Source organism: Panthera leo, chromosome B1 (assembly GCF_018350215.1).
Source record: "Panthera leo isolate Ple1 chromosome B1, P.leo_Ple1_pat1.1, whole genome shotgun sequence".
Lineage (NCBI taxonomy): Eukaryota > Metazoa > Chordata > Mammalia > Carnivora > Felidae > Panthera > Panthera leo.
In genome coordinates this window covers 15,181,441-15,469,798 of record NC_056682.1, presented here as the reverse complement: position 1 = coordinate 15,469,798, position 288,358 = coordinate 15,181,441, and the positions used below count along the sequence as shown (strand labels likewise).

Below are 288,358 nucleotides of genomic sequence, written 5' to 3'. Positions count from 1 at the left end.
TTGAATTTCTGCTTAACTTGGAATCTCAACATACATAGACTTAAAAGATTATTGCTCTGTTCTATGAAATGTAACCTATAACCCCTACAATTCTGCCATTCTAGCTGGCTGTCTTACTTAATAATCCGTTGCTTTGTTTAGTAATATGCAAATTGGCATCAATATCAGTGAGGTTTCTTAGTTACTCTAGAGGAAACTTCACCTTCAATTACCAAGGTGACTTATGCATGAGTAACAAATCTTCCAGCTCCTTTTTTTTCTTTCCATCATAGCATTCACAGAAAATAATATTCCTACAGCAGATGGGGATAAATGGACCACAGTGCTTGTGACCTGAGGTGAGTGGCTCAGGGTCTCGGGTGTTCCAGGCCTCACTGAGCCTTCCTGATAGCTGAGAGCATCGGTCATCTCCACACACCTATAACATACGGTGCCCCAGAACATAAATCAGAATGCTCTGCTTTATTCAAATGAAGAGTTGACTCTATCTCATTTTAATTAAATCAACAAATAAGCACTTATGTATACTTAAAATCTGGTTCCGTTTATGTCCCTTTACAAAGCCAGTTGCTTCAACTGAACCCCAAGCAAATGCAGAGAAAACATAAGTTAAGCACATATGCTTTCTGTGAGATACTATTCCAAAATCTAATTTAAACCTAATTAGGAATGCCAATAAAAACTTCAAACACTGAACTCATTAATTTCTACATTATTTTACTTTAATGTACTTATTTCTTTTTATGAATTTACTGTTTTTAAAAATGCTCATCTTAAAAAATATATAGCAGACTAATATAGCAAAAGACAAAGAAGATGGTAAAGAACCATTCTCAACCCCACAACCTAGAAATAACCATCATTAATATAGGAAAATACCATACCATCCACCTCTCTGGGAACACATGCAGATAAATAGGAAGATAAAAAGATAAATGATGGTAGGATGGATAGACGAAAATAACTCTGAATAAATGAGATCACTATAATTCTAATTCTGATGCAAAATTTTACATTTGCCTTTAATTTGAATTTTGAAGCTCTGTTGTTTGGTACACACACAATTTATATCTCTATGTCTTCTTGGTGGATTTTTAAAAACAATTCTATAATGCGCTTTTATATCCCTTTTAATTTTTTCTCTTAAGTCTGTTTACCTGTTATGTTTATCTGTTACCAATTTTAATATTAGCATATATATCTTTTTTTTACCCTTTAACTTTCAACCTACCTATACTGTTGTGTTTGAAGTGAATTTCTAGTACACAGCATGTACATATTTTCTTTTTTTATTTTAAATTTATTCTGCTAATCTTTGTCCTTTACTTAGTGTTTTTAGACCATTTATCCTTAAAGTAAGTCTTGAAATGTTGGAGCTTAAGTCTGCTATTATTTATTTTCTCTTTGTTTCCTCTGTTTCTCTTTTCTTGCTTTCCCATGGGATGCTTTAATCATCTTCTTAGGATTCCATCTTGTTTAATTTATACTGTTTTTGAGTATATTGCTTTGTATAGCTTTCTTAGTGGTTGCTCTAGGTATTACAATATACATATGTAAGTTATCACAGCCTATTGGTATTAATGTTTAACTACTTCAAGTGAAGTATTGAAAACTTACTTCCATTTAAACCTTTTTACCCTCCCTTATTTTAAAATAGAATTGTTTCAAGTATTTCTTCTACATATTTTGAACACACTACAAATACTGTTGTAATTTTGGCTTCAACCATTGAATAGGATTTCAGAAACTCATGAGGACAGTTCATTATTTTTACCCATTTCACTGTTCTTTTCTTTCTGAAGTTGCAAACCCTCTGTTATCACTGTCATTCTATTTGCAGAGTTTTCTTTTACTATTTTTTAAGGGTAGTCTGCTAGTGACAAAGTCTCTTAGTTTTCTTTCATCCAAGGATGTTTTTATTTTCCCTTCCTTCACAAAGGGTAGTTTCTCTGGGCACAATTCACAGTTTCCTATTCTCTTCTATCAGCACTTGAAAAATCTGCCACTTCCTGCTGACCTCCATGGTTTCAGATGAGTAATCTTCTGTTATTTGAGTTGGAGCTTAAGTCTTCTATTTCAGATCTCCAACATTTTTCTCTGATTGCTTTTATATTTTTTCTTTGCCATTACTTTTCAAAAGTTTGATTATGACATGTCTTGGCACAGATTTCTTTGGTTTGGGATTCGTTTAGTTTCATAAATCTGTAAGTGTGTATTTCACCAAATTTGGGAGGAAATTTGCAGTCATTATCTCTTCAAGTGTTTTTTCAGCTCCCTATTCTTTCTTCTCTCATTCTGGAACTCCAATTGTACAAATACAACTCTTGTTGTTCCACAGGACCATAAGGCCCTATTCGTTTTTTTTCTAATCTATTTTCTGTTGTTCACGTTGAGTAATTTTTATTCACTGCTCTTAAGTGAATCACTGCTTTTATCTTTTGTCATTTCCACTGTACTGTTGAGCTCATCCAACCCAGTTTTTTATTTTAGTTGTTGTATTTTCTTGAATTTAACAGAAAAATAGATAACTGAAATAAAAGTGAAATCAATGCTGACCTTTAAAGAAATTATTTTTTTCACTCCCTGAGAAGATAAGCTATTTCCTCAGTCCCCTTCTCTTCAATATGGGGCATATTAGCAGGACTATCCAAATGATCACTCATTTGGGAGGTAACTCTTGTTTTTTGTCCTACCAGACATTATTAAAGTGATCACATATTCCACAGAGGAAAATAATTTTCCTATAACATATTTAAAAATTTTTAAATAAAATGGCATGGAAATTTTTATTATTATTATTATTTTCATTTTGAGACAATAGCAAATATTCTTGGATGTCGTTGTGGTTTTGCGGTCCTAGACTCTGCACCTGCACTGCTCAGTAGCTCTGGACTTATTTTGTTCCTGAGAATGGTCTTGACACCTGGCAGAGCCTTGCCAAAGTTCCTTTCTCTTTCATTAGCTAGCATCTCCTTCTAAAGGTTATAGCCTGACATTACATCATGTTTTGTTACTCCAGGGCAACTCTGCTCATGCCCTTTGGGTAGTTTATATCATTTGGTACTGAGGGAGGTAGGTCTTGTGATCCAACTGCATTCAATCATCTTTACCCAAACGTCTACCATTTTCTTAAAAAGTAGAAACTTCCATTTTTGGTCCTTTCTCAGTGTTATGTGTCCAAAGCAAGACACTGTTAATTTTTGATACTTCAGAATGTGTCTATCATTCCTTCATTGTCATTTATTCAGGTAACATTTACCCCTAGATTACTAATTAAATGTGATTAAGTCCTAGTTAAATTAAATTAATCCTAAAATTTGGCCTAATATAATTTCAGTTACTTTCATTTTAAATGGCTCAAAATTGCTTCCATCCTGTCAACCAAGGTTGCCCAAATCTAAAACATTATTCCTTTTGTTCATCTATTAAGGATGGATATATTTCAGTCTACTTTTTACTGAGATTTGTTCCTATATTCAGATCAATGCATATTGCCTCTTTTCCATCTTGCATCTTTCATGACAAAGACATCCAAAGCTCGGGTCACTGTATTTATTTTCTTTTCCCGATACTGCTTGCTAAGATTTTTGCTGTTTCCTTCATTACTGTACTTCCAACTACTTTTTTAACTTGTAATTTGGCATATTTTAAAAGTTTACCCTGTTGTTTTATCATGACAACCCTATAGTTACCAATTTATTTTATCCCTCTTTCCTGAAAACTCTGGTGTTTGATGCTCTTAATAATATTAGCATAAAAAGCCAGTTGGTTGCTTCTACATTGATGTTGCAAAACTCATAAAGTGATGAAGTTAACAGGTGTTTCTTTTTTTAAATGTGCATAATAGGAAAAGTGTTTTGTTGTGGTGGTTTGTTTGTTTTGGACTTTCACAGACTAGATTTAAAGGTTTATGGGAGATGAGACAAATTGCCTGGTGAAAGCTGTATCCTATGACCACAGGCTGACCTCAGGTAATGGGCAGTGGATCTGATAAAGACATCTTCCTACTTGGGGTGTTTGCATCTTTAAAACAGAAGCCTGGAGAGGGGCTCAGTCAGTTAAGTGTCTGACTCTTGATTTTGGCTCAGGTCATCTCACGGTTCGTGAGTTTGTCATGCGTCGGGCTCTGTGCTGACAGTGTGGAGCCTGCTTGGGATTCTCTCTCTCTCACTCTCTCTGCCCCTCCCCTGCTCTCTCTCAAAAAAAAATTATAGATCTAACTATATATATGTATGTATATATATATGTATGTATATGTTATATATATACATACATATATATATACATACATATACATATATATATGTATGTACATATACATACATATATATATACATACATATATACATACATATGTGTGTGTGTGTGTGTGTATATATATATATATATATATATATATACACTTTTTTTTTTTTTAACAGGAGACTGGAGAGGCAGCTATAAAAGGTTTGTTTTAGATGTCTGGGGAGGGAAGAGAATACCTCTATATTCCTCCTCCTCCATTTACATTTTGTTGAACCACTGTCATCTAGGGGGAAAATATGAAAAATAAAAGATCATTATACTGTCTATAATAGGACATGTCACACTGAATGTAATGATTTGTTGATTGTTCATTCCAGGGAAAGAACTGTGAGTTCCTCTAGACAAAGGCCCAGTGTTATTGATATTTCTATCCCAAGGCCTAGAACAGTGCTTGCCCCATGGTTCATTTCAATAAATGTTTGCTTAATAATACCTGGAATATTTAAAACATTTTTCTATGGCTTTGTATCTGGAGGTCAAAATCTTGATTTTCCAGTGCTTGTACATAAAAGGTGTCTATAGCAATGACATTTTCATTTCTGAAGAGGAGGACCAAATCTACAAGGTTATTGTTGCACTGATTATAAGGATAGGTAACTGTCTATTCTTAGATCTGTAAATGTCTGTTTCCTTGGAGGTACTAACACCAGTGTCCATTCCTGGGTGTGCCTTCTTACCTCCACCACTGGGGGACAGCACAGATAGTGAAATCAACTCTATCAGTTTACACAGTGCAGGATCCCTCCACACCAGTTTATAGTACAAAATGAGCCCTTGAAAACATCAGTAAATAGCAAATGGTTGCAAGATGCAATCATTTTAGGTCTTAGGATTAATTTTCCCAAATCTGTAGAAAACCCAGTATATTACCTTAGGCTGTAATCCTATGGCAGAGTCTCATCTGTTAAGTGAGGGGTTAGTCCTTCTAGCTCTAAGATTGATGGTTTCCATGGTTGATCGTCTCTCTGCCATGCATCCCATTTTGGGTTTTTAAGTTGGGGAGGTAAATAGTAGATGGCCAGGTTCACCTTTAAGTCATGAATGGCTCCTTTCCACAGGGGCCAAAGTCTGGGCACCACGGTCTCTACTTGGAGTCTGGTAGTAAAAACGGATGCAGAGCAAAGAAGTTCCAGAGGCCAGCTTTCTGCAGTAGGGTGCCCTATACAGGGCAGGCTGTGCACGAAGTCGTGTTTGTTGGTCTCGTCAAAAAGCTCCTTCCAGGAGCTGGGCACTATGTACCCTGTAGGAAGCTAGTCGTAAGGCTCTGGCTCTAGACAAGGCACCCAGGCAACAGACAGTGGTCCCTGGCTTGACTATGGCTTTGGATGGCCTGTGGCCCTATTTTCTGAATCTTAAATCTGGACAACAGTCTGACCAGAGGAATGTGTTTCTGAATCTCATGTCAAAAATCTGAAGTGGGGACTGTCCGGGAAACTCTGGCATATGTGATCCTCAGCTCAGTGGTCAACTGTATGAAGGGGCTATTTGCACTTCATCTTGTTCATTGTAATCTTTGACATCAAAATTACGAACAGCTTTCTGCTTCCTTTCCTTCTTCATTTTCCATAAGCAACTCCTTCCATCCTGCCTCCCAATAGGCTATGGTCGATTTGGGAAATTCTAGCCGTGGAAGTGAGGGTTCATAATTGAGACATCTGAATAGAGGGAAGACCAAAGGGACCACCCCTCAAAGGAAAAAAAACAACAACAAAAACCTCTTTAATAGGAATTTAGGTTCTAATATAAATGTGTTGGACAATACTTTTTACCTTCAGACAAGTTTTTAAACAATTGTTGGTGAGGGACCTCAGTGAGATTGGGCTGGTAATGTGGTTGGTTGTACTTGGAAGGGGCTGGTCCCTTTTTTTTCTTAGATTTGTCTCCTTATTCTGTTGAGAATCCCTAACAGCAGAGCCTGAGGCAAGGATGTGAGTGTGGAGATTTATCTGGGAAGTGATTCCAGGAACCAAGAGTGAGAGAGCAGGGTGAATGAGGCAGGGAAGAAGGAAAAGCCAAGATAAAGGTGCGTTGTTGAGGTGGCTGCTGTGAGCAGTGGGCTCGTTTCTACCAGGATCTCAAAAGTAGCGCCGGGAAAGCTGTCCAGATTTGTCTGCCTGAAGAAACAGGAGGCTCAAGCCCTTGCCCACCTGCTCCTGTCCTGTATTAGTCGAGGCTTCCTCCAAGACCGTCAACTCAGCGATGTGTCTGGTTTGCATTTGTATAAGGCAAACTCCTACAGTGTTGGAGATGGCCTTGGGGCAGAAAGTTGAGCTCGAGCTTGAAGTAGGAGGCGGGCCGCGCAAGGAAAGTTATGTTTCCGTGGAACTGTCCAGGGCAGCTGAGACTGAAATGAGAAATGGCTGAGAGGGCAGGGCACAGCGTTGGGTTGAGCAGTTGACTTAGGTAACAAGGCCCCTGCCTGGACCCATGCTTTAGAAGGTGCCTCTTTGGTCTTCCCGTGACTGCACTCCTTCCTACCTGGAGCTTGTACCCTCTGTTCTAGACCATTAGGGAATTAGGACCCTGTCTAAATGGCCCTGAGCCTTCAGGGCCTCTTCCCTGGGTCCATCTTCAAAAGACAGACTGCTTGTCCAAAGGATGCCCAAGGTACTGCTGTCTGAAGAGAGTGAGGATGTGTGGACGGAGCCTGAATGGGGCTTAGGGAGTCCACACAAGGGGATGCAAGGCCCCCTATGTGGGGAACAGGGCTGGGGTAAAATGAAAGGGGACTGGCCCAGGGCTGGGGGCTAGCTTTCCCTCAGTCACCACTGCCCTGTACAGAACACCAAGGAGTCTGAAAGTTATGAATTCAACCTTGGCCTCATAGGTCATTACCGTGGCATATTTGTTATGTTAGAGAATAGAGTGTGTTTCATTTAACAATTTGTTTTCTTGATTTCTAACTCATAATTATCTAGACATAAGGCAAATGTGGGTTGGAAGTCAAGTTCCATCACGTTCCAATTTTTGTGGCCTTGAACTAAGAAAAAGGAACCTTGGAAAATAGGCTTTATATGCTTGGATGATTTCATAGAATTCCCAAGTTCATTAGCTTCCGTAATGACTCATGGTTGTTACTAAAATAAACTTTATATTATCTTTACAAAACTGGGGATCTTATTTAGGTCAGCAACTAGAAGGCACTAGACTCAACATTTCTGTGAACTAAGGATATGAATGACTAAAAGCAGGGGAATTATTACCTGAGGGCTGACTCTCAGAATATTACATATGAAATTTTTCCTGTTGACTCAGTGCTGGCTGCAGGTGGGGCAGGAGAGCACCGGGACTGATGCATATCTGGAACAGTAAGGAATGTGGGAAGCAAACTGGAGAGAAACGGGCTCTGTTTTAGGCAAAGGTGAATCTTACAAGATGAAATTTTAGAAGAAAAAAAAAAAGGTGGATTGTGTGGTTGAAGTGGGGACGGCAGAAACTGAGTGGCAAAGAGAAAGAACCAACTGAGAAATGTGAAAATGCATATCAGAAATTGGATCCGTATCTTACACCATATACAAAAATAAACTCAGAATAGATAAAATGTAAATGTAAGACCTGAAAGTGTAAAACTCCCAGAAGAAAACATAAGGGAAAATCTTCGTGACGTTGATCTTGGCAATAATTTTTTTGGATATGTCAACTCCAAAGCAGAGGCAACAAAAGCAAACATAGACAATCAGGAACTACCAAACTAAAAAGTTTCTGCACGGCAAGGAAAACAGTAACTGAGTGAAAAGCCCACCTACAGAATGGGATAAAATATCTGCAAACCACGTGTCAGAGAAGGGGTTAATTTCAAAAATAGTAAAGGGACTCAAACAGCTCAATAGCAAAAAAAAAACTCCAAACAACGCGATTTTATTTTTATTATTATTTTTTTAATGTTTATTTATTTTTGAGAGAGAGAGAGAGACAGCCCGAGTCGGGTAGGGGCAGAGAGAGAAGGAAACACAGAATCCGAAGCAGGCTCCAGGCTCTGAGCTGTCAGCACAGAGCCCAATGCGGGGCTCAAATTCCTGAACCATGAGCTCATGACTTGAGCCAAAGTCAGACACTTAACCGACGGAGCCACCCAGGTGCCCCCAAAGAACCCAATTTTAAATGGGCTAAAGACTTGAATAGACATTTCTCCAAAAAAGACACACAAATGGCCAACAGGTGTATGAAAAGATGCTCAATTTCACTAATCATCAATACAACTCAAAATCACAATGAGATACAATCTCACACCTACGAAGAGTGATTATCAGAAAAAAGAAGAAAAGATAGCAAGTGTCACTGGGAATGTTGAGAAATTGAAACATTTGTATACTGTTGGTGGGAATACAAAATGGTGAAGCTGCTATGGAAAAGAGTATAAAGTTTCCTTTAAAAATTAAAAATAAAACTACCATATGACACAGCAATCCCACTCCTGGGAACTTACCCAAAGAATTAAAATCAGGATCTTAAAGAGATATTAGCACTCCCGTGTTCCTATTCCCAATAGCCCAGACGTGGAAACAACCTAAATACTCAATACAAATAAATGGATAAAGAAAATGCTGCATATCCATACAATGAAGTATTATTCTGCCTTTAAAAAGAAGGAAATCTTGAAAAAAAATATGTGACAGCATGGATGAACCTTGAAGACGTTATGCTAAGTGAAATAAACCAGTCACAAAAGGACAAATATTGCATGATTCCACTTACATGAAGTACCTGTATTTAAATCAGTCAAACTCATAGAAGCAGAGAGTAGAATGGTGATTTCCAGGGGCTAGAGGGAGGGGAAAATGAGGAGTTGTTAATCAACAGGCATCAAGTTTTTTATGCATGGTGAACAAATTCTAGGGGTCTGCTGTACAACATTGTGCCTACAGACAGCAATACTGTAAAATACACTTAAAAATCTATTAGGAGGGTAGGGGCACCTGGGTGGCTGTTGGTTAAGTGTCTGACTCTTGATTTAGGCTTAGGTCATGATCTCACAGCTCATGAGATCAAGCCATGCATTGGGCTCTGTGCTGACAGCACGGAGCCTACTTGGGATTCTCTGTCTCCCTCTGTCTGTCCCTGCTCCACTCACATGCTCTCTCTCACTCTCTCTCTCTCTCTCTCTCTGTCAAAATATATAAATAAAAACTTTTAAAAAAATCTGTTAGGAGGGTAGATCTCACATTAAGTGCTCTTACCATAACAGAATTTTCTTTTTTTTTTAAAAAAAATTTTTTTTAACGTTTATTTTTGAGACAGAGAGAGACAGAGCATGAACGGGGGAGGGTCAGAGAGAGGGAGACACAGAATCTGAAACAGGCTCCAGGCTCTGGGCCGTCAGCCCAGAGCCCGACGTGGGGCTCAAACTCACGGACTGCGAGATCATGACCCGAGCCGAAGTCGGCCGCCCAACTGACTGAGCCACCCAGGCGCCCCCAGAATTTTCTTTTAAATATCGTATCAATGTCCTTTCACATCTCCAATGTCTGGTATTCTTTTGAAAAGCGGGATATGAAGTAGCAATCTTTCAGTCTGTTATTATTAATATTATTATTACTACTATTATTAGAGTGGATAATTATCAAGTGCTCACTATGTGATAAGCTTTCTTCAAAGACCTTTACAAATATTATCTCCAACCATAACTGTTAAGTAGTATTATTATCCCCTTTTTATAGATCAAGGAGTGGAGGCACAGAGAGTCTAAGTAACTTGACCATGGCACAGCAGCAAATAATCGACAGAGCGGATGCAAATCCAGGTAGTTGCCTTCTGTTATATGAAATTCAGTATTTTTCTATGTTCATTCTGTTACAAATATACCTGTTTCCACAAGGGTTTTGAAGCTATCTAAAAAACATTTCAGAGTTCAGCTGTTAAATAAGGGGTGAATTCAACCAGCATTTGATGAGGACCCACTAAGTGTGTTAGCACTGTGAGACAATTAAGGATGATACAACCATGAATAGGCAGGAGTTAATTCATCCCTAAATCACTGAACAGCTTATAACATGAGGCAGAAAGTGATAAATGTTCAAAGAGAAGAGCTACAAAATGCTACAAGAATGCAAATGTGAGTAGGCTTATCTCTCTGGGTTGTGGAAGGATTAAGGCATGACCAGGAAGAAGTCACTTTGCTCCTGGGCTAGGCCTTGAAAGATGGGTAAGGTTTTGACATTTAGAGACTGAATTTTGAGGTCCTGGCCTTGTCAATCAATAGATTGTACTCATATGTATTTTTATATCTAGCAAGATTTACTCTTGTACATTTTTAAAGATAATTTATTAAGCACCTACTGTGTGCTCTGTGCTTAGCTAGGCACCAAGGATACAGGGAACATACGACACAGTCTCTGTTCTTGAGTAACTTACACTCTAAAATAGGAAACAGATATGTATATAAATATATTATAATGTGATAGGCATACGCAGTGAGTAATCGCCATTTTCTATTCTATTTTCTAGAATATTAAAGTACTTCCTCCCTCTTCCTAAAAAAAAAAAAAAAAAAAGCCCATTACACAAACCCAGAAAAATTTTCAGTGTATAATCCTCATGTTGGTCAAATATTATTTTGTAACTATTAGAACAGTCCAGACTCTAGGGAAAAAATTCCATTATTTTTATAAAAGGTACCATTCACAAATCTCAGAAAAGAAAATAAAGTTCTATACTAGAGGAATAAGATAGCATCTGAACTGTTCTCTTAAAGCTATTAAAGTTCTAAAAATATCTCATGGGCATAAAACCCCAAGTATATGCCAACAAATCCTCATGATGCAAAACTGACACCTTTCCCATCTCCTTTATTATTATTACTTTTTTTTTTTTTAAGAGAGACAGAGTGCGAGCAGGGGAGGACAGAGAGAGGGGAAGACACAGAATCTGAAGCAGGCTCTAGGCTCTGAGCTGTCCGCACAGAGCCCAACACGGGGCCTGAACTCACAAATCATGAGATCATGACCTGAGCCGAAGTCAGATGCTTAACCAACTGAGCCAGCCAGGCATTCTTCCCATCTCCTTTTTTACAAAAGTTTCCAATTCAGTCTCTTGCAAGACTACTCTTTTTTTTTTAATTTTTTTTTTTTTTTTTAATTTACATCCAAATTGGTTAGCATATAGTGCAACAATGATTTCAGGAGTAGATTCCTTAGTGCCCCTTACCCATTTGGCCCATCCCCCCTCCCACAACCCCTCCAGTAATCTTCAGTTTGTTCTCCATATTTAAGAGTCTCTTATGTTTTGTCCCCCTCCCTGTTTTTATATTATTTTTGTTTCCCTTCCCTTATGTTCATCTGTTTTGTCTCTTAAAGTCCTCATATGAGTGTGCTCGCTTCGGCAGCACATATACTAAAATTGGAACGATACACAGAAGATTAGCATGGCCCCTGCGCAAGGATGACACGCAAATTCGTGAAGCGTTCCATATTTTTTTCATATATTGAAAAAAATAAATAAATAAAATAAAGTCCTCATATGAGTGAAGTCATGATTTTTGTCTTTCTCTGACTAATTTCACTTAGCATAATTCCCTCTAGTTCCATCCACGTAGTTGCAAATGGCAAGATTTCACTCTTTCTGATTGCCAAGTAATACTCCATTGTATATGTATACCACATCTTCTTTATCCATTCATCCATCGATGGACATTTGGGCTCTTTCCATACTTTGGCTATTGTCGATAGTGCTGCTATAAACATGGGGGTGCACGTGCCCCTTCAAAACAGCACACCTGTATCCCGTGGATAAATGCCCAGTAGTGCAATTGCTGGGTCGTAGGGTAGTTTTATTTTGAGTTTTTGAGGAACCTCCACACTGTTTTCCAGAGTGGCTGCACCAGCTTGCATTCCCACAAGACTACTCTTGATAGCTGCATATTTCCAATTGTGTAGTGCAAGCAAAGGAAAGGCAGAAAGGCAGGAAGGGGCCTAACATTTGTTAAATGCCACCTGCTGTAAGGACCAGGCACTGCCCATGGCATTCGTGTTTATTCTCTTTGATCGTCACATCAACCATAATATGTAGATGTTAATCTCTACTTTACAGACAAGGAAATTCAAACTCTGGGAGAATACATAATCTAGCCAAAGTCATGCAGTTTATATATTAAAGGCTGGAGTTATAATCTGTGTGATTCCCAAATCCCACTCCACCATGAAGTTCCTTATTTTATTTTGCAATCAGTGTAACTGGGATATTTCTGCCCTAAAATAATAAGTAGGAATACTGGTCTCTATACTTCAACTTAACATCCATGGGTATGCCTTTAGTACTTGTAGGTGTCATTACATTACAACAACTGGCTTTTATTTGAATAGCAGGCATTATACTACATAAAGATTTGTGATATTCTGGTCTAAATTGAATGAAAGCTGTTAGGTTAAGATTAACCTGCTATGTGGGATGCCTGGGTGGCTCTGTTGGTTATGTGTCTGACTTTGGCTCAGGTCATGATCTCGCTGTTCCCAGTTCAAGCCCCACGTCAGGCTCTGTGCTGACACCTCAGAGCCTGGAGCCTGTTTCAGATTCTGTGCCTCCCTCTCTCTCTGCCCCTCCCCTGCTCATGCTCTGTTTCTCTTGCTCTCAAAATAAATATTTAAAAAAAAAAAAAGATTAACCTGATATGTAGTTTTAAAGCAACTCCCAGACATTGTCAATTTTACCAAAAAAAAAAAAAAAAAAAAAAGACTAACCTAGTATGGTATCATAAAATAGAAATAAATTGAATTGCTATGGAGTTGCTACTTCTGAATTTAAAACTAGACAAGATGAAGCAGATCTCTACAGTTTTTACTTAAATAATTCATTTTTTAATGTTTATTCTTTTTTGAGAGAGAGAGTGCGAGCACAGGACGGGCAGAGAGAGAGGGAGACACAGAATGTGAAGCAGGCTCCAGGCTCGGAGCTGTCAGCACAGAGCCCGATGCGGGGCTTGAACTCACGAACCGTGAGATCATGACCTGAGCCGAAGTCAGATGCTTAACTGACTGAGCCACCCAGGCGTCCCTTAAATAATGCATTTTTTGATCAAACAACACATAGGCTTACGTATGGGCAAATAAAACCGACCTTAAAATACTAATTTCATTTCCTCTGCTATTTTTTGAAGGAAAAAAAGAAAAAAAAAAGATGATGCTGACCTACTATTAGGCAGCAAAACAATGTTTCAAGAAAACCAAGTGACTTGAATAAAGGAAATTCTCAAAGATGAGTACGTCATAAACCTGCAGACAGCATGGCACAGCAATCAGTGTGTTCAAACTCCAGCGGTATCAACATGTTGACTTGAAGACTGAGGCATATATAAAAGTAATTGTATACTCAGGGGCATGGAATCTGGAAGTCAGCAGACTGCTTCTATGAAGAGTTTCTTTGTTACTTTGTTCTTTGTTACTCTACAGTCTTCCAAAAAATATCTAAGATCAAACTGCTTAGTTAGCTTTTAAGAGTGTGACTTTGGGGGGAAAATATGTATGTGTGTGTGTAGCACCATACTTATTTTGTTTTCTTTTCCTAAAAATATTGTAAAAAGCAGGAGGAGCCAAGATGCCGGAACAGCACGGAAGTTTTTTTGTGTGTCTCGCGTCCATGAAATACGGCCAGACCCACACTAAACCATCCTGCACCCCTAGAAAACTGATTGGAGGATTAAGACAACACTCTGCACAACCTGAACCACAGAATTCAGCAGGTACACAGCGCAGAGAGGTGAACTGTGGGAGGTAGAAGTCACAGAGGGCAGGGAGCTTTGTGTGGGGACAGAGGACAGAGATGGGAGTGGGGGGGAGTACGGGAAAAGCACCACCATCCCCCCCCCCACAAAACAGCCGGAGAGAAAGTGGAAAAGTGGAAATAGCCACAGGGACTGAACTAAAAAGGGAGAAAGGAGAACGGAGAGGGTTTAAATTCCATTAAGACTCTATAAACAGGGAGACCGCAGAGCCTGAAACTCCGCAGCTCCATATGTGGCAGTGCTCTGGTGGGAAAGGCGAATCCCCAGGAGCAGGGTGAAGTCTGGGGGGTCCTCAGGTCACATGGGGAGAGGCGGTTCCCCTGCTGGGAGGACATTCGGTAGAGGCTGTGCGGCCACCCCACAGGCAAATGTGCCAGCGGACCCCTTCAGAGAACAATCAGATTTTCAGGTGCTGGAACAAGGCCATTAAGGGTGAAGCCTGGTGCCAGATGTGTGTTGCGATGTTCCATAATTCCCGAAACGCTGCTGCTACACGATTATATGAGTTTTTCTGGGGCAAGCTGGCACCCAGCCTCAGTCTCTGGGCATCGGCACCAGCACGATCCTGTGACCATTCCTGGGTGCAGCCGGCAGCCGGCCATTGCTCAGCGAGACCCTCCCCCAGACGATCCGAGCGGGTCACAGCCACGGTCCCTCAGAAGTGAGGGGTCAGGAAACACAGCCTCATCTGAGATAAAACTCAGGAGGGAGGTGCCGCCTGGCAACCTGATAGGTAGGTCATGGGCAGCATAAAACTGGGGAGTGAATGGAAGCCGGAGATGAAGGGTGGGTGCGTGACTGCTGATCAGGGAGAACAGAGTTCCGATACTAGAGACTGGGTTGCTGGGTGACGCCATTTTCACCCCTCCCACACATGAGCATACACGCTTGCGTATTTTCAGACCACAATGCTATGAAACTCGAAATCAACCACGAGAAAAATTTGGAAAGGTAACAAGTAATTGGAGACTAAAGAAAATTCTACTAAAACATGAATGTGCTAACCAACAAGTTAAAGGGGAAATTTAAAAGTACCTGGAAGCGAATGAAAATGGTAACACCACAGCCCAAAACCTCTGGGATACAGCAAAGTGGCCATACGAGGGAAGTATATAGCAATCCAGGCCTTCCTAAAGAAGGAAGAAAGGTCTCAGATACACAACCTCACCTTACGCCTTAAAGAGCTGGAAACATAACAGCAAATAAAACCCAAAACCAGCAGAAGACAGGAAATAATAAAGATTAGAGCAGAAATCAATGCTATCGAAACCAAAAACAAACTAACAAACAAACAGTAGAACAGACTGATGAAACCAGGCGCTGGTTCTTTGAAAGAATTAACAAAATTGAAAAACCACCAGCCAGTTTGATCAAAAAGAAAAAGGAAAGGACCCAAATAAATAAAATCGAGAATGAAAGAGGAGAGATCACAACCAACACAGCAGAAATGAAAACAATAATAAGAGAAAATTATGCAATTATACACCAATAAAATGGGCAATCTGGAAGAAATGGACAAATTCCTAGAAACATACAAATTACTAAAACTGAAGCAGGAAGAAATAGAAAATGTGAACAGACCCATAACCAGTAAAGACATCGAATTAGTAATCAAAAATCTACCAAAAAACAGAGTCCAGGGCCAGATGGCTTTCCAGGGGAATTCTACCAAACATTTAGGGAAGAGTTAACACCTATTCTCTTGAAGTTGTTCCAAAAAATAGAAATGGAAGGAAAACTTCCAAACTCTTTCTACGAAGCCAGCATTACCTTGATTCCAAAACCAGACAAAGACCCCACTAAAAAGGAGAACTATAGACCAATTTCCCTGACGAACATAGATATAAAAATCCTCAATAAGATATTAGCCAATCAGATCTAACAATACATTAAAAAAAAATTATTCACCACAAGCAAGTGGGATTTATACCTGGGATGCAGGGCTGGTTCAATATCCGCAAAACAATCAATGTGATTCATCACATCAATAAAAGAAAGGACACGAACCACATGATCCTCTCAATAGGTGCAGAGAAAGCATTGACAAAATACAGCATCCTTTCTTGATAAAAAAAACCCTCAAGAAAGTAGGGATAGAAGGAGCATACCTCAAGATCATAAAAGTCATATATGAACGACCCAACACTAATATCATCCTGAATGGGGAAAAATTGAGAGCTTCCCCCTAAGGTCAGGAACAAGACAGGGATGTCCAGTCTCGCCACTGTTATTCAACATAGTATTGGAAGTCTTAGCCTCTGCAATCAGACAACACAAAGAAATAAAAGGTATCCAAATCGGCCAGGAGGAGGTCAAATTTTCACTCTTCACAGATGACATGATACTCTATATGGAAAGCCCAAAAGACTCCACCAAAAAACTGCTAGAACTGATCCATGAATTTAGCAAAGTCACAGGATATAAAATCAGTGCACAGAAATTGGTTGCATTCCTATACACCAACAATGAAGCAACAGAAAGAGAAATCAAGGAATCAATCCCATTTACAATTACACCAAAACCCATAAAATACCTAGGAATAAATCTAACCAAAGAGGTGAAAAATCTCTACATTGAAAACTATAGAAAGCTTATGAAAGAAATTGAAGAAGACACAAAAAAATGGAAAAATATTCCATGTTGCTGGATAGGAAGAACAAATATTGTTAAAATGTCAATACTATCCAAAACAATTTACATATTCACTGCAATCCCTATCAAAATAACACCAGCATTCTTCACAGAGCTAGAGCAATCCTAAAATTTGTATGGAACAGAAAAGACCCCGAAAAGCCAAAGACATCTTGAAAAAGAAAACCAAAGCAGGAGGCATCACAATCCCGGACTTCAACGTGTATGCCAAAGCTGTAATCATCAAGACAGTATGGTACTGGTACAAGAACAAGACACTCAGATCAATGGAACAGAATAGAGAATCCAGGAAACAAAAAGCAAAAATGAACTTTTGGGACTTCATCAAAGTAAAAAGCTTCTGCACGGCAAAGGAAACAATCAGCAAAACTAAAAGGCAACCAATGGAATGGGAGAAGATATTTGTAAATGACATATCACATAAAGGATTAGTATCCAAAATCTATAAAGAAATTATGAAACTCAGAACCCCAAAAAACAAATAATCCAGTGAAGAAATGGGCAAAAGACATGAATAGACACTTCTCCAAAGAAGACATCCAGATGGCCAACTGACACATGAAAAAATGCTCAACATCATTCATCATCAGGGAAATACAAATCAAAACCACAATAACATACCACCTCACACCTGTCAGAATGGCTAACGTTAACAACTCAGGCAACAACAGTTGGCGAGGATCCAGAGAAAGAGGATCTCTTTTGCATTGTTGGTGGGAATGCAAGCTGGTGCAGCCACTCTGGAAAACAGTATGGAGGTTCCTCAAAACATTAAAAATAGAACTACCCTATGACCCAGCAATTGCACTGCTAGGCATTTATCCATGGGATACAGGTGTGCTGTTTCGAAGGGGCACGTGCACCCCAATGTCTATAGCAGCACTATCGACAATAGCTTTCCAAAGTATGGAAAGAGCCCAAATGTCCATTGATGGATGAATGGATAAAGAAGATGTGGTACATGTATACAATGGAGTATTACTTGGCAATCAAAAAGAATGAAATCTGGCCATTTGCAACTACATGGATGGAACTATAGGGTATTATGCTAAGCAAAATTAGTCAGAGAAAGACAAATACCACATGACTTCACTCATATAAGGACTTCAAGATACAAAACAGATGAACATAAAGGAAGGGAGGCAAAAATAATATAAAAACAGGGAGGGGGACAAAACAGAAGAGACTCTTAAATAGGGACAGCAAACAGAGGGTTACTGGAGGGGGTGTGGGAGGGGGGATGGGCTAAATGGGTAAGAGGCATTAAGGAATCTACTCCCGAAATCATTGTTGCACTTGGATGCTAACTTGGATATAAATTTAAAAAATAAATTAAATTTAAAAAAATAAAATGAAGCTATCAAAAAAGAAAGAAAGAAAGAAAGAAAGAAAGAAAGAAAGAAAGAAAGAAAAAAAATAATTGTGGTACACCCATACAGCGGAATTCTACTCAGGCAGAGACGTGATGAATTTCAAAAACATGATGTTGAACAAAAGAAGCCAGATGCAAAGAAAGTACACAGTGTGTCCTCCCAGTCTCCCCACATCCTAGAAGAGGCGAAACTAACCCACAGAAACCGAAGTCAGAGGAGAAGTGACGTTCAGTGGGAGACCAGAAGACAGATGGAGGGGAGCTTCCCGTGCTGATGGATTTGTTCTCTTATCTCCATCAGAGGGGCAGTTACCCAGATGTACACAAATGTAAACACATGTTGCGCTGCACACTTAGGATTTATTGTTTTACTGCATGTAAATAACACCTCAGTAAAAGGAAATACATAAAATGTAAAACAGAGAAGCAGTGACCACGCATGGCAGGTGGTAACAGTGGAGAGTGGGAAGGAAGGGAGGGTTCAGGAGAGGTTTTGTGGAATCATCTTATTTATCCTCTCTGAGCCCCACCTGCAAAGCGGATATAATAAAACGATCTTTGCCGAACTATTGGAAAAAATAATAATACAAAAAATAAAAATACTGTAAAAAGCAGCAAAAGCTCTTGGTGGACTCACTTGCGTGTAGTATTATTAATTCTTTTATTTGTTGTTGTTTTGCTTTGTTGTAACCACAAGGCTAACCGTCACACTATGCCACACTTCTAATGGCTGCTTTTCTTATTGCCTTCCCTCCGGGGGACTTGACTCTCATTAAAGTGAAAGGGACATGAACTGAATTTTCATAGAGTTCCTGGACAAACTGCAAGAAAGACACAGGCAGAAGAGACATGGTACGGTGATGTAAGAGTCAGGGGAAAGACAGGAGGGCAGAGATTTTGCAGGTAATACTTTATAAAAGATGTGCATGGCTAACTTATGGAATTTTGGCTGCAACTTCCAACCAGAAAGATGGATGGTTAAACTAGGCTGGCGTGTAAAGAAGCAAAATCTGCCAGCCCAAAATGTGTCTCTTTGCATGTGGATTATTTTAAGCTAAATACTTTTTTGTTTTATTTTAGAGAGAGTGCGTGAGCAGGGGAGAGGGGCAGAGACAGACAGACAGACAGACAGACAGAGAGAATCCCAACAAGGCTCCATGCCCAGCACAGAGCCCGACACAGGGCTCGATCCCATGACCCTGGGATCGTGAACTTAGCCGAAACCAAGAAATGGACGCTCAACCAACTGAGCCACTCAGGCACTCCTAACCTGATTAGTATTATTTAAAAAAATGTTTTTGTTCATTTATTTTTGAGAGAGAGATAGGGAGAGACAGAGCACAAGTGAGAGAGAGAAGGAGACAGAGAATCCAAAGCAGGCTCCAGGCTCTGAGTTGTCAGCACGGAGCCCGACGTGGGCCTTGAACTCACAGACTGCAAGATCATGACCTGAGCTGAAGTCAGACACTTAACTGACTGAGCCACCCAGGCTCCCCTAAGCTGATTATTTTTAAGAACAGAAAAGTCAGGAAGAAACTTTGACCTTCCCCCTAACTACCTAAAATTTTTTTTAGATAGAGGACTGGCTGGCTCCAGGAAGGAAGGCACTACCACAGACAACTACAGTATAATATGAAGAAAGTATGATAGACTGGGAGGAACCTAGCAAGGCCTATTTGATCAAAGTCCTTTCTATGTCCCGTTGTTTCTGGATGGCCCCACAAACATGTTTCCTAAACATTTACTCTTTCCATTCTTTCTGTGAATTACGTCTCTTCCCCCTGAAGCCCCAGGCCCCTACCCCCTTCTCCTTAGTTCAGAATGACATATGTGCCTTGTTTTGCCGGATTGTCTTTGGATCTCTCACGTTTACGTGGACTCCTCATACACACATAATCAGATTTGATTTTCTCCGTTCATCTGTCTCCATCAATTTAATTCTTAGACCAGTCAGAAGAACCTTGTAGGGTACAGGAAAATTTCCCAACCTCATAGGCGCCAACTCCCCTAGTCACCATCATGCTAACTACATAGAAGCTTTGCCAGAATAAAATAAATCTACAAATCATAGATGTTCCATAACAGATCTATTTTAGTAAATTCCCATCATAAGTCTTCCCTGGTATCACTAAACACCACAACGAACACCTTTCAGATCAAGGGTCCCACATCCTCCTTGCCCCAGGTTTCCTATCGCCACCACTTCTGCTTATGTGACAGGATCACTGCTGTCTAATAATCACACAGAGCGTGGCATCTCACACTGGTGAAGTCACTTCTCTCCTGGTTCCCAGCTTTCTTGAGTGGACATAAGTCTGTGCCCTACCGACGAGCAGGGGGAGAGTCTGAACAGAAGTGCCTTGTTGATCAGGCTGGCGACTTAACTAGCAAGTAGGTCACATCAGGCTGGTTATCTTGTCCTCAGTGGAAATATTTCTCATCTGCCTGGGAGAGCTGCAAGCCATCTAGAGACCTTCAGAGGCAAGCAATAATCACTACTGACTTTCCTGCCACATCCTATCCAGGTGAAGCGGTGCGCTTGTGAGGCAGTAGAAGGTCTATGTACCTTGGGAGTAGCTTTTAATTCTCGAGAGGCAGCACAGGGATGGGGTAGTTTGCTCTTAGTAGAAATGCCTGGAAGATAAGCAATGAAGGAAGCAGACCCTAAAGGGAGATGTGTCTTTGACTGTCTATCCAGAGCCGAAGTCTTAAGGAAGGCAAAGAATATGACCAGGAGGAAATTCAACTGATTCAGCCTAAAGAGGAGGCTTTTCTCTAGATGGGGACCCTCACAGGGTAAGACTTCTGTCAAATCTCCTGAGGAGATGGTAGGAAGGTGTGAGCTTTGCCTTAAACTTTCACACCTAGAGCAACTTGCCCTCATCAGCAGAGGGTAGGTAGAGGGGAAACTAACTTGAATATAGGTATGAATTTCTTAGAAGAGTGGGGTATAAAGGCAGTTGTGATCCAGAGATCAAAGTGTCCAATAGTCTAAAATGAGCCTACAGCATCTTAAAGTTCACATTAAAAATCTTTTCTTAATGTTTATTTTTGAGAGAAAGAGAGACACAGTGCGAACAGGGGAGGAGCAGAGAGGGAGACACCGAATCTGAAGCAGGCTCCAGGCTCTGAGCTGTCAGCACAGAGCCCGAAATCAAGACCTGAGCTGAAGTTGGACGCTTAACCGATAGAGCTACCCAGGAACTTGAGGCATGATGTTTTTAAATTAAAAACTGAAAGTTTTCTGACACCCAAAGCACAGGCAATAAAAGAAAAAGAAAGAAAAAACTTCTGTGCATCAGAGGACATTATCAACAGAGTGAAAAAGAAAACCCATGGAATCTGAGAAATTATTTGCGAATCATCAATCTGATAAGGGATTAATATCCAGAATACATAAAGAACTCGTACAACTCAACAACGACAACCGAAAAACCAACTACAAATGGGCAAGGGATTGAATAGGTACTTCTCCAAAGAAGATCTGCAAATGGCCAAGAAGCACATGAAGAGATGCTTAACATCACTAGCTACTAGGGAAATGCGAATCAAAACCATAATGAGACACGACTTCACAGCCATCAGGATGGTTATTATCAAAAACAACGATGTAACAAGTATTGGAGAGGATGCGGTGACATTGGAGCACCTACCACACGGCTGGGAGACACGTGAAGTGGTGTAGCCGCTGTGGAAAATGGCGTGGCAGTTCCTCGAAAGAAGAAAGGAAAGAAAGAAACAGAATTACTGTATGAGTCAGCAATTTCACTGCTAAGTATACACACAAAGGAACTGAAAGGACAGAGTTTCAGTTCGGGAAGACGAAAAAATTCCGGAGGTGGATGATGGCGGTGGGTTATACGGCAGTGTGTGAATGTACTTCATGCCCCCGAACTGTATACTCAAGAATGGCTAACGTGGCACGTGTTATTTACATTTCACCATGATGAAAAGCTCGAAGACTTTGAAAACTTACAAGCTTTAAAAAATTAATTAAAGGAAAAGTTCATGAAAACTAAATCAAAATGAAAACCTACAATTCATTCATCAGTCCCCATAGCCACGTGCCACGTGTACAATTTCTGCTCTTTCTGGTCATTCCACTGACTGTGAGCAGCCATCTGTGGCCTTTTGGCTGGCTCATCAAAATCACCTTGGATGAGCATCATTTCTTCTAATTCTCCTCCTCTAGCCCACCAGCTACATCCTACGTCCTGCAGACCACACCTGCCGGTTATTAAGTGTTGCTCTGCCCCTCCCCCACTGTCCTCTGGTCTCTGTGTTTTCATTCACCACCTCCTGCTGCTCTAGGCTCAATCTCTATGCAGTTGGACATGTGGGTATTGCTAACTACTGACCGGGATAAGCAAGAAACACAATTCAATGGACGTTTGCTCTTTGCAGATGATCCCGGAACAGGAGAGCCTTGGGGTGGCCCGTCCATATCCATTTATTCGCAGTGGCATTGCAACAAACGTTTTGTGGCTGGGGATTTCAAAGAAACGGGATTTTATTAATTTATGTGCTGAACCAGCATTACAACAGTTTATGTAGAGTTTGCAAGTGTTTGGGTTGTGAGCATGGACAACGTGAAACACTTAACGGAAAACTTTCACAAAACTATTTCCGGCAGTTTAGCTACGCGAGAATAACTTTCATATGACAACACCCTGAAAATAAAATCACTTTTTACTTAAAGCTGCTCGTCTAGTTGCTGTTTTAAACTTTATCCCAAGAACAGAGATGTTACTCGGTAAAATAGAACTGCAGCCTTCTCAACAGCAAGGTTCACTAATTGTTAAATGTTTTCTGGTGATGATTTTTTTTTAATTTTTGAATTTATAATGATTATTATAAAAGCGGTTGTTGATAGTATCACTATAATTTACTTTCTAATAGAATGATTTTTATTTTTAAATGTAAGAGCTACAGGTCTGATAATATGAGAATTTATTTTGTGCCATTTCTATAATGATGCCAGAAATACTGTCTTCTCAGCAGTATTTTTCAATGTTTCAGATTATTAACAAAATTATCTGTTTTAAAACTACGGCATTAAAATATACCCTCAATAAACCATTATAACGTCCAGGTCTTTGAAGTTTGTATAAATAATGACGTAAACATTTTTCTCTACAATGTAAAGTTTTAATTTCTACCAGAATAGAGCCCTCCTTTGATTAGAAATGTGATTCCCAGGGGCATCTGGGTGGTTTAGTCGGTTGAGCTTCCGACTTCAACCCAGGTCATGATCTTGCAGTTCATGGGTTCGAGCCCCACGTCGGGCTCTGTGTTGACAGCTCAGAGCCTGGAGCCTCCTTGGGATTCTGTGTCTCCCTCTCTGTCTGCCCCTCCCCCGCTCATGCTCTGTCTCTCAAAAATAAACAAACATTAAAACAACAATAAAAAAAAAAAAAAAGAGATGTGATTCCCAAACTGTGAACCAAAGCACCCCCGGGGTGACATGGCAAACTCCAGAGGCACTGTGGGCTATTAAGGTGTTGGGGACACAGGTATCAGTTGCACACCACATGAACTATGTCCTTTAGACCTAACTACTGAATAAAGACAATTGTAAGGTGTTTTGTTTTGTTTTGTTTTGTTTTGTTTTGTTTTTTTGGCCGCAGGGCTGCAGGAATCAGGGAAATTTGGGAATCTCTGGATTAGAAAGATTAGTGGCCACAAAATACAAGATGACCGAGAAGTCCTTATGTAGTATAACCCTGTTGTTTTACACATGAGAACACAGTTCAAATCTGAAATCTGTGGTGGGTCCTAAACACTCAGCCTCCTGGCTCTCTGGTCAGGGCTGTAAGTCAAAAGACCCGATGAACTTGAAGTCTGTTGAGGCTTCCATTCTTCCGCTGCCCCTCTGCCTCACTGCTTCCTGGTCAGTAGACCCAAACTGTGAAGCCCCAGCTTGACCACCTCCCAGCTGAATAGCTCCAGCCAAGTTCCTGACCCTCTGTGAACCCACACTTCGTCACGGGCAAAATCAGTGGGATGACGATAATTGCTAATAAGAAAACGGAATCACTTCCAGAATCAGTAGAAATAACGCACTTGAAAAAGCCTTGTAAACTGCCAAGCACTTTATAAATTGTTTTTCACCAAACAGTATTTAAACATCTATGTTACAAGCACCGGGGAGACACAAAAGGAAATCAAAATCATCTCTGTGTTTAAGAGGCTTATCTCTCTGGGAGGGGAGAAATAGAAATGATGATAACAAAAATTGATTCCCATTACAATGGTAGTAATGACCAAGTATAAGGTGAATAGGGAAGAAGGTCCTCCTGAGGGGGTTAGGAAGTCCTGGCCGAAGAGACAGGGCCTTCAGTCTGACTCAGAGAGTGAGTAAGTAATGGACGGGGGAGGGAGAGCAGGCCACCGAGGGGGAACAGCCCGGACCAATGAGAGAGGTGAAGGATTAGACTGCCTTCTGGATGGCATAGCACTCCACAGGGCTGGACGGAGAAGGACAGGAAACAAGAGATGAAAGGTTACAGATGGGAGCCTAAATGCACGCGCTGGATCTTGGTTGTTCAGGGCCTGGCACTCCTTTCAAAGGAGTGGACGTTACCCCGAAAACCTTGTGCAGTGCGCGGCTCCTCCTCCCGGCCTGCATCTCGGATGGAGGCTCTGTAAATCTCGCCTCTTTAAAATTGACAGCAATACCTTAAGTCACGTGGGTTTCATTTTCTTCGTGGCCATTTAATTCTGTCACACATAATGTCCCTAAGTGAAAGCCATCTTCCCGTCTGTCACATTCGCTAAGACATCAAGCTTTGGTGACGACGCCTGTCCTCACTGAAGCCCTACGAGGAGGCGCCCTCGCACCCTTCCACATTGAACACCAGTGGAAAAAAGGCCTTTATTATGGAATTCATTCACGATCAAGGGACCTCAGCTTTTGTGTGGGTTCCCTCCCAATGTGTCAAGCAGGTAGCCCCATTACCCGTGTGGCTCAGGCCCACAATGTCACAAGTGTGGGAGGATCACAACCCAGAACGGGGATGCAGTCACGTTTTGGGCAGCTCTCTCTGCTGAACATGCACAAGGCCCTGGGGTCCCACCTGTCGAACAGACTGACCTTTGAGAAGTCTGGCTCTTTCCTCCAGAAGCGAACGGGCTCCGCGGAGGTCCCGGCCAACTTAGCAGAGCCTTCCGGAAAGCAGAAGCTCCTCCTGCGTCGGGGCGCCAGAAGGTCAAGCTCACGGGGTGGGGCGCCAGAAGGTCAAGCTCGCGGGGGTGGGCCGCGGGTCACACGCATGCGCACTCACCTCACCGCGTCTCCGTGGACGTTTTATTAGCTCACGTCACCGCAAGAAGGACCAGGAATAGTACGAGTATTTTGAGACAGAGAGAGACCGTAGTCATAGAGGTTTTATTTTATTTGTTTATTTAGTTTAAAATGTTTGTTTATTTTTGAGTGGGGGAGGGGCAGAGAAACAGGGAGACACAGAATCCGAAACAGCTCCAGGCTCCGAGCTGTCGGCACAGAGCCCAACTCCGGGCTCGAACCCACGAACAGCAAGATCATGACCTGAGCCGAAGTGGGGCGCTTAACCGACTGAACCACGCAGGCGCCCCCATATGGCTTTTATTGTAGCCTATCGTTGTAATAGTTGTGTTTTATTATTAATTGTTGTTAATCTACTGTGCCTATTTTATAAGTTAAGCTTTATTACAGGTATGTGCGTACAGGAAAAAACAGTGTATGTAAGGTTCGGCACTATGCATGGTTTCAGGCAGTCACTCCAGGTCTTAGAATGTAGCCCCGATGGAACAGGAGGGACTTCTGTACTTGCCCCGACCTCGGCAAAGCCTGGCTTCCAGAGCCTGTCAAGACAGAGATGCTCTCTTGTTTTCTGTCTTGATCTCACGTTTGTTGCTTCCTCTCAACATCACACAGTTGCTTTGGTCAGGAGTGACTAAGCCATGGGTGGATTCAGGCCTCAAAATCCCTGGGATGAAACGGGGTTCAAACGGAACCGAGAGGTGGCAGGTGTCCCCCCAGTTGAAGGCACCCCACAGCACAGCATGTGGGGTACAGGCACCTCACTCCCTCCTACGCTGCAATCAGACCTGGTAACAAGCCTCTGTGGCCGGACTCTAGCAACTCTGGCAATAATTTAATTATTATTTATTCACTGCTTATTATTCTTCTATGCCAAGTGTTACAATAAATGTTAATCCTGATAATCCACCTGTGCGTTAAGTTCTAGTGTCACCTTTGAACTAGGTTATAATATTACCACCACTTGAGGTAAGGAAACCGAAGCTTGTAGAAGTTAAAGTTTATCCCAAGTCACGTAGGCTGTAAGTGGCAGAACTAGGATTTGAACTCAGGTCTGACTCCAAAGCCCCACGTCCTCACTGGAGGGATGGGAGCAAGAAGAGAGGTTCTGCAGGAAGACTCCAGGGTCCTGACACTCCTATATGTGTCCAATATCAGTGTGTTTGTCTCTCTTGATCCAGGAGATATCAGTGCTGATGGTTTTAAAACTCCTAACTGAACCAGTCAGAATATACATAGCAATCAGTCTCAACCCAGTAACTTGACCTACGTTGCCTTATGTCGCCATTGATACTTGAATGATAATCAGCTACTTTGACATCATGATTGCACTTGCTTCTCTAGAACTGAAATAGGTTAATGTACTTCTTGAACCCAACGTGGTGATTTAAAAAGGTCGAGTACATACAAAATAAGACAATGTCCATTGATGATACTTCTGCATTGAAAGTTCTTGGTCAAGTCTATGCCAAATTCTTCTCTGAACAAACTTAGAACTCTGTCTGGCTCAGAGGAGCATGAAGTCTGCTGTTCAGGGGTGTGTTGAACTGGCTTAGACTGGCTTATGAGAATGAGCTGTGTTTACCCCTTGGGAACTCTGCATTCACTGAAGTCCTATCAAATGGCCAGGACAGAGGTATTTATCGGTGTGTGTTAGTTTCCTAGGGTTTCCTTAACAAAGTACCACAAAGTACCATAATTGAGAGTTAACTATTATGTCATATGTTTATTAGTTATTATGTAGCATTCTTTTTTTTTTTTTAATGTTTATTTTTTGAGAGAGAGAGACACACACACAGACAGACAGAGTGCAAGTAGGGGAGGGGCAGAGAGAGAGGGAGACACAGAATCTGAAGCAGGCTCCAGGCTCGGAGCTGTCAGCACAGAGCCTGACACGGGGCTGGAACTCACGAACCATGAGATCATGACCTGAGCTGATGTTGGAGGCTTTAACCAACTGAGCCACCCAGGCGCCCCTAGAGCATTATTTTCTTAACCACTGTAATGCTGTAAGTAATTGATAGCATAAAGATAGTATCAGTGATATACATGTTCTGTGTTCTCTTACAGTTCTGGAGGCCAGAAGTCAAGGTGCCAACAGGGCTATGCTTCCCCTAAGATTCTGGATGGAATCTTCCTTGCCTCTTTGTAGCTTCTGGTAGTGGCCATCGATCCTTGGAATTCCTAGTCCTGTAGATACATCCCTCCAGTCTCCACCTGTGTGGGCCCTGGCATTCTCCCTGTATGTCTCTCTGTGTCTCTTCTCTTCTTATAAGGCCATCGGTAATATTGGGTGAAGCCTCCACCCGACTCCAGTATGACCTAATCTTAACAAATGACATCTACAATGACTCTATTTTCCAAATAAGGTCACATCGGGAAGCACTGAGGGTTAGGACTTAAACATGTATTTTGGGGGGGATGCAATTCAACCCATAACACCATGGAAATCAGAAAATGCTACAAATTAGGGGTTTTTGTTTTTTGGTTTTTTTGAGTTGGTTTCCAGCATATCAGTGTCTCACATGGCATCAAGAGAGGGCCACTCGCCTCAAATATCACTTTTCCATGGGAGTTTTCATCAAAAATTTCCTCATACTCCAAATAGACTACACCTCCCTGACAGAGTAAGAATTAAAGTTGGAAGCGTACTAGGTGAGATTTGCCAGCCATTTATTAGCCCTTTAAAAATTTCTTGTATGGGGGCGCCTGGGTGGCTCAGCCCATTGAGCATCCGACTTCGGCTCAGGTGGTGATCTCGCACTCCGTGAGTTCGAGCCCCGCGTCGGGCTCTGTGCTGACAGCTCAGAGCCTGGAGCGTGTTTCGGATTCTGTGTCTCCCTCTCTCTCTGCCCCTCCCCCGTTCATGCTCTGTCTCTGTCTCAAAAATAAATAAACGTTAAAAAATTTAAAAAAAATTGCTTGTATGTATTTCCATTATTAAAAAAAATTGAAAAATACAGAAGAGTGGAAAGAGAAGTTAAAAAGAAGTCATTCCAAGAAGACCTATCATTAATTCTTCATACATTTTCAAAATACTTTGGGAACTTTTTTGTTATCTGTATGTCTCTTTTTGTGCCTGACCTGTTTGAATGCTTTGTCCTCTGATCCTCATGCTTTTGATTTGATAAATTTTAAAGATGAACAAGTAAGGGGCACCTGTGTGTTCCACCTCAGTCGGTGAAGCACCCAACTCTTGATTTTGGCTCAGGTCACGGTCTCATCGTTCATGAGATCGAGCTCAGTGTCGGGCTCTGCACTGAAAGCCTGGAGCCTGCTTGGGATTCTCTTTTTCTCCCTGCCCCTTCCCCCCACTCCAAAAATAAATACGTGAACATTAAAAAAAAATGTATGAATAATAATACCTGAAGATAGCATCCCAGTTATAAAAATCGCACAATAAGATTAAGCAAAATCTGTCTTGCCTGCCACCCCCAAGATCCCAGTCCCCTCTCTGGAGGCAGACGCTGTCATCAGTCTTATGTGGATTCTTCCAGACCTTTTAAAAAAGTATTTTTATGCGTACATTTTTTGTTCATATAAGTGATACAGGTTTTTTTGTAAACATAAACCATAGCATGCTATGTATTTTATCCCCCAGCTTACTTCTCCCCTCTGTTCTTGAGAATTTCTCAGATTTCACTTGTTCTTTTTGATTGCTGCAATATATTTTTACTCTATAGATGTGCCATAAATTAATTATTTTCCTAATGCCGATTTTTAGGTTGTTTTCAATCATTCAGGATTATAACCAAGAAGCAATGAAAATCCTTATACATGCCCCTTTGTGCAAATGTCCAAGTGTTTCTCTAGGATAAATAACAAGAAGCAAAATTTCTGAGTTGAAGAATATTTAAAATTTTAATATCATGCAACTTTCCTTGAAAACAATACCAATATACTTTTCTACAGACAGTGTAGAAGAGGACCCATTTCTCCACATTCTAATCCATATGGGATCTTCTATTCTAAAAATCTGTCTGGAAAACATGACCACAGCTTCTGCCCAGCTGGTGGGATTAATAGTTCTCAATGATTTAGGGCACCTAGATAGCTCAGTCGGTTGAGCATCTGACTCTTGATTTTGGCTCAGGTCATGATCTTACAGTTCGTGGGTTCAAGCCCTGCATTGGACTCTAGGCTGACAGCGTGGAGCCTGCTTGAGATTCCCTGCCTCCCTCTCTCTCTGCCTCTCTCCCTCCTGTTCATGCTCTCTCACTCTTTCTCCCTCAAAAATAAATAAATATTGAAAAAAAATAGTTCTCAGTGATTTGAACCCAGCCTTTCCCTTCCTTAATACAGACTATTGAGAGTTAACTCTGTATTATGTATTTAGTAGCTATTTACCATGTCACATTTTCCTAACCCATATAATAATGCAACTAATTCAAATTATAAAGACAACATCAATACCACTAATGATTATTAAATAATTGAAGGCTCTACATGGGACTCTGTCCTTGTTTGTTTATATCTAAGTTTCAAAAAAAATTCCAACTTTCTCTTTTCTGAATTTCCTAGGTTTTATCCAATTTCTCTGATTAACAACCTTATTCTTTAGCTCCAACTGTATATTCTTTGATTGTAGGTTCAAATTCCCAGATGGTCATCTTACCAGAAGCCATTCCTCCCCTCCCCCTGGCAGGAGCTTATTAATTAGGTTAAAGCGCAGTCCCAATAAGATTAAATTAACTGTGTCATCTAAGTAGTAAGCCGTCTCTCTTGTGATAGCCTTCTATTTAATGTCAAGAGATGAAGACCTTCTTGTCAAAATTTATTAAGATGTTTACATCTGCAATGTGCTCTTCAACCTCTAAACTAAAGAGAATTGTCTGGAATCACAAAACATGTTTTTGTAAGAAACCATACCAGCTTATGAAAGGCAAGACTAACATTATGAAAGGCAAGACTAACCAAATACATTTTCTTCTCTTCTTTGTTTTCCAAAGGTTATAAAACTGAGAACAGCTTTTGTTTTGGGGGGATGCATGTTATGATTGGTTATCTTATTTTCGTGAGCGATTGATGAAACAATTTATAAAAATGTACATTTAGAATCTGGCTAGCCCTAAACCTGCAGAATGGGCCAGGAGGCTAGAGATCCAGGGAAGAGTTGCAGCTCAAGTCCAGAAGTAACCTGTTGGCAGAATTTCCTCTTTCTTTAGGGAGGTTGGTCTTTTTTCTATGAAGGCTTTCAACTTATTAGACAAGGCCCATACAAATTATGGAGGGTAATCTGTTTTATTCAAAGTCTACTGATTTAAATGTTACTCTCATCTGAAAAAATACCTTTGCAGAAACATCTAGAAAAATCTTTGGCCAGATATCTGGGTACCATAATTGGATACATAAAATTAACCATAAGAGATGGCTTCGGTGGTGAAAAATAATGCTAATTCTACACAAAGTTTCTTTAAGAAGGTAGAAGAGAAGACATCCTAATTCATTTTATAAGAATAACATTACTCTGATGCCAAAAACAGAACAAGGCTTTACCAAAAAAGAAAACTACAGACCAATATCCCTCATAAATACAGACATAATTATCTTGTACAGAATATTAGCAAGTCAAATCCAGCAATTAATAAAAGGGATAATACATCGTGACCAAATAGAGTTTATCCTGGGAATGCAAGGCCAGTTTGGCATCTGAAAATCAGGCAACGTAATTCGCCATGTCAAGAACTGAAGAAGAAAAACCACATGATTGTTTCAATAGATGCAAAACAGCATTTGACAAAACTCAACTCTCGTTTATGATAAATCTATGAGAAAATGAATAGACAGGAAAATCCTCAAGTTGATAAAGGGCATCTATAAAAAATCTATAGTTAACATTATATTTAATGGTAAAAGACTGAATGCTTTCCCTAATATAGCAACAGACCAAGGACGTCCACTCTGACCCTTCTATTGAACAATATACTATACTGAACAATACAGCTATTGCAAAAAGGCAAGAAAAACGAGTGAAGCACATATGCTGGAAAATAAGAAATAAAACTGTTTCTATTGGCCGATGACATGGTTTTCCATGTAAAAAAAATTTTTAAATCTTTAAAAATCTACCGGAAATAATAAATGAGTTAACCAAACTCACAGGATGCAATGTTAACATACAAAAACCAGTAACATTTTTATATACAAGCAACAAACGGTTAAATATTAAAGTTCTTTAAGTGCTACTTACAATAGTACCAAAACATGAGATATTTAAGTATGAATCTGACAAAATATGTAAGATTCATATACTGAAAACTATAAAACATATGAACGAAGCAAAGAAAACCTAAATAAATGGTGACATATATAATTTCAAGGAGAGGGAGAGGGATAAGGAGGGAAAAGAAAAGGAAAAGAGGGAGGAGGAGAGAGAGGAATTACAACGATTTGGTTTGTGCAATTGTGAGGGCTGGCTAAGCAAGTACCAACCCCAGGGGGATGGCAGTCAAGGTGGAAGATCCCAGGTTGGGACTAAAAGGCAGGGCAGGGGAGGAGGGCTGAGCTAAGTGGGTGGTGGGCATGGAGGAGGGCACTTGTTGGACGAGCACTGAGTGTTGTATGTAAGCGATGAATCACTAAATTCTATTCCTGAAACCATTATTACACTATATGTTAACTAACTTGTATGTAAATAAAAAGAATAAAAGGTACGGTGGACCAAAGCTCTTGTCCATATGCAGAATTTCTTTTTTTGTTAATTTGAAGACCCAATATGGTTAAGAGTCGATTGTCCTACACTGATCTATAGATTCAACACATTCCCAATCAAAATCCCAGCAAAATATTTTTTTGTAGAAACCAACATTTTCTAAAATTTTTATAGAAAGTGTAAGAGCAAGAATTGTCAAAGCAATTTTGAAAAAGAGGATCACAGACCTCAATGTAAAACTTAAAACTCTAAAACTTTCAGAAGAGATATGAGAAAAGCCTTGTGATCTTGATTCGATTTCTTAGATATGACACTAACAGACTAGTCCATGAAATAAAAATTAAAAAATAGAACTTTATCAAAAATTTAAAGTTCTGCATCTTGAAAGGCACTCTAAAGGGGGCGCTTGGGTAGCTTAGTTGGTTAAGGGTCCAACTTCAGCTCGGGTCATGATCTCACGGCCTGTGAGTTCGAGCCCCGCGTCAGGCTCTGTGCTGACAGCTCAGAGCCTGGAGCCTGCTTCGGATTCTGGGTCTCCCTCTCTCTCTGCCCTTTTCCTGCTCGTGCTCTCTTTCTGTCACTCAAAAATAAATAGGCATTTTTTAAAAAACTGAAAGATACTCTAAAGAAAATGAAAAGAGATACACAGGCTGTGAGATTATTTGCAAAACACTTATCTGATAAAGGACTTATATTGAATTTATAAAGAACTCTCAAAACTCAATAATAAGGAGCCAAATAACTCCATGATATAGATATCCATAGAAATGGGCAAAACATTTGAAGAGACACCTCACTGAAGAAGGGTTATGAATGGCAAATAAACACATGAAAAAAATGCTTGCCATCTTTAGTTATTGGGCAATGCCAACTAAAAGGATAATAAGGAACACTTAGAGTGGGGAAAAAAAGACACCACCAAGTGCTGTCAAACACAACAGTGGGAATACAAAGTGGTACAACCCCTTTGGAAACAGTTTGGCAATTTCTGATAAAGTTAGACACTTTTAAATATGACATACCAGACCCACTACTCTGTATTTCCCTAAGAGAAATGAAAGCTAACCTTCACCCAAAAACCTGTAGGCAAATGGTTATAGCAGCTTTATTTATATTTGCCCCAAACTGGAAACAACTCAAATCGCCTTTAACTGATGGATCCATGAACGAGTTGCCATACATCTATATACTGGTATACGAGTTGGCAATAAAAAAATAAAAAAATGTACTGATACAACAACATGGTTGAATCTTCTATGCATTTTACGGAGTCTCAAAAGGCTACAAAATATATGATTTTACTTATATCACTGCTGTACTGAATGTCTCCCACCCCCAGATTCGTATGTTGAAGCCCTAACCCCAGAAGCAATGGTAGTTGGAGGTGGGGCCTTTGAGAGGAATTCAGTTTAAGTGAGGTCATAAAGGTGGGGTCCCCATGATGAGATTAGCGTCTTTACAAGAAAAGGAAGAGGGACCAGAACTCTCTCTCCTTCCTGTGAGGACACAGTGAGAAGGCAGACATCTGCAAGCCAGGGAGCAGGCTCTTGCCAGGAACAAAATCTGCTGGCACCTTGATTCTGGACTATCAGCCTCAGAACTATGAGAAAGAAATGTCTAATGTTTAAACCACCCAGTCCATGACAATTTGTTAGAGCAGCCAGAGCAGACTAACATAGTCACAGCCTCAAAAAAGCGAAACCATAGGAACAGAAAACTGGTAAGTGGTTGCCAAGGCTTCAGGTTGGATCAGTTGTTTACAAAGGAGCATGGGAGAGTATTTCGGGCAGGATGGCTCTGTTCTTTATCTTGAGTACCGTGGTGGATACATCACTACCTGTGCTTGTCAAAACTTACGGAACAGTATGCTAAAAAGGATGACTTTTACTATCTGCAAATTTTATCCGAATACATCTGATTCCTAAAAATGTTATGTATGACAGCAAGATACAGAGCCAATGCCTGAAAAACAAAATAAAAGGAAGAATGAGCTGCTTTAGATGTAAATGGGCAAAGCCAAAAGATCTAGGCTAAATCATGAGAAATGCTGAAAGTAGACAAAAAGAGGAAAAGCTAGTTTCTGGTGAGAAGCCTTTCAGGAGAAGGACTGGGGGCTTTCTGTGGCCTACAGGTTCAACACGTACACATACTATGAGTACAGAATACAGAATATACAATACTGTTTGTTGCCATAACAGCTAAAACCTTAAGGCAGCCTTAGGAAGAACTCATTAGAAATAATAGTGTTTCCTACATGATCAAGGAAAGGTCACTTAGTCCTTGGCATACATAAAGAAAGATATCAAGAAGTAGCATAATAAAATTAAAGTAATGAAAATATACAGGTAACATAAAATAGTATGTATCTCTAGAATGCAGAGAAAAAGACACCATTATCAAAGTTCCATCTAAATCTAAAATAAGTTATTCTACTATATAAATGTGTTTCTTGCAGAAAGGAGAAAAAATTCTCTTCTAAAAAATTTTTTGATGTTTTATTTTTGAGAGAGAGACCGAGTACGAGCAGGGGAGGGGCAGAGAGAGAGAGAGAGAGAGAGAGAGAATCCAAAGCAGGCTCCAGGCTCTGAGCTGTCTGCACATTTTTTTTTTCCTTGTGACTTTTTTCTCTTAGAATGAAGGAAAGAAGGGAAGGAGGAAGGAAGGATACTAGGGTGTTTTAAAAATTGCTCTGTATACTTTTTTTCATACTCGAAGTATCTTATACCAGAAAGGAATACCTAGCCCTTGTAAACAACTCAGAGAACACATAAAAGTGTCAAAAAAAGGTAACCCCTCATTCAAAGAAAAATAATCTTAACATTTTGCTGCTTATTTTTCCAGACTGTGCCATACTTGCATTTGCCTGAATGTCATATGCACAACTTTTTGTATCCTTTTTGAAGAGGCCAAAATTTCTGGAAAATGTTCTTCGGATTCACGGAGTGAATACGGAGGTCTGTTCTTTGAGTCTTTGGAACGGCTTCCTTTCCTTGATTCTACAGCATTTTCTCCTGGATGCATACTCCTGTTTGCAAATGGATTATGTGGCTTGTCCTTCGCCCCACACTCTCCACTTGGGGGCTATCGCAATCCATCTCAGACCTACAGCTGACCGGAGGACGACACACACCGTTCCCAAACCAAGTCTCCCTGTCCCACAGGCGTTCACGGAGGGCAGCTCTGCCTCCCAAAGTGAGAAGTCTTCAAAAGGAACCCCCCTGATTTGCCTAAGCCCTTAAATCGTGTTAATTCTTGAAAAACTGCAAACCCCGCGAGGCTCTGCTCCTGGGTGCCCCGCCTCCACTCCTGCGCCTGCGCATTCCGAGAGTGGACCACAACTCCCAGGATGCATCGTGACGCCACCCGCGCAGCCCTACTTCCTGCCCGGGCGTTTCCTGGGTAACAGTGGCTCGGCCAGTCTGGGAAAAGTTTAAGGTGGGAGGGGCTTGTGGGCCGCCTGCAAGGCTTTGGAAGTAGCTGACTGTTATCGTTATTTTTTCTGTCACAAAAAGGGCGTCTGGTTTTATGGTGTGCACAGACTTTGCTTTTCTGAACCAGGAGATGATGGTTCTTTGCACCTCGCTGTAGGCAGACCCGGCACAGGTGGTTCTCGGCTTGCCCTTGTTTATTGTCTTTCTGCCCCTTCTGGAATGTAAGCTCCACAAGGCAGGGATTTTTGTCTGTGGTTCACAGATGTATCCCCAGCACCTAGCACAGTGCCCGGCACGCAGTAGCCTCTCAATACCTGCGAATGACTGAATGAAGTGTTAAGATGAGCACCCAGTGAATATTTGTGGAATGAACAATGAATACGTCAACCTGGGGTATTCCTGAACAGTCTCAGTAGGAGCCAGGGAGGGTGGAAGGATAGCAGATTGTAGGGAAGAAGGGAGGAATTTCAGTTTGATACGTAAGCAGGTGGAAATAGTGAAAGAAGCAGCTTGGAAGGACCTGGGTGTGCATTCCGTGTCCGCCTTCCTTAGCTATGTGGCTTTGGACAGGTTCTCTACTCTCTCCGAGCCTCAATTTCTTCATCTGTAAACTGAGAAGAATAATACCTCGTTCACAGAGTTGTTCCAATCACGAAAAGTGGATGCATAGAAAAGGTTCAGCATAGGGCCTGGGAGGTAGTGAGCATTTCTTAAGAGGTAGCTGTTGTCACTATCGCCCTTATTCAGTACCAAAGTGCGGACATTAATAAGAATCATTGACCTAGACTAAAAGTTAAATTCTTGGAATTGAAAAGGTAAGTCTTGTGAGGCGGGGATGCTAAACTCAGAATGGATGTTAATACACGAGCGCAGACTTCCCAGCGAGCTTGGTTCAGGATCTTTTTACGTAGCTGCAAAACAAAATGAAAATCTTTCAGCCTGTGCAACCCAGAAAACAGCTTACCCCAAACCCTTCGGTTTGCCCCAAGGTGCCACTTTAAGTGCAGGGCTAGTGGGTTCCAGGTCAGAGGCTCCATTCTTTCGCTTTCTACTGATACATGAGAGAAAATGTGCACTCTTTGCTGCTGATGCTGTGCTCGCCAGGATTGTTTTGTTTTCTCCTGAGGTTGTTGCTTTGGACAACAAAAGAGATGTTAGGTTCCAGAAAAGCATTATAAATACCCTACCCCAGCTCCTGTATAATTATTACCTCACATAACTAGCAGGCATTTAAAAAACATCCAAAGGAATATACGCTCATCTTGAACCCTGTACATGTCTTGTTGCCTACATAGTGATACAGAATTTTTAGTTTTGGTCTCCTCTGATAAAACATAATTTTTTTCAGTATGTGAGTTGTGTGCTTTTCAGAGAAATACTAATTTTGAAAAAGATAGTGTGGACCTGGTCATTCTATGACATCATGTCTGCTTTTAACTTCTTGTAAGGCAACAGTTATAGCCATGAAGCAAAGTAGATTTCACGTAGAAGAAAGATGAAGGCCGGATGTTTGAGGTTTTTCTTTTGGCCTTGCTGTTTCCTGTAGTACCTGACTGCAGCTAGTTATAATGTGTCATGTTTATTTCAGGTGTGGGCAGATTGTGAAAAAATAGACAGTTGGCTGCACTATCTGAGCTGTTTTTGCTGCTTGATTTCTGCTTTGCGCTGTTGTTATAAGAAATCAATGGGAGAGCGAGCCATGTTTCAGAATGATCGGTGCTTTCAGCAAATCTTGTTTTGGCCCAAGGCCATTTATTTCTTCACGTAGATAGGACTGTAAAACTTGGAGTATTGCTTCTGGAGTGTCATCCAACTCAGGATGGCTGGACTTAGGTGGGTCAGCGTGGTCACCTCGACCTTTCTTCAAGATTACAAGATAATTTTGTATCTAAATGTTAGGGGTGGGTCATAAAAGGATCGCTGTTCTGTGCTCTGTTTCCAAAGTGGGGGATAAAAACAGATTTAAATAGAATTACTCTTTGCTCTCCTGTGTATTTTGTTTTATACATGTTCCTAAGTAGTTAGGAATTAGAAAAAGAATTAAAACAGTACTTTTAAATGTATTATTTTTAAATTAAGGGTAACTGAATGTCAATTTAATTCAATGTCAAATTAAGACTAATTGATGTCCTATCCAAAAAATAGAATATCTTAATATATCATTTCCTAATAGGAATAGCCTAGGGTAAGAGTGAGTAAGACTCCAACACTTGACTTTGTTTTAGTGGTGAGATGCTCAAATCTGCATCCTCTCTAAAAGCCCTTAGCAGAGTTGGAAGCCATATCTTCTATTATTTATTTAACGTTATTGCACAACCTCGCACTCTTCACTGCACAACCCCAGGGGGCATGATGCACACCAAATTGTGTTTTTTTCCAAAGAGGAGACCTTGATTATTTGTTTCCATCAGTTTCTTAAAAGGTGGAAAGGGAGATAATTGAGGTTGCATTTATATATTGCTCTTTTCATTCTTGAGATAGGACAGCTGTAGTCACTGCTTGAGTAAAATTGGGATCCAGTTCCTAAGGTTCCTGCCACTTGCCAAGGACACCCTGGCTTGGAGTTCTTGTTCTCACCTAAGTTGCTCTCTCAGCCTCCGTGGGGGGACGCTGTGCTTTATGTTGCCAGATTCTTACCAGACATCTTATTCTCCAGCTCCCAGGTAACATGTCTCCCCTATCTTTTCCAAGTGTGTGGAGCCTAAGTTTTTATTTCTTGAGCCTCTTTTCCTTCGAACTCTCCGAGGAAATGACATTTTTAATCTTTTTTTTTTCTTTTTTAATTTTGAGAGAGAAAAAGCATGTGTGTGCGTGTGTACAAGAAGGGGAGGGAAGGGGCACCTGGGTGGCTCAGTCGGTTGGGCGGCCGACTTCGGCTCAGGTCATGATCTCGCGGTCCGTGAGTTCAAGCCCCGCGTCGGGCTCTGTGCTGACAGCTCAGAGCCTGGAGCCTGTTTCAGATTCTGTGTCTCCCTCTCTCTGACCCTCCCCCGTTCATGCTCTGTCTCTCTCTGTCTCAAAAATAAATAAACATTAAAAAAAAAAAAAAAAAGAAGGGGAGGGGGGCAGAGAGAGAGAGAGAGAGAGAGAGAGAATCCGAAGCAGGGTCCACACTGTCAATGAGAGCTCCCCACGGGGCTTGAACCCACGAACCGTGAGATCATGACCTGGCCCAAAATCAAGAGTCGGACACTTACCTGCCTGAGCCACCCAGGAGCCCCTTTATTCTTTATCATACAGAACAATTTAGCCGTATACTCCCATCTCAGCCTTGGACTTTACATTTGCATATCCAAAATCGTATTAATATGACCTGCTAATCAAGGGTCTTATATTAGGTCATCCACCCCTTAGTGCTGACAAAGGTTTTGAAATTTTGAGTCTTTTCTTCCCTTTCTGTTTTGAGTGAATGTGAGCCTTATTTTCTAACTAATATAAATTATGCCATGCTCCCATAGAAAGAAGAAGCAGTTAAAGTCATTTGTTTATTTCAAATATTCTTCACCCCCCCCATGCACGTTATTCTCTTCATTATTTAACTTTATAAATAAATATAAGTAAATAAATAGAAACATAAATAAATATAACTTTAACTAAATAAATTCTGCACACCTGTTAGGTCCCAGACACCAAAAATAGGTATGGGAATATAACAAAGAAAAACAAGACAGTCTCTTCCCTCATACATTTCACATTCTAGTAAGGAGTGAGAAACAGACAGGAAACAAATGGACAAATTATATAATGACAGACAATGGTAGGTGCTGGGAAGACAAATAATCTCAGATAAAGAGCTAGGAAATGATAGTACTATTCGTTTAGACAGGATGGCGAAGGAAGGTCTTTTTTTTTTTTTTCTTTAAAATTTTTTTTAACGTTTATTTATTTTTGAGACAGAGAGAGACAGAGCATGAACGGGGGAGGGGCAGAGAGAGAGGGAGACACAGAATCGGAAGCAGGCTCCAGCCTCTGAGCCATCAGCCCAGAGCCCGATGCGGGGCTCAAACCCACGGACTGCGAGATTGTGACCTGAGCTGAAGTCGGACGCTTAACCGACTGAGCCACCCAGGCACCCCGGGAAGGTCTTTTAGAAATAGTGAGTAGGTTCCAGAATAAAGTGAGGAAGGGAGCCATACTCACTTCTTGGAGAAGAACATTTCAAACAAGGAAATAGTAAGTCCAAAGGCCCTGGGGCAGGGAGGGCCAGGGAATAGCAGTTTGGACAGAGTGGCTAGCACACGTGAGAGATGATGCTAGTAATGGGCAAAGACATTGCAGAGGAAACCAAGGGCCAGATCGCACAGGGTCCTGCTGGCTAAGGGTTTGCATTTTATTTTAAGTGTGATGGGAAATCATTGTAGGGTTTCGTGCAAGAGAGTAACAAGATGTGGCTTATATTTTATTTTGTTGCTGTTGCAATATATTTCATATACTGTAAAATTTAGCCTTTAAAAAGTGCACAATTCCATCGTTTTCATATAATGTATTCACAGGATTGTGCAGACGTCACCACTTCAGAGCATTTCATGACCCCCAAAAGAGACCTCTTAGCAGTCACTCCCTACTCTCCCCAGACCCTTAAAAACCCTAATATATACATATTACACAGAGTAGAACAAAGGTGAGGGTGACAGCATATTTCTTGCCAGAAATAATGCAAGTAATAAAACAGTGGAGCAGCACTTTTAAGGTAATAAAAAATTTTATTTTATTTAAATTTTTTTTTAATGTTTATTGATTTTTGAGAGAGGGAGAGAGGGCGGGGGAGGAGCAGAGAGAAAGGGAGACACAGAATCCGAAGCATGCTCCGGGCTTCGAGCTGTCAGCACGGAGCCCGCCGTGGGGCTTGAACCCACGAACTGCAAGATCATGACCTGAGGTGAAGTCAGATGCTTAACCGACTGAGCCACCCAGGCGCCCCCCCCCCCCCCCCCGCCAACCCCGCAAAAAAATTTTTTTTAAGATTGCCTGGAATTCTGTACCTGGCAAATCTATCTTTGAAATATGCAAGTGTGACAAAGGTTTTTTTCGGATGTGCAAAAGCTGAAAGAATCATCACCAGCAGACTCACATCACAAGCAATAGTAGGGGTAGCCCTTCGAAGAGAAGGAAGATGAATGATAACAGTTGGAAAGGTGGATGTAAGCAAAGCCAGGAAAAGCACCAGACAAGGGAACTACATGGGTAAATATGTAAGATTTTTAAAAGTATTTAAACCTTGTTAAAAAATAGCTAACTGTTAACAAAAATAACTGTAATATAGGGCTACAACATGTATAAAACTAAACTATGTGATAATTATAGCAGAAAGGTTAGGAGGGGAGAAATGGAAGTATGTTATTTAAAAAAAATTTTTTTTTAATGTTTATTATTTGAGAAAGAGACAGAGAGCAAGCAGGGAAGGGGCAGAGGGAGAGGGAGACACAGAATCAGAAGCAGGCTCCAGCCTCTGAGCTGTCAACACAGAGCCAGACACAGGGCTCGAACCCACAGACCATGAGATCATGACCTGAGTTGAAGTTGGCTGCCTAACTGACTGAGCCACCCAGGTGCCCGGAAGTGTGTTATTTTTAGATTCTTATATATAAGATGGTATAATATCACTTGAAGACAGACTGTGGTAAGTTCAGATGTCTAAAGCAACCACAAAAATAATAAAACAGTTATATCTAATAAACTAACAAAGCAGATCAAATTAAATCATAGAAAATACTTAATAAAATTAAAAGAAGGCTGAAATAAAAGAAAAAGGGGAAAAACTGATGGGACAAATTGAAAACACAGAAAAATGATAAATATGAACATAACCATATAAGTAATCAAATTAGGGGCGCCTGGGTGGCTCAGTCGGTTAAGCCTCCGACTTCAGCTCAGGTCACGATCTCCCGGTCCGCGAGTTCGAGCCCCGCGTCGGGCTATGGGCTGATGGCTCAGAGCCTGGAGCTTGCTTCCGACTCTGTGTCTCCCTCTCTCTCTACCCCTCCCCCGTTCATGCTGTGTCTCTCTCTGTCTCAAAAATAAATAAATGTTAAAAAAAAATTTTTTTTTTTAAATAAGTAATCAAATTAAATGTAAATGGTCTAAATTTAACATAGAGATTTTCAGAATGGATGAAGTAGAATTTGTTTGGGGACATGCTAATTTGGACTCAATTATATGCTACCTACAAGAATCACACTTCAAATGCAAATATATAAATAGATTAACAATAAAATAATGAAAAAATATTTGCCATGTTAATCCTAATCAAAAGAAAGTATGGCTATATTAATATCAGATAAAGTAAATTTCAGAGCAAAGGATGTTACCATAGATAAAAATGTAATTCCATAATGATAAATTTATAATTTGTCAAGAAGGCATTCATCAAGACAAAGCACTAAGATAATATGTGATTTGAACACTATCAATCATATTAACCTGCTTGACAGTCATAAAATATTTAACCTAAATATGATACAATACACATACTTCTAAAATGTACATGGAACATATACCAACATGGGCAATATTTTTGTCCATTAAATAATTCCAAATAAATTCTAAAAGATTCAGTTCATGCAAAGTAGTTCTCTGACTACCATAAAATTAAGTTAGAAATCAATGACAGAAAGATCACTGGAAAATCCTCAAATATTTATAATCTAAATAACAAATGGTTAAAGAATAAATCAAAAGGAAAGTGAAAAAGTATTTTAAAAGAAATAAAACTAGGGGCGCATGGTGGCTCAGTCTGTTAAGTGTTCGACTTTGGGTCAGGTCATGCTCTAACGGCTTGTGGGTTCGAGCCCCACGTCGGGCTCTGTGCTGACAGCTTGAAGCCTGGAGCCTGCTTGGAATTCTGTCTCTGTCTCTCTCTCTCTCTCAAAAATGAATGAACATTTTAAAATTTTTTTAAAAAAATAAAAGAAATAAAACTAAAAAGGCATCATATAAAATGCACTGGATTACCCTGAAATAATATGTAAAAAGAAATTTATTGAATTAAATGACTATATAAGAAAAGAAGGAAGATCTTAAGTTATTAACCTCAGCTTCCACATAAGACACTAGAAAAAGAAGAGCAAATTAAAACCAAAGTAAGTTGAATTAAAAAAAAATTATAGCACAAATCAATAAAATAGAAAAAAAAAGATAGAGGAAGTCAATGAAAACACCAATAAAATTGATGTATTTTTAGCTAGAAAGATCAGGAAAAAAAATAGATGACGCGAATTATCAACATCAGGGTTAGCATTGCTACATTTTCTACTGATATTAAAAGTATGATGAGGAACATCATGAACAATTTTATGCCAGTAAATCCAACAAGTTAGATGAAAGGGACAATTCTTTGAAAGACACAACAAATTACAAAAGCCCAATCAGAAAGAGGTATCCTAATTGCTCTTTTTGTACTAAAGAATTTAATTTGTGACTGAAACCTTTTCATGAAGAAAACGTCGAGTCCACATGACTTCATCAGTGAGTTTTACCAAACATTTACGAAAGAGATAATACTACTCTACACAAATGCCTTCCGAACGTTGGAAAGGTGGAATTGTTTTTCAGCCAGCATTACCCTGACACCCAAACTAAAGACTTTATAGGTAAAGAAAACTCCAGATCAATATCCCTTGTGAATGTAAATGAAAAAATTCCAATTCAAACTTCAGCAAATTGCCTCCAAAACAATAAGACGTCGTGACCAACTGGGGTTTATTAGGAATGCCAGATTGGTTTAGCATTTGAAATTCATTGAGGTAATTCACTATGTTTAAAAAAAAACAAAACCAACCACTTTTTAAAACGGTGACAGTCTTAATAGAAATAGAAAAAGCATTTGACAAAATCCCACATCCATTCATGTTAAAAACTCTCAGAAAACTAGTAGTAGAGGAACCTTTACAAAAAATCTATATTAACATCATACTTACTAGTGATACAATAAAGGCTTTTCCTCTAAGATCGAGAACAGGACAAGAATGTTTTCATCCCTTTTGTTCAGCCCTGTGCTAAAAGTTAGTTATACAAACAAAACTGTCTTTATTTGCAAATGATATGCTTATCTATCTGGTCTTTATTGTAACCATTCAACCTTGCCATTGTAATGCAAAACCAGCCATAGACAATATATAGCCAATGAATGTGTCTGTGTTCCAGAAAAACTTTACCTAAAAATCAAGCCTCAGACCACATTTGGCCCACGGGCCATTCTTTCCCAACCTTTGGTCTATGTAGAAAATCCCTTGGAATCTACAAAACATTTCTAAAGGTTGTAGGCTACAAGACCAATATATAAAAAAATAATTTTGTTTGTATATAACAACAATGAACAATCCGTGTAAACGCGTATATTATTATTAAATTGCACATATAAATACATAATGGTTGTATACTATGAAATAATTGCACATTGTTAAACTGTACATATGATAAATATACAATTTGCTGTGTTTCAGTTGTAGCTCAACACACTTTTTTAGTTTAAAAAAGTGGCAAGAATAACATACCATATTCCTGTCACTCAGCTTTAGTAGTTTTAGGAATTCCTCTGTTCTCTTTCTAGGAGTTTTGCTGTAAAGAGAAACAGAGAAATGGGCCTTATCTAGAAGGGATTATGGGATAAAGTGAGGGTTTTTATTTCTTTATTTTATTTTTATTTTTCATTTTGAGAAGGAGAACAGAGGAGAGGCAGCAAGAGAGGGAGAGAGAGAGAGAGAGAGAGAGAGAGAGTGGGAGAGAGAATCCCAAGCAAGCTCCACACTGTCAGCACAGAGCCCGATTTGGGGCTCGATCTCATGAACCATGAGATCATGGCCTGAGCTGAAATCAAGAGTCAGATGCTTAACCCACTGAGCCACCCAGGTGCCCTGGATTTTTGTTTTTTATTAAGGTGGGATATGCTACAGCAGGTTTATATGTGGATGAGAGGAGAGGACACATGGAAGCATAAAAAAGAGGAACTGAGTCCTTGAGTGGGCAGGAGAGGCTGGGCTTGTGTCCTGTGTACAAGGGAGGCACAGGCCTCCGTACCAGACAAAGACGGATAGGATAGGACTTGCTTAACATGCCACAGTGGCTCTTTGTTATTGATGATGCTTATGTCAACAAATACAACAATGAGAATAGTTGGGAGGTCTTTGTAGTCATTGTTAAATGCGTCCCACAAATTCAGCAGTACTTGACTTTCTTTGATGAGGTTTTCAACCAGCACACTGATGAGTATCTTATAGGTACAGATTTCTAGGTGTCCCCAGCTAAGAAAGAATGATGCCTGCAACCCCAGCTCTCCCTTGAAGCCACGTTCACTTAGCTTAGTTTGGAGTAATCGACTGATAGGGATGATGGAAGGTCCTCTGCCTATGTATTCAGGGTAGAGTTATATTGCCATTCGAGGTTTGCAGTGTTAGTAGTATTTTCGTGAACTAAAACCTCTACCCCCTACTCCCTGTTCCTTTGCCAGCCCCACAACCATCAGTCTCCCCACCATTACTAACGGAGCAAAAACTAGCAGTATCTTCCATTTATTAAGTAGTAGTCACCGATACCTCACAATGGCCCTGTGAAGTAGATAGTATTATCCCCTGTTAACAGTTGTGGACAATGAGGCTTGCAGAGCTTAGGTCAGGGTCTCAAGTCACATCTCCGAAGTAGCAGAGCCAGGATTAAAATCCAAGTCCGTGCAACTCCAAAGTCTTTGCTCTTAATGAGAATTGTATGTTAAGCCACCTCCCCCTCTCTGAACAGTTTCCCTGGCAAGAGTGGATATATGCATATTTCCCTCCAACTCTAATTTATTGTAGGGGCCACATGTTGACATAATAAAGGAACTCAGAAGAATAAAAATAATTCACAGTGCCAACATCCTGTTGTAGCAACTGTTTCATTTTCCCGCATTTCCTTTTGATCTTTATCCATATGTACATATTTTACATAGTTGTAGATATAATTTTGCATTCTGCCTCTATGGTTAGTATTATAGCAGACATTTTCCTTGTTGCTGTTCGGTCTTCAGTGGATGCATAATATTCCATTTTGTTAAAAGTGCAGTGATTTAGTTCACCTGATGGACAAAGTTGTTTCCAGTTTGTTGTTGTTGTTGTTGTATAAACTACACTGCAGCAAAACATTTGATTCCCCTCCCCCATCTTTTATAATTTTTTAAAAGAGTAAATTCCAGGGGAACCTGGGTGGCTCAGTCGGTTAAGCGTCCGACTTCGGCTCAGGTCACCATCTCGCGGTCCGTGAGTTCGAGCCCCGCGTCGGGCTCTGGGCTGATGGCTCAGAGCCTGGAGCCTGCTTCCGATTCTGTGTCTCCCTCTCTCTCTGCCCCTCCCTCGTTCATGCTCTGTCTCTCTCTGTCTCAAAAATAATAAAATAAACATTAAAAAAAAAATTTTTTTTAAAAAAGAGTAAATTCCCAGGAGTGAGACTATGGAACAAAATTTTAACACGTTTATGGCTTTGATACTTTAAGAGAGAGTCAAATTAGGAAAGTATGTACCTTTGATGATAGTAAACAGATATCCAACCCACAAAAACAGGTTAACTACATAAATTCTTGTTTAGGGGAACCAAATAAAGAAAACGGGGAGAGATTGCTCGTGGGTGCAGGGTTTCTTTTTGGGGGTGATGAAATGTGTGGAATTAGCTGGTGGTGATGGTTGCACAGCTTTGCGAATATACCAAAAATACTTTGTGTATACTAGAAAAAGGTGAATTGTATGTTATGTGCATTATATCTCAATAAAGCCATTATAAGGAATTAAAAACAAAGCTTCTGATATTCCAGGTAAGGGTTTCAACCATTGCTATCGACGTTCTGTTTGTTTTCACATTCAGAAGCAGCGCATCACAGTGCTTAAGAGCATCAGACTGTCAGGGTTGGACTCACGGCGTCACTTAACTGCCGAGTGACCTCTGGCCACTGTTGTGAGTTGAGTCCTCCTGAAACACGCTGATACAGACTTTGGGGTACAGGATGTTTACTGAGGATCGGCACTTATGAAAGCTCGGCAGAAGCAGGCCTGGGTGGAGGAAGGGGTAGGAATGGGACGTGGGTCTGACGCAGCCCCGGTCACCACCCCTGCGGGGAACTCTGGACTGTCGGTGTCCTTCGCTGAGCTGAAATGGCCAGGCCGACCTACGTCTGTGACAGCAGAAGGCTGACTACTCTGCTCTGCCCGCCCCCCCCCGACGGGTGAGCCACACCACCAGGCGCCTGGATGGCACATTTCCATATCTGCCACAGCACGTGGCTCCTGACGGTCTGTGGGTTCAAGCCCTGCATCCGGCTCTATGCTGACCGCCGGGGAGCCTGGAGCCTGTTTCGGATTCTGTGTCTCCCTCTCTCTCTCTGCCCCTCCCCTACCCATGCTCTGTCTCTCTCTGTCTCCCAAAATTCATTCTTAACATGAATAGATGTTTAACAAAAATAGTATCTACCTCTTAGGATTGTTAGAGAATCAAACAAGAAAATACATGTGAAACACTCAGAGCTTGTCATACGATAAAAGTTCCGAAAATCCTAGCTGTTACCGTTTTATTATTACTCTACTGAATAATAAAGTCAGTTTTCCCCAGGCTGGCTGAAGAATTGCGACACAGCATATATACTGAGAAGGCTCTAAAGACTTCTTTTTTTATAGGCTTTATTTATTTTTTTCATGTGTATTTATTTTAGAGGCAGAGAGACAGAGCACAGGCAGGGGAGGGGCAGAGAGAGCCGGGGACAGAATCCGAAACAGGCTGCGGGCTCCGAGCTGTCAGCACAGAGCCCGATGTGGGGCTCGAACCCACAAATCGTGAGATCATGACCTGAGCTGCAGTCGGAGGCTTAACCGACTGAGCCACCCAGGTGCCCCTATAGGCTTTATTTTTTAGAGCATCTTCATGTTCACAGCAAAACTGAGCAGAAGGTACAGAGAGTTCTCATAGACCTTCCCCCCCCACACACACACACGCCCCCCACATACAGCCTCCCTCACTATTCTGAAGACTTTTAAGAAAAGGAACAACGTCTTTCTGCAGTGGCTTGTTTATATTTTGAGGCCAGAACGGGCAGGACCTACAAGGAATGAGTGGAATGTTGTGAAAGCCTCCCTGCCCCAAATCTCCCCATTATCTGTCTACCCCTGACTGATACTTCTATCCCATCCCATCATTCTTGGGTCCATTTGGTGAGTACGGCAGATCTTCCCGCTATGGCAGTGAGCTGTAGGCAAAACCTCACGTCCAGGAAATGAGTTTTGCTCTAGTTGTAGAATGGGCAGAGCTGCCCAGGGCAGGAATCGCAAGGCGGTGGGTCTGGACGTTGCCCATAGCAGGTCCTGTGCACTTAGGAGGAGGGCAGTGTGAGCCCATGGGTGCCTTTCACCCAGGCTTGTACGGGAGGATCAGGCAAGGGGCACAGATCTCAGTAGGTAACAGGAGCCTTTGTTTGTCACAACTTGATCCTTTGTATGACTCTCCTCGAGAGGAGAGACAGCCTAGGCTTTTCACTTTCTGATTTTGGGGTTGGTTTCAATTTTATTCACGTTGGTTGGGAGAAATTATCTAAGTGTTGAAACAACTTTGTCTTGTCTCCTCCCCCTCCCCCTCCTCCCCCATCCTTCTCTCCCTCCCCCCCCCCCCCTCCTCCTCCTCCTCCTCCTCTTCTTCAATCATCTCAGAGTGAAATGGACTTTTTGGGGGGAATACGTTCGATGAATTTTAGCACATAGACATTTATGTAACCACTATCACAATCAAGATACTGAACAAAATTTCAGCCGCTGGTCTGTGCTCCATTACTGTTGTTTGAGACAACTCTGCTTTTAATAATCTAGTATCTTATCCTCGTGGGGTTTGCAAAGACCATGGGCTTTGGAGTCAGAGAGAAATGCTACCTCCTCCATTGCTAAGCATGTGATTTGGGGAGGGTAACTTAATGACACATGGAAAGAAAAGGTAACATATTTATAGGGTCTCCTCTCCTGCCCAATGAGGGTAAAGCCTGTCCTTGCCATCTTGGTAACTGGACCCTACCTGACAGATCAGGGTAAAATTAAGGGGTGGGGGGGGGTCCAAAAAAGGCTAGCCGTTATTATTTTCTTCCTCTACTGAACCACACAGCCAGTTTTGCCCAGACCACGCCAGACCACTCAGAACTGAGAAAGTTCTGAGGACTTTTTAAAAATATAGACCTGATTTTTTTTAGAACCGTTTTAGGTTCACAGCAAAACTGATTTACAGTGGAAAGGGCAGCAAGTTACTTGAGGGGAAGAATGGATTTGGCAGGGGAAATGAGAGAGATGGAAAGAAAAAGAGCCAGCACAGGCTGTGTTTGAAGAGAGAGTTTTGTTTTGTTTTCTTTGGCAGGGGGTGGGGAGGGGGTGGGGGGGTGGAGGGGGGAAAGGTTAAGACGTAGGGAGACAAAGATTGGAGGTAGTTACACGCTTTGATCAGTAGGGTTTGGGGTAGATTCATGTTAGATGTGGAGGATATTACAGACATTTTATTATGTGTTATGGATGAAATCCTCTATGGCATTTTCAAAGGTGATACGAAGATTTTAAGTTGCTTTTAAATTAGTTGTGGATGTAATTTATTTACATCTTCTATTATTGAGGCAGACCATCAAGCCACACAAGTCTTTTTTATATTATGGCATAATTATTATGATATATAGAGATAGATACACATTTTGAAATGTGATATATATATATATATACATAAGTTTAATATATGTGTATATGCACTGTGCAAGCTGCCTTATCAACACCATCTCACTTAACCCTGAAAACAACCCTGAGAGGTAGATATTGTTATTATTATTCCATTTCACAGTAGAGGAATCCCGGGTTTAGAGAGGCTGACTAACCCATTCAGAGCTATTGAATGGATCTGTATGTAGGCTTTTTAAAGGTCATTGTTAACCAACTGAGCCCCCCCCCCCCCCCCACCCCGTGCCCCTTGGACCCTATTCTTCTAACCTTCATGCTATATTGCTGCTACTCTGAGCCTCAAATTTCCCATCTGTAAGATAGAGAATAATTCCTGACTCATAAAAGCATTGTGAAGATTCAATGAGATCATTATAAGCCACCTAAAGGGGTTTATTTTTATTCTACTTTGATCCCAATGGTCTGTTACCCTGCCTTCCACGTAGGAGAAATTCAATAAAAGCGCTGCCATTTTATGACTAAGCATATTCCATGCTGACTCTAGGTTTTATGCAAGACAATTTTGAGTTAACAATCACTGTGCTGGCACTGGGGATACAAAGGTGAATAAAACAATCCTTGCCCTCAGGAGCTCATAATCCTGTGGGTTAAAAACATACAAAGACCTCATTACCGCACACTGCGGGTAGGTGCAGTTATAACAGAAGTATAGATGTACAATCTGCCTGAAAGCTGTTTGAAAGGCTAATCTGGGAGGGCGGGTGAGAAGAAAAGGAGAGGCATGGGAAGGCCAGACACAGTCTGGGGAGTGGAAAACCACTGATATTTGGTGTTTGTTACTGAGGCATAAAATGCCGGGCAAGAACTGGCGAGAAATGAGGCTGGAGATAAGCACCCGTGTGCCACGTGGAAAAACTTGAATTTCATCTTGTTAACCACCATTTCCAAAACATCTTCTTTTTTCCCCCAACCATTTCAAATTTTTAGCCATGTTGTCTCTGTAACAGTATTTATTAACTATTAACATCAGCTCACTTTTTCCTTCTCTTGCTTGGTGTAATGTCCCTGAAATCAGTTTTGCCATGCTAGTTTTATTTTTCTAGGACACTTTACAATACATGGTAAAAATTTAGAAAACATTTACCCACGGATGACTTAGTCATCTCATATACCACCAAGGGCATGTGTATCACACTTATTAAAGTCAGCAGTGGGGAGTCCTTGAGGGTTCTTAGTAGAGAAATGATATAGTTAGACTTCCTTTCTTTACAAAAAATAAAAATTTACAATTTTTACTCGAGAAGGATAAGCGAATAGGTATTTCTCATTACAAAATGTCTTCTTTAAGATTTAGGGTTTAGGGGCACCTGGGTAGCTCAGTCAGTTGAGCATCTGACTTTGGCTCAGGTCATGATCTCACACTTCGGCTCGTGAGTTCAAGCCCCGCGTTGGGCTCTGTGCTGACAGCTCAGAGCCTGGAGCCTGCTTTGGATTCTGTGTCTCCCTGTCTCTCTGCCTTCTCCCAACTTGCTCTCTTGCTCTCTCTCTCTCTCTCTCAAAAATATAAACAAACATTCACAAGATATATATAAGATTTAGGGTTTATATTTCCCTTTTTATACTCCGGCTCCTAGACAAAAACTAGTTGATCAAGTTGAGGCACAATACTTCTTTTGAGAAGGTTTAAAGGGAGCCCTTGTTTCTTTTTATAAGCAAATACAAAGCATTGTGGAAAAATCATTTTGCAGGTCCGTATGATTTTGTGAGCATATTATTTTTTATTTTAAGAATTTCCTTTTTTTCCTCTTACTCTAATTCCATCTTGTTTTATAATCATGCTTCTAAAGTAAAATCTGCAAAACAAGTCGTATTTGAAGAACTCTCATTTCCACCCTTCACTTCTAAGTGGTTCCCTCAATCCATTCTATAGGGAATCATTTTGTTTATTAATTTTGTGGTTTATCCTTCCACTTAAAAACATATACAAGTTGGGGGCGGCTGGGTGGCTCAGTCAGTTAAGCGGCCGGCTTTGGCTGAGATCGTGATCTCACGGTTCATGAGTTTGAGCCCCACTTTGGGCTCTGTGCTGACAACTTAGAGCCTGGAGCCTGCTTTCAGATTCTGTGTCTCACTCTGATGTATATGTTTTTTTTTTTTTTTTTTCTTTAAAAGGTATTAAGGTAAAAGGTATTAAGGTAAAATAAAGGTATTAAGATAAAAAGAAAGTTGTATTTCTACCTTGCTTTTTTTCACACTGTATTCTGGGGATCACTCCACAGCAACGTGGAGAGATATTCTTCATTTAGAGTGTACTTTTTTTTTAATGTTTATTTATTTATTTTTTTTATAAATTTTTTTTTTTTAACATTTATTTATTTTTGAGACGGAGAGAGACAGAGCATGAACAGGGGAGGGGCAGAGAGAGAGGGAGACACAGAATCCGAAACAGGCTCCAGGCTCTGAGCTGTCAGCACAGAGCCCGACCCAGGGCTCGAACTCACGGACCGTGAGATCATGACCTGAGCCGAAGTCTGACGCTCAACCGACCAAGCCACCCAGGCGCCCCTAATGTTTATTTTTGAGAGAGACAGACAGACAGACTGATTGTAACTGGGGGAGGGGCAGAGAGAGAGGGAGACACAGAATCCAAAGCAGCTCTAGGCTCTGAGCTGTCTACACAGAACCCGACGCAGGGCTCAAACTCACAAACCATAGGATCATGACCTGAGCTGAAGTCAGACGCTTAACCGACTGAGCCACCCAGTCGCCCTAGAGTGTACTTTTGAGGAGAAAAGCATGGCATGCAGAAATTCTTACAAGGTAAGTTTTCTTATCACCTAAAATTAAACTATGAATCAATAACAGAAAGAATATTAATCAACACCTGTCTAAATAACCTATGTTAAAGAAGAAATCACAAGGGAAAGGAGGAAAAATTGTAATTTAATCAGTCAATCAATTAAAATCATAACAAAATGATAATATGAATGGATTTATATGACATACATATCAAATTTCTATGATGCAGGGAAAGCAAGGGCTTACAGGGAAATTTATGGCACTAAAAGCTTATTTGGGGAAGGAAGTTCTCAAATTATTAACCTAAGCTTTCACCCTAAGATAAAACCTAAAAGACAAGAACAAATTATGTCCAAACCAAGCAGAAGAAAAGAAACAACAAAAATAAGAGCAAAAATCAATGTACTAGAAAACAGGGTGGGGGAGGGGAATAGAGAAAATAGATACAACAAAAAACTGTTTCTTTGAAAAAAATCCATAAAATTGATAAAACCTCTAGCTGGACCGATGAAGAAGAAGAAATACAACAAACATACAAAGGAGCAATGTTAGGAATGAAAGGGGAAATCACTACAGATAAAGGATAAAAAAGAAGTATTGTCTTCAACTTTATGCCAATAACTCTGATAGCTAGATATAATGGACGCATATATTGGGAAAAAAACCCACAAACTATTAAAGCTCACTCAAGAAGAAACAGATAACCTGAACAGTCTTCTATTATTAAAGAAATTGGGTTTATAGTTAACACTATACTGAAGAGGGGTAGATTGATTTTATTTTTACATATTATCCCTTTATACACTTGACTGTTAAAAAATATAATAAAGGTGGGGTGCCTGGGTGGCTCAGTCAGTTAAGCTTCCGACTTCGGCTCAGGTCGTGATCTCATGGTCCGTGAGTTCGGGCCCCACATCGGGCTCTGTGCTGATGGCTCAGAGCCTGGCGCCTGCTTCAGATTCTGTGTCTCCTTCTCTCTGCCTCTCCCCCCACTCATGCTCTGTCTCTGTCTCTGTCTCTGTCTCTGTCTCTCTCTGTCAAAAAATAAATAAACATTAAAAAAATATATAATGAAGGTAAAAAAGGAACTGGAGAAAGAAGCGAGTGAAGGCAGAGAGACAGAAAGAGGACAGAAGAAGAGACGAAGCTTAAACCAGGGCAGTGATTGCTAAATTAGAGACACGGGGCTTATGACTCCTGGTCTTCGGAATGGGAGAGACTTGAGCTTGAATATTGGCTTTGCCGTGCACTATGGTGCGACCTTGGGCAACTTATTTAACGTCTTCAGTTCTGTTTGTTCATCTATAAATTGGGGTGGTAATAACGGTGCCCATCCACGAATACCTGGTATGATGTCTACAGAAGAGGTCAAGTATGGCTTTTGAGTCTTGCTTAAAAGGTGGAAGTAATGTGATGTAATGACTGATCGGGGCTTGGAAGTGAGGGAGCAGAGGGAGCAAAGAGTGATTCACAGGTTTGGATCTGGGTGATGGACTGCCACCAGCTGCCATACGGATTTGGAGGGAAGACAATGAGGTCAGGTTTAAACATGAGGTGAAGGAGCTGCTCTGACAGACATCCCGTGCTCCTTCTGGTGAGAGTCGCATGTCGGCACCCAGACCTCAGCGTGAGGTGAAAGGCTGTGGTCCGTGTCGATCTGACTTCTAACGCAAAGACATCAATAAAAAAAAAAAAAAAATCCACAACGTAGACAATGAGTTACAATTTTAATGTGGGTTCGTGTTGAATATGTATCTTTGGGGTTCCCACGAATCGTCCAATGGTTAATTCTATGGGGCTGGTACCCACACCAACTATTGTTAGCAGAACTCCTTGCGTCTTTGTGCTGAAACGTGGTAGGCACTCGACAGATACTTGTGGAACGAATCTGTTAAATATTTCCTTTTTTGCAAAGTATTGGAGGTTTTTGCAGTCCCTGGACTCCGATTACATATAGGCAGGTGTAGGATGCAACTCAGAAATGGATGTATAACTAAGACCCCTTTAAATTCATGGCATCACCTGGAAGGACGGGAGGAGTCGAAGCAGCTCGGTGACTACTTGGTGACTCTGCACGAAACTGGTGATTTCTTTTTGTCATTTCTTCCCCAAAGCGTCTCTTCAGGGCAGCTGCAAATCTGCTTTATGCATTCGTTGTATTTTTTTATTGCCCTGGCAGTTGGAGCCATGCCAGAAAGACTAGAACCTTCTCTGAATTTTTTTTTTTTTTTAACTTTCCTTTTGTGACTTTGGCAACAGGTCCTGGAAGTGTCACAGGGACAATATGTTTGAACATCACTGTTTTGTGGCCCCAAACCATTTTCGCTCATTCTTACCCGCTCAGTCTGCCTTGGACACCAGAGTATTACGTTCCTCATCGTGCAGGAGGCTGCAAATTCAATTAAAATCTGGAGTGACTTCCTGAAAATCACCAGTTAGGATGATTGCATTCCCTTAATTGGGCAGGACGGCGCATGTCCTAAAACTTCCTGCTGTATCTTATTAGCCGCTATATCGCACCACCCACAGTCCAAGAAACCAGTCCTCGTTCCGTGGTCATCGTTTCTCCTTGTGGACCTTCAGCTCTCACTGTGTGTTTTCTCAGTATCTTGTGCATGGAGCAGGTTGCCTTTGAATGTCACAGTTATTGAGCAAATTTGAAAATAAGTGGGTTTGTAGGAGTCAGAGTGAGAAGTTAACGGACTGTAGGAGGCGTGAGTCATAGCTGCTCTGAGCTTCAGAAACAGCTCAGCTCGGCCAGCTGTGGGCACTTGCCTCACCGTTTTAGTAAGCGCATCTATCCGCATTCCCCCGAGTGGGGTGGGACAGGAATGACTTGGGAGGTCCTGAATAGGAAAGTCCACACTTAAAAACCGTACCTTAGTATCTCAGTTTCACTCAAGGGTGGTCTTTAAGGACTGGTCATCAGTCTGAGCTCACAGGAGTGACCGGAAGAAGGGACTACGAAGGTGATGGAATGCACAGGCTGGAATGCGCAGAGGCTCACTTTTTCTGGTCGAGGCCCCCTGCAGGCTCCGCTGATGGCCGCATATTCAAAACTGGGACAACTTTGATGCTTCCTCCTTCTCGATTCCGACCGACAAGAATTTCACGTGTACGTTTGCGCACCGCACCCTCAAATGTGTTAGGAGGAAAAAGTCTGTAACGAAAAGCAGCCGAAAAGACAGGCACCGCAACGTGGTTGGGTTCCATCCGTACCATAGTGATCACACGAGAAAGCAGCTCAGAGGCGTCAGAGGTGCAGAGAGAAGAAAAGGCAAGCAGTTCCAGGTTGGATCAACCGTTCAGCATGACAAAGGTATCGTTAAGCAGGAGACCAAAGAGTGTGGTGGCCTGCGATTTGGGTGAGGCTATGAGGTTAGGTACAGAGCAGGGGAGTAGACGGAGGAATGTGCCCTTTTCCCTGCTCCGTTGCCCGTCTTTTCTGTATCCACTTAGTGTGCCTCGCAAGGATCCCCAACTGTCACTCCTTTTATGGTTGAAGGACTCTACCGTAAAAGGCTCTTCAGCTCTTGGGCAAACGCAGCAAGACGAAGACCCTGTACACGTGCCTCTGCGTCACAGCTCTGAGATAAGACATCTGCTCTTGGGACCCCGGTATCCAGCTCTGGGAGACACAGCAGGCTCTCCCACCACCGTGTCTGTAGGCTGGGTGGCACTGAGGGAACACGGATGCACTAGCTAGCGCTCACCGCACTCACTTTCTTGCTGAGAAAATCCAGCAAGGTTGGCTTTATCAGACCCACATCTGGTTTCCTGTGAACATTACAACATGACAAACCCCAGGGTCTCTTCTTCTGAATAAGGGCCTGAGGTTTGGGGACGGAGGAGAGAGGCGGAGTCAGCTGTAGCATTTCTGTGCACCAAATATTCTCTTGTGACCTGGCGTCCGAGGCCCCAAGGGTCACCGCGGTCAAGGACATCTTGGTTCGGTGGAAAGTAAGTATTTTTCTGAAAGTTGCCCCTTGCCACCTGGGTCTCATCTGGGAGGAGAAAAATTAAATGGATAAATACGACTCTCCAGGGGCAAACACAAGGCCTTGGTATTTTGTGTCTATTCTATTTTTATGACAGAAACAAAAGCAAGACAGAGGGGTTGACTAGGTACCAGAAGACAATGGCAACCATACCCGTTATTTCTTTTCCTAATTCTAGAATCTATAACCATGACCCCAATATTCCTATTTCAGGGTATGTGCTGCCGAAGCAAGCACACCCCGATATTCCTCCAGAACATAACTAAATACCATTGTTTTACACTTAGTGTTATAGGTATCTGGTGCATGTATTCAGAATGTAACCAGCTCTAGTGTGGTCAATCCTGAACAACTGGAAAAGAAAAAAAATGTTAGCCTAGCAGTAATCCAGGGTCTAATGGCTGCTCCTGAAATGCGTGCATAGAAAAGGACAGAGGATACCAGGGATATCTGGTGGGACCTCTCTCGTCCCATTGGTTCCACTAATCTAGCTTGTCAAGTCATGTTTGGTTCAACCAATCTGGCTTGCCAAGCAGGTACACCCTCCCGCCCTCCCCCCCATCTATGGAGGCCCCTCCCTGAGAGATGTGACAGCCTTGCACCCATGTGTTTTTAGAATTTGAAGGAAAAAGTCACACTCAGACAGGTGAAGTTTTATAAAGGAAATCCTCCTTAAAGTTGCAATGTCGTTAAATGTATGGCGTTCACCAATTCATTCATTCAGCTAAGAATTCACCGTCTATCCTCTACGTGTGCCACTTGTTCGGCAGCAGTCATTGGCTTCCAGATCTTGACAGCTGGATAACAGCACAGAAAAATCCGCAAACCTGTCCCCCTCACTTTGCCTGGAGGGAATGGGGGCTTTGTACTCCCCTGCTTGCAGGTGTTTCCTGATTCAGAGAGAGGGCTGAAGGCTGTTCTAAACGGAGAGCTTTGTCATCTCAAGAACAGCTTTTTTTTTTTTAAGAGTAATTCTACTAACTTGTGGTCCCTTCCTTCTCACATTCAGAACTGACCCTATAGGTCTGGGGCTTCATTGGAGAAATATTTAAAATTCCACTGATCTGTGGCCCTTCACTGATTCTTGGAAGTGGAAAATATTTTGCTTTGGTTTTGAAGTAGCTCCAGGGACAATGCACAACATTCAACCTCTTGCCCCGAGTGGTCGAACAGCTGCAGGTTATTAGAGGAGCTCTAGAATATTCTGGGTTGAAAATGAAATCTCTACACCTTACAGCAGCTGCAAAAGCATCTATGCAGTGGGGTGAAACGGGCTCCGGTGAACGGGGGGCCTTGGAAATGTTACACCCCAGGACAAAACCCTCACACACACACCCCCCCCCCCCCCCCCCCCGCTGTGGCAGGGTGAAATTTGCCTGCATCCCGCCATCATTCCATGTGAAATCTCTAATTAAATGTACTTATTTGGGTCTCCAAATTTTCTTCTCCAAGCAAGCACCAGGGTTTGCTTGCCATCCGCCTACTCTCGCTTTCGAAAAAGCCGGTCACGTGACGAGCCATAACTATTAATGAAGATACTCATTAAACAAAGTAATATATATTTAGAATATTCATCCCTGCTGAACTTTCCTCCATTAGCATCAAAATGGTTGGAAAGATTAAAAGCCGTAAGAATTCCAGATAAAGCTTTAATCCTAAAGCATAGGCAACCAAATTAATTGTATTTCCAAGGCATTTGAGGGCATATTTCTCTGGCCCTGCAAAACTATAATCCTGGCCCCTAAGAATTTTACACCTGACATTTCTCTGGATTTAATTAGATACAAGAAGGGAACAAAGCCACATTTACATGAATGAACATGAATGCCTAATTATTTGTGTTGCAAATTACTGCCTGTTTTCCTTACCGTTTGTGCGGCTTGCCAAGGCTTTCACAGTATTTTTAGCTATATTATCTTGTTTGAATTTCACAGCAACCTTTGTGAAGAAGACAGGCGACAAAAGTGACTGTCACCATTTTGCAGGTGAGGAAACTGAGGCTCCAAGAAGTCTCACGACCAAGAACCGGCAATGGAGCTCTGCAGCAAAAGCAAGGATTTCGTCTCTGCTGCTCTCCACAAGGAATTGAGGCCACTTGTCAGCATAGCTAATAGTTGTGCGTGAGTGCCATGGATAAATATGGAGGAGAAAAGTGGCCAAAAGAATAAAAAAGAAGAAGAAGAAGAAGAAGAAGAAGAAGAAGAAGAAGAAGAAGAAAGGAAAGTGGACTAAGGGAGGGGGGTGAGAAGAAGTGGGGAGATGATGCTAAAGTGTTTCAGTGCAGCAAAATCGGCCCATTGTGCCATAGGGCTGAAAATATCACACGAGCAACTATAACGTGTGTTAACCTTCGTGATTTCCCAAAATGCGGTCGATGAGAATTCTTTGGGTGGCACCCAAACCGGGTGCTAGGCATTGCTCTTAGCAGATCCTGCAGCCGGTACATGGGGGTGACAACAATAAGACCCGACTTGGGGATTAAAGTTAACCGCTGGGACTAAGCGAGGAAGTATCAAAAGATAGGGGGTGAAGTCAGACTAGTGTTTGCCCCATCTGGGGAAGGACGAATGTCAATAGGAGAGAGCCGGCTGAAAGACACCCTCTCAAGCAAGGAGCTAGACAGGGGAATCTGGCAGTGGGGATGAGCGGAGAGAAGGGAGTGGCAGTCACAGATCCCCTATTGTGGGCAGGATGCTTCAGGTTGCACTCAGTCTGGGGTGCTCTGATTTCACGCTCACTGGGTAGCCCCGAAGGACCTGGATGATTGGAAGGGGCTGCTGAAGGGGGAGTAAATAGTCTTTGGGAAGACCTGTTCCTCCTTATAAAGTAATAAGTTGGTGTTCTGGTTTTTATTTCGGGCCGTGGGGGATAGCTGGTGTGAGTCTATCCTCCCATGATGCAAACACCTCTGGGGGTTCTGAATCGGCAAAGCAGAACTCTGATCTTTAAATGTGATGAGCGTGCCAAGGCTCTTGGCCCATTTTGCCCATCCCGCCTGGTGGCCAGCCAGTCTTCTTGGACCGCAGCCCTGCTGATTCCTCTTAGTGACAGGGGGCATGGTGTTCTTTTCTTTCGTTCGAATGGGTGATTTACTTGTGGTATGTAGGGCAGTAGTCTGATTCAAGGGCAATAGCAGCCGCATACGGGCATTGGAGAGAATGGGGGTTCTAGTCTCAGTGTTAGCACTAGCCATAGCTTTGATATTTCGAGCTGTTTAACCCCAGTCGAGGTTTCCTCATTGATGTAGCGAAGGGATTTCATTAGATGATATTTGTAATTTGCCCAAGGTCACTTAGCCGGTCAGTGACCAATGGGCCTTTACTCTATTACCCTTCCCCTGGACCTTAGTCTGCTTCTCCCCACGTGAATTTGGGACTAAAGCCCAGGCTGGAGGGAGGGTTCCAAGTGGACAGTAAAGTAGTTTGAATTTACTTCTCCTTAACTGGGAGGATTTCCCTTCTCCTTAACTAGGTTGGAATTGGGGTAGATTATGCATATACTAGTCACCTACAAGAAGGCCTTACCACTAAAATAATGAACTCAACTACAACCCTGTCTCTCAACTTTCTTCACCTCACTGGACACATATAGAAAATAATGATAGAAAAGATTTGTGTATTGCATGCTGGGATAAATGCATAGGGCTGCACATGGCCACCCCAAGAGATCTGGGACTCAATATTTCGGCTCACCTGTGACCCATTTGCCCAAGCACACTGGTGGGAATGTTCGGTCAAAAGCCCTCTCAAACCAGGGGGCTACCAGAAATAAAGCCAGATTATGTTATTTTCTCTTGGGATCCATCTGAGAGTAGCAGAATAATTCCCTCTCACTCAAGGGGTATAGAGAGGAAAGAACATGCTTCTTTGGTTTGGTGTCTTTTTTGTAAATTGGGGCCACATTCTATAGACTTTTGGTTTCTACCATATTGCTTACTTTGTTATTTTTTGCTACCTCTATTATGACTTCCATCTTCTTTCAGCATGATTTATTTAATGGTATGGTATGCTTTATTCCTTAAATGATCACCATCCTAACAGAGGTCAGGAAGCCAACTTCCATCCTTCAGTAGGTTCTACCAATCTTGTCTGTGCCATTGAAAACAGAGTCATCCTTATAAAGTCTCTCCCTCTAATACGCTTAAGATTTTACGTCCCCTCCCCAAAGCTCATAGTTTTGTATTCTGGATAGAAAATAACCTACTTGAATGTTACTGTTCTGAGAGTAAAGATCTAAGATCAGTAGACATTAGTCCAGCTGGGACTTTTTTTTTTTCTTTTTGTTCACTTTTTCGGGGAAGTAAGGATTACATGCTGTAAAGTGCTAGTACATTTTTTTTGCACAACACCATGGCTGTCTCGGGGCTCCGCACACGTCTGTACGCCTTCAGCGGGTCTTTTCAGCATACCTGTCAAACATCAGCCATTGTGCTTGGTCTCCATCCTCATTTTCTATCTCTCACCTCGTGATCCTTATCTCTTCCCCCCTATTTCTCTGACCCTGTGTCTATTTTTCCTATGCTCTTGGCATGTCCCTTTTATTTCCTCCTTTCTCTTTTTCTGACTTTCTTTTTAATGTTTATATTTATTTTTGAGACAGAGAGAGACGGAGCATGAGCGGGGGAGGGGCAGAAAGAGAGGGAGACACAGAATCCGAAGCAGGCTCCAGGCGCTGAGCTGTCAGCACAGAGCCTGACATGGGGCTCGAACCCATGAACCACGAGATCATGACCTGAGCTGAAGTCGGACGCTCAACTGACTGAGCCACCCAGGTGCCCCTCTTTTTCTGACTTCCTTCCATTTATTGCTTATTCTGTATTTTCCACAACATTTCTTTAGATTTCTGTAGTGTGATAATTACAATGATTATGCTCATTACTCTTTGTCACTTTCACAAGGGGCTGCTAAGCTTCTGACCAGTCTAGCCTTCTTATCCCCAAGTCATGACAGACCCTCCTTCCTGCTTTGCCGGTCCCGCATCTGAAGGGTGAAGTTGGAGGCAATTCCTAAGGTCAGTGTCCCAGTCGATGAGGAAGGCGTAAACTACTAAAGATCAAGATGATAAGTGTAAACCCCGGTGTGAAAACAACAGGGTGGGAAAGATTTGCCCATCAGTATGCAGGGTTGGCTGTTCCAAGTGGGAGAGAGGACAATAGACTTGAAGAAAGTCCAAGAGCTGATGAACAAGAAACCCGGACAGTTGTTTTATGGTCCCTCTTCCAGTTACCTAGTGCCGTATAACAAACCACCCCAACTTTAGTGGCATAAAACAACAAAAAGTAGTTATCTCGCACAATTATAGGGCTTGATTTAAGGAGAAGAGATATGGATCCCACTTCTTAATGGGAGATGATAAGATCACGCTGCCAAAAGAGCGGGTGGGATGGGAAATACTGTTATGGTCATCTTTTGGTGATATGGTCTGCCACAGTCTGTGCTCTGGCCACAATGACCCACACTTCTCCCACAAGCAAAATACACTCATCCCCTCCCCCAAACCCAGTGCCTTATGGAAGCAGGACAGGTTGGAAGGAAACAAAATCTGAGGTTTTCCCTCCTGACTCTCTCTTGTCTTTCATGCAGGGATTCCCCTCCCTATTCTTTTGATCAGAAAGAAAGGGTGTCTCTTGGATCTTTTTCTGTCTGTGCAACTTAAGCTGTTCTGAGTTGCAGGTTGTCCCGAGATGTGGAAGGAAACACACACCAGGCTGTTGGTCTTTCTTGGGGTTGTTTATTTCCCTCCCCGACACCCCTGCTGTGATTTCCCTTCAGGGTCCTCCTTAGTTGCTTTATGTATTCTGTTTAGGGTTTTTAGATGTAACCAGTGGGAGGGAGACTATGGAATCTGCTAAATCTATCTTTACTGGAACCAGACCCAGAAACCATTTTTTTCTTTTTCTTCTTCTTTTTTTTTAAACTTTATTTATTTATTTATTTATTTATTTATTTATTTATTTATTTATTTTATTTATTTATTTATTTATTTTGAGAGAGAGAGCACGCATGTGCTCAAGCAGGTGAGGGGCAGAGAGAGAGGGAGAGAGAATCCCAAGGAGAAGATTCTCTGCTGATAGCACACTGGGCTCGATCTCAGGAACCATGAGATCATGACCTGAGCTGAAACCAAGACTCGGAAGCTTACCCAACTGAGCCACCCAGGCGCCCCCCAGAAGCCATTTCTTAATTTTAGGTTTGCCATCTGGGAATGAGAAGCCATTTTGTTTTCAAACTCAGCCAAGTCCTGTCACCTTTACATTTAACTGTTTATTCTTTAGCTTATCTTTGTAACTCTCAGTTTATCGCAGGCAGCTGAAGAGGTCAGGTGCCACTTTCAACACTGTGCCTGGAAATTTCCTCAGCCAGATCTCACGCTCATGGGTCCATTTTCTATTCTCCAGGCTACCATGGGTGTCCATGTGGCTAAACTTCCCTACACCACTACATAAAAATGTCTCCTTCCTTCCAGATTCCAATAATACTTTCCTCATGTTTATTTAAGTCTTTGCTGACAGACTTTTCAAGGCCAATCCCAAAGCCAGTGCACATGTTTTAGGTTTTTATTACAGCAGCACCCACTCTGGTTCCAAAATCTGTATCAGTTAAGGTTTGATTGGACAAGCAAAACCACTTTGAGCGAAACAAGGAGTTTATTGTCGAGATTAGAATGTACATGATTATGGGAGCTGGTTAAGCAGTCTGCAATCTGTGGTCCCCACGTCCAAGACTTGGGTCTGAAGTCAGCGGGACGGGGAAGCTTCACCAGCGGAAGAAGGAGGCGAAGTGGGGCTGTGGGGGGAGGGGGGCAGGTACAACCGGAGCCTGCGCAGATCAGAGGGACCTATATGTCCCACCCTGGTCTCTTATGGCTCCCGTCCTCCAACTTCCATGATGAAGCCCACCTGCAGAAGAGCTGGTGCACGTCGTCAGGGAGTTATTCACAACCTAACCAGGATTCAGAGAAGCTGGAGAAGCGGTGAACGTGCAGATGCACACGTTGTTGTGTGTGAGCTGCCCCAGTGCGGACCTTACGCGGACCTTCTGCTACAACCATGGCCGCCATGTCACTTCCGCCTTCCCAGGGTTGCAAACCTCCTTGGAGAAACTTAGTTCCAGCTTAGCAATAGTCTCAGCTTAGTCTGAGATCCAGCTGTTGGCAAGGTTGGTGTCTTCTGAGGCCTCCGTCCTTGGCTTGTAATAACTATCTTCTCGCTTTGTGTTCAGATGGTCATCTCTGTGCATGGACCTGTTTGGTATCTTTCTCTGTCTGTGTTCTAATGTCCTCTTTTTTATAAAGCCATCAGTCACTTTAGGGGCGCCTAGGTGGCTCAGTCGGTTAAGCGTCCGACTTCAGCTCAGGTCACGATCTCGCGGTCTGTGAGTTCGAGCCTCGTGTCGGGCTCTGGGCTGACGGCTCAGAGCCTGGAGCCTGCTTCCGATTCTGTGTCTCCCTCTCTCTCTGCCCCTCCCCCATTCATGCTCTGTCTCTCTCTGTCTCAAAAATAAATAAATGTTAAAAAAATTAAAAATAAATAAATAAAGACATCAGTCACTTTAACTTAATTGCCTCTTTAAAGGCCCTGTCTGGAGGGGTGCCAGGTATCTCAGTTGGTTAAGCGTCCGACTCTTGATTTCGGCTCCGGTCATGATCTCAGGATTCATGGGTTCGAGCCCCATGTCAGGCTCTGTGCTGGCAGTGTGGAGCCTGCTTGGGATCATCTCTCTCTCCCTCTCTCTGCCCCTGCCCCAACTCACACTCTTTCTCCCTCTCTCTCCAAATAGGTAAGGAAACTTAAAAAAATAAATAAATAAAGGCCCTATCTCCAAATACAGTTACATTCTGAGGTGCCAGAGGTTCAGGCTTCAACATATGCCTTTGGAAGGGGACATGATTCAGCTGATGACATTCTGGAATGGCACAAGAAAGCTCGAGGAATGCTACGTGCTGTATTTTCTTGGAAATTCGCAAAGTACGTCTGTATGAAAGATTACACAACGTCTTGAAAAATGTCTAGTATTTACACCCCCATTGTTTTATGCATTGTTGGGAATCCAAAATTGTCTTCTCTCCATCGGCTGGTAATATCGAGCTGCCACGTGCTAATCTTATCTGCCGGTCGGTGCTGGTGCTCAGGAGGGGAAGGTGAGGTGGGGGGTTGCGGGTGCCCGAGCTGGGCCCCAGGTCTGTGGAGTTGGTCTGTCACCGCCTCTAAGCCTTTAAAGATGCCTGGTGAGTTGTTGTAGAGATGCAGGCCGAGGGAGTGGGGTTTGAAGCTGGATGAGAGGATTGGCTTTGGATGCATGAACTTGCCCCTTCCGTCTCTACCAGGCGGACCTTCCGGGCTGCCGGGGGCCTGGAGTTTTTCCTTGCTCACTTACCACTGCCGGCAGGGTGAGCAGCCTCTCACCTGCCCCAACCTCTGCTGCCACTTTGTTCTCTTGTTCTTTCCAGGTGAGGAAAAGAGCAGGGCTGTGGACGCCGCTGCGGTGTGACAGACAGCTGAGCAAGGGTCCGTCCGGCAAGGTGTGGGCGGGTGTGGGTGCGGGTGGGTGATAAGGGTTACTGACCTTGCCCCGTCGGCTGGGTCTGTAGTGGCAGTGGAAGGGCGAGCCCCCTGCCGCACCCCGGCGCTGCCCTCCCTCCTCAGCCATCTCTGTGTGTACCTGCTCAGGCCTCTCCTGGGTGGTGGCCTGCTCTTACCTTTCCAGCCCGGTGCTCAGCTAGCTCAGCTTTTTCAGCTCGGGCTTTGGCTTCCCTTCTTGACCACAATCGGGGCTCTTTCCCTAGGCCTGGGGCCCCGTGCTGAACAATTCCTGTGGCACTGGCCTTCGTGCGGATTGTCTCAGGCAGACTCCAGACCCTTTGCTCCTCAGGCGAGCGAAGGTCCCCAACTGCGCCCTTGGCACCTGAAGAAGCAGATCATTCCGTCTATTCTTGCAGTGCTCCTCTCGCGAATAATCTCCAGGACCTCAGACGGGATTCATCGGCTTCTGGTACCTGGCTATGCTTTGACACTGCTGTCTTTGCAACCTAGCGAAGGTATGATTTTAACGAGGCGTACATCTGTACAGGCACCGACCCGGCCCTTTGGAAAGGAGCAACAGCTTTACGTGCTTCTGTCTCCTCCCCACAACCCTGAACCATAGAACGTGTTGTCCCAGTTTCACAGCTGAGAAAGCTGGCTCCCAGAGGGCAGCTTCACATGGCCGGAGTGTCCACTCGGACCCACGTCTCCCGACTCCAGGGACGGGGCCCTCACACAGGCTGTGGCAGACATACGGGTTTGTGTTAAAGCCAGCTCTTGGCCCAGCACTGCCCCCCACCCCCCGCCCCGTGTATGGATTTATTACATTTTCCTCTAAATGCCAATTCGAAGGTTCCCTTGGTTCCGTGGGAAGGCTCCCCCTGGCATTCGGTAACTCAGTTACACTGAAACGGTTCCCGAGGCACGCCCCCTTCGCCGAAGTGCTTTGAGAAAGATATTGTGTTTAAATTAAAACTGCCACATAAATGTGAGAGAAGGTATCGTGCGTTTCTCTCCCCACTTGACCTTGATCTGTTATCTCTGTGGCTTTCCTTTTCAGAATCTCCCTTCCTTATCTCCACCTCTGGCAGACTGCCCCCTGAATCTCACACAGCGTATTTGCACTTCCAGCCCTGACTCGCCCTCAAGTCTCATATGCATCTTTTCTTCGTCTATTTTAAGCACAACATGAGACACTTAAGGACATATCAATTTAATTAAAAAGGCGTAAAATACGCACGAGACGGTGAGAGTTGTCCCCGTGGGATTTATGAAGCAGAAGATGCTGTCTTGTTCTAGGGGGTTCAGAGAGGGCTCGTGAAATACTTGCTATTCTGTAAGATTTAGTTGGCGAAGCAGTGTGACAAGTGTTTTCTCCTTTGATCCTTACGAACCTGAAAGAGGATTAGGCAAGTTGATATTTTACAGAAGGGGAAGCTGGCTCAGAGCGGGCCAACGACTTGTCCTGTCCTGCAACTGATATGAAGGGGGGGGGGGGTCCCTTGATCTAAGATCCGTGCGCTTTGACTACACCGCATACTAAAGTTATTTACCTGTCATCCAGGGGGCTGCTGTCTCCTGTGTACCAGCGTGCCGTAATATCTTTGCAAGCTAGTGAAGATATTATTTTAACTCCTTCTTTGCATTTCCACGTCTACAAATTACACCAAGAATTCTGGGCTGTGCACCTGCTCTGCTGGCTATATTGGGATGGAGGTGTGGCCCACACGGCACCAGAGGAGTCTCTGAAGCCTCCTTCGTTCCCTCGAGGCTGGAAGATGGGACACACGGTCTCTCCCCCAGCTACTTAGAATCCTGGCTGCGACAGATGAGGGCCATCATTCACACTGACTGCAGAGGGAATCACCATGTCGATGGACCTCAGAGCCCCCAGAAAGCTGCTTATTCCGTTTCCTTGCTGCTTCCAGATAGGAAAAAAACCAAACAACAAAACTGAAATCCAGGCTCTCTATCCAGGGATCGGAGACTGGCCCTTTCCCAGGTGAGAGATACAATCTAATGGTACGTGACTTTCTGCGGGTTTTGTCCATGATAATGAGAACTTATGAGAACAAACCAACCATGTAGGAGCTGGAGCACATTCCGGGAGGAGGGAACAGGAAATAGAAAGCCCTGAGGAAAGAATGAACAGGGCAAGTCTTAGAAAGAGAAAGGTGTGACTAAAGCAGGGTTCAGCAAACTTTTCTTGCAAAGGACCGCCTAGTAAATAAATAATAGGTGAGCTGTTCCGTCTTTTTGTTTATTTATTTTGATAGAGTAAGCACCAGCGGGGGAGGGACAGGGAGGGAGGGGGACAGAGGATCCGAAGAGAATTCTGTGCTGACAGCAGAGAGCCCCAGGCGGGGCTCAGACTCACAAACCAGGAGATCATGACCTGAGGCCAGTCAGACGTTTAACGGACTGAGCCACCCAGGCACCCCCAGTTGTTCAGTCTTAATTGCAGCTACTCAGCCCTTTGTAGCTTGAAAGCCACCCTGAATAAGACATACACGAATAGGCATGGCTCCGTTCCAAGAAAACCTTACTTATGGACCCTGATATTGGAATTGCGTATCATTTTCACGTGTCACAGAACATTGTTCTTCTTTTGATTTTTTCCCAACCTTGTAAATGTGTAAAAACCGTATTTAGCTCAGGGGCTGTTCAAAAGCAGGTGGCCAGCTGTTTGCCAGTGGAAGTTTGCCACCCCCTGCGCTAAGGCACAGTGAGTGAGTGAGTGAGTGGGAGAGAAGGTAGTCCCAGATGAAGTGAGAGAGCTAAGTAGGTGAGGGGCCAGACCGCATGCAGAGGTTTTGTAGGCCATTGAAGGGAGGGTGGATTTTATTCTAATTGCTATGGGAAATGCCTGGAGGGGATTAGGCAGGAAAGCGACAGGATCTATTTTAATAACACTCGGGTGCAGCTGAGTCCAGAATGGACTGTCAGGAAACCAAAGGAGAAGCAGAGATAACAGGAAGGAACCTTCTCCAGCAGACCAGGCAGAGATGGTAAAATACCAAAACAGAATTCGATCCTCAACCTCGAAGGGAATGACCTGTCAGGATGATAGGGTGTTTCAGCATCTAGCAGAGGGGCCTGGTACGTAGTATGTACTCAGTAAATTCTAGTTCTGTACACGTCCTTCCTTCTTTGGTGGTCAAAAAGCTGGGAATATTGGTTTGGCCTAAGTCTCTCATAAAAACGGGTCATTCTATGAAAAATCGATCCGATCATATCATGAAAGTGAACGTTCATGTTTTGTTAATGACTCAGTGATAGGATATGTAGGTACGGGGGTGGTTGGCGTGTGTGTATTCATATTTTTGTTGAGCCACATGAAACAGCTAAAATGTTTTTGCTGATTAAGGTCTCAAGATCGATGGCCTTATTGTTGCCCTGAAAACACATGTCATCTATTTAGTTGTCCTCATTAAAAGTATTCATATATCAAAAACATTTAAAAAACTGTCTGTAGGTATAGAGAGAAAAAACACAGCAAAAACTAGTCTGTGTGTGCCATTCCATTTTCTCCCAATCTCTTGATCTTTCCTGGCATTGAATAGAAATAAAGATATGAAAAATGCCAGAGTCAGAAATTTGTCTGACATTGACAACTTGTCAACTCGGAAAGGGGACAAATCACCCAGAATCCCACATGGGACCACGGAGGCCCATAAAGTTGGGATGAAGCACGATAACGCTCTAACCAACCCAGAATCTGGGTATTAAACGAGATAACGTAGACAGTTGAGGGTGAAAGCTCCTACATCTCTTTGATTTTGCGTACCTTGAAAGGCAGAGGTGGTTAACCCATGGTTAGTCATATTATATATATGGTGGGAGCATAAAAATGACCATAGTTCTTGGCCTCCAAAGGCCCTGCCGGAGAATCCTTCCTTGCCTCTTTCCGTTTCGGGTGTCCCCAGCATTCTTTGGCTTTTGTACCACAAGTGGTGCAGTCTCTGTCTTTGTCTTCACAATACTTTTTGCTCTGTCCGTGGGTCTTCTCCTCTTCTGTCTTTCATTACGACACTTGTCTTTGGATGTAGGCCCACCGGGGTAATCCCAAATGATCTCATTTCAAGATCCTTAACCATGTCTGCAAAGGCCCAGGTTCTAATAAGATCATAGGCACAGGTTTGGAGTGTTAGGACATGACCATGCCTTTTTGGGGGCCGCTATTTAACCCATTATGACAGTGGACTCTGTCTCTTTCAAAAGGTTACTCTAGGGGATCGGCAGTATAATTGGCCTCCATGCAACGTGCAGGTTGATACATTGCCCTAGAATTATTTCCTAATTGATTCTAGTAAGTAAATCTTGTCTTTTTAACTGAGTTCTGAGTTTTGTGTTCACCCCAGTTTTGTGTTCATGCTTTTATTTTTTAAGTTTTAGATTGTTTAGTGTTTTTATATTAATAACAATACTGCCTTGAGTACCACATGCCCTAGTTTATATCTACCGAGATAGTAATACAATGAATATCCATATCCAGAGATGCTGGATTAAAGGGTACATGAAGTTTACATTAAGGTATACATCATCAAGTCGCCCTCCAAAGGGGTTGCAACCAATTTTCTGTCCTACAGCCGGTGTGTAAGAGCATCTGTTTACCTTGAACTTGCAAAAAATTATTTCCTATCAGGTCTTTTGATCTTTGCCAAGATCATTCATCAAAAATTCTTATTTTAATGATCATTTATTTAATTATAGCTGCAGCTGGAGCTGTTTTTACATATCAAGTACCCATTTTTTCTCTGAAATATCTGTTTATGCATATGCCAATTTTCTATTGGAGTTTTTATCTTTTCCTAAGTAGACTGGAAGAAATCTTACTTATTTTCTATTTCATAAAGACCTTGTTTTATATGTTGCAAATATTTGTTTTCAGTTTGCTATTTGTCTTATTATTTTCTTCATATTTTTTCCTGTTGAATTTAAAAATATTTATATGTAGTTAAATTTCTTAATTTTTTATTTGATGATTTCTAGGATTTTGATTTTACCCATTCCAAGATATTTTCTTCTTATTGTCTTACAATATCATTTAAAAATTTTTGATTTCCATTTTCTGGTTTTTAAAATGTCACTTTATTTATTTAAACAAACAAACAAACAAACAAACAAAGAACAGTTCACCTATGTCTTCCAACTCCCATACCATGACTCTGTCAATCACCAGTTTGTTCTCTGTATCTATGAGCTTGCTTTTTGTTTTATTTTAGACTCCACATATAAGAGAGATCATATAGTATTTTTCCTTCTCTGTCTGACTTATTTCACTTACGATAATGCTCTCGAGGTGCATCCGTGTAGTTGCAAATGGCAGGATTTCATTCTCTTTAGTGGATAAATAGTATTCCATTGTGTATGTACCATAATTTCCTCATCTATTCATTCATTGACAGACACTTAAGTTGTTTCCGTATCTTGGCTATTGTAAATAATGCTGCAATGAACATGAGGGTTTACATATCTTTCTGAGTTTGTTTTAATTTTCTTCAGATAAATTCCCAGATGTGGAGTTCCTGGATCATATGGTAGTTCTATTTTGAATTTTTCAAATAAGTTTTATTTATTTATTTATTTATTTATTTATTTATTTATTTATTTTGAGAGCGAGAGTGAGAGAGAGAACACGGGAGGGGCAGACAGAGAGGGGGAGAGAGAAAATCCCAAGCAGGCTTCGCACTGTCAGCACAGAGCCAGATGTGGGGGCCGAACCCAGGAACCATGAGATCATGACCTGAGCTGAAATCGAAAGTTGGATGCCCAATGGACTGAGCCACCCAGGTGCCCCTGTATTTTTAATTTTTTTTTTGGATGTTTGTTTTTTTAATTTTTATGTATGTATGTACGTATGTATGTATGTATTTATTTTACATCCAAGTTAGCATATAGTGCTATAATGGCTTCGGAAGTAGTTTCCAGTGATTCATCCCCTATGTATGACACCCAGTGCTCGTGTATTTTTAATTTTTTGAGGAACCACTGAACTGTTGTCCAGAGCAGCTGCACCAGTTTGTATTCCCAGCAGCAGTGCACCAGGGTTCCCTTTTCTATGCATCCTTGCCAACACTTGTTAGCTCTTGTCTTTTTAATACTAGCCATCCTAACGAGTGTGAGGTGATATCTCATTGTGGTTTTGATTTGCATTTCCCTGATGATTAATGATGTAGAGCATTTTTTCATGTGTCTGTTGTCCATATGTGTATTTTCTTTGGAAGAAAATGTTCAGATCTTCTGCCCATTTTTAAATGGGCTTGATTTTATTTTTCTATTGAGTTATGGGAATTCTTTATATAGTTTAGATATTAGCTTCTGACCAGATATGATTTGTGATTATTTTCTCCCATTCAGTAGGTTGCCTTTTCATTTTCTGGATGGTTTCCTGCTGTGCAGAAGCTTTTTAGTTGTAGTTCCAATTGTTTAATTATGCTTTTGCTGCTTTTTATATTGAATTCATCAATCTGATTACTAACTGGTACCATTGCCTTCTGGGCTTGCAAAATTCCGATGAGAAGTCTGCTTTCTTCTTTATTTTTGTTCTTCTCTACATAACATTTTTCTTCTATGTAATATGAATCTTAAGATTTTTCTCTTTATCATGTGTTTTCAGAACTTGATTATAATATGCTTTACTGTGTTTTTTTGTTTGTTTTCCTTAGGGTTTGCTGAGTCTCTTACATCTGTGGATTTCATCAAACTTAGAAAATTGGGGGTCATTATTTCTTCAAAAATTTTTTTCTGGCCTCCCTTCTCCTCTTTCTGGGGCTTCAGTTATGCATGTGTCAGATTGCTTTGCATTTTCCCAAGGATCACTCGGTCCCTGTTTATTTCTTCTTTCAGTATTTTTCTAAATCTCTGTGCTTAATTTTGGATAGGTTTTATTGCTATGATTTCATATTGCCTTGTCTTCTGTACCTAAACTGCTGCTGCTAATCCTACCCAGTGAATATTTTTAAAAAGAACTTTTATTTTAGAAGATTTTTGGATTTACAAAAAATTTGCAAAGATAGTACAGAGTGTTCCTGTACACTCCTTATGCAGTTTCCCTTCTTGTTAATATCCTTTTCTATTACTGTGGTACATTTGTTACATAGTGAAGCAACATTGATGCATTACTATTAACTGAAGTCCATACTTCATTCACATTTCCTTAGTTTTTCTCCAGTGTCCTTTTTCCCATCTAAGATACTACATTACAGGTCCTATTACGTTAAATCATCACACGTGTCGTGTCTCCCTAACCTCATCTAGGCTGTGATAGTTTCTCAGACTTTCTTTGTTTTTGATGATCTCGACAGTTTTGATGAGGTATTTTGTGGAATGCTGCTCAGTTTGGGATTGTCTGATGTTTTTTTCTCATGGTTAGAGTTAATGTATGTGTTCTTTAATGCGGTGGTAACAGATTACTCCAGATTTAGTGGTTTGAATAGCACAAATGTATTTCTTGACAGTTCTGGATGTCAGAAGTCTGACATGGGTCTCCCTGGACCCAAATCAAGATGTCAGCATGGCTGTGACCCTCCCTGGCAGCTCTTCGGAGACTCTGTGTCCTTGTCTTTTGCAGCTTCTGGAGGCCGTCTGCAATTCCTTGGCTGGTGGTTTCTTCCTCCATCTACAAACCTAGCAGCTCTCTGACCCTTCCATACCTCTGACTCTTTTTCCACTGTCACGTCTTTCTCTTTGTCTCCTGACTACAGAGCCAGGAGAGGGTCTCCACTTTTAAGGACTCCTACAATTAGATTGGGTATAGCCAGGTAATCCAGGATAATCTCTCCATCTAAAAAAAATTTTTTTTAACGTTTATTTATTTATTTTTTTTTAATTTTTTTTTCAACGTTTTTTATTTATTTTTGGGACAGAGAGAGACAGAGCATGAACGGGGGAGGGGCAGAGAGAGAGGGAGACACAGAATCGGAAACAGGCTCCAGGCTCCGAGCCATCAGCCCAGAGCCTGACGCGGGGCTCGAACTCACGGACCGCGAGATCGTGACCTGGCTGAAGTCGGACGCTTAACCGACTGCGCCACCCAGGCGCCCCACGTTTATTTATTTTTGAGACAGAGAGAGACAGAGCATGAACGGGGGAGGGTCAGAGAGAGGGAGACACAGAATCTGAAACAGGCTCCAGGCTCTGAGCTGTCAGCACAGAGCCCAACGCGGGGCTCAAACTCACAGACCGCGAGATCATGACCTGAGCCGAAGTCGGCTGCTTAACCGACTGAGCCACCCAGGCGCCCCTAATCTCTCCATCTAAAGTCTGTATCCTTAATCTCATCTGTAAAGTCATAGGTAATATAGTCACAGGTTCTGGGCTTTGAAAGGTGAACATTTTGGGGGCCATTATTTTGCCTGCCACATTGGAGTTATAGGTTTTGGAGAGGAAGACCACAGAGGTAAAGTGCCATTCTCATCGCATCGTATTAAGAGTATATACTATCAACATGACTTATCACCCTTGATGGTAATTTTGATCACCTGACTGAGGTAGTGGTTTCCTGTTTTTTCCACTATAGAGTTATTTTCCCCCCTTATTTCCATCCTGTACTCATTGGAAGGAAGACGCTTAAGGGGTAAGAGCTATGCCCTACGTCTCTGAGGGAGAAGTAACTACATAAAATTATTTGAAATTCTTCTATATGAGTTATTTGCATTAATTTATTTATCATTGATTTGTGTCTGTGCGGACTCATAGGTATTTATTTTATACTTTTGTTATAATCTAGTATTTCTTCGTTTTTTGTTTTGTTTTGTTAAAATTGTTCAGATATAGGGCTTTCTTTTGGCTCCTGTGTCCCTTTGACATATCTCCATCATTTTATTTTTTGAGGACATCCTTACCTTCTGGCACCAGGCTCATCTTGTATATTCCCTGCCTCAGCCCTAGACTCTTGTCATTTTTACAAGGAGCCCTGGTTTCTTCTATTGGAGAATGGATTTGGATGCCAAGGTCTGGGTCTGGGTTCATCTAGGTGAACTTTCTTTCTATCCTAGAAATTTCGTTTGATTCTTCTTGATATCTCCCATGTATTTCCTCTTTAGGTTCATATTTTCCTTTAAGTATGTGTTCACAATTATAATAGCTCAAAAAATCCTTATCTGCTGGTTCCACCATCTGTGGCTTTTATTTGTGTCTGTTCTTATTGCTTAGTTTTTTTCTCCCTTTGATTACGGGTCATATTTTCTTACATCTTGACGTGTTTAGTAATTTTTAATTAGATTGTAGACATTGTGTATTTTGTGTTGTTGAATGTCTGGATTTTGCTTTTTGTCTTACCTTAATAAGTTTTTGGCTTTGCTTGAGCAAGCAGTTTTACTTGCATATCAGCTTTATCCCTTTAAGACTTGTTTTTAAGCTTTGCTAAGACATACAGAAAATAGCCTTTACTTCAGGGATTGTTCAGCCTTACCTAAGAGGCATAAATGCCTTGGATGATCAGTAAGACTTCTCCATTCTGCCTGTTGGAGATTTGGTCAATGCCAAGGTCTGTGTGAGCTCTGCAAATATTTAGTTTGCCAGTCATTCTTTGTCTAGCATTTTGGAGTACTGGTTTCCACATGCCTGGCTCAATACTCAGCAAACACTAAAGGGGACCATACAAATTTCTGGACCTGTTTTCTATATAACTAGCTCTTTTTTGAGAACTCTGTCTCACAACTCCCAGCCCCTCAGCCTCTCTGACCTCCCCTATTTGTTTCCTTACTCCTTTTCCTGGTTCTGTTCTGTTTGCCCCGCTCCCTGCTCCCCTCCTCCCCCCATCCCCCACCCCCCACATCACTGTAACTGCGGTGTGGAAATTGCCTCCAACAGACAGCACAGTGCTCACTTTTTTGTTTCCTTTTCCTTAAGGGTTCTAGTCCTGTGTAACCCTCAATGCCTGAAAACAGTTGTTTTTCATGTTTTGTCCAGGTTTCTGGTTGCTGGCTGTAGGAAGTCAAGTATAGTCCTTGTTACTTTTTCATTACCAAACTGTCTTTTTAGTTCTTTATTGTGATGATAAACTTGATACAGATCTGCACATATCTTCCTTCACATATTGTGCTAGACAGTGGGGTGCTTTTTAAATTGGGAAAATCATGTTCCTTAAAATGTCCTGAGGGATGTTCTTATGCTTTTACTAAGTTTCTGTCCACTGTTATCTTAATTTTCATTTTCTGGAATTTCTACTAGATATTGGATCTCTTTGATTGAACACCCATTTTTCGTTTTTTTCCCCTATTTTCCATTTCTCTCTTATTTTATTACACTTTATGTGACATCTGTTTGACTTTATCTTCCAATTATTCTATAAAATTCTTAAAATTCTGTCTTATTTTCAATTCCTAGGAACATTTTCTGGTTCTTTAATGGTTCCTTTTTTATCATTGCTCTTAGTGTATACAGGCAATATCTTTTCTCATATCCTTAATGATGTTAATGGAAGTTTTTTTTTTTTTTAAAGTTTCCTTTCCTGCATCATCTTTCCTGTAGGAATTCTTTATTCTGTTTGTTTTCACTGTGTTAAAGTGTTTCACTTATGTTAAAGTGTTCGCTCTTTTTTTTAATTAAAAATTTTTTTTTACATTTATTTATTTATTGAGAGACATAGAGAGACAGAGCACAAGTTGGGGAGGGGCAGAGAGAGAAGGAAAAGCAGGCTCCAGGCTCCGAGCTGTCAGACAGAGCCTGACGTGGGGCTCGAACTCACAAACCGTGAGATCATGACCTGAGCTGAAGTCAGACGCTTGACCCACTGAGCCACCCAGGCGCCCTAAAGTGTTCACTCTTAAGATTAAGGTACCAAAACGCTGACCCCACCAGGAGTTCTATGGGCATGAGCTAATACACTGGTGGTCTTCACTGAGGCAAACTGTCGGGGGAACAGTTGGTTTTCTGCTGAGGCTGTCTATATGTCACTGTTTGGTGACATAAGGGTGGATAACTGTAGGGATCTAACTGCTCCTTATTTGGACTTTTAATTTAATCCTGCTGCCCCTGCCCAGTTTTTTCCTGTTCTGGTATCTTTTCTGGGTTCTGTATGGAAAATGAGCTCACTTCCCATAGAGATCCCTCCAACTCTCTTTGCAGGCGTTAAGGTCTGATGTTCTTTCTCTTTGCTTGGACTTTGCTCCTTGCTCTTTGTTATTCCTCTTTCCAAAATCTGTTTATATGTTGTGGGTATGGATACCACTTAGTTTCCTAGTGATGGACATACATTTCTGTTACCTATTCTCCCTGAAATTTCTTGGCGGATTTTGACAGAAGGTGGTTGGGTGGGTATGTCCTTACTCTGCTCTTCTAAACTTAGGAGTCTTTCACATTTTTATCACAGAAAACATGACTCACCATATTATAGATTCCTAGAATTCCTTTATTTTGTTTAATTAAAGCGTAAACTTGGAGGTAAATTGAATTTTAATCTAATTTGGGCTTCATGTTGGCTAATAGGAAGAAATGAAGCGTATAGTGGGAGGATCAGAGCACACACCATCACACATCTGGATAGAAATACTAGGTTGGTGCACAGGTGTTTGCCTGCATGAGCACAGGCTAAACATCTGGACATTAGCTATTTTCTTCTTTGGTTTCTACCAGCTGTTTGGTATCATGGAAGACACAGACTTATAATCAAAGTGACTTGTGAATGGCATGCTGAGTTGACAAATAGGTTGAGGGGACTCTTCTCTACATCCTGAACATGACGATGAATAGGTTCACCTCCATCATCGTATCAGCCTCCCTCCTGCTACGTGCCCTAAGAGGATCCAAGAAATTCACGTCTCCAGGCACTGATCAGTGACTTTAACTTTTCTCTTTCATTTCTAAGGAATCAGTTAAAGTATCACAAGAAAACAGTTTTCCATCTACAGTTTTAGAGGCTGAAGATCTGACTCAGAGATCTTAGTAAATATACATGTTTCTTCCACATGTTGGATCTAGGAGTCTTCCTCCCCACCCCCATTTCTAATTTTTAGGAAAAGGCTAATTTCCTAACTCTACCAATACATTTAATGTGTAATTCAATATAATTCCTTTGGTTTAAACACAAAGCTAGCTTGGACTATAGGACCAGATGAGTTTGTTAGATGGGTGTTCTCTGTGGGATGAGAGGACATTTTAAAGTCTGAAAGCTTCTGTCCAGGCTTTTTAAAGCCAGCTATTAACCACACACACACACACACACACACACACACACACACACACAAATTATACTTTTAATCACTCTATTTTTAATCTATTCTTTAAGGTACAGCTCAAATCCTACTACCTCTGGAAGTCTTCTGAGCCTTTCCTTTGGTAGTCTTGGCTATGCTTTGTTGTCTACTATCTGGAATTGTTCATTTTTGGGCTGATGAAAGTGTCATGTTGATACAATGGACACCTATCTCCTGCTGAATAATCCTTCAGAAGTACAGAGAAAACTGAACTAAGCGATTCACTTTTTCTGAGGCCACTGAATTAGTATCATGGACTTACAAGTAGTATTGAGCAGAAATGAATACAGCATTTTCTTAAAATGTATTTAGTGGGCCAGACTCCATTACTTGCTTGCTTCCTTCCTGTGAGTACCTCCAGCCGGCCTGGTGGGAAGCCATGCTGGTTCTTTAAGATGATGTTGGAGGGTTCATCAGTATAAAGCCGAGAACCCTTAATGAGAGTAGGGCTCATGCTGGAGTGAGGACAACACCCTTTATTCCCACATTTTTACGTATCTTCCTTTCCATTTAGGGAGGAGAGACATACAGAAAGGGCTAAGATGGGCCATTCCCACAGGGAGAGTAGGCAGATCCCAAAGGGAACTGATGTGACTGCCTGCTTAAAAGTGTCTCCAGTGTGGGTCTGTTGGTGGCTTTGGATTAAAGCCCTTTTGGCAGAAGGCCCTTGGAGTGACAGTCAAGAGAAAATCTATTTATAATTAATTATCCAGGGTAGTTCACACACACACACACACACACACACACACGCTACCTTAACAAAATAGAAATCCGAAATCAAAGTGATTTTAATTTTTCTCTTTAAACTGCTCTGTATTTCCAGATTTTCATTTTAAAATTACCATTTTTTTTCTCCATACAAAGATTAAGAAAAAATTATGAATATACTTTTGAATTCAAACATTTTTTGGGGGGGATGAGGGGGTCACTGTTGTCTTTGCAAAACTGAGATCCTAATAGGAACACTGCTTTGCATCCTGGTTTTCATTCTTTAAAACACATCCCAGTCTCCAGAAAGTTTTAATGTGTCCTTTTTTATTTGTGCATAACATCCCATAGAATGGATCAACTATGGTCTATTCAATCATTTAGTTACCGATAGAGAGTCAAGCCCTTTCCAGTTTTGTCACCACAAATAGGTCTGTATTGCTCAAATATTCTACTATAATCATGTAATACTTACATTAGAAAACAGCATGTAAAATATAAAAACGAGAGAGATAATTAGAGTCAAGAGGCACGCTGAACCTGTTTGCTGAACAAACAGGTACATAAATGTATTAAAATGTTACCTGGGAGCAGAGCCACATAGCATTTCTGTCTTGAAATAATCATTTCATTGTGGGCCCTGTCTCCCAGTGTAGCCAGCACAGGCCTTGAGATCAGGAACCACGCCTCTTTCCTCCTGGTCTCTTCCAAATTGCAGAGCGCAGCCCTGCAGAGGGCAGGTGGTCCTAGACCTACCCAGTCCAGTGTGCTCTAACAATTTCCTTGGAAAACAGCTATTTAGATTTCAGAACGAAAATTTCCCATGTGTATAATGTTACAAGACTGGATTCCCAGGCCAGCCCACAAATTCTTATTTTAACCCAGAATGAAGGTAAACGAGATACTTACATTGTTATAGTTTCTTATTTTTTCTGTGGTAAAATATTTCTGAATTCCAAATGAGCATCTGTATGCAGAGAACCCTTCTCTACTGTGTGTGCGTGTGTGCGTGTGTGCGTGTGTGCGTGTGTGTGTGTGTGTGTGTGGTGGGCAGGGGGAGGGAAAGAAAAAGGAACAGCGATTCTTTCCTTCACTGCCCTCAAATGAGATGTTTTCTCTCCCCTTCTGCTGATCTGGTCGTATGTGGAAACTGAGCAAGCAGAATAGGAAAGAGGATGACTAAATACGAAAGTGCCAGAAAGACGAAATGCAAAAAGAACAAATTTAACATAAAAGTTGGATGTTTTTCTTAGAGTCCCCATTCATATTTGAGATCTAAGAATTTGAATTTGATTGCTAACAATATACTAACTGAAATCTGCATATAAGTGAAATAAAAACTTATAGAAAAGATACTTTAGTTGTTACAGATTTCTCTTAATTTGTTTTCTTTCTCAAATAGCATATTTAAAACATAATGTGAATCAAAGCCAAAGTTTATTTAAATATTAATGATCATGAGATGTATTACTTATGAATAGCTATTGATCTGGACACACAGTGATTTATAAGTTTGTTGTTACATGTTCATTCGGAGAGTCAATGTTTGAACTAAGATAAAAACACAGATGTGTTGTTAGATTTCTTTTTTTTTAAACATGAAATTTATTGTCAAACTGGTTTCCATGCAGTACCCAGGGCTCATCCCAATAGGTGCCCTCCTCAATACCCATCACCCACCCTCCCTTCCCTCCCACGACCCATTAACCCTCAGTTTGTTCTCGGTTTTTAAGAGTCTCTTATTTTTTGGCTCCCTCCCTCTCTAACCTTTTTTTTTTTCCCTCCCCCATGGTCTTCTGGTAAGTTTCTCAGGATCCACATAAGAGTGAAAACATATGGTATCTGTCTTTTTCTGTATGACTTATTTCACTTAGCATAACACTCTCTAGGTCCATCCACGTTGCTACAAAAGGCCATATTTCATTCTTTCTCATTGCCAAGTAGTATTCCATTGTGTATATAAACCACAATTTCTTTATCCATTCATAAGTTGATGGACATTTAGCCTCTTCCCATAGTTTGGCTCTTGTTGAGAATGCTGCTATAAACATTGGGGTACAAGTGCCCCTATGCATCAGTACTCCTGTATCCCTTGGGTAAATTCCTAACAGTGCTATTGCTGGGTCATAGGGTAGATCTATTTTTAATTTTTTGAGGAACCTCCACACTGTTTTCCAGAGCGGCTGCACCAGTTTGCATTCCCACCAACAGTGCAAGAGGGTTCCCGATTCTCCACATCCTCTCCAGCATCTATAGTCTCCTGATTTGTTCATTTTGGCCACCCTGACTGGCGTGAAGTGATATCTGAGTGTGGTTTTGATTTGTATTTCCCTGATGAAGAGCGACGTTGAGCATCTTTTCATGTGCCTGTTGGCCACACGGATGTGTTTTTAAAAATGAATGTTTTGATAAAATAAAAGATTAGGAGAAACTGCATAACATTTGTAGGAAGAATCATCTTCCGTGTAACTTAAAGAGACATAGTTTAAAAATTCTTAAGAGACTGTAGTGTAAAATATAAGGTCTATTAATCAGTGCTTTCTTTTTTGAAGTACTATGCTAGCTAAAACTTACAAGTTATTTACATAAAGATCATATATCAAGAAATAATTCTCTGAAATTGCCTATTAAATATTATTTAAAATTTTACTTTAATAAAAATAAAATCTATTCTTAAAAATGTTAATTTTTCCACAGGAAAAAAATTAGCCATACTTCCATCACTCAAAGACAACCACTGTTAATGTTTCGATGTGGTTCTGTTTGGTCTTATTTAATAAAGATATCTTTGGGGTGGTTATACTGTGCATGTAAAACATTAGGGAGCTGGGTGGCTCAGTCAGGTAAGCTTCTGACTCCGGCTCAGGTCACGACCTCGCCATCGGGCTCTGTGCTGACAGCTCAGAGCCAGGAGCCTGCTGCGCATTCTGTGTCTCCCTCTCTCTCTGCCCTTCCCCTGCTCACACTCTGTCTCTCTCTCTCGCAAAAATAAACATTAAAAAAAACATTTTGGGGTGCCTGGGTGGCTCAGTCGGTTAAGCGGCCGACTTCGGCTCAGGTCATGATCTCACAGTCCGTGAGTTCGAGCCCCGCGTCGGGCTCTGTGCTGATGGCTCAGAGCCTGGAGCCTGCTTCAGATTCTGTGTCTCCCTCTCTCTGACCCTCCCCCGTTCATGCTCTGTCTCTCTCTGTCTCAAAAATAAATAAACATTAAAAAAAAAATTAAAAAAAACATTTTCTTTTTACCCTCAATGCGGTACAAATACTATCCTATTTATCTTAAGTTCATCATAAGCAAAAATACCAACAAAAGGAACAGTTTGTATGTGGGAACACACGGATAAGTCTTGTGAAAGATGACGGGATTGCGGTAATGTTTCTCTAGTTTCTCAATGAGGGAAAAGTTTTGCCCAAAGGTGTCATAAAAGCATGACCTCAACTGCATACATGGAAACAAGAGGTCATGATTCTGTTGGTTCTGCATCACTGCAAAGATGAGAAGTTCTTATCAAAGATGGGAAAGAGAAACAAAGAAAAACGGGAGACAATTGGGCACGTTGATGATGACCTTATATGTGGGTACCTCTCATGTGGCTGGTTCCACTCTATCAAGGCGTACAACCACCTCTGTTGCTTGGTATCCGTATTTCTTTCTCTCCTTCAGTCTGAACGCCTTTCCACTCATGGTTGGTTGTGTTTTCTTTCTTATCTCCAGTTGTCTGAAAATGAAATAAAACGAACAGCCAGTTTTTGTGGCTTAGTTTTTAAATGGAAAAAAAAAATTTTTTTTAAAGCAACAGAACCTTTTCCCTAAATGGAATCTTACCCAGAACCTCAATATGTAAAACAGAAAAAAGTGGACCTTCTTCGGTCATCAAGGAGGGAGTAGTGCAGAAACCAAGATCCACAGCTTGAGGTTGAGAAAATATGTGATGGGCTGTTTAAACCAACATTTGCTTTCAACTTACAAAACGTTCAAGGCAAACCATGGAGTTTTACTTATGCTGATTGTTCTGCCAACAAAAATTCAGTTTTGTGAAAACGATTTATTACACATGGAGTTTCTGACAGAAGAAAAAGATCTGAAAAATTTTGGAAATCAAAAAACTTGAATACATTTGGAGCCACTGAACTTTGGAATGAATATTGATTTTGTGGTGACCGAACCTCTGAAAATGATCACTGTTCACTCAAAACAGTCTGAGGAAATTACCTCAGTTGAATATTTCTTCTCTTTTTCCCTCTTCCTTAAGGGAAGTTTCTTGAGGGGCAAAGAGAATGAAGAAAAAACTTATTTTATTTTTGCAGATGAAAATCAGAGAGAAAGTTAACAGGAAATAAATATTTTTTTTTCTTTTTAAAAAATGTTTATATTATTTATTTTGAGAGAGAGAGACAGAGAGACAGAGAGACAGAGAGACAGGGCCAGACAGAAAAGGAGAGAGAATCCCAAGCAGATTCAGTGCTGGCAGCATGGAGCCCGATGTGGGGGCTCAATCCTATGAACATGAGATCAAGACCTGAGCTGAAATCAAGAGTCGGACTCTTAACCAACTGAGCCACCCAGGCGCCCCATAACAGGAAATAAATATTTTAACTGAGGAATTAAAAATGAATATAAAAAGACAAAACTGTTTCAGAGATCATAAATGTGTTGTATCTCCTTAGCAAATTCAACATATAAGGGAGAGGGCAATGAGAAAACAGTTGTAAATTCTCGTTAGAAACCAACAAATTAAGAAATCCTTGCATTTCACTGTTGAGGCGACAATTGGGAAATTTATAACATGACCTTTTAAAACCACAGAACCTGTGGAAATCTTCCCATTGATGGCAGAATAAAGTCCAAACTTCTCCATCTGGTGTCTGCTCACCTTGCCTCTGCCCAGGGCCTTCGTTCCCTCATTTCTAACTCTGAAGTCACACATTCCTTCCATTCCCAGAATATGCCAGACCCTTTTGCTTCTTAGGGCCTTAGTCCCCCACTCTTTCCTCTGCCCACCGGCTTCAGCGCATAATTGGTACCTGTTATGTGTTGAATTGTGTCTGCCACTCCATTCATTTGTGGAAGTCATAACCTTCAGTACTCAGAATGCGACCTTATGTGGAAACAGGTCTTTGCCGATGTAATTGAAGATGAGATCATCCTGGAGTAGGGTGGGCCCCGAATCCAATGACTGGTGTCCTGATAAAAAGAAGTTTGGACTCAGGTGCATTCCCCAGAGAACACCTGGTGAAGTTGAAGGCAGAGATCAGAGATCATTTGCAAGCCAAAGAAGGCCCAGGAGTCCTGGCAAAGCACCAGAAGCCAGGAGGCATGGAGCAAATCCCTCCCTCCGCCTCACAAGGAACCGACCCCGTGACACCTGGATCTTGAACTACCAGCTTCCTAACTGTGAGACAATGCAGTGCTGTTATTTAAGTTGCCCAGTGTATGGTCCTTTGTAACGGCAACCCCAGGAAACGAATACCTTCAAGCCATTTTCTCAGGGGAACCTTCCCTGACCACCTAGATTCTGCCAGTGTTTTCAGGGGGAGCTCTTGCTTATTTCCTTCAGAACACCAATACAAATCTGTAACTGTGTTATTGGTTGGTTTGTCTGTTGATGTCACCCCCACTGGAATGTAAGGTCCGGGAGAGCCAGGGCTTGTCTTGTTCCTACTTCCTTCACGGCAGCTCTCAGTACCGGGGGGCATGGCAGGGGTGGGCACACATGGGCGGGAAATGTCACCGACTCACATCAGAGGCTAAGGAGGCAGCACCAGGAGCCGGTGTGAATTGTCATGTACTTTTGGACTTAGTGGAGATGACTTTTTTTTTGTTCTCCCCAAGGAAGTCAGAGACTTAAAAATACTCTCAATCCTTTGTTTTATGACACTCTTCTGTCTTTCTGACTGGCAAACTTCCAAACATTTTCAAACAGTGAAAGTGCGTCATTCGCAACGCTAGGAAGTTTGGGGAGAAAGGGAACACACTGGCATCGAGCTTCACAGGCTGTGAGGAACTTGCAGAGAAAGAGAGGAAACTAACAGAAAATTCGCCAATTAATCCGGACCCAGTGAATCTTGTGGTTTGCTGAATTTATGTTAAAAATTTGAAATGTATTTGTTCAAAATATTTTTAATAGTTGAAACTATTATAGTAGTTCTTTCTAAAGAACTTCAAGGCAGAGCTATGGACACCTTTTCCTTCCGAGTTTAAAAAAGGAAAGTACTACTTTATCATTTGGATATAGTAATGGATATTTCAAAGCTATTTGGGATGGAACAGAGACGTCTTAGCAAAAAACAATTTATGAAGTTTTCAAAATTGTAAGCTTTCCTTCTAGACAAGAAAATCTCTCTCCCCCCTCCCCCCCCCATACACACACAGATACACACACACACCCTGGCAATTTTAAGGAATATTTTTTCCCTGACTTCATCAGAGCAGGACAAAATTAATATTTATTACGAAGGAATGGGCAATATATGGCTCAATTTAAATTCATGATTTTCAGAGAATAATTGCAATAAAATGAACCTCATTTCGGAGTTTCCAGTAACATGGGAGGAACAATTACGTGAGGTAATAGCCAAGAATTTCTCCGATTTGATGCTCTGATCCTTGAACTTTGATAGAAGTCTTTTTCAATGTCCTCACCGTTCTGTCTCAACTAAAATCTAACTTGACTGTATATTTCTTCAGTGTAGACTTCACAATAATACTTTTTGGAGCGCAGAACTGTAGTCTATGGGTCTGTATGAGCCAACTGCTCTTGCAAGTGTGGAACACTCATTTCCTATGATTTGATAATCCCCTGAATAACACCGTGGAGGAGAGCCTCTGTGGCCAGGACAGAGTGGGATTAGTGATATGGTGGAGAAAATTGGGACATCAGTTGACAGATAGATCATGGGCTACTGATTTAATCATAACTATACTCAACACTTTAGTGAGTAAGCCATCATATTCCATGTTCTTAACTCTAATATACAGTTCTAAAAGCTGTGATTATAGGTGGAGGTGCTGCTGGGATACTGGGATGATATAGTGGAAACTAACATGCCAATTTACTAGACTCTAAGAGACCTTCCTGGGAGGCAGAGGTTTCCAATGGTCTGGGTTCAGTGCTGTAGTCCCAGTGCTGTGAAAAGTTTGTGGGCACTTAATAAAGTCTGTTACTTGAATGATTCTTTTATGAAACTATTCTTGGTAGAAAAATAAATTAAAAACCCATTTGAAAGGAGAGATCAATCACTATGTGTCCAGCTGATCACTGCTCTCACTTAACTTCCTTGAAGAGAAATTACTCCTAATGCATGCAGGTGGATCTTCTTTTAGGAGGTTCTATTCCACCGGTGAAATATTAACATGCCTCACTCAGGAGATCACTCTGGTTTCATTATAGAAGATTGCTTGAACGGTGGTTTTTGCATTAGACCTAGGTGTTTGGTCAGAGTTCTTCAGTACGGCAAAGGTTACTTTTTTCAGAGACTTTCAGAAAGGTTGCATTTTGCTATATCGATCCCTTTTCCACAGAGATTTGTGACTGTATGTATCTCATCAAAGAGCTAAGAAATATTTCCTGACTGTGTATATCAATACCATGTGGACTTTGGGGGCGTATTTAAACTTTTGTCTGCAGTGATACGTCATCAAGGTCATAAGAACTGAGTGAAATTCATTCTATGCTTTATGTGTCTAAGGGCCTGAAAAATTGGAAACAGTACCCATGCCTCAGGGAGCTCCAGGGGGGAGCTCAGGAAAGGCAGGAGTCAGTGATCTCTGCCAGTTTCCTGGAGGGTCAGTGAGGTGACACATATACAAGGTTGTCGGGAAAGATGTGATGAGTTTAGTTTTTCAATGTTTTTTTATTTATTTTTGGGACAGAGAGAGACAGAGCATGAACGGGGGAGGGGCAGAGAGAGAGGGAGACACAGAATCGGAAACAGGCTCCAGGCTCCGAGCCATCAGCCCAGAGCCCGACGCGGGGCTCGAACTCACGGACCGCGAGATCGTGACCTGGCTGAAGTCGGAGGCTTAACCGACTGCGCCACCCAGGCGCCGCATGATGAGTTTAGTTTTAGACATCCATGAGTTGTTGAACCCGAGGAACATCTAGGAGGTAAATCACCCAGACGTCAGAAGCTATACACTTTGGAGCTATTACTAAATAGAGATATCTGAAGCTGTGGGCATGAGTGAGAGCACTCAAAGAGAAAGCATGTGGAATGAGAAAATACAAGGGTTTAGGATGGAATGTCTGGAAACACCGTACTTTAGGGGGCTGGCCGCAGAAGAGGAGCCAGCCAGGAAATAGAACAGGACAGAGGGAAGTCACCCAGGCACCCGGATGGGCACCGCTACATGGCACAGAGAGACTGAGTCGGTGAAGGCTGGAAACAGCCCTTTGGAAAAATTACGAGAAGGAAATACATAAAAACATCAGCACCTCAGTTCCCGACCGCTGAGATTCCAGGTGGCTTATGTTTTTCTTTCAACTCGTCGGCATTCTGTACAACGAGTATCGGTCACTGCATGTTAATAAAAGACTCTGATGGAGTCTAAAATATTTCATGAGAAACAAAAGGGCAAGGAATTCTTCATTCACAAGCATTTATTTGAGCGCCTGCGTGCAGGGCACCATGCTCAGCATAAAACAACAAACAAGAGGATGGCTCTGTTGTTTCACAACAAGGAGTGGCAGCTGGTTTGCCAAGGGCTTATGGGGCCCTGGAGCAGGAGATGGGGCTGGGAAAGTACTTTGGTGCCAGATTATACCGATTTTATATGTTTTGTTAAATAATACGGATTTTATTCTGAAGGCTAGGAGAGGTTTTTGAGGGGTGGAGTTAGGGTTGGAACGCGCTTTATTTGGAGTTGATTTTCTACTTAATTGGACGGTAGTGTGGCTGCTAGCCCGGAGGAGCACAACCTGGGAGCACAGCTGGAGGCGGGTTCAACACTGGATGAAGGCAATACAGGGCAGATGGGGAGGGCCGGGTCCGGATTTGGGAGTAGTAACAAGCCAGCAGGATGCTACCGATTGAATGGATGCTGGGGTTTTTAACTTGGGTCTGTAGGTGGGCAAAGAGTGACAACCGCCCTACAGACTTTGTATAGGACGACTCCAACTGCCTGTCGTGGTCACTGTTCTATGAAATAGGAAAGCGAGTAGCTGTGGCAGATGGTATTAGAGGAGAGAGGATGAGAAGGAATGTGTGTATCTATTGCTGAGATCACGTAGAAGACAGAATCCTAAACACTCGGCTGGCTGTCTCCTAACCACACAGGCGTCTTCAGATGCTTTCTTTTTCCAGTCCCTAGAAAACTCAATACTTCTGTGGCAAAGAGGGATGTTGGAGTTATGTTTTTAGAAAAGTGTTTGCCTGTACAGAACTATGGCCTCCCAGGAAGGGTCTTTCTTTGTGAGGCAGATCAGTTTGGGAGAAGCTGATTAAACTGCACCTGGGGGAAGAAACAGGTATAATTAGATGAGAATTGATGCTTTTAAAGCAAAGGACCCCCCCTACCCCCACCCCTCCCCAGCACCTGGGTGGCTCAGCGGGTTAAGCATCTGACTTTGGCTCAGGTCACGATCTCATGGATTGTTCTGCTGTCAGCACCAAGCCTGCTCTCTTGGAATCCTCTGCACCACCTCTCTCTGACCCTCCCCCCACTCGTTCTTTCTCCCTCCCTCCCCCCCTCCTCAAAATAAATAAACTTTAAAGCAAAGTCCCCAAAAGTGGTAGGTCCCAAATGAACTGTATGAGTTTGAACTAACACACCCTGAAGGTGACAGGTGCTGTACCTGTATTCTTGCATTTTATCATTTATCCCCATTTCACAGCATTGAAAACTAAGGCCTTAGGTTATGCAACAAGAGGGAGCATGCCCAGCTAATAAGTTAAAAGAGGCCGGAGTTGAATCTGGCTGGAAGTGCCACAGTATAAAGCTTCTCTCCTGGACCAGCCACGATGAAGACATCTTGAAATACAATTAATTCACACCCTCGCGCATCTCATCCTGCATTAGGTAACTTCTGTTGCACTGGCGAGAACTCAGTCTGGAGTGTGCTGCTGTTGACGGACTAGGGGAAGGCCTTCCTTATCGCCCCCAAACAGAGCGCCAGGTGGTGCCCGAGATGGCAGCATCCTTCAAATGGTTCCACCCTCAACCACTGATGAGGGTTCAAATAAGGTTAAGGTCGCCAAGTCCTCGCTCGGCCCAGTTCTTGAATTAATATCTAAGTATCGCTGTCTCGTCAGTTCCTTTTATTCCTTTGAGGCGGGCAGTGTTGCAGAGTGAATTTTCATCCGCTCTGAACACAGCGGTGCTGAACACCACTGACACCTGCCCCACCAACAGGCTGGCAAGAGCCCCTTGGCTCCCCCTGCCGCCCTCCTCCTCCTTCCTTCCCAACCTTCAGGTAACCCTGAGGATGGAGGGAGGGTCGGGTACCTGCTTTCCTCTCCTACAGCCGCGAGCTTCGGCCCTGAAACGAAGCGGGCTCCCGGTCGCCCCGGGACCCTCACGTCCCCCCACCCCGCCTCGAGTGTGAGCGCGGCGAGTGTGAGCGTCCCGGTGTGCCAACGGCAGACTCACGAGCAGCCGCTTGTTGCTCCCGCCGCCGCGCCGTGGGGAAGTGAAAATGAAATTGACTTTTCCGAGAAATGATGAAAGCGGCTCGGCCTGCCAATGAACAGCCGCGGCGAACTTCCGCACCTCCCGGCCCGGCCGCTCGCGCCCTCCCTCCGCCTCCACCTCCGGGTTGCACAAGCTTGAAACAAACACTGGGGAGGAAGGGCGGAGGGAGGAGGGCGGAGGGGGGAGGCGAGGGAGGGAGGGAGCCGGGCAGGGAGGAGGGCGGGGGGTGGGGGGATTTCCAGCCTCAGCTCTTCGCAGTTTCCTCTCCTTGTTTTGCTTTCGATCTGGACTGTTCTCAGGCAAGCCGGGGAGTAACTTTTAGTTTTGCTCCTGCGATTATTCAACTGACGGGCTTTCATTTCCATTTCACACACCCTAGCAACACTTAAACCTTGCGGAATTGTATTGGTAGTGTGAAAAAGCACACTGAGAGGTAACATTTTTTCAAATAATAGTTGTGACTGTGCGTGTGTGTTTTTCTCGAGGGCATGTTTGTGAGGACTGGAGGGGATGTATGTGTGCGCGTGTCCTGATGGTTTGACACAGTGTTTTGCAGACGGAGAATGCTGGGGTTCATAAATATTAATGCCGATTTTTGGAGGAACAGTCGGAGCTCTTACGGATCATCTGATTTTAGGGGAAGCAGGTTCTGCTGCTGTTGCTGCTGCTACTGGGGCTGCTGAGGCTGCAAGGAGGAGGAGGTAGAGAGGGAGGAGGAGGAGGAGGAGGTTGGTGGAGGTTTAATTTCACTTTTGGATTTGCAGATGCGGAGAGGTTGGCTCCATGGACACAGACCTGCTCTGTGTGATTCTGCGCCCCAGGTGTTGTGTGTGTGGGTGCAGGTCCGCCGGAGTGGGGCCTCCTTTTAAAACAAAATTACCGTGTGCATGTGTGTGCGTGTGTGTGTGTTTACAGACGCCGTGGCCACCGGATCCGAAGGAGGGGAGCGGGTCCTTCACGGTGTCCGGCGGCGGCGCCTCTCTCCGGGCAGCTCCAGCGTGAATAAGCCGGAGCCCGCCGTCCACCCGGCTGCCTGCGCCCCGCGCCCCGGCCGGGAGAGGCGCCTGGCGCCGCGGCCAAAGGAAACTTGGTGGGGCGCCCCGCGGCGGTCCCAGGGCTCGCCGGCCCGCGGGACTCGGGGAACGGTCGCGGGCGTCGGGTGCCAGTGGCCGGGGGCGGCGGGCGGGCTCCGAGCGGGGGTGGGCGCCGGGCCTGGCCGGCACGCCCGGCTTCCCGGGAGCTGGGCCGCTGCCGCCACCGCCGCTCCGGAGGGACGCCGCGTCCTCCTTCCCGCCGGCCAGCGTCCGGCCTGGCCCTGGGGCTTTGTCACTGCACTTGTCCAGGCGCGCGGGGGGTTCCGGCGGCGCGTCCCGGTAGGGCGCCGCGCGGAAGGGGTCATCCGCCCCGGCCGCGGCCTAGCGCCGGGCGCCTCCGGGTCCCCGCAGGCGCCCCCGGGCCGGCCTGGCGCGCTGGGCCTGACCCGCCTCGGCTACGGAGCGGGCGAGGTGGGGGCGGGGAGCCTCCGGGGACCGAGCGGCGCCCTGCTGGCAGGCGTGGGGGCGGGCGTCCCCTGGGGGTCCTGGGGCGCGCGGGCCGCGGCGGGGTGGGGACGCGAGTGCCCGCCCCGCGCCCTCCGACCCCGCTCTGGGCGCCGAGTGGCATTCGCCCGCCGGCCGAACGTGGTTGGTGCACGGCCGTGGCCGCCACTTCCTTTCCGCCTCGCGGGCCGGGCTCGCCCACCGAGCGCTGCCCGCCTCGGCCAATCGTGGCGCCCGCCCGCCTGCGGCCGCGCTCAGTGCCCCGGCCTGGGGGCCGGCCCGCGAGAGGGGCTCGGGAAGCCTCCGCAAGTTCGAAGGGCCTCTGGAGGTAACTCAGCCCCTCGCCAGGAAGCGCCGGCATCTGTCTTTGGCCCCGGGTCTTGGTACGTTTGCCCCCCTACCCCCTTGCCCGGTTAGAGGGGGAGAAGGGGAGGAGGCTGGCAGCCCGAGCCGGGCGCAAAGACAGTGTTCCGGGCACCAGGTGAGGCGCTCGGGTCCGTGGTTGTAGGCAGAAGCCTCGGTCACCAGCTGCAGATGTGCCCCCTGGGACTGGCAGGCGAGGTTGCCACATTTTAGCGGCGTGGCTAGCACTCATTTTCAGTCCCAGAGTAGAGTGTTTGGAACTTGGGGACATGTTACCCGCTCCGTCCCTCCTCAGCCCCTCCCTCCGGTGCGGGCGGTGGGTTGTGCTCCTCGTCCTTGGTTACCGGTTGGGAAGAAGGCAGTGTTTCTAAATGAGGAAAAGTGCTGGCATTTGCCTTCCGCCACTGGCCTCCCTGTTGCTGTGACTCGGTCTGCTTTTGATGAATGGCTAGGGAGGGTGGAGGATAGTTACATTTCCTGTTGTGGATTTTCAGGAATCACCAAGGTTGCTGTCAAGCCTGCAGTCATTTATGAGTTTTCAGCCCGATTGCAAGTAGCATTGGAACTTAGGAGCCTGCACTTTTTGGTGCTTTCAGGGCAGGTGCAGGAAGGGGTCTGGTGACAGACTTGAGTTCGAAAGGTGGATCGTCTTGATGTTAGACAGACGCGCGCTTCCTTGCCAGGACCTTGAGGGTGATCCCTGTTTCACGGCAGCTTGCACGCAGATTCAGGATTCTCTCCTTTTCTCAACGCCCATCCTTCCTTTTTTGGACGGGAGAGGGATGGACATAGAAACCTAAAAAGTCTTGGAAAAACTTGTCTTTTCTAAGGAAACCTCGGAGATGGAATGTTTAGAAATTAAACTGGCATTGCTAAGGGGTAATCTTGGAACATCTATCGATTGATGTGGCAAAGTCCGGAATGTCGCTGTTATTAGTGAATGATTATAATTTATAACAGCCTGTTGTGTAAGAAGTTAGATTCTGGCCTCTTAGATTCAGGAGTCCTGTTCTGTGATGGCTTGTAATTCCTTCTTAATATTAAACATTTATATATTTCATCCAACGCGAGTTGTCTTTCTTTCTTTTGATCTTCAAAAGTTCAAGATAATTTTGCCTGTTTCAGACTTACTTACCTGTAAAAATGTCACCGTAATCGAAAGTAAGAGTTGGTAGTTAAATTGGAGGCAAATTGTGGCAAAGAAATGGTTGTGCTAAGCGCAGCTCTGTGAACTATGGCCCCACTCTTCTCTTACTGTGCTTTCTGAAGTACTGTATTAGGCAAATATTCAATATGCTAAAGCTAGTTGAGGGTGTTAAACTTAACAACTAGTCGTGGAAAATTTGAGACTTTGGATGTTTAACCTGAGATGTGCATCCATTGTTGTTTCATGGTACTTTTGCAAGGACGTTGTACTTTTATTCTTAGGATTATCGAATATAAGCTCTGTGGTTTCGAGAGCATTTTCACACAATTTCCTTTTGATAGAGAACAGAACTCTAAATGGGGTATCTGGGACATGGTTCTGTTTTGTGCTTTATACCAAAAAGGACTCAGAGCAGATAAAGCACTTTATTTATTCATTTAATAAATATTCGTGAGACATTCACTATGTGTCAGACACTGTGCTAGGCTCCGTGAGTTCAACTGGGAACAGGAAGACAACTTCCTTTACCTTCTTGAGAAATTGCTTGTAGTTGGTGAGCTGATAATAACACAGCTAAAAGATAAATAACAGTGATTGCCTTTTGGGGTTAGTTCTATGGAAGGTGATAATAATAGTTACCTGCATATCTGATAGGGTTGCTTTGGGGAACAGATGAGATACTGTGTATGAAAGAAGGTTGTATAAGTTGCAGCAGTTACAAATGTGTGAGGCATTAACTTTCAGAATTCCGTCATTATTATTAATGTGAAAAAGCCAGGAAATCAAGACTGTGGATTAAATACTGGCATTCTCCTACAGAATTTTCAGCAAAAAGGGATTTACTTCTCCTGAGAGTATAATATGGGTAATGGCAAGGAATTAAACACAGAATAGCTATTTTATGTAAAGCTTCAAAGAATTTAACAGTGAAATATAATGTCAGTGAATTTTTTCCTGTCAGAAGAGAAGTTAGATGGTATCCATGGAGACCAAATGATATGGAAATAACAGTGATTGGACTGATGTATTTCTCTCTCCCCCCAACCTTTCTCCCCGCCTCGCGCCCCCCCTCCCCCCCCCCCCCCCCCCCCCCCCGCCCCCACGTATGTTATAAATCTTCTCAGGCTCAGTATGCTTTGGTCTGAATTTTCTTCACCCTTGCTTCACACTCTTTAAAAATTCATTATTTTTATTACAGGTATGCCCCTAGCTAATTTTAGCATTTTGCTGTAACACCTTTAATGGGAGCTGGTTAACTTTCATTTATTGAATGCTTACTGTGTACCCAACGCTATGTATGGGAAAATAAATAAAATAGACAGTATATATATGTAAAAGTATATAAAGTAGGGGCACCTGGGTGGCTCAAACTGGTTAAGCATCCAAGGTCATGATGTCACGGTTTGTGGATTCGAGCCCTGCACTGGGCTCTGTGCTGACAGCTCAGAGCCTCGAGCCTGCTTCATATTATGTGTCTCCCTCTCTCTCTGTTTCTCCCTCTTCTGCCCCCCCTCAAAAATAAATATGAAAAAATTTTTAAGGTATATAAAGCAATACATAAAAATAATATAACTGCTAAGAAGTGTTAGTTACTATTATATATATTATTATACTATATATTTTATGTAATAATATATAAAATCATATATTATAAAATACAATATATAATAAAATATATAATAAAAATATATAATAAAATTTTACTATAATAAAATCAGTTCTTTCCATCTGTATGGGATACCATATTCTTCTCACATAGGGTAGGAGGTCAGGGCTTTCTGCCCGTTGGCCCCCTATGTGCCCTACTTTTGTCCTGAGTGAGATCACTATTTGGTGCACAATGTCTGTCCAAGGTAGGGTTGAGGGTTGGCCCTCAAGGGAGTGGCTGGTAGGAATGAAAGTGAGGAAGTTTGGATAAATCTTGATTTTTTTTAAAAGATTGATAAATTATCCATAGGTTCCAGATTTAAACCTGAAGCCAATATTTTATATAAAATACCTAGGGAAAAACCCAAGCAGGAAATCCAGCCCTCAGGCACCAAGCTCTATATGCTCTATAATTTCTCTATAATTTCTATAATATAATGAATAAGATAATACAGTTTTCACTGGAGAGGACTCCGCAAGGCCCCTTGGGCCGCACCTTCGAGCATCCTTTTTAAATGATTTTCTCCCTCTGTCTATGAAATAAATTGTGTTTCCATAGGAAGACTTGGATTTCTGTTTTTATTATTTAGAATTGTAGAAGACTTCTGGTGAGAACTCCTGATTGACTTGGGAGAAATAGGATCCAGTCTGGTTGATCTCATTTTGGCCCGAAGTAGAGAACCTTGACGTTTTAGACCCCAGACGGCCTTTTTTAAGACAAACTCCTGGCCCCTTAGGTTTTCTGAGTTCTGAAACTAGCACAGAACCTCTGCTGGTGTTCGGCGTTGATAAACAAAACTTGAGTCCAGCAAAAATGTCCCCGCTGCCTCCTGCCCTATGCAGGCCTCATTGTCCCCATTTTTATGAGAAACACGGCTTGTGCAATTCTTTCTGAGGAGGGATTCTGAGCATGTTTATCTCAAGGGCAAGGCTGATGTAGTTCAACGAGATATCTTTGTCTGGGATTTTGTGTGATGAAGTTCTGGCCAGTTTTCATTAAAGCAATATTTTTTGAGAGTTAACTACTTGCTGTATAATCTTCATAAATAATTTCTTTTCAGGCGTACTTAGCAATCTGTTGCTACGCTTGCACACTCAGTGTGATGGAAGGAAAGATGAGCTTCCAATTTAATTTGAGCTAACAAATGTCAGGTTTGTGCACGATCTAAAGAAATGTTTTATAGATAGAATACACTGTCCTGGCCCCATACTCTTAGAATCCTGCTGACTTTCCCATTTCATGAGATTGACATTTTTGAGTGAGAAGGGACTGCATACACATGGCTTTTTTTTTTTTTTTCAAGCAATATCTAACGTGTTATTTTTGAAGAGAGCTTTTTTTTTTCCCTCCTTACCCTAGAATTACTGAACAGGGTGAGGAAAATTAACACTGGGGAGAACAGTGTCCCAACACCTGGGTAGGGTGCCAGTGGGTGCACGGATGGATGGGATGGGAGTGGGAGGGAATTGGAAGGTGATGGTTTTGGGGGGCGGCGGTGAGGGGATGAAAAAGAGAATAGGTGTAGGGTAGAATCATGCCTCCTGAATTCTCGTGTGGGGGAGAGAGAGAGAGAGAGAGAGTGAGAAGAAGGAATCAGGCAGGTGGATTTTCTCTCTCTACACATATCACTGAAGGGGTTTTGGGGTGGCAGGGAGCAAGGTGGTAGTTCATGGATACTGACTCAAGGGTAAGTTGACGTACTGGAGGACCGTCCACGTCCGACTTTGGAATGAAGGCTTTTTATCCTGGGGAAGGTGAAGTCTGATGGGAGAACCGCTAGGGCATCAGGCGACTTCAGGCAAGCTCACAAGAGGTTGTGGACAGTTACCACTTGGGCGTGGTTGAAGCCACCTTGGAGGTCGTAGTGCTGGAGCCAGAGCACTTGGAGGCATTGATACCCCCACTCGAGACCTCAGACTCCATCGAAAATTGCCTTTGGAGGCAACCATGGACCCCCGAGAGGAAGATACATGGTGATAAAAATTTTTAGACATGTTGTAATAGCTCTCTTAGCCCCATGCTGGTCTTCCTTGCTGCTGTTTTATTCTTGTCGGGTTGTAGGAGGTCACCGGGGGTCAGGAAATCAGAACGGGCTACTTCGATGTTTCCCAAAGGAATAACTGACCCACGTTAAGCCTGAGCTATGTGTGCCGAAGCTGGGTCCGGCAGGTCACTGATTTGGAAACTAAGCACTCTGTATTGCAGTTGGGATTGGACATGGCAAGGAAGTTTCCGGAATTCTATCTGGTGTTACATGCTTGAAGCTTTAAAGATGTTAAAACTCTCTGTTCCAGTAATGCCACTTCTAGGAACCTAGTCACGTGGAGTAACCAGAAATGGGACAAAGATTTATGTACAAGTATGTTTATTGAATTAGCTTTTGTCATAGTGAGAATTTGGAAACAACCTAAATACCCAACAATGGGAATACATGTAAGTGAATTATGGCACATCCAGACAATGAGTACAGATAGCTTGGAAAATTCATGTTTTTTGCATTTAATGATGGAAAAATGCTTGTGAGGAATGTTGAGTGGAGAAAAAGAGATACTTAATGGTGACTCTAATTCCATTTAAAAAATGTGTGTGTGTATTTGTATATACATCATTAAAGAAAAAAAACGAGAAGAAAATATTTTGATGGTGGGATCGAGGGTGTTTGGCTTTTTTCCCCACTTGAAACACTTGCGTTTTGCAAATTAAGGTAACAGCACCACTGGCTTCTATAACCAGAAAAATATTCTCGAGATGACTCTGTAGTGTCCCCTCTGACGTCATCTCTGATAAATGTAAGATCAGGACACGACTGAGGGGGATGTTGTATGTGGACTTGGCCATTCTTGAGCTCTTTCTGCCTTGACGTTTGGAGCCAGGCTCTAGAATCTGGGCTCTCCCAGCCAGGGCTGAGAGATGCCCTTGTCTGGATTCAGCTCTTGTTACTTGAAGTCACTGAGATTGACAGCTCCTCGGTGAGGGTGGGGCACGCTGTTTTGTCAAAAACCGGGGAGGGTCAGAGATGTTACCCCGCTTCGCAGATATGTCTTTTCTGTATGTGAATGCTGCAGAAACAAGACACTGGGGTAGAAGAATTCTTTATCCATCTCAATGGCCAGGACAACAGCCAGAATGATGTTGCAGTGATAATCACCCATACCCAGGGCCTCCGGTGATGCTGGGAAAACAGGTGGAACGTGGGTGTGGGCTACACTCTAGATGACATCAGAGCAACCATCCATCTCCTCAGCCAAGGGAAAAACAGACAGGGGGGGGGGGGCGGGGACCCAACAACAACCACCTTTGCTCCTTTGAGAGGGAATGGAAAGGATTCAGGGTTCTACTCCTAACCTTTTGGAATGTAAGGTTTTTTTTTCTAGAGGTGTTCTAAGATCTGGGTTTCATTCCTTTTGAAATGTCCTGGCACCCTGGGAACTTTACCCAGGGACCTAGTCTAGGCTGTATCCCTTTGGCCCTCTTGAGCAGATAAGGGTTAAATTATCCTATTGGATCAGAGCAATTAATTTAGACAAATGGCTACAGATCCAATTTTCATGGCATGTGAAAAATAAAGTGTTTCTAGGGGAAGTGGATGCAAACATTCCCTATCTTGGAGGGCACTTTTGGGGATGAGCTCTGGGTGTCGTATGTAAGAGGTGAATCACTGGGTTCTACTCCTGAAGCAAAGACCACACAGTATGTTAACTAACCTGAACAACAACAACAAAAAAACCCCAAAACATCCCCTATCTTTATATCCCATACATTCTCTATCTTTATATTGCATACATTCCTGTGTCCTGGGTGGCTAAAGTGTCTCACAGAAGCACTGAAGAATCCAGGGAAGTTTTATTTCCTCACACAACACCCTTTATTGGAGAATGACTTTTGCTATGACTCAGAGTGTGACTGAAGACTTTTCACACCGGCAGAATCCTCCAAATCCCTAATTTGTGTCTGAGAAAAAATTTAGTTCTGATCCCTTGGTAGCTACTGGAGATATTTTTGGATTGTTACAAATTTTGAATTGTTCACGGGTGCAACCATTAGCACTTCAGAGGCAGAATACCAAAGCATAGCTTGAGAAAGAGAAAAGTATTGATTAGGACAACACTGTCCAATACAAATAACACATGAGCCACGTGCGTAATTTTTCATTTTCTAGTAGCCATGTCAGGAAAGTAAAAAGAAAGCGGTAAAATTAACTTCCGTAATATTTTATTTAGGTTAGGATGTCCAAAATATTACCATTTCAACATGGGGTTCATGTGAAATTATTAATGAGGTCATTTGGTTTGTTGTTGTTGTTTGTTTTTTTTTTCCGTACCGAATCTTCAAGATCCAGCATTGTCTTTCACAAACCTGTGTGGCACATCCGAATTTAGCCTGGTCACGTTTCAAGAGTGCAGTAGCCACGTGTGGCTGTCACGTTAGGTGGTGCAGGATTAGGAAATGAAGCAAGGTGTCAAGGGGGAAGTATGGGGAAAAGTTGTAATCCAAGGACTAAACCTAAGAACACTGAGGGAGAGCAGATTTGAGTGGTCCTTTTGGTGATTTGGTCATTTGGTGATAACTGCTTGCACCTCCCTGCCTCCCCCCCACAACCCCCCCCCCCCCCACCACCCCGATCTCTTCAGCCTAAGGTAGTAAAATGCTCCAAATTTCTTTAGAGGTCACCTGCCATATGTACCATTCCATGGCGATCAGTCACAAACACCTTGAATCTTTTCTAGCCTCTGGAACTGTTAAGAAAATAGTTGATTCCTTGGGTTTTTCCACTTATAACACCTACATGGCAAATTATTTGTGAGCTAGGGATTGTGTTATATTTCTTTGCATTCCCCACCAGTACTTGATACGCAGTAAGAGCTAGATAAATATTTGTTGGTTTGATTTTCAGCCCTGAAGCAAAGGTTAGCTCACAAGGCTGAATTCCAGTTTGGAATGGGCGACATAGATCTGTCTACTTTGTGTTCAAAACCAAATGGCATATGTATTGAGCACATAAACGTTGAGATTTGTCACTTTGCATTAGGATTTGTCACTTTGTATTAGGGGTTCAGCATTTTGAAGGTGAAAAACTGTGTTTTTTTTTTCTTCCTTTGTACCCAGGACTTGACAAAAATCTTACCAGTCCCTTTCTTCTTTTTAAAAAATGTTTATTTATTTATTTGAAAAGAGGGCGTGCGTGCACGTGCACTAGCAGGGGAGGGGCAGACAGAGGGAGAGAGAATCCCAAGCAGGCTTCCTGCTTTAAGCGTGGAGCCGGACACGGGGCCCAATCCCATGAATGATGAGATCACGACCTGAGTTGAAATCAAGAGTCGGACGCTTAACCGACTGAGCCACCCAGGCGCCCTGTCCCTTTCTTTGACATTGAAGTTCTGATGAGTATACTAACAGCTTTCTGTACATGTAAATAAGCTACGCACACTGATAAACTGGAGATGTGTATTTGGGAGCTGCTACTTTCTTGGTGGGTTAGTCATTGACGATAACTTTATTATTAACAGACACTTAGCCATAACGTATATGCGGTGAAATTCTTTTAAAGTCAAGTACAGTATTTTACAGTTGCCTTCATTTGTTCCCTTTGACTATCATTGTTGGTTTGAAGCAACAGACTTCTCCACAGAGCCAAGGCAATTTATTTTTACTGAAGCCTACCAAAGAACTGCTTAGGTAGCTTTTCTCCGCGAGATTAAATACGACCTTCACTGAATCATGTTAGCAGGGCCAGCAGCTAGAAAAATAAAGACTAAACCAAACCTTCAGCAAAGAAATTCCCAGCTGCTCAGTGGGTCCGAGCTTTTCTGATTGCTTTCTTCCAATGAAAACACTGTAGATTAGTTTTAAGTGAATTCTAGTAGGTTTGGGGATTTGCAACTGACAGAAGAACAGGAAAGTATAAGCTCACTTTAAAATAGTAATCCTGAAGGTAAATCTTTATGGACTCTTTTTGGGGAATGTTGGGATTTTGTTCATATGGGAAAACTTAACTCAATGTGCATTGTTTAGCTGACCTTGAAAGTTAAGCTCCTCAGGATAGAATGGAGACAGAGAAATCAGAAGTGAAGCTGTTGCCCCAGAAGGACACTGTGGACTTGTGGGGTGTCCTGGGTGTTCCCAGGGACCAACACCGACAGCATTGCCCTCCTTTCTTTCTTCCATGATAGGGTAAAAGTAGAAATGGGGCTCCTGCAAAGGAGGCCCCTGTAGGGAATGTAGATGAACTGCCATTTCCACTTTTGAGTGTGAGTTGTAAATAATTGGTCATACTGGTGATTCGAGAAGTCTGGATGAATTTTAAATGGTGTAGGAGAGGATTTGCCTCTCTTACAGGTGCTTTTAATACATTAGGTCTTAAAAATGTTTTTTTTTTTAATTTTTTTTAACGTTTATTTATTTTTGAAAAGAGAGAGACAGAGCATGAGCGGGGGAGGAGCAGAGAGAGAGGGAGACACAGAATCTGAAGCAGGCTCCAGGCTCCGAGCTGTCAGCACAGAGCCCGACACGGGGCTCGAACTCATGGAACGTGAGATCGTGACCTGAGCCAAAGGACGCCCAACCGACCGAGCCACCCAGGCGCCCCCCCCCCCTTTTTTTTTAATTTCTTTAAAGTCAGGTTGCAGTTTGGGTTGAGATGAGCCATTCCACCGGAGCAATGGACTATTTTGATCATTGAGTGACGTGTTTCACAGCTATTGACTCAGTGCCAACTCTGTGGAGAGGGAGGTGCAAAAAGGTAAAAATGAGCTTGGATTTGAGGTAGCTAGGCAGAGGATATCGCCATGAGGATATAGCTGTAAGGATGTAGCTAATTTTAACAGCTAGCTAAAACACAGTCAAGCAGTCAGGCGTCTAAGACCCCAGTTCTGGAAGGTGCTCTTGGACATGTGTCTTGGACCTTCTAGAGTCCTCCGTGGGCCATGTGGCGTCGTCTCAGATTGTAGGGGAAGTAACAGTGCTAATATGACAAAATTTTGGCCGGGCGTATCCATTTTATTTTCTAAAAGACAGATTCTTCTATCGTAGGCATAGAACAACATATTGCTTTGTCGTTACTGTTGTTTTTTCCACAGTTCTTTCACATTTCGTTTGGCGTGTAGAATTCAACTGTTGTCTGGTGTCTTTTGTCATTCAGGAAAACCATGTGGGTAAGTCCTGATAGCTATCTCTGCCGTCTACTTCCTTTTCCCTCAAGGTAGACCCTGTAGCCAGCAGTGCTGCTAATAAATTTTACTGCTGTGCTCTCGCCCCGGAGGTCGGTGCTGGGAGAATCTAGCCCTTTCTTTGTACGTCCAGGAGAGGCTCTGTCCTCACTTGGTTTGAGTTATCCTCGCCATGAAAGGGAGGTTGGCCCTTACTGAAATTTGAAAATCCTCGTTTTGCCTCTCTTGCTCACTCATTCTTTGGGTGTGTGCATGTGTGTGTGTGCACACAAGTACACACAAGCACACGTGCCAGTCAATACTTCAAGTTGCCTGGAATCAAAGAGTAACTGTCATGCATGATGGGACCAAAGGCAATAGTGGAGCAAGCAGCGAATTCACAAATGCCTGCCTTCGTATTTCTTTTTATTGTGGTAAAAGTTATGTAACATAACATTTACCGTTACAAACATCTTTAAGCATATAATCCAGTGGCGTTAAGTGCGTTTACAGTGTTCGCAGGTGTCACCACTGTCCACCCAAGGGCTTACTAATATCTCCAACAGAAACTCTGTGCCTATTTTTGTTTTTATTTTTTTTAATGTTTACTTAATTTTGAGAGAGACAGAGCAGGGGCAGGGGAGGGGCAGAGAGAGGGAGACACAGAATCTGAAGCAGGCTCCAGGCTGTGAGCTATTAGTACAGAGCCTGATGCTGGGCTCGAACTCACGAATCGCGAGATCATGACCTGAGCTGAAGTCAGATGTTTAAATGACTGAGCCATCCAGGCGCCCAGAAACTCTGTACTGAGTGAACAAGAACCCCGCTGCCCTCAGCCCCTGGCAACAACCATCGTACTTTCTGTCTATGAATTGGATCACTCTAGCTACCTCATATATGTGGAATCCTACAATATTTGTCCTTTTGTGACTGTTTTTTTTTTTTCCCCACTTAGAGTGCTTTCCAGGTTCATCTGTGTTGTAGCATGTGCCAGAACTTCATACCTTTTTAAGACTGAGTAATAGTCCCACATTTTGTTTTTCCATCCATCTGTTGATGGTTGCCTGCATTGTTATTATTACCATTTAGCCGCAGTAATCATTCCTGCAAAAAGTATCAGGCCTGGTTCCTGCTTTCCATTCTTTCAATGCAGTGGATCATCTGGTAATTCCAGGTTTCAAAATTTTGACAAACCACCCAACTTGTCCACAGTGGCAATTCCATTTTACGCCCTTCTAGGAATGCATGAAGGTTCCAGTTTCTCCACATCCTGGCCAACATTTGTTATTTTCTGTTTTTCTTTCTCTCTCTCCCTCTTTCTTTCTTTCTTTCTTTCTTTCTTTCTTTCTTTCTTTCTTTCTTTCTTTCTTTCAGTAGCCCTCCTGATGGATGTGAAACAGTATCTCCTTGGGCTTCTGATTTGCATTTCCCTACTAGGTGGTGGTGTTGAGCATCTTTTCATGTGCTTCGTTATTTGTAGATTTCCTTTGGAGAAATGTCTGCTTAAATCCTTTGCCCATTTTTGAATCAGTTATTTGGTTTTTTTGTTGCTGAGTTGTAGGATTATGTCATTCTTTTTGTGGGTTCCCAAATGACGTGCTAGATGGTCTTCAAAGCTGATAATGATTCCCCCGTCTTCATAGTGTGAGTAGCATACGGCACAAAATCATTTAAAAAATTTTGTCATGATGGCGCGCCTCAGTGGCTCTGTTGGGTTAAGCGTCTGACTTCAGCTTAGGTCATGATCTTGCAGTTCCTGAGTTCGAGCCCCGCGTCGGGCTCTGTGCTGACAGCTCAGAGCCTGGCGCCTGCTTCGGATTCTGTGTCTCCCTCTCTCTCTGCCCCTCCCCTGCCTGCTCTCTGTCTCTCTCTCAAAAATAAATCAACATTAAAAGGAAGTTAAAACATTTTTTTGCAATGTTGTAAAAGCAACATTGTTGATAAAGCACCTATTGAGGAATTAAATTATGTTGTAGGAAGTAAATTTGGGTGGATTGGTAAATAGGGAATCAGATAAAAGTACTTAATCTCATAGAATACTAGAATTGGAAGTTTCCTTAGAGATTATAGTCTGCTCCATCGGTTTTTTAGCTGGAGAAATCAAGTGACCTGCCCAGGATCTGGTGGCCAGATGAAGTACTTGGTATGTTTTGTTGGACTCTGTCGTAAAGAATTAACTTTTTTTGTGTGTTGTACTTTGAATTCTAAAATTTCTGGTTAGAGGAAGCACAGCAGTGCCCGAATATGGTAGTGAATTAATTGTAGTGGCTGCTCACAGGTTCATCACCACTGTGGTATGAGGATAAAAGTGAGTGAAGGTAGCCTGTCATGATCTGGCCGTTTGTGAGTTCGAGCCCCGCATCGGGCTGTGCGCGGACAGCCTGGAGCCTGCTTGGGATCCTCTGTCTCCCCCTCTCTCTGCCCCTCTCCCACTTGCTCTCTGTTTCTCTCTCTCCAAATAAATAAACAAACATTAAAATAAAAAGCGAGTAAAAGCAGCCTTAGAATAGCATTTGGAGCATGAGCATTTAAATATAATACATCCAATAATGGTTTAATACTACTACTTGTGTGGATGAAGACAAATTGATTGCTGTAATAACAGATCTGTAAAGTAAAATGAACGCATTTGTGTATTTGTTGTGAATTATCGACCAAATGAGGAACCGTTTATTTGTTCTTACGAGAGCTACAGTGGATGAGGAAATTCAGTGAAATACCACAACTGTACAATAGCAAATTTATTGTTGGGTTGCTTTTATGTTGTGCTCAAATTTTTCATCTCACCTGATCCTTCTGCAGAGTTGGTTTTCATTAAATCGTACGGCCTGGGAAGATAACATATGGATCATAACTAAGAGTGAATTGTTAAATAATTGGGAAGAAGATACATAATGTCTCTGACGTAAGGCAGAGGGGGGAAACTTATATTCCCTCTGGTGTGGGACCCAGGCTTTAAAAAAAAGTCCTCAAAATTAGCCTCAAGTACTAGGAAAACAAATATGATCATGACGAAATCAAGTTGAAGACCCCTTTCTGCAAGCACGTATTTTAAAGGAAACTCTCAGGAGATTTAATTCCTTCGGGAGACATTTTTTGAACCGGGCTGCGGAGATGTAAAATTGACAATTTCGTGTTCTCAAAGAGCTTATCATTTACTTAGAGAGACAGGCGTGTAGATAACCATCTGTAGTAACAGAAAGAATGAAATGTGTGCTTCATAAAAGCACAGCAAGCCCAAGGCGCTGTGTCTTTGACCAGCGAAACGGGGTGTGCTTCACTCCCTACTTCCCACCTGCCAGAAAGACGATGGCCGATGGCGGTGTCGACTGGTGGCCAAAGGGCGAGCGGGGCATCTTTGGTTGACAGAAGAGGAAGAGCGAAGGTGACATGGGTTGAAAAGGCCTTCCATTCTTGGCACATGGGGCGTGGTCTGATGTGGTGGGGTTAGATGGATCCCGGGAGTGACAGGGACAGTCTGGGTGGCCACAGCTACCTCAAGTTCTGTGCTCCCGTGTTTCCCAGTAGAGAAAGGGTTTGTTTTGAGGACAGAGCAAGTTTTCGGGGGGCGGGGGGTGGAAGGTGATTGAAAGGATTGGGAACATTTTCCCCTTACGTTTTGGAAAATGGTAGGTAATTACTGTGGCCCGGGGGTGGCAGGACCGAGAGCCTGTCGCTTTTGAGAGGAGATGTAAGGGGGCATGCGTTGGTTGTTCCTACGCACCGTGGGCCTTGCAGAAGGGGCCAGATTGTGTTTTTGATGATAACCAGGCCTGTCTTTGGGGTGCTTTGATACGTTTCTAAGAGGAAGTAATGCACAGGTATGAAAATATTTTTTTGTACTCTCTTTTGTTTGTTTTGGTTTGGTCTATAAAGAGAGAGAAGGGATTATGCACAGGTCCACAGTAGACCGTTGTCCTTAATACGGATGAGAGACCCAAGTTGGAGCACCGAGACACTGGATGGTGAGGTGCCCCAAAACCACGCATGAGCACAGCGGAAGTTTTCAGGACGGGCGTCCTGTTGGCTCACATGTGATGGGGATCCCGCTCTCCCCTGGGTGGTGAGACTGGCTTGTGGCTTAGGAGGCTCCTCCCTGTCCAGGTGTGAGGTATGCTCGTTCACGGTCTCTGAGTTATGCCCACAGAAGGCCATGGAAGGGCTGGGGCATGGATCGTTAGGGTCAAGCCCAAACTACAGGCACTTGGGAAGCTCAGAGGAAACTGGTGGTGTTGGCTGCACCTCGCTGAGGCCCCTTCCCATCTGCATTCCCTCCGCACGGCTGAAGCCAAAATGGCACCACCATCGGGTGTGGAGGCCACGTCAGCTTGGTTGACTGGCTGCACTGATAGCATGATGGAGATTTGCTGGGCTCTCCGCTTCATTGGGGGGATAAGGTTTGAAGATCTTACTCAAAGGCCTTAGATTTTTCTGGGTTATATTACAGATATCACATTCTGCATCTGTTATTCATGGCTGCCTTCTCGACTCTGATTAGATAAACTTTGGAGTACCGTCATGGGTTCCTCAGGGCTCAGCAAAATGACTCGCGTACACCCAGCACTCGATAAATATTGGTTGAATTAAATTGTAATGATTGACCTAGTTCTCCGTTTGTTATCTCCCGTCCACCCACGGGCCCGTGTAGTACCTTAGAGCTAGCAGGGCTCGTGTGCTGTGTTGCCTAGTAAAGAACAGGACGGGACAGCAGGTGGAAAGCACATCAGCCATGTTCACGTGTGCCCAGGGGTGTATGGGGTGTTTCCCCTCATCAGTCAACAGGGACCCTTGTTAAGGGGCCGAACAAATGGCTCTCTGTTAATTAGCCAGTCTTGGACGGGCTTTCCGGCTGTGTCTCTCCCGCTTCCACCCTTTCCCTGTGGCACAGCCTCTCCCTGTTACCGGTTCAATCCTGCCACGTACACTTCCTCCCTCTTGCCTCTGTTGTTATTCTTCCTTTTGTCTGGAATGTTCTTCCTTTCTTTTCACCTGAGGATCTCTGATCTCCCCAAGCCCAGTTCAGATGGCCCCTCTTCTTTGAAGTCTCCCAGAGTTAGCTCTTCTGGGTTTTTCCCAGTAAAACACCCCCGGAATGCCCTCTACAAAAAAGTCACCTTTATAAAACTCAGGGGCACATTCTTGTGAAGCTAATGAGATGGCGTTGAGGGTGGGGGAGTCTGTTGCAGAGAGCGAACCAGGAGCCGGTGGTGTTGAATGCCGCTGTTGAGTTGTCATGGGATGGAAGGCATCCTGAAGTGCCCCGTCGAAAGTTCCACCGTCCTCAGTTTGTTTCCCTAGAGTCACCTTCAGGACGAGATGCCTCATTTTGGAGTTGGTTGCTTATGTGCCCGAGTCCATCACTGCTGTGTCAACTCTGAGGATGGAGATCATGCCCTCATCACCTTTGTATCACCCCCGTCCGAGATGGTCATTGCGCTTGGCACATAGGGCTTTTTAGAGTACCTGGCTCGGTAAGGTTTTTTTTTTTAATGTTTATTTATTTATTATTTTTTTGAAGAGAGAGAGAGAGAGAGAGAGAGACAGAGCAGGGAGGGGCAGAGAGAGAGGGAGACAGAGAAGCCCAAGCAGGGTTCCCACTGTCAGCACAGAGCCCGATGCAGGGCTTGAACCCACGAACCGTGAGATAATCACCTGAGCTGGATCCAAGAGTCAGCCGCTTACCTGGCTGAGCCACCCAGGTGCCCCTAAATGTTATTTACTTTTTGAGAGAGAGGGAGGGTGAGAGTGGGGAAGGGACAGAGAGAGACAGGGAGACAAGAGGATCTGCAGTGGGCTTTGCATTGACAGCAGAGAGTCCGATGTGGGGCTTAAACTCATGACCTGAGCTGAAGTCGGACGCTCAACTGACTGAGCCACCCAGGTGCCCCAATAAAATTATTTTATTAAAAAAAATTTTTTTTACATTTATTTATTTTTGAGAGACAGCGTGAGACAAAGTGAGAGTGGGGGAGAGGCAGAGAGAGGGAGACACAACCTGAAGCAGGCTCTGAGCCGTCAGCACAGAGCCCGATGCGGGGCTCGAACCCATAGACCGTGAGATCATGACCTGAGCCGAAGTCGGACGCTCAACCCGACTGAGCCACCCAGGCGCCCCAGGATTTTTTAAATGAAAAGTTGAGTAAATATATTTCAAAAGTTTGTTAACATACTGAGCTCGATTTATCTGGAAAATGTCACGAACGTAGCAAAATTCTTCTTCTTTATGTCGCCTGCTTTTCGCAATCAGTTTTCCCCCTACTTACTTACCACTTATTCATAGTAAGTTTTTTCCATCACATCACATAGTTCATATCATCTGCTTTTTCCTCCCCAGCCCCTGCCAACCATGGGTTCTCCAGGAGGGATTTTTCCACTTTCTTATCACTGGTTTGCAACCTTCTCGCCAGCTTCCCTGCTGTAATCTGCAATTGGCCCCTGAACTCAGAGGGCAGAGGCAGATGAGGGAGGAGGTAGGTGGCAGTTTTAATAAGCAAAGGGCACTTCCTGTGAGGCTTGTCTTGGCTGCAGCAAGATGATTAGATCCCTGCACCTGCCCGCCAGACCTTCGAAGTTTACATAGAGGCCTTAACTGGGTTCAGTCAGTATACCATGCAGGTGTTCTCAACATGACATCACCATCTCAAGGCTGTGTCCTTGGAGGAGCTTCTGGGAGCAGGAAAGGCAAGCAGAAGCCACATTCCAAGGACAGAGGAGGGGGCGAGGAGCCTCCTATTGGTGAGGTCCCGCTCACAGGTCAGCTGGCGGTCCCGTCTTTTCCATGAGCTTCCCCAGCACCGATCAATAAATAATTATTAATTACTGCATATCGTTATTTGCAAGGCACTGTGCTTGATACCTGTGAAGGTTTAAAGATGAATAAGATGAGATTCCTGCTCACAAGGACTTTATACAGGGATATGCCTGTTTTCAAGTTCGTTAAGCTGTGAGCTTTGGGAGGAAGTGGTGGGATATGAAGCCTGAAAGGTAGGACAGGCTGAGTTATGGCCCAGATTTTATTCTGTGGGCCTCATGGAGCCGCTGAAGGATTTTGTGCCAGGGGAGACAGCGGTTCGGAAGATTAATCTGGCCGCTACTGTGTACGGTGGGGACTGTGCTAGTATTCCGGAAGATGGACCCTGGGTACTCCCCCGTTCCTTTGTGAGAGAATCTGTCTTTGTCCACTCTACTAGATGGAGGCCTGGCTCCATGTTTGAAATTTTGTGGGGGGACGTCTTAGAGGCGGCCAAAGCAGTCATCCCGTCTTCCTCCTCATCTAGCTCTTGCTCAGAGATGTCGCCACGTTGCCATTAAGATCTCTATTTATAGATGAGGAACCCGAGATCTGGAGAAGTTAACAGGTTGTGGGTGGTGAGGTTCGAATCCAGGTGAGCCCGGCACCAAATCTGAGCTGCGGAGCCCATCCTGTTTCAGCAAGGAGAAGGAAGGCAACCAGTATGGCCCTGGGAGGGGTTGGCAGGAGGAGGGAATGGTGACCACACCGTGGGCACCAGATTCAGCTTCCGGTTCGATCCGGAACTTGTCCAGGAAGTGTTGTTTAGAAATATTTGAAGACTGTTCTGCAGCTGGTGGGGACATATTTGCTCTTGGCTCAGGGGTATTTCTGTACTCAGACTGGATAGCAGTTTTGGCTCGACGCTAATGGAATTCATTGGCGATCAGGATAACTTATCGATGGAAGCAAACTCATGAATGCTCCAGTGCCGGAGTTGGTTATGTGTTGGGTCTCCACCTGATTTGAACATAAAGAGCTGAATTGAATGGCTCTGTAATAATGATAATAATAGCAGATCGTCATCGTCATCGTCATAGTAATACCTTTGTTGAGAGCTTACTGGCTGAGGGGACAACTCAAAGAAGATCTTCAAAGGAAAAGTGGCAGCAGGAAGGAGACTGTCCAGGCACAGCCTCAGGCACAGCCTGTGGATGTAGACCGAGGGAGGGAAGTATTTATTCTCAGCCAGGGGGAAAGATAGACAGTGCCCTTCAAAGTCAGCCGTTTTCAGAGCAAATCATTTCCAGGCAACTGTTTTTGGGGAAGGCGTTGATTTTCATCACAGTCTGCCAGTAATGGATTTGAAATCAGATGGCAGCAAACAGTTGTGTCATTTTATGCAGATAGGTTTTCTTAGAAGGTTCCAGTAGGCTGGTCCTTCTGAAAATCCCTGTTAACTTGCCTTTTCAGAGCTAAGCACCGAAAGCACGGCCCTCTCTTCTTTCCTCCCGCCCCTTTCCCTTTGTCTTTGCTGTATCCACAGTGTGTCAAAACACACCCATTGTTGGTCTGCTGAGTGAAGAGGACTTGAGTGGTAACAGCCATTCAGGGAGGGGCGCCTGGGTGGCTCTGTCAGGTTGAGCATGTGACTCTTTATGTTGGCTTGGGTCATGATTCCAGAGTCCTGGGATTCTGACCTTCGAGTCCGGGCTCTGCGCTGGTGACACAGAGCCTGCTTGGGATTCTCTCTCTCTCTCCCCTCTCTCTGCCCCTCCCCTCCCCTCCCCTCCCCTCCCCTCCCCTCCCCTCCCCCTCAAAATAAATAAATAAACTTAAAAAAAAAAAAAAAGAAAAAACAATTCAGGGAATTCAGGTCCTGTCTGACTCCCTGCGCTGCTCCTTCTCCCCCAGCTAGTGTGTGTGTCTCATTTACCCACTGTGTTGTTCACACTTTTCTCACGTGCACTGTCTTATTAAATGTCTTTCCTACATTCCTGGCGTAACCTTGAGGACTACGCGATGCCTTTTTCGGGCTGGCCTAAAATGGGTGGCTTCACGGCCACCAACGTATCCATGGAAAGAGAGGCAGCCTTAAGCGAACCCTTAAGTCCCGAAAGGAGACGCTGTGCCTTTCCAAGTGTTTCTCCTGTTCTGCAAAGGCAGTGCTCAGAGGACATGCTGATTAAGGGAAAATTAGGGTCGCTTGTTTTCCTGTTTTCCATATGGAAAGAAGGTTTGAACATGCAGTACGAGCCGGAGTCCATATGCTTTGAAATCTGTCCATGATTCTCGCTTTGCTGAATTGCAGAATCGGATGCCATCTAGGTACTGGCGTCCAGGCCCAAACACGACCAGTAGTCACAGCGTGTTTCTGCCCTTTTAGGTCCTTATCACCTTCTATGAGTTCTTCTGGAAAATACTCAAAAAAGGTGATGGATTTAAAACTGTTCTTAGATTCTCATAATTCAGATGTATCTGGGAAATAATTTATCTGCATACAGCCTTTTTTTTTTTTACAAGAAAGAATATTATCTTTGTATTTGCAACAGATTTCATGATTATTATAGTTTTTTTTTTTTTTTTTTTAAGACTACACGTCTCACACATGATTGTTTAAATTGCTTGGGAAACATTCCTAGAAGCGACGTGGCTGGGTCAAAGGATGCTACTTAAAATTTTTGATACCTATAGCCAAGCTGCTGTCTGGAAATTTTATACCTTTTTATACCATAACCCATGTGAGCTATAAAGAGTTATTCGAGGGGCGCCTGGGTGGCGCAGTCGGTTAGGCGTCCGACTTCAGCCAGGTCACGATCTCGCGGTCTGTGAGTTCGAGCCCCGCGTCAGGCTCTGGGCTGATGGCTCGGAGCCTGGAGCCTGTTTCCGATTCTGTGTCTCCCTCTCTCTCTGCCCCTCCCCCGTTCATGCTCTGTCTCTCTCTGTCCCAAAAATAAATAAAAAATGTTAAAAAAAAAAAAAAAAAAAAAAAAAAAAAAAAAAAAAAGAGTTATTCGAGATGTTTTACGTGTTTCCTCACCTACTCCTTGCAAAGGAGAGAACAGATAAGGTCAGCTACCTGTCCGTCACGCAGCTACTGAATGATTGAGCTAGGATTTGGAACCCAGCATCTCAACCAGACTCCACATTGCACACTGTTGCCTTTTGTGCTCTGTTACTTCCACAGCAGCCGGTGTGAGAAAATTAACAACGTGATGCTGTGATGAGCCCCTTCCTTCGATGAATCCCTAGGTATGGATATAATCTCTTGAACCCTCATTCTTGATGCATTAGAAAGGATAGGTGCAGAATGATTTCCCTGAACCAAAACCTTTGGTCTGTACATTCTTTTTATTTTTTAAGTTTACTTATTTATTTTGAGAGAAAGCAAGCATGGTAGGGATGAGAGAGAGAGAGAGAGAGAGAGAGAGAAAGAGAGAGAGAGAGAGAGAGAGGAGAGAGGGAATCCCAAGTAGGCTCCGCACTGCCAGCGCAGAGCCCGGTGCGGGGCTCGAACTCGCCAACTCTGGGGTCATGACCTGAGCCAAAACCAAGAGTTGGACGCTTAACCGACTGAGCCACCCAGGCGCCTAATGGTCTGTACGTTCCTAAGGAAACTGTATAGTTCAGTGGCCACTTTCCTCAGTTCTCCCCTGCCTCATTCTGCAGGCTAAAAAAGGCTGGAGGCGGGATTAAACCTCCTACCCTTGTAACCTCATTGTCCCCTTGCCTCCTGCCATCATGAGGTTGCCAACATCACCAGAGGGACGGGGTCGGATGGAGGCGAAGGTTTTACAAAGTTCGGTCTAGGGACTCCAGGTTTAAAACCCATGTTTATCTTTGCTGGCGGACCTGGTGGGATAGATCACACCCCCTCCCCCAAAAGTGTTGTCATCATTGCAGCCCTTGGGTCATACAGGGTCAGAAGACTTCCTCATTTAGAAAAAGCCCCAGACAGCTCACTTATCTTGTTCCATCCTTGCTTGTGGGTGATTTGTATTCTTCATTGCACCTCCCTCAGAGCAAAGAGCAAATGAAACAGAAAGTGTTGGGAAATGCGACAACGGTGGCTGTGTGCTTCCTTTCTGATCTGCAGCCCCCCGGGTGGCTTTAACGCTCACGTTCCCGAAATGTTCCTGACTTGTGGAAGCAGCTGTCAGAACCAGCGCGGTATCCGAGTGAAGCTTGGACACCAGCTTTCTAGCATTTATGTCTGAGGGCCCAAAGGGCACGCATAGATGAGCACTGTCCACTCAAGGTTGAAGCCTACTTGTGGACACTCGGTTCTCATGATAGTGGAGCTGTGACGGGGAATCAGCTCGGGCCAGGGCGAAGCCATAGCTTCTTCTTCCTCAAATGGTAATGATCAGAGTGCCTACCTCATAGGGTTACTGTGAGAGTTAATGAGATCATGTGTATAAAGCATAGACTTTAATAGCAGGTGCATCACGGATGCTCTATGGATATCCCTACCACCATCGTGATCTGAAAAATCAGAAGAGCGGTTTTTTTTGGAGGCCAAAAAAATGCCTCCAAAAATGCATATATTTATACACAATTCAAGTCAGTAAATGTAAACACTGATATAAGTGCTTTGGCCCTTGTGGGAGGAAGGTCTCCGGGAGGTCTTCACCTTGACCGTTGTTAGCCTTAGTGTGTTTGCTTTCTTCACATGTGCCCACCGATCTGTGAACTGAATTTCTGCCCACATTCCACAGACCCCGAACAACCCAGCGTGTATTGTACTTCTCACATTTGCAATGATAATCTGTGCTTTCATTCAAAGTGGTTTTAAGTGATTTTTAAAAATGGCGCAGGTAAACTTTCCAGACACTTCTTTGAGTCAGTTTGCATTTGTGCCACTGTAGGTATTTAGTCCTTGTGTTTCCCAAGATGGTGGCCACAGAGCAGTAGGGCTTCTGTGAAATGGGAGAATGGTTCCTGTACCCACTCATACTCCACTCAAAACAAAACAAATAAATAAATAAACAAAAACAAAATAAATAAACTTGCTCTAACTTGGTACTCATAAAATTATTTTTGGTAATAAATTTAATTTTGGAAATGAAATGTTTAAAATGCTATAGGGGAAGGAACAATGTCATTACTATTGTCATTGTAAAGGAACCCTAGGGAGGATGTTTGAAAGAAATTTAAAAAAAAAAATTTTTTTTTTAACGTTTTATTTATTTTTGAGACAGAGAGACACAGAGCATGAACGGGGGAGGGGCAGAGAGAGAGGAAGACACAGAATCGGAAGCAGGCTCCAGGCTCTGAGCCATCAGCCCAGAGCCCGACGCGGGGCTCGAGCTCACGGACCGCGAGATCGTGACCTGAGCTGAAGTCGGATGCTTAACCGACTGGGCCACCCAGGCGCCCGAAAGAAATTTTTAAAAAATGTTTATTTATTTGTTTTGAGAGAGAGAGAGAGCAAGTGTGGGACAGGTAGAGAAAGGGGAGACAGAGAATCTGAAGCCCCACACTGTCAGCACAGAGCCTGACACGGGGCCTGAACTCTGGAACCGTGAGATCATGATCTGAGCTGATGTCAGATGCTGAACCAACTGAGCCACCCAGGCACCCCTGAGAGAAATTTGAATCTCTATTTAAGGATTTTCTTATTTTATAAATAAATATTTTATACATTAGATCGGAAAAGGAAAAACATATCCATATTGCTAGGTAGATGTAGCGTAAAGGCAATAATAATTTTTCAGTGGTTACTTAAGATTTCAAATGTTATAAAAATATCCTACTTTCATGCAAAGGAAGTTTGCATTAAACTTTTCGATTTCAGGACAAAAATATGCTATTATTCACTAATTTAAGTAGAGTGTGTGCCAGATTAATTTATAACGTAAGTACAGTTTAAGGAAGAAGATGCTGATTTCCTTGTGTAACGTGGGAACGCTAATATATTCCAAGGATAGAAATAACTTGAAATTAATTACAGAGCCCGCATCCCTTATTTGCAATCCCAAAAAACCCTGAAAACTGAAAGTTTTTGTCATGACTCATTTGGCAGTATGGTCTGCCCTGAATTGGCACAGAGCTATTCGTAGCTTTCACTAATTCCAATCAGTGTGAATGTTCACGTTTTACTGCAGAATATGACTGTGTAGATTAAGGGGTTCTCTAGATATTGCTGGGGGTGTTCTTGTTCTATATGGTATATGCACCATATTTCTGATATCCCCATACCGCTGAGTTCTGAAACCTGTCTGGTCTAAGGATTTTGAATAAAAGAGCAGCTATCTCCTATAACCGGAACAGCCCCACATCCTGGTTTTCCTAGGGGCAGTTCCTCTTTACATCTGGTTAGAGGCAAGGTATGACTATTTATAAGGCCCCATTCACACTTCGAAGCGTTCCATTTGGGGGGCACCTGGGTAGCTCAGTTGGTTAAGCGTCCCGCTCCTGGTTTCAGCTCAGGTCATGATCTCATGGTTTGTGAGTTCAAGCCCCGCGTCAGGCTCTGCACGATGGGTGTGGTGCCTGCTTGGGACTTCTCCCTCTCTCTCTGCCCCGCCCTTGCTAGCGCCTTCTCTCAAAATAAATAGAACTTAAAAAAAAAAAAAAAAGAGAGAGAATTGTTCCATTTTGGACAATCCATGATTTGGTCGCCATCCTGACTGTCTGTGAGTTCTTGGTAATGAGCAGTTTGGTGCTGATGGCCGTCAGTAAGTTTCCAGTGAGTTCTCCTATATACGGCTTTAAAATAAACAAGGTTCTAGGTTATATCTAGACCACCCTAAGGTGACTTGAAACGTTGTTGATAAGAAATCAAAAAGGTATTTTATTTTAAAGGTATTTATTTATTTTATTATTATTTTTTTTAATTTCTTTTTTTTTTTTAATTTTTTTTTTTCAACATTTATTTATTTTTGGGACAGAGAGAGACAGAGCATGAACGGGGGAGGGGCAGAGAGAGAGGGAGACACAGAATCGGAAACAGGCTCCAGGCTCTGAGCCATCAGCCCAGAGCCTGACGCGGGGCTCGAACTCACGGAGTGCGAGATCGTGACCTGGCTGAAGTTGGACGCCCAACCGACTGCGCCACCCAGGCGCCCCAAAGGTATTTATTTTAAAAAGGTCTATCTTACAGCTTTCTTAGATGCGATTCCCCACAGCCTTTATATGCATCTTTTTATGATGGCAAATCATTGTTTCCTGATCGTAATTGCTTGTGTACAGCCTTCTTTTACTAGTTCGCGAGTGCCTCTCTTGTTCCCCCTTTCATCATCGCTGATGCCCAGCATCTGCAGTATATTCGTGGTTTCTTTATCGAGCCTCAGCCTTTGCCATACCCTAGGACCTGGGTACAGAGTGGTGAGTGGGCAGATAGGGTCTCGGGCCTCGTGGAGATTCTCGTCAAGTCGGGCAGACAGATGCGGGGGCCTGGCATGACCTTCAGAGACTAAGGGAGGCTTGTTGAGGAAGTGGTCGCGGAGCTAAGACAGTGTGAGGTTACTCAGTGAAAGGGGACGGTCTTGCTCTTGAGACCGGGAAGGAGGCCTGGGGGACAGACCCGCCACTGGAGGTGCTGGGAGTAAGGACAGTGGAGGGAGATGACACCAGAGCCGGGCCTGTGGAACAAGGGGCTCTGAACGGACCGTATCTGTGCTTTTCCGGGGGTGTTCTGGCTGCAGGGTAGCTACCAGATTGGGGTTGGAGGGCGGGGCCGAGCTCACAGAGCTGCTTGGTCCTGACTGTGCTGAAGGAAGGAATTGTTCCCGACCCACTGGTCGTGGCACTTTCTATCCCCACAGTGTTCGAGTTACTCTCCTGGAGAATAGTAAATATGTGCTCTGCTCGGTACTCTGGGGCCAAAGTAGTTAGTGAAATGTTCCGCCAAGTTCGAGCAAGTAGGACTGAAGGTTATTCAGGCTTCCGAATTCTGCAAGATGAGGAAAAATTGCAAATGAGAAACAGGAAGCAAAACCCTTACTCATGGTGGGTGTTTCTCGAGCCAAGTGCCTGACAGACTGAGGGAGGGGGGAGGCGTCCTCGCAGAAGGGATGAAGCCCGGCTGGGAATGCCAGCTTTGGGGGCCACCGGGTGACAACCAAGAGCTGGCCTGAAGTGTCCTCTAGAGAACGTGGTGGTGTGGGGCCTCTGAATGCCGCGTATCTGAAAAAAGGCAGGGGGTGCTCCTGACTGCTTTCCTTGGCCGCTAACTTCACCCAACGGGTGAGGCAGTGTCTCTGGGAAACCACCTCGTGTTTCCAAGTTGAGAGAACTGATAACTGCTGTTAAATATTAGCACAAAGATTAGGAGGCATATGTTTCGTGCTGAACGCTGAGAGCCTTCTCTCACATGTGCACACTGGCCCTTGGTCGCTTCTGGTTTTCCAGACAACCTGCAATTTAAATGAGTTATGGACCATCATCCCTCGTCTTCCCCAGGAAATGAAGCTTCCAGGCTTCTCGTTAAGATCATTGTTGCCTCATTGCGTAACGTGACTGATGCGTGTAGTTAATCCTGTCGTGGTGCCTGGATTGAAAAACAAAAAACAAAAAACCACAAAAAACAAAACTGCCAGCAGTTTCATTGAAGCACCAAAGAGGGAATTTTCTAGAATTTGTTGTATTTGCAGAAAAATGTCGTGTTTGCTGCTGTTTCCCCCTCTGGACTGTAAATCACTCATGTACTTTGCTCTGGTCTTTCTGGCCGAGGCTTTTTCCTTGCAACTCATTTCAGACTTGCACTAACGTTGCAAGAACACTACAGAGAACTGCTTTTCTGAACCTTTGGAGAGTAACTTGCCAGCAGGACGTCCCGTCACTCCCGAATGCTTGAGTGTATCTTCCTGCAAACAAGGGTCCTCTCCAACATGACCACAGCGCCCCTGTTCGAATCAGGCCGTTACCCTTAGCACCACCTGATCCACAGACCCCATCCGGGTTGGCCAGTGATCTTAACAGCGACCCCATGGCACAGGGATCCGATTCAGGCTCAGGGGTCATGTCTCCTTAATCTTCCCGTAACGTCTCTGATCTTGACATTTTGACAGTTACGAGCCTGTTATCGTATAGGTAACCCATCAGGTGGGGCTTCGTGACAGTTCACTCGCGGTCAGATTTAGGCTACGGAGTTTATGCAGGAATATCACAGACGTGGGGCTCTTTCCTCATTGTGTCCTCTCCAGTGGTGAGTGACTGTGATGTGTTCCTTTCTTCGTGATGTTCATTCAACCATTTGACCGAGGAGGTATTTGTCAGGCTTCTCTTTGGTTATTCTTTTTTCCCTTTGTGGTAAATATTTTGTGGGATGTCCTTCGAGACCGTGTAAGGGTCCCATTTCTCACCAGCCTTTTAACTCACTGGTTTTAGCATCCACTGATGTTTCCTGGCAGGAGAATTACTTCTCTGATAGCTGCCGCATGGTGATTTTTAGTTCCATACTCTTTCCACACTTACTACCTGCCCTGCTGCTTTGTAGAAAAGCTCCCTCCTCTCTATTTTTCATTGATTCCTATTTTATCCAATGGACTGTAACACGCTTTTGTCATTGTTTTGACATTCAGATTGTCTCCGATTGGCTGGTGGGAGCCTTTGTGTGGATTGTCCTGTTCTCTTGATGTTCTCGGTGTTCTTTGGACACGTCCTTACTTTCTGACCCCCCAACATAATTCCGTCTTGTCTTCTGCTTTCCCTGCCCTAGACTTGCAATCAGCCATGTTTCTGAAAAGCTCTGATTCCTTTTAGTGGAGAGTGGTATTTAGAAACCACGATTTGGGTGTTATGTGTGCTTATCACCAGTGGTGTATTGCTGCCCCCAGACCCTCGTAGTGGGCAGGGTTAGGGAATAGTGTACCACGTGTACATACACATATTTGTACGTACGTGTGTATATGTACACATATTTTTACATCTATATTTATTTCTGTGTTTATCGACATATATGAACTCAGTCCTTATTCTATCCCAACACCCAAGATTATTCTAGATTTCTTTCTCTGTTTGAACTTCCTTCTCCAAAAGTGAGAAACCTGGCTTCCATTTCCCCTAATGTATTAATTAATTTACTCAATTGCCTGCGTGTATCTAATCTCACATCCCTTCGGCCGCCCCACTGCAATGAAGTTGCCCTCCCCATCTCATTCCTCAGGCTTCTGTGCTCCCAGACAAGACTGCTGTCCCTGGACAGGAGCCCACTCACCCCACTTGGGCCCTGACACCCCACTCTGGGCTGCTCTCCCCCACTGTCCCCGTGTCTATCCTCATTTCCCCACCTGGGCTTTAAGATTCCCCATACGATGTGCCAGCACCTCCTTCCACCCAAGGGGACACCCTCTTAATGCCAGTAGTCCTCACTAGCATGCCTCTGTTCTGCTCTCCTAATGTCTTCAGATCATTAGGACCATAACAAAGTACCACAGGCTGGGTGGCTTATACAACAGAAACGTATTGTCTCCCGGTTCTGGAGGCTGGAAGTCTGAAATCAGGGTGTTGGCAGAGTTGGTTCCTTCCGGGGGCTCTAAGGGAGAATCTGCTCCATGCTGCTTTCCTCGCTTTGGTGGTGGCTGGGAGTCCTTGGCGTTCTTTGGCTTGTAGACCCACCGCATCGCCCCCATCCCTGTCTCTGTCTTCATCTGGCCTCCTCCTCTGTGTGTGTCTGTGTCCAGATTTCCCTCTTCTTGTAAGGACACCAGTCCTCTTGGATTTAGGGCCCATCCTAATCTAGTATCACCTTGTTTTAACTTGATTATATCTGTCTAGACCCTATTTCCAAATAAGGTTACATTCACAGGTTCTGGGTGGATGTGAATTTGGGGGGAAACCCCATTCAACACAGTACATCTGCTTTGCTCCATTCCGCCTAATGGACTTTTGGACTCAATCGTTCATGGAGTGGGGGAGGAGGGGGGGAGGATAGAAGGAACCTCTGTAGCTTTGCGAAGTTCATTATTGCCATATTCTACTTCTTCTCAAATCTAAAACTAGAGCACTCTGCCGACATTAAGGCTTTTCAGGACTTGGAATGAACACAGGATGGCACTCATTGGCATGTGACTTTACGAGGCCTCATGGGGACTGTGCCCCTCAAGACACCCTATGCTGTAACGTATTACAGCTTTTTACTCACTGTTGGGCACCCGTCCTCACCTGGTCTGGTGCCCCTGGGGCGGGGGGCTCCCCTGACCCCTAGCCACCCAGTTCCAGGCCAGACAGTTGCGTCTTGGTGTGCATTGTCGGTCCCGTACTAGGCGGTGCTGGCCTCTGAGAGAGTCGGCTGGAGTCCTTGTGGAGGGTGAGGTCTGGCTGTCATCAAGAGAGCCCTGTGTCAGCGCCCGGGCTCAGCAGCCACGGGGACGCTGCCCACGGACCGGCACATCCGGGAAGCGTATTGCCCTGATAATCGAAAAATGACCTCTGCTCCCTGCTTTTTTTTCACTTTTTAGCTTGTATTATATTCTGAACTATGTTAACATGTATACACTTACATAGACTATGTAAAAATCTATGGGACATATAATTACATACAGTAACTCTATATGAACGTATATCTTCTGATCATCATCCCATACAAAGGAAATACCCTTCCAGAGTCCCACTGTTTCGTTATTTGAGTCCACCACATGTTATTTAACCATCTCCCTACTGCCTGGTATTTGGATCAATGCAAAGTTTTTGCTTTGTAGATAATGCTCCATCGAATAGTCCTTGACCGAATATTTGTGTCTGCGGAAACTATTAACTATTAAACACCCACTGCTGATCAGATAGTAGGCCAGGCACTTTACACATCATCTTAGTCCTACCACAAACCCTAAGGAAGTTAGCCCCATTTTACAGATGAGAAAACTGAGGCCTAGGGACGTGGGGCTCTGCTACCCTTTGCGTTTGGTCCCTAACGCTTTGCCCTGGGGAGAGGCTGTGTTGCCGAGTGAAATACTCCTAGACCTGAGTGGCCCCTACAGTGGTGGGGAAAGTGGCGGAGACTAAGAGATTTATGAGTTTTTAGGGGAATGGCGGGTGGATTTCTCCCTCAGGGTCACAACTCCCCAGTCCTAGCCTCATCTAGGGCATGGTGATAAGGATGTAGCCCTAGCAACAGGCTCACCCCTTGCCCACCTTGGTGGACAAAGGAGCCTCCAAGGCCTTCCCTGATCTCCACTCTGCCCAAGGGTGGCCGTGCTGTCCCTGAGTCATTGTGCCTGTCAGTCCTGCATCGTGGCACCGTCCTACTCGCTGACAAATAAAGACAGTGCTAGGCCCCGTGGAGATCATAATCGCTTATTAGGAAGTTCTAGGTCAAATTAGTTAGCCAAGAGTCAGACAAGATCAGTTATTGTTAACATCCAACTATTCCTTGAAGCCGCCCTATCAGTATGAACAGAAAGACTGCTGTGGTAATAGTTGAACCTGTAATGGTCAGGGAAAGCTGTTGGGGAAGGGTAGATTTAAAACTGGCCCTCAATTCCAAGAGAGAAGGGAATTGGTGTGGAGGGGTGTAGGACAAACAGGGTGCAGGGAGATGTACGTGGGGTTGGCGTGGCGTTTGCAGACGTGAGGTCTGGCCCTCCCCAGAGCTCCTAATGCTAAAAATAAGGGAGAAGCAAAACGCCCTCACGGCCCACAATTGCTCTTCATACACACTGAGGGGATGGAAACTGACAAATACCCCAAATGTCGACCACCATAGTGGTTTCGGTACCTTACAAAAATCTTAACGCGGAACGTCCATCGCGGCGTTGGAGCACAGCTTGTCCAAGAGGGGCTTTTTTGCGCTCCTGAAATAGTTCCTGGGGCTGAGCAGTCATAGGCTGGGCAGGGTGCGCTTTCTTCCTCCCCTTCTTTCTGAGGACCGCCCCAGGACCCAGGTGGCCTGTGCTCTGGGCCAGGTGACCCTGCCGTGTGGCAGAAGCAGAAACAAGTGGAGAATACACCCGGGGACGGACAGACAGACAGCAAACCCTCTGGTTCTCCTCTGTTGCTTTCTTAAAGAGGAATCGGAGGGGTGGAAGGCGGCAAGACAGTTTTATTTTGGAGTGGGGAAATACTGTTTTCCTAGTACACATTACAGAAATAAAGGTCTGGCCGGACAGGATGCGCAGTTGGTCTCGCTGGTTTCCACCAGCCAGGAAGGTACTCCGAGGGGCAGGAAGTGTGAATCAATGGGGGTGGTGCTGGGCACTGGAGGCGGGGAGCTGCAGTCTACGCATCCGGCCCAACTAGGGCAGCTGGAGCAGCCGGCTCTCTCAGCCCTGGCTGGGAGCCCCTTCAGCGCAGGCTCCCCGTGCAGACTGGGAGGCGCTGGGCCCTCCATGCCTCTTTACGTGGACCCCAGTTGGGCCTCATGGTCCAAAGGCCACGTAAGGGCCGAAGGCTCCTGTTTAAATCTGAACTCAACCACCCAGTGGCTCTGGGACCTTGGGCAAGTTACTTATTAACCTTCTGTGTCTCAGTTTCTTCATCTGTAAAATGGGGATTTTAGTAGCACCTACCTTACAGGATCGTGGTGAATCGAGAGAACTAACACTCCTAACAAGCTGGGAACTTGCCTGACGGCGTTAAGCACATAATACTCATCAGCTATTGTTCGTGGCCTCGGAGTGTAGCATGGGATCCTGTGTGCTCGGTACCTGCCAGCTGCTGGTGTTTTCAAGGGCTTAGCAAGTCCAAACAGGGATAAGAATTACACAGAAGCTCCCTTCACTTAACCAACAGGTTGCCTCCCCAAAGGTGATTAAGCTTATAGAGTGTGAGTCAGGCTTCTCTCAAAAAAACAAAACAAAACAAAACAAAAAAACCCCAACAAAACAAAAAACAAAACCACACACACAAAAAACAAAAAACAAAACAAAACCAAACGAGAAAATAAAACCAAACAAAAAAAAACCCCAGGCTTTCCTCAAAATAGAACAGTTTCAACGTCAGGTGGCTAACTTGCCTCTTCAAAAACCCCACCAGGGTGTCCTAGGCAGACACTTTGTTTTTACCAGCCACCTGACTACTCACTGTGATTTGGAAAACTGGAAGTGGCCTTGAAACTATGTGTCTTTGTTTGGGGACAAATGGTTCCTCATTCACACTGGCCACATTTCAGGTGTTCAGTAGCCACACGTGGCTGATGGCTCCCTTGTCGGACTGTGTAGATACAGAACGTGTCCAGAATGGCTGGATAGGGCTGGCAGGTGCCTGCTGGGATGTCAAGGGCAAGGCTACACAGGTCTACGTGTTAAGATATGTGACAACGTTAACACAAGGTTCCAGCTTGACAGGAGCAGAGGATATATATTAGAGGCAGGATTTGGTAAAGATAGGCTTTGTAGAAGGAATGGCATTTGAACTAGCTGTGTAGGGGTGGATGGCTATTTTCAGGCTAGGTCTTTCTCCTGAGCTCTAACCTCATGGATCGAATTGCCCACCCAACACTTTTTTTCCCCCGATATCCCAAAGATATCCCAAAGCCAGTAGACCCAAAACCAACCTCAATATTTCTCCCCTTAAACCTTCCGTATTCCCCTTGCGGAGAGCTGCATTACCACCTGCCCGGTGTAAAGAAGGGAAAAAGGAGGTCACGGAAGTCCAGATAAGTTTGAAGAGGGAGGGGAGTCAGAAATTCAGAAAGAGCCTGGTGGCTTCTATTTTCCTCCCTGAGGTTAGAGGCAAGACCCTTTGCCGGAATTGATGGGTGTGGAAGTGAATTCGCTAGCGTGATGATGGAAAGATCTCCGATTGCTCCTGTGGGGAACAACCACAGGAGCTGATGAGGGAGAAGCAGAAAAGATGTGCAGAAATCCGCATGCTCAGGTGAGATGATGAGCCCATCAGCGTGTCGTGGGTGGTCAGGACTGGGCATCATTCAGCCCAAGCATGGGTTTGTGGCGCCTGAGCAAACAGGAGGGAGGAAGTGAGACCCATCTGCAGTGGAGAAGGGCTGGGGCAGCTGGGTTGGGCAGAGAAGGGGGCCGGAGAAGGTGCTCTGGGGAGAGGGGCCCGGGGAGCAGGGCTCCTTGGGCAGAGATGGACGGCAGGGTTCTGGGCCCCCTCTCCGAAAAGCACACGTTCGCATACGTGGAGCATGGTCCGTGTTTCTCAAGGCTTGTTCTCTCTGGATGGAGGACTCCTGATTGCTTTGGGCTGCATTGAGAACCGTTTCCTAGAATGACCGTTGGCTCACCTGCAGGACGGAAAACCAGTCGTATATTTTGGTGTCTTTCGAGCACCCAGGTGGAGGCCAGAAGTCAGTTTCGGTTGAAGTGGTGCAGTGCAAGTTACTATCAGAGGCTCAGTCACACTGTTTCAGGTCCCAGACCAGCTTGTGGTCAAAGACAGGGAAGTTTTTGTCAAGTAGCTATGGTAATATCTTCTCTAAAGGATACAGAAAACACGTCCAAGAAGAAAATTGTGGGTTGGATGGCAGATATGCAAAACTATAATTTGGATGATTCTCAGTATGGGAAACTTGTTCAGTGGTATTTAAAGGCATTTTAGAATTTTAATTTCATGTGCATTCATATTCCATTCATGATGAAAGCTACTCGTCATTGGCGCCCTCATTTTCCTATGACTCATTTGGAGATGTTTATTAAACATATGGAATCCGGAAGGCCATTGAGCTTATGGGTACTGAATGACAGTGATACCTACACTTAGCTGCGTATCCAAATTGCCCTAGGATAATAAGAAGAACTTGGAAATGCTATTGCAGTGAGTCTAAGATGGGGCCAAGGAGTCTTTTTGTTTGTTTGTTTTTTTGCTTTTTTAATTCCCTAGGTAATAATGTGCACAGGCAGTTTGGGGATCTGGTATAGGAGAATGGAATAGTATAGAAAAATATAACTATGGTTTATGATATCTCAAGGGGAGCCTTTCCCAGTAATCCTGCCCCATCGTTCAAGGTTGAGTTCCTGAAAAATCCACAGGGTAGGAGAATTCATGGTTGAATTGCTTAAAAACCTTGAGAAAAACTGGGCTGGAAACTAAAATTATTAAATGAATCTATGACACGCATCTTTCGAAAGTTCAATAAAAGGAAACAGCCAAGTGCACGAAATAAGGATTACATCAGTGACAAATTACATACACGAAATAAGGATTACATCAGTGACACACTTGCTTTGATTGCCATTGTGTATTAACTCTCCTGAAGTTTATTGATTCTTTTAATGTTTATTTATTACTTTTGAGAGAGCGAGACAGCAAGCAGGGGAGGGGCAGAGAGATCGGGAGAGAGAGAGAACCTGTTACCTGTTACCTCACTCTGATTATTTATATCCATTATAATAATCACTCACGTGGTTGTTTTCATACCGGGTACTTGCTGTTAAATTTCTCTGTCTTCCGGGAGTCCTTCTGGTTCTAAGGTTGGCTATATCCTTCTCTTCTGCTTCCTGCTTTCCACATGACCTTCCCCTTCTCCCCTCGTCGCACCCCCCCCACCCCGCCACATGCTCACACACATCTGTGTGCACACCTGGGGAGTGGTTCTGCCCAGTGCAATGCTTTTTATACTTTTTTTTTTTAATGTTTATTTTTGAGAGAGAGAGAGAGAGAGAGCACAAGTGGGGGAGGTGCAGAGAAGGGGGTGGGCAACAGCGGATCTGAAGCGGGCTGGCACTGACAGCAGAGAGCCCGATGTGGGGCTTGAACTCATGAACCGTGAGATCATGACCTGAGCCGAATTCGGACGCTCCACAGCCTGGAGCCACCCGGGTGCCTCTGCTTTTTATACTGTTTTTGACCATGGTACCAGTATAATATAATTGAAAATTGAAACAAAAATTTCAAGAAAACAAGCTTACTCTTATTTGGGGGACTCTCAGAGTTTGTGTTCTGTGTTCACCTACATTAAAATTGCTGATCTTAATCCAGTAAGTTGATTTCCTGACCCAGTGTTTGAAAAACACTGGTCTAGAGGCTTTTGACATCTTTGGATTTGAATCCCAGCTTTACCACTTAATAGCTCTGCAGCTTGGTGACCAGCTTCATTTCCTCATCTGGAAAACGGGAGCTAAGATACTATACCTCCTATAGTTTGTTTGCAGATTCAATGAAATCATGCATGAGAAGCCCCTGGCTTAGTGTCTGATTCCTAGGAAGCACTTCAACGGGTGATGGGGATAATGATGGCGATAATTTTCAGTTTTCAACTCCAGCTTTCAGCTCTCTCAACTCACATAATTTTGAACTGGAAATTAACTTTTGCCAAAAAGGTACAAAAGTCAATGTGAGGGGTGTAGACTATCATGCAAGAGGAACTTGCATCTGGGGAAAGAATACCAGATGTGCAGAAAAAGTTACTAGTACAAATTGCTATTATTCTTACACCTGTATTGTCGCTTGGCTTTATTTCCCTTGCATTCCCGTAGCCACCATTTCGGACCAGAGAAGCAGCTCGGGCTCCTCTCCTTGCTTCAGTTTGCCCCTGTATGGGTGCTGCTTGGGTCACGGCTAGTCTCAAGCAGGCGCTCAGCAGTCTTATAGCCTCTAAACAAGCCGGGCAATGGGGGGTTCAAGCCTTGGTCCCTTCTCCAAGGGGCTTGGGTGACTCGGACATGATTTTCTTTTTTCTTTTTTTTTTTTAAGTTACTTTTTCAAGTTATGCTTTTGCCCCTCTCTAAAACGGGGATAACAATATTTAACTTATTAGGGCCGGTGTGTGGGTTCGTGATGATTTCTGTAAACCAGCCAGCCCACGCTTCTCACCTGCTCGCGGACTCTCAAGAAGCTCCACCCACGTTGGTGTCTAAGTCAGTTGCTCCGCCCACGGCAGCAAACACATTTTCCCCGGTCCTGACCTTGGCTGTTTCTACCAACTTCACCTTTGCCAGGCTTGCTTGCCACTTTGCCTAGGCGATTCTTCCCCATCCTATAAGTTCTCCCTTTGCCGCACAGCTTTCCCTTACAAACCCATCCAGTAATGATTTATATATTCCTCGTGAAACTGGTCCGCGTAGTTGGCAATTAATCATATACTGCCTTCTGATCTCCATTGCAGTCTTTTATTATTATAATTATAGTATTATTAGGTAGCTTTATATGATTTATGTCACATACCCCCAGTTAACTTACTAATTCCTTGAGGGTAGTGATCATGCCTCACACGTCTCTGAGTCGTCCATAGCATTTAGCAGAGTTCCCTGCAATAACGAGTGTAATAAATATTTGTTGATACACTGGACGACTGGATACTGCCCACACGAGCTGCCATGGAGCTGTGAGGGAAGGTTAGTGGATGAAAAGAGCTTTGAGCTAGCTTTTGTGAGGGGGTACCCCTCCCGTAGGTTGGTAAGCGGGATGGGCACATGGTTACGTAGGGAGGGCTGTTGACAAATACATGTCGCAGCTGCAGAAGAAAGGGGATGGAGCATTGCTGCGGTCAGCTTCTGCAACACGGACTCATGCTAAAGCCCTGATGTTAGCTAGCTGCACAGCACCAACCCTCCTGACTTCCCTGCTCCCCAGTTTTGACCTATCTCCTGTGCCCTTGCAACTGGGAGATGAGCTGTGGGGCTGCTGGTGGAAATGCTCTGTTTTTCTCTGAGTGAAGATGCTTTTATTTCCACTTCATTCTTGAAATACTCGCTGTCTATAAACTTTTAAAAATAGCTGTTTCTTTCAGTACTTTTAGAGACACCTTTCCATTGTCTTCTGTCTTCCCTGGTTTCTGTTGAGTAGTAGTAACTGTAAGGCTTCTGGGTCTTGGGGGTTTTGTTCTTTGCTCTTTAAAGGTGATGCCAGCTGTTTTTAAGATTTTTCCCTCTCCCAGCTGTTTTTAAGATTTTTCGCTATAGTTTTGGTTTTCAGCAAACATGCTATAGTATGCTTAGGTGGGGTTTCATTCATATTTGTCTGTTTGGGGTTTGTAGCAAGTTATTAAGATAATTGGTCATGGTCTCCAAACATCGCTTTTTGCCTCATTCTTTCTCGTGTCTTCGTGGAACTACAAACTGCCCATGTTTTACATCTTTTTAGATCTAAAATAGAATCTCCTATGGATTTTATGTTCTTTGTAACATTCTCCACTCTTCTGCCTCTAAGTGCTTCATTCTGTTTATTTCTTTCTGACTTCTGTTTTGGTTCACTGATTTTTTTTTATGATGTCTAATATATTGGTACACCCATCTGTTGAGTTCTTAATTTTAATTATTTGCTCTGTAGTTTTATTTTTTTATTTTTTTGAGTTATTTATTGATTTTGAAAAGGGGGGCAGAGAGAGGGAGAAAGGGAGAGAGGGAGAATCCCAAGCAGGCTCCACACTGTTAGCACAGAATCCAAATCAGGGCTCGAACCCACAAACCATGAGATCATGACCTGAGCCAAAATCAAGTTAATCAGTGCTTAACTAAATGGGCCACCCAGGTGCCCTTGCCCTTTAGTTTTAGAATTTCTTTTTTAGGTTCTAGGTTTTTGCGAACATTTTCTGTCTTGTTTTTATTTCCTTGAACATGTTAGGCATTCTTATTTTAAAGACTGTGTCTGAAAACTTTTGGTATCTGTGTCTCCATTGTATCTGTGAAAGACCTGTGTCAGAATCCCTGTGGGTCTCTTTTTGTTGTCCATATTTCATTGATTTTTTATTTATCCTTGTGTTCTCAGCTAAATTGATTGAATGCTCACCGTTGTGTATGAAAAACTCCAGAGATAATATAAATCCTAGGATAATGTTGTCTTCCTCAAGATATAATTTACATTTGCTTCTGGGAGTTCCAGATCATTTTAATTTGCACAGGGATTGAGGTGATTCAGAGCTAGGCTTCAGTCTCTGAGGTCAGTCTCTTTCCATTTAGTTTTATCCCAAACAAGCTTGTGTGTGTGTGTGTGTGTGTGGTTTCCAGGACTCCCTTTTCCTAGTTGGGTCCTGATCTTCAGGTTTTATTCCCCTAGTTCTGGGATCAGCAGATGCCCCCAGGCTGGGAAAATAGTGCCCCAAACGTCAGGCTTACCTTCCTGGGTTTCATTCTTCTCCCAGACCGTGCTGTCCTAATTCTTTACTACCTTGTTAGCTCTCTGATTCTTCTAAATGGATTAAAAAAACACACACACATGTTTTGTACAGGTTTTCTTGTTATTCACCTTGGGAGTTAGGTCTGAATTACCCATTGTGTCATTATCAGAAGTGCACCCCTCCTCCACTCAGCCAAGGATTTTATTATCTTAAGTCCAGCAGGGATGTTTAGAAGTCTCTAGAAAAGAACATTAACATGATTTAAGTGGTATTTTAGGAAATTTAATATGTCAGTGGTATGCAAAGCAGACAGGAGTTGGGAAAGGCTCAGTACGTTGAACGGTTAAAAGACCATCATAACTGAGTGCTTTCTAGAGTAAGAAAAAAAGCAGGTGTTAGGGTTTCTGAATCTGGGCATTTCAGAGAGACATGAATGAGAGCCTTGGCTCTCCTACTTACTAGCGGGTTGCGTTGAACAGTTCCTTTACCTGTCCTCTCATCTGTGATATGGAATTTTAAAGTCCCTGCCTTCCAGGGTTATAAAAATTACATGAGGAGCTCCTAGAAAACTCTGGTTTTAAGACTTGGCATATAGTATGTGCTCAGTAAATAGTAGCCATTTCTGTTACCATTCCAAGATCCAAACTTCAGTGATTCAGGGTAAAATTCAAGATCACTGTTAATGGCCCTAAGCAGGACCATAACAGTGTCATCTTCATGGGGGCTGTTCACTTGCTATGAGTTCAGTCACTGTGTTCCAGGAAATAGCTTGTTTGCGTTTATGCAGCATCACGGTGCCCTAAATACCCGCCATGTACTGAACTGATTTATAGGCTGATTCCGTGGTTTTAAAGATGAGACCAACCCCGTATCTAGAAGGTATAATGATAGGTGGCTTTAGAAAGTGCCTTTTGTCGGGCTTGATGGTAGATGCTCTGTATTTTAGGTTTATGGAACCTCAAGACTTTAGCGTTTCACTTTTAAATTAAAAAAACATTTTTTTAATGTTTATTTTTGAGACACAGAGAGAGAGAGAGAGAGAGAGACAGAGCATGAGTGGGGGAGGGGCAGAGAGAGAGGGAGACCCAGAATCCGAAGCAGGCTCCAGGCTCTGAGCTGTCGGCACAGAGCCTGGCGAGGGGCTCAAACTCGCCAACTGCGAGATCGTGACCTGAGCCGAAGTCGGACGTTCAACCGACTGAGCCACCCAGGCGCCCCAGCATTTCACATCTAAAAACAACCCAGTGTACAAGAATAGATAGAAGCTTGCCAAAAAAAGATACATCAGATGATGAGCCTTCATGTCACAAAAGGATTCCTGGAGTCATGGATGACCTGGCCTATTATGTTTTTGAAACCTCTTCATTTTCCGAGATGATCGAAGTGTGGACTGGAGGGTTTGAGTGACTAGTGCAAGGGCACCCGCTAGTAATGGCAAAGTCAGGACTGGAACACAAGTGTGTTGATTTCTGGCATACTTGGGTTTTCTTGGCCAAAATAGCCCCTCTGTGTCTTTTCTAACCAGTCCTGTGCCTTCCTCAACTCTGTTAGAGTTTCACACGGGCCATGGGAACTGGTGCCTACGGGAAACTTGCCTTACAGAAGGAAGACCAATCTGTCACTGTGAATTTCCTGGACAGAAGCTGGAAAATACATGCCGAGTAAGCATCTTTTCTCCGTATTCAGTCTCTGACCCTCTGTGACTGTCACCCCTGCCTTTTAATCTCTAGACGTATAATTTATTTTTAGTTCACACTAAATGATGAGTTTCTGGGGCTAGGCCCGGAAGAGAATTCTACCTTTGCTTCTTTCACAGAAGTCAGGGTGCACACTCAACTTCTGATTGTCATGGGAAACGTGTTTTCTTCCGTGTCATGTGGCAACACCACTGGTAATTCATTACTTTTTTAGTGGGGGAAGTGGGGCCGGGCTATAAAATCAAGTAGAAATAGAGGAAGTATCTTCAGGTAAAAGGATCAGGTTTTTCTTGTTTAACATCAGGGATGTCCTAGCTGTTTAAAACATAACAAAACATAGAAACTGAGATAAGTGAAACCCTTTAAAAAAATTTTTTTTAATGTTTGTTTATTTATTTATTTTTTTTAAGAGAGAGTGTGAGAGGGGCAGAGAGAGAGAGGGAGGCACAGGATCCGAAGCAGGCTCCAGGCTCTGAGCTGTCAGCACAGAGCCTGATGTGGGGCTCGAACGCGCAAACTGGGAGATCGTGACCTGAGCTGAAGTCGGATGCTCGACCGACTGAGCCACCCAGGCGCCCCAAGTGAAGCCCTTTGTAACAGAGTTTGTCCTACTCTGATAAGGCAATACTTGCATGTGCTTGCTTTTCCTACAAACCTGCTTATGATTAATGACAGTCCTGATTAAAGATTTAGAAAATGTTTTACATGTGTAATTTCCGTAGCATTTTGGCTCGGTAAGTAATAGCGTGAGGTTTGTTAGAAAGGTGCAGAACGTGAATGGATAAGGGATGAACCAGAAGCTGACACGCTAAGACCGGCGGAGGAGATCTGCCTGCCAGAATGACCAGACTGTGCAGGAAGTCACAGAAGAGCAGGTGGCTGATAATTAAAAGTAAAAGGCAATCTAGAGCCTTGCTCCTTCGAGTCTGGTTCCAGGACCCATTAGAAAAATGGAATCACGGGTGCCTGGGTGGCTCAGTCAGTTAAGTGTCCGACTCTTGATCATGGCTCAGGTCACGATCTCACGGTTCATGAGTTTAGGTGCTGCGTCGGGCTCTGTGTGCTGACAGCACGGAGCCTGCTCGGGATTCTCTGTCTCCCTCTCTGTCTGCCCCTCCCCTGCTCATTCTCTCTCTCTCTCTCTCTCTCTCTCTCAGCATAAATAAATAAACTTAAAAAAAGAAACATAGACTCACAGGGCTTCATCTTCCAAATGAAGATTTGTGTGCACATTAAAGCTGGTGAGCGCTGGTCTGGATTCTGTAATCCACTCTTACCTTTCCTGTTAACAAAATGGATCATGGCATTTATCTGCATCAGTCTCCAGTTTCCCCTTCAGTCTTGGGATGATGGCCACAGGCCCAGGCATGGTTTTCTAGGCCCCGCGGGACCCGCCTGTGTCTGGCACCCTCTCTCTTGCTGACTGCTTCCTAGTATCATTCTGTACACAGGACTCTTCATTTGGTATGGAAATGTCTTCTTACCTGTTTCCTGTTCGGCTGGGAGTTCCTAGATGCTAGAGGATGTCTTACCTTTTCCTGTTCCTGGAGTATCGTTCTCAATAAATGTCTCTGAGTGGGTGGATGAATGAAAGCGAGTGGAGTGACTTCAGGGCCATTAAGAACCGCTGTGTTGGGAGCTCCTTTGGGCCTGTCCCTGAGGCTCCTCTTACGTGTCTCAAAGAGTGGCCCAGAGCCTCCACGGGAGCGGATGGGGGCCAATCTGCGATGGGAGCCCAGGCTGGCACACCTTTTGAGCTGGCCTGGATCTTGTTTGAACATCTCCTGCGTGGAAGGCAGCGTTCGGGCTTTGTAGGAATATAAAAGACCTATGAGAGGTAGAATTCCTCCTCTCAAAGAGCTTACTGGTTGGTCAGGGAGAGGGCGGGTATGCAGTGGGAAAGTTTATAGTTAAGGTAAGAGTTGGATAAGAATAAAGACAGCATAGAGCCGCCCTAAAGCAATGTTTGATTCTCAAACGAGCAGCAGCGTAAGATCAGTGACTGTTGGGGAAGTCCAGGAGGGGAGGGATTTATTCAGGCTGGAGTCGTCCGGGGAGGCCCGTGGAGGAGGAGGGCAGAAGGGTCTTGGAGGCTGGGTCAGGATGGACAAGGCCGGGGAGGGAGGAGCAGAGAGCACGGTGTGTTGCGAGAGCAGAGCCCGAGGCATCTGCAACCGTGAGTGCATCTGAACTGGGAGAAATGTGCAAGGGAAATGCAGGTTCTAGAATGTAATTAGGCTCGAGAGGCCAAGGACGCAGTCCCACGTGGTTCACGTGGTGATGCTTGCGCTCTGGCATGAGCTGGGGGAGGCACAGAGGAGAGAAGTCCTCAGCAAGCTGCAAGAGAGTGTAACTGAAACTTCGCCCATCTCAATGCAAATTCATCTCAGTAGAATTTTCAGAGCTCATTTTTGGAGGAGGAAATGAGTAAAAGAAGGAAGATGCGACAAAGAGTTGAAAAGAGGATAATGTCACACTGCCCGTGAAGCTTTATAGAGTGGGGGCTTGAGTTGGCCTCCTCTTTGCTTTTGAATCCCATCTCAAATTTAGATTGGTGTGCAAACAGGATGAAGGAGCGGCAGGCAGTACTTTGTTAGTGATTCCACTCTGGATGTTTTAAGTGGGCCAGGGAAGAAAGAGTATCTAGAAAGGTATCTGGAAGGAGGGGAGAGAGGCCTTATGTGGGCTGGTAGAGGAACCGCGTTGAGACCATGCAGCTGTTTGCAGAGGGAAGGGGAGGGTGGTCTCAGAGCAGGGGGGTGGGGTGCCGTGCACACTTGTAAAGGAAGACCGATGAGGGAGGGGGCAAGAGAATGCATTAGTGAGCGCAGAGCTGAAGCCAGAGCAAGATGCTGCTGTGCCCTGGAAGCCGACAGGGTATGTCCGAATGGGAGAGCTCGCTGGTGAAAGACCTTGGAGCCAAGTGAACTGATTCTTTTAGGCTTTAAAGTGCAAAGATCGGGGGTTCAAAGCATTTTGGCAGCCCAGATTCCCAGAAGCAATGAATTGGTTCTAAGAACTCTTAACCCACAACTGTTCTGCCCTGTCCATCGTGGGCTCTTAGAAGGATGATGCCCAGAGGTATTTGTAAGATACCGGTCCTCCCATTACCGGCCTGGTAATACACGGAAGGCGTCTGCTATAAACAAGGCCAGGTTGGGGCGGGGGGCTTAAGACCTTGCGTTAGGCCAGGTCACTCAGGGCTGTCCGGGCCTTTGAGCCCGCAGAATTTCTGCCAGCCCAGGCTTCCTACCTCCCTGGAACCGTCTCCGCCAAGAGCAGGCCTGGCTCAAACCACCGACCCACTGAGCTGGCTCCTGCGGAGTCAGCGTGCCCAGGGTGGGCAGGTGGGCTCGATGCAGAGCCCCCAGTGCCCGCCCTAGCCCTCCAGTCCCCATGTACACATCAGCTGCGTGGTTTTGGGCAAAGGAGGGGGATCGTGGAGGACGGTCAGGCAGGGGTCTAGAACTTTCTAGTGCAGACATGGCAGGCAGTGGCAGAATTGCCTAATAACTGTGCTTCTCTTTGCAGAAGGGTACCATGCCCGTGGAAAGGATGCGAATGCGCCCGTGGCTGGAGGAACAGATAAATTCAAATACGATACCGGGGCTGAAGTGGCTTAACAAGGTAAGTGTGTTGGGTGCTTGTGTGTGTGTGAGAGAGAGACAGAGAGACAGAGAGAGAGGAGGAGGAAAAGGAGGAGGAGGGGGTCCTTACTAAAACCACATACATATAGACTGCCAGAAAGTAAAATTGTATTCCTTGTATTCAGAATCTGATGCTTGTTAATTACAAAACCAACCCACCCAAAATGATCTGTGTTTTTCTTTAATGATTCTTACCCTCTTCCTTCTCTGAATTTTTCTCTCGCTTCTCCTGGCTTTCTAGGATCAGAGGATGTGGAAATTCTTGGGTTTTATATTGGGAATGGAGCATATTGGCTTTCTTCTCAGTATTCTCTATGGAGAAGACTTTTGGTTTTGTCTTTAAAATCATCTCTTTCTTTTTTTTTTTAAGTTTATTTATTGTTTGAGAGACAGAGGCAGTATGAGTGGGGGAGGGGCAGAGAGAAAGGGCAAGAGAGAGAGAATCGCAAGCTGGCCCTGCACTGCCAGCACAGAGCCACCTACGAGACAGCAAGATCATGACCTGAGCCGAAACCAAGAGTCGGACACTTAACCAGCTGAGTCACCCAAGTGCCCCTGTCTTTTCTTTTTATTGTGAAACACCGTGTGCCTACTTGTCCTAAAAAAGTAGTGTGTCGTGTACAACCCACACATATACATAAATACTCTCTGACTTTATCAACCCCAAACTCTCAATCTAATTGATCCTACCTGTTGGGAGTGAATCAGGAAGAGAGCGGATGTCAAAATAAAGAACACCTGAAAATATATAGTTACCAGCTAGAAAAGCATCTAACATATCACGCTGTCTTTCAGAGGGTCCAAGAGAGAAGTTTCTCTCCTGCTACCAGGAATATCTCAGTTCTTCTGAGTAAATTTCCTTTTTCTCTTCTGCCTCCCCACTCATTTTAATCTTAAGGACCCAATGAATAATTCAGCTGGTCAGGCTTCATCTTTTATCGCATGGTTGAGTGCTTAGAGCCCGATTGTGGCCCTCTTCTCACAAGTGTGCAGGATACTACAGCATGATTGTGTTGACTAAGACCACTCCTGGCTTCATCTTTGCTTTTCAGATAGCTGTCAAGCCTTATTTCTTTTTTCCTCATCCACTTTTTTTGTTCACTTATTTTAAATGTATTGTATTTGAGTGCATCGGTTTCAGTGGGTCCTTTCTGAAACAAGGCGGGGTAAAAAGTAAATAGAAATCACTTAAGTAAACCATATGTCCACTTCATGGGAGCTGTCGTGTATCTTAACGTCGCATGGCAAATAAAATGTTTTTCTAGGCTTGCTGTATCTCTAGCGTTTTAAATTTGTATCCTGGAGGGGTTTTGTAACTAGCCTGCTCCAAATAAATCAGGTTGGGCCTTGGCCTCCGTGGTCAGCAGGGGCACAAGTGGAATTATAAGGAGAGGGGAGTTGAAGAAATGTGGGGTACTCAATAATAATAGTAACAACAGCTACTCCTTTAAGCAAGATACGTGCATGAGCTCACGTAATCCCCACAATGGGGTAGATATTGTTGGGTTTTCCATTTTACAGACCAGGAAGCCAAGGTGCAGAGTCATTAAGTAGGATTATATTAAAAAAAATTTTTTTAATGTTTATTCATCTTTGAGAGAGACAGAGACAGAGACAGAGAGCTGGTAGTGGAGGGACAGAGAGAGAGGGAGACACAGAATCCAAAGCAGCCTCCAGGCTCCGAGCTGTCAGCACAGAGCCCGACGTAGGGCTCAGACTCATGAGCTGTGAGATCATGACCTGAGCAGAAGTTGGAGGCTTAGCCAACGGAACCACCCCGGCACCCTGGTAGGAGTACGTTTTAAAGAACAAGGTAACTTTGCCTATATTGATCAGAGTACAAAATTAACACAGAAGTTCCTGATTTCTGAAGGGAAGTACTTTTTTTTTTTTTCCCTCGTACAAAAATATATCCACCAGTTTGGCTGGCTTGATGCGGTAGCAAACTTCACATGTCATTGCGTCCCCTGTATGAGGAGGCACTTGATACGGTGCAGTGAACTGTCCTTTCAGTAGGGCTGAATTGTGCCCCCTGCCCCCACCCCCCTGCAAACCGTATATCCACTTCCTTACCCCCGGAACCTGTGGACGCGTCCTTGCTGGGAGAAAGGGTCTTTGGGAAGAGTTAAAGATCTCAAGATGAGATCCAGCTGGGCCAATGCGGTGACAAGTGTCCATAGAAGAGGCGGAGAGGAGAAGACCCACACAGAGCAGAAGATGGAGTGAAGACAGAGGCAGAGATTGGAGAGACAGATCCACTAAGCCAAGGAGCACCTGACCCCACCCGAAGCTGGACGTGTCAAGGGAGGACTGTCCTTACAGCCTCTGTCAAGGGAGGACTGTCCTTACAGCCTCTGAAGGAGATGCGACCCTGCTGACCTCTTGGCTCTGGGTTTCCGGCCTCCAGCACGGTCCTGGGCTATACGCTGCCCCGTCTATGGCAGTTTGGGGACAGCCTGTGAGAAGCAAATCCACCCTCTTGGGACTGCTTCCTCGCTGGGACTCCACCGCCACACGTTTTCTTCCATCTACTTCGTCCGTGATTTTCCTGAGAGAGGACCGCAAAGGAAATGGATTCTTCTCTGTGCAGCGAACCCTCCACCCCTGTCAGGTGGCCCTCCCCGTTGAGCTCCACTCAGCTGGCTCCTGGCTTGTGAGTTCTCCTCCCTGGCGGAGCGGGAAAGGAGACCCCTCTGCCGCCTCGTCTGGCCCCCCTGCTGGCCCTCCGCCTGAGCGGGCCGTGGCTGCCACAGTGAGGCCTCTGAGACACAGGAGGCCGCGTGCGCCCTGGGGACCGGTCATTCGGGCCGCCCGCCCGCCTGGGCAGAGCGTCTGCAAGGTTGTCTGTGTGCTCAGGCAGGGCTGTCACTGGCACTATGCACCTCGGGTGGCATCAGGACCTTTTCTCTCCGTACCTCCACCTCCTCGGGGCATCTTTATCTAGGTTTCTGCTAACTTAGGCTTTGGCATTCGTCTGCCCACATAAATATTTGAGACCTTGCTGTTCTTTCCTTCTCCTTCACAAGCATTCTGCCTGAAATTCCTGCTTGCGTTCTGTGGCTTGAGGTCGTCGTAAAATCTCTTCTCCTGCTGAAGACTGGTGGTGACTCCTAGAAAACGGCCCTGTCCGTGGGGCTCTGTTACTCACTTAGGCCTTAGCTGCGTTGTTCAGAATGTGTTGGCGTTGATGGGGGCGTACTCCGTGCTGGAAGGCCCTGGAGGGCAGGCCAGGGAGGTCTCGGTTGTTACTGCTCGCTGGCTGGGTGCTGGGCCTCCCTCCCGCCCGTTACTTTTTTTAATATTTGTGTAGAAAGAGGAGGGGGAGGGGCAGAGGAAAAGAGAGAATCTTAAGTAGGCTCCATAGTCAGCATGGAGCCCTCTGGGGGGCTCGATCCCACAACCCTGGGATCATGACCTGAGCTGAAATTAAGAGTGGGACACTCAACGGACTGAGCCACCCAGGCACCCCAGGGCCCGTTACTTTTTATTAGGAGCATTTGCACACATACACAGTAGGTTTAAATGGTATAATGGCTCGAGAGAAGAGTGTAGCAAAATCCCGTGTAGTTTTAAAACTCGCCTCTAGATGTAACCATTATTAACATTTGTTAAAAATGTTTTATTTATTTTTGAGAGAGCGAGCGCGAGCGGGGAGGGCAGAGAGAGAGGGGGAGGCAGAAGATCAAAGCAGGCTGCATGCTGACAGCTGGCTGACAGCAACCTGATGTGGGGCTCAAACTCACGAACCGCGAGATCATGACCTGAGCCGAAGTCAGGCTCTCAACCAACTGAGCCATCCAGATGCCCCAACAGTTGTTAACATTTAAAAAATTTGTGCGTGTGTGGTATTTGAAAGCAACTCCCTGACAGCATACATGTATAAGCCTTAAAACCATTTTCTATATGTTCACCATACCATTATCAATTGTATAACCATAAATAAATCATAATTAATCGTAATTTTTTAACATCATCACTGCACCGTCCATATCCGAAATGCCTCGACTATTCCCAAAATGTGTTTCTACAGTTGACTTGTTCAGTCAGAATCCAGAGAAGGCTCACAAGTTGTGTTTGGTTGGTCTGATTCGAAGTGTCTCCTGATTGTCATGATAATGAACGGTAGCTCCTCCTTTTTTTCCCATTTTGCCATTGACTTGTGGAAGAGACCAGGTCATTTCTGGATTGTTTGTGGTTTCTCTGGGCCATTTTTTGAGGAGGGAAGGAGGCAGCCACATCCAGGCTCGTTGTTTGCTTTGTAGCTCTGATTGATTCCCACTCTGGTTCTTGGAGTTCTCATTTCATGTGGGAGACCTACCTGGACCCTGGGGCCAAGGCCAGTCTCCAAGCGTACGGTGTCCTTAGGTAGTTTCAGACCTTATCCTTTCATTCACAAGCAGGCTTGTGTTTATATAAATATCAGTCCACCTCAGGTCAAGGTAAGGAGTCCAAACAAAAATAGCAGAGTAGATTGGAACATCTTATAGACAGTGGAGGAGAGAAGAAGCAGAGAAAGTTAAGTGAGCTAGTTTCCACTTGGGGCCAAGGTATGTTTGTTCTGCATTACTCAAGATAATCTTAAATGTTCTTCTCAGTTCAAGCAGTGCTTCTCTCTCTTGCCCTCAGGTAGGTAGGCAGAGTCCTCTCTCTGTATAAGCACTGGTAGAGTCTGTAACATGCCATCCTTCCATACATGGTAGGCACATCCTATGTGGATGGGACACTCAGGGCTTCTCATAGCAAGTACTGATGTCCCAGAGTCTACACAGACATGGAGCAATGTCATTATCACCTTTGGGACATAAAGATCTATGACCAGAATGTTTACTCCTCAGAATCTCTTCCAGTGCGTTACTTTTTTTTTTTAATGTTTTTATTTTTGAGAAAGAGAGAGAGCGAGTATGAGTGGGAGAGGGGCAGAGAGAGAGGGAGACACAGAATCCAAGGCAGGATTCAGGTTCTGAGATGTCAGCACAGAGCCCAACATGGGGCTCAAACTCACAAGCCACGAGTTCATGATCTGAGGCAAAGTCGGGTGCTCAACTGACTGAGCCACCCAGGTGCCCCCAGAATCTCTTCCAGTTTTAAAATGAGTCTCCCCTTCTTTATCTTTTAACATAGTCTTTAAAAAAAAAGATATATGTGATATGTTTATTAGTTGTTTATTTTTTGCAACATGAAAAAGTAGTTAAAAGTAACATGTAGTTTTTTGGGGATACCTGGGTGGCTTAGCTGAGTAAGTGTCCAACTCTTGATCTCAACTCAGGTCATGATCTCATGGTTTGTGAGATCAAGCTCCTCGTTGGGCTCTGTGCCGACAGCATAGAGCCTGCTTAGGATTCTCTCTCCCTTCTCTCTGCCCCTCCTCCACTCACACTCTATCTCAAAGTAAATAAATACACTTTAAAAAAGTTACATGTATTTTTTTTTAATTTACCACTTTAACCATTTTGAAATGTACAATTCAGTGGCATTAAGTATACTCACAATGTTACACAACCATCACCACTACAATTCAAGAATTTTCATCACCCCAAGAGGACGACACTGTGCCCGTTAAGCAGTCACTTTCCATTGCAAGGCACTGCAAATCCTTTCCTTGTGCAAGGCATCAACTAGTCTGCTTTCTGTCTCTTTGGATTCGCCTTTTCTGGTCATTTCATATAAATGGAACCATTCAGTAGGTGGCCTTTTGTAGAAGGCTTCTTTCACTTAGTGCAACGTTCAAGGTTCTTTCATGTTGTAGCTTGTGTCAATAGTACATTCCTTTTTGTGGCTGAATAATATTCCATTTAATGCATGTACAATATTTTCTTTATCCATTCATCAGTTGATGGACATTTGGCTGTTGTGAGTAGCACTGTTTTGAACATTCATGTATAAAATATTTGTTTGAACACCGGTTTGTGATTTTTTTGAGTGAAATTACTGGGTCATGTGAGAACTCTGTGTTTAACTTTTTGAGGACTAGCCAAACTGATTTCTACTGTGTCTACCCTATTTGACATTCCCACCAGCAATGTGTGAGGGTTCCAGTTTCTCCACATCCTTGCCAATAACTTACTACTTGTTTTTTGATTTTACCTAGCCATCCTGGGGTAGGAAGTGGTATCTCATTGTTGTTTTGATTTGCATTGGCCTAATGATTGGTGATGCTACGTGTCTTTATGTGCTTATTGGCCATGTTATTTATCTGCTTTCAACAAAGGTCCATTCAGACTCTTTGCCTATTAAAGAGGATCTAGGGATCCATGGTGGATAATTGCTAGGTTTAGTCATTATGTTTGTGGTTTTGTGATTTGGGCACAATTTCTGTGGTACTAGGTTTGGTAGGGTGTGTGTGTGTGTGTGTGTGTGTGCGCGCGCGCGTGCCTGCATGGACACAAATGCTTGAGAAGATCTATATACCAGAATCCTTTGTGCTTAATGAGATAGATTTCAGCCTGGGTGACTGACCTCCAGAACTCCTTGGACCTACAGAAAGGTGCAACAGCAAATTCCATGAAGGGTTTAGGTCTTTAAGCATAAGCCTTTGGATTCTGGTTGTTCTCTTGAGGAGAAGTTGTTTCACTGAAATAAATTTCTTTTCTTTTTTTTTTTTTTCCATTTTCATGTGAACATCAAAAATGACATTAAAATGATTTTGCCCTCTGATTTTCATCTACATTAAAAAATAAAATTTCACTCAGACCTTTGCTCATCACTGCCCTTTGGAGACAGCTAACCTGAAACCGTGCAATCTCGGTGGATGATACAGAATGAACAAGGAGGGGTTTATGAAAAGCCTCTGACTTTCAGTTCTTTTTAATTTTAACAGGTTTTGGGGAACTCTCAAATGTTCTGAAATATTTTTAGTTCAGGCTTTGTGATTGGCTCTATAGAGAGGCACTGAGTCCCTTTTGGGTCAGTTGGGACCCTTTCTGTCTTTCGTTGTATGAAACCAAGGTGGTGGAAAATCCCTACTGACATCTTCTTCCCTTCCCCAGTGTATCGTGCAGGGATCTCCATACCTAGAAACTACCAGAACTACCTTTAGGGCTTCAAAAAATATAGTTCTCCTGGGCTTCGTTGCCACAGAATCTAAGACAACAGATGCGTCATAGGATTGGAAATCTGAATCTGACCACTGGGAGACAATGTGTGATGTGATTAAGTGATTGTGGGATCGCGTGATGTGGTTTTGAATTCAGACACTACAGTAATTTCCTTGGCTATAGAATGAATTCTGTTCCTCAGTTTCCTCAACTGTGAAAGAGAAATGATAACATGTGGAGCTCCGTAGGTTCTCAGAACAAAACTGAGACCATGTGAACACATGGACAGCCAGATGTAAAGTGCCAGGGGAACACAATAATTGCTGGTCCTGTCCAGTCACGGGCATGGCTTTGTTTCCAAAGCTCTGGTTTCTAATCCTGTGTTTGCCAGGGTTGATTCCAGCTATTCTGAGTTGCCTCTCGGGCTGTAAGAGAGGTGGGAGGGGTCTACTGTGAGAATTGCACTGAGAGACTTCTCCAGAAAAGTAGTATCATCTCTGCACACTCAATATGTCTTTGTTTGTACATCTTGATGTTCCATGCAGGGCAGTAGACACTTAGGGGTTAGGACATTAGACCACATCTTCAATTTCTGTTGGCTACACAAGTAGATTGAGGTAGTTAGTCTCTGTGCCAGTGACCTCAGATAACCCTGATTTCCCTTTTAGCAGCACAAATGGGTGTCATTTTGGAAAGTTGCCTACTTTTTAATTTGCCTAAGGCAACCAGAGTTCCTCTTTGGCAAATGATGGAAACCAATGGTAATAATAAGCATTAGAAGTTGCAGTCAGTGACCAGTTATATGTGGTCCTTTAAGGAAAAATGACGCAGGTAACAGAACGCATTGGCATATCCCCAGATCATCACGTTGACCTTGGAGTACATTCCTATGCTGCCAGACTCCACATGACTCTGAATCTTTCCCGATCAGGCCATCAAGATTTGGGGCCCAGTGGGGAGGTGCGTTCACTAGTGGATTTTACTGTAGACACTTAGCAAACCCAGTGACACTTAGTAGAGAATCTTACTAGCCAGGACTTACAAACCTCCCGCAAAGGTGGCCTGAACCCCGTGGTTGCAGTTGCTTTTTTGCTTTTGTTTTTCAGGAAAAGAAGATTTTCCAGATCCCTTGGATGCATGCGGCTAGACATGGGTGGGATGTGGAAAAAGATGCACCACTCTTTAGAAACTGGGCCATCCACACAGGTAGCAAATGCCCCACATCGTCTCTAGAGGCAGACGCTGTTGTCGGTTGTTGCTTACATGTCTTCTTTTTCTTTCTTTCTTTTTTTTTTTTAATGTTTATTTATTCTCGAGAGAGAGACAGACAGAGACAGAGTATGCGTGGGGGAGGGTCAGAGAGAGAGGGAGACACAGAATCTGAAGCAGGCTCCAGGCTCCCGGCTGTCAGCACAGAGCCTGACGCGGGGCTCGAACTCACAAACTGTGAGGTCATGACCTGAGCCAAAGTCGGACACTTAACCGACTGAGCCACCCAGGCACCCCATTTTTCTTCAATTGAGGTATAGATTGACAAATAAAATTGTGAGATATTTAAGGCGTACAATGTGATGATTTGATGTATGCACCGTGAAAGGATTTCCCCCCCATCAAATTAATGGACCCACCCATCACTTCTCATATTTACCTTTAATTTTTGTTTTTGGTGAGAACATTGACATTCTATTCTCTTAGCAAATCTCGATTTTATAGTAATACAGTGTTAACCATCGTTTTGTGTTTTTTTCTCACTGCATATATATGGCTTATGGCTTCGTGAAGATAGCTCTGAAAAGCTGGTGACGTGTCCCCAGGCACATCCAGGACACGTGGGGTACACACTTCATCATTCAGAAGTGATGCTGTGCCCGTGCTGGGGAAACTTAGTCCTTAAATTTCCTGTAAATGTGGGATTCTGACTATGGCGCACTAGGTGTGCACCAGGGGAATATAGAACTTATTTGTTCTGGCAGGTAAGCTTGAGTTGGATTTCTCTCTCCAAAGGGTAGTCAAGGATATATTTATTTATTTATTAAAGTTTATTTATTTATTGTGAGAGAGAAAGAGAGAATGAGGAAAGGGCATAGAGAGAGAGAGAGAGGGAGAGAGAGAGGGAGGGAGGGAGGGAGAGAGAGAATCCCAAGCAGACTCCATGCTTTCAGAACAGAGCCCGACGCGGGGCTCAGTCCCATGAACCGTGAGATCGTGACCTGGGCCGAAATCAAGAGTTGGACATTTTATAACAAAATTTCAGTAGGGAGCTATTTACAGGAATCGGCTTTCTGATTAATATTTGAGTCAGATGAAAAAGAGACACTCCTGTTATCTGGGTTTGTTGGCCTCCTGGCCTTCCAGCCTTCTCTGTTACGTACCTTGATTCTCCTTTGTTCTACCGTTATGAGGGTTTTCTCAAGCTGTTTGGTAGAGCCAGAGTGACCAGTTTGTCCCAGTTTTCCCAGAACTGTCCAGATTTTAAAACAAAAATTCTCACATCCCAGGAATTCAGTCCCAGTCCCAGGCAAACCAGGATGGTTGGCCGCTGTAAGTAGAGCCTGGAATTAAAAGTTCTCTAGGTAGTTCTCTGCACTACCTAGCCAGCATTCTTGTGTTTCCAGGCATTTTTACTCTATATTTTCCCCCTCTTTTTCTTTTTTTTAATAATTTTTTTTAATATTTATTTTTGAGAGGGGTGGGGAGGGCAGAGAGACAGAGACAGAATCCTTAGCAGGCTCCAGGCTCTGAGCTGTCCGTACAGAACCCGACGCGGGGCTCGAACTCAAACCATGAGATCATGACCTGAGCTGAAGTCGGGCGCTCAACTGACTGAGTCACCCAGGCACCCCTTCCCCTCTTTTTCTTAACCTTCATTCTTTTGGCTCTTTTGTTAGGAAAGCATCAACCAGGAGTAGATAAACCTGATCCAAAAACATGGAAGGCGAATTTTCGATGTGCCATGAACTCCTTGCCTGACATTGAAGAAGTCAAGGATAAAAGTATAAAGAAAGGAAACAATGCCTTCAGAGTATACCGGATGTTGCCGTTATCTGAAAGACCTTCTAAGAAAGGTAGATAAAGAAATTTACTGATGAAAACCGTGATCACTGAGTATATATTGTAGTACCCTTGTGATTTCGTTATTTCCACATCCGTAGTCACTCCAAGGATGGAACAGTAATTCACACTGTGGATGATGGTCCTGCCTTTACCTGGCTGGGGAAAGTGACTGTCCGGTCACCAAAGACAGTCAAAGAAACATTTGGAATTTTGACCATGTATAGATTAAAACATGTACAGGTTCAGTGAGAGTTTCAGAAAGAATCGAGGGGAAATGTTTTCTCTGTACGGTCTTCGTGAATTAATTCAAAACTATTCTATTTGTTGCCACAGGAAAGAAACCAAAGACAGAAAAAGAAGACAGAGTGAAGCACATCAAGGTAATCTTTGGTTGTTCAGAGAGAAAGCCAAAGTTGTGACCGTATTAATGATTCCTATTCTGTCTCATGAAAACAAGTCATGGGATCTCTGTGAAGTATTTAACCTTTCTTCTTTGGCTGTCGTGTTTTATGTGCTTTCCATGTATCCTCTTTGGCATGTCCCCTCGTGTAGACTCCAGCACGCATATCCCCTGCTTAATGCAATTCCACTGAGCAGTTTATGAATGAAGTCACAAATTCACACTGAGCTGGATTCCAGCCTCCATCTGGTCCCCAAGACTGTTGCCAGCTGGTCACTTAGTTTCAGCTGAGCTCCAGCAACCGGCTACTATCTGATCACATGAAGTATATTTTTAGGCTATTAAATATACGTGATGTATATTAAGTATTATAGACTTATATTAAAATGTAGCATCTATACGTTACGTGTATATTCCATGACAGGCCGTTAGGTTGGGGGCACAGTGGTCCGTTGGAACACCCTGTTAGTGTGGTTCTCAGGAGATTCTTTCTGCAACCGCCCCCCGCACCCCCCCCCCCCAGAACTACTTCTCAGGACTCCCAGGGGTTTTCCATAGGGGTGTGTTTGTGTGTGAGCTTTTCAGTAGGCTGTGTAGTCTGGAATCCCCTGTGGCCTGAGGATCTTTGTGCCTAGATTGCGTAGCCCTTGTTAAATAGCCAGAGAAGAGCCAGACCAGATGTCCCCGGAAAATGGAGGATGAGTTTCAGTGGACAAGCAAAGAGCAGACACTACATTCCCAGGCCTATAGACCATCGAAGAGAAGATTGTCTTAGGGTTCACTGCACTCCGTTTGCAGGTAGAGAAACTGAGGCTAGAGGGAGTAGAGTGACGTGGGCCCAAAGGCTGTGTAGGTCATGTGGCCAAAGTCACATGGTCATTTAGAACTGACCTTAAAGGTGATGCCAAGTATTCTGATTCCTAAGCCAGAATCACTGTCAAAGAAAAAATCCAGTGTCCAGACAGCACGATGTTTAAAAGCAAGCCAGTTAGTAAAATAGAAAGAAAAAGAAAACAAGACTATTTACTTCTGATATAAAGTTAATCTTGTGAAGGTAGATGGACTTTGAGGGGAAGCTGAGATAAACTGTTAAAGTGTTGGACATAGTCACCTTCCATTCACAGTGGAAAACAAACATTTTAGGCAGTGCATTTTAGGCAACCTGCAGTTTCACTCTAAATATTTTTACTTTCTGACTTATTTTGAATACAGAGTGGTACTAAGACCTAATTTTGTTTTAACTTAAAAAAATTTTTTTTAACATTTATTTCATTTTTTGAGAGACAGACAGAGCATGAGCAGGGGAGGGGCAGAGAGCAAGGGAGACACAGAATCCGAAGCAGGCTCCGGGCTCTGAGAGGTCAGCACAGAGCCTGATACGGGGCTTGAACTCACGGACCGCAAGATCATGACCTGAGCCAAAGTTGGAAGCTTAACTGACTGAACCACCCAGGTGCCCCAGTTTTAACTATTTATTGTAGAAAATGTTTATGCACACAGGAAGGAGACAACTGAGTAAAATTTACTCTGCAACCATCACCCTAATTTCCACATTAATCAGCTCATGGCCCTTTAATTTCAGTCGTGGCCCCATCGCCTTCCCCCCCCCCCCATCCCATATGAAATTGCAGATTTCAGGCAACCATTTTTTTTTAAAGGTTTATTTTTGAAAGAGAGAGTGCAGGTGGGGGAGGGACAGAGAGAAGGGGGGACAGAGGATCCAGAGTGGGCTCCGTGCTGACAGCAGTGAACCTGATATGTAGCTCGAACTCATGAACGGTGAGATCACGACCTGAGCTAAAGTTGGATGCTCAACCGACTGAGCCACCCCGGTGCCCCATAGATAGCCATTTTTGATTCCCAAAAACCATTTTATATGGTTCAGCTCACTATTCTGAAGCAAAATCCACATCATATCATTTTCCCCCCATGACTATTTCAGGATATACTTTCCAAATATGGGCACTCTTTAAAAATTGTTATCAACACAGTATCATTATTGCATCTGAAAAATTAACAGTAATTCCTCAAGCGCATCAAATATCTGGTGAGTGTTCAGATTCCCAGTTGTTTCGTAAATGATGTAATTTTTGTACAGTCTGTTTACTTGAATTAGAATCCGTATACAGTTCACACACTGTGGTTGGCGGGTATGTCTTACAAGTGTTTTTTGTTTTTTTTAAATTTTTTTTTCAATGTTTTTTATTTATTTTTGGGACAGAGAGAGACAGAGCATGAACGGGGGAGGGGCAGAGAGAGAGGGAGACACAGAATCGGAAGCAGGCTCCAGGCTCCGAGCCATCAGCCCAGAGCCCGACGCGGGGCTCGAACTCACAGACCGCGAGATCGTGACCTGGCTGAAGTCGGACGCTTAACCGACTGCGCCACCCAGGCACCCCACAAGTGTTTTTTAACATATAGATCTTCCTTAACATCACTTTAAAAAAATGTATTTTTCCTTGCAGTTGATAAAACCTAGTCATTAGTTTTAAGTTTCCCGGAGTTTGGATTTTTTTTTTTTTTTTTTAGGGCCTACATTTTAATTAATGTTGTTGAGTCAGAAAAGTTGAACTTCCCCACAAATATGTGAGTTTGAAGAATTTGCTACAATCTTAGGTATGACTGTCATATTTTCACTGTTTTCATAGCATGTAGCTCAATGCCTGGTAGGGAACAGATACTTAATACATATTTGATCACTAAATAGATGCACAAATAAATATAAGGTGTGAGGTGGGAGCGGGGGGGGGGGGAGGTTTACACTGCAACGCAGATTTAATTTCATAATCTCTGTTAATAGACAATAAGAATGGAGTAACAGATGTTCACTTTCAATAAACCTTGCTCAAACATACCTGCCATACTCCATCGAAAAACAGATGCCAGCGATTTATATGATACGCCATTATCTTAGGTATGTCCAAGCAAGAAAAACTGCTTGCAGTGAAACCGTGGCCCACAATTGATTACCAGGCAATCCTATTTTAGGGCTGTGGAGATGCGCTTCTTAGAATTGATGACACTTGCTGTTCTCATCAGGGAAGACGTCTTCAGTCACGTCAGCAATGGCGGTATCTTCTATATGGCCGCTCAGTTGTGGAAGGGACGGCCCCGGGCGAGGTGTGGCCGTAGTGGTCCAGGGGAGCGAGAAAGAGCTTTCCTCTTACGTGCAGCTGTGTAGATGAGGTTCTATCCCAGCCAAGTGCATATTGCGCAATCTTCCACTGATGACGGTATGGCTCATACCTGAGACTTGTCCCTCAGACAGGCCTTGTTCCTTCGGCAGAAGGCAGGCGATTCATCAGCCGTAAGCGCAGCCTACCTTTTGAGTTTAAATCTGCTTGCACCTGTCCCACAGTGTAGCAGCAGAGTATAGGTAAGGCCAGTAACCTTCCCAAGTTCTGTGGCTCATGACTGCCAAAGCCAGTGTGTTTCCTGAAACGTTTGTGTAGATTGTTTCCGAAGTTAACTCTCCAGGTTGCCTGGAATCGGACAGTTCGAGGGCTTTATCCTTACTGAGCTGTTAATACGTTACTTTTGTCACAGTGCCTGAGCTCTGAGTTAATATGTCCTGTGCAGTGTGCACCTGGGTAGGCCAGGTAGGTTTCTTGCACGGAGAAAGTTTGTCTCGTGTCTAGTAACCGGGTAGGAGAGTTTGCTATTGAGACAGGCTCCTTCCCGTCTTCGTTGAGTTCAAGTTGAAGTCTTAACTAGCAAATGATGTTTCGAACGTGTGGGCTAAGTGTCAGCATTTTTCTTGGGTAGGTCAGGCAGTTTCTGTCCTTGCTCTGTGTTCCTTCAGCCAGGAGCTTCCCTGAGACTGGGAAACTGAGGCCCCTCGGCTATGCAGTAGGTGCAGAAACTCTGCCTCGATGTTCCTCGATGTTCTCTTTGTGAATATGTATGCTCTGAGCTCAGTGGACCATGTTTTACTGGAACCAGGCCTTGCCTGAGTGGAGGTAACCATCTAAGGAAGTAAGACTGAGACACACAGTAGTGAGCAATACTGTATTGTGCATCCCCAGTGCGTATATGCGTTTCAAAAACATCACAAGGCCAAGATCAATAAGGAGAGAAGTGGATAAACAGAGGGGTGGTAGCTGACATTTTAGAGCCAGGTTCTACCCAGTTCTGAGCTCTAGTTATTATGTCATTTAGCTCTCCCTGTGATGGGCAGGTCATGAGGAAATGGAAGCACAGGGGGGTGAGTAATTTCCCTAAGGTAGCACGGCTTTTGAAACTGGGATTTGAATCCGGGCCACTCTAGCTTTGGAACCCACACTCTTTCACCACACCTGGTGCCTCTTGGCCTTTCAGAAGCTGTGGGACCCGAGCCAGGCTTTGGGGCAGGGATCAAATAAAATGGTCGTCAATCCCCGGCACCAGGAGCATCAAATGAAGGCCGGGAAGTTAGAGTTGCTGTTTGGTCTTCCCTGGATGAGTCAGGAAACTGGCTTAATTAGAGCAGGAGTCTGTGTGAGGCAACAGTGGGAAACAAAGACTGTGGGTGAGGAGGATTAGAAATTAATACTTCCTGCCTCACTGGATTGTTTGCAGATGAAACAGACATGCTTTGAAACTGTAAAGTGCTTCCAGATCAAAGCATTGGTGCTATGATGGGAACTATATTTGAGGAGGTTCCTCTAAAGCCACTTGGTCAAGACCAGGCCTGGTCCGTATTAGTTCTGACTGCAGACCTCTGGGTACAAGTTACAGAAAAGCAGGTATTTGGTTTTTATTAAAAACATTTTTTCTAATGTTTATTTTGAGAGACACAGCGCAAGTGAGGGAGGGGCAGAGAGAGGAGATGCAGAATCCGAAGCAGGCTCCAGGCTCTGAGCTGTCAGCACAGAGCCCGACGCGGGGCTCGAACTCACGAACCACGAGATCACGAGCTGAGCTGAAGTCAGACACTTTAACTGACTGAGCCACCCAGGTGCCCCTGTTTTTAGCACAACTTTCTTTATTTTTTTAAATTTATTTACTTATTTTTGTGAGAGAGACAGAGCGAGTGGGGGAGGGCAGCAAGAGGGAGAGAGAGAATCCCAAGCAGGCTCCTTGCTGTCAGCACGGAGCCCGATGTTGGGCTCGAACTCACAAACCGTTGTTAGATCCTGACCTGAGCCCAGACCGAGAGTCGGATGCTTAACCAAGTGAGCCACCCAGGCACCCCTAGCACAACTTTCTAACCGAGCTGTTGGCTCTAACGGTGACTTGAGCTGGATTAAAAACAACATGCTCCCTTGTCGCTGTCCAAAGACCACCTGGCAGGCTGATACTGGAGCGATCCCTTCCTTGGTCGGAAGAGGTCTTCAGTTTTTAAACCTTAATCAGGTGAAAACACAGGCTGACAACCCACTGGAACAGGTAATGAGAGCTGCCCTGGATGGAGCAGGGGAGAGGGCTTGCCCCAGGTGCCTCCTTCCACTCTTGATAGCTCTCGAGGGTACCGCTCAGAGCACAGTGCCAAGGCTGGGGGGTTGAATAACCTCTCTGGATGGTGTTGTGCAACGAGGCATGGTTGAACTCCTGGGGTAAGATCAGAGCATGATGGAGTTGATATTTGGGAGTAGGAAGGAACGGAGGAGAGGAGACCACACTGGGCAAGTGTAGATGAGGTGGTGGCAATTGGAACGGAGAGGAGGAGAGTTTGGATGGGAGGTAGAGGGTGAAGACTGGAGTGGATCAAAGAAGAGATCCTGAGTCCAGACCCTGAGTCCAGTCCTGTCTGTCTTCCCTTATTAAGACAGAAGGGAATGTTGGGAGTGGAGCATGTTTTGTGGAGAAGAGGGTGAGTTTAACTTGGGACGTGTTGAATTTGAGATGACAGAGACCCCTCTGCAGCCAGTGTCAGGTAGAAAAGTCGGATCTAGCAGGCCCCAGAGCTCAGGTAAGCGCGGGAGCACAGGAGTGTGGTCATGTACTCGAGAACGACACTGGAGGCCTTGACAACAGATGTCTTCTCCAAGGAGGAGCTGTATGAGATGAAAGCAGAAACCCAAGGACAAGACGAAGAGAAAAGGGAGCCAAGGAGAGAAGTCAAAGGGAGGTTGCAGTGAGAGTAGGAAGAGAATGAAATTCTAGGGAAGTTCTAGTTCCAGGGAAGGAAGGAAGGTGTCGTAGGACTGCGCGGGAGGCGTCAACCTGTTTATTAGAGTTCCTGCTCTTAGCGGCTTCATGGTGTGGAGTGTGGAGTCCCCTGGGCATTTATGGAGCCCAGCCATCAACCTGAAATTTTAGTTAGTAGAGAGACCCAGAGATGTCCTTCAATGTGGCGTCAAGGAGACAGGCTTTGCACAGATGAATTAGGGCATTTCTGGCAGTAGGGGGCTGGATGGCCCATGAAAATGGTCATACGGCCATTGTATTTGGCCTCGAGGAGAGGGACGTCTGGACAAGGGGCTGTGGCACAGGAATGAGATGGAACTGGCTTGGAGCCAAGGGCTGAGTGCCCCTTGCTGGCCTCTGACTCGGTCTATCCCCAAACCCCTCCAGCAAGTACAGCTTTCGAGACCAACCAAAGATGTGTTACTTTAGAGGTCTAAAGAGGACGGCCCCTGCCCTTGCACTCTCTCTTGTGCCAGTTTGCTTTTGCCTAAAATCCCTTTCAACTGCAGACCAAACTTTAGATTCTATACTGAGAAGAGAGGTTCTTGGGCGTAAATATTTGGCAGAGTTAATGCACCATGGAGGGGTCTGAACCTAAGCATAATCTTTGATTTTCTTTGGGGCAGGTTGGAAACCAAAACTAGCTGATTCACAGGACAGCCTATCTCTAAACTAAGAAAGGGAACTGAAAGAGGAGGCTGGCTCAGGATTAATCTGGCCCTGAGATAGTACAGCAAGGCAGGGGACAGGGCAGGCCTGGGGCACCATATGGGACCAGGAGATGCTGGACAAAGACCTCTATGCGCGTGTTCCATAGAGAACTGTGCACCCCCTTGCTTAGTTTGACTTCTTTGCTTTTTAAAAAAAAATTTGTTAATGTTTGTTTATTTTTGAGAGAGAGCGAGAGAGCGTGAGCCGGGGACAGGCAGAGAGAGAGAGAGGGAGACACAGAATCTGAAGCAGGTTCCGGGCTCTGAGCTGTCAGCAGGATGCAGGGCTCGAACTCATAGACCATGAGATCATGACATCACTGAGCTGAAGTCAGAGGCTTAACTGAGTGAGCCACCCAGGTGCCTCCCCCGCCTTTTTTTAAAGTATATAGTTTAGGTTTGACTAAGTACAGTGAAGACCCTTTTGTTTTGCACCCTGCGTGGAGATCTTTCGGACAGGCGCTGGCTACATCTCGCTCTACAGTGTACTCTTACTGTCCTTCCAGAGTGATGATACCAGCGACATGGTTTGCGCTGCAGATTTCAAAAGCAACAGGGCATTTCTGAAGTAGGACGTTCGAAATAGTCTGACTCATCTCCGTTGGAAGAGCGTGCTGTTCGTTGCGTTAGAGACGTAGCGCGGGACACAGGGTAGGGATGGGGTGGGAAGTAACACGGTGTGGAAAATACTTCTGTCTGAATCTCTGTGGGGATTAGCGCAGGGTTGATTAAGACAGAAAGCTCCTGGAATAGGATCATGTTGCGTGACGAAAGACGGAGTTCGGTTCTTGTATCTCCTTAGGCTAAAAGTAGTGTGATCTTGGAAAATTAATTTAGTCTCTGAGTCATAGTTTTCTCAAGTGTAAAGTTGATAGAAGTATCACTTGCCACTAATTAAACTGTAGATCATGCGAAGCACTTGAGAGGCCTTCAGCTGAGATCAGAATAATTTAGGTCTTTAAATCTATGCACGTCTGGCTGCCTCGTTACTTTTATAAGCAACCTAGAAGCAGAGTGAGTAAAAAATAACTTGACAACCTAAGAGAGCCATAAAGATTAGCAGTTCCTTTCCTAATTCCTGAAGATGTTCTGCACATAGTTCCTTTTGGGCAATTGCGGAAGAATGGATAGAGGGGCGTGGCCAGGGAGGGAGATGTGGAAAAGGGGCCGCCGAGAAAGCAGCGAGAGAGGCAGGTGGCGTCAGAAGGTGGGGAATTAACACCAGACGGTCACATTGTCAGGAGGGATAGTGCATTCCCCCCCCCCCGTTGGATGTCGGAGTGTGGGGTTGAGGGACGGGACTTAAGGACAGGTCATTGCATTCGCGAGCAGTTGTATTGGTGATCTTGAATAATAGAAAGCATTTATTTGATGCTAAGTGCTAGGGGCATATTTGTCTCATTTAATCTTCACATCATCCCTGGGACATGGGTCCCTTATCGTCCTCAGCTTACAGCTGTCTGCAGTGCCCTAGAAGAGGCTTGAAGAGGGTTAAATGAGGTCCTGCATCCAGTACAAGGTGGAGGAACCAGGCTTTGAGCCCAGGTCCGTGTGGCCGCAAAGCCTGACAGACAACACGCGTGTCCTCCCGGCCCCACAGGAGCCGGGAGCTTGAGCCCGCGGCTGGGGTGGCGGCCCTACCCCAGGCTCTAACAAGGGTACGGGTGAGGAGGCTACGGTGGGAAAGGCAGACACCTGTTCAGGAGTTTGGCAGTAAAGGAAGAGAAACGGTGGACACTCGTGTCACAGGCAAGCGAGTGCTCCCCAGAACGGGCAGAGTTCCTATTTGGACTTGTACAAAGGGGGAGATGCAAGGCGCTGCAGGAGAAAGGGAGAAAGGGGTAAGACTGTGCCGGGGGGGACTATCCTGGGCCCTTCTCCTGTTTGCCCTTTGGGGCCTCTTGTCGGCCGTGCAGTGTGGAAGTTTATTAGGACTGAGCTACGGGGTGAGGTGGTGCCTTCGAGGTTAGAGTGAGTTACCATGGTGGGAGTCTGCCAGGTGGGGTCATGAAGGAAGAGGTTAATTTCTTCCTCCTTCCCTAAGACTTTTGGGGAGGGGGTGTTCATCCCTGATTCCAGGTAGCATGTAAACAAATGGGTAAGACTAGTTGGCATGCCTTGGAGGTGCCACCACTCTGGATTTTTCAAAGCACAGGCATGTCTATCTCCGATGACCTTCTGCTCCCGTCTTGTGTTCTTTCTGCCCCCACTCTTCATTCTGGTTTCCCAAAGGGGTTGTCCTGTGTGGCTTTTTTTTTTTGTCTGGCTCAATTGATCATAGATGCAAATGCAACCTGACCTTGAGGAAAAGCTGTCTCATCAAAATGCTGAAAGTCCATAGGTACCTCAGCACTGGCTCCCCCAAAGTTGGTTGGCTTTCTCAGAGGTCGGAGGGCTCCGGTGGGCTTGAATAAAGCAGAATGGAGAGCTACACTAAGGAAAAGGAATTTGTTGCATTGTTTCAATAGCATGAACAAGTAGCCTCTCGGGCGGCCCGGGACGTTCACGCACTCGAAAGGCATTTACGTGTAAGCCCTGGGCGTGGGGTTGCCCCACTGGACTCCCGTGGCGGGGAGGAAGCCTTCCACTTGGTCTGGCCCGTGTTGTCCGCCACCGGCCCAGAGCAGGGTGCTCAGGTGACCAGGGCCCAGGGCAAACCTTACCTGAGGAGAAGTCGTTCACAGCGTCCCCTGGGTTCCTGTTCTTGGCGCGATGGTTGAGGCGGACCTTCTCCTCAGAAATAATTGTGGAAGACGTGGCACGATTCCTCCCCTTAGAAAGGCAGGAGTTGGCCCTCTTGAGCACCCCGTCTCTCAGAGAAGGAAGATCTGGCAGCTAGGCACACGGTACCCAGACAGTTACGCAGCCCTGCTCAACCCCCAAACCGTCCTCTACAGGTGTAAGCATTTCATAAACGCAAACCAGCTTGCTGGGACCCTTTCCTAGAAGGAAAAGAAGAGAGGGCCATACGTGGTAGGTCTAGTCTATGCAGAAACATGCTTCTTTAGCTTCAGGCTGATTTAAATTAGCAGGGAACGCATTCGGGAGACGAACATGACCCTAGCGTTAAAGAAAGTAGACAGAGGGTAGAGTTGAAGCTAAGAAAAAGGAGGGAAAAGGAAGTGTTCTCAATTCTTTTTTCTTTTCTTCTTCCTAGCAAGAACCAGTTGAGTCATCTTTGGGGCTTAGTAATGGAGTAAGTGATCTTTCTCCTGAGTATGCCGTCCTGACTTCAGCTATAAAAAATGAAGTGGATAGTACGGTGAACATCATAGGTAAACTGTTTTGACATCTCATTTTTCATACACACAAGCAGCCCCCCGGGGTCTGAAGTTTGTAAAACGTGATTTGAAATAACATAGTCAGGGGGAGGAGGTCTTGGAACCGTCTGAAAACGCAAAGTTCCAGCCCCTAGATTTCAGGGCTGAAAAAGAAAGACCTCTGAGGTCAGATAAAGGAGCTTGCGATGGGTCAGCCTCAAGAGTGACTTCCCCGGAGAGTCCGGTAGGTGAAATGGGTTTTTTTTTTTTTTCTCCCAGTGGCTCACGATCAGCAGTTCTCCGTCTTTCAGTAAGCGGTCACGTGGGCAAAAGTGTTATTCATTTAACTTGGGACCCAGAAGAGGGAAGACTGTCCTCGTGGGTCCTCTCTGCCCCTGCTCCCTGGCATACCTCCCATACAAGCGGCGCTCGTTCTTACAAATGAAGGAACTGAGGCACAGAGACCTGTTGCCAGAGGGCACACTTTGATTCCACAGAGATTCTTGAGCGCCTTCTGTATACCAGACTCCGAGCTAGAAATAGGTTGGGGGGCAGGACAGTCTCTGTGGAAGGACGGTCAGTCACCACATAGCGCCACAGATATCTACGGCGCTGGCATTTGAGAAGAATGCTGCAAAGAAAAGAACAAGAGGGAATATCCGGGGCCGGATTTAGAGTGGGGGCTTCGTGAAGGAGTGGCATTTCCTCTGCAGTGGGTGGGTGAGGAGGGGCCACGTGGGGCGGGCCCCAGAACTGTGGGACATGGACCTCAGTGTAGGAACCCACTGGGAGGACTAGGAGGAAATCCAGAGGGGCCGAAGTCCCCCCCATCTGAGGGGGACACAGGGTAGGCTCCTGGGGGCCTGTGCAGGCCATGGGAAGGACTTTGGATCTTATTCCCAAACTGCCAGAGGGTATGTTTCAAAAAATACGTATTTTTAAATTTTTATTATTTTATTTAATTAAAAAAAAAATTTTAATGTTTATTTATTTTTGAGAGAGAGACAAAGTGCGAGTGGGGGAGGGGCAGAGAGAGAGGGAGACACAGAATCTGAAGCAGGCTCCAGGCTCCGAGCTGTCAGCACAGAGCCCGATGCAGGGCTCGAACCCACGAACTGTGAGATCATGACCTGAGCTGAAACCAAGAGTCGGACGCCTAACCGATTGAGCCACCCAGGCACCCCAAATATATATATATATTTTTATATTGAAGTATAACAGACAGTAGAGTGCACAACCGTTTTACATACACCTGCAATGTAAACACCACCCCTTGGAGGGTTTTCGGCAGGAGGGTGACCAGTGTGAATTTCATCTCAACCAAGTCCCACTGGGCCACTGCCCTGAGTGGACGGTGGGGGTTCTGTGCGGGAGTGGAGGCCCGTGACCTTGTCTTCCAGCTCCAGCCCCAGAATCCACAACCCGGCCTTGCCCTCAGGCGCCTTTGCGTCCCTTAAACCCTTCCCCGTTTTGTAGCCTGTCAGGGCTTCTGATGCCGGTAAGAACCAGTGAGATCACGCAGAACCATGAGAGCAAACCTCCTGTCCAGGTACCTTCGTTCCTGGATCCTTAGCCGAGTACTGATGGGAGGCTAGGGATGGGTGTTGTAAATGTCACTCGCCCCTCCTTTCCCCTGGGTTCTGGCGACTGGGAAGTAGGATGATGTATGCAGGGACTCCCCTGAACGCTGCGGGCTTTGGCAGAGTGCGGTGTGAAGGAAGGACGGGAGCATATGTTGCGAGCTCGCTGTATCAGGGCAGATAATGGCCCTGCCTGCCAGGCTTCCCTTCCTCGGCAGGCAGGCGGTCTCTGGAAAGCCTTCCCCATTGAGCCCTTTAAAAAGAAACAGCAACAACAAGCTAATTTGCCAAGACTCCAGGCACTTTTTCTTAAGATTCAGCTATTTCCAGGGAGCTGGTGGGTTTTGCGCTACCCTTCATTTATGCGGTGAATTCAGCCTCAGATAAAATGGCAAACAAAAGCCAGAGTGGTATCAGAGGGGTTTTTTCTGGCCTTTTTTTTCCCCCCTTAAACATTTGGTTGAGTCTTTGGCATGTAAATTCTCTGTCAGGTTGATTGTTCTTTGCCCTTTCGGTAGGATTAGTGCTCTAGGGGCTGGTGCTAATTTAATGAGTCATTACTTCCTTACTTCCGGGCAAAGACTGGATGCCCGGTTTGGTGTAGAACTTGATTACACGAGTCTCTTCCTTGGCCTAATAATAAAATAATAATGGACGCAGTAAAAGGAGTTTGAATATCTTGAATCCGTTGGTGGCCCTCACAACGCTGTATAATAATATACCAAGTGGATCCATACAAGCATTTTAAAGGAATGGGTGATTGGTGATCCTTGTTAACAGCAGCTCTATCTCCAGTTTTAAACCCTTCACAGATTTTTTTTTTTGGTCTCCACTCCCACGTATCATTAATTAGCCATTCCCAGCCTGTGTGACTTGTGGACGGAGGTGACAGACACAGGGATTCTGATTCCGAGGCCACTGTGGAATTTGAGAGATTCGGTTTCTCTTAACCTTTTAAAAACGCTTTATTGAAAACTGACACCGTTTCTCGCATTCAGTTCGTTTGTTTCTAAAACCGGGGTTCGTTCCAGTTTTGTATTTAGGCACCAAGAGGAAAACTTCCAGATGTTTTCATTCTACTTTTATGAGCATTATGTTGATAGGGTTAAAATTGGGAACTGAAATGAGTACTTGATATGAGAGCAATTTTTCACACTGTCCGTAAGCTCTTAGGTAGGGAAATAGATTGAAAATCAATACGTCAAGTCAGTGGAGGCCAACCACCCCAGTACATTTTCATTCCAGACAGGGTAGAGGTTATTGTAAGTGAATCCAGTTCAGTGTGGAGAAGGAGAAAAGGGGAACGGACCGTGGCCCGGACACAGGGACTCTTGCTTGATTGCTGTTCTGTTTGACTTTTATTGTTGCCAGAGATGATAACGGTTAGTCACACGCAGGCTTACAGGCACACGCACCCTTGTGGCCACCGGCAGGCTGGGTCCTGGGCTTGCCTTCTTGTCCATAACTGCTGAACGCACTTTCAGATGTGCCTAGTGGTGCACAGCAAAAAGGAGCACAGTGTCTCAATACTTAAGATTTGTCTTTTTACTTATTTATTTTTTTTGAGGGAAAGGGAGCAATTGGGGGGCGGGGGGCGGGGTGGAGACACACACACACATACACACACACACACACACACACACACACACACACAGAATCCGAAGCAGGCTCCACGCCAACAGGCTGACGGCAGGGAGCCCGATGTGGGGCTCGGGCTCACAAACTGTGAGATCATGATCTGAGCTGAAGTCAGACGCTCAACCGACTGAGCCACCCAGGCGCCCCGGGATTTGTCTTTTAATGTTCCATCTCTCCTGTCTGATTAAACACACAGGTTAGCGTATAAGATAGCCCAAAGACCCATCCCTGCTTTCCTTTTAAGGAGTGGGGGGGGGGGGGAACACTCCTTTATTTTTATTTTTACTTTTCTTTAGCATTGAATTCTGTCTTGTGGGGGAGGAGGGGGGGAGGACTTCTGTTTTTAGGAAGCGGAAGACGCCAGCAACATGTTGAATTGTTCTGACAATACCCCCTGGCATCTTGCCCAGGTTAGCAGCGCTTTTGCTGAGCCGTATTGAAATCATCTCCGGGCCAGTGTAAAAAGTTTGCAGGTGCGGACATTCTGTCTGACTTGCCCAGGCAGTGCTTTACAACCCCATTGTGTTTCTTGATAAAAGGTAACCCCACCCTTCAATAAAGCAAAGATTGCCGTGTAACAGAGGAGGCTATTCATTGCTCCAAAGTAAATCGAGCAACCCTTAGTCACGAATAACAATTAGGAAACAATGTAATTTGAATTTTGTCTGGATTTTGTCTGCCCAAATGCACCTTATGGATGTATGTACTTCTTCTGGTAATTGCTTCCAAATTTGACTGGCTTTGGAAGCAAAGCTTGGTAGCTCTTTCGGACAAGCTTAGGAGCTCAGGTATCACCAGGAAGGACCTGCGTTGGAAGAGAACAGATTCGCGACGTGGGTCCCCACGAGGACCTCATGGTTATGACTCAAGGTTGGCAGCCTCTGGCACCAGAATTCCTAATGCTTTGAGGTCGACCAAAGGTGGTGCTAGGCGGTAGAATTATGTCTTCATCTTTTCCCAGCTCCTTTGCTCACCCTTCTTTTGTTTGCTGTTTTTCCTGGTGCTTAAGATGTAAAACAAAAAAACTTCATCAACAAGATAAATAATAGCTTGAGGTGGCTCTTTTTTTTCATATTTTTTAAAGTTTATTTATTCATATATATATATATATATAGAGAGAGAGAGAGAGAGAGAGAGAGTGTGTGTGTGTGCAAGAGGGGAAGGGGCAGAGAGAGGGAGAGACAGAATCCCAAGCAGGTTCCGAGCGGTCAGTGTAGAGCCGGACGCAGGGCTCGAACTCACTAACTGTGAGATCATGACCTGAACTGAGATCACACGTTGGACGCTTAACCAACTGAGCCTCTCAGGGGTCCCTTGAGGTGGACCTTTAGGTGGAAGGCATTCCCTGGCAAGGGAGAGGGAGTGAAGGTCTTCCGTGCTCCTTCTCGGGGTGGGGTGGGGGGGCTGCGCCTCCTGCCTGTTTCTGGGAGGGCTGAGCCGTTCACCCCCTCATGCGACAAGGCATCCGGTTCTGTTAGGACTAGAAAACGCAGAGCAACATGAACCCCCACGTGAGACGTGAACCCAGACCCAGAACCCATAGTGCACCTTATTTTTCTCCGGTGGACCTGGCCTGGAAAAGCCTGGTCACAGAGATGGGCCCGTGCGGGACGCTCTCCGTCACCATGAGCGTGTAGAGTTCCGGCAGTAGTCTGAGCTATGTCTTTTCAACCTTAAGAAGTTTTTTTTTTTTTTTTTTTTTTTACGTTTTTATTTATTTTTGAGACAGAGAGAGGCAGAGCATGAATGGGGGAGGGGCTGAGAGAGAGGGAGACACAGAATCGGAAGCAGGTTCCAGGCTCCGAGCCGTCAGCCCAGAGCCCGACGCAGGGCTCGAACTCACGGACCGCGAGATCGTGACCTGAGCTGAAGTCGGCCGCTTAACCGACTGAGCCACCCAGGCGCCCCCAACCTTAAGAAGTTTTGATTTGCCCAAGAAACCTGGCATCCTTTCATGAGGCTAAAGGTTTCTCACCTTCCCCTCTGCCTTGCCACTCCCACCTCATTTATAATTAACCATCAGCTCCTCGGGTTTCTCAAATCCGGCCCCTTCTTTCTATTTCTGACACCAGTCCCAGTCACCTTTGCTGTTGCATCGCTCTGTTTCCATTCCGCCCCCGCCCCATTCATTCTCCACACAGAGTGACTTTTTAAAAAAAACAATGCCAGTCTCACCATGTCACCATTGTCCCCAAGACGAAGATCTGAGTCTCTCTTGTCTCCACAGAGTCCTGGTGACCTGGTCCTTGCCCACCCCTTTTATTTGTATATATACTTTGAATGTTTATTTTTGAGAGACATAGAGACAGAGTGTGAGCGGGGGAGGGGCAGAGAGGGAGGGAGGCACAGAATCCGAAACAGGCTCCAGGCTCCGAGCTGTCAGCACAGAGCCCGCCGCGGGGCTCGAACCCACGAACCGTGAGATCATGACCTGAGCCGAGTTTGGAGGCTTAACGGACAGAGCCACCCAGGCGCCCCATGTATTTGGTTTTGAACTTGAATGATTCAGCATGTTGTGACTTCCACGTGCCTGTCCAGCGTGCAAGCGAGGTGGCTCTGGCTTTGTCACTGTGGCGCGGCCCTTAGGGCTCTGTCAGCGCAGCACAGAAAGAAATGGACGTTTGGCAGTTCCGCTGGGAAGCGTAAGCTGCTACCCCGGCACGTCTCACCCACATTTTTGCTCCCAGACTGTTGACCCTCGTGATGTATTGATCAACTCTCCTGAGATTGTATTGGGGCAGAGTATTTGCTCCCCTTGATGGTAACACGTGGTGCTGTTATCTCGGCCCCGTCACCCTCGTGCTTCACCCTGACCTACATCAACCGGTTGAGGTGGGTGCAGGCTGCAGGGGGTCCGTCTGGCCTGTGCGAGGACAGAACTCCATTCTCTAAAATTATTAACCCTGTAGTGACGGTCTTTCCCACCATTGCTCTTGGACATCTGTCCCAGATCATGCCTGCATTTTATTCATACGCACACACACACACATACACACACACACACACACACACACACACACACACACACCCCAGATTAGAAAGACTTGGGTTTTAGACCTCCTTCTGCAGGTTTTTTATTTTATTTATTTATTTGCCACATGACCTTGGGCAAACTCCCTAACCTCTCTGAGACTCCATGTCCTCAAATATAAGGTAGAAATAATAATACTGATCCTGCCTACCTCACGGGGTTGTTGAGAGCACAAAATGAGCCTAGTGGAAAAGTCACTGTGTAGTTAGAAGGTGGTAAAATAATATTGTGATTAAGTAAGATCCGAGTAAGAAAAGTAGCCTCCAATCTGTGCCTCATCGTCGCAGCTAATATTAACAGTTCCAGTTCTCAGACTTTCAGACAGGACCAAGAAGAAATTTCTCTCCATAATACCACGCCGATGGCCTGATTTTCTGTGCCCTCTGGTATGCTTTAACGTTTCATTTACTTATTTTGAGGGAGACAGAGACAGCGGGAGTGAGGGAGGGGCAGAGAGAGAGAATCCCAGGGCGTCTCCATACTGTCAGCGCAGAGTCTGATGCTTAACTGACTGGGCCACCCAGGTGCCCCCCTCCCCTAATTGGCTTTATTCTCGACCCTGCAGCTACCTAGGTGACCTTGCCGGTCATTTGTCTGGCCTCTCTGGGTCTCAGCTTTCTTTAGTTATAAAGTGGTAGGACCAAGCCTCCCCGCCTTCAGAGGCCCTTGTTTTCATTTCTAATAGTCTCTGCTATTAAGAGCTTTCTGTGACGCATGGGGGCAACTGTGTTCTCAGGTGGAGCCCTCCACTAAGTCAACAATTGTTAATAAAGTTGGGATGACCCTTTAAGGAACCACACTGGCTCATCAGTAACCAGCCACGAATAATATTGTTGTAATTCTTAGCAACTAGGTCCAGATAACATTACATTCCTGTGGGGGACTCTTTCCCCGATGTGCTGGAGAAGGTTGGTGGATTTCAAGCCCCTCCAACCATTGGAGAGTTTCCTTGGCACCCAATATAGAGCTGTTGAAAAGCAATTCCACTGCTGGTTATGAGCCCAGAGTCTCATTAAGGTGAGATGCGTAAGTTTTTATCCTCAGATGGGCTTATTAGGAAGCCAGAGGCGCCCGGTCAGAATTTCCTGAGCTCTCTTAGCTGGGGAGACCATATCGGGGAGTACTTGAGTTGAGCCTTGGGGTCAGGGAAAGTGGAATCTGATTGCTGGTTTTGCCACTTACTGGCTGTCTGGCCTCAAATTAGTATTTAACTCTTCATGATGCCTTTTCCTCGTGTCTAGAATGGGGACAGTAATTGTGCCTTCCTCATGGGGCTGTGGAGACTTATAGATGGGACGTACAGGGTGAGTGGGAAAGGCAAAGATTAAGTGCTTGGGAAGCCTTAGGCTTTGTACGATTACTTATCCGAGAGGATGTTCAGGTGCCTAGCAGGGTGCCACTTGTGACTTTATTTGCCTTAGGGGTTGCTAACAGTTCTGCTACTTGCCCGTCTTTTCAGGTGTCAGGAGTCAGGAGTCGGTGTCACTGGGGGCAAAGGCTAGTGGTTTGGGGAACTCGTGAGAGAGACATAGAGGCAGAGATTGGTCAGTGGATTAGGGGTTGTGCCTAAAGCACATCCAAAGAGCATCTCAGATGTTGAGATTGCCCTGTTTCTCTTTTGGGCTGGAACCTTACGGATTGGGACCTCAATGATGTTCAGATATTAAGTGAAATAATGTAAAATGAACCTCTTCTTGGCCGGTGCACTCAGTTGTGTAACCACCACTATATTCAAGACCTACGACATTTTATTACCCCTAAGCATTTCCTCCCCTTACCCCCAGCTTCTGGCAACCATGGCCCGCCCTATCTTCATCATTTCATCTAGGTTCTAAAAAGCCCGGCGCGCCAGAAGTCCTGACATTTGCTAGGAAACATTCATTGTCACATCCGGCCTTTGCAAGCGGCCATGGTCTCCTCTGGGACTCCGGCTCCAGTCGGTGAGCCTTGCCGTGTTCATTCATCTCTTTGTTTAGCAGAAATTCACTAGCTGCTCTCAGACATCAGCCACGGGCCTGGGCTACAACTTGATACACAAAGTTCTAATCCCAGTTCTCGGCTCTCTCAGGAGCCACAATTTGGTGGCGAAGATGACGCATCCAAATAAAAAGTTAAAAGGAGACATAAAGAATTAACTTGCAATAGGAGGCAGAAAGTCAGGAAGTGTCTCCAGGTCATGTCATGTTGTTAGTGTTGGCCGAGCAGTGGGGACCGCGAGTGAGGGGCGCTCTGGAAGGGGAGGTCAGACAGTTCTGGATGGTCAGGAAAAGGCTCCAGAAAGACAGAGGCATTCTGAATGCTGCCTGTTGCTCACCTTCCCCTTCCAACCCGTGTTACCGCCTCACTGAAGCCTTTGATGCTTCCCACTGGGAGAAAGTTCTCTACTGTCTTTTCTTTTCACGCTGTCCTAAACTTCACCTCTCGAGCCTTCTGTGCTGACCAGGAGCCCTACGAGACAGCTCACAAACCAGGCCCTTGCTGGCTCGGTCATGTCCTGCCCCTCCCCAGTACGTGACAAGTTGTCCTACGAAGTAGGTGCTCAGCAAATCTTCCGTATGTTGAATGACCGAGTCGGGCATTCTGGGCAAAAGCAGCGAGGGCAAGAGTTCCTGGTCAGAGAGTTCGCGGGGCTGTTGTAGAGAGGAAGACTTTTGAGCTGCTGTCATTGGGTACAGTCCCAGCTCGCTTGCCGTCTATTTGCAACGACAGTGCAAGAGAGAATTGAATTTTGGAGTATGGGAAGTTAACGTGGCTTCGATGGAAATCTAATTCATAGAAGAGCCTAATTGCCTTAGTGTGCAGGGTATTACTTGTAGCCAGCCCTCCTCGTACACACGCCCCGTTTGGCTTCTATCTGCCGACTGCTTTTAGGACTTGGGAAATCTCGTTTTCCTGCCATTTTGTCTTCTGTGCGAGAAGAGGCGGAAGAAACTCGAGAGAGGTCGGTGTCAGCACTCAGTCTGTGTCTGGTGAACTGCATAATTGATGCTGTCCTGCTCAAATAGGATAGTCCAAAGATAAAATAAGAATTGGGGAGTCTGCTTGCCATATATAGTCTGCCTTCCTCTTCTTTAATTTTGTCCCCTCCAGGAGAACTTAGACAACATTCCATTTCCCTTCCCTTCTGAATGCTGTGGCTTTGTGGATGGTTATCACATCCCCAGATCTCCTTCCCCAGCCTCGTGCGTGCTTTTCCTCTCTTCCTTCCAGAACCCGAGAATCCTCACTCCCTTCTCAAGCCTTCTCCGAGTAGAATCAGGTCATGTTCTCCCTACGTCGGGCTGGTCATTTCATCTCCCTCCAAAAAAAGCAATTAAAACAGGAACTCATTTCTAAACAAAAATACCAGAGCAATGAAAATACTTTGAGCGGTTAAAACAAGCATTTGTCCATGATGGCAAACTTCTCAAGAAGATTGGAACACGGCGGCCTTCTTGCCTACCCTGATGGTCGGGAAGATGCGAGGGACACGGACACCGTACATAATCCACAGACTGTGTGACTTTGGAGAAGTCAGTCTACCTCTCTGTGCCTGAGTTAGTTTCTTAGTTGATCGTAGGATGATTGTGGTTTGCCTGTCATGGTCATGGGTGGAAATGTTAAAATAACTTACACGAGTAAAACATTGACTGTGATGGCAAAGTATTTTGAGGCCCTTGGGAAAACACTGTTATTCCTTTGTTATTTCCATGGGTTTATTGGTGGCGGTTTTCAGGGATATTTCATCCAGTCAGTTGCCAACAGAAGTCTAAGGTCAGTTCTGTTGGAAAGTAGGGGAGGGCATTAGGGACATTCGAATTAAAACCACCGTAAGATACCACTGCACACCTATCAGAGTGGCTGACAGAAAAATAGTGGCCACGCCAGAAGCGGACGAGAATGTGCATAAATGAGATCATCCCTACGTTGCTGGTGGGAATGGGAAACAGTACAGCCACGTCAAGCCAGAGTTTGGCAGTTCCTTGTAGAATGAAACATGAAGTTACCGTATGACCCAGCAATTGCATTCTTGGGCTTTTATCCCAGAGGGGGGAAACTTAGGTTCACATAAAACCTGAACACACATATTCATAGCAGCCTTATTTGTAACAGCCAAAACATGAAAACGGCCTCCTTCCCCAGCCTCTTGGGTGCCTTTCCTCTCTTCCTTCCGTGGCCGGAGAGTTAAACAGACTGTGCTATATCCACACCAGGGAATATTACTCGGCAGTGAACAGGAACCAACTGTTGGTATCCACAGCAACTTAGGTGAATCTCTAGGGAATTATACTGAATAAAAAGCCAATATAAAAAGGTTACTGTGTGAGCTCATTTATGAAACATCCTTGAAATGACACAAATTATGGAAATGGGGGACAGGTTAGTGGATGTCAGGGGTTAGAGATCATGGGGAAGAGAGGCTGAAGGAAGGCAGATATAAAAGAGTAACGTAGGAGATACTTGTGATGATGGACGTGTTTTGTATTTTGATTGTGCTGGCAAACATGAAACTCCGTAAGTGATAAAATTGCAGAAAGCTAATTGCGTGTGTGCATGCGCGCACACACACGCACGCACGCACGCACGCACAGGAAAACTGAGGAAATCTGAACAAGATGCCTAGAATGTTATCAGTGTCGGTATCCTGGTATTGTACTGTAGTCTTAAATTTTAATTTTTTTAAGTTTATTTATTTTGAGAGAGAGCGTGCCGGTGGGGTAGGAGCAGAAAGAGAGGGGAGAGAGAGAAGCCCAAGCAGGCTCTGCATTATTAGTGCAGAGCCTGATGTGGGGCTCGAACTCGTGAACCATGAGATCATGACCTGAGCTGAAACCAAGAGTCAGATGCTTAACCGACTGAGCCACCAGGCGCCCCAGGAATTGTACTATAATCTTGCAAGATGCTTGCATTGGAGGAAACTGGATAAAGGGCACACAGGATCTCTCTATTACTTCTTCCAACTATACGTGACTCTATAATGACCTCAAACTAAAAGATTTGATTAAAAGGAAGTTGAGGCAGGATTCAGAGGCAAGGTGGTCGGAAATCATCTTGTCAGTGTTCTGGGGAGCTGGTGCTACCAATGTGTGTTGGGCTGGGAAAACCATTCTGTTCCACTGTTCAGATATTCCATCCAGTGGTCATGTTGCCTGCAGGGTAGGAAGGGGCTGGGAGTGTGAACAGAGCACCCACAGCTGGACATGACACAATGGAGTGGATTTTGGTGGTCCTTTCTCCTTAATAATAACATTTGGTAATATCTCTCTGGACCCAGGACCTGGAAAATGGCACAACAGCTTCCTTCGGAGCAAGAACAGAGGAAAGAAATGGGTCAAGTTCAAAGCACTGTCTTTCTGGCCCTGGGGCTAGGTCTGGATGCAGCCTCCAGTCCTGCAGGCTTGGCTGTGATTGGATTGAGTTTGGGACATTGCCACATGTAAGCACCATTGGCCAGCATGCTGGAAATAGCCCTGGGGAGCCAGGTTACTGGCAAGCTGCTTCTCTGGAGACATTAACCCAAAGCTAAAGCTGTCCTTCAGTTTCGTGGCCGATGACATGTGGTGACTGAGAATCTGACTCCTGACCATTCAGCTTTTTGGGGGAAGGTTTTCTTTCTTGAGAGCACACGTTAGAATCGTGAATCAGGCATCGGCGCCTGATGGCTGTCTTTTCTTTGAAGTTGTAGGACAGTCACATCTGGACAGCAACATCGAGGATCAAGAGATTGTCACTAATCCTCCGGACATTTGCCAGGTTGTAGAGGTGACCACCGAGAGTGACGAACAGCCGGTCAGCATGAGCGAGCTCTACCCTCTGCAGATTTCCCCCGTGTCTTCCTATGCAGGTAAGGGGGCAGGAGGGGAGCTTTGGAACTGGGCACAGATCAAGGTGGGGCAGCCCTTCAGGGTGGGGCCACCCACCCTCCACACAGCAGAGAATCTCTCCTCCGTCTTGGGAATTATTCTGGCTTTATTGTCTCAATGAACATCTCCTTGGGTACTTTTGTTCCCAGAAGTCATAGCCATAGCGTTTCTTTACTCGATCGCCCATAACGTCTTTGTGCATGACTAACAAATACTATTTCTTTGGAGAAGTAGTACATCTAAGGCTATTTTGTTTGCAGAAATCTGGAAGGGTGTGTTCGGTGGAATCTGAGTTTGACCAAAAACTGGATAGAACCTCGGGGACCATTTCTTCCAGCTCCTTCATTTTTACAAGTGAAACACTTATTCTAGGTCACATGGCCAGTGAGGGTTTGGGTCAGGACTTGAACTCAACCTTGAGACCTGGACCTTCATTCCACTCTGGCAAGTTTACTTGTTTCCACATATTTTCCCCTTCTTTTTCAATTTAGTAGAGCTTCTAATCAGGCCAGGTATCTGATTCCCCAGGGAAGGGCCACATAATGACCCAGGAGTAGGATTAGAACCAGTTTCATTTGGTTCTTCGATCCTTATAGAACAAACCAATGAGTCCTTTCTCTGCCAACATTACATTATCTTATACTCTCCGATGATCTCTGTTTAATTTTGGGGGGACTTGGTTATAATTAGGAAATATAAATCCCGAGTCAATGTTATTGCTTGCAAACATTACAAAAAGAAAGCAGAGGTCCTATCATGAATAACTACAGTCAGCGCTCATAAATGTCGAGGAGTCCTTCCCAGTGTCCTTTCGTTAGAATGCTGCTCCCATGACTGACACACAGTCGTGTTGGAATTGGGTTGATCGTGACAGGTTCCTTGTGAATTATCAGCCACTAACCCAACCTTTTAGTTCCTGAACATCAACTTTCTGGGTTTGTTTGGGTTTTTTTTTTTTTTTAGCTTATTTTTTAAAGTCGTGGCTAAATAGACATAACACAGAAGTGACCATTTTTGCTACCTTTAAGTGCACATGTCAGCGGCAGTAGGTGCCTTCACAGTGTTGTGTCGTCGCCATCCCCGCCATCGGTCTCCAGAACTTGTTCATCTCGCAAAACTGAAACTCTGTCCCCATTAAACACGAAGTCCCCGGTCCCCTCCCCCCAGCCCACCGAGAGCGACCACCATTCTGCATTCTGCTTCTGTGAATTTGGCTACTGTGGGGGGTACCTCATGTGAGTGGAATCAAACAGTATTCCTCCTCTTGTGATGGGCTTGTTTCCTTTAATGCCCTCAAGGGCCTACCTTTCTTCTGTGCTAAGAACATACAATGAATGTGAGATCAAACCTCGCCTACAAGAACCTTCTAATCTGTCAAACCGGATAAGCTTGTCATTATTTATTTGTCACATTTTGAGCCCCTGCATGTGCCTTTATGGTCTTTGCCAGGCCCCAGGAAGAATAACTACTATTTGCTGCAAGTTTCTTGTGCCCCGGGAACTGGGCTAACGGCCTGGTATCAGCTGACGTGTTTAATTATGAGAATAACCCTGTCAGCCTGGGTATCATCCTTATTCCCTCTTTAAAAATGACAAAACTCAGGCCAGTGTGGGTAAAGCAGCGTGTCCGGGGACGAACAACTGGTAAAACAGATAGAATCCACCTACATGTGGCTGGTGCCCAAAGCCTGTTCTTAACTGCCCCCCCTACCCCGCCCGCCCTCCCCAGTTATGCTGCCCTGGACAGCTGCACAGGGTTCTTCCGTTCAGTGTGCACCCACAGCCCTGATCTCAAGGACCCACCGAAGACGCAGAATGGCATGTTTATGCCTTAATTTTACAGCTGAGATAACACTAGGTTACTTTGCTTATATTTACGTAGCTATGGCTAAAAACGAGTGACTTTCTTCTACATCATGAGCTACAGGCATTATTCCACCCCGTGGGTTTGTTGTTTTAAGGGTCGTAGTTTTATTGTTTTATTTTTTTATTTTTTTAATTAAAAAAAAATTTTTTTTAATGTTTATTTATTTTTGAGACAGAGAGAGACAGAGCATGAATGGGGGAGGGGCAGAGAGAGAGGGAGACACAGAATCCGAAGCAGGCTCCAGGCTCTGAGCCATCAGCCCAGAGCCCGACGCAGGGCTCGAACTCACGGACTGCGAGATCGTGACCTGAGCTGAAGTCGGACGCTCAACCGACTGAGCCACCCAGGCGCCCCAAGGGTCGTAGTTTTAGAATAGATGTTTCTGTTTATCTGTTGAAGACTTTCCGAAGACTTCTTGAGGATTCCGGAAAGACATTTTCTTGCTATTCTTCCCTCAGTGGCATTTTGCCTTAGCAGAAGAATCCCAAGGACAGCTGATCCGTGCAGAGAGAAATGAAAATTTCATTACCCTTTCCAGGATATTTGCATAGATTTGAAAAGAAGGATTCCAGTGCAGGCTGGCAGGCAGCTGGGGGGTGTTGTTGGAACCTTGGCTTTTCTGTCTGGCCTTTGGTTCTTTCCATTGTTTTTATTGTCTGAATTCTCCAGAACCTTTTGGAGTGAGGCTCATTGGCTAGAGCCAAAATGTTTCATCACGGCTGCTTTTCTAGAGCTTACCGATGTGAAATGTACCTGTTACGGGTGGTGGCTGGTTTAAGTCTTTTCGACAGGAGTTTTACGGCTTTCTGCTAGGAGAGGCAGCTCTTTGATTGTAATTCACTCTTCTTATTTTCCGTTCCCCAGAAGGATAGGCTGTTTGTGTTTTCGTGATAAGATTCCTTTGTTTGGACTGGAATTCAACTGTCGACTTCCTCCAACCATTTTCATTCACTTGTTTAGGAAACTGGTATTCGGAGGCTGTTGTTTATTATTTTTTTACCCTCACTGATCACTGAAATCTAATCCAGTAGCATTACAAAACCACATTCAGTTTTGCAAGTCTGCCTAAATTTTGTGGCGAGCAAGAAAAGAGGTGGTTTCTTCGAGTGGAGGTACTTGTGTTGGATGTTTGAAGACAATATAAAATTCTTGCTGGATTCTTAAAACTTTCACCCTGGGGAGAGATAATCCCAAAGGCCAACCTTGGGAAACTCTGGAGGACGGTCATTTTATATTTTGAAAGGTTTATTATAAAGTGGCGCCTTGCATGATGTATCTATGGCACCAGGATTTTATTAGGTAATTGATGGTTTAGTAAAAGAAAGCCATAGCAATATATTGTGGAGGGCTGGACGAGAGGATGGAGAAGAGTTAGAGGAGAGAATATAATACAAAGGATTGATTGGTTATAACCAAGAGAATGGAAATTGCCTATTGACCTGGAACTGGCAGTGAAGACTTCCTTAAGGAAACCATAGTAGGCTTGCATTTGGTTGGGTGGGGCAAAGATAAAAGTACTTTGAAATTAAGAACACTCTGATTTGAATCTTTTGATTGAGCTTTCCAGGGAGTTGAGCAAAGGATGGACGGAAAGAAATCCTTGTCAATCTTATTAATAAAGCTTATGGAATAAGAGCCTTCCAGAAAATGTACCAGGGTATCAGCATGCAAAAAGGCTTTAACACTACACATATTGCATGATTGCACATGGCACATATTGTGTAAAGACGTATTGTTTTCCTCCCCATAATGTTCCTGAGGTGTTTGGACAGTAAAAACTGTGCTAAAGTGGAGTGGGAACCCAAGGCTAGTGTCATCCTAGAACCACCGCTCTGGAAGAAGAACCTCAGAGATCAGCCTACCCAAGGGTTGACCCCCTTCCCTCTCACCAGTCACTTTCAGGGAAACTGGGACCACCGTGTTGAAATGAGCTACTCACGTACCTGTTACCGCTCTGCACGTACTTTATTTAAATTTTTTTTTTTTTTTACATTTTTTTTTGAGAGACAGAGACAGAGCACAAGTGGGGGAGGGGCAGAGAGAGAAGGAGACAGAATCTGAAACAGGCTCCAGGCTCTGAGCTGTCAGCACAGAGCCCGACGTGGGGCTCGAACCCACAAACCATGAGATCATGACCTGAGCCGAAGTCAGACGCCCGACTGACTGAGCCACCCAGGCACCCCTGCACGTACTTAGTCACTAGTGCTAGTCAAGCAACTCCCAGTTTTTTTTATTCCGTTGTATTCACAACCAGTAAAAAACCAAATCCAGACTAATCAAAAGGGAAAACAAGATAACAGTACAGGCTGATATTGGGCAGTAGCGTTGACCCAGAAGCAATAGCTCCAATGAACACATTTGTCACACACAAAAGGATCTCAGGGTGCCTGGGTGGCTCAGTCAGTTAAGTGTCTGACCTCGGCTCAAGTCATGATCTCAGGGATTGTGAGTTCGAGCCCTGCATCGGGCTCTGTGCTGACAGCTCAAGAGCCTGGAGCCTGCTTGGCATCCTCTGTCTCCCTCTCTCTCTGCTCCTCCCCTGCTCATGCACTCTCTCTCTCTCTTTCTCTCTCTCAAAAAATAAACATTAAAAAAAAGGGGGGGGGGTGTCTTGAGAATGGTAATGGTGAGGAAAACCAAGGAAACAGAGGAAAATGGGCCTGTGTGCACCTCAAAGACACTGTGAGCTGGTGATTTGGGGCAGCCAGATGAGCTGTAGTTATTGCAGAGAGAAGGGTCTCGGGTCCTCAGGCTGGAGCTTCACGCATCCATGTGCTCCTAGGTAAAAGGCACTCAAGGCCATTCTTTTAGACAACTAAAAAATCTCAGCCTGCTATTATGGAGCTGTTGTTATATACTGTTATGAAATGCAGTTACTTCAGAAGTGATCTTAATCTAGAAACCATGCTCTCCACTGACATTTGCGTTAAGTTCAGAACACGTATGTCTTTTCTTGTCTCAGACCGTCTCCCTGCAGTTGAAAACTGGGTACTTAAAGGCAGTTAACATTCTGACGGTGGTCATGGTCTCTGCGAGGTCTTCCCAAGGAGTCTCCCCAGGGTCTGCCTTCCAACCTGTCCCGCCGCTGGGGCTCGGGCTGTGGCGGAATCCCGGAACCTTGGTGGTAACTGCTCATTTTGACATATCTCCAGCCCCCGACACACGCCTGTTGGCGTCTGTTTGTTTCTTTTTATTTCAAGGGGAAAGGAACCGAAGATGATGGCATTTAGGGAGGGTACTTAGGAGCAAAAGGGGTCTAGACATGTAGGAAAGGAAGAGAAACCTTGGCTTTGGAGCACAAAGAAAGCTAAGCCTAAAAATGGAAAGGGGATCTTGAAATTTCAGCTGGAGGAGCAGGAGAGCTTCAGGAAGCAGGGCTGCTGCGTTCGGTGCCCGGGGCCCTGGGCTCAGACTCGCAGTTTTGTTTTCTCTCCTCCGTGCTGACTCAGGCCACAACTCTGGCAGGTTTCTCAACATCTCTGTTCCTCATTCTTCTTGGGAGTGGCAATACTGATTCCTGCCTCCTCGGGAGACCGAGCTAGCCCAAGGGTTCCGTGAGCAGGGGAATTTTCCTTTTTTGTTGTTTTTAACTTCTTTTTGTGTGGAAACGTTTCTTGTGCCTGGTGTTGCCAGCCAGCGTCGTTAGCGGCCGAGGCCCGGCCTTGTCCCGGTGGCTGTTGCTCCCAGTTGGGGAGGGAAGTCTTGTCAGTCTGAGGAGAGGAGAGGCCCGTATCCTATCTAGGTGCTCCTGGTCAGCCCTCGGGGATCACTCAGGCCCTGGGGGTGGGGGGCTGGGGGACAGTCACTGGAGGACAGTGGCTGATCCAGGCGTAAAAAGGCTCCAGGGTGGGCCCAATGTGGTCAACATTCTTGATTTGTCTGGTTAAGGAATGAATGAACCTGTGGCCCAGTTTATCCGTTTCTTCTTTAACCTTGACTTCATCGAGATCCTGCTCTGTGGCCAGTGCTCCGGGTGGGTGAAAAGGCTTCGTCTGGACTGGAGCCATCGGGGTCCTGGCTGTGCCACCCGCCAGATGTGAGACTGGAGGCCAGTCCCTCAGTAGATTTAGGATGGAAAGAGGTAGAAGGTGCTAGAACACATGAGCTTTTCTGCATAAGCGGGGGGTTGGGGGGGGGTGGTATGGAAATAGGAGCTGCTCCCCTACTGACGATCTCAGTCAGGGCTGAACAAGACCCACGTGCAAAGACACCAGCACGGCTGACACAGCTCTCTAGAAAAGTACATTGTGATGCTTTCTCTAGGCCTTGTCTGTAAATGAATGACCCAGACTCCGAGATCTCTAAGGGTCAGTGTATTTCTCTGCCCTCTGTGCTTTCGTTTCTCCATGCTGCAAACACTGAAGAGCCGCACGCCATCATTTTTTTTATTTAAAAACGAATTTTTTTTTACCTAAAAAATTTAATTAATTAATTACTTATTTATTTTAATTTTATTATTTTTAGATAAATTTTAAATAATTTTTCAACATTTTAATTTAATTTTTTTTTTCTTTCTTTAAAAAAATCCTGTATGCACAGGTGATGTGTGATCAATCACTTGCTATTGACTTTGACTGTGTTAATCTCTGTGTTGTGCAAATCCAGCGTTGAGCAAGGCTGATGAACTCAGGATAAAGGTGTGCTATCGTTTATTGAGTGTATGCCGTGGGCCAGGCCCTGTGGTAGGCCTTTTCCCACATATCCTCTCACTGATTCATCACTCAGTCCTCTTTGGAAGAGGTCCGTACTCCTGTTTGACAGATGAGGAAGCTGCATTTTGTGAAATTGAGTAACCTGCCGTGTGTCTCACAGCTGGCAGACTGAATTGGGATGGCAACCTAATTGGTTATCTGTCGCTGCACAACAACATAACCACAGACGCAGTGGCTTAAGACAACACACATCCATTATCCCGCCCCGGTTTCTGAGGGCCAGGAGCGCAGGCATGGCTTAGTGGGGTTCTTTGCCCAGCACATTGCCTGCATAGACCTGTGGTCAAGGTGCGATCCAGGGCTGCTAGCTCGACTGAGGACGGAAGTGGTGGGGAGAGTCTTCTTCTAAGCTCACATGGTTTGGCGGGGGGGGGGAATGTAGTTCTTTGCAGGTTGGCAAACTGAGAACCTCGGTTTCTTGCTGGCTGTTGGCTGGAAGCAGCTCTTACTTTTTGGTCATGCAAACCTTCCCAACATGGCTTCCTCAAAGCCAGCCAGGGAGAAAGTCTCCTCACGGGACAGCATTCGGTCCTCGTTAACGTAACCACACACATCCCATCGCTCACTGTGTTCTGTTGCTTCAAACCAAGTCTCAGGTCCCACCTACGCTCCAGAGGAGGGAATCCCAACGAGCAAGTAAACACCAGGAAGGAGATGAGGATCATGGGAGCCCCCCCTAGAATCTGTCCGCCACAGTAACCCGGGTGGGAAATGTAACTTTATAAACCCAACATAGAAGTATGAAAGGGACATGAGGTAAAGGACCAGATCCAAGTAAGTGGGGGTAATCCAGGAAGGCTCTGAGTCGGGACTTGAGTGAACTGACAGGGATGGAAAGAAAGCACGAGTGGGGTGCGTGGATGGATCAGCCCTGAGGAAAGGGGGTGAGGCAGACGCAGGAGGGAGCGGAGAGCAGATTGGCATCCTGGGGACCAACACCCCATCCTGGGAGGCGGCGGCCATGAAAAAACATAGCCTGGCCCCCAGAAAGGGAGCTACCCCCCAACTCTAAAACTTTTCTCGGGAGGGCCAAAATCAGAGACATAAAATCCACTGCAATGTCTCCCGAGCCCCAAGTGCTTAACTTTACAAAGGGGTTGAAGATGAGTTCGCTGACCCATTTCTTTTGGGAAAAAAAAAAAAAAGAAGTGCTGATATATTTTTCAAATACTGCCTGAGCCTCACGACAGTTGGAGCGGCAGGAATGATGGCCCTGTGTTTTTCTCTCTGTGAACAGAAAGCGAAACTACCGATAGTGTGCCCAGTGATGAAGAGAGCGCCGAGGTAAGCATGGAGGCCGCCACTCGGCTCCAACCGACGCTGTGGGAAACCATTTCCATTCCCATCCAGCACCTCGGTGTCCCGGCTGCTGGTTAAGCTGCTCTGTGTTTGATCATGAGTTTTCCTGGAGGAGTGTGTGTGTGTGTGTGTGTGTGTCTTAAAATATACATAACATGAAATTTACCACACTTTTGGATTTTGAATTCTAAATTTAAGCTTTGGGACCTGAGCGGGAGGCAAGAGAGTGAGATGTTACTATTAGAAAAAGAGGCTATGACGGCAGGAAAAGGAAATTCAAGTGGAGGCCAGGAACTGTTGATATTCTCACCACTATAAACATCCCAGTTCAGCCGCAGAAATAGAACGTCCAAGTGGCCAAGAGCAGTGACCGGAAGTAACTGTCAGAAAGTGCTAATAAGCAAATGTATCGGCACCTTTACCTGGAGTCCCCTCTCTCTGTGATCGGCGCCGAGGCTAGATGTGTGTTCAGTCTGGATTCCCAGTCGCCTGCTTCCCATTTCCCTGCTCGAGGCTGGGCTCACACAATGGCAGGAAATGGCTGTAATGTGATGGAAAGCATTCCTGCTAAGGGCCTGCTTTGTGTCTGTATTTGAGGTAGAGAGACTGACCGACTAATGGTTGTTTTTAATTCGTCATTTCCCAGTGTACTAAATACTTCAAATAAGAGTCCAGGAATTCTGCAAAGACAGGAAGCGTAGATGCTCACATGCCAACCCTGTTTCTTCAAGGTCAGAAATTCCAGCTCATCCTCTGAGCGAAGCCACCTTGGAGGCCCCCTGTTTGCTCGGCACACTGGAGCTCTAAGCTATACACATTTGAAGACAACGGAAGGGCTCCTACCCTCCGAGTTCCTCACTTCCCTTTCTCTGAAAACGCAGATTGACTCATAGATTGGATTGGGCCAGGAGTGAGGAACCAAGTCTCTATGACAGACCAGCCATGATGACCTAAAACCTAACCTAACGATCAGGCTGGGTGGTTGGAGGAGAGGGGAACCAGAAACCCAAGTTGCTGCCTTGTTTTCCTGCCTTCATAGAACAGTCTTGCCTGTTTTTTTCTGGGAGGTAGCAAATGGGAATTGATAAAAAGGGAAGAGAAACCATTGCTTGGGATGTGAATAGCTGGGTATGGATGTCAGTTGAGGGCTGTCGAGACGCTAAGCTTCTGTTCATTCCACGCCTCTTAAGAAATTCATTTAACACACCGACACGTGGGAACAGTGGTGCCTCTTTATAGAAAGCCGTTCGGTAGAAGGCAAAGAAAAAAGATGTATCTCTCGATTATTTTTCTTTGCAAGGGACGACCGCACTGGCGGAAGAGGAACATTGAAGGCAAACAGTACCTCAGCAACATGGGGACACGAAGCACCTACCTGCTGCCCAGCATGGCGACCTTCGTTACTTCCAACAAACCTGACCTCCAGGTCACCATCAAAGAGGAGAGCTGTCCGGTGCCTTACAACAGCTCGTGGCCCACTTTACCAGACCTCCCCCTCCCGCCCTCCGTGACCCCAGCGCCCAGCAGCAGTCGGCCGGACCGGGAGACGCGGGCCAGCGTCATCAAGAAAACGTCAGATATCACCCAGGCCCGCGTCAAGAGCTGTTAAGCCTTTGACTTCCCCCGGTGGTTGTTGGGATGTCTTGGCTGTGTTTTGTTGTTTGTTTGTATTTTATTTTTCTCTCTGACACCTATCTTAGACAAATCTAAGGGAAAAAGCCTTGACAATAGAACATTGATTGCTGTGTCCAACTCCAGTACTGGAGCTTCTTTTTAACTCAGGACTCCAGCCCATTGGTAGACGCGTGTCTCTAGAGCCTGCTGGATCTCCCAGGGCTGCTCCCTCAAGTTCAAGGACGTCATAGGACCAACACCCACACGGGCAGCGCGGTGCTGCGTTGCCTGCGGTCAAGGCCAGCACAGTGGAGTGGATGCCTCAGAACGGATGAGAAAATGTGAACTAGCTGGAATTTTGTATTCTTGTGAATATGTACATAGGGCAGCACTAGCGACGTTGCAGTCTGCTTCTGCACCTTATCTTAAAGCACTTACAGATAGACCTTCTTCTTGTGATCTTGCTCTATTTCACGGCACATTTCAGCGTTCCCCCTTCGCGGCCCTTTGTGTCCTGCCTCCCGGCCCGTCCCCTCCACTTCCCTTTCCTCCTTGTCCTCCCCGCAGAGGCTGCGTTCCGCATCCCTGAGGAGGAGAAGAAGAAAAAGAGCTTCTCCACAGATGTCCCATTTTTAAGACTGCTTTAAAAAAAAAAAGAAAGAAAGAAAGAAAGAGAAAATCTAATCTGCTGTGCTTGAATGCCACGCGGTACAGAGGAAAACTATCATGGAGATATTATGCAAATTCCCAGATTTGAAGACAAAAATATTCTAATTCTAACCAGAGCAAGCTTTTTTATTTTTTATACAGGGGAATATTTTATTCAAGGTAAAATTCTAAAGAAAATATAATTGTTTTTTATCTTTTCTACAGCAAATTTATAATTTTAAGATTCCTTTTCTTGTTTATCAGCAGTTGTTATTACATCCTTGTGGCACATTTTTTTTTAATTTTGTAAAGGTGAAAAAGCTTTTATGAGCTCATGTAGCAATCAAATTATCCTGTGGATTGATAATAAATGAATATGATATATAGTTAAATTTTTAATGGGCATCATGCCTGACTTTGTCTGTGTCTACTTGGGAGCACCACCATGGGACAGGGCTGGACAAGTATCGTTGCTTCTTGGGCATCAAAACTTTCTCCCATTTCAACCACGAGAAACCCCGGGGGGTTCTTAACCATGAGGACCAATTGGCCTCTTCTCTCGAATGCTCACCATGAGCCAGGTGCCAGGCTGCGTGTTTTACAGGAGTTCCCTTTCTCACTCATCAAGGTTGTGTCCAGGAGAGAGACTTCTCTCCATTTCACATGGAAGAAATGGTGACTTTTAAAATGCCTTTGCTCAAGGCCACATGGGTAGTAATCAAGGGCACGAATGAAGCCCAAGTCTGGTGTGACTGTGGAGGCAGTCATTTACCTGCTCCCCCCTCTCCTTCTCCACCTCAGTGCTGCTCCTGTTCTTCCCCATAGGCTTATACATAAGACGAAAATTTTGTATTTTAAAAAAAAATTTTTTTAAGAACGTTTATTTATTATTGAGAGACAGAGTGTGAGCATGGGAGAGGCAGGGAGAGAGGGAGACACAGAATCTGAAGCGGGCTCCAGGCTCTGAGCTGTCGGCACAGAGCCCGACACGGGGCTCGAACTCACAAACTGTGAGATCATGACATGAGCCAAAGATGGACGCTTAACCTACTGAGCCACCCAGGCGCCCCTGAAAATGTTGTATTTATGTCACACACCAGGCCCAAGGGCAAGACGTTTTCAGTAACAGGAGGTACCTGTTGGGTTCCTAGTCTCCATCAGTCCTCATTCCAGGACCTGACCCTTAGACTGAGAAGCTGCCCTCAGTACATAGGACATGTCTTTTTGCATGAGAAAACTCCAGACTCCATCACCCATTTGTCATTTCAAGGTGTATACCTGACCTTGGCAAAGCCACTGCGCTAACCTCTCCTGCTTCCGAGATGTCTACAAAATCCGAAAACTGAGGCTTAGCTGCCTGTCTGCTACCTCCAGGGTTGTGGAGGAGATTGCCAAGTTAATTTTTGAAAAGGTTCCTTCAATGAAAGGACAGTGAGCTGTTTTTATGCTTTTCTCCATGTGTGGCTACAGACATAATGAGTGGTCATAACATTATCCAGCTCTGAACGGAAATTAACTGAAGCATTTTCCTGGTTGATGTGTTGAAATGCCACATCTGGATGGTTGACTGCTTCTGCGAGGAGCACTTTGTGGACCGTGTGTTTACCTCAATTTCATGGGTGAGCCTCACTTTCTTAGTGAAAAAAGTCCCAGAGAACCTACTCGTCTTCAGAGTCCTAAATAGAGGAGTCCAGCTCTCTGTGACTTGTATCTAAGTCCTTTTATTTGACCCTCCCGTTTTAAAATAAACTAAAAAAAAAAAAGTCGTAGCAGAACGTGGCCCTAAGCCACGTGGCCTGGCAGTCACTGGTTTGTGGGTCGCTCCTGGTCCCCGTCCCCTTCTCTCTTCCCAGCTTGCTTCTCTGAGGAGCCAGCTCACATCCTGCCCCTTTGCGCAGCTCTGCGCCACCCCCGCTTGCGTCCCCCACCTCTGTGGGTGTAACCAAGACTTCCAGAACCTGACCAGGTGAAAGAAAGTTCAGGATTTGGAAATGCACAATTGAAGTCCCAAGGATAATCATCCATGGCGGTGGAAAACAGAACCCCGTTTAAATTCTTTCTGAGGAAGGCTGTATTGTTTCTAAGTGTTACTAGCCAGTTGTGTAGAAAACAATGGTGGGGGTTGACGTGAGGAAGAAAAGCAAATGAGATGGGGCATCTCAGGGACTCAAGCCTCAGACCTTGTTGTTGTCAGTTAGAGGAAGTACAAGGGACATGTGCTCCGTTTGGCTCGCGCCTGTGTGAGCTGATAGGCTTTTATGATGGGCTGTGTGTGTGTGTGTGTGTGTGTCTAAGTAGCAAGTTCGATGGAACGACTTCTGGAACAATAATCTCCATTCTCTGCAGCCGGCATCCAGGGCTCTCCCCTGATAACAGAAACAGTGTACAGCTATGAGCTGTGAATCCAGTGACAGGATCTTTCTCCCAGTCAGAAGGCCGAGAGAACCCAGCACATCCTCCAACTGCACAAGGCTTCCAGAACACCATTTGCAAGTATCTAAATAAATCCATGCTCAACCGTAGCATTTTTTCAATGTTTTGATGAAGTGACTGCCAAAGGAGGTGTTTAGTCTGTGCAAATGTATTTATAGAGGAGAAGAAATACACATGGAAAGAAATCCACACAAATCCATTGGACATCAACCCCCCCCAAACAGTATCCCTTTTTGGCTCCTCGCTGCTCAAGTATACTAAACTATCAGGTACCCACTAAGGAGATAAAAATTTTAAGAATGAGGAAGATTAGAGATTTGGTCTCAGCATTCTGAATTTTAAAACTTGTGCTTTTGGAAATATTTTGCATGTGAATGAAAAAGACGTTAAGCCCCAATGGCCTCCTGCCCTAAACCAGAGAGAGGGAACATTAGACATTCCATTTGCTTGAGGCTATTCTTTGAACGTTGAATTCATTAGGTTTTAAAAGCCCCTGTTATTCTAGCTGTGGACCAACAGACTCAGATAAAAGGTGAAAGTAAGAACCCCACTCTTCTGCCAAATTTCTACTGAAGAAAGACAAAGAGCAGGCGAGGAAGAGGTTTGCAACGAGGTAGCCGAGAAGGGTCCCTGGCATGCAGTCTCAGTACCAGTTTCGGTTTGGAAAGAGAATGGAAACAGAAACTGGTTTTTACCTGGTGGTGTTCAGTTACCTCATCCTAAAATTCCATCCAGTGGTGTACCCAGGGCCACGATGATCATAGCCAGCGGGAGGCGAACCTGACCAGCCAAGGGCACCGGGAGCCAGCTCTGCGTCTGTTCCCGGGCCACAGTGGACCCCTTCCCAAGAGTGTCACAGCCCACGGGACTGTAGGCTTCTCGGGGCTGTGTCTCAGTCATGCCTGCATCCCAACATGAGGAACAAGGTTGGCAGTCACCCCCAGAATCTCCTCCTCCTCCTCCTCCTCAGAGATCGACCATTCCTGTGTCAAAAGGACAGGGCTGGGGCTCGGGAACGTGGCCAGCCCCAGACCTAGAGAGGAGCCCCACGGCGTGCCAAGAAGGTGCTGGGTGAAACGTTAACACCCTGAGGCTGCCTGGCCTCTGGGCCCCAGCGCGCCCTTCTGGACACTGACCCCGTCCCCCCGCTGCAGCTCGGGCATCCCTGGCTGTGCTGTGGGGGCAAATGAGGGTTTGTTGCGTTTCCTTCTGTGGCTGTGCTAACAACAGGTGCAGGGGCTCCGTGTCTCTGCTACTGAAAATAGTGCCTGGAAGGAAGGAAGTGGCCAGGCCTAATAGCTGGTTTTAGCAGAAATGTTAAGTCTGTCCAAGAACTTGAGTCATGCTGTGGAAGGAGCAAGATGCAGGACATCTCAGAGTGCACACGGTCCGAAAAACATTTTCTGGAGTCCTTTGACCAATTTCATTAGACGGAAAGCTGCATGTGCACTTCTGTTCCTCTAAGCAAGCTGCTCTTTGGAAGTTTGGTCATTTGCTCTGTAGCTGCTCTGTAAACACAGGGGAATGGAGAATGCTGGCTCCGGGGAATGTGTCGTGCCGGGATTGTGCAAGCACCGCTCGGTGAACCCCTTACACGCGTGGCTGGGGAAACACCACCATCACATGCCATGGCCTGCGCGGCACCAACAGTTGATTTTAATAACACAACTGTTTTTGCAGGTGCAAAAAATTCCAGAGCGATTGCACCTCTCAGTTTCAGTTTTGGTTGAGAAGAACGTTTCAAAATTGAAACACCCCAACACCCATCCGCATGAATCCTCAGGGAAGGAGAATACCCAAAATGTTCCATCTGCCAAAAGCTTGGGGCCCAGATCTGAGGATGCTCATGTTCTCCAAATTCTCCCCAAGGCACCAGTTGAAAGGTGTTGACATTTCGAATCAACAAGTTATATGCTTGAACCCACTGTCTGAAGTTTCAGGATAATGTTAGCAGCTAAAGAAGGTGAGTTCCTTTGGATTAGGGATGGCTAAGCCTTTATTCACTCCTAGAAATAACATTGATAAATATTCTCTGTGGAGTTCACTGTTCTGACTCCCAAAGAGGTTATAAACTCGGATTTCTCTTGTCTTTCCCAGAGGATCTAATGCGATACATCCTGCAGTACCTTTTTCTCTGGGAAGTTCACATATCGTAGTCTTAATGTAACTGTGAAATACAGAAGAGATATCATTTCATATTCATAGGCTGAGCTCCAACACATCCAGGGTAGAGGCAAACAGGAATCTTAGTAAAAGTGCAAATTACAACTCCAAGCCTTTGCTCAAATTTCACCCCATGGCTTCAGGGGTCACAGCAACACGGCTGTGATCTGGGAATGAAGACACAGGCTGGTTGACTAGATTGATGTTTGCAAACTTTTATGTGCAAGGTTGATTTAAAGTAATGTGATTCCAAATGCCTTTCTGTAGCATCTCATGAATTTAATTAGGGTCACCAATCATCTTGGTTTGCCCAGGACTGAAGGAGTCCTGGGATCAGGGGGCTGGGCCAGCGGGGGCGGGGGGGGGGGGCGGGCGGCTTTAGTGGTGAAACTGAGAAAGTCTCAGGCAAGCTGGGAGGAGTTAGTCACCCTAAATTTAATGCCAAGATCCAGAGAACAGATACCATTTTGTGTTCTTTGAGGATTTTCTAAACCCAAGTGGAAGCTTCATGAGGAGGTGTTATTGAGGGTATATTGTTGATGAGTCTATTACTAATACATTAATTTAGTAGTAGTGTTCTGTTAAGAAAAGATTCACTCATTGGACACTCTCTATTGTGTTCTCACTAGTTGCCAGGGCTGTTCTAAGTGTTAGAAAACTGTACAGATACGAACAAAACTAAGTCCTTGTTCCAGCAGGGATGGACAGTCAACCAATAAGTCATCTTTGAGTGACAGTAATAAATACTATGGAGAAAAATAAAGCTGGGTAAGAGAGATAGGGAGTGAACGGGGGTATTCAGACTTTCATTTTAGAGCTTAAAGGATCAGTTGAAGTGTTGGCAGTTGCAAAGACCAGCAGTTAGTGGGAAATAAGGAAAACAGTGTGTATCAGCAGGGTTCAGTTGCAGGAAACAGAAACCACTCTAGCTATTTTAGGCAGAAAGGCAATGAACAGAGAGAAGCAGGTGTTTACTGCATTGTTTGGAAAGCTGGAGGACCTGACTTGGTTCCATAGCTGCCACTGCCGTGAAGCTCGGAAATCAGGAGGCTGCCGCTGTAAGGAATGACTGAGAACACATTGCTGTCCCTGAAATGTGAGAAGTAAGAAGTGCCTGTCACCCCCCTTCTGACTATCTCTTAGCACCCATTAAATTAGTGACCAAAAGCCCCAGTGTCTCCACAATCGTGTTTGCCAATGGTTCCAGCGAAATCAACGGCAAGGTGGATTTTGCTTCAATTTTGACTTCCAGCCTCATGCAAATGCGTATAATTAGTCGACCCTAATTCACAATTAGAAATCCAGCTGCAAGAAAGACTAGGAAACGTGGTTCTAGATTTCCAACCTCTGAGTTAGAAAAAGACACACGAGAAGGAGTTGGGAATGAGCCTATTCAGGACATCCATACATCTCCAGGAAACCACTCTATGCCAAGAAGACCAAAGGAAGTAGAAAATCCAAGGTAAGACTGTCCAGAGAATCAAACTTCATCCTGTACATCCAGCGTGTATGGGAAGGCAACATTGTGTAGTGGGAAGAAATTAGGTTTTGAAATCAGATAAACCTAGATTCAGTTCTCACTTGCTGATGACTTTGAGCAGTCTCTTAATACCTATGAGAAATGGCCTCTTTATATATAAAAAGGAGTATTAGCACCTTACTTGGAAGCATGTTGTAAGCATTAAATAAGATAATACTATTAAAATATAGGGCATATTGTAGGCATTCAATTTTATCAACCATACAGCTTGTATGTAAAATTGTTAACAAACATATTTTGGAGTGCTGATTCCAAATTACCCATCTTCTCCCAGACTTAGATTAATTCAAGGATTCACCACAGAAGATCCCAATTTCTATGTAGCTAAAATGAGCCGGATTTTTTTTTTTTTTTTTTAAGATCCTGGGCCATCCTTTACCAGGACGGGCTAATTCTATTATTGAGTGGCTTAGAAGGAGCTAAGAAAACATTCCTTTCGTAGAAGTTGAAAAGGTCAGAACTTACTGGTAGTTACTTTTAGTTTTTACAACACAGAATCAAGTAAAAAAAATTTTTTTTAATGTTTATTTATATTTTCAGAGAGAGAGAGACAGAGTGCAAACAGGGGAGGGCAGAGAGAGAGGGAGACACAGAATCTGAAGCAGGCTTCAGGCTCGTAGCTGTCAGTACAGAGCCCAGCGCGGGGCTCAAATTCACAAACCATGAGATCATGAACTGAGCTGAAGTCGGATGCTCAACTGACTGAGCCACCCAGGCGCCCCTCAAACAAAAATTTTAAATGCCTTATAAAACCTCCAAGGGGAATTAAATAAACTTTTGATTATTGAGGTGACTCTCTGGGTCGGCAATGTAATACCCATCTATCATGGACCAGTTTGCACCACATTTCCCACAAGATTCATGTGATGCATGACATTTGGCTCAGCAATTTCAAAATTAGGTGTATTTCAACGTACTTATAAAACAGGCTATCAAACAATTAAGCTTTTGTGCTTTTTGGGCTCATGGATGGGATGAGGGAACTTATATGGCAGATGGTTTGTCAGAGCCCAAACATGCGCCAGGTGTGAGGGCAGGAGTACTCCCTCCTGGGGCCTCTGTTTGCCTACGTCGATTAACATCGGGGCTGAGAAGGCTCTGGAAGAAGAGCTAGAAGATAGAGACTAGATCCTGGGAGGATGTGACCAGCTGGAGTCCATAAGACTCTGAAGGTGGTAGGTGAACATAAGCTGTTCTCGTAGCGTCAAGACTGTTGCTTGAGCCCATAAGGACACTTGGCCACCCTTGAGAAGCATGTGTACCCCGAGGAGAGAATGGCGGAGGGTGTGGAGAACTGCCACCTGAGGGCCCCTCCCCCTCCTTATCTCCCTGGCTAGTGGTTTGATGAGTCGTGGCCTGAGCCCGAGTGGCAGATCCAGTAGAATGACCAGAATGACCCTGGAAAGGGCAGAAGCAGATGGCCAGGAGGAGCTCTCAGACATTCTGGAGTAGGGCCCCATCATTGGGACATAGGGTGGCCTTAGCCAAGGGATGAGAACTTGGCTACAAGTGGCTAGGTAGTGGGGCCGGCAGGCGGCCCAGGGAAGCAGCCACTCCAAGCCTAGGGATGGACGAGGTGTACTTGGTGGGTGGGTGCATGAAGCAGAGAACCCAAGACACGAGAGCTGGAGGGGACCTCAAAACTGGGTGGTAGTAATGGAAAAGGGTTCTGCTACTGAAATCCTTAGGTTGCATAGGTTGGGCTTTCAAGTTAGGGACACAGTCTATGTGTCCTATGGCGTCACATGGATGCAGGATGGTAAACATTGGGGCATTCAAATTACAAATGAATAATAAAAAATTGGGGATGGGGGGCGCCTGGGTGGCTCAGTTGGTTGAGCATCCAACTCCGGCTCAGGTCATGATCTCAGGTTTGTGAGTTCGAGCCCCACGTTGGGCTGTCTCCTGTCAGCGCAGGACCTGCTGCGGATCCTCTGTCCCCCTCTCTCTGCCCCTCCCTTGCTTGCTCTCTCTCTCTCTCTCTTTCAAAAACTGAATTAACATTTTAAAAAAAGTTTTTTTCATCGTAGTGTGACCATTATGATGTAAAAGTGTATTTCTTCTTCATTTCTTCAAGACTGTCGAGATTTCCCCTCCTGTCTTCTCTTTCCTCACCATCAGATCTGTAAGGAACACCGCTGCTTCTCCATGTGTCTGATTCTCCTCCAGAAACAAGGCTTCTCTCATGAGTGTTCCTTCACTCACATTGAAGACCCTACAGGGAATCAATACCACATACATGTGCCTTCTAGAGAATTCTTTTGAAGGATGAGCTGCTTCCAGCAAGGGATAGGTGGGGAAAACGTCAACAAAAGCACTGATGATGAAAATTTAATGTATATACTTGTATAACTAACACCAAAGCAAAGTTGGGAATGTGATCAAATAATAGAATGTAAACATGTGTTCGGGCCAAGCAGGAAGAGTGTAACTAAAAAACGGTGGAAGAAGGGAGGAAGAAGGGACCACCATCTCATTCATTGTTCATTCTCTCGTATTATTCATTATATCAATGATATTGACAGATACTGGGTATGAGTCGTATCACACCACTTAAAATGGACAAAACAATAAAAAGTGAAGAAAAAGAGAAATCAAAGGTATTAAAAAAGACATAAGTCTAGAAGTATCCAAATGTTCCTGCATGAAAACAACATGGCCAAATATCTTGGTCCAGTAATATGGCTGCTACAGATGGAATGTTTGTGTCTGTCCAGAATTTGTATGTTGAAGACTCTTTCCTCGGTACTGGGAAATGGGGCCTTGGGAAGTGATTAGGTCACGGGGTAGAGCCCTCATGAATGAGATTCATGCCCTTAGAAGAGAGGCTCCGGAAATCTCCCTCCTCCCCTCCATTATGTGAGGACACGGCAAAAAACAGCCATTCCATGCCTTTATCTCAGACTTCCCACCTCCGGAACTGTGAGAAATAAATTTCTGTTGTTTATAAGCCACCCAGTCTATGGTATTCTTGGTTTAGCAGCCTGAATGGACTAAAACAATGGCTCTGGAAATTGCTCAGTTCAGTGATTTGAAGGAGAGGATAAGGAAATGTTCACACACCAGACTCTGGGGAGGGGAAGGTGTCTAGAAAGAAAACAGTGCTTTGTCTCACTGCTTCGACTTGTTTCTAGTTATGGGATTTCATCTGTTTTGAATTTTATAAACATTTCAATAATGTATGAGATTTTGGGGATGATGAAAAGAGAAAATGGGTTCAAAAGGGTTAAGAAACAGTAATCTAAGCAAGTTTCCATATTTGGAGGATAAGTGCAAGCACCTGAAATCGAGTCTCTTCATACAGACTTTAAATTCAACAGGAGCACAAGAATACCACCCGTAGCCCATGACGTCAGCATGAGAAGAGACAGAATACCCCAAACTTCAAATTACCAACAAGGAGAGAAATGAAGGCTGTATCCCAAGAGAGCTCCTATCACTTGTCACTATAAGCTGGGTAAGAGCGTGGGAGAGAGACTTAAAATCTCCAGGAAAAAGAGTAAAGAGACAGGGAGCACTTAGCTGTAGTGTAGACAAAAACACTCACAGAAAGAGCAAGTTTTAAAACTAAGTGAAATGTCTACCGCACAGTGAGGGAGAAGGTGCTTGAAAGTGAACAGAACCAGAAATAGCCGCTACAGGAAAGCTTTACTTTGTGGGAGAATCAGGTAAACCAAAAAAGGGCGGTGCACCTTAGAGACCTGGCAATGAACGGAAAAGAAGGAACTAAGAAGAAAACTTAGGATCTTGCAGAAATGACACATAAATAAGACCTGAGGGCTCTGCTCCCCATCACTGTCCCCCAGAGACATTTTACCTTGCGGCACGGACAGCTGACAGTGTTCTTGAATTAGGAATTCTGTTAAAAATGGCTCAGCAAAAGAAAAAAAAAATCAACCTAACTCTATAAAGAGATGCTATTAGAAGAACCCAGAGGGGTGCCTGCGTGGCTCAGTCGGTTAAGCATCCAACTTTGGCTCGGGTCATGATCTCATAGTTCATGGGTTTGAACCCCGTGTCGGGCTCTATGCTGACAGCTCAGAGCCCTGAGCCTGCTTGGGACTCTGTGTCTCCCTGTCTCTCTGCCCCTCCCCCATTGCACTCTGTTTCTCTCTCTCTCTCAAAAAGAAATAAACATTAAAAAAATTAAAAAAAGAAAAAGACAATAGATTTGGATGTTGCATGATTTCAACATTGAACAAGGGCAGTTAAATGATCAGGAAGATGAAAACAAAATAAAGAAAGGTGTAGCCGAGGTGGAAGACAATGTGATCGAAATGGAAGATAGGCAAATAAAGTGCAACATATAGAATAGCAGTTCCTGAAGAAGGAAAACAAAGCAATGAAACATAACTATAATCCAAGAAAACTGCAGAAATAAGAAAAAATGTAAATCAATATTTTAAAAGGCTCACTACATATCTAGGAAAATTTTCCAGAAAGAACTTGAGGCATTTTTGGGTAAACCATGAGATTTAAAAACAATTTTTTTATTGCCTTTATTTATTTTTGAAAGGCAGAGAGAGACAAAGCATGAGTGGGGGAGGGGCAGAGAGAGAGGGAGACACAGAATCTGAAGCAGGCTTCAGGCTCTGAGCTGTCAGCACAGCTGACAGGGGCTCGATGTGGGGCTCGAAGTCACGAACTGTGAGATCGTGATCTGAGCTGAAGTCAGACGCTTAACCAACTCAGCCACCCAGCTGCCCCCGAACCATGAGATTTTATAGACACACACACATACCCACAATCCTCAGCACCTGTATTGATGATAGCTTACATCAAACTGGTGGCTTAAAGCAACATAAATTTATTTTTATACAGTTCTGGAGTCTGGAAGTCCAAAATCAAGGTGTCAGTATGTTCCCTTTGAAGGGTCTATGAGAGAATCCTCTAGGCTTTTCTCAGCCTCTGGTGACTCCAGGTGTTTCTTGGCTTATGGCCACATCACTCCAATCTCAATGTCTGTCTTCATGTGGCCTTCTCCTCTTTATCCCTGTGCATTTCTTTCACTTCCTCTCTCAAATTTACATCCCATCCTTTTCTCTTTTAAGAACACTTGTCATTGGGGCACCTGGGTGGCTCAATCGGTTAAGTGTCCGACTTCGGCTGAGGTCCATGATCTCAGAGTTTGTGAGTTTGAGCCCCGCATCAAGGTCTCTGCTGTCAGCACGGAGCCCGCTTCTGATCCTCTGTCCCCCTCCCTCTGCACCTCCCCTGCTCGTGCTCTCTCTCTCAAGAATAAATAAACATTAAAAAAAAAAAAAGGACACTTTTCATTAAATTTAGAGGCCACCTGGGTAATCCAAGATGACCTAATGTCAAAATTCTTGATTACATTTGAAAAGTCCCTTTTTTCAAATAAGGTAACATTCACAGGGTCCAGGGATTTGGCTGAGGACATACCTGTTTTGAGTCACTATTTAGTCCATTACAGGGCCTCCCAGCTAACAGGTCAAATTACTTATAAGGGTAAGAATATTAAACTGACATCAGACTTCTCATGAGCAACTTATAAAGCCAGTCAATAAAGGGCAGCTTTTTAACAGGCTCAAGAACAAAGACTGTGAGCCAAAGATTTTCTATCCAGCCAAGCTTACCTTCAAATATTAAGGTTAAAGGAAATGGTTTCAATATGCAGTAACTCAGGGAATACTGTATACGTGTGCCAGAGAGGACTCTTTTAGAGGATGAATTTTATCTAACCAAGAGATAATTGGTAAACTTGAGCAAAAGCACTAGTAGTGAAAATGTATTTTATGATGTAATCTTATTATATATTATTTTATTTTATTAGCATTAATTAATTATTATGTTATTTATGTTGTAATATATTTAATTGCATAGCTAAGACTAAAACGAGGGTGAGAATATGGATTGAAGAGTAGTATCTCTATAGTTTATGCTCTGGAAAAGTAAAACTAACACAACCAAAAAAAAAAGAGAGAGAGAAAGAGAGAGAGGGAGGGAGGGAGAGAAACAGCAAGGTAGGACAGTAAAATTGACAGTTGTATAGATAAGTGAAGAAGGATACAAATGGACATACCAGATGGCAAAGGCTTAGTAAGAAAAAAAGGGAGATTAAGGGCACTGTCAGTGGAACAAATACAAAGACAGCCCCTGGAACAGACATACAAACATTCTGAAATGCCAAAAGCAATGAACAAAGAAATTGCAAAGAAAATATGCCCAATGAAGAAGGGAAGACAGTAAATATAACACAAGCATGACTAAAACATAATGTGATCACCTTGAGACTAAACATGTAAGACAAACCAGTTGATGGAATGGACTTTTCTGGTGTCTTCTCTTTTCTTGCTATAGGGACAAACGAACCAATTCTCAAATTAGCTCACAAGGCAAAAGCAGATCCCGTGTTATATTTAATAGACGCACCTCAAACACAGTGATTCAAAAGACCCATGATAAAGAAATGGCCAAAAACACACCATAAAAATAAAAACAGTAGAAAGACAGGGTAGTGACTCATATCGGTTAAAGTAAATTCAGGCCAAAAACCTTTAAATGAGACAAAAAATACACTTAAGGCTGAAAACCACAATTTGCAATGAAGAGAAATGATGAACATCTATGCACCAAATAATACAGCCACCACTAACATAAAGCAGAAATTACATGAAATGAGAATAGAAGAAGATAGAAAATAGAGACTTCAGCACCACAAACTCAGCATGACAGGTCTAACACAAAGGAAATAAAGATATACATGTTTTAAACAAGTTAATAAATAATAAGGTAGAACTTGTGCGCATATGTTTAATACTATGCCCTAATAATAGAGATTATATCTTCTTTTCAAATGTAATGAACATGGATCATTTTGAAAACTTGATCATATATTCATCTTTATGGTCACACTAAATGAACCCGGGTTAAGTTTGGTAGACCTCTGCTTTTATTGCATGTGATGCATGTGCAGTGAAAACCGTTCTCACTTTAACACGTATCCCTGACCTTTTCCAGACACAGCACAACTAATATCTCCTTTTGAAGGTCAGCACGTGGGCAGCTTAACATACACCAGGCTTTCAGACACCTGTGTCTCAGGATCGGTGACTCCTTTAAGTCTCCAGATCTCCTGAAGGGGGGTCTGTTGCTCGTGCTCAGGCGGATCACTCGGTGTGCCCGTCAGCTGTGCCCTGCGGTCTGTGCTGTGGCCTGTGAGATGGATGGCAGCATCACATTGCCACTCAGCAAGGTCAGTGGCAAACATGGGAAACTACAGGGTGGTCGTACGTGAAATACGTGCAGAAAACAAAAGCTGAGTGTGGCTTCCGTAGCACAAATACAAAATGCCCCGAATGCTTTTCCCGCAGTGGTTTTGTCGTTCGCTGTATGGTCTGAATCCACAACTATTCATTCTGATATTTAGTAATTCCTTTTTGTTTGTTTGTTTGATAAATAAACAATGTGGGGAACAATATACGTTTTTAAAAAGTATGTGCTTAGTGAAAAAAATTATTACTATCTTTTTGATTCTTGGGGAAGTTATAATGAACATGTAATTTACACTAAATTTTTGTGACATTCACCATCCAGCCAGGGACTGGCCACAAGAAAACCTGTGGACAAAACCTACTAAAGGACTGTCAGCATCTATTTCAGAAGTTAGTGGTTATTTTAAGAAGATTGTAGGGGCGCCTGGGTGGCTCAGTCGTTTAAGCGTCCAACATCATCAGCTCAGGTGATCTCGCGGTTTGTGAGTTTGAGCCCCGCGTCAAGCTCTGTGCTGACAGCTTGGGAGCCTGGATCCTGCTTCAGATTCTGTATCCCGCCCTCTCTCTCTGCCCCTTCTCTGCTTGTACTCTCTCTTTCCCTCTCTGAAAAGTAAATAAAGATTAGAAAAGATTTTTTAAAAAGATCATACTTGAAGTTGGCTATTTAACATAAGTGGATACCAAAAATGTATTTATGTATCACCGTGAAGCAGTGCTGACTTTGTATTTAGATCAAATGTCTTTTTTCTTTTTTCTCTTTAAAAAATTTTTAACATTTATTCATTTTTGAGAGACAGAGAGAGACGGAGTGCCAGCAGGGGAGGAGCAGAGACAGAGGGAGGCACAGAATCCGAAGCAGCTCCGGGCTCTGAGCTGTCGGCACAGAGCCCGACGCGGGGCTTGAACTCACTGACGGGACCACGAGATCATGACCTGAGCTGAAGTTGGAGGCTTACCGGACTGAACCACCCAGGTGCCCCCAAATGTCTGTTTTTCTACATGAACTTTTGTATTTTCAGTAATGGTGCCCCCATTATTGGGTTCCAGCAGGACTGCTCAGCCTGTGCCTTGATAGTGGCCGGGAAAGTCCAGGACCTCCAGATGCAGCATGCAGAGACAGTGGGTGATGCAAAATGAGGCCCTTTCTCAGAAAATAATTCAACCCGAAAAAGTAAGGGATATCTTGCATTGAATGTGGAAGATTTCCTGGCCAGAAATGAGAGGAAAGGGTTTCTAGCTGCTCCGGTAGAGACGTTACTCTTTCCTGTCCAGCAACCAAGGGCCGCTATGGCAGAGGCGTGTGGTCCTGTTTGCTTTTCTTATGTCGGTCTGCGGGGCTGCGGGCACCAGCAAGAGGCTGTATTCTCACCCTGGGGCTGGCTCTCAGTGAGAGAGGCACTGAGCCCCTGCTAGGTGACTCCTTCTTCCAGACACTGGATCTTGGCCTGGTTTGTTGGCTTTGCCCTCCCATGTACGTTCATGTCACATATTTCCAGATTTTTTTCAGAGGCAGCAAGGCAAAGCTCTTCCTGCTAAAACATGAAGGGAGGGGCTTTGCTGTATGAGAGCTAGTAACCATGAGGAAAAGGTTTTTGCTTTACAATTTTACTCAAAAAGAAACAAAAGACACCCCAAACAAACACAACCATACATGTTGCACACAAAACTGCAAAAAAATACTTTTTGTAGGATTAAGTCCTAATTCCTGTATCAGATGTGAGTTGGGGTTTCAACAACAGCTAATTCAAGGGAGGTTCAAGGCCGTACAAAAGGGAGCCTTCGTATTTTAGCACAGCCGCGAAAATACACATTTGCCTTTGAGCCCTCAGGAAACAAAGTCCGATCTGAAAGAAATTAGTCTCATGGTATTTCAGGCAGGAAGTTTAAAATAAACGTTCACTATTGTCTTCTTCTTCCTTTTCAGATTGGTTTTCCCTCCAAACTGTGCTTTGAATCCTGTTATCTCCAAGGTTGGAGCTGGAGCGGGAGTTGGGATTACAGAAAGTGTGGAGGAAGGCACAACTTTTCAGCTGGTGGATACGGTGTCAGCTCTGTGGGCTCAATAGAATCCTCAAGGCCTTGTGAGTTTTGAAAACTGCCGTATTTCCTCTAATTTAAGACTCGCTCTATTTTTCTTACATGTCAAAATAAACAAAAAAATAAAAAAAAAAGAAATTGCCCCATCACGCAGAGCGAGTTAAAAAGTTTTCAAAGCTGGGGGGAATTGTTGTGACTGTTTCATGCATCATTAAAAAAAAAAAAAAAAAAAAGCCTGTTATTCAGAATTCAAAATCTGTAGAAAATTTCTAGTGACTTTCACTAGAAGCTGTTTAATGTTTATCCTTAAAAAAAAGGAAAAATGAAACTATAAGTTTAACCAAAGAGGAAATGCCAGTAAACCCCTAGGATTCTCCATGATGCCTTCAAATTATATTGTCAATCTTAAGTGTGCTAATGAGGCCAAACTCTTAAGCATGGCTGAAAAGCAGCCGATCCCCACCAGGCTATGAAATAACTGGGGGTACAAAATGATTTGGAAGAATATTTAATCTCTGATTATGAAAGAAGCCAGAGTTAAGCTTTGGTAATTGTGAATGGTGTAGAGTCTGTGTCTAGAATCGTTTTTTTGTACATGGACATCCATTGTTCCAGCACCATTGGTTGAGAAGACCATGTCTTTTCTCCATTGTATCACTTTGCTCCTTTGTCAAAGATCAGTTGACAATACTGATGGGAGTCTGTTTCTGGGTTCTCTGTTCTGTTTCATTGGTCTGTTTGTTCTTTTGCCAATACCACACCCTCTTCATTACCGCAGCTTTGTGGGAAGACTTGAAATTAGATAGTGTCAATCTTCCAGCTTTGTTTTTCTCCTTCAATACTGTGTTGACTATTCTGGATAGTCTGTGTCGCCTCTCCACGTAAACTTTAGAATCAGGTTATTGGTATCTACAAAATAACATGCTGGGATTTTAGTGGGATTGCATTGAACTTATAGATCAAGTTAGGAAGAACTGACATCTTGAAAATACTGAGTCTTTCCATCCGTGAACATAAGACATCTCCCCATTTATTATTTATTGAATTCTTCTCTAATACTCTTATCAGAGTTTTATAGTTTTCCTCACATAGATCTTATACATATTTTGTTAGATTTTTATTTCATTTTGGAGGGTGCTAATATAAATAGTGTTATGTTTTGGTTTTGTTTTTTTATTTGAGAGAGAGAGGATTTCCAGCAGGCTCCACACTCAGTGTGGAACCTGGTACAGAACTTGATCCCATGACCCTGAGATCATGACCTGAGCCGAAATCAAGAGCCAGATGCTCAATCAACTGTGCCACCCAGGAGCCCCAGTGTTAGGTTTTTACTTTCAAATTCCCCTGTTCATTGCTGGTATATAGGAAAACGATTGCAGCATATAATTGCACAGATGTGTGAACGCTAAAGTAATTTAAGAGTATATACAGTTAATTTAGCTCCCCAAGCTCTCCCTGTCTTTTTCCCTCCTCTCTTTCTTTCTAACTTCTTTATTTACTTCCTTCTTTCCTTTCTTTCTCCCACTGAAAGGCTTCTATTCAAGTGATAGAGCATCTTACAATCAGTAGCATCTCAGAATTGGGGAAATAGCATCTCGTGTTGCTTGATATGGGATGAAGGGATGGGGATGCCTTCAAACAGGTGGGATTATTGGCTCTCTTTAGAGAAGATACTGAAGAGATCAAATCACCATAAAAGAGTCAAGTGCAGATAAACATAAGCAAGGGCCGGGTTCCTTCCGCCTATTTGGAGCGGGTGGAGAAAGAGTGGCTCTTGGTTTTGTGAGCATGGCAAGTGGGTCAGATGGGCAGAAAGCAACTCTCAAAAGAAGGGAGGAAGTGAAATTTGAGCATTTAGAGATCAAGTACACAACCTTCCGTAGGGCCTTTGCATCTACTTGTTCCCTTTGACCAGGCCATTCTTCCCCTAGATAGCCTCATGGCTTTCTTCCTCATCTGCTGTAAGTTTTTGCTTATACTTCAATTTCTCACTGAGGTTTTCTTTGACCACCACACTAACAATGACAAAGTCCTACTCCCTATATTCCCTAATGTCCTTCTCTGCATTTTCTCCCACAGCAGTGCAAGGAACAGAGAAAGAAACTGAAAGGACAGGGAGAAGGGGAAAGTGCGTCTCCCCTTATTTTTCAACAGAGAGAATTAAGCCTCTTATTTTTAATTTGCTTGTGCTCTTAAATGCGCCAGAATCTAGAATAATGCATAGGGTAGAAACTCACTAAATATTTGTGGGATGAATGAGGGATCCTGGTGTGACTGTCGGAATGCTCCATCTATGAGTTCAAGCCCCAATTACAAATTGTGTTCCATGTAAACATAGTTCCAAGGGATGTGAATAGGCATTTCCCCCCTTGTTCGGCATTTGTTCCGTGTCATTTTTTTGCTTTATCCTCATTTAAAAGAAATGATTGTGACATAACTTATATGCAGTAAAATTAACCTTTTAGGTGCATTCAACTCTGTGAGTTTTGACGAACGCACAGTTGTATAGTCATTGCCCCTACTGTGATGTAAAATATTTCCTTCACTCCAAAAACTTCCCTCTTGTCGGTTTCTAGTAAACCTTTCCCCTACTCCCAGACTTTGGTGGCCACTTGGCAGCTTTCTACTCTTACAAGTTTTGCCCATTCCAGGATGTCACATGAATGGTATTATACAATATGTAGCCTTTTGAGTCTGGCTTCTTTCCCTTCATACAATGTACTTGACATTCAACCATATGGCTGCATGTGTCAGTAGTTTATTCTTTTTTGCTGTGGAGCAGTATTCCCTTGTATGAATGTATCCGTTTGTTCACCCATTCATTCATTAACTGTGGAGGGGAGGAAACACACTTTTTCCTCTACCCTCTGAGGTTCAGTGGCCAGAGCCCTGCAAACTGAACTGACAAAAGACAATTAACAGGAGAAAAAAAGGTTTATTTCATATGTGCATAAGAAGGGCTTCACAGAAATCAAAACCCCACAGGAGCCTGGGTGGCTCAGTTGGTCAAATGTCTACTTCTGCGCAGGTCATGATCTCCCGGTTCATGGGTTCGAGCCCCGCATCAGGCTGACAGCTCAGAGTCTGGAGCCTTCTTCAGATTCGGTAGTCTCTCTCCCTCTGCCCCTCCCCCACTCGCAGTCTGTCTGTCTGTCTCTCTCTCTTTCTCTCTCACTCACTCAAAAATAAATAAACGTTAGGAAAAAAATGAAATTAAAACCCTAAAGAGGCAGGCAGACCTTAAAGCTTATCCACCATTTTAGCAAAAGGGCAATAAATTTGCAGAGCTATAATAAGAAAAACGGAAAGGGTTTGAGCTTCTAGGGGTGGTAAATTGTGGGAAGGTAAATATATGGGGAAACTAATGGAAGATAAGGTTTATTTAGTAAAGGCTGTTTGTGTAGGTCCTTTCCATCTGCTTTGTGGCCATAAAACTCCCCCAGGAGAGGGCATTTACGGCAGCCCTCATTTCTCAGAAGTTTCCGTTCTTAATCAGATAGGGGAGGCTCTGAGAAGGCCTGTTTCTTCATCCTTTGATTCTCAATTGGCTGTAGCTCCAAATCATCTTTACCCCAAAGTGGCATATTTTGGGGTGGCATATTCTGGTCCCCTTCTGAGGACATTTGCCCTGATTCCTGTTGTGGGTGATGATGAATGAAATGCTTTGAGCATTTGTGTCCTAGTTTGCTGTGAATGTAAGTTTTTTTTTTTTCCCACTTGGATCAATACCTCGGAGCGAGATTTCTGGCTGTATGGTAAGCGTACATACGGCCTGAACGTGAGGACAAAGAGAGGGTGGCCATCCACAAGCCAGGAAGAAAGCTTTCACCACAAACCGACCGTGCCCCCAGAACTGTGAGAAAATACATTTCTGTTGTTTAAGTCACCCGGCCTATGGAAGTTTCTTATGGTAGCCCAAGCTAAGACAGTATGTATTTGACTTTATTTTTCAAAATTGCCCAACTGTTTCCCAAAGCTGTGGCACCATTTTGCACCCTGACCAGCAGTATTACAAAAGTCTCATCTGCTCTGCATTCTCACTAGTACTTAGTATTGCCAGTTTTTTTAAAAAGTCATTCTAATAGGGTGTATGTTTTAAATTTTCACTTCCCTATTTACTAATGATGTTGAACATCTTTTCATGTTTAACAGGGTTTTCAACCAAGTGGAACAGATTTTCTTTCTTTACTGCAGGACTGCACTCAGTCTTACTAGATTAATGCACCGTGTGAACTGCCTAATGGGAAGATTGCTGGGACTATGATTTTTACTTGACTGGAACTCTTATCTCATGGTCAAGATTGCAAGGCTAGGATTCCAGCGAGAATATTTTAGCAAATGCTGGCCTGAGTATATGGTCAAGTACACACTCTTTTGTGGAGCATTTAATCTGTTTGCAACCAACTCATTCAGTCTTACTTCCCTTTGGTCCCTATTCCCAAGAGAAACATTTTTGAGGTATCAGTTATTCCACCTCCAAGCCTTTGCTCATGTCATTCTACCTGCTTGAAATGCCTTCCCCCCTTCCCTTCTTCTCCCTGAACTCACCCAGCTTTGCCCATCTGGCTCATGCCCACAGGGAGCTTTTCCTGCCCACAGTGATCTTTCTCAGACCTCCCGATGACTGGGCCACTCATGGGGACTCTTGATCACATCCTGCCTAGCTTTTTTCTATATTTTCCCCAAAGTTGCTCTGCTCTGCTTTTGTAATGGGATAATTAGTGGAAGGCTCTGATATCCTAGACTTTTTAAAAAGTCCCCTGATGCGTTGAGTTGTGTGCATAGCTCCTACTTATAAACCCCTGTTGAATTCAGCTAAAGTAAATTAATAGCCATTTATATCAGCTCACTTAAATGTTAACTCTCCACTTATCCAGGCACCAAGAACAAAGGTCGGAAAGAGAAGTTTGTTCACAGTTCCTGACTGAACAGGGAGAAGACATTTAATGGAAACATGAACCTCATGCCTGGGTCTCCTGGAACTTGTAGCTGAACCTAGGAGTTTGTGGCCAAGCCTACCAACCACATCCCCCAACGATTTCTTCTCTTTTGGCACGTTGGTCATGGAATTGGGAGAGGAGAGCACCCAGTCCGTTCTTATCTTTAAAGAGAGAAGAAACAGCGAAGTCTGTGACATTCAGGTTTCTGTGCCCTCTCTCCTCTCGCTGGTCATCTTGCCCAGCTCAGCAGACTGTGCATACCCAGCTCACTAGCCAGAGAACTGGCTAGCTCAGGCAGCTGGTGAGTCAAGAGTGTGCTCAAGTGTGGTTGTCGAGAGTGGTACAGCCGATCTCCCACATCTTAGCCTTTTCTGAGCACCTTAGCCCTGTGGTAGCATCAGACTGGGTGGCACAAATGGGCGTGCAGCCAGGAATCAGTCGGTGGGAACACGACTTGCACAGTTCTGCGGTGACCACACCCTGTAGCTTTCTGTCCTTTGTCCTTTCAATAAACATAGATGGAGTATCTACTATATATCGGGCACTAGGGATTCGGGGATACAGGTATGAATGTAACATGATCCTTGACCCAAGGAACTTCTAGTTTTCATGGGAGACAAGCATATAAATGAAACCTTCCAACAGACCCCTAGATGTAAGCCATAATTCCTAGCCTGTGCTACTGACGGTGGTAGGAGTTGGGATAGAGATCCTACTAGAAGTCACAGATTTGCATTGCTCTGACTCCCACCCACAGAAGTCTAGGCGTTTCTCGGGTCTTCCATAAGGTTATGAAGACCTCTTGGCTGCCACAGTGCAACACAGGTCTTCTTCCTCTGTCTGCCCATGCTCACTGTGGTCAGCTGTCCTGGATCCGGTGACATGTAGATATGAATGCCCGCCCAAGGCACCCTGCACTGCAGATACTGGCTGAAGGCACTATATACATGTCCCCTCCCACTTCTGTGACAGGAGACATGCCAACCACTCTGGCCAACTGCCCAAGCCCCCATGACGATTCTCTACTCAAACCTGTTTCAACAGTAACTTCAAGTGGGCCTGAGTCCTCTTCACCCCAACTTGAACTCCATTCTGTTAACAACACTCCAGAGCTGTACTTCTTAACGTATAAGTCAAACTACAGTGGCGTTTGGGCTGCCCTAGTGCCTGCAACACTCCTGAACATTGGAAACATGCATCGACTTCCTCCAGGTGGATGCAGCCCCATGCAAGTGTGCATGGCTCGGTAAGTGAAGGACAGCTTGGGTTTCAACCCCAACTCACCCCCTTGGCTGGTTGTCCTTGGCAGGACACAACCTAGCCAAGGGACGATCCTGATGACATGGCCCCTGGCTGTATTATTGCAAGACACTGGCTGTCTTCACAGTTGTTTGCTGGACATTCATGGCCATTTCCCGAGGTTTTGTCTGACTTGAACTCAAGGGTAGGTCTCTCGGGGACTGTTTCCCGAGGTTCAGTCTGACCTGAATTCAGTCTGACCTGAATTCAAGGGTAGGTCTCTTGGGGTCTTCCATCTTGACCTTCTGGTCACATGGCAATTGACCCTTCCGAGAGTGGCATATCTATTCGGTGCACCTGGCCTTTTCTGGAGACTGCTCCTGCTACCAGCTTGAGGGAGGGGATGCCACTCTGTTCTGTACTCTGCCTACCAACTGCATGTGCCTGGATTTTCATTAATTCCTCATGGCATCACTGAGACAACCTTATAGCATTTAACAAGTTTTCACTCAAGTTTCAAAGATAAAGGAAGAAACATACATATGTGGTTGATTAAATATGTATGTATACACACACACACACACACACACACATATATGTATATATATCCCAGGGGATATATATATATATATATATATATCCCCTGCCCCAGAGCTGGAAAGAGTGAGAGAGAAAGAGAGAGAGAGAATGATATACATACTGATATAGATTTCCCTGGAATGAATTTACAAATATTGTATAACTAATATCTGCACTGGGGTTTCTTACCAGACCACTGTCCTGCTGTCTTCATGGCTTGTGGCCAGGGGCAGCTCATCCCTACTGCCAGAAATCCCTGGGGCACCTCCATCCTCAAACTCAGCCCAAACCGAGCCATGGCTTCAGAGAGGAGGACGTTGTATCCCTTCATCTCAATCCCAGGTCCTTATTTCCTGTCCCAGAATTTATTTTTTGCCAGGATGATTAACAGTTGGAATGTTACACCCTTTAGGAGAACCACACCCCCACCTACAAGAGGACTCGTCTGGCTAACAGGTTAACCACACAAAGAAGTGACGTCAATATATTTTTTAAAGTTTGGTTTCCAAAGGCTAGGGATACAGGCTTATCTGTGGGCTTTTTGTGACAAAACACTTAACAGAGATCTCAGTGAAACGAGACTGTAAGTTGTTAATGACTATAGTCTCGACAGAACCCATGAGGACTGAGCTATAGGAGATCTTCAGACAGAGCTAATATAGCTCCTGTAGGTTCCAAATGGGAAATGATGGGCAAATTCTTAGAGCTCAAAAGAAGTGACTTTTGGTTCGATGAAATTATGTATTACTTCATATGGCGGATGGTAGACTTGGGGGGACTTTGGCAGGTGAACAATGTCGGGTAAGACAGGGCTATGTGTAAAAAATAAGCAACCTCTGAATACATACACAAACCCTTTTTTTTGCTACTCTCAAGGATTCCTGAGATGCTTTGGTGGAATAGAAACTTCAAGGTGATGCCAAGCAAGGTCCTATAGTTTCTCGGGTGACCTGTTGCGCAACCGTGCTAGAAAACTTCAAGTCTTATTCAGAGAACTGATAGAGAGCCTGTCTTTGGAAGCAAAGACCTGGGTCTGAATCTGGACTCAGCCACTTACTACCTCTGTGTTCTTGGTGATAAAGGTAATTCTTTTTTTTTCCCCCCTTTTCTTTAAAAAAAATTTTTTTTTAATGTTTATTTATTTTTGAGAGAGAGTGTGAGCAGGGGAGGGGCAGAGAGAGAGGGAGACACAGAATCCAAAGCAGGCTCCAGGCTCTGAGCTGTCAGCACAGAGCCTGATGAGGGGCTCCAGCTCACAAACCCTGAGATCATGACCTGAGCCGAAGTTGGACGCTTAACCGACTGAGCCACCCAGGCGCCCCGTTTTTCTTCCTTTTCAATGATAAAGGTAATTCTTATATCGGGACCTGCAAAATCGAGGCTTTCGCAGTGGCATGGCCCACCACACAAATCGAAACCTGAGTGTGTAGCACTTAAGGGAAATGTGTCACTGTCACAGAAACCTAGCATATGCCAGTCACAATCACCCAACTCAGCTCTGCCTTACCTTAGCCTAGAAAATAGGAACTTTGAGCTTTATAAGGAAGTCCCCACCCTCTTGGCCATTGATTCTCTGAGTTGCCGTTACTTATGCTCTAAAAAATCTGCTCTTGCCCCAACTCCCTCAGGAAGAGTGCGTTTTTACTGCTTGAGAAGCGCTGTCCTCCCCCAATGCATGGGTCGTTCCCCGTGAATAAAGGACATCAAAGTCATTGCACGGTTTTATTTTTGTCATTTGACATTGGGAAAATCACTTAACCTCTCTGAATTTCAATTTCATCCTCTATAGCATGGGCATGAGAATTCTTTCGTCCACAAACTCTCAGGGTATTGTCAACATTCAGTGAGACACTACCTGGAGGGCCTGACGCATTGTGAATACTCAATAAATGGTTACATGGTATGAACTCATTTCTACTGTAAGTTCCTAAAGCTTGAGTTATAAATAAAATGTGACAAAATATGCATGCATTTTCACATGTGAGTGTTTTCACTTGAAGCAACTGAAACAATTCTAGGGAGTTCATGACCTCGATCTCTTTATTTATTGTATATGAAGAGGCATGTGGCAGGGGTCCTTCACATAACTCCATCCCACCGCTGTCCCCATAAGTGGTTACAGATCTTAAGTGGGTGGCACTGGGGTTCACTGAGAAATACCCAGATCATTCCCTCAAACCTTGTGAAGTTACTTTTGTCAACAAATGTCAGCTTTGGGATTTTCCTTCTAAAAGCTCATTCTAAAAGCTCATTCTCGTCTTCCTGGGAATTCTTAACTAGCTCCTTTGAGATCCAGTAGAAGCAAGGAAACCAATTGCTTAGGAAGAGATAAACTATCTGAAGTGCATACACCTTTGCAAAACTCAGCCATTGTGCTCAGCTCAGCACTTTTTTTTTTTTTTCAGGATTTGAGGGGCCAATCTACCTAGTCAAATGCTATACAAAAGACCTTTTTTCTGGAATCAACTTCCAGCAAGGGATTAGCACCAGTTCTGAGATTCCATCTGTCTTGTTTACATTCCTTGTGCGATTTCAGAACATCGTGTTCCCTTTCTTGTAATTGCACAACAAAAGCACTGCCACAGGGCCCTGGAATGTCTTTCCTCTCCATGTCAGGATTTCCTTCTGGCTGGCATTCTTTGCAGACAGCTCTGGGACCTCCAGGTGGGCTGGTTCAGAGAAGAGAACTTGGGCTTTAGAGACAGACGGACAAATCTCCAGTTCTGCTGCTGCCATTCGTGACGTATTCACTGAACCTTCCTTCTGTAAAATGGAGATAGTAACATTTTAGCCTTTGTAGGATCCTTGTGGAGATTGAATAAGACGATGTGTGTAAATCATCCAGCACAGGGCCTGGCAATCTTAGGTACTGTGATAAGTGACGTCATTATTTTAATTCTGGTGCCAAGGGACCTTGCAGCATTCATTTCTTTCTTGTGCCCAGCATCAAAATGCTCTACCTTTGCCTGACTTCTCCAAAGGAACACACACACCTGTCCCACTGGAGAAGGTGTTAAGTGATGCAGATTCTTGGCTTCGCTATCTTTTAAAATATTCTGTGGCTGGGCAAAAAGGCTCTCTTGGTGACCCGCTGGTCACTGTTTAAATCAGTGCTGCTTTTGTAACATCGCTGGAGACAGAGGAGGGACACCTGACTGTTGACTGGGAAGCAGACACGTGAAGGGCCTTGTACTGATGTCCACCTGAACACAATGATCCAGAACAGCTGTGGTGTCTCGGCAGCTCGCCCTTTGCAAGGTTGGAAAGGACTGGGTGTGGCCACAGGTCCTACGCTCTCGTTGTGCACGGTTATGGGCCAGGAACGCTCACTTGGCAATGAATACATTGTCACCGAACTTGCTGTACGTGGGGGCTACTCTGTCAAGGTGAAGGCCCCAGGCAGGCCCCTGAGAAGTCTGAGAAGCCTTATGTGGGTGAGTCTTGCCACGGAGCGGGGAGTGGGCTGGTGTTTGCCTGGTGTGTGCAGAGCATTTGCTCTTGGCTGGTGGTGAGCACCTCATGGCGTGATAGTTGGGGGCTGGCCGTCGTCATCACACTGCATGGTGGAGGGAGGACGCATTTAAATTTTTTTTAATATTCACTTATTATTTTGAGAGAGAGAGAGACAGAATGCAAGTGGGGAGGGGGAGAGAGAGAAGGAGACACAGAATCTGAAGCAGGCTCCAGGCTCTGAGCTGTCAGCACAGAGCCCGATGCGGGGCTCGAACTCACGAACCACGAGATCACAACCTGAGCCAAAGTTCAGACGCTTAACCGACTGAGCCACCCAGGCGCCCCTGAACACATTTTAGAGTTACATAGTTCTGGAGTTGAATTTCAGCTCAGCCACTCATCATTTGCTTTGAACAACCTACTTAACCTTGCCCAGGTACCTCCTTTTAAAACAAAACCAATGTCTACTTTACAGAATGATTGTTACTATTATAGAAGTCCTGGACTTTGTACAGTGCCTAGTACAATGGGATCACAGTCCATGATAGTTTACATTGCCGTTACTTTAAAAATAATTTAGATCTACATAGAAGGAGGGTGATGGGCCCGCACAGCAGGCCGGTTTATTATGCAAATGAATAGGGTTTTATACAGGCTCGCTTGCCCCAGGCGTTACATTATTAGTAGCTGCTTACAAAAGAATAAGAGAATTTATTACTAAGTGAAATCCTGGCCGAGGCCTAATCTCACAGCAAATATGTTTTTCTTTTTTTAATGTTTTATTTATTTCTGAGACAGAGAGAGACAGAGCATTAGCAGGGGAGGGGCAGAGAGAGAGGGAGACACAGAATCCGAAGCAGGCTCCAGGCTCTGAGCTGTCAGCACAGACCCTGATCCAAGGCTCGAACCCACAAACTGTGAGATCATGACCTGAGCCAAAGTTGGACGCTTAACCGACTGAGCCACCCAGGCACCCCACAGCAAATCTTCTGGATGCCCAGTGCTGGCTTCTTAAAGTTGGCCTGCAGGCACCCGCCATGCTAATGTGTCTATCTGTCATTAAGGATGGAAGGAACACTCTCCTTCACAAGGCCTCCCATATATGGTCCTCCTCCAACCCCTTGGGTGAAGGAACATGGAAAATATGAAAGGTCACAGCACCGCTGTGCTGAGCGCAAGTCAGGCCAGCACAACCTCATCCATCTGTGCTATGTCGTCATGGGAGGGACCGTCTGCCAGCTCCATAGCACTTCTCCAAACTAAATATAATGCAGACCAAGGCAGCAAAGCATGGGTCTGTTGTGACTGGACTTCAAATAATAGTGTGTGGCACTACCCCATAGGCTTGGGGATGCATAGCATCCACGGTGTAAATGAGATGGGTGGAGAAGTGTTGGTTGTTCACCAAAGAACTATGCCCCTTTCTGTGTTGCTGGGAAGCGGATGGTCAGCCAGGGATAGCATCGCCCAGAAACATTTGCATCTAATTTGAGCCATGTGATGAGCTCTGGCCATCAGGATGTGGGCAAAAGTCATGTAAACACATCTAAGCCTGGCCTATAAAAATGAGTCGCTTTGCTCCCTGTGTTCTGTATGTTGGTTGGATGTCTGTGCCATGGACAGCGCTGTGAGCCATGTGTTGAGGACACTCATGCGTTTGCTGTCTCAGCTGGGGTCCCCAGAGGGCTGTGCAGAGTGGAGCCTTGCGTCAGTCGGACTCTACATGAGTGGGACATAACTTTCATAAGTAAAATTGTATATTTTATATAAATCAATAATAGTATTTTGCGGGTTTATGTGTAATAACAGCCAGCACCATTGTAACTAACACAAGATGATCTGTAATTGACTTTTTCCAGAATGTCACCATAGGTAAACTGGAGATTTGACTAGTGATCAGATAATTGAGGATGTTGGGCAGGTGATTACACTAAGAAAGACTGAAGTCCCTTAAACCAATACTCAGTTCATGATTACACCTTTTAGGACAAGAAGAAGAAAGCCTGATATTTAAAATATACGTCTGGAGCCTCAAGTAGACCTGTAATGCATAATAAATCACAGCTAATACGGAAGGAAACATCCATTTACTACAGACTTTAAAAAGTTCTTTCTTGGAATTTCTTTATCCAAACAAAGAGTTTTGGAATTTCCTGCTCAGTAATCATTGATTGATTGATTGATTGAAACATCCAAGAACTTCATATTCCCATCCTGGTCCATGCAAAATTATTCAGTTGTCTTAAGCAAAGAAAAAGAATAGTCCTAATAGTAATTTCTTGGATTCCTAAATGTCTTAACAATATCGATTGACGTCTACTTAACTGTCAAGACGTTACAAAGTCTACCAAGTTTTATTTTTCATTTCAGCCGTTCCCCGTATAATGAATGGGTCCCGTGTTTGGACAACTCACTTTCACTTCAGCAACTTCTGTGGGGATTATTCTCCTTTCCTTTATGAGCCTGTCACAGAGATTCCTTGGACTGGGAAGTTTGCCCAGCCCCTCACATGTCAGCCACAGAAGGCAAAACTCACTTCCCTTTTCTTCCCAGCAACAATTACTCTGTCCAAGCTTCAGGAAGTCCTGTGCACCGTCAGCTGTGGGGTGTGTGTGTGTGTGTGTGTGTGTGTGTGTGAGAGCCACAATGTGGCATAAAAAAGACATATATAAGAAACAACAGAAAGGACTATTACCGCGACTGCCTGGAAATCCCTAACCTGTCTGAGATGTGTCCTTTGCTGTTTTCCTCCCACAGGGGCCCCTCCTGCCTAAGTTGGGTGGTGGTCTTCCCTAGAGCAGGAAGGCAGTGTACCCGGGGGTCCTGGGGAGGGAGTTGTGCCTATTTTCAGCAGTCTGTAGGCACCCAAATTCTGCTCACTTTTCTCTTCTAGAAAAGTGATATACTCCCCCCAAATATCTTTTCTTGCTTCAAGTCAAAAAACTGTCTTAGAAGTGATGCTCATAATGTTTTTCTCTCATCCAGCACTGGAGAATCCACTGACACTGCCCTAGTTTTCCTGGGCGTTCGTCTATCTGATGACTTCATGGCTGTGGTCATAACTCTGAATCAGGATACCCCTGATTACTTACTGTTGTAAGTTCAGTGAAAATACCTATATAGTTCATACCTGGTACCCCAGCCACTGTTGCTGCATAAGAAGTCACCCCCAAAGTTTAGTGGCTTAAAACAACTTTATTATTATGCTTATGGATTGTGTGGTTTTGGAATCGAGATAGTGGGAATGGCTGTTCCATAATGTTGGGGGCCTAGACATTCTTGGCTGAGTGAGAGCCAGGCCAGCACGACCTCATCCGTCTGTGCCGTCATCATGGGAGGGACCATCTCCCAGCCCCATAGCACTTAGGGTTGTTCCATAATGTCTGGAGTGAAATGAAATTGGGGGACAAAGTGATCTGAGGACTCCTTCCACTCACATATCTGGTCCCTGATTTGGGATGAGGTATTTGAAGATGAGCACTATGGACTGAGCACCCATCCAGGGCCTCTCCATGTGGTGTGGTTTCCACACAGCACGGCAGCCTCAGGGTGGCTGGACTGCTAACATGGAGGTTCAGGGCTCAAAGCTTAAGTGCTTCCGCGGCAAGACGAAAGCTCGATGAATGCCTTTGTGATCTGGAAGTCATGCAGCACCGTTTCCACTGCCTTCTATCAGTGGCAGTCAAGCCACAACCCTGCCCAGACTCAAATGAAACAGAATTAGACTTTGTGCCTTGACAGGTTATTGGCAAGGTTCCGGAAGGGCCTGGATGGAAGATGTTGTGATCTTCTTATCTTGGGAAAATACAGGCAGCCACAGTGGATTCTGCTTTTAGAGGTTTGTGTGGATTTGTGTTGCAGAATTTGAAGCCACACTTGTTCGGTGCTCTGCACTTTGCAAACAAAGTGCCCTAGGGGTCCCGGAGTGGGAAAAATCTTTACTTATCGAGATGAGTCTGGTTGCGTTTTAGCTAAACCTGGAAAGATGAAGCAGACCAGAGGGGACACTAGGCAGAGGAGATCGTGCTTTTAGATACAGGGAGATGGGAAGTACAGGGAAATGTGACTATATCCTAAGACTACAATATTGGAGAGGGGCTCTGGGGCAGATGGAGAGAAATTTGACATGTCCATGGAACCGTGATTTGTCTCAGCAGCTGACTGACAAAGCGAAAGACCTGAGGAACTGCTTATATCAGTCCCTCCTGCCCTCCCCTTCCCTCCAAGAGTCTCTACATTTTAACATTTTATTTGTAGTGCTTTAAATAAAATGTGTACTCCTTGCTCTTGGGATATATTTAAGCATAAAAATACTTTGATATCTTTAAGGATCTCATTTTTTTAATTTGAGAGAGAGAGAGAGCATGAGAGTGTGCCAAGTAGGGGTGGGGGGGGGGGCGGAGGGAGGGAGGGAGGGAGGGAGAGAGAGAGAGAGAGAGAGAGAGAGAGAATATATCTTAAGCAGGCTCCTTGCTCAGCACAGAGCCCAATGTGCTCGCACCTACAATCCTGGGATCAGGACTTGAGTGGAAATCAAGAGTTGGATGCTCAACCGACTAAGCCACCCAGGTGCCCTTTGGGTTCTAATGTCTATGCTACATCTTTGCACACTTTATCTTGCCCCCACTCACTTCAGTTTTCCCCAAGACCTTATTCAAAATGTGGAGAGAATGGACCCACTTGGACTCTCTTTCTCCTTGGTTGTCTGCTCCTTTAATTCCAGCTCTCTCCTTGCTCCGTAAAACTGCGCTTGATCCTGTCTTGCACTTATTCTTATCTTTAGATATATGTGTTATTCATGTTTTTAAAAGCCTGGATGCTGACCAGTCATCTTGAACATCTTGCAAGGCAAAGTTATTGAAAATTGGGGCAGTAGTTAATCACCTTTGTATCCCAGCAGGAAGGTAGGAAAGATGCCGTAGTTGGGTCAACTCAACCCATGCCTGAGAGTACACCTGGGTGTTATTCAAATCAAGAGGGAGGAAGGAAAGTTAATTTAAAAATAGCCTATGTGTATCTGAATTGGGCAATTGCTGTGGGGAATAAAAAGACAAAGAGGCATTCAAGGAAGCGCGAACACACAGAAGGGTAACAGAGTGGTAGCAGAATCATGGCGTCCCTAAAAGGTCCACACCCTAATCCTTGGAAACTGTGCGTGTGTTCCTTTACACAACAAAAGAATGTGTAGATATGATAAAATCAAAGCTCTGAGATGGGAAGTTAGCCTGGATTATCCAGCTTGGCCCAGTGTAATCACATGGGGCCTTTATGTGAAAGAGGGAGGCAAGGAAGTCAGTTATGCAATATGAGAATTGACTGGCCAATGTTGGCTATGAACCAAGAAATGAAAACAGGTTCTAGAAGCTGAAAAAGGCAAAAGGGAACAGAGCTCTGCCTCATCTTGATTTTAGTTCAGTAAGTAAGACCTGTTTTGGACTTCTCCTCTTCAGACCATGAGATAAGATATTTGTGTGTTTTTTTTTTTAAGCCACTGATCTTGTGGTAATTTGTTACAGCAGCAATAGGAAACTAATACAAACAGCAAAGTTAAATGAGACACAAATCCAGAAAATGGTGCCATGATGGGTCAGTAGCCAGAAATTGTCAAATATTGGGTTTTCTACTATAATGCGATATATGTATCCTGCCCTACTAAAACAACAACAACAACAACAACAAACAACAACAACAAATGCTTCTGTCTGTAAAATCAAGCATGAAAAGTAACTGGGCTCTAAGTGAAAGTATGATTGTGGCAAATCACTCAAAGCTTATGGAGTTTAGAATCAGAGCACTACTAAAACAATAACAACACCAATACAAATACTGGTACAGTTAATCTCTGCTGGCATGGCATTTACCTCTTGCTTTCTCCTTGAGAATGGAACGTTCATAGGGCACTTGTTTCTGATAGTGATCTGCTTCATGAAAATTAAAAGTACAATCTTGGGACGCCTGGGGGGCTCAGTTGGTGGCGTGTCCAACTTCAGCTTAGGTCGTGATCTCATGATCTCATGGTTTGTGAGCTCGAGCCCCGCATCTGGCTTACTGCTATTAAGCGCAGAGCCAGCTCCAGATCTTCTGTCCCTCTCTCTTCCCCTCCCCCGCTCATGCTGTTTCTCCCTCAAAAATAAAATAAACATTTTTTTTTTTTTTTAAGTACAATCCTGAGATAGCCTTCTTGGTCAATCATTTCTTTTTAAGCACTGGAGGAAATGTCTCTGCAAATTCTTCATTTCCACTTACAACTTCCCTAGACATATTGGAAAGTCCAATTTCTTGAAGTTATGAAACCAGTTCCTACTTGCACTAATGGGAGACGCTTTGGCGAGATGCTCGGAGTCTCAGATTTTCTTCGAGTTTTCATTTGGTGCTAAAACTTTCTATTTAACTCTGAAACCCTTGCTGATCATTGCTTCCAAATGGTGATCTGCTTGGAATAATTGAGCAAAAGCAGACTGTAATTGGTGGAAACAGTGAGCGCTAGGAATTTAAATGAAGGTGGCAGTGTGGTGGCAAAGGCCTCCTGCTGGTGGCCTTGAGCAGAGCCTTGAGAATGGGTAAGACTGTGGAGGGTACGGAGTAACTTCCAGGCGGAGCGAAGAACAGTGGCGGCACCATCCAACCTGGGGTGTGCCTGGTGAACTGTGTTTGGCTCCAGTACCAGCGGCTGGCACAGTCACGATGGCTGCAGGTGGCAGACCTCCTATCCTCGGGGTTGTTTCTCATGGTCTTGGACTGCAGGCACCAAGAAGCTTCTCTCAAGGAGGCAGTGCCACCCCTACGCTCCCGCATACGTACACTGTGACTTCCTCACGTATCCTTCAAGCTGTCTCGCCCCTGTAACTCCCCCTTCACGTCAGCCTCCTGTGATTTTGTGGCCCTGGAACTCTTAGAGGAAAAAAAAATGTACAAGAGCAGGTTCTAGACATGCACGCTTTTCCAACTTTTCCAGCACAAGGTCCTTCCACAATTTCAGTGCCTCTGCCTATCACAGATATCATTGAGAGAAAAAGCCTCACCAACAAAGTCACCATAGGGTGGGGAGGTGGCCTTCAAATGCACACCCCACGGACAGATATTAGAACCTCCTGTATATTAATGTGTACAATGAATTTGTACCCATTTCTCAGCCTGAGCCACTCTTACCCCACGTCTGTTCTTCATCCTCCCTGACCTGTGGGGTCGGTCCCCACTCCTCCACCTCCTCCTCCTGCCCACATTCCTCTCGGTGCCTCTTTCCCCGCTTTGCCCTTCAAATGCATCCTCTAAATTGGAAGATGACAGTTGCGCTCGGAAGGGCCCCGGGCTCCTCACTGTGCACCCTAGAAGATCTTTGTGTGGTGCTTCTGTCCTTGCCAGTTGCCAGATCTATCCTGTTTGTGGTACTGGACTTGGGGCTGGCCTTATCCTTTGTTCCAAAAGAGCGTGCATTCATCACAGCTTTTCTAGAGTCTCTCCTGCCTGTTTGCCTGCTGTTCGTTCAGAAGTAACTCAGTGATGGCTTAATGTCTGGGCCGCACAGCATGCCCAGTCAGAGAAGAAATAAGTCCTTAAGGGCATTCAAAAGAGAGCCACAAGGACAACCGGGGGAAACTGAGGCCACACAACCCGGAAAAGAAGGCAGGCCGCTGGGGGACTTGTAAATGTGACTTAGAGGGCGTGCTCTGTCACGATCACAAGATTCAGAAAGAGACTGGAGGATGAGCTATGTGTGTGCAACTTTTTCCAGTCACGTATTCAAGAAATAATAATGAAAAATGAGTTCCGCGCAATGGATTAGTAAGTGCCGATAAGGCACGGATTGAATATGTAAGTGAATTGGATTTAAATTACGCATTAAGGAGCTCTTTCGAGGGCAATTATCAGTCCTCCTTTGGAAGACTTTAAAAAGAGGATCGATTAAACTAGGTTTAAATGGGGACTGTGGAAAGCAAGAGGAGGAAAGGGTTATGGAGGGAGCTTTCTCGGTGCAGCGCCCTCAGCCCCGCCCGCTCGTGAGCAGCACCTGCAGGTGTAAATATTTGCCTGCCCCTTGTTCAGCAAATCCTTGTCCGGCCACACCCACCTGCTTCCAAGGGGGCCCATGATAAACTGGTGCAGTGACAATGATATTGGCCTTGGTGTTCTAAAAGAGGCACATGAAGTAGTGTGGACCTTGGCCTTCAATTAACATCACAGAGAAATGAACTCCCATCATCCCACTGGATTAGCAACATGATCAGGTGGTTTTTTTCCACCTACTATATTCCAGGACAATGCTCCAGGGAAAAGTCTAGAGAGTCAGCACTAGCTCAGTACAGTACCCGGTGCGGGGCGGGGGAGCACTGGAGGAAAAAGAAAAGGACTTACATGTTTTTCAAAACTGCTGCCAAAAGATAAGGTTGTTTATGCAACTCGTAACACTGATCAGGGGAGGCCTGCGAAACCAGGATGGAAAGAACTTCGGTCGGCTGATAAATACACAATTCACATCAGCCAGGCAGGGAGAAGGGTTGAGTAAGGTCTTCGTGTACCAAGAGTCAAGGAGCAGTACCTTGAAGGCATATCTGGGGCGAGGTATCTTACTTCATTTGTATGGAGTGATGATTTGGAGTCTACATTCAGAAAAACAATTTTTCTAACGGAGCACCAGGCCACAGACACAGGCCTCTTAACAGACCCAGATGGTCAGTGGATTAAAATGATGACTTCCCATGTCCTGGGTGCCAGATGGCTCTCCTATTGGCCTCACACTGACCTCTGGGTAGCAGAACCTTACCATCAGGGAGCAGGCATTGGGGAGGAATTGAGGCCAACTGGGGTGTTACAAAAGGAGTCGGTCATCTGTGAGTCCTGGCTATTACCGGGAAGTGATCTAAAAAAATGAAAATAGATATGCATATCAGAAGTCAGAACAGACCTTTTACTGAAAGGCAATCTGGAGAAGTCCATTGACTTCAAGGGATTAAAACCCCGTTGATCTCTGGGTGGAGACACTGAAATTTCCTCCTGGGCTCTGAGTGTGACCAGACCGCGCCTTTGGACCTCTGTCTGGTGGGCAGGCTCCAGTGGAGGAAGCCTTACTTGGATCCTTTTGTGGAAGAACAGAGACTTTGATGAATGCTTCTTTGGCAATGACAAGCTTTTTGCACCTATCGTTAGAGTCAGGAGGCGAGTTCCAAAACCCTTCTCAAGTGGAACTTGAGGAGATCCAAGGACGTGTCATAAAGCCTGGGGAATTTGCCACTAGGCACAAGGACATAGCCACAACATAGGGGAGTATGGATGTGGGACTCCAATCCAGCCATGGGCAGAGTTCTCATCAGAGGGCACTCCACCGGCTATGCTGAGGCAGCTCTCCCAGGATGATCCCAGCTCAGAGGAGATGGTCTAAGGTGTCCGTGTGACGATTAATGACATTGGATCTTTCTCCAGTGTCAGTGTGGGAATCATGAGACTTCAGATTAAGATTTAAATGTTGGCCGAATGCTTCTGTGTGAATTATATTTTTAAGTTGTGACTTCCTTCCTGTATGTTGTGGCCGGTGCACAAACTGGAGGAGGGACAGTTGGTGTCACTCTACCGGAGACGTTTCTCCAGATTTCTGGGTGGATTCTTGAGTCAACAGAAATCGGACGGTGCTGAGAAGCAAGGTAGCCCCTTCGAGTATGAGCTCCTGGTCCCAGAGACAGAGTATTGAGCACGTGGATCCATGCATCCATTCCTATTTGGAGCTGAAGCCTCAGGAACAGTAGGAGAGGTAATTTCTGCAACAGGGTTTGCTGTTCCACAGCTGAAAGAGGAAGTAAAATTGAAGGCAGGCAGGCAGCATTTTGAAAATACTGTGGAGTTCACTGAGAGTTAACAAAGCAATCTGTCTTTATTTTATTTTTTTCCCCAAAGCAATCTGTCTTTGAAACCTCCTAAGAAATTGTCGCCGGGGATGCATCTTTTCAGACTCTTGGGATGGTCTGTCTTGTAGCTGCTGTGAAATGGAAGAATTTCCCCAGCACCATCATTGCTTTTTCAGTCACCTGCTGGAAAGACATGTGGAGGATGTGACATACCAAAAGCAGTACCAAACTCCTTGCCAAGAGGAAATCCCTGGTTAGTTGCTTCCCCGTAATGCTTTTTCATAAAATGGTGCTTAAACCATTTTTCTATAGACGATGTTGTCTCAAATAGCTTGTTCTGTGACCAGATCATCTCGTTTTCTTTCCCTCGTCTCTCTATTTCTGAGTTCTGTCTGGCTTTAAATGTGTAAACCTTTCGACCACTGAGATCATTCTCAGAACTGGGTTAGGAGGACAAAGTGTTGAGATAGAAGGAAATTTTAGCCAGCAATTTCCCAATAGCACAAGATTTCCTTTTCCTCCTTTTTTTTCTTCTTCACAGGGGAGCGGGGTATGTGGGGTGAGGACATGCCAAGCTGCCTAGGCAGGAAATACTGTCCCGTGACACCAAATTTAAAAGGAAGAGATTTTTGAAAAATGGCAACATATTTTAGTTTACTTCTTTCATTTTGCTCAATGCCACTGACTTCTTCATGCTTTGTAGCTGTTCAAAATGTTGCTTGCAACTCCCAAAGTGAGCCCCATGAAACTGACTTGAGTGGCTATGCTTTTCCTAAAATGCTGGGGCTTTTTTTTTTTTTTTTTTTTAAAGGTTAATGTGTTTTTTCAGTTGGTCAGAGGATATTTAGAGACCATCCCCTGGGTGCACAGTGATGTCATGGGTCTTCAGGGATAGCAATTAAAGAGCAGGCTTAGGTTCTGCCCAGCTGTATTTACAGCCTTATGAAGGGGGAGGCCTTGTGTAGAATGAAAGGCCCTACTCCTAGAGCTGGTAGGTTGGGATGTAGGCAGCGAAAGTGGCAGGGAAGGGGCCCCGCTGTGGGGGAGATCAGCAGAAACATTCGTCTGGGATCCCAAATTCAAAATTATACAGGGTTCTGGGAAAAAATAAAAGGAAGTGGCCCAGGTAGTGTGCGCCACTGAGAGACGCTGGCAGGGAAGAGGGGACCTGAGGGGTAAGGCAACTGTGACGCGTGCGTGGTCATTCCAGACCTGGGCTCTCCCCTCTCCTGTTTCCACACACATCTGTCCACAGCAGTCATCCACCCCCAGTCCTCTTCCACGCTGCGCTCTCTCTAAAGAGAGAGGCTGTTTGTCATGGAAACGGTATGGCTTTGGAATAAGCCAGACCTGGGTTCGAATCTTCTGTCTGTGTATTGTTAACAATGTTAGACTTTATGATCCTTCCCTGTAAAATGGGCGCACCAATACCTACCATTCAGGGTACTTGGGAAGACTAAAATACATAATGTGCGTGTCACACAGCACGGTGCCTGGCACACGACAAACGCTCAGTGGAGGCTTGTTCTTCAAGCCCCTTAGAGGGAGCCAGTCACAGGGATTTGTTCACATTCCTGTGTGGGTGGAACAGACAGGGCATTGAATCTGGCTCTGCTGCTCCCCAGCTGTGAGGTCCCCCAAGCTCCCCGCTTCCCAAAAAGAACATGATATTAGAAGGTCATTGTCAGGATTGGAAAGAGAAAATAGTAGAGCTGGTTTCCATCTTTAAACTTCTTTGTAATGTGCCATCCATACACCCCGAAATGCCCCATGTGCAGCTGTACCCCTGACATTGCCTTAGCTGGAGCCCCTTCGGGAGCCCCAGCCAGGGATCTAAGCTGCCTCGAAGTCCCAGGGATGGCCACTTCCAAAACAAGCCTTGCTTCACTTTCCATTTTTACAACTGCCTTCACTGTTCAGTGTGACCTGATTTTACCTGAGAAGCCAATTCCAGCGTCAGGATAGAGTTCCCCTGAGCTCCGACCAAGCCTCATTTGTCAGAGTGTCTTCTGCCCTATCACACTTGTCCTACCCGTCTCCTTTCCAGGGCTGGTCTTGCAGGCAGCAGCTTGATTTGTGCCCATGAAGGGAAAACCGGGCTCAATAAACCTAAGAGAAAATCCAATAGTCTAAAGAAGTCTGTGCTCAGGTGTCCAGGGGAAATGACCTTGTTTCATAAGGAACAGTTATTGCTAGCTCATTAGCATTATTGTGCATCCAGACTTCATGTGTGCAGGAGAGGAGAAATAATTTCCCTCTACTTTCTGAGTTCTTAGCCGAGACCTCTGTGATAGCAGACAGATTAGCAAGAGAAAAACAGATGTTCATTAACATGTATACCTCCTGTATATACCTGTATATACTAATATAATGTACATGTGTATGCATTTACATGTATACTTATGTGTGTGGGAGATACTCAGGGACAAATGAACAACTCAAGTGAGTTAGGATTTGGGTTTAAAAGCCATCTTAATAGAGAAAGGGGAAGGAGAATATAGGCCTTTCAGGAGAGAGGAAATGATTTTTAGGAAAGAAAAATGGGCCCTTGGAAGAATAGATGGGTGGTGTGACAGTTTGTGACAAAGTTAGTTTGGGTGCGGGGTTGACTTCTAGGCTCCTTTCCTGTGACAAGAGTCAGTTCTCCCAGGTTGATGAGACTCACAGGAGGGGATTTATGACAACTGAGTTCCTCTTGGAGTATCTGCCTTTAGGCAGATGAGGGGAGTTCAGAGAAAGCCTCTCCCTGTATTTGCTTACAGCTCAAAATAATCAATATACAGAAGCAGTGGGGTGCCTGGGTGGCTCAGTTGGCTAAGTGTCTGACTTCAGCTCAGGTCATGATCTCACAGTTTGTGGGTTTGAGCCCTGCATCAGGCTCTGTGCTGACAGCTCAGAGCCTGGAGCCTGCTTCACATTCTGTGTCTCCCTTTCTCTCTGCCCTTCCTCTGCTCACGCTCTGTCTCTCTCTGTGTCAAATATAAATAAACATTAAAAAAATAATAAAAAATGTAAAGAAAAACTCACTGAAGCAGCATATTTGGGGGTGCTATGTCATATTTTGGGGTGGCACATTCTGTTGCCCTTCATGTGCGATCACTGATAAAAGATGACAGTTTTGAAGAGAAAACCAGGAGCACCTTTGGGACCCGTTGAAGGCAAAATAAGGGCTCTGCTGTCCCTTCGCATAAGCGGTCCCATACAATGTACACAGGCATCGGGTATTTAATGAAACGCTCTCAAGTGGGTAGGAGGCAGGAGACTAGGAAGATTTCCCTGGTATCTTGCACAGTGAGTGTGAAATGCAAGTTTTTGCCAGTGTTTACACATCCCCTGCCAAAGCCCAAGGAGGAACGGAGTAAATGGCCGCGAGGGAGAGGGGTTTGATTATCAGATGGTTAAACGTGGCATGATAGCGTTCTACGAGAAGTTTTGAAACAAGTCAACATATGTTCCCTTTGCTTCCCACAGACCCGAACAGAAAACATCTGGAGGTACACACAGCGGCGCTACGTGAAACATCTGTGTGTGACTCACACGCTGGGCTGCTTGCTCTTTGCCGGCTCTTGACTCCATTCCCACCCTTCCCGCCTTTCTCCAGAGGGACCGGAAGCCTGTGAACTACACTTCCCAGACTCCCCAGCGGGCTGGCTTCCACTTAGCTTCTACCCGTGGGGCAGACAGCAGTGGGAGGCTGCAAGGGAGGTGGGAGAAAAAGCCAATTTTTCTTCCATGTCTGCTGAAGGCTTTGGCAACAGCAGGTGAATGTGGGTTTGTGCTCAGGTGGTAGAGTTTCAACAGCAGTGGGGCAGGGGGGCTTCTGCAGCCTCTGTAGGGCAGAGTTCCCGAGCTCTGGCTCTGGCTCAGGCAGCAGCAGCAGTGACAGGCAACCCTGGGTGGGAGTTCAGCCTCCTGGCTTCCTGAAAGACGGCCCGACAAGAGCAGTGGAGCAGTGGGTATACCAGCAGCCTCAGCAGCAGAGCGGCTGCGGATTCTGGATCACACCATTTTTTCTGGGGCTCATTCAGCCTTGGGATGGTAGTCGCTTCCTGCTGTTACTGATCTCTGAATGATCTCAGCTTCCTTTTCATTTTCCTCCAGCCCTTCACATGTTGTGAACCGCCCCTCTGTTTGAAATTCCTATAGTAGTTTCTGTCCTGCTGACTGGACACTGACCGACGTAGACACATATAAACTAAACACAAACATTGAAGGCAAACCAAACTACCGTTTCACTGTGTTTAATCCCCTATTCCACCTGTATTTTGGAATTTACAGAAAGGAAAGGATAGGCAGCACTTTACCCCCCAAAATTAGCAAAATTCAGTTCCTGCCGTATGTCCTGCAGGTTCCACCAAGCCGGAAAAGAAGTTACACAAGTATTTTATCGTTTGTATTTATTTTAATGTTTATTTATTTTGAGAGAGAGTGTGCACGAGTGTGGGAAGGGGCAGACAGAGAAGGAGAATCCCAAGCAGGCTCTGCGCTGTGAGCACAGAGCCAGATTCGGGGCTCGATCTCGTGTACCGTGAGATCGTGACCTGAGCTGAAACCAAGAGTCGGGTGCTCAACCAACTGAGCCACCCATTTGCCCCAACACAAGTATTTTATTTTAATTTTTATTATTTAAAAAAATTTTTAATGTTTGTTTATTTTTGAGAGAGACAGAGAGAGAGACAGACAGATAGAGCATGAGCAGGGGAGGGGCAGAGAGAGAGGGAGACACAGAATCCGAAACAAACAGGCTCCAGGCTCTGAGCTGTCAGCACAGAGCCCGACACAGGGCTCAAACCCACGAACTCATGAACTGTGAGATCATGACCTGAGCTGAAGTCGGACGCTCAGCCAACTGAGCCACCCAGGCACCCCAACAACACAAGTATTTTAAAAGAAGAAATTTTCCTTGAGGGAGGCCTGTCTCTGACCTTAGTCTTTTTTAAAAAAATGTTTTTTAGTGTTCATTTATTTTTGAGAGAGAGAGAGAGAAAGAGAGAGAGAGAGAGAGAATGCAATTGGGGGATGGACAGAGAGAGAGGCAGATACCAAATCTGAATCAGGCTCCAGGCTCTGAGCTTTCAGCACAGAGCCTGACGTGGGGCTCAAACTCATGAGCCGTGAGATCATGAGCTGAGCTGAAGTCGACGCTTAACTGACTGAGCCACCCAGGTGCCCCTATAACCTTAACCTTTAATGACATTAATAACAGGTATGCTTTCACCAAGTGTTTTTTATATGTCAAGGCTCCCAAATATGTTATTATATTTAATTATCAAAATAACTCTAGAATTTAGTTATTAGTCTAATTTCATAATGAGGAAAATATTTTAATGGCACTGGTTGCTTGTTTAGTGGCTAAACGTCCCTCTCTAGTATGCACGCTCTTTGCAGTGTAACCTAGCCGTCCCTCCCATGCAGCAGCGCAGTTTAGTTCTTCACTGCCTCCCCCTTCCCAGAATTGTGAGGACCTTGTGACCTACTCTGGCCTATAGAACGTGCCAGAAGAGACATGCATGTGAGTTCCGGAGCCCCCGCTCAAGAGGTGTGGCAGGTTCTGCCCTCATTCATTTGGACCATTGTCCTATAATGCCTATAACAGCAGCATGTATAGCCCTATTAGAGGATGTGAGGCTGTGTGGAGAAGAAACAAAATGCACCAGCTGACAGCCAAGTACCCACTTCTCGCGTGTGAGTGTGGCCATCTTGGACCTTCCAACAAGTTGCCTTTCACTGAAAGCAACTACGTGAGCAAGCCAGACAAAACTAGAAGAGGAACCACCCGGGTGACCCACAGATTTATGAGAAATAAGAAATCATCACTGTTTTCTTTTTTCTTATTTTGAGAGAGAGAGAGAGCTAGCTAGAGAGTGTGTGAATGGGGGAGGGGCAGAGAGAGAGGGAGAAAGAGAATCTCAAGCAGGCTTCTGTCTGTCAGTACGGAGCCCGACTTGGGGCTCAGTCTCATGAGCCATGAGATCATGACCTGAGCCAAAATCAAAACTTAGGTGCTCAACCTAATGAGCCACCCAGGTGCCCCTAATCGTTATTTTCTTAAGCCACTAAATCTATAGTCAGCAATATATAACTGATAAAGTGCCATTTGTTGTTTGCACCAAGCCTCTATCCTACCTTCATTTGCTGATAGCATCCCAAATCCCTTCTGCTGTACTTGCTAAGAAGATGCGCATCCCCCTCCTGGTCAAGGGGCATGCATGTGACTTGGACTGGTCCCATTGGATGCTCTGTCTCTGGAATTTGATTCATGACCAGAGGGAGGAAAATTCTGGATAAAACTATTAAGATCTGGTTTCTGCCATCGAGATGCTTTGGAGCTGTTGGTTCTTATCTGCTCCAAATCTTTGCCTGAATCAGTTTCTGATGCTCGTGACCACGTACCCCCAGCTGATATACTGTGACAAATTAAGAAGCCACCTCTAAGTCATTCTGCTGTGGGCAGCAGCACTGCAACTTGAACCCACATCTGTCCTGTTAACCTTCCACGTATCCATGTTGCCTCCCCAGTTGCCTCCAGTCTAGTTTCCTCACGCATTTTCGCATCTTGAAGATGCCTGGCCTTTCTCAACAGGCACTTATAAGGACCGATGATCCCGCTGTGAGCTGTAACTTGACATCGATATAGGGTCTCTCACCCAATAAATGTGGTAGTAACCACAGAAGGGGCTTTTTAAACTGGAGAAATAGTGTGTGGAGCACAAAGTGGTGGATTTTTTCGAGATTTATTGAAGCGTAATTGACATATGGCAAAATGTACAATATTTGAGTGCACGTATTTAAAGTGTACAGTTCGAGAAGTTTTGTCATATGCAGCTACCCACAGAACCATCGCCACAGCTGCGATGATGAGCATCCATCACCACCAAAAGTTTCATTTCCTTGTGCCCCTCTGTGAGTCCTCCCCCATCTCTAGCCCCCATCAAGTAAAGCCCATCTGCTTTCTGCCTCTATAGATTAGCTCGTACTCTCCAAAATTATATATAGAAATCACACATCCTGCATCTTTTTCTCTAGTTTCTTCTGTTCAGCATAATCTGGACATTCGTCTGTGCTGTCATACATCAACAGTTTATTCCTTTACATTGCCGAGTACTATTTCATTTGCACAGATAACACCACGGCGTGTTTATCTATTCATTTGTCGAAGGACATTTGGGTCGGTTCTTGTTTTGCGCTATTGCCAATCAAGCTTCTATGAACATGCATGTAGAAGTCTTTGGAGGGACACATGCTTCCATTTCTCTTAGGTAAAATCTAGGAGTGGAATGAGTGGATCATATAATAGGTGTGTATCTAAATTTTTAAGAAACTGCCACTCTATTTTCCAAAATACTTAACACTGTTTTGCACTCCTACTAGCAGTATGTGAGGGCTCGATTCCTCCACGTTCTCGCAAAACTTGTTGTGTTCAGTCTTTTAGATTCTGACCATTTTAATAAGGTATAACGGTGTCTCATTATGGTTTTAATTTACTCTAATGACAAATTCTGTTGATCGTATTTTCGTGTAGTTATTTTATCTTCTTCAGTGAGGGGTCTGTTAAAATATTTTGACCATTTAAAAATCGGGTTTGTTTTTTTATTATTGAATTTTGAGAATTCTTTATATGTTCTGGATATAAGCCCTTTTTCAGATATGTGCTTTGAAAATATTTTCTCCTAGCTTGTGACTTGTCTGTTTTAATAGCATCTTTTGAAGAGCAGGTGTTTTACATTTTGATGAAGTTAAAGTTAATCAATTTGTTTTGAATGCATCGTGTTTATGGTGGTATATGTAAGAGATCTAACCCAAGGTCACAAATATTTCCTTCTAGAAGTTTTACAGTTTTAGGTTTTCCATTTAGTTGTATGATCCATAGTTTTCGTATATTGTGCAAGGTATGGATTGAGCTTTTTGTGTATGGATTACCAGTTGGATTGGCATCATTTGTTGAGATGACACAGTAGAAAAATAGGAAAGACTCATTCTCCATTTACTTGCTTTTGCATCTTTGTAAAACATTGATTCTCCATTCATGTGTGGGTCCCCTGTCCCCTGTCTCAACTTTTTCTTATGCTCCCTCACTTTATTTGTCTATCTTCATGCCAAAATTATTCTTTCTCAATGACTGTACCTTTAGAGTAAGCTTTGTGATCTAGTCATATTAATCCCCTTCTTTTTAAATTCAGCTCTTAAAAAAAAAAACCAAAAAACTTGTTTTGGCTATTCTAGGTCTTTTACATTTCCATAAAAATTTTAGAATCACGGGGATGCAAGCTGGTGCAGCCACTCTGGAAAATAGTATGGAGGTTTCTCAAAAAAACTAAAAATAGAAGTAGCCTATGGCTCAGCAATTGCACTACTAGGCATTTATCCAAGGGATACAGGTGTGATATTTCGAAGGGACACATGCACCCCCATGTTTATAGCAGCACTATCGACAAGAGCCAAAGTGTGGAAAGAGCCCAAATGTCCATTGATGGATGAATGGATAAAGAAGATGTGGCATATATACATAATGGAGTATTACTCAGCAATCAAAAAGAATGCAATCTTGCCATTTGCAACTATGTGGATGGAACTGGAGGGTATTATGCTAAGTGAAATGAGTCAGTCAGAGAAAGACAAAAATCATATGACTTCACTCATATGAGGACTTTAGGAGACAAAACAGATGAACATAAGGGAAGGGAAACAAAAATAATAAAACAGGGAGGCGGACAAAACAGAAGAGACTCATAAATATGGAGAACAAACTGAGGGTTTCTGGAGGGGCTGTGGGAGGGGGGATGGGCTAAATGGGTAGGGGCACTAAGGAATATACCCTGAAATCACTGTTGCACTATATGCAACTAATTTAGATGTAAATTTTAAAAAATAAAAATTTTAGAATCAGCTTATTACTTTCCACACACATACAAATGTGCTGAGACTCTGATTGGAATTGCACTGGAGAGGTCAATTTCAGGGAGAATGCTCATCTTAACAATGTTGGATCAGTCCTCTTTCTAAGAAAATGGTATATATCTCCTTAGTTGTTTAGACCTTCTTTAGTTTCTCTCTGCAGTATTTTATAGTTTTCAGTGGACAGATATTTTAGTTGTGTGAGATTTATTCTTAAATATTTCTGATCTTATTTTAAAAGGTGTTTTTTTCTTATAATTTCCATTTCAATGGTTTGTTGTTAGTATGTAGAAATACAATATCCATTCTTGTTAAAACAAAAAAACAAACAAAAAAACCCAAAACTCTTAGCAAACTAGGATTACCTATTTAAGGCAATAGGGAAGGATTTTTATTGGGCTCTCATGCCAATCCAGGCAATGCTATCCGTGTGCTTTTAGCTACGTACCTCACACTGATACCTGCCTACCACATCCTGTTCAACAGAAAGGAATGTCTTTTTATCCTTTGAGAAAACATCCTTTTTGTTCTCGGTGAACATCTTCTCAAATAATAAGTCGGATTGAGAAATGAACAAAATGTGGTGTATACACATGCCATGGAATATTATCCAGCCATAAAAAGGAATAAAGTTGTAAATAAAAAGGAATAAAGGCTACAACATGGAGGGACCTTGAAAACATGTCGCCAAGTGAAAGAAGCCAGTCACAAAAGGACAAAAACCGTATGATTCTGCTTATGTAGGGTACCTGGAATAGACACATTCTTAGAGACAGAAAGTAAATCAGAAATTACTAGGGGCCTTACTGTTTAATGGGTACAGAGTTTGAAATGATGACAAAAGTCTTGGCAATGGTGGTGTTGGTGGTACAACCTTGTGAATGCACTTAATGCCACGGTATTGTAAACTTAACAATGGTTAAAATGGTAAATTTTATGTTGTGTGTATTTTACCTTGATATAAACATACCAAAATGAAAATAAAATACTGGATGCCTTGGGCCATCGGGTTCCATGCAGGGCCCCTTTGCTGAAAGAACAGACAAGACTATGTTTCCAAAGCTTTTCCATCCCAGATCACTTGCAAACTTCCTCTTTTAGCTGGACATCCCCTCCCCAACCATTTCTACTGACCTTACCACTCAGCTTCTAGTCTCAAACCCACCAGTGAAACTTTCCAGAATGACAGAAAGACTGGGGAATGGGTTTGTTTGAAGCCATCATTTTTCGGTTTTAATCAAAAAATTTTAAATATTTTAAGAGCAAAATTGGTATATAAAGTAAGCTAAAATATAACTGCAACTTTAGGGGAACTTCATTACACATGGTATCGATTCCCAGCATGTGATCAGCCTGTTTTTATTCTCCTTTGCTCTTCTCTCAGAAAGTAAGAATAAAATGGCCTTGCTTAAATATAACAACCTAACCTCTTGTTATTTCCTTGTATTAGATGGGTTTCTAAAATTTACCTGGAGGTCTCTCAAGCTGGCTCTGTGGCTAGGATGCTTAGAGAATGGTTGTGTTCTTTATAACCACTCATATAAGGTTTGCTTTTTACGTTTCAGGAGGCAGAAAATCCCTTAAAGATTTTCTTTGTAAATAAGACCTTTTACATAGAACTGATTATATATTTCACCTAAGATGGGGAAGCTTTTGCCCAAGAGCAGTGTGCAGGGCTTGAACCTGACTCAAGGTCACCAATTAACCCATTTTTTTTTAACGTTTATTTATTATTGAGAGACAGAGAGAGACAGAGCGTGAGCATGGGAAGGGGCAGAGAGGGGGGAGACACAGAATCCGAAGCAGGCCCCAGGCTCTGAGCTGTCAGCACAGAGCCCAACGCGGGGCTCGAACCCACAAACTGCGAGATCATGACCTGAACCCAAGTGGGATGCTTAACCGACTGAGCCACCCAGGTGCCCCTCAATTAACCCATGTTTGAGAAGAACCTATGTATAATAAGAAGAAATGAATGTGGAACTGGCTGTTAACAGATGCTGATAGTTACTTTTATGTGTCCAACATTATTCTGGATGTTTCTGTGAGGGTGTTTTTGGATGTGATTAACATTGCCCTCCATGGTGTGGGTGGGCCTCATCCAAACAGTTGAAGGCCCAAACAGGACAAAAGCTGACCTCCCCCAGGCGAGAGGGAGTTCTACAGCCGACTGCTTTGGGGCTTGAACTGCATTGGCTCCTTCCTGAGTATCCAGCCTACTGGCTCACCTGCAGATTTGGGTTTGCCAGCCTCCATAGTCCTGTGGGGGTAATTCCATTGGATAAAATTCTTTCTCTGTATACACATATCCTTTTGGTTCTGCTTCTCTGGAGAATCCTGACTGAAACACAGATCTAGGCCTGAGTCCTCTGCTATATATTTGCTGAATAATTTTAGTAAGTCAGTTCACCTCTCTGAGCCTGAATTTCTTCATCTATAAAGTGAGATGTTTATATTACCTTGAAGTGTCCTGGAGAGAACGTATCCACATCACGTGACGTAGCATGGGCACTGAACAAAGGGTAGCTTTTAAGAGGGAACACTACGAACTTGAAACTAAAGAAACCATTTCTCCTCCCCTTAAGGAGCTTATACCCCTTTGCAGGAAACAGAAATAACAATGGGGGTGCTGTGTGCCAATACCAAATCAGCAGTGTTACCTGTTCAGGCTCTTGGGTATGAAGAAAACCAAGCACCCCACCCCTAAATGTGCCACCTTGGCGTAAGGATTGTCTTGAGCTAAAGGAAATTAGCTCTCTCCCCTCTCCCAGTCTAAAAGCAGAACATAAATTTCCATTTATAAAGGCGTGTCTCTTGCCCTATCAAGACAAGAACTCCAGAGAACTCTGAGCCCCAGAGGTGACTCTTATTTGCATGACAAACCTTTCTGAACAACCCTATTTACTTTTCCTTCCCTTAACTTCCCATAAGTTACCGCCAGAAACCCCCAACTCCTTTTCCTTTGTCTCGCCTAAAATGATATGTGTGTATGTATACATATATACACACATATATACATATATACACACATATATACATACATACGTATACATGTGTGCGCATATGCCCCAAATACTAATTCCCTCCTTGAATCATGTCTCTTTGCGAACTCCAGTGCATTCTGATATAACGAAATCTGTTGTTGTTTTTTTTTTTTTCTTGTTAATCTGTCTTCTGTCAACTTTATTTGCAGGTCCTCCAGCTATTGAATGTGGGAAGGTAGAGGAAAAGAAAGGTTTATCTCCCCTATCGTATCATTCAAAATATAGGAGATTTTGTGATTAAGGCTTGACCCCCTGAACAGATATTACCAATCTCCAGTCTTAAACCTATTCTTCTCCTCTTGAATTGATGGTATATCGACTTAGAGAAAATAATAACAAAGATATTTAGACGAGTAACACTGGCAGCTAATTAGGTAAAATAGCTGGAAAAGTCTATTTAAGAGCAAAATAGTCCAAAAAAAAAAAAAAAAAAAGTAAAGGGATCCATAATCATAGGTGGATTATAGTCAGTTTATTTTTGTTAGATGTTGAAATTAGATCTGTTGAGTTATATATTGTCTGAGCTTCAGTTTTGCTCATCTATAAAATTCGGTTAGTGGTATAGGGGGAATGCAGCGAAAGCTCGAGTCCTTGAATAATGGAAAGACAAATGGTTGACAGTCATGGAGTCAAAAACTTTACCAAACCCCAGGCTAGGTGGTCCCAAGGCAAAGACAAGTGGAATTAACAGAGAATCATATTTTATTTTTATTTTTTAGGTTGATTTATTTAAGTAATCTCTACACCCAAGGTTGCAGTCATACCCATGACCCCGAGATCAAGAGTCTCATGCTTTTCCAACTGAGCCAGCCGGGTGCCCCGAGAATTGCGTTTTAATGACAGAGATGACAGGGTAAATGGAGAAAGGAGATTGATTCTGGAAAAATTGAAAGAACAGCAGAAATACTGGGAACCTCCTGATTCTGAGGGCCTGTTCAAGAATTTAATCTTCAAAATACTTTCCCAACCTCATTTTTAGTGAAGGAAGTTATATTAAAAAGAGTAATATGGAGAACTTGTGCCTCTATGAACCAGAATAAGTCTAGTTTCTACAACACTCAGGGTGATCAGTTGGTCGAGGCAAAGGAATGTGGAGACTCCTGATGTCAGTGACCTAGGGCTACTACAACTGGCCGTCCTGACCTTAAGAGGATTCTAGGTGAGCCCAGAAGACAAGATATTTTGTCAGACCCAAGTTCAACCATGTGGCCCTCATGGAGTATATAACATACTGTTTGTTGATCAGGCCAGTACCCAAGGAGGAGTCAGCTGTGTGCATGCCTCCGTGCAGGGATTCTCCAACCTCCAGTTTACAGATGAACACAGAAGGGGCCATGGAAGACTGCAGAGTATGCGTTCCTTTTCTGCTCTTTTCCTGCACAGGTGCCAATGCATTAAAAGTGAGAGCAAAGGGGAAGCCTGTGTTTTGATTAGGTGCCGAGCAATATTTGCACTCTGATTCCTGTCCTAGACTACAGAGAAAGGGATTCTACAAACTTATATTTGGAGAGGGGATTTCTTGTTACTCCCTAAATTCCTAACTTCAGCTCAGCTATCCCATCAGTACAGAGGGGTTTTCTTCACTGAGTCATAAAGATAACCTCCAGGCTGTCTCCAGAGGTAAAAGGAAGTTGCCTTATATTAGCATTTTTAACGTATTTTTAAGAAGTGCAATTCATTTAACAAAAATTTAATACACATCAATTCTTTATGTTTATTGCTATTAATTTTTGCAGAGGAAAAAAAAGGTCCCAACCCTCAAAGATTTTATAACTGGGAATCAAACATAAAATTAACTAAGGCTATACACAAAGTACACTTATATTATTGATTTTAATAAAGGAGCACTAACCTTCATGGAGGATCTCCTGTGTTCCCGGTACTGGCATAGAAACTTTCATTTACCCCTCTGATTAGGCTGCCCACCTCAGTGAGAGATACTATCTGCCTTTAACAAAAGAAAGCTCTAGGCTCAGAATGGTTAAGGAACCAGGTCCTCCCACCCAGAGTTTTGATTCAAATTCCAGGAATCGTTCTACTACATCAAACGTGATGATAAATATCACAAGCTTTTATCAAGAATGATCACTGGATTTTGCTGTGTCCAAAAGCACACCATTTCCTTGGCTTCCCTGAACAGCCCCACTCCCAGCTGGACAAGTACAAGGCCTTATAAGTACAACTCGTCTGCATTCCATTGGCATAAATTCCTATCACATAGCCTTTTCCCTTCCCTATTTCCCATCCTCTGGCTTTTAAAGAGGTAGTTGCCCTTCAAGGAATTTTTTTTTTTTTTTTTTTTTTTTTTTTTTTTTGCCACTAACAAACAGCAAAGGCCCTTTCTGAAAACTTTGCTGTCCAGTAACACCTCTGTGGAATCATTCAACACATGACAATTTTGTGTGACCATATGTTCCTGTTGGTTTTGTTCTCGGAGTGGTCACAAAGCTAAGTGCAAGGCCAGGAGCGAAAAAGAAGTTAAACTGATGGTATGACTTTCTATCAGCTTTCTCTGCTGTTTTGCGGTGGGTGAGCCCTCACACATCACATATACGTACACACCTTTATGTGATATTTATAAGTGCATCTGAGAAGAATGGAAGTTTCACGTTGACCAGTTAAGGTAGACCATGACTTGGCCATTCTAAATGTCACGCAGATAATGCCCAAAAGAGCTCATCCCCAAATCACATGTTGGCTCTCAATTGATCATTTTGTTAACGTTAAGATTAGACAGGAAATGTTGTTTTTAGAGAGTCTGGAATTTTAATAAGTCTAAAGACTCCTGATGGTCTTATTTATTTTATTTGCAGGGTTCCCCAAAGGAATTTCACAGCGCACTCCACAGCCAGAAGTAAGCATCTTCTTACTTAGCAAAACAAAAGTTGATGGACACAGAGAGTCCCACACTGGTGTATCTGTGGTACAAAGATGTGAGATTGGGAACAAAGAAAGAAGCAGACCACAATGGGTGGCAGCACGTACCGTTAATAAAAGGACCAGCAAGTAGTGCAAAAGTAAGTTTGAGCGGGGAGGTTTTCTGTGCCTTTTGAAATGATGTAAAAAGAACACTGGAATCAGGCCAGAGGGGAGAAACGGTAGCCTCAAGGGGCTTTTGCTGGCTGCAGGACACCAGCCTGGTATCCTAGTATCATTCAAAAGCTGAACTGATTCATCCACACACACGAACATACAAACAGGAACACACACATTTAAAAAAAATGGTTCCTGGAGTGGCAGCGTGTCCTCTTTTAATTCACCCCTAGCTCAATGCCATTTAGTTAGTTTTATTACTCCTTCTAATAAACGGGCTGGGGAGGTTTGCTATAAAAGGGTTTAATGGTGAAGAACCAATATGCAAGGTCCTAGAAATATAACAACACCTGTTACAACAAAGGTCCTTAACAATACGTGCCTGCTTTCTAGAGCTTTGGGGGGAACTCGTTAAACTAAGGGACACAGACATTCGTATGTGGGCTTATGTGCCTCTGAACTTCATTACCAGGTGCTTTGTTACAATGAAAGCAAGTCTCAGACTGAATTTGGCCATAAAATAAACATTTGGAAGCCAGCAGGCATGAAAAAGTTGTACAACCAGTTCTGTAAACTCAGTGAAGTACAGTTCTCTGTCCTACTGGCTCTCAGACAAATTCCTTGCATAACAGACTCGCTTAAGGCAGATGTGACAACATTCTAACAGCAAGATTTAGCTCCACGTTCAGTCAGAGTCAGGTGAGAGAAACTTCCTACAAAGCTGTGGATACAGATCGGTTTCAAATCCTAAAACAGAGATTGCATTGGGAAGGGCATGCATTATCAACTGTTCTGTTGATACTTGTTTGTTTTGTTTTTGGGTTGTTTGTTGTTGTTGTTTGTTTTGTTTTTAAGTAGGCTCCGTGCCTAGCTCAGAGCTCAACGCGGGGCTTGAACTCATGACCTTGAGATCAAGACCTGAGCTGATATCAAGATTCAGACTCTTAACTGACTGAGCCACCCAGGCGCCCCGATAATACCCTGTTTTAAGTAAGGTCAGGAGTGTCTGATACAGTATTTTCAACAAACTCATGTATCTTGAACATCATTAATGCCACCAATGACCATTACTTCTAAGATCCATTATGCTAAACAACAAAGCCGTTGGTTCTTATGGGGAGTGGAGACAGGGGAAGTGCTTTCTAGCAGCCTCTAGAGCATCTGATACTCCTTCAAATTCCAACAAACGTTCCCCGGAGTGTGTATTCATCCTCTGATAGAGTCTTTCAACATTACCTGCACCTGCACCAGAGACTGATCCCACACTGCCTATGCTGAAGTCCTTTGAGGGTCATTGCAGACGTTATAGCATTTCTCTTAAGACATTTTATTGTTTCTAATCAGAGCCCAGTCAGGGGATGGGGGACCCAGACCTACAACTGGGCTCTGGACTTAAGAGAGCCCTCTCTCTCCTGTCTCCGTGGTCTGGAGTCTTGGACAGAATCTGCCTGTAGACAAACAGGCCTGTCTCCTCACACCTATGCCTTGGATCAGCCCTATTTCAAAGGTGATGCATTAAGAGCTTAGAGCTTGGTTCCTTCACCGGCTCATCAGTGCAATCTGCCCACGGAAGTGATTTTTTGCCTCAAGTAATTCATTTGAATTCCAACATTTTCTTTCCGAAACTCTTACATGACCTGATGTTTTATGATTTGCTAGGAAAGTGCCACAGTGTCAGCTCTGTTAACACCAGCCAAAACCCCATCATAAATACTACACTCAGTGGCCTTTGGCAAAGACACTCTTCTTGACCAAACTTTAGCCAGGCCCCTCTGAGCCCTCTTTCTCACTGGGCCTCACCAGTGGGCCCTGTCTTTGGCCTTCCTAGACCAGTTGTAGCAAGAATCCTAAGTCACTTTAGTGACTTCCCCCACCCTTGATATCTGACCAGCCTGGTCTGCTGTCAGCAAGAATCCTAAGTCAATTTAGCAAGAATCCCCTACCTGTAATGTCTCCTCTTAGTAATTTTCTTGTCTTTTCTTTCTTTCTCTTTCAGACTCTTTCCTTTTTTCTTTTTCTTCCTTCTTTCTTTCTTTTCTCTTTCCTTTTCTTTCTTTCTTTCTTTCTTTCTTTCTTTCTTTCTTTCTTTCTTTCTTTCTTTCTTTCTTTCTTTCTTCTTTTTCTTCCTTTCTATTTATTTTTGAGAGCGAGAGGGTGCAAGCAATTGAGGGGCAGAGAGACAGAGAGAATCCCATGAGGGACAGAGAGAGAGAGAGGGAGGCAGGCTCACCTGGGGCTTGTGTTTTACCCAGAGCTAGGTTTGGGCTCACCCGAAGTGGGATTCCAACTCACAAAACTGTGAGATCATTACCTGAACTGAAGTTGGACACTCAACCAACTGAGCCCTCCAGGCGCCTCCTGATCCTTTTTCTACAGGAACTTCTCAGTCAGCTGAACCTCCCCTTCATAAATCCCTCCTGACTGTATGTTTCACCGCCACTGTGCTAATGTCTCGCTGGCATGATTTTACTCGGGATAATTTGGAACTGTGGTGGCTCCCCGGACTGACTAATCTAAGACCTCTCCCTTCACATCACTTCCATTCCTCCTTCCTCTTTGTACCACTTTTGATCTTCCCTTAGCTCCCTTGAATCCTTTCATGTATCCTCCTTTAAGTCCCCTGCCTCCTTCATCCTTCTGTCCACCTTGACAGACTTTTCCTTTCCTGTTCCAGCCCCTCAGTTCCCACAGTCACTTGAACTTGAGGCCCCCTGTCCCCAGGCAGGGGCTCTCAAGGAATTTAAGGACTCCCAGAAGCAACTACATATCAGGGCAAAAGAAAATCTTAATAAAAGTTTCCTCCACAGATATTGGTGGAAAGCCTTAACCCTCATATTAAACAGGTAACCTTGGGGGTGAGTGGGTGGCTCAGTAGGTTAAGTGTCTGAGTCTTGATTTCTGCTCAGGTCACGATCTCATGGTTCGTGAGTTCAAGCCCAGCATTGGGCTCTGTGCTTGGGATTCTCTCTCTCCCTCTGTTTCCGCCCCTCCCCTGTTCTCTCTCTCTCTCAAAATAAATAAGTAAACATTAAAAAGAAGTTTTTAAGGGGCGCCTGGGTGGCTCAGTAGGTTGAATGGCCGACTTTGGCTCAGGTCATGATTGCATGGTTTGAGCCCTGCATCGGGCTCTTTGATGACACCTCAGAGCCTGGAGCCTGCTTCAGATTCTGTCTCCCTCTCGCTTTGCCCCTCTCCTGCTTAAGCTCCATCTCTCTCTCTCTCTCTCAAAAATAAATAAACATATAAAAATTTTAATAAATTTTTTTTTAAATAAACAGGTAACCTAGGGCAATAGGGAATGATTTCCTTATTTCCAGATTAATTAATTTCCTGAGTGCCCAGGGCTTCAACTTTTCCCCGTATCCTGGAGAAATCACATTCTCTATGTCCTAAATTTTGTGTCATGAGAAAATGCTCACCTGATAACATGTTTGCAGCTGATTATATTTTGGGGTCCATGAATTTTTAAAAATGTTTATGTATTTATTTTGAGAGAAAGAGAGAGAGAGATTGAGAGAGAGAGAGCAAGTGAGCAAGCTGGGGAGGGGCACAGGGAGGGGGAGAGAATCCCAAGCAGACTCCTAGCTGTCAATGCAGAGCCCTAAGTGGGGCTTGAACCCAAGAACCATGAGATCATGACCTGAGCTGAAATTGAGAGTTGGAAGCTTAACCGACTAAGCCTCCCAGATGCCCCAGGGAACATGAATTTTTTTAAATAAAATTTCTACACAAATGATTATTCATTCTTTAAAAATCAAGTAATGGGGCACCTGGGTGGCTCAGTTGGTTAAGCTTCAACTCTTGATTTCAGCTCAGGTCATGATTTTAGGTTCAAGCCCCACTTGGGCTCTATGCTGACAGCAAGGAGTCTGCTTGGGATTCTCTCTCTCTCTCTCTCTCTCTCTCTGCCCCTCCCCATCTCTCTCTCTCAAAATAAATACACTTAAATAAAAAAAGATAAAACTATTTAAAGCTTTAAAACACCTATGCAGAGAATTCATTCTAGAAGAAAATGTGTATTCTAGTTCCAAGATATGGATTCTTACAGTTCTCTGGAAGTCTGATTACATGAACTGCCTTCTCCCTCTGATTTTGTTTTATCTTTAATTACAGCCTCCAACACCCTCTTCATCATTCATTCATTAACAAACATGGCAGAATTAATTATTATTTGATCAATAATTATAATTATTTTAATAAGCATATTGCAAGTGATTATTAAGTAACTAATAATATGATTAAAGTTAATGAAAAATAATTATCTGTAATAATTATAAGCAACCACTTAGTATTTAATAATGAAATAAAAAATTAATTTTTGCCTTCTTTATTCAGGATTCTCTAAAAGGTCTCCCAATAGATATTACTGCTTTGCCAGTTGGCCTTATTTTCTTGGCAACCCATGAAACTAGACTTTTAACCCCGGAAACATTTATCAGACTTGAGAGACACAATGCGGACACAGAGAATGAACGTCTCAGGAGGCTGTGCATGCCAGCTTGGCACGTATGTAATCATTATAAATCATCTCACAGAAATTTCCATGCATTCTCAGTACTAGTTAATAACTAACTTTATATGAGAATTTACAATGGAGTTTTTTGCTAGTGTTAGGTCGTTTGAGCCTCACACGGGATAGGGAGAGCCGACAGGTGAGGAAAGTGAGCTGTAGAGAATGTAAATTGCAGAGGAGATTGAACTCCAATCTTCACCCCGTAAATCCCACATGTTTCCTGCTATTCTGAGGAGTCCGTTTCTATTGCACTGGAGAGTATGGCTTCAAGAAGGAGCAGGGCACAGGGCTTTGCCACACTTCACCGAATTAGCTGACGAAAGTTCTTCAGGGCGAAGAAGCCAATAGCACACTCAGCCCTCCGTTCACATGAAAGCTTGGATATCCTCAGCCACGGCAGAACTACGTTTCTAATTGAACAGCGAGGGTCCCACATCACGCACATGAGTGTCTAGGACAAATGGCTGGGTTCTGTCACTGGAGGTGATTATCCGGTTTTAGTCCAGAAATTAAAAATGATGTCATGGTCCAACCGGGCACACCCGGTCTTCCACATGGACGGGCTTGCCGGTTGTGAGTTATTGTGAAGGGGTGGGTCCTCAAACGGGTCTTCAGAATTCAGAAAGGGGGCCTCTGGCAGGTAAGACAAAGAATCCTGAGGCTTTTCTGAGCCTGGCTTCTTGGGTCTGAAATTGGAGGAACCAAGAAATGCTTTAAAGGATTCTAGGTGGTAGGAGTTCAGTAAGACCCCAGGGTCTGGAGATCACGGTGGTGTATCTCCTACTTCAGGATATTCGGAATTCTCCGTGCGTTCACAGAGAGCTGCCATCCCGTTCCATTAAGACATTCCAGTTCAACGGTTCTGTGTTGTGTTAGCTGTGTAAAGCGGGGAGGTTGGGTGGGTGAAGAAACAGGGAGGGAGGGTATTAGCAGAAGTGCCATATGCCTATCCTCGTGCCAGGCTGTTAAATAAGGGCGAGGCAATGGTCCCTAAAGCCCGGGCTTGCGGTCAGCAGACCTCAGGGAGCAAACCTGTGGCAGAGGGTCTGCTGCCCTTCTCAGTCAGCATCGGAGAAGACATGGGATTTCCCAAAGCCGGCACTTTTTGGTGGTTCTGTTACTCTTTCGAGGCCAAGCAAGACAGACACGCTGTGCACCCATGTAAACAGAAGGTAACGAGTTCTTCTTTTTCTCATGGCCTCTTTCATGCCCACAGCAGGCCGAATGTTCTAGCCTTATGGGACCCACCTCCCCTCCCCCCCACCATCTTTGATTATCAGGGTCTGAATTTTTAGCCTTTGTTACTGTGGGCTGCACTTTGCAGTGTCTTCAAACACCGGGATGCACGACATGAGGTCAATAGGTGCGAAATCTCCAGTCTTTGGTTGTTTTGAAATAATTTCATAGGAAAAATTCTGGAGAACTGACCCCTTAAAAATCACGAGGAGACGTTTCCTGAGAGATCAGGCTTAAATTGTTCTTTGGGGCAGCCTGCTCCCACTTAACGGGGCCCTCACCATTAACCAGATGGAACTGTGCACTGTCCTGGGGGCTCTGTCTTTGCCCCCTTTTGGCGGCACTGATGGAAGACGGTACAAAGAGAGAAGCAACGATTCCTGGCTCCGTAAGGACTTAGAGCAAGTTGCACCGAGACCTGCACTCTTGCCTGGACTGTAAGTGGCTGGGTCTTCCTCCCTCACCGTTGTAGCGTTCTCTGTGCAGTTGTTCCTAAGGGCTGGAAAGCCGATGGCGGCCCTCTGCGAGAAGGACAAGCAGACAGGATCACCACCCCATGCCGGAGGACTGGATGTCACCAGAATGGGCTTTGGCCCGGCACTCCCCAGATGGGATTCCTGGGGTCCACTGAGTAAGCATGATCCCACCAACTCTAATGCCTGTAGGGACCAGGCAACAATAGAAATTGTTAACAAGAGACCCGGTGGGATTCTGGCAGATTGGAGAACATGGGTCCCTTGGGAGGGAACAGCCGCTTCCAAGCTGGTGCTGGTTGCTGACCCGCAGTTAGAGGGGCCGAGAGTGTTGCTATGTCTTCTTATCTGAGATGAGATGGAAATCTTGATTGTTTTCTCATGTGAAATATCTCAGCTGGAATACTGATAGCAGTTCAGGTTTTTAAAAACCGCTTTGTAAGTTTATGACATTGAAGTTGAGGGTCTGTTGTCTCAACACTCTGCTGCCATACATCATCTACATATTTGTCCCTGACAACGCTAATAACATTGACCTGTAGGGCTCCAACTCTCCCTCTTCCTTCCTTTCCATCTCCCGGGGGCTCAGAATACATGGCTTGCTGAATTCCCCTGAGCATCCTGTGAGGTGGGCAGGGGGGGAAAGGCTTCAACAGCTTTCTGCGGCAAAGCGGGTCCCCAGGGCCCGATGAGGGCACCCCTAGCCCTCACTCCTAGGAGGTGCCCCTCTGGGCATGGGACAAAGCCTCCCACTGCTGCAAGGCAAGCCCTGCTGGGGTGACACAGGACACGTGGAGTCCACTGCATCAGTAACGACACTGTCCGGAGGTCTACAAGAGGAAGTGAAAGGAAAGCCCATCAAAACCCATCCAGAAGAGCAGGGAAATTCCATGTAGCCAGGGTCTACCCACACCACTGGTGGCAGCCGGGCTCCGCAGAGAGCCCCAGCTCTGTAGCTATCTTGCAGGGCCTCTGTGCACGGGCTGCCTTAATGTGCTGATGCGAATGTCAATACCGGCCCCTGTCGTAATCTAAAGGTCAGCAGATGGGTCCTCTGGCATGTGGGGCTTGCAGGGGCGCTAGTACTGGAAACACCTGCAGTGCTGAGGCTGTGCCCATCCAGGTGGCTTCTGTGGGGCCCCGGGCTGGGCTGGAACAGTGTTGGAGAAGCCCTCTGCTGATGGTTGCGGGCCCCGCCAGTGGGCTCTCCTCCCCTGCCCTGCAGGATGAGTGGTGTTAGCCAGCTTTCCCTCCTGTCGTGAGCACGGTGTTCAGGGCAACCACGTGTCCTCTGAGAGGTGATAGAAATAATGAGAACAAGACGACAGGCCCAAAATAGACTTTGCTTTGATCAGACCCCATATGTGCGTCATGCCGTGAAGGGAATGGCCTGGAATCTGGAGCCTCTCCGCTGCCTCCTGTCCCCTTTGGGAATGGTTTCTCTGGGGAACCTTATTCTTTCAGGATCCTGTCTGCCCGCCGATTCTCCCCGATGGTCTTTATAGCCTGGTGCAATTTGGCTTTAATACACCAGAGAAATATGAATGGGAACAGAAACACAACACAGATGTCCACAGCCTCTTCCCCTGTGTCACAGAACTACGTATGTGCTTTGAGCTAGTGGTTTTGAGGAATGATGAAAAACATGTGGTTTTACCCCAACTTCCAAGAATTAGAGGCAGATTCTAGGAGGGTGGGTACTGCCTGAACTTAAAATTAGTAGCACAACACATCTGGTGAGGGGATATTACTGCCCATTAAAAGGACAAAATAGGAGTTGGTCTGTGGGGTAGTGCATATACGTTCCCAGCTTTCCCGGTGAGGCCCAGCCCTGGGGGTGCTGCCTTCCCTTGACGTTGAGGACTGATAAAGAATTCCTCCCATTTCTAATGTTCACAGAGAACAGTGAACCTCCTGGTGGTGAGCCATATCTCCCTGGAATGTATCCTCACTTTGCCAGAGAGAAGTTTCTAGAACTCAGCCTGACCATGCACGTTACTCCCCCGTTTAAATGCACTCTTTGGTTCTCAGACTCAGCAGGTTGTACCAGACCCCTGATGTTCAGGCTCCCGCTTATCTCAGAGGTCCACATATAGTCCATGTTTTCTCTTGCTGTTTGGTTTCGTTCTGTTCCAATTCTCTTTCTCCGCTTGACTAACTCTTACTTCAAGATTCAGGTTATGGGAGATTTCTGGGATGACTGCCCAGCACTGCCCACCCTATCTGAGTTAAGGGCTTGGCACTCGCATAGCCCAACCGCCCATGTGTCTGACCTGGCATTAAGCATGCACTTTGAACGGTCTTTCTCATTCTCTTGTGTTTTCCATCGCATTATGCGACCTTCAAGTGCGGGGAAGCACATCTCCTCTTTGTTCTCCTGAGTACAGGTTTTTCTACCAGTAAAAATGTATGGAGCTCTCCTTACGCCTTAGTTGCTATGCTAAGCTCTACGGATGCGGTGGCAACAAACAAACGAAAAACATGCAGGAATAAAGACATGATTGCCCCCCTGTATTAGTTTCCTAGGGCTGCCAGCCCTAGGGTTTCCATCCCTAGGGGTAGCCCACGGGAGAGAATCGTGGCTGGCTTTTGTGACTATTAGCTCAATCTTCACCCACTTCACTTCAAGCTCAACCCACAGACTGGGTGGCTTACGCAACAGAAATGTATTGTCTCACAGGTGTCCGCCGAGAGTAACGTGACTGGCATCAGCCTGCAGGAAGCTCACAGTCTGGGAGAAAAGCCAGACCTGCGAGCCAATCAGTAATACTGAATGACAATGGCCACACTACACACCGGAGCGGGGGCTCGGGAAGCACAGAAGCCAGTCCTCTGGGAAGCGCTGAGCAAAAAGGGAGCAAGAGTGAGAGAGGGGGCCGGTTGGGAGAAAAGCTGCTGAGTCGATTTGGCTGAAGTCCTTCTGCCTTGAGCAGAGAGGGCCCCCAGGGGAAGTGGCTCTAGATCTTTGTACAAAGGAGTTAAGAGGCTGGGACTGCACCTACCCCGCTGGGTGTACTCTTTGGCTTTTTTTTTTTGGTTGAAACGTAGAATTCATGTTTTTGTTGTTGTTCCTGGTGAGGGGATGTGGAAGAAGATTGAGCTAATAGTCACAAAAGCCAGCCAGGATTCTCTCCTGTGGGCTACCCCTAGGGATGGAAACCTGGAGGGACTCTGTTCCCAGGCACAAGGTTGTAAACAAGTGAATAGAATAGAAATAATGGCAGGGGGTGTAAGAGGAGGAGAGAAGGTGACTGGAGAAGATTAGGAGGAAACAGGGGTTGGGACTGATTGCCTGAGGGAGCATATACCTCCCTGTGGAGTCCCAGGAAGGTCACCCCATGAGGAGGTGGGGTGTGACCAGGGGGGACACAAGAAGTCTGCCTAGGACTGAACACTTAGTGGATTGCACAACCTTCAGAGTGGAATGATGCTTCTTTGTGGCACGGGGGTGGGTGCATTTGCTTTTCCAGTCACCTGTCGGGCTTGGGTGCCAGCCAGAGAAGGGACCATGAGGGCTGACTCCCTGTATATGGTTAGGAACCCTATTCAGAGTCTTTTTTTCTCACCTGTTGTTTTCCTAAACCTCATATCAGCCCCGTGAGATAGGTGTGGCCGGGACTATTGACTCTGCTGCAGGTGAGAAAACAGAGAGGCTAGGCCAGTGGCCAAGGACAACCAGGGGTGATGGAGCTGCTCCTACACCCAGGCTGTCCTCTCCTTGACCTCTTTCCCCCCAGGGGCTCACTCCTATTCCAGTCACGGTCAAGGAGACGGAGTGCCTAATCTTTTTGCAAACCGTGGAAACAGGATTGATTAAACTGGCAATAACTTTCCACTATACCCTAGGAAAACAAAATACAGAGAGCACCAAGTCTAATGTGCGGTTGTACGCAATGGAATACTTAGAAACGGCGGAATGGAGGCCCCCGGGTGGCTCAGTCGGTTAAGTGTCTGACTCTTGGTTTCGGCTCAGGTCATGAGCTCAGTTTCATGAGTTCAAGCCCCGTGTCAGGCGCCGCGCTGGTGACCTGAAGCCCGCTTGGGCTTCTCTGTCTCTCTGCCTCGCTCTCTGCCCCTCCCCGATCCACACGGTCTCTGTCTCTCTCAAAATAAATACATAAACTTAAAAAAAAAACAAAACAGTGGAATGGATGTACACGCGACAGCACGGTTGGATTTTACGAAGGCAGTGCTGAGTGAAAAGGGTAAGAAATGGCAGGAGGTACAGGACGCAGTTGGCTTTAGGTCAATTAAAGATACATGCCTACACCCACAACTTTCTTTAAATGGGCACAAACAAAAATTCATAATCAAACGCATTTCACTGGTTATCTATGGGGAAGTAAGCAGTAAAAGCTAATAAATAACCAAAGGAAAGACCTTGTCTGGACCGATAATGGCAACGTGTCATGAATTCTATATCCTCAACCTCTGTAGCCAGAGATACGAAACCCGCCAACAAATAAACAAAACCAAGACAGACCCCTCAAAAATACCGCAAAGATGTATGAACTGTGAACTTCAGCTTTGCTAAAGCCTTACGCTTTGTGGGCAGTGAGTGAAGGAGGAGGTGGGGGGGACGGGAGGGGGTGGCAGGCAAACCAGTGCCTTTCCTTCTGTGCATACACTTCACAGAACTGTTCCCGGTGTCTCCTCAATGAAATGACTTATAACATCCATCCATCCACCCCTCCCTGCATCCATTCGCCCATCCCAAACATTTATCGAGTGTTCCTAAATGGAAGAGCCTCTGCTTTGCCCTGCAAGGGACAAAGAGGTAAGGAAATCGGATCTTCCCTGGAGAAGTGTTTTATCCATGTTTAAGTATAAGATGTCAGGGACTATGTGAATTTGGATTTTAAAACGTGCCTATACAGAGAGCTTCTAAAAATAGTACTAAAAAAATCTCATTTTGGTCCACTTCCCTTAGTTACAATATAGAAGCCGGGGAGAGAGAACTCATACTTGGGATGAGATAAGTCACGTTGCTGATTTTACGATGGAAACCCCAAAGCAACTGAAAATTGTCTGCCTCTAAATGAAAGGTTAACCTTAAAAACAAAACAAAACAAAACTATTCATTGATTTATTTCACTGTGATGCCAGTTAGGGTTCTGAGCATTTTCAGTCAGGTATGAATGTATGAGGAAGGTAACTAGATTATGCCCATCTTTACAGACAGAAAACTGAGGGTGACACTGAGTAATTTACTCAAGGTCACACAGTGGTGAAAAAGGGATTTGAGCCCAGGTAATTTAAAATCAAAAGTATTTTTATCCCTTACATCAGGAGGCAGTGACTTTTTTTTTTTTTTTTTTTTCTATTTAAAGCTAGATAGTAAATACTTTAGGCTTAGGGTCACAAGTCTGTGTTGACTACTCAGCTCTGCTCTTGTACTGCAACTGAATGGGCATGACTGTGGCCAGGATAGTCATGCTGCCTGCATTCTTTCTGGGCGGACTTTCTCACGTCCTCACAGGTATGCTCTCATTAGTGTTCCAACAAGGTCTCCAGGGGGAGTGTCTGCACGCCTCTGGAAAGCTCTCTCTGAAGGCACCAGCTGTTCTGTCCTGGAGCTCAGAATCCCATTGCTCTGCTCCAGGCAGGGGCACTGCTGGCCTCAGAATGCACATTGTATTTAACACATTGCATAGATTGTTTTAAATCAACTCTTTCAGACTACAGACTTAGCTTTTCTTCAAGCCAAGGACAATTTCCCTCCACTTTAACGGTTACTTCTTCTCCATGGACACCTTTTCCTTGTACTGGAAATTCTAACAGAGGATCACAATCCCTTATCTAAAGTATCTTTGTGTTTTTGCTTTGTTTTGTGTGTGTGTGTGTGTGTGTGTGTGTGCGCCTTTTGAAAAATAAATTTCCAGGGGCACCTGGGTGGCTCCATTGGTTAAGCGTCTGACTCTTGATTTTGGCTCAGGTCATGATCTCACAGTTCATAGGACTGAGCCCCGAGTTGTGTTCTGTGCTGACAGCATGGAGCCTGCTTGGGATTCTCTCGCTCTCACTCTCACTCTCGCTCTCTCCTTCTCCCTCTGCCCCTCCCCCTTTCATGCCCGCGCGCGCACGCTCTCTCAAAATAAATAAACATTAAATAAATAAATAAATAAATTTCCAGCCAACACATTTATTGGAAAAACATAACCTGAAATGAGGTGAGACTACTTTTAGTTACTAAAAAATACTAGTGTGAGGGGCGCCTGGGCGGCTCAGGTCATGATCTCATGGTTTTGTGGGTTCAAGCCAGCCAGCCAGCCCAGCTGTCGGGCTCCATGATGTCAGCACAGAGCCTGCCTGGGATTCTCTCTCTCCCTCTCTCTCTGCCTGTCCCCAACTTGTGCTATCTCTGTCTCTCTCTCAAAAAAATACATAGACTTAAAAAAATTTAAAAAAAAATACTAGTGTGTGAATATTCCATATATTTTGGTGCTGAAAATGTTTGATTTCTGAGTACTTCCCATATCCTTCTGGGGATATTATATAGTATGTACTGTAACTATATAAATGTATGTAATGTAAAATGTACGTAAGAAATATATGTAATGAACATAAAAACAGAAATACATAGATACGTACAAATATATATAATATTCAGTGTTATTTCTAAAAGCTGAAACAATCTAAACTCCCAAACTTCTTCTGGCTTCGATGTTTTCAGATAAGAGACTGTAAATCCGTAATCATATGTCTACTCTCCTGGATCTACCCTCAAAGCTAGCTTTTTCCTCAGTATTCCTCAGTCTTTGCATTTTTTCTCTAAGTTTTCATCTCTTCCTCAAGCGACTGAGCCACCCAGGGGTCCCTCCACATTTTGAATGAACATTACCATGCTCGATAATAAAAGCCACTGTTTATAGAAAATTGTATTAGTTCCCTCCTGCTGCTGTGATAAATTGCCACAAACTTAGTAGCTTAAAACAACACAATTTTATTATCTTATAGTGGTCCCAGAGGTCAGGTGTGTGTTGTGGGAATAAAATCACGGTGTTGGCCAGGTTAGTTCCCTCTGGAGACTCCAGGGTGAGTCCCTCCCTTTCCTCTTCCAGCTTCTAGAAGCTGTCGGCATTCCTTGGCTTGTGGCCACATGGCTTCAGTCTCTGCCTCCATGGTCACATCACTTTCTGCTACTACTCATTCTGATCTCCTACCTCTCAGGTAAGGGTCCTTGGGATTGCACCAGGCCAGCCTAGAGAATTCAAGAGAACTGCCCCATTTTAAGGGTCTTGGTGTAATTACCCCTTTAGCCATGCAGGGTAACAGTCACAGATTCCAGAGATTAGGACGTAGACATCCCAATCAATCACCAAATGCAACTGTATTCCATACATGATGCTCATTGCTCACTGACATATAGATAATGTCACAACACCCTGTAGTGTAAGTGTGACAGTCAACATAAGTGTTACATTCAGTTTGCAGGTGAGAAAACTGAGACTCAGAGATATTAAATAACAGGTGTCACACACTCTCTAAGGGGTAGAGACAGAATTCAAAGCCAAATCTGCGCTGTCAATATCTTAATAGCTGTCCATATCCCCATTTGACAGATGAAAACCAACCATCATTGAGAACAGCCCTACACAGGTCAGGGAAGCATCAGTGACTTTATGAAATCTTCTCCCTGTTTGCACAATTCTTGCAAGTAATCCAGAAATCCGGGCCAGTATGAATAATCAATCTTCACTTCATGAGAAGAAGCGTCTCTCCAAGGCCGAGAGCATAGACATGACTATAGAACACAGTGGAACTCAGGACAGAAAATCACCAGAGTGTTGAAGGAAGGAGATCTCTGCCGCTTTTCCATCTGGGGAAATACTGACAGAGTTGCGGAGGGGTTCTCTTGGTGCACTGAGTACATCCTGTAATGTCCGTGGAAAGAGCGTGGCTACGTGTCTCCATGTGTTTTGCAGTCATTCCTGTCTTCCGGTCTCAAGGACATAAGCACAGTCATTTAGTTAACTACCGGAGCCACAGACTCCCTTTTCTTTGGTAAACACTGCTGTGAGGTCTTTCTGCTTCCTTTTTGCAGCCATAGTAACCGTTGTTGGGTAATCCAGGGTTGCTAGACTCCTCAACTGGAGGGAGATTTTTTTTTAAAACCTAATGTCATATCCAGGCAGGACAAACAAGAAAGGTCCTTTTAACCATACTGGTCTCCTTTATAGCTATGGTGTTTTAGAAGAAATTTATATGCTCTAATATGCCTCTTCGTACTACGTGGGAAAGTGTAATTCACACACAGATATCGGTCTCAATTCTGAGAATAAGTGGAAAAATAATGATTGGAGCTATTACACGTAAAATGCTTATTAGGCCAGGATCTAGTTAATCCTCACACCTGCCTTAAAGTGGGTTCTAACATGATTGCCATTTTACAGAGGACAGAGTTGACGTTTAGCAGTTTGAGCCCCGCGTCAAAGCTGTGTATCGGCCAAGCTGAGGTTGGGGTTTGAACCCACAGCAGATGATTCCAGGCTAGAGTCAGGGCTGTAAAAGGAGCTCGCTAGTGCACCTTAGGTCTAGTTTACAGACCGTCTGCCATTTGTGTGCATTCCATTACCAACAAGCTTTCTAGTTCTAGAGAGAACACCATGGATAGGTTCTTCAACTCCTCCTTGAGTGAGGTTTTCCCTAGAAAATACGGCCCTTCAAGAAACAAGTAAAATCAAGGCAAACTTTCTCTAATGGGGAGAAAGGGAGGATCAACTGCCAAAAGAGGGAAAAGTAAAGGGCTACAGGTCCCCCCCAGCTGGATGTGGCGGCCACATGTTCCAGCCCGTGTGACAGCAGGGACAGCCCTGGGGCCGTAAGCGGTCCCGGCTCCTCTGAAGAGTGGCCAGGCATTTGGGACCTGGGACCACCCGGCACACGTCACCTATCGATCCTTCAACAGTGAGCATCTGGAGTGTCATCACACTCAAACACAGTCTGCTGCTTTATCATGACACGATCTCAGCCACCTTTATAGGTAAGGAGACAATATGGAGAATGAAGGAGGGCAGTCTTCTAAAAAGTTGTATTTATTTGTTTGAGGGGCTCTAATCTCCCAAGTGGACTTTCCCAGAGGCACCCGTCCACGGCAGAATGTTATTATACTGTAAGGAATTTACACTATTATTTATGGTTTTTATTACATTATTAGGAATTTATATTATTATATCGGTATATTAATGCATATTATATATTAAGAATATTATTTTTATTGAACTATCCTAAGCTTACTGAGTCCTCAGACATAGGTTAATATTCTTAAGGTCTGTAAAGAGTTCTTATAAATCCGTGAAGAAATAAAGAGGATTGACCCGACACAAAAATGGGAGAAATAAATAAGCCATTCACGCAAAAAGAGATATAAAATGCCCCAAATTATAAGTAGACAACCTTAACTCTCTCTCTCTCTTTTTTTTTTTTTAGTGTTTATTTATTTTAAGAGAGAGAGAGAGAGAGAGAGATTGACAGTGAGACTGGGGGAGGGGCAGAGGGAGAGAGAGAAGGAATCTTAAGCAGGCTCCACACTCAGCACAGAGCCTGATGTGGGGCTTGATCCTATGACCCTGGGATCATGACCTGAGCTAAAATCAAGAGTCAGATGCTCAACCGACTGAGCCACCCAGGCACCCTGACATGCTCTTAATGAAAGCAACTTAAACTAAATAAGATGCTATATTTCCCTACCAAATTGTCAAAGAGAACAAAAACAACAGATTTAGAATTCTGTGCTATAGACCGTATGAAAAAACAGAGTTGATAGACTCTGTGATGAGAGTATACATTTGGTTCAATTATCACAGAAGGGCATTTGGGGATAAAAACAACCTTTAAAGGGACAGCATCACACATACATCAATACACAGGTACAGAAGATAGCTACAGAAATATAGACACGTACACACACGCGCACACACACACACACACACACACACTGCATATGCTTTGACCTGGCAATGAAACTTTGAGGAATGTGAGCAAAAATGGCCAATACACTTGACAAGATCCTTAATCTCACTAGAAATCAGGAAAATGCATATAAAACACAGTAAGATACCATGTTTAATCAGAGCGGCAACAACCCAAAGTTTGCTCAGATAAAGCGTGGGTCGGGTTGTGCACCACATACGCCCTTCACTGGGTCTCCGGAGGGAGTGCTACCATGCCGCCACGCCAGTGGGCAATTTGACGCTATCTGCACAAACAAGGCATGTGCCTCCTCGACCACCTAACAGTCCTACTGTTCTGAATCTCCTCAGAGAAACATGTGCACGTGTGTTTGAGGAAAAGATCTAACGTAGCGCTGCTGGTCTTGGCAAAAAACTAGAAAGAGTCCAAATACCCAACAACACGGCAATAGTTCAGTAAACAGTGGTTTGTCTTTATTATGGGACCCTACACAGCAGTTACGGAGAGGGATGCTGATCGCATGTGCTATCGCGGAAGCATCTGCAAGATACTCTGTCCAGTGAACAGAGACAGCATGAGAGCATCTGTGTACCACCCCCCGCCTCACAAATAATAATACCATGCAGCACCATATACTTTACGTGGAAATATACGTAAGCACATTGAAAAAGTGAAGGGTAGGCACCAACCAATAGCAGTCGTTATCTCTGTAAGAGTGGTGGTGACTAGACGGGTCATTAATGGGGACTTTAGTCATATCTGTAATGTTTTACGTTGTTGCCAACAGTGTGTATTCATTTATTACGTGTGTGTTCTAAAACTGTTTAAAAATGGGGCGCCTGCGTGACTCAGCTGGTTACGCGACAGGTCATGATCTCGAGGTTTCTGAGTTCGAGCCCCGCATAGGGCACTGTGGGGATGGCTCAGAGCCTGGAGCCTGCTTCGGATTCTGTGTCTCCCTCTCTCTCTGCCCCACCCCTGCTTGCACTCTGGCTCTCTGTCTTTCAAAAATGAATAAACATTAAAAAAGTGTTTTAAAAAACGATTGCAAAGATTTTGTGACACTAATACTTATCAAGGTGTTAGCTGTGAAAATGTGGGACTGGCCAAAATGTCCAGCAGCAAGGAATACATCATAAGACGCCTCGTGACGTGTTATAACACAAGCATCAAAACAATATTGGGAAGTCTATTAAATAGTGGAGAGGAGATGTTCACAACAACATCAAGGGGAAAAGGCAGAATACCAAATAGTGTGTACATTATTAAATACCTGTCAACTGATGGGCCCAGAGCGGAGATGTCAGATTCCAAAATGTGAGTGGGCTAGCCAAAAAGCTTTTTAAAGGCTAATACCAAAGTCAAACAACCTCAGTGATTGCAACGATGGTCCTGCTCAGATGGCAGAACTATGGAGGCCAGAGAACTTGAGGAAGAAGGCTTGGCAAGGCAGCTAAGCGGAAAGCAGAAGCGAGCAGGGTGCTAATGGAGAGGCTGAGGGTCGGATCTGTCTCACCTCACACTGGAGCTGGCTCAGCTCTACCCGGAGATTCTGAGCCCTCGCTGGTTCGGTCCAGCCTGCGGTCGGTCTGGTCTCTTCCCTGTAGCTGCTTCAGCAGGGACTCTGTCAGAACAAGGGCGATGGCCTCCTCCTGCCAGAAGGTCTTTGCAGACTACAGTGTGATCCCCAACCGCACGGGGCACCTCTGATTTGCTGGATAGCGAACATGTATTCCAGGCTTAGCTCATTTCATTTCCCGTAAAGAGCACAGAGCACCAGGCCACATTCTGGGGGCAACGCTAGGTAGTTACTACCCGCAAGTCCCTTCTTCTTTGGCTAATGCAGGAACTGGCTCATAGTCATGAAAGCACATGGCATGCCACATAAAGTAGTGAGTCTCCCTTGAAAGTCAAGACGAATGTTAGAAAATTAAGTGAGAGTTAAAAACCCTTTCATGGAATAGCTTGATTTTACATTATGGACAAGGAACAGAGGGAAGGAAGAAAGAGGAAGAGAGAGAAGAAAATGACCAGAGGGTTCCATATTCACAAGTGACAAGGTTGTTATTTCTAAGTAACTTCCTGCCCCCGGCAGCACCAGAACCTGAGTGAATTCATGCCCTTTCTCCAGGTGGAGGGTGGGAAGAACAGTAAAATAAGATACGAACTAAGATAAGACAACGGGATAAAGAGTCTAATTTGAAAACCCAGAGAGAAAATAATCTGGGTCCTAGGTCCTAGGTGGTTGTAGTTAAAACAAAACAAGTTATCAGCCAAACAGATCGAAATCTCTACCTGAGCTTGGGGGCAGAGAAGCAGAAGAATAAGAGGGGGAGAAATAAGGAAAAAGCATTTCTGATCCTGGAGGGGAAAGTCGGACACCTGGGAATGATTCCAGGAACCGTGAGCCCGAGGTCAACTCATTTGTTTCACTGTTCATTTCTCCTCTACTCTGTTTGTGTTCAACTCCCTTTGGTCCCCCTGCTTTCACACCTGCACGTTGTAGTTGCTCTTAGGGAAGGGGACGAACAATCCAGAGTCCCTCATTTGTTTTATGACAAGGGGTCCCTGGCACGGGAAGGGGCAGATGGGGTGGGAGAGTCGCTGTTTCCCCACGCGCCCAGCAGAACCGCAGACGGTCAGGGTCAGGGGGAAGAGCTGGTGGGGCCCACCGGCCAGCTTCAGAGATCTGAGCACCAACTGTCTCCTGCGCTCAAGCTGGCAAACCTATTTAGAAGCTTTCCTGGGTGAGATGTCAGTGGATTTAAACTACACCCTTTCTCAGAGAATAGGTCTGTGCTTTTGAGCAATACTGACACCCAGTGTTTGAAATTTCAGGACTGAAAGGGAAATAAAAACGTGCCGTGAGGGGAAGAACAGATCCTAAACAGAACAGCTATCATCTGTTGAAAAGTGGCTTCTTGTAAAGCAACGGAGGTTCAGAAAGGTGCGTCGTGCCGGGCTGGCCCAGCCTCTGCCTCCACACCAGGCCTGTTCCACTCCAAAGTGAGCGTGGGCACTGCTGTGAATTCGGGTGTGTGTGTGGGGGGGGGGATCCTTTAATTTGTAGAAAAGATTATTCAAAGACGATTTGGTTTTAAAAATCAATATTCGACCTACAGAAGTTACAAACTTTAAAGACTATGCTAGTTCTTAGGTTTTAAGTTCAACTTCCAAAACTTACTCTTTTATTTAGAATTAAAATACATTCTCAGTCATAGATACTCTTTGGGAATGTCTGTCAATCAGCAACTGAAAAACTTAAGAACAAACCTGAATATTAAAAAATAAAATGAGAAAAATCCACTTAAAATGTTTAAGGGGGCTAACTGAGATTGTCATGGGACCTCTTCAAACACTGTAATTTCTTTTATAAACTTATTATAGTCGGGTATCTTTTTGACCATATCTGAATGAAAAGTTTCCCCAAATACTTTAGATAACTTTTTAAAATCAGATAAAACAAACCTATAAATAAGGCAGTTTAAGTTGCTGAAATGACCCAATATTGTTTTCCCAACTTAAAAAAATTATGTCATTATTTTTTAAATCATAAGTGTAGGGGCACCCGGGTGGCTCAGTCGGTTAAGCGTCCAACTTCGGCTCAGGTCCTGATTTCATGGCTTGTGGGTTCGAGCCCCATGTCGGGCTCTGTGCTGACAGCTCGGAGCCTGGAGCCTGTTTCGCATTCTGTTTCCCCCTCTCTCTACCCTCCCCCGCTCGTGCTCTGTCTCTCTCAAAAATAAATTAACATTGAAAGAAATCATCAAGTGTAAAAAACTCAAAACTCATTTAAATAAAACTTTGTGAGTATAGTTGACACGCACCGTTTCATTAGTTTCAGGGGTACAACATAGTGATTCTACAACTCTCGATCTTACGCTGCGCTCACAAGTGTAGTTATCATCTGTCACATACAACATTAGTACATACCCCTGAATGTATTCCCTGTGCTATACTTTTCATCTCTGTGACTTATTCATTCCACGCTGGAAGCCAGTGTCTCCCTCTCCCCTCCACCCATTTTGCTCAACGGCCCACCCCTCAGGCAACCATCATTTTGTTCTCTGTGTTTATAGGTCTGATTCCTCTTCAAAAACGCGTTTTAAGTTGGAATCACAAGGCCCAATAGTCAGACCCTTCAATAGGGCAAATTATCTTTCATGCGATCAGTACATTAAATTCCAAGCAAACAGATTATCCTGTAACACAATACAATAGTATGAATAATGAGTTTGATTTACGTATTAATCCAAATTTTCTTGGTGTTAGAAAACACTTACCCTGTAAAGAAACCATCGTGTCAACCCAATCCAAGTCCATTCTGCTTCCTATGTTGATACTCCAAGGTTACTTGTCAGCCCGCTGGGCCACAGTCCTGATCCTAACTTATGGCATTGACGGCACACGGGAGAGTGATTTAGAGGCACCATTCCATTAAGTCCATGCCTTTCAAATGGTCTGGTCTAGTAGTCCACACCTCTGGGATTGAGACATTTGGTTATTTTTCCTTCTGAACCCCCAATGAAATTGGAGATGACTTCTTTTTCTGCTATAGTTGGATTTACATTTATTTCATTCCCTTGTGTACCACCCTCAACTAATTTATGACACCATGATTACTTACCACTTAGAATTTTTATTTTAAGCTTACTGAAAGTCCTCTCTTGGACTTGTTTTTGAGAGAGAGAGAGAGAGAGAGAGAGAGAGCAAGAGAGACAGAGTACGAGTGGGGGAGGGCAGAGGGAGAGGGAGACACAGAATCTGAAGCAGGTGCCAGGCTCTGAGCTGTCCACACAGAGCCTGACGGGGGCTCGAGTTCATAGACTGGGAGATCATGACCTCAGTCGAAGTTGGATGTTTAACCGACTGACCCATCCAGGTGTCCCTTAATTATATTTTGAATATTAATCACCTTGTACATAGCCTAAAAAAGAAAGTAAATGTAGAACAAGCTGGTGAAGGCATTCCAAAAACTTCTTTATATTCAGAGCCTCTTTTTTTTTTTGGAAAGTTTATTTTTGAGAGAGACAGAGACAGCGTGTGAGCAGGGTAGGGGCAGAGTGAGAGGGAAAGAGACAGAGTCTCAAGTAGGCTCCGCACGCACCGTCAGTGGAGAGCCCAATGCTGGACTTGAACTCATGCAACTGTGAGATCATGACCTGAGCCAACATCAAGAATCTTTTTTTTTTTTAATTTTTTTAAAATGTTTACTCATTTTTGAGAGAGAGACAGAGCAGAGACAGAGCATGAGCGGGGGAAGGGCAGAGAGAAAGTGGGAGACACAGAATGTGAAGCTGGCTCCAGGCTCCGAACTGTCAGCATAGAGCCTGACGTGGGGCTCGAACTCATGGACCGCGAGATCATGACCTAAGCCGAAGTCGGATGCGTTACCGACTGAGCCACCCAGGCGCCCTCAGAGCCTAACTCTTTTGAATCACTTTTCCATTTAGCTGTTGATGTGTGCACATTTCAAAAAGTTAAAAAAAACAAGATTCTCATGCAACTACAGAATAAACAACTGTCAAAGCTTAACACCTGGTTTGGAGAATTACAGGAACAAAGGCTTTATGAGCATTGGAAAAATATGTTGGGGTGTCTCAACTATACTCAAATTTTTAAAAATAATGAAACTGGAAAAAAAAAAAGAAAAAATATGTTGGAATAAGCTGGCTAGGTTAGAAACAAAGCTGGTTAATGTCCTACAGGGTAATAAAATATACTTTCGAGATATCTTTTCTAACGGACAAAGGTCATTTGGATCTCTACCAGACAAAACGTACGAGTTAACATGTAACTCCACAAAACACAAACTTTTACCCAGTAGTAGACAGCAAGTCAAACAAAAGTGCTTCGCATTAGACAACGAAGTGACCTACATGACATTAAACATGAGCGATGCAGCGATTTCTTAAAATAATCCGCTGAAGAACCAAAACCATCGGTCTGACTCTTAAGCTGGCTTTACAGTTACGCAGCCTTGGCTAGTTTTCCTTTCCTCCTTCAGAAATGTTGCTGAACACAACCGTCTGACTCACCACTTCCTCCGCCTCCTCTTCACAGTAATTAGATTCCTACAGTTGAAAGTGTATTAGATTATTTCTAGGACTTTCCTCCAAGTCATTCCAAGTTTCGCTGTTGACTCTCATGTTCTATCATTTTTAGGCGATGGTAACTGTATCATGACTGCTACTTGGTGGACGATGATCGTGAGATGCTGTTGATTTTAAGGTGTTCTCAGTTTCAGAGATGTCAAATGATGGGGAAGAAACATGTGTCTTAGAGTTGATGAAATATGGCGTATCATAGAGTAGCTGAAGGATTAGACTGAAAGACTAGTCTATTGTGTAGCATATATGGGAGACAAATGTATGAACAATACATTTTTGGTTTTTCATAACTCTGTAAATGTCAGTTTTCCTTTCCCTCTCCCCAGTATAAAGTTTAAGTGACATATCACAGGTACATCTTCCTCCTACAGGGAGGAATGCGGGGCACCAGAGAAGAGTTTGGTCTTGGAGGGATTCCCCAATGGCCAACTTCTACAGACCGTGGGTCTCCCTTTATGTTTAGCTTTGGGGCCACATGTGATAGGGCAGGAGGAAGGTTCTGAGGTCTAACTGCTGTCGTGAGGTCATGAAAGTGTCCTTGAGAGTCTACACAAGGTAAGGCAACTTGTATCACAGTGTTCTTAGTTTTGGGGGTAATAATACTTCTATTGACACCCCAACACTTGCCAAGATCTCATTTGCTGTGCGATAGAGCTCATGGGTGCCTCCCGATCTTCTTCATGTCACGGCACACATAGCAAATGCTAACATGTACGCAGTCATTGGGGTCAATGGAGACGCGTCTCCAGACTGGAAGTGACTGGGTTGGGGGGCGGTGGCAGCTGCCCAGCCTTACCTGACCTCCTGAAGGCTGAGGGTACTGTGACTGTACTCTGTGACCTGCTGCTCTCTCCTAACTTGGAACCTGGCATTGGTCACGGGCCTGGGAGTGGGCCAGGAGCAAAAGCCTTAAAATGAGAAATAAAGCAGGTTATGCTCTCACAGAAGAAGAGTATAATTTCTGTCTACTGCAAAAAATGAGTAACCAATCTTTCAGGTTTACTAGTCAGAATTCAACAGTAGCATGGTCACAAAACTACTGACGGATATAGCAAATGTTTCTACTTCTCTCTGGCTGATCTGATTTTCCTCATGCGCCCGTACCCACCATGGAAAAACAAACTAGACTATGTTTAGAATGATCTGGGGGGAAGTCAGTCTGTTTGCAATAACATAAACTGTCCCCGTTTTTTAAAAAATGCTCAGTCCCTTTAGCAGAGATGCTCAGGCTTTCAGTTTCCACTGCCCTCCCTGGCTTCTCTCCAAGATGATACCTATATTCTGAACAGAGTGACCATTAGAATTCATCCTTCAAATGAGACACTTTTTTTTTTTTTTATTTTTACAAACACATGCCTGGGGGGGGGGGGGGGGGGGGGGGGGGGGGGTGCGTGCCTGGGTGGCTCAGTTGGTTAAGCGCCTGACTATCGATTTCAGCTCAGGTCATGATCTCACCATTCGGGAGTTTGAGCCCTGCACCGGGCTCTGTGCTGGCGATGCAGAGCCTGTTTGGGATCCTCTCTCTTCCTCTCTCTCTGCCCCTCCCCCCACCCCATGCTTTCTCTCTCTCTCTCTCAAAATAAATAAATATTTAAAAAAACATGCCTGGTACAAGCAGCCATGCATATGAAAACAGTGCAATGCTTTCCATGTCTCCGCCCAGTCCCCAGGTAACTACTGTAAACAGTGTCCTACACATGCTGTCTGCACATGCATAGGCACAAAGATGCCTTAGACATACAGGTGACTTATGTTCCTCACTAATAAATGGAATCACTATAGGCACTTTATAATGTTTATTTTACAACGATTCATGTCAATCAATTTACAGCTTGAGAGAAGGTGGGCACTATTAATAACTATGCCATGACAACAGGCGTGAATTGTCAAGGTTGTTCACCTGGTTACGGAAGAGGCCTACGGCTCGTACAACCTCATGGCGGAGCAGCCCGCTGGGTTCATTTTGTGTCCGCCATTTACACACCAGACTATAGCAACAGGTGACTGGGTTGGACGGCTTTCTGCCTCGGTCCCCCTGAGGGGCTGCTGTTCTCATCCAGCCCTTTGGGGGTGAGGTGCTACAGCCCCCGCGGGAGTCTGGGGACCTGGCCATTTTTTGTGATCTTGAGGTCTAGAGTCCCAAGGCTTTGCTGGAGTGATCCCAGATCCCGGAGAGCTGATGGCTTTCTCAGCATGGCTGTGTTTCCTTCTTGGAACGCCTGGGACTATTGGCACTCCAGTATGCCACGTGCAGGCCCAGGACATCCAGAAGCCCTGCCTTGGGTTTATCTTTCACCCATTTGCCATTACTGTGCCATTTTGGATGTGGTGTTGAGCTGAAGGCTGGTGTTCTCTGAGGACCTGAAACTTCCCCTTCCAGAGAAATGGACTATCCATCTTGGGGTTCCAGGTTCCCTTCAGTGATCTGGGTGTTTCTAATGCTCCTCTCTTCCTGCTCAAGCAGGTCCTTAGACAGGAGGCGAGCCAAGACCCAGAGTCTGTCTTCCTTAATCTATCTCCTTCCTTTCCTCCTGCAGCCCCTCAGTTCCAGAAGGGATAGGCTCTGGGCTTTCCAGTTCGTTCATGTCACAGCATCCTTCTGTCTAAGAATTACAGCCTAACCAGCTTATCTGTCATCAAAGGACAGGGGGATTTTTCTCTACCTGTGTGGAAAAATGATCTGAGTCATCTAATTGGGTTTTTGACCTGTTAAAAACTTGAGAAAAATAGCTCTCCCAATAGAAATCTGCTTTCAGATGGACTACCTTACTGCAGACACAAGCAAAACTCTCATTTAATGGTCAATGTTGAGCAAAGATGTCATGGTTATGGAAGATATCTGCTTTTCCCCCCAAAGCCCTCAACCCATGTTGCTAAAGGGTAGGAGGCATGAGTAGTTATTATACAGAAATGGTAACACAAGCCTGGGTATTGTCCAGGCCTGCCACACTCTTTGACTATTTTATGGGTGACTCATTGCCCCTGGTCTCAGGGCAGAGACAGAAGGCAAGAAAAGTGAGAAAGGGGGCTCCCACCACCCACATAACCACTATCATTCCTGCTCATCAAAACAAGAGTCTAAAACAGTTGCTGGAAAGTACCTTGAATGATCCCTCACAGAAACAAGAGCAGAAGAAAGTCTGTACAATAAATGCTGGGCACCAAACAAACATTCTCCCACCAATTGTCCTGTTTGTGTCCTCCCTGTACCTTGCTTCTTCCACTAGCCAAGCTTTAGGTCTCATTTCCCCTGGATTCTTCTCTTTCTCCCAGGGTTTAAGAGAACCAAGTCCTGTTCCCAGAGCTTCTGGACAGTGCTCCTGGAACACTCAAGGAGGGAATGGCAAGGCAAGGGGCTAGGCAGAGGGTGGAAGAAGCACAGGATTTGGTCCAGGTCTGAATCGCAGTTCAGCAGACATGTAACTTGCTGCACTTTACTTAATCTGAGCCTCAGTTTCTGCATCTGTAAAATGGGAATGCTATTATCAACTTAGTGGGCTGTTGTGGGAAATAAATATTCTCATGGATATGCCATCAGTTCTCTGTTGGAGAGACATATTGTATGAACAATCAAAGCATGCCTCAAACTGTGCAGCTGTCCACAGGAGCCACAGCTGGGCTCTGGGGGACACAGTGACGGCCTTTTTTCTTTTTTTAAATGTTTATTATTTTAGAGAGACAGAGCATGAGCAGGGGAGGGGCAGAGAGAGAGGGAGACACAGAATCTGAAGCAGGCTCCAGGCTCTGAGCTGTCAGCACAGAGCCTGACGTGGGGCTCGAACCCACGAACCACGAGATCATGACCTGAACAGAAGTCGGACCCTTAACCGACTGAGCCACCCAGGCGCCCCAAGTGATGGCCTTTTTTTGCTGACTTTTTCCTGGCCACTGCCTGTAGGGTTTCAGAAACAGAGTTTAAATTAATTTCTGGGAGAAAAATTTTAATATGTAATTTCATATACATATTTAAAATATTTAATGGATGTGAGAAGCAACATGTTCAGCTGCCAAGAGCTCAGGACCATGAGTTCAAAAGCCAAGAAGTGTGAGTTCAAAAGTCAATGCAACAATAAAAATAATATTAATAATTTCACTGCAGCATTTCCAGGGGTATTATAGAAAAAAAAAAAAAATGAGGTTATCTAAACCCTGCCACTCAAAGTGAGGTCTAAGGATCAGGAACTTTGGCCATCATCTGGGAGCTAATTAGAAATGCAGAATCCTGGGCCCCACCCCAGAACTACTGAATTAGAATCTGCATTTTACCAGGATCTACAGAGGATTTCCAATGCACATTATCTAATGTGCATCTATCCAATGCACTGATCTAAAAGCCCTTGAGAAATTAATGCATTTCTGTGATGAAAGGTCACAGATTTATATTCCTCCTTAAGTAAAATAGCATCTCTTGAGAAGATGTCATTACAGGTGCAGTTAGATTCATATAGGACAGGGGTGCCTTGGTGGCTCAGTTGGTTAAGTGTCTGACTTCCGGCTCAGGTCATGATCTCACAGTTCGTGAGTTCAAGTCCAGCTGCATCAGGCTCTCTGCTGTCAGTACCAAGCCTGCTTCAGAGCCTCTGTATCCCTCTCTCTCTGCCCCCCTCACCTTGCCCCCACTCACATTCTTTCTCTCGGTCTCTCTCTCTCTCTCAAAAATAAAATAAACATTAAAAGAGAGATTCATATATGACAGAGACAAGTATAGGAAGACCTTCCCCTCTTCTTCCTCCCTTTTAGTACTAATGTGTAGGGTTGCAGAAATGAAAAAGCTTAGTGCTAAGGCAAAGAGAGGTTCTCTTGGGTGGGAAAGAAGAGCTCACAAGTGTGGGAAGGGAGAGAAAAAGATGGAAAAATTTGACAAAGCAGCTTCTGGGATTACTGCAATTTAATAAAGTTTTGCTGAGATGGGTGATGACTTTTCCCTCACTGCTTTTGGAGTCAAATTCTCCCTACTTCTTCTGGAATACTCCAGGACTCACATATCCTCGTTCCATAATTCAACTTCTTATGCCACCATTGTTTGCCCAGCATCGTGCCAGGAAAACATAAATAACGTAAATTGTTCAAATATTATTTTAAAGTTTAAAGGTACTTTAGATGTCCTAACTCCAAAAAACTCACATTACAGATGAACATCCTTCTTTAGTCTAGAGACTCAAAGTACTGGCCCAAATTCATAAAGAAGAGCCTGGCTCACATGCTGGGATATGTTCTCAACACTCGTCACAAACTAAAGGCAACAAAATCTGAGACACCTGACTCTTCTTCTGAAAACTTAAAAGCATTCGATACACTGGGTCTTGTGCACAGCTCGGGAGGAAACCCTGAGCCATCTGGAAATCACCCGACTCCCATGGAAACTCCCAGTTGACACCCCATTCGTAGCTACATGAAGTGGTTTTGGAGAGGGGGCAGCTAAGACTGAGCAAAGAAGCCAGCCCTGAACAATTCCTCCCCTGCAAGGTGGCCAAGAGCCCAGGAGCGTGGCTTCCTTCCTCACCAGAGTCTGCTTCTTCCCCAGGGGTGGGTGCTGACCCCCACCGGGGCTGCTCCAACAGCACCAAAGCATGGTGGCCCTGGTTCCCAGCAGTGTCCCCTTTCCCGGCAGCACCCAATTCTTGGGCTCTAAGAAGTGTGCTTTCTCCCAATCCCCTTCATAAACTTCTACGTCAGATGTGAAAGAGTAGGGCTTGGGTGCACTCTTTCAGTAGCCTGAACACCCATCTGGCCCAAACACTTTTTTATTTCATGCCACAGCCCAACTCTAGGCAGCTGTTATTTTTTGTCCTGGAAATGTGAAGTATAAACCCAGGAGGAAGGGCAGAGGAAGGGGGCAAGTGGGGGGCAAGGGCGAGTGACTGCTGAGACTAGTGTTGGGGTTGGGACAGGGGGGACAGCAGCCAGGGTGGGGGGCAGGGGAGTATTAACAGTGACAATCACTGGGGGGGGGGGGGACGCAGCTCTGTTTGCCACAACTGACTAGTGTCAAAGGTGAACAGAGCTGGACACTAAAGTGGTAAAGACAGATTTTAATCGGTAGTACACCATCGTCATAGGGAAAAGCCCAGTGTGGACTGAACTCAACTTTGGTACAGAAATAGCCGAGCATTTTAAAGGAACGAGGCAACACGGAGGGGGCTGAGCGGGGTTCAACAGAGGCAGGGAAGTGAAAAATAACAAAAAGTGAGAAGTGGGGGTTGGTGCATGTGAAGCCCATCTGGGTTTGTCAACTGGAATTTATCAAAGTTGGGCCCCTACCCTTCCACAGAGAAGGGGGAACGAGAGCCCCACCTTCAAGTGTTGGCTGGGGAAACAGTAAATTCTTTTGGTGGCCTTGAGCTTTCTCAGACAAGCACTTTAAGCGGGGGCTTAGGCTCATCCTAGGGATGTGGCCTTGAGCCGTTAGAAACTATTTTGGTGTTTTGTTCAGGTCTTTATAGGCCAAGGTTGAGGCCTAGTTGAGACGTGGGCTCGGGGGAGCCTGGCTAGTTTGGCCAAGTTGTCTGTCACTGGCTTGTGGTGGTTCCCTTTCATGTTGAATATCTTCAACAGTAGTTTTTAAAGCAGCATTCCTTTTGATTCTGGGGGGGTGGCCTCACTCAACACATACAGCTGATATTTAGGGTTGTGCTGTGCTGGGCACTGACCACATGATATCTCCTCCCCGCAGGAGCATTTGGGGGAGTGACCGCCCACTTTCAGCCCATCCCCGGACGCGCCACATGCGGAGGACACCGGCCAACTCAGAGGGGCCACGGAAACAGCGCAGCTTTGGCACTGGAACTGGGTCGGAATCCCGATTCTGCCATCCGCGGTCAAGCTTCCGTTCCCTCACTTCTAAAATGAGGGAAGGGCCTCTCTCCCTTTGGGCCGCTGGATTAGATGGAGCCATTCTGTAAAGTGGGTAGCATCTAATGAACATTCAATAATGCTCATTCCTTTCCTTCTCTTTTAGAAAAAAAGTTCAGAAAAGTGCCTGATTTCAATAAACAGGCTAAAGACCAAAATGCCCCTTGTAAGTGGGTTGTAACTCAGAAACAAAAATACATTATATTTACATTTCCAAGACCGCTCACAAACACTCATTTGTGCTATAGTTCCCTACATATTTAAAACAAAGGGTGCATGAGCAAAACACATTTTTACCCAGCTGTTTCGATGTGCAAGGTGTGCACAACTGAGACAGGTCTTTCCCGAAGTAAGCCTGTGGTGAAGACTTCGCGGAGCGCAAAGCCGAAGCGCAGTGCCTAACTCTTGTCACCCTCACCTGGAGTTGTCTGCAGAAAAGAACACATTTTCTTGCCAGGCAGACTGCGGGTTCACGTCCTGGGTCCTCCATTCAATAACGTGTGGTGTGGGCGAGTCATTTGATTTAGCTAAACCTCAGTCCCCTGATCTGCGAAAGGGGCTAACCACAGCATGTGAACTCGAGGGTTCTTCGGGGGATCCGATGAGCAAACGCACGGTTAAGTGCTTCGTGGAGTGTCTGCTCGGGGACCATCACTGGACCCTGCGCCCCTTCGGCGTGTGCATCTCGGGGCTGCAGAAGCGCCTACACGGTAGCGGCTCCGGGCACATTTGCAGAACAAATCCACCCTGCGACGGAGAGGAAGGGGACTCCTTCGGCCAGTACGACAGCCGCGCTTTACAGCATCCACCCTTTACAGTAGCCATATTTTACGACAGCCACGCCTGACGACTTTCACTAGAGAGGGCGGGACGTGGGTCTCGGCTGAGCGGTTTCAGCATGTGGAATAAGCGTGGAGCCAGGGGGAAGAAGCCGTGTAGTCCAGTAGTGTTCCCAGGCCCGTGTGCAGATTCTGTCCGGAAACCCACGCCCAAGACCGCGTGGGCTCCCAGGTCTCCGAGCTTGCCTCTGGGCTTAGCTGGCCGTGCTCAGAAGCGGGTCGTCCTCGAAAATAGAGATTCGCAAAGGAAGTTTTCATCTCGGTGGAGACCTATTGTTGGAGGAAGGGTGAGATTCTAGAAAATCGTTACTTATTGTTGATATCCCTGTGAGGCATCCAGAAAGCAGGGGGCTTCGGCCTGTAACCCTGGTGGGTTATAAAAATGCGATGACGACAACGCTCTTAGCTTCCTAGTGCGTTCGTTCATTCGTGCACCAAAGAGGACACCCACTGTGTGCCTGGCACAGTCCTAGATACAGCAGGCACAGCAGGGAACAAGGCAGAAAAAAACCCTGCCTGCCCTCAGGGGGCTGACATTCTGGCATGCACCTGTTTGGCAGAAATAATTCCAGAATATGAGGGTCAGGAAAGAATCAACGGGGCGAAGAGGAAAATAAAAAGGAGTAGAACAGCGGAAGGGGGAGACAGATGAAGGAACCCATGTCAGGGCCTGGAGGAATCCGCCACGCTTCTTCAGGGTGCCGCTGGTGTTGCCATGGTTACCGGTCTGGAAGGGCCGTAGGTGATGTTGAAAGTGCATCTCTTATTTTTGTGACATTTATATGTGGCAGTCGCAGAGCCTCTGCGTGGGTTGACTAAAACCCACTAGTGACTATCCAGTGCTGAGGAAATGACCCAGAAATTCTCAGCCTTCAGTTTGCTCCTCAGTTTTCTCTTGGGTATATCTACCAAAAATCCAGCTATCTTACACAAAGAGCAGTAAGGACTTCTTTGGACTCGGTGGTGACTGTATCAGAATACTGCTGCACAGCTGGCAAGTAGGCTCTATGTACTTAGGAAGCAGGGAATCCAGAGGTGGAAGGAGGCTGAAGGTCTGGGAAAATCTGAAACATGGGCATTGCATCGGTGAGATACCACGATAAGATGCCCAAGTTGGCCCGAAGCCTTGAATTAGTGGGGATTAGATGCCCAAAGGTCCTGAGCAGGGCATGGCTACACGTGACAATGGTTGATTTACCCACTGTGCCATTTTTCCAGGAGTCCGCTCTACCCACCTGACGTCACAGGATTCCCCATGCCAGGCACAGAGCACCAGATGGGCTCCCATCTCCTCTCTCCCAACGTGTAAACTGACTTCTGGAATTCTGTTGGGACTGGAAAGGCCCTCCCTCCTTCCAGCATGGGAGAGCCAAGCCAGTGAGAAGGAGCTCAACCCAAGCTGTTACCCTTCCCTGCTGCCTCCCCTGTCCCCCCCTGGGTGTGCCGCATGTCCTCCCAGATCCAGCAGCCATCAAGCCTGGCCTCACAGCATTTGCAGCACCTGAGCTGTTCTGGTGCAACTGTTGGAAAAGAAAAGCATCCTTTTTCTCTGATTTCGATCAAGACCATTAGGAATTTTTTTTCTGAAGATTGTTCCATAGAACGAGAAGAAAAAGAGCCATAAACTTCAGGAGCTTAGAAGTGAGTGAGCATATGCCTCTCTGACAAGCATCTAAATTCTCTTCCCAGGCTGAGTTGGGCTCAGGTCACAGTCCCCAGGCCGTTGGAAACTAGACTAAGCTCTTTGCCTTTTCAAGTGAATTTAGCTGGCACCAGCTGGACTTCTTTTTCTTTCAGAACCTGCCTGGAAAGTTAGAGGGATGGGAATGGGGCAGTCTTGGGGCTACGCTGTGGTTTCCATCTTCCTTTGCCCTGGTTCTGTCTGTTGGATGAGGACAGCTTGGCTCTGCCCGATTTGCCCTTCCTATTCAGAGCAGGGACTTCTGCCCTGCCACCCACTCTCACCCCCAACCCCGCCCAGAATGACTGATAGCTAGATGACAGGAGACATAGCAGCTGTTTGAATACTCCTAGTAGTGATTCAGTAGAGACCTTGGAGAGAGAAGGGGGCATTGCTGGACTGGGGTCCTTAAGTAGATAAGAGGTCATGGGGTCTAGAATGCACACGAGTGAAGCACACGAGTGAAGAAGACAGGAATGTGAAGAGGGAAGGCCCGGCTGGCTGGCATGTGTTTGTAGAGGTTTTATTCTTCTAGCTTCTAGTCATGCAGTGAAATGATAAGCCTTGTCATGGGCTCGTGATGGTGGTGGAGGAGGTGTGAAGTCAGAGTGGGAGACTGGCCGCATTAGGAAAATGGCACAGAAAATACTCACTTGAGATTTATGGTCATGAATTAAAAGGGCCAGTCAGTGTGGCTTTGGGATTTCCTCCAGGCACATTGAGCTCCACAGTATGTGGAGAGTTGGATTTAAATAGGGTTGTCGTTTCGCCAAGTGAGTGACAGAGCAAAAGAAGGTGGAGGGAGCCGGAAGTTTATGCAAAGGAGGGACGGTGATGGTTTCCCATGGGATTGAAGTCTGTAGCGGGGAGGGCAGAAGGACAGCCAGGTATGAAGGACAGTATAGAGAGGGCAGGACCAGTGGGTTGAAGGACCTGATGGGGTCAAGGGATTATGAGTCTGGGTTCTAGAGGGAGTAGGGAGGAAAGATCAGAGTGGTGGTCCATGAGTGGGCCAGACAGATTGAGGTTATGGAGGAGTGTCAGTTATTAGAAATGGTGTGGTTGTGCCTCAGGGTATGATCATGAAAGTGGCTGAGGCAGGTCAGGGAGTATGATCATTAGAGAAATAAGTTCCACGAACTGAGAAGACTGGTTTGGTAGAATCATCTAAATCATTGGTGGGCAAACTATGGCCCCTGGCCAAATCCAGCCTGCTCCCCAGTTTTAAAACAAAGTTTTATTGGCCAGATGCACCCATTCATCTATGTATTTTATATGGCTGCTTAGCCAAAAATAATTCCTATCTGGCCCTTTGCAGGGAAAGTTTGCCTGCTTCTGATCTAAGTGGATATTGAATTCCCCACTGTTTACAATTTTAAGAGAACAAGCAATGTTCTACAACCAAAATTTAAACCAATGTAGTTTCCTATAAAAAATACTTATGGTGTGATGGTTCTAAGCCAATTGCCCTTGAAACTATGAACATGAACTTTTCAGTATTCCAGAAAAGCTCTTTGCCCTTCTTTATAAGCAGATACTCAGTTCAATTTTATAATGACAAGATACAGAATAAAGTTAAACCCATTTAACTTGAATGATATGCTAACAGTTCTGTCCATATTCACTAAAGTATCACCCTATTTCAATTATAAGATGAGGGAGAAGCTGTCTGCTCTGTTTAGCTGATTAAGGAATAAAGTGCTTTTAATTTTCATTTCTGTATTGGCTGTGAGTTCTGGTTGTGTGATATCTTTCCAACCGGGTCAATTCTGTACCTGATTAAATACTGTGAGGCCAACATATAAATGTTCTGTCCTCTCAGAGCACCTGTGCTCCAGAAGAGAAGGAACTTGTAGTTCTTTAGAGAGATCTTCCCTGGCTATTTCATCTAAGTAGGTCTCTTCCCTGCCCCATGTCTAAACCATCACCCTATTCATTTTCTTCAAAACAATTGTGCAATTATGCACCAAAACAAGTCAGGGTATTTTCACTTACTGTCAAAAATTTCACTCACGTTTCCTGATTCTTGTCAATAAGTGGGATTTTAGATAACATTTTTATTAGCAGTATGTTTTTTTCATTGTATAACTTTTCTTTGATGTATAACGTACATACTCATTTGCTCTTAATTTTGAAAGTATATTTGGGGTGCCTGGGTGGCTCAATTGAGTGTCTGACTCTTGGTTTCAGCTCAGGTCATGATCTCAGGATCCTGGGGTCTGTGCTGAGCATGGAGCCTGCTTAAGATTAATTCTCTCTCTCTCTCTCTCTCTCTCTCTTAAATAAAATTAAAAAATTAAAAAAAGAAAATATATTTAATACATCCTTTCAGACTTATTTCTATGATTGAATTTAAAATGTTCCTATTCCTTCCGTAGCATAACTTCTCCATTTTTGAGTTATCCCTTTTTAGACAGGGGGATGAGTAATTTTTCTATAGGTGCCATTTTGTTAGCCCTTGCAGATGTGACAATACCTTTTTGTCCTTTTCTCTTATGAGTAGCAATATTAGCTTGTTGTAGAATTCTTGAGTTGTACTTGCTATGATGTTGTTCTACGGCCTTCTGGGAATTCCTGTTATGGAACAAAAGTCCAAAGCCACACTGATTTCACATTTTTCTCTACAGATAACTTTGAACAAATCTGATTATTTATTTTGTAAATTCAGGCATTTCTCAAGGAAATGTCCAGCAGCTGTACTCTTAATTTTCCTTGGAAAAGGATGAACTTTTACATTTTTAGACTTGGGTATTGTTTGTTTCAGGAAAATATCCCTTTATCTTCATCATTTTCATTCAATTGCTGTGGTTTCTCCTTTAGAAATACCAGTCATCCAGAAAAGAGTTTTGTATTCTCAGTCATCTTTCTTATCTTTTTGATCTCTGCTGCTCCCTTTTCCTCTGCATCCCAGGAGTTTGCCCTCTGCCTCTTTTTTTTTTTTTAATTTTCTTTTAATGTTTATTTTTGAGAGAGAGAGAGAGCGCAAGTGGGAGAGAGGGTCAGAGAGAGAGGGCGACACAGAATTGGAAGCAGGCTCCAGGCTCTGAGCTGTCAGCACAGAGCCCGACATGGGGCTTGAACTCACTAACTGTGAGATCATGATCTGAGCCGAAATCAGACTTTTAACCGACTGAGCTACCCAGGCGCCCCTGCCCTCTGCCTCTTTAAACTGCCCATTCGTCTCCCTCCTACTGTCCATCGTTACTTCAGTTCCAGGCACTGTTATCTCTTCCCTGAGTTGAGACCCTCTATCTTTTTGCTTCCTCTGTGGTCTCTAGTCCATTCTCTATGTAGTAGTAATTAATATATGTATTTAAATATATATGTATATATGTATGTATGTACGCAGATAAATACACTTAAATACACACACACACACACACACACACACACACACACACACATCCATATATATTGACACGCAGTAACTTTGTTTCATATTTAAAATCCAAAATGGTTTTTCTGGCAGTAAAGGTCCTATGTGACTGACCGGTGCTTGTGTTTCCAAATTGAGCAAGCTGCTTTCTGCTCTCTGCCAGTAATGTTCTTTACTTGCTCTTCTCAAAGCTGGCTCAGAGTAAATACCACCCCGTTCCAGGAGACTTCCCTGATGCCTTTATCTAAGTAGGTGCCCCCCGTTATTCCCTAAATCAGCGCCCTTTTGGTTTTCTGCATAGCAGTTATCACATGTTAAATTATTTGTTTATTATTTTATTGTCTGTGAATCTCATCAAAGTATAAGTTGCAGCAAAAGCAGGTTACGTCTGTTTCTCCTATCTCTGGGCTCTCCACTCCTAACACAGTGCTTGGCTTATGTTGGGTTCATAATTATCTGTGGAAAGTATTAGCTTATCTTGTATCACTCCATTTTCATCTCCACTTATTCTTTATGGTTTTTGGTTTTTTGTTTTTTTTTTTGCTTTTGCTAAATAGAGGTAATATCTTTTTATGTCCTATAGAGGATGCCAGTTCGTTGAATCTTGTGGATTCTGCTGTAGCTTACTTACTATTTTTAGAGCTATTATTCTACTGGATCATCAAGATGAATTCCCTTTCCTATTTTCTGTTGCTTTTTACAATTAGCTCCCCGTTGTAGGGTTCCTACCCCCCCGTATTTACTCACCCTTGAACGTGGTGGCGTCTGTATACAGTTGGTGTCTGTTAAGAGAGAGCAAGCTGATTGTGTGTGGTCACATCTGCTTGTGTGCAGTCTCATTCTCTGAGCGCTGGCCAGAGGGACATCACAAGTTCCTGTTCCCAGTTCCCGGCCGATGTTCACCCCGAGAAGTTCTGTTTTACCACATCTCCAGCTCCTCCTAGCTGATTGGTTCTCTGATACTGTATTTGGAATCCAAGAAGTGCCTGGAAAACTTAGGTGCCTCTATCCTGCTAAACAGGTTTCTTTCCCACTCTTCTATTACTTAGTGAACTTTACTTGTGGGGACTGTTTTTCCTCCAGTGTGATGAGCTACCCTCGGTTCCTCCTCCTTTCTGCACGGTTTGGTGTTTTCTCAGTTACTACGTCTGAATGGACCGAGACTAAAAGAGGCATGGGATGGGCAGTGGAATCACCAAGAACTCGTTATCTCAAAGAGTAGCACCTGTGTGCCTCTCTGGTTGTTTCAGAGTTCGGATCCGCAGTCCTGCGGAGACATATGGGAATGGCTTCTGACCTTTTTCAGTGGTCTCAGTCTCCAGAAGTGAAACCCTGGATAAGTATGCCTTGACAAGGAGCATGTCAGTAGGCGTTTTCCCCCCCCAGCTCCCTCTGCCCTGTAGCTAATGGAGTCTGTCTGAATCTTCCATGAGTTTGTCTGTCAAGCCTGGTTTTGGTGAGGGTGTGTGATTTTGCTTTTTGTTTTCTCCTGGGAGGCTGAGAAAAGTTGCATTTTAGGGCTGCTGATCAGATCTCATGAAAACCTTCCAATTTATTATTTTCTTATGTTTCACGCTGAGATGATTTTCCTCAAAGCAGCATAAATAAGGAAGGAGTACTAAATATATGCTTTTTTCACCCCTCAATCTGTATGTTAAAACTAGCACTAAAGGGAATTACAAGAAGATTGTTATATTTTCATATTTGGTTGGGACTATTTAAAGCCTTTCTTCCTCGTAGGTACAATAGACTCTTGTTTTTTTTTTTTTTTTTTTTTTTGCTTTCTGCCCTAATTCAGCAAGGAACAGCAGCCAATGCCTATTTCTCTTTAAATGTAATCCCTCCCTTTCTTTTCTATTTTCAACTCTATGTGAACAGATACGCACTAGGGAAACATAGAATTAAATACCTTGAATGGGTCAATAAAAAGGCTTTTCTGTGTGTTCAGGGTTTTTGGTGATTATTACAGGGAAAACAGCCAGAGAAATTACAAAGTATGTATCTAGCACTCAGCAACAGAGAAAATTTCAAATATGTATTTTAAAATATTTTATTATATAAAATGTATTTAGCACAATACATATAAATATATAGATATCTTATGTATAATTGGGGTTACAAAGTAGGTATTTATCACTCAACAGCAGAAAGAATTTTAAATATATAACATATGCAATTATATAGAATGCAGTAAACATATATTTTGTATATTAAAACACATTTAAATATATCTGAATATAATTACACATAAATATATATTAAGTATATTTTACATTGTATTTACATAATATAAAATATATATTTCATATGTTAGAATACATTTTAAATATATATTTAAAATCCTCTGTTGCCGAGATAAATACATGTTTTGTAACTTCTCTGTTCAGGTTTATTTTACACACACACACACACACACACACACATCCGTTGTATTTACTTTTAAGACAGTAATCGAGGGACCAAAAGGTTTAGCTCATGGGGGCACTACAGACTATAGACTTTAGATTGGCATAAAATCTGGACGGGAACCAGTGGATCTGGTGAGCAAATCCTTGCACTAAGCTGGTATTTTCAACCATTTGAGCTGAAAGCCAGTTCATAGCTCAAAGATTAAGACTTTATTTTGAAAATAGAGCTCCGCCTAGTGGTCATTCGTAGGCTGACTTTAAAGTTGAGTTCTAGGAACTTGCCAGTTTCAGGGGAACATCTACCAATTTGTCTTCTTTCTGCTTTGAATTTCTGTCCCTCTGCTTGAGGTAGATTTCATCTTCTATTCACCCCCTGGATCAGGATCCCTTGTGATTTATTCTTCCAGCTGGATGATGATGACACACCCTTCCTAGAAAGTGATCAGATAGGATGAAGGAGCAGGGTTCACTTTGGCTGCTGTTTGATGGTTACAGAGGCAGCTGGAGGCTGGCGGTGGGAAGAACCCTGGGCTAAGACCCCCAGAACACCCAGGTCTTGGTCCTGGCTCTATCATTCACTGGTACACTTGTTTCCCACTACAGGGCTCGGAGCCTTTATCTCTGTAACCAGAGGCCGAAGGAAGACTACTCTTCAGGGCATCATCCACTTCCAAGATTCTGTGGTCCTGGAGAGTGTTTCAGAAGGAAGGGGGATGTTAGATCCGGCACCTGGCATTTCTCAGAGGGAAACTTCCTCCACAAGTTTGGCCCTTTCTGAAGTAGCGTCATGTGGCTGACCTGGGGCCTAGGGAGAAGAAAATCCAAGCACAAGCTGCGTGGACAGCTCCAGGCACTTCAGTCAGGGGGTGTCCACATCCTCCTCAGAGGGATTCTGCTGATGGAAGAGTTCTTGGAAGAGGTAGTCAAAGAAGATGAAACGGTTTTTAAGATGGGTAAGAACAAATGAGAGACTGTGGTTTAAATATATCAAATTAACAAGGGGCGCCTGGGTGGCTCAGTCGGTTGAGCATCTGACTTTAGCTCAGGTCATGGTCTCACGGCCGGTGAGTTCGAGCCCCACATTGGGCTCCGTGCTGACAGCTCGGAGCCTGGAGCCTGTTTCGGATTCTATGTCTCCCTCTCTCTCTGCCCCTTTCAGGCTCATGCTCTCTCTGTCTCCGAAAAATGAATAAACCTTAAAAAAAAAAAATATATATATATATATATCAAATTAACAAATTAAAAAATTTTTTTGCTTGGTGTAGGTAAGGGTACTGTAAGATGACCAAGCTGATGGGAGTATAAACTGGTTGACCTTTGTCTGTGTGGTTTGGGCACATCAAGAGCTTTAGAAAATGATCATTATCCTCAATCTGCCATTATGTTAGAGAAAAACTAGAAACAACCTAAGGGTTTAGCTTTAGGGAGGAGGTTGAATAGTGAGGCCTCCAGTTCTCTTAGTACTTGTTTTTCCATGGAGCCTTTCTTCAAGTGGAGTATTACATGAAAGTCTCAAATGCACAAGGATTGATTCAAGTGGGGAAGGGGGTTCTGTTTCAGTCCCCCACCTGGAGGGGAGGACCCAGTCAGTCCCTACTCTCCAGGGTGACAGCCATGGCCAATGTAGGGCTCCATGGCATAGCGCAAAGCCACCCACCCACTCAATCAGTCACGGGATATTGATCGCATTTCCCTCCAACGGGTGGAATTCTGGATGATTATTTCCCCTATCATTTTACTTTTCTTTACTAGGCAAATTTTTCATCATGGTCTTTTTTTTTTTTTTTTGCCACTAGATATTTATGTTAAGATATTAAAAATGATGTCAGTTTATTATTTTACAGCTGTATGTATAATTGTCATAGGAACTATGTGTCAACCTGGCCAACGTATTCTTTATTCTCGGCCGATCTTCGGGCTTATTAGGGAAACCTGAACAAACAGAAAAGCAGTGTTAAAAAATAAAAGCCACTCATAATCCCACCACCTAGAGAAAACTACCATTAGTATTTTTAGTGTATTTTCTTCCCGATTTTTTTCTGTGTGATAGGTGTGTGCCTATATATGTATTATTAAATACATAATAAATATAGTATGTATCTTATATATGGCATTTTATTCATTATAAAGTTTTACACCCTATTTATTTTTGTAAACATTAGATATTCCTAAAACATTTTGGAAACATCCCGTTTAATGGTTTCTCAATATTCAATTCTGTTGACAAAATATAATTTTATAACCAATGTTTTTATTATGATAGTACTCATGTGAACATATTGTATGTAAATCTTTTCCATATATCTAATTTCTTCCTTAAATTGGATTCCTAGAGAGAAGATTACTGGGCCAAACATTATGAACGTTCCCCAGGCTGAAGAAGCATATGGCTCAATTTCCCTCCCATCAGTGATTATGACACAATGCTTAAAAAAAGTCTTCTCCAAAGTAAGTGACCAAGTGACCTTTATTTTGGTAGTGATTGATTGAGGATTAGAAATACATGTGCTATGTAGCCTGTTCATTAGGGGATAAGTCTATTTAGACAATAATTATAAACCTACTAGATTTACATTTAAATGTTTTTTTATTTGTTTCAAATTGAGCTAGAAGCTGTTGAATGTTAAGGAGTCCTTTTGTCAGTTTACAGTCCATTAACGTGACACAGTTAAAGCAAATTACTGGTTTGATGTTTTGCATTACTAGCCTCAGCTAAAGCAAAGACCGACAGCATTCAGTTTTGGACTGAGAATGAAGGCACGAGCGAGCAAGCCCACAACCCCCCACACTTAGCGAATGCAGTCTTCTGCTTCACAGAACGCCTTGCTGGCCGCCCTGTTTTCTGGGGCATTCTCAGAAGCTAGCCTCTCCCGTTGTTCCACGTCTGAGGGTGCAGGCTCGGGCACACGGAGGCCCCGTTCAGCTGAGACTGAGTCCTTCTCTTGTATCCCCAGTGTCTCCTTGTTGATGGAGCGTTTCCTCTCGGTTGAGGGCTGGCATGACAAGGTCCTTACACCTGAGCACTCAGACATCACATGATGGGAGTGAGTCGTGGTTCACATAAAAACCTACATATTCTTAGTTTTTAGAAAGAGACTTAGTAGGAACTTTTCAAGGACAGGAATCCTCCAAACCTAGTACAGTGTCTGACCTGGAGGACGGGCTCCGTAGAAAAATTGTTGAACTGAGAACTGGGAATGTAAAGATGGGTAATGGTATGGGAGTATTATATATGGAACATTATTCATTTGTCTAGAATAATTCTAAAATAGGGGTGCCTGGGTGGCTCAGTCGGTTAAGCGTCTGACTCCAGCTCAGGTCACGATCTCACAGTTGGTGGGTTCGAGCCCCGCGTCGGGCTCTGTGCTGATGGCTCAGAGCCTGGAGCCTGCTTTGGATTCTGGGTCTCCCTCTCCCTCTGCCCCTCCCCCGCTCATGCTCTGTCTCTCTCTCAAAAATAAATAATAAACGTTAAAAAAATATCTCAAATTGGCGCGCCTGGGTGGCTCAGTCGGTTAAGCGTCCGGCTTCAGCTCAGGTCATGATCTCACAGTCCGTGAGTTCGAGCCCCACGTCGGGCTCTGTGCTGACAGCTCAGAGCCTGGAGCCCGCTTCGGATTCTGTGTCTCCCTCTCTCTCTGCCCCTCCCCTGCTCATGCTCTGCCTCTGTCTCAAAAATAAATAAAAACATTAAAAAAAAAAACCTCAAATAATTGGAAAAACTAACTGGGAGAACATTAAGCTTTTAGTCTAGAATAGTGGGGATTTTTTTTTTTTTATTTTGAACCTCCTGAAGTATTCATATCTCTGCTCTGTCCTAATCATGAACAGGAAATTTCAAAACATAACAAAGACCCAGTTCTTGCTTCTCCCATGTTCCTGTGTGACCTATAACTGCAGCGCTGTCGGCTTTTTTTACTGATGCCACTACTTTTAAATGTTAGTAACATTTAAACAGCATAACAGCGATAGTGTCTTACGTTTGTAGTTTCCAAGGATTCCCTCATGTATGTTACCTCATTTAAGTCTCAATTAATTAATTCATTAAAGCATCTCAAATTAATGAAAGCACAAGATTGTGCATTAAGTATTAGCGCTGTTGCTATTTCTAGCTAAAGAAGTGGTATTGAGAGAGATTGAAGACCTTACTTACCTAAGTGTCCAAGTTGGGAGTCACTTTTTCCTGTACTACAAAGCCTCTAGAAACGTGAAATAAAGTTGGTTTTGTAAGTACAGCGTCAGATTGTTCCCAGGCACAGGGAAGTTGTCAGAACATTTACTCCCTGGTTGTAAAAAGTCGAGAAACGGCACACCCAGAAAATTACATGAGTTCATTTAGCTCACAGGGGCAGCGTCTCTTAAGTTGTCCTTGAGCCCCCCCTCCCCCGCATCTGTTCATCAGTGAGGAACGGTTTAAAAGTTGCAGGGTCCACATAACCCAGATCCCAGGTCATGGATTGGGAGGCAGAGCGTCTCCCGTGGACCTTTCCTTTCTCCCTCTGCCTGGCTGGTCCCTAATATCATAATGTGACAGTCACCAGCATTGCAGCTATGGAGGGACGGTTGGAAATATTCTCCTAAAGGTAGGGCAGGGCTGTGATACCTTGCTGGACTTGGGCACTGTCTCAGTGGCATGCCTAGGCTGGCTCGTACTGGCAGCAAGCAATGAGTCTGCTGCTTAACGTTTCTGTAGTTTCTGGAGCCAGGTGTCAGATACAGCTGCTATTAAATAATGCAGATTTGGACAATGTTGTCATCCCTGTAACTATATGAATATGGCTGGCACTATTGCAATCATAGCACTGAAGCTGAGAGAAGTTTCTGTTTAGAATTTCTGAGTGTAATATGTACAAGAAAGAGAAATAGTTCAATGGTGGGTCACCTATTAGATTTAATTACAATAAATTTATAGGGAAGAGAATGAGCAGTTTTCTGTTAGCAATTGAGCGGGAAAACAGTGCAACTCCATTGGTCAAATCGTGATCGAACCTGTAGGTTGGCTAAGAATATAAGATTTTGGCAAAAACCAACAAAAGCATTCTTTGAGAATTAATTGGACAGATGGAATTTTCAACAAAGTGTAGTGTATATTACTATTTGTAGATTGCATATTACACATCCTTTGTATCAGATGTACATATGTTGTGTTATATCAGATATACACATACCAGACATACGCATATTATCTATACATATCCACACATGTATCTATATTGAGACCTGCTTTTAAACATTGATCAGCACATCACTGCTTTTGAGAATGAAAGGAAGTGCTAGTAATACAGATGTTGGAACAACAGGTGAATCAGGACTGTCCCCCCCCCCCCCCCCCCCCCCCCGCCCCAACGAAAATTTCCTAGGTTTTACACTGACTCTCTCCAGGCTGGCTTATTTTTTTTTAACAGACCTCCCCATCCAGAAGCTCTGCATGATCCCTCCAAAAAGGCTTTTTCTCAAACCACTTCTGGTGCTTATAGAAAAGCTATAGGAGAGTGTCTTACTATCTGGTGAACCTTAATTTTCTTACTGCAAAATAGGCCTAATGGCACCACCTCACAGGATTATAAAGGTATAAATAGTACATGTCAAGTGCTTTTATATGTTTGGCACAAAATAGATGCTCGATGAATGGTATTATTTTTCTTATCACTCCTACTTCTTCTGTTACGATTATTACTACTCTTGTTTGATGCTCCTGCCTCAGACTCCATGTTTTGGAAATACTTCCTTTCCCTAAAGCCTCTGGGATTTGGTGATTCTGACCCCTCTAACCCACCCTATAAGCTGAGGGCTGCGTCCCCCTTCCCGTGCCCAGCCCTGACTCGTGGGGTGGTGGTTGCATAGAGGGGTAACCTGTGGTCACTCTCCTCATTGTGTATGAGGAGCTCTGATACTTAGTGCTGGACCTCAGGAGACAGCTGTGGGTCCCCAGCCTGTGCCTTCCCTGAGCTACGTGATCCAGGTGTACCCAAGTTCAGCCAGTCAGACTATCTCAGCCCTGGTCCAAGTGGTCGGTCCTGAGGGCCTACCCGTGCAAGCCCGGCCAATAAGAATGCCTCCCTGGACTTCGTGAATTAGAATGAAGGGAGGATCGCAGCACTGATTGGGAACAGGAGGCCCGGGAGCTGCCCAAGACAGGTTACTTACCTAGAAGAGCCAGTGGGAGAGTCTAAAGCCAACGTCAGAGTGAAGTAGACTTGAGAGATGGTGGGAGGGTCCTGCTGGGACAGTTGTCTCTGAGGCCTAGCTGCTTCCTGTTCCCCTCTGGAGGGAGACGGCTATCTCCACGCCTCTCGAGGGTGGTCTCCACTTCACCTGAGCTCATTCAAGCCAGCTTTCCTTTGCTTGCAGCAGCAACAAAACTTCCTTTTTTTTTTAAAGTTTATTTATTTATTTTTATTTTATTTATTTATTATTTAAAAAAAAATTTTTTTTTTTTAACATTTATTTATTTTTGAGACAGAGACAGAGCATGAACAGGGGAGGGGCAGAGAGAGAGGGAGACACGGAATCCGAAGCAGGCTCCAGGCTCTGAGCAGTCAGCACAGAGCCCGACGCGGGGCTCGAACTCACGGACCATGAGATGGTGACCTGAGCCGAAGTCGGACGCTTAACCGACCGAGCCACCCAGGCGCCCCTATTTATTTATTTTTAGAGAGAGAAAGAGAAGGAGGGAGGGGGAGAGAATCCCAAGCAGGCTCCTTGCTGTCAGAGCAGAGACTGATGTGGAGCTCGAACTAATGAACTGTGAGATCGTGACCTGAGCTGGAATCAAGAGTCAGGCACTTAACTGACTGAGCCACCCAGCTGCCTCACAACAACAAAACTTGTAATTACTATTTCTGGAGTCCCAAGCTCCAAGGAGGGGAAATCAGATACTCTCTGCCCCTGCTCTCTGCAGAATGGGTCCCCATTTAAGGATGGGGCCACCTCTGAATGTTTTATATCAAGTGCTCAAGACAAGCCCAGAGCTTACCCCAGACAGAAGGAATGGGACACTAGTCCCATGCCCCAGCGGAACCTGGCTCTAGAGGGCTGCTGTGCCCTGGGTGGATCAGAAGCAACTCCTGTGACGTTCTTGCTTGGTCCCTGGATGTGAGCTCCCAGAAGCCCATGTGAATGACAGACTGATTGCACTGCTTTGCTCTGGAGTGGACATACAGTGTTTAATTCAGGGGGAACATGTGGCCCACGTCTGGGGTAGGCATTGCCAGTCCATCATAGCACTCTACGGTCAGGCTTGGGTGCGCCCACGAAGCCACTTCGGCTTCTGAAAGTCAAAAGTTATTACCCAGGGAAGGGGACAGTCTACTTGAAAGTTGCCCGTGAAAGGGGCTGGGCAGTAGGAATGTACAGCTGGGCTTATGGAGCAGCCTGGGTTTCCATAGAAACAAGATGCAGTCGCCTCAAGCCCACGAGTAAACTTTTCCCCACTGATTTTAAGCCTGGAATGAAGCCGGCAAAGGATATTTACCGACCGTGCAGGCAGAGTGAGATCTCAACCACAAAGCCCTCAAAAAAGACGGCTAAAAGCAAATGGCAGAGGCTCTTCACAAAAACCATGCTGGAGCCCCAGCCCCCGCCTCATGTGTGGCTGTCGTGGTGCATAGGCCAGCTTGGGAAATAAAAGTTTCTGTAACTCATTCTGGGAACCTCCCACCCTTAAGAAACCCTTCATCAGCACAACGGTGGTGATTTGGCATCTTGGAGTTTAGTGAAATACAGTACCACGCTTCGCAGGCCCAAAGCCTCCAACTTATTGGGGACTTAGTTAAGGAAGCCCAAGGCGTAATGCTGTTCCAGGGGGAAGGTTCAGCCGGAAGGCTGCCGTGCGCAGTGGCCACAAACTTCGTCCCCTACTTCAGAGCCTTCGGTCCCCAGCAGCCTGTCTGGATGCAGGGCACTTGTGCTCACACTTTCCCTCGGGCAGCTTGTGTGAACTTGTGAGCCTGTGGTGGCTACCTTCCTGCGGGCTCAGGAGAAGCTGAAGGAAAGCCCTTTGTGGGGGGTGTGACTAGGGATAGTGTGGAAGAACATCCACTGTTTTCTCCCCTTTTCCTCCTCACAGCAGGGAGCAGGGGTGCCCATCCAGCTAAATGGCTAGAAAAGACTTCTACCAGAAGCCCCAGCTCTTGCTCTGATGCAAGTCCGCATGGAACAGACGAATTGCAGAAACAAAAGTATCGGTGTTACTTTATCAACCGCTTGGAAAGCTGAGAACTCTAGTTCCATAGAATTTGTAGAGCTGAACGGGACCAACGAGGTTTTTTAGTCCAACCCTCTCATTCTGTAAGAGAAGACACCTATGGAGCTTGCCAGTGTGCTCACCTCCTGGCCAGCCTTAGGGAGAATGTCAGGACCATCCCATCTCAATGTGGGAAGGAGCACTGAATAAGTGTCCTCTTTGGGGGGGTCCATGTTCTCATACCTGAATCTCAGTCAGATTTGAGTCTTCGGAGCCCATGGTACAAGGCTTAGCAGCAGGTCATTTCTGAATAGATAAATTCAAGGTCTGACGGTATTTCGCATTTCCTCCAGGAAAGAAGTTAGGGCATGTATCAGTTTCCCTTTGCTGCTGTAACAAGTTACTACCAATTTAGGGGTTTAAAACTTATACACATTTATTATCTTACAGTTTTAGATGTCAGAAATCTAAAATCTCACAGGGCTGAAATCAAGGTGTCGGCAAGGCTGTGTTCATTTCTGGAGACTCTTGGGGGAATCCATTTCCTTGATCTTTCCAGCTTCTGATTCCTTGACCCGTGCCCTCTTCCTCCCTCTTCAAAGCCAGAGACATTGGCTCAGGTTCTTCTAGTTCTCACAACACATCACTCTAACCTCTTTTCTATTCCCTCTCTCACATTCAAGGACCCTTATAATTTCATTGTCCAGGAAATTCCCCCTAGCAGCTTTTTAAAAACGTTTGTTTATTTATTTTGAGAGAAAGAGAGTGTGTGTGAGCAGGGGAGGCTTAGAGAGAGAGAGAGAGAGAGAGAGAGAGAGAGAGAGAGAGAGAGAGAGAATCTTAAGCAGGTTTCCTGCTGTCAGTGCAGAGCCCTGCACGGTGCTTGATCTCACGAATCCTGAGATCATGACCTGAGCTGAAATCAAGAGTCGGATGCTTTACCGACTGAGCCACCCAGGTGCCCCTCCCTAGCAACTTTAATTCCATCCACTACATTAATTCCACTTGGCCACGGAACCTACCTTACATATAGGTTCCAGGAATTAGAACAAGGACATCTTTGGGGGAGCCATTATTCTGTCTACCCCAGTGCAACCCCACTTTGTCAGGAGCAGTCCCTACAGCCACAGTCTTGACCTCTGAAGATTTGAAGGTTCTTGGTTTCAACTATTTGCGAATGATAGTGAGAGTCTGCGACATATAATCATTTGCCATTTTACTTCTATGCTACTGTGCCAAAGCCACTGTCTCACCAGCGAGTGAGCCTAACCTGCCTCCCAGCTGCAACATCACAACGTTCCCCTGTTGATTTTATTTAATGAGCTCAGGTTAGTTCCCCTAATAACCCTTTGAAAATTGATATTATCATTCCGGGATTTATGGTGAATATGCTTATAAAATTAAATGCGATAACGATATTTCCAAATTCAAGGATTATTTACACATTCTCCACAAGAATGTAAAGGTGTTGTGTTCTTAGTGGACCCAGGCTGCGTTACGGCCCGAGTCTTTTTTAAGAAAAATCTTTGGCCACTAGAGGGAGACAACTCTTTGAAGAACTGAAGCCATTTCTCATGTCTGTGGGTGTAGATGGATGAAAACACTGTTTATATTTAAAAACGGTATCCAGGGCTGACCTACCAGGTGGACAATGAAGGGGAAATTCCCACAGTCATCCCTAGTACAGGCCTCAGTGATCAGCATTCGCCATCATCCCCTTGGCTCCCTCTTCCATAGTCACCCATACTCTCCTAAGGCAAGGGTCCTTTTTATTTACGCACTGGCAGCTTAAAATTTAAAAAAATTTTCTGTCTCTTCTCCCTGAAGGGAAACTTTGTGGACAGAATGTCCAATAAATTGTCAGAACTTACACTTACAGGGGCGCCTGGGTGGCTCAGTCGGTTAAGCATCAGACTCTTGGTTTCAGCTCAGATCATGTTCCCAGGGTCATGGGATCAAGCCTCACATCAGGCTCTTCCCTGACAGTGCTTGGGATTCTCTCTCTCCTCTCTCTCCTCCCCTTCCCAGCTTGTGCTTATGAGCTCTCTCTCTGTCTCTCAAAATAAGTTTTTTTGTTTGTTTTTGTTTTGTTTTTAAAGAACTTACACTATGTAAAGGCATCGAATCCCAAAGATTTCAAGTCTACAAGTCCTGTCATGTAGGGTCTAAAATAGTGGCCACTGCTCACCCAGACAAGCCCTGTTGCAACATTGCGTCATCTGACGATGTTGTTCTGAAATGGGAACCAAGTACATTTTCCCTGTTAGAGAGTTCTGAGTTCCCTTACTTGAGATTTGCTCCTGACATCTCATAGTTTAAAAAACGCAACTTCTGTAATAAGGAGGTTGCTTTCTGTGGGTTAAATGGCTACTATGGTCATCACATGAGCCCAATTGAGGCACTATGGAGAAATATCAGGCACAGAGATCAGAGAGTCATGTCAGAAATATAGTGACTGCAGATAGGACCCGGTAGGAATGAAACAGAATGACTTTAGCCCAAAGCTCTCTGTGATGGATTCCAGACACTTGAGGGTTTATTAGATAATAATACATGCTTTCCTCCCCTCTCTCTCACACGTATACACAGAGATTTTTGATTCATTCCTGGAAGCATTGTTGCAAGACCACTCTTAGTGATAGGGATGTGCCATGTTGCTAATGTGTTTGAGGAGGTAGAAGGGCCTCAATTGTGATTGTAAATTTATAACAAATCTTTGAGAAGCCAGTCCTGTTATTTTTAGCCATGCCTTAGAAATAGAAAACAGGGTAGATAAATGTAAAAATATATGAGGATCAAAGGCATTGCAAACAAAATGTATATTCTTTTAAAATATTGGCTATATGGAAACAGTATCTAAGTGTGAGGCCCATCTCTTTGTCATAACAAAGAGATGCCAAGATAGAATGGTTTAAACAAAATAGAAGATAATTCTTCTTTTTCTCATTAACCTTCAAAGGGTTGGGGATGGCCGACTGGCCTTGCTTCATAAGATCATTTAGGAATTCAGGCTGGTGGGACTTTTCAGCTATGGAGCTCTTCTCTCTGGATCCACTGTGGCTGTTCCTTTCTCCTTCCATGGGAAGGTGGAAAGAAGAAGTGCAGAGTGAACAGTTTTGCCTTCAAGGAGATGTAACTTCTACTTATATCCCAAATCTAGTCACCTGGCCTCTCTTGCCTGCAATGGAGGCTGGGAAAGAGGGTCTCTAGCTAGGGAGGCACTATGCTTGCTAAAACTTTGAAGAAGAGGAGACCAGACGTCAGGGGACAGTTGAGTAGCTCCAGCTCCAGTCAACGGTTCTAGCTACGAATTTCCTCATGCCCACCCTTCTTCACACAGAGAAGAAATACACCTGTCCCCAAAGGGAAACAAACCAGAGTGCCATCCAATTCATGGTCCAGGAATTCCGGGTGATGGAGAGTCCTTTGAACAGGTCCAACTGGGTCTCCTTGTGGTCCAACAACCGAAAGACAAGTTGTCTGCCTGCCTACCTCCCCCGTGGTGGAGTAGGAACAAGACCACCACAGTACAGACTCCCATTGGATATGGCAGAAGGGAAACACACAGCAGCCATTGTATGTGGCCTTCAGGTCCTGCAGGGAGGGTTTGCACAGAGTAATCTCGCTGTCGTGATGTGCAGTGAGTTCTGTGATCAGCCCACCTGGCATCTCCAGCTCTCCTCTGGAAGAAACTCCCTTGGCCACCATCCTCTCTGGCTCCAGTTCTTTCTCTGGAAGGTTCCTTCTTGTCTACTTTCCTTTTTGGCCACATTTGAAGCAGGTGTGACAAGTCTTCCCTTTTTTAGGCTGTATGGTGCTCACCACCCAATTCCTGTCTGTACATTTTCAAGGGCCTGTGGAATGATTTATGGGTTTGAATTGTCACAGGCTTTTGCCAGGTTTGTGGTTTCTTTGGCAGTATAATTCTTTTAAAAATATAAAAAGATGTCAATCTGTTTTAGTCTGTCAATGTCATGAACAAGTAACCACAGTCAAGGATCTTGACTGACATGTAATTATTTTACCTGCAGATGCTGGTCTTTAAATCATTGTCCTCAGAGCTCAGTTCATTTATTTCTCTTGCTACCAAGTAGCACTTACCTTGAGACCATCCAAAACAAAACAAAACAAAACAAAACAAAACAAAACAAAACAACTGAGCTTGAGTGGGGAGACACCCCCACTTAATTGCCTCTACCCCCCAAACTCATTGCTACTAAGATGACATTGCTTCTAGGCCTTGTTGGTGAACAGAACTATCAGTTTAAAAAATAATAATATATAAGGATTTTTATTGTCCTTTTCAAATTTTATATAGCATGGATTTTTAGCATCTTTGCTTTTGTTATAGTGTCTATTTTCTATCTGACCTCTATTATTTAATTTCTGGTATTATTATTATAACCTAATTTTTCCTTTTTCAGGTGGCACATAATATTACATTAGTTTCAGGGGTCTAGCATAGTGATCCGACAAGTCTATAAGTTTAGTATAGACTTTTTTTACTGTGTTTCACTGTGTTTAACTTTGTTCACCACCGGTAAGAACCAAATATTCTTGAGTTGATTTTGGTAGGTTACAAGTTTCTAAAAATGTGGCAGTTTTCTCTGTTTTCAACTTTATTGACATTAAGTTGTTCAAGACATCTTGTTTAGGTTTTGATCGCTACAGGATCTGTACTTCTGTCTCTCTTTCCATTTCTATTATTGCCTAATTGTGTACATGCTCTCTTTGCCTCTCTTTTTTATTGAACTTGCCAACTTTTGGTTTTGTTGATCTTCTGTTTTGTGTTCATTTCTATTTCTTTAATTTTGGCTCTTTTTATTTCTTTGTTCTTGCTTTTGCTGGGGTTATTCTGTTCTAGTTCTAATTTCTCAGGTTGGGTACTTAGAGTATTCATTTTTAAACCTTCTTATTTTATAATATAAATATTTAAAGTTATAAATTTCCCTATAACTACTATTTTAGCTGCATCTGCACATTTTATCATGTAGTATCAATATTATCATTCCAAGCTGAACATTTTATAATTCTCATAATGATTTCTTCTTTATTCATGAATTATTCAACATTTTCTTTGTGGCTAGACATGTGTAATCCGGAGTGTTGTCATTAGTAAAATAATTAGAAAGTTATCTTTTTACTGTTGATTTAAAATGTAATTAGGTTGTGGCCAGATAATATGGGCTGTGTGGTATCAGATTGTGAGATTTGGTGAGTAAGTTTTTTTTGGCCCATTTTGCACAGATGTTCCACGTGTGCTTGGAAAGAATATGAATTCTCTGCTTGTTTGGTGCAGTGTTAAGTATGTGTCCATTAGGTGATTCCTGTTGACTATGCTATTCAAACATCCATCCTTAATGATTTTGAACCGTCAGTTATTTGGAGAGGTATTTTGGAATCTCCCATTGTAGAGTAGATTTTTAAATTTCTCATCGTTCTGTTAGTTACTTATATTTTTGCAGACTATATTATAAGTTATTAGAAGTTTGGCATTGATCTGTTTTCCTGGCAAACTAAATTTTTTTATTATGCAGCTTCTCTTCTCTAGTGATTTTTCCTTAAACTCTATTTTGTCTGGTTTTAATATAGCTACATCTGTTGACTTTTGTCTAGAATCTATGTACTACCTTTTTATTTTCAACATTACTATAGCCTTATATTTTAACTGATATTCTTATAATTGGCATACAGTTATTTATTTATTCATTTATGTATGTATTTATTTATTTAAATTCAAGTTAGTTAACATGTAGTGTAGTATTGGTTTCAGGAGGAGAATTCACCAATTCATCACTTACATGTAACACCCAGTGCTCATCCCAACAAGCACCGTCCTGTCCTTAATGCCTGTCACCCATTTAGCTCATCTACCCACCCACCCTCCCCTCCAGCAACCCTCAATTTGTTCTCTGTATTTAAGAGTCTCTTACAGGGTGCCTGCATGGCTCAGTCGGTTAAGTGTCTGACTCTTGATTTCAGCTTAGGCCGTGATCTCACGGTTCATGGGTTTGAGCCCCACATCGGGTTCCATGCTGATAGTGTGGAGCCTGCTCGGGATACTCTCTCTCCCTCTCTCTCTGCCCCTCCCCTGCTTGCTCTCTCTGTCCAAATAAATAAACTTAAATTTTTTTTTTTAAAAGTCTCTTATGATTTGCCTTACTCTCTTTTTATTTTACTTATCCTTCCCTTCCTCTATGTTCATCTATTTTGTTTCTTAAATTCCACATGAGTGAAATCATACGATATATGTCTTTCTCTAACTTATTTCACTTAGCACAATACACTCTAGTTCCATCCATGTTGTTGCAAATGGCAAGATTTCATTCTTTTTGATCACCAAGTAATATTCCATTGTATGTATATACCACATCTTCTTTATCCATCAGTCGATGGACATTTGGGTTCTTTCCAAAATAATTTGGCTATTGTTGATAGTGCTGCTATAAACATTGGGGTATATGTGCCCCTTTGAATCAGCATTTTCATATCCTCTGGATAAATACCTAGTAGTGCAATTGCTGGGTCATAGGGTAGTTCTATTTTTAACTTTTGGAGGAACCTCCAAACCGTTTTCCAGAGTGACTGTGCCAGTTTGCATTCCTACCAACAGTGCAAAAGTATTGCCCTTTCTCCGCATCTTCACCAACATCTGTTGTTTCCTGAGTTGTTAATTTTAGCCATTCTTACAGGTGTGAGGCAGTATCTCCCTGTGGTTTTGATTTGTATTTCCCTGATGATGAGTGATGTTGAGCATTTTTTCATGTGTCTGTTAGCAACCTGGATGTCTTCTTTGAAAAAGTGTCTATTCATGTCTTCTGCCCATTTCTTCACTGGATTATTTGTTTTTTGGGTGTTGAATTTGATAAGTTCTTTATAGATTTTGGATACTAATCCCTTATCCGATATGTCATTCGCATACATCTTCTCCCATTGCGTTGATTGCCTTTTAGTTTTGTTGATTATTTCCTTCGCTGTGCAGAAGGATTTCAAGCTATATTACAAAGCTGTAGTCATCAAGACAGTATGGTACTGGCACAAAAACAGACCCAGTGATCAATGGAGCAGAAGAGAGAACTCAGAAATGGACCCATAAATGTACGGCCAACTAATCTTTGACAGAGCAGGAAAGGATATCCAATGGAAAAAAGACAGCTTCTTCAACAAATGGTGTTGGGAAAACTGGGATGACGACATGTGGAAGAATGAAACTGGCCCACTTTCTTACACCATACACAAAAACAAATTCAAGATGGATGAAAAACCTAAATGTAAGACAGGAAACCATCAAAATCCTAGAAGAGAACACAGGCAGAAACCTCTTTGATCTTGGCCAAAGCAACTTCTTGCTAGACATATCCCTGGAGGCGAGGGAAACAAAAGCAAAAATGAACTATTGGGACCTCATCAAGATGGCATATAGTTATATTTTTAAAATCCAATTTGATAACCTTTGCTTTTAAAGGGAGAATTTAGTCCTAGCATTGGTCGTAAGTAATAGTCCACCTGGATTTTTCTGTCACCATGTTTTCTTGCCCATGATGTTCTTATTGTTCAACATTTTTCTGTTGTTTTCTTTCCCTTTTCTTGTTTTGGATTGGTTATTTTCCCTCACTTTCCCCTCTCTCCTACTAGCTTACACTTATATATTTTAAATCCATACTTACAAAATTTAATATGACACACCCAGTTGAAAAGAAAACCAACAAGGGTGTCTGGGTGGCTCAGTCAATTAAGTGTCCAACTCTTGGCTTCGGCTCAGATCATGATCTCATGGTTTGTGAGTTCGAGCCCCGTATCAGAATCTGTGCTGGCAGCATGGAGCCTGCTTAGGATTCTCTCTCTCTCTGCCCCTCCCCTGTTTGTGCTGTCTCTGTCTGTCTCAAAATAAATAAATAAACTTAAAAAATATTTTGTTAAAAAGGGAACCAAAGACATGGCCTTAGGTCTTCTTCAATTAATATATAATTGTTAAATTTATTTCTAATTTTGACCCCATGAGCTCTTGCTATCAATACTGTTTTCTCTACCAAATTCTTTTGATTTAGGCACATATTCATTATTTCTTTGTTTTTCATTCCTTCTCACATCTTAAACCTAATTGGGCAACTTGCCCCATGTCTAAAGCACATCCTTTAGAGTTTCCTTTGATGAAAGTCTGTGAGGCAAACTCTCAGTCTTTAGTTGCCTGCAAATACTTTCCCAGAAGTGACAACCGTCAGCAGCCTCTCATTATGAGCAAAAGCTCTCGTTATTGAAAGTTATTTCCCCTGATTTTAGGTTGATCGTTATTTTTTATTTGGTACCTTGATGACGTTGCTCCATTGTCTTCTGGCTTCTATTGTTGCTGTCAAGAAGTACTTTGTTATTCTCCTTTCTGTTTGATTGGGTAATCTGTCCTTTTTACCGTGTCTGCTTTGTAACATGTCTTTGGTGCTCTGTGACTTCACTATGATCTGCCTACATGTCTATTACTCTCTTCTGCCCTTGGCTTTATGGAGGTGTAATTGACAAATAAAAACTGTATGCATTTAAAGTGTACCACGTGATGTTTTGAGATGGGTGAACATTGTGAATTGATTACCACAATCAAGCTGGTTAGCATATCCATCACATCGCGTAATAATCATGTTTGTGTGTGTGTGTGGTGAAAACACTTAAGATCTATTCTCTTAACAAATTTCAGGTATACGATACAGTACTAGTAACTACAGTCACCACGCGGTACATTAGATCTTCAAAACTTACTCATCCTGTGTAACTGAAAGTTTCTTGCCTTTGACCAACATCTCCCCATATTCCCCACCCCTTAGTCCCCACCAACCCCTGTTCTACTCTTTGCTTTTATGAATTCAACTTTTTTTAGATTCCACATGTAACTGAGGTCATGCAGTATTTGTCCTTCTATGTCTGGTTTATTTCATTTAGCATAATGCCCTCTGGGTTTATCCATAAGTATTGCTTTTTATTTACCTGTTTGGATCTTACTTGGCATTGTCAATCAGAAGGCTGTTGACAGGGGGCGCCTGGGTGGCCTGGTCAGTTAAGCGTCTGACTTTGGCTCAGGTCATGATCTCATGGTTCACGAGTTCGAGCCCCTTGTCGGGCTCTGTGCTGACAGCTCAGAGCCTGGAGCTGCTTTGGATTCTGTGTCTCCCTCTCTCTCTGCCCCTCCCCCACTCATGCTTGCTCACTCTCTCTCTCTCTCTCTCTCTCTGTCTCTCAAAAGTAAATAAATGTTGGAGCACCTGGGTGGCTCAGTCGGTTCAGCGTCCGACTTCAGCTCAGGTCATGATCTCATGGTTTGTGGGTTCGAGCCTATGTCGGGCTCTGTGCTGACAGCTCAGGGCCCGGAGCTTGCTTTGGATTCTGTGTCTCCCTCTCTCTCTGCCCCTCCCCCATTCACACTCTGTCTCTCTGTCCCTCAAAAATAAATAAACATTAAAAAAAATTTTTAAAAAGTGAATAAATGTAAAAGAAAAATTAAAAAAAAAAGAAGGCTGTTGACAGTTGTCACTTCTGGGAAAGTCGCCATAGTTATCTCTTCAAACATTACCCTGTCCCGTTTCCTCCTTGACCTTAGGAATTCTGCTTAAATGTTTGGTTTCCTCCAAGTCTCCTAACCATTCTTTCATATTTCCTTTCTTTTCTTCTTTCTGTGCTGCGTTCTGAATATTTTTTTCAGCTCTCTTTTCCAGCTCATTAGTGCATTATTTAGCTTTGTCTAATCTTTCATAAAACTTCCTCTAAGTTTGGAATTGTGTTTATTTTACATTTCAGTTGTGGAATTTCTATTTGGTTCTTTTTCATGTCTGCTTCTGTTATAAATCTTTTCTTACTCCCTGCTCATATTTTTCATCCCCTTTTATTTCTTAAGCATGTCAAATGTGTTTATTTTGTATTGTGTAGCTGATAATTCCAATATCTGATTTTTCTGTTTGTTGTTTCTGCTTTCAGCCAAATGCCTGGTTTCCTTGAGGGGTGTGTGTGTGTGTGTGTGTGTGTGTGTGTGTGTGTGTATAGTGTGTTTACTCTAGGTTCTATTCCTGGAATAGGTGGGAATTCCTTGGGTTTCAAGTTCAAGGTGAATTTCTTCAGGGGGGATTAGCATTTACTAATTCCAGGTACCCGTGGGCACTATCAGCTTGGGGTAATTTGAAGCCACATTCTTTGCCTGGCAGTTGCTTTGGATTCTGTGTCTCCCTCTGTAATAGTGTAAATTGGATGCAAACTCATGTAGGGGCTAGATTGTCATTAAGAATTATCATGGACTTTTCACCCACCAGAATTTCAAGAAAGGCAGTTTTCCTTTCTTGTTTTCTCAGAGTGGTGGTGATGATTTATTTTGTTTTGTTTTTAATGATGGTCTTTCATCTGTTGCTTAGACTCCCATCTTTATGATTCTGTTAGATTCCACTTCATCTTTATCTGGCCTAGGATTTGTTTCTTGTTCCCTGCTGGGAGTGGCACTTTAAAAAGCAGACGTCCAAAGCTAATTTTGCATTCTGACCAGTCTGCCTTCTTGTGTTTACTTGGTTTTAGGCCCCAGTGAAGCTTTTCTTTCTTGTGACATTATTAATGCATTTTACAAATATTTTAAAGAAATCACTTTGTTTTTGTTTTTGTTTTTGTTTTAGTTGCTTTCATCGAGCAGGTCAGTCCTGGTACATAGTCCATCATGTTCCTAGAAATGACAGCCCATCAGGTTCTTTAAAAGTTTTACTTATTTAGGGGCACCTGGGTGGCTCAGTCAGTTGAGCGTCTAGCTTCGACTCAGGTCATGATCTTGTGGTTCACGAGTTCAAGCCCCGTGTCGGGCTCTGTGCTGACAGCTCAGAGCCTGGACTCTGCTTCAGATTCTGTGTCTCCCTCTCTCTGCCCCTCCCCTGCTCATGCTCTGTCTTTGTCTCTCAAAAATAAATATAAAAAACATTTAAAAAGATAAATAGAAGTTCTACTTTTTTTTAATTTTTAAAAATGTTTTTAAAATTTATTTTTGACAGAGAGACAGAGTGTGAGCAGGGGAGGGGCAGAGAGAGATGGAAACACAGACTCTGAAGCAGACTCCAGGCTCTGAGGTGTCAGCACAGAGCCCGACACAGGGCTGGAACTCGTGAACCACGAGATCATGACCTGAGCTGAAGTTGGCCACCCAACCGGCTGAGCCACTCAGGCACCCCTCTACTTACTTCTGTAACCAAATTTGAAATTCATCTTCTGTCACAGGCAGCATACATTGGGTTGGAATATCCATTCTCTGTGAAATATAGATCTAGCTCTTATGTAACATAAAGAAGTGCTGCCCAAATTTTGCATAATGATAGCATTTGGTGTTCAAAATAGTCTCTGTTTTTAACAATATGAACTCTGCAATAAATGCATAGATGCAGATTGCTTCAATCCGTGTATATCTTCAGAGAAGAGGCTCCCGAAAGCTGGACATTTTGGGTCAGACCCTTCAAATAAAGGGAGAGCTTGGGTCAAACCAAGCCTAAGACCTTCTGACTGGATAAACATAGGCCTAGAGAGCATACCCCTAGGTGATCTGAGCCACTTCTGGCACCACTTGAACTGGTTCAGGCAGCTACTTAATTAACATTCTTTAAAGTTTCTCAGTGAGTTTCTCAAAAAGTTAAAAATAGAACTACCCTATGATCCAGCAATGGCACTATTAGGTATTTGCCCAAAGAATACAAAAATTCGAAGATATTATGTACCCCGATATTTATGGCAGCATTATCAATAACCAAACTATGGAAAAAGCCCAAGTGTCCCATCAACTGATGAATGATAAAGAAGAAGTAGTATATATATCCAATGGAATATTACTCAACCGTCAAAAAGAATGAAATCTTGCCATTTGCAACAGTGTGAATGGAGCTACAGTATATCATGCTAAGCAAAATAAGTCAGTCAGAGAAAGACAAATACCATATGATTTCACTCATATGTGGACTTTAAGAAACAAAACAGATGAGCATATGGGAAAGTGAAAAAAAGAGAGAGAGGGAAACAAGCTGTAAGGGATGATTTTATTTATTTATTTTTTTTGAAAGTGGGCTTCATGCCCAGCACAGAGCCTAACGAGGAGCTTGAACTCATGACCCGGAGGATCAAGACCTGGGCTGGGATCGAGAGTTGGATGCTTAACTAGCTGAGCCACCCACGCACCCTGGGAGACTCTTAATGATAGAGAACACACTGAGGGTTGATAGAGGGAGGTGGGTGTGGGATGGACTAAATGAGTGATGAATACTAAGGAGGGCACTTGTTACGATGAGCACTGGGTGTTGTATGTAAGTGATGAATCACTGAATTCTGCTCCTGAAACCGATACTGCACTGTATGTTAACTAACTAGAATTTAAATAAGAAAGAACATTTCTCCGGGAAGGAAACTGGAAACTTCTTTCTGGACGCCACTAGTCAGACCCTGGACTGGAAAGAGGTACTTTGTGTGACTTGGCAGCTAGTAGCCTTAGTGGTGGTTGTTGGTACGAAGATCAGAGTCCCACTCCGATCCCCTTATGAGAACGGGGTTCGTTGGAAGGAGACCATGGACTAGAAATGGAGCTGACAAGGATCCAAGGCAGAAGTAGGACTGGAGACATCCTGTTTCTCTTTTACGGATATACAGTATCTTCCACATCTATTTCTGCTTCTCTCTCTTCATTTGCTCCTCTCTTCCACCTTGATTCCGCTGCTCATTTATGGTTTCTTCTTCTTCTTCATGGCTTCAGCTTACATATGTCTCTGACACCAATCCAAGTGGCAGTTTCCAGAGGAAGGAAACTTATGGCCATGTTCATGGTATCCTATGAGGCCTACACAAGCTGTTAGATTAGTTGCCATTGAGTCAAGGGCCCACCCTTGACCAATAAGCTGTGGTTAGGTCACAGGACAGAGTCAACTGACACAAAAATGGCTGACATAAAGGCCGCCCTCCACTAGAGGCTAGGGACTGGTCAAGGCTATGTAGAAGAGAATTCTTAGAAGGGGCTTGGTCTGTCCAAGAGAGGACAAAAGTCTTTTGCTGAGATTTAAACTAATATCCTGCAGAGCAAAGGTAAGCAAAGGTAGTTGGTGATTGTATCTTTATTGACAATCACATACATGTTTGTGGCTTTCCAAATTAGCAACTCATTCCTCCCTCATGCTTGTTTCTAGGCACTTTTACCTTCTATAGCTTCTCATGGCATTGAGCATTTTATTAGGACATAGGGATGGCCTGTCCTTTCTATCTTTCTAACAATGCTCTACACTGACAAGGCCTCGCCAAGCCCCACAGACTGAGAGCAGAGTATGTATCCTTACCTAATAACACTTAGAGTTTTCTCCAAAACATCAAGTTTATGTCCCTATCCATAATTCTGGAGTTCACAAAGTTCTGAAAACTTAAAGATTTTGATAACTTACTCAGGGAAAATCCTGATCTTACCTGAACTTGGTGGAATATACTCACCTTAATATAATGTGAAGCTACTTATGGTTTTTATTTATTTATCCCCCTTCGCATGAATGTATATACATTTTTCTTTCTCTTTGTCTTCTTTTGGCTGGGGAGACAGCGTGAGTGAGAAGGAGGGGCAGAGGGAGAGAGAGAGAGAGAGAGAGAGAGAGAGAGAGAGAGAGAGAGAATCTTAAGCAGGCTCCACGCTCAGTGAGGAGCCTCACATGAGGCTCGATCCCACGACCCTGAGATCATGACATGAGTCGAAATCAACAGTTGGACGAGCAACTGACTGAGCCACCCAGGAGCCCCTACATTTTCTATAGAAATGTTAACAGACTTGGTTATTGAGTGATGCTGGAGATGCTGCAGGTATTTATATAACATACTCTATACGCCCCATGTTACCTTTTCAAATCAGAAGAACACCACAATTTCAAAACATAGCTGGCCCCAAGAGTTTTAAATAAGGGATTGTGGACCTGACCCAGTAAAAGCAGGTAATAAATATATGACAGACAAATAAACAATAAAAGGGAGTGGAGTGGAAGGAGACACAGACTAAATAAAGTGGAAATCTAAAAAGCATTAACATGGGAGATAACCCTGCCTTTATTTAGCTTTGCGTTCCTGTTGGCCAAGTCCCATTACCCAGTCGACACTCACCTCTTTCTTCTCCAAAATGAGGAAATTACAGTTGGATTATTTCTGCAGTCCCTTCTAGTTTATAGCCCTGTAATTCCGTGGTCCTAATTCCTTTTTTCAAAGCAGTCCTTCCCATCTGGCCACAGCCAAGAAGATGTGGCAACTTTTTGTCAAGGCATTTTCAGTCACATGCTACTGTATTGTCCCTTCGTATTCCACATGGTTAATGTAAACTCAAACATACTCACTGCTGTGACTAACCATTTTTCCAGTTTTCTTAACAACAACAACACTGAGCAGTTTCAATCGGCTTTAAGTGAGTGTTTACATTCGACTGTTGCATCATTATTAAATGATTCATTTTACTTCCCTCTGCATACATGATGATTTCTATTTATCCAGCAAAGACGTAAAGACAGAACATTAGGTCATTTGTACAAGAGTATTTGAGCCAGGACTCAGAACTGCTCATTCTTGATGGGTGTGCTGAGATCACTTCCCTAGTTCTATTTTGAAGATAAGGTTCCTTTGTTACCTTGGATCATGGTTTGAATTAGGTTAACTTCTCTCTTTTTTTTTTCTGATTTATATGACGAGGTGATTGCTTAAAGATGGCAATTCCTCTACAGTACCGATCTTGACAAATAGTACCACTCTGTCATCTAAGGCAGAACCTTGGGATTCATCCAGGACCCTTCCCTCTCCCTTACCACCCACATGTTCAATGAATCACCAAGACCTGCTGATTTTTTTGAAAAAAAGTTATGTTTCTGGCCTACAGAAAATCCAAGAGCATAATATAAGTGACACCCACGTACCAACCTTCAGGTTTGTGAAACTGTAGCATTTTGTCACAAATATATACACCGCAGGGTTTGTTTGTTTGTTTGTTTGTTTTTGGTTTATTTTTTGAATGAATAGAATATCACAGCCCCAAGTCAGAACCCCCAGCGTCATTCTCTCCGATTTCATTCTTCTGTCTTCTTTCCAGGGGAAACTTCAGTCCTGATTTTGGTATTTTCAAATCCCCTGATATTGGTGCTGTTATATATTGTGCTGCATGTTTTAATATTAATATTTTATACTGTTGGTATCCACCTGCAGTCTGTTTTTCCCATTCAACGTTGTTGAGCTCTATCCAACAACTAGACGTCTAAGTCTCCAGTCATCCCCCCTTACCTGCAGGAGATACGTTCCAGAACCAGCCACAGACAGTTCTGAACCCTGTGTGTACTAAGTTCTATCCTATACATACACACCTCTGATGAAGTTTAATTTATAAGTTAGGTGCAGTGAGAGATTAACAACAATAATAACGAAGTAGAACACTGATATGCTAGAATAAAAGCATATGTGACTATGGTCCCTCTCTTTCTCAAAATATCTTATTGTCCTGTATCATCCTCCTTCCCGTGATGCTGGGGGATGGCAGGATGCCTGCATGGTGGGATGAAGCAAGGTGAGTGATGTGGGTGTTGTGACACAGCGTTAGGCCAGGCTACCGCTGACCTTCTGACACCGTCAAGAAGGAGGACCATCTGCATCCCGAGCACGGGTGACCACAGCTGACACATCTCGGAACGCAAGGCTGCAGATGGGTTCCAGGAGGGAACCACTGTGGTTCATTCCTTTGAACAGCTGTGGAATGTCCTGTTATACGAATATTGACGTCACTTGCTCCTACCCTTGTTAGTGGACATTTAGATGGTTTCCGATTTTTTTTTTTTTACCATTATGACACTGCTGCAAGAAATATCTGTGTACCTTTATCCTCGTACAAACAGACACGTGAGCGTGTCTCCAGGGCTCGGAGGGATATAGCACCAGTGTTCGCGCGCTAGAGTCGAACAGCGCAGTGATCTCTCTTACACGCTTTTTTGGTTGCAGGGTTACAAGCTTTCTCTTATTGAAACCAGTCAAACAAATCTTTTGATGCTACGGAAAATCTTTTTTGCCTGTTTCTGTAAGGAGACTTAGGCATGTTACCACGCCAGGATGCAGAGTCAGCGTAGACGGACTGGTAGTAGTCTGCGTGTATTTCAGGTAACCTTCCCTCCCAGCTTCTAAACAAAGGGCAGCTGTTACTCTGTTGTTTTGTGTTGTCAAAAAACACTTTTCTCTTCCTGAGATTCCTGTTATTGATGACTAGGTTCCTAGTTTCAACTTAATTTTTTTAATTTTTAATTTTGAAAAGGTTTTAGACTTACCGAAAAGTTACGAAAGTAACGCAGAGTGTTCCCATAAGCCTTCACCTGACTTCCCGGAAAGTTAGCATCGTGTGTACCCAGAGTACAGTTATGCGAACTAACATTCGTACAACACTGTTACCTAAAGGACTTAATTTGGATGTTCCAATTTCCCCTTCATGTCTCTTTCTGCTCCAGGAGCCCATCCGGACCCCCATGTCATGTTGCATTTAGTTGTCATGTTGCCTCAACCACCTCTAATTTGTGACTGTGTTGGTCTTCCCTCGTTTGTCATGACCTTGACATTCTTAAGGAATACTTGACAATTATCCTGTAATCTGGGTTTGTCTGGTGTTTTGCTCATGATTAGACTGGAGCTTTGGATTTTTGGAAAGAATACCACAGAGCAAAGTATCTATCTGATCTTACGACAGGGGTACATGATGTCCACACGATATCACTGGTAATGTTAACCTTCATCACTTTGGGTAATGTCCTCTCTGGCACATTTCTCCACTGCAAAGTTATTTTTCCCTTTTCTTACTCTGTTCTTTGGAAGTGAGTTTCTAGGTCTGGCCTAACTTTGATCAAGTTCCACCCCCGGACTGAGGTTATCAATGTGTATTATGTGGAATCCTTTTGTAACAAACATTTGTCATTTCTCTCTTGTTCGTTTGTTTATTTATTTATTTAGTTAGTTATACGTACTATTTATTTATTTGTTTGTTTATACTGGTATGGATTTATACGTTTATTTTATACTTTGGGTTAATATGCCAATATTGCACTGCTTAGTTTATGATTCAGATTGTTCTGGCTTTGGTCATTGGGAACCCTTTCAGGTTGGCTCCTGTGTCCCTTTGACGTGCCCCATCCTTTCCTTCTTTTGAACACTTCCTTACTTTCTCCCACTAAGTTTAGCCTCCGTCAGTGGATGTTGCCTGTGACATTTATTTCCTTAGTATTATGGTGGTAATTTTCTATTTCATTTGCTCAGTTTAATCAAGGTAAATGAAAGATACTCAGGATTTATTCTCTTTTCTTTCACAAAGGCTTTGATTCTTCTTCCTAATTTCAAAAATTGAATTTTTTTCCGTCCAAAATACAAGACTATAAAAGACACCTGGGCTTGAATTTCAATTCTGATGCTTCAGGCTATTTGACATTAGGGTTCTTTGAACCTCGATTTCCTTTGTATCTGAGAGGTGTAAATACCTACCTTACAACATTATCAAAAGGTCTTAATGAATTAATGTGTTTAGAGTTCTTAATATCAAGGCGGGTGGGTATTGTCATTCTTGCTTCTACCCACACTGTTACTGTCTCCACACGGCTTCCAGAGCCTGCTTTCTAGACTGCAAACCTGGTAATGACATGACCTTGCTCACGGTCACCCACTGCTGCTTGTCATTGTCAGCATTGTTTCTCAAGCCTGGATTTTGACTAAAAATCAGTTGAGGAACCTTAAAAGCTACATATTAATAACCAAGTCTTACTGACTGGAATTTTGGTGGGATGGGTTCAACCCTGT

The 288,358-nt window shown here is 44.2% G+C and overlaps 1 protein-coding gene, 4 long non-coding RNA genes and 1 other non-coding gene across 16 annotated transcripts; all 6 read left to right on the top strand.

The window, feature by feature from the left end:
• The first annotated feature begins 11,610 nt into the window (after positions 1 to 11,610).
• LOC122218735 lies at positions 11,611 to 11,717 on the top strand. Its single transcript, XR_006202068.1, has one exon. It is a non-coding gene; the product is annotated as a U6 spliceosomal RNA (small nuclear RNA).
• A 43,009-nt stretch (positions 11,718 to 54,726) lies between these two features.
• On the top strand, positions 54,727 to 59,406 carry LOC122216839. The gene is made up of 3 exons (XR_006201149.1): positions 54,727 to 55,188; positions 55,697 to 55,829; positions 57,802 to 59,406. It is a non-coding gene; the product is annotated as an uncharacterized LOC122216839 (long non-coding RNA).
• Positions 59,407 to 88,179: 28,773 nt separating this feature from the next.
• IRF2 (interferon regulatory factor 2) lies at positions 88,180 to 175,354 on the top strand. Of its 10 annotated transcripts, none has more exons than XM_042934276.1 (10): positions 88,180 to 88,359; positions 88,483 to 88,627; positions 131,626 to 131,721; positions 139,882 to 139,981; positions 141,664 to 141,840; positions 142,163 to 142,209; positions 152,205 to 152,322; positions 164,216 to 164,380; positions 172,215 to 172,261; positions 173,577 to 175,351. In XM_042934276.1, the coding sequence occupies exons 3-10, from the start codon at positions 131,635 to 131,637 to the stop codon at positions 173,883 to 173,885; spliced, it is 1,050 nt and encodes a 349-aa protein (XP_042790210.1). In that variant the 5' UTR covers positions 88,180 to 88,359; positions 88,483 to 88,627; positions 131,626 to 131,634; the 3' UTR covers positions 173,886 to 175,351. The 10 variants fall into 10 exon arrangements, with proteins under 10 accessions (XP_042790210.1, XP_042790207.1, XP_042790206.1 ...); XM_042934273.1 differs by having other exon boundaries at positions 88,473 to 88,627; XM_042934278.1 differs by lacking the exons at positions 88,180 to 88,359; positions 88,483 to 88,627 and adding exons at positions 127,582 to 128,058; positions 129,252 to 129,335.
• A 2,347-nt stretch (positions 175,355 to 177,701) lies between these two features.
• Positions 177,702 to 183,608, top strand: LOC122217375. The gene is made up of 3 exons (XR_006201443.1): positions 177,702 to 178,934; positions 181,035 to 181,127; positions 182,796 to 183,608. It is a non-coding gene; the product is annotated as an uncharacterized LOC122217375 (long non-coding RNA).
• Positions 183,609 to 186,494: 2,886 nt separating this feature from the next.
• Positions 186,495 to 224,920, top strand: LOC122217374. 2 transcript variants are annotated; one of them, XR_006201442.1, is made up of 8 exons: positions 186,495 to 187,890; positions 189,834 to 189,990; positions 194,824 to 195,187; positions 195,931 to 196,132; positions 197,581 to 197,786; positions 210,043 to 210,246; positions 213,465 to 213,754; positions 224,743 to 224,920. It is a non-coding gene; the product is annotated as an uncharacterized LOC122217374 (long non-coding RNA). The 2 variants fall into 2 exon arrangements; XR_006201441.1 differs by lacking the exons at positions 186,495 to 187,890; positions 224,743 to 224,920 and adding an exon at positions 188,841 to 188,882 and having other exon boundaries at positions 213,465 to 214,363.
• A 29,995-nt stretch (positions 224,921 to 254,915) lies between these two features.
• On the top strand, positions 254,916 to 264,804 carry LOC122217376. Its single transcript, XR_006201444.1, has 3 exons — positions 254,916 to 255,184; positions 262,966 to 263,315; positions 264,696 to 264,804. It is a non-coding gene; the product is annotated as an uncharacterized LOC122217376 (long non-coding RNA).
• Positions 264,805 to 288,358: the final 23,554 nt, after the last annotated feature.

Coding starts and splice junctions, on each gene's coding strand:
- IRF2 (XM_042934269.1), top strand. CDS start 88,691: ATGCGGAGAGGTTGGCTCCATGGACACAGACCTGCTCTGTGTGATTCT. Junction 131,722..139,881: donor GGCTGAAGTGGCTTAACAAG/GTAAGTGTGTTG, acceptor TTTGTTTTTCAG/GAAAAGAAGATTTTCCAGAT. Junction 141,841..142,162: donor TGAAAGACCTTCTAAGAAAG/GTAGATAAAGAA, acceptor TTGTTGCCACAG/GAAAGAAACCAAAGACAGAA.